General features: G+C 36.5%; 3 pseudogenes across 1 annotated transcript; all 3 read left to right on the top strand.

Annotated features, from left to right (window-relative positions):
* Positions 1–35,365: 35,365 nt before the first annotated feature.
* LOC149190220 (tetraspanin-20-like) lies at positions 35,366–39,941 on the top strand (annotated as a pseudogene). Its single transcript, XR_016256464.1, has 3 exons — positions 35,366–36,000; positions 39,223–39,322; positions 39,578–39,941. The product of XR_016256464.1 is annotated as a tetraspanin-20-like (transcript).
* Positions 39,942–54,133: 14,192 nt separating this feature from the next.
* Positions 54,134–66,879, top strand: LOC149190219 (chalcone synthase pseudogene; annotated as a pseudogene).
* Positions 66,880–164,687: 97,808 nt separating this feature from the next.
* On the top strand, positions 164,688–283,708 carry LOC149190218 (chalcone synthase 7-like; annotated as a pseudogene).
* Positions 283,709–288,358: the final 4,650 nt, after the last annotated feature.

The raw sequence follows: 288,358 nt of genomic DNA, 5'->3' as shown, positions 1-288,358 counted from the left end.
GCCCTATATTCCATCGAGTCCGCCTTTAAATCGCTATTGCATGTCACAAATGCCCATTCCGTGGTTTCCCTTTGTATTTGAAAAATACATTAAAACGCTGAAAATATCACAAAATGGCTTTATGGCGGACTTGAAATGCTATATATTTTCATCTATAAGTTCCATCGAGTCCACTTCATCGCATCGGGTGCATTTCCTTTGCATTTAGTTTATTTAACAAAAATGCGAAATACAAAGGAAAATGCCATTTTCCGAATCTCAAAATATATAAAATATCATCTATAACTCCAACGGGTTCGGCTATCACAAGTCATATGTCTATCGGCCCCGCTCCATTGTACTGCTTCGACGCGATTAATCTAAATCGCATATCACATAGACCCCAGGCTGTTTGGTAAGCACTCCTTGTATTTTCCGATTGCGATATTGCGAGTTAACCTGGGTCGTCGATCTGTGTGCTTGATCGATGGTCCTCATTGACCCGCACTGATCTTGATTGCAACTGTCATATGGTCACCTTTGATAGCCTCCACCTGTCACCACCGATTACGATATGCTGATTAGATCTGGACCGTTAATCGGCCAGATCCGACGGCTCCTATGAGTCGTTGTTCCAGTCCTCGATGACTCTGTTTTTTCACTGTTTCTTCATGTTTTTCACTCCCGATAGTGTTTTCCGCCATTATTAAAGGTTCATCCTTATGCGATAGTTTTTTATTTTGAAGACTTAGAGGGTGTTTTGGATCCATTTTGGATCACCCAGGATCCGGGACTAATGTCCTCCAGTTCTCTATCTCCTCCTCCGTCTCACCGTTTTGTTTAATTTCTTCCCCCCATTCTTCCAATAGATTACAGATTCCTACATCTGTTCCCTCTCGGTATGTCGCAACGACTTCACTAATGAGGTGTTAGACATATTTCCTTCCTCTTCGCGGTTCCACTGAGCTCAGATATTTTGCCTTTGCAAGCTCTCTCCCATGTCTGCTGCAACCCCTTCCTCTCATTAGACGAGCCATCTCCACTCTATTTGAAACTCGTTCTCGCTCCTCGGATGTTGTCGATGGTGTTGACACCTTCCTTCTCTGATGCTCCAGCTCCAAAATACACAAACCAAAATACAATTGCCCCTCACCTGTCTTATCTTAACTATTGCACCTCCCTCCTTGTCCCTGCCATGCTTGCTACCTTTCCCACCACCATTGCATGTACTCATGCGAAGGGCCACCAAACCCATCGTCTTGAGTGTGTGGGGTGGTGGGTGATACCTTTCCTTTACTCTTCATAACTATCGTCATCCCTACCAACCTTTGGAATACACCTCAATCGGGGTATATCTTTTAATAATTGAACAATATACTAATTAGTTTGCATTTCTTCCAGAAACGACTGAAAAATAAAAGCAGTATGGTTTGAAATAGAAACAGCACAGAAATTATTTCCGGCACGTCTTTTCTACCAAAGGAGAACTTGAGGAAAAATTAAAACTATGTGTGTTTTATGTGTGAATTCATGTGTGAGTTAGCCCATTGGTTCCTCCTTTGTGCACTTCAAAGTCCTCCGATATCAGGCCATCAATATTACATCATGCTTTTTTCATTAGTGCCATGTGGCACTCTATGAGTGGTCCATATGTCACCCAAGAATGGCCCACTTGGTTACCTAACACATTGAAATCTGCATGCCACATGTCCAGTGTACATGACGTCATGTTCATGTCATATGTCATGTTAGAGGAGAGATAAAGGGTCCCAGAGCCTTATGTTTTGCGACCATTTCCTTTTTAAATTTTTCTATGGGTCCCGACCATTTTCTGCACTATGGTGTTACCACATTTCCTGTCTATGCTCCATCCTGGGCCTAATCTTCTAGAGATTATCCATCACCTAGTCTATGGTCACACAATGCGGTCACGGTCATGGTCTATGTTGAGGTTGCTGAAAATTGTTAGTGGTTTGCATGCCTCCCTTAGGTTGTTTGTGGTTTTGAGGACCGGGGTGGGGGGGTTAGTGCAATCAACCTCCATCATCGATATAAACATCAATAGTTTGGGAAAAAATGCTCATTGTGCGACTCCCCTACCTGTTAACTCTCAAAAGTGCTTGGCCTCGCACACTTCTGCCAATGTGTCAGTGGGGACTTGTGGCCTTCGATCCAGCAAGTGACATGTCACCTTTTAATCAAACAACTATGCTAACTGTTCTTTTGGTTGCTCCACTAGGTTTGGTCAAAAACTAAACTTAACCCGCTCTGACACACTTTTCACCAATTTAACTCTGCATTTTGACTTTTTGGGTCCCTAGCTTTGACTAGCCTTATCCTTAGATTCAAGAGGCCATTTTCAGTCTTCCACATACCAATGGAAATCTCTTTTGAATCTCTCTCTATGTGTGCAGTTTCCATCTTCTCTTGAGGTGATCTTATGCATCAGAAATGCCTTCAAAGTCTCTGCACCATTTCACTATGCTTTGCTCATCTTTGTAGTCACCTTATGTCATCCTTTCTCCATCCTTTGCCATCTTTTTCCATTAATAAAAACACATTCCAATAGATGTTACTATCGAGGTTCGGATGTTACCAAGTACCTAGGTTTATCTAACCCTAACCACTTATTCTTTGCATATTTACCTTGATTTTACAAAAAAACTAAACACTTCTCGGTTTGTTTATGTATTATTTTAACCTAGTTATATTTTGGATAAAACATTTACTTCTAGAATACCCTATTCGAATTATGCTACCTTAATGGATAATAATCGTTATAATTTGTGATGATTTGTCAACTAAATGTTTGTCCATTTGTGTAAAAAATAATGAATTCCTTGTGTTATGTTATTTAGATTGCACATGATAAATTGCATTTTGTAGCAAGATATTTGTACAAGACCTGCATTAGATTGTACATGATTAATTGCATTATGTAGCAAGATATTTGTACAAGATCAACATACTTATTTAGAAGATAATTTCGACCTATTTATGTATTTACAATGTTAATAACTTCCATCTTATGAATGGAAATCATGAATTTTATGTATGGATAATATATTCCAAATTTATCATTTTCTTGAAATGTGAATGGAGCTTCTATGCTTGTTTGTAGCTTATATTTTTAATATTCATCTTTCTATTTTATTAATTGTCAAATATAAGGATCAGTAGTCCTGCGATACTGAATATTATTATTTATTATTTGAATGTTCCCATATAAATATATATTTATAGAATAGATAACCTAGGGAACTCTTGCTTAAGAGGTTTTAAGTACAAGACATGCTTCTAGGTTCTTAACAATTCTAAGGGTTTTTCATATTACAATAGGTATCGTACGTTGTCGAGAAATGACCTAAGGCCCTTTTCTCAATGTCAACCCACAACCATGCTAACGTTGTCTTTCATAATTATATTTTATGATAACTTTAGATGACATTTATCTATAGCAATCTCCTATTTGGACTTATTTAAATAAGATTTTTCATTTAGCATAGATAGGTAACCTGCATTATAGAACTATTTATAACAAAATAGTTTAATCTCTCACTTAACACGAGATCATATCACTGTTGCATATTCCCCTTTTATATATAGAGAGACATAAGAATATTTTAGGATTCAAACTCTCAAATCAAATCATTACCATAAAACCTAATTATTTATATGTGTTTCTTTTTGAAAATATGAAAGTGGGTACCATGTTTCTCCTAATCGTTGAAATACTATATCAACAGTTCCCCCTAAGCTATGAGCTCCTTTTCTATCAGTAAATTAACCAGTTTTCTTTCAGAGATCCTCCTCCTCAAGCCCTAACAACGTCCTACTAGATTTGGAGCTGTAATTATATTTGTGTAGTTTCACTCTATCTCTCCCACTGAAACCTTGATTTTCAGATTGTCTTTTTCTCTTGCAATCTTGTTTTTCTGGATCATCTTCCTTCACCCATGGCATTTTCCTCTTGCCATGCTCAATCTGGTGATATGGTCCCTCCCTTTGAAGATTGAGGATGTTATTTCAACTTTCATTTCTGGACTACAACTGATTTTAACCTGTTTCCTCACAGTTCAAGTCTAGCTACTCATGTGGTAATGCCTCTTATATTTTGGAAATAAGAAATAAGTGAAATAATATTTTATTCAATATTAATATTTCTATTTGCTAGTCAACTTTGTCCTAGCCCCACACAATATTTATGAATAGGGTATATATATATATATATATATATATAAACACTCAATTTTGCATTATTATCTTTTTAAAATTAAAATACCTTACATTGAACATTGTTATGCTTGTAATTTTTATTCATCTTGTTTTAAAATATATATGATTTATGTATATAATTTTAAAATGAAATATAAAGATTAAGAGCATGAGTGCGTCTAATGGTTAAGAGCATGTGTTTCCTCCTAAGAGGTGACAAGTTCAAAACAAGAGGGGTAGAGTATGTATGCTTTCCTAAACTTAGCCGTTAGAGTATTTTAACTATTGATTCTCTTTTACAATATTCTTAAAAAGTAAAAAAAAAAATTAAAGTAATATTCATATCTTTTAGTAATTTTTTTTTTGTTAAGCTTGGCAGGACCCTTCATTTTCTATTTATAAATGGAAAATTTACACCACATATATATGTTAGGTGGCCTCAACTTGCCCGATGGGAAACGAAGTCTGTTGGCCACCTATCCTCATTATAAGCCATCCAAAAATAGTAAAGTTTCAGTTTTTTTAACCAAGCTAAGCATGTCTTAGTTTCATGACAAGAAGTTATATGTCTATCTATCATAAGCATGCATAATGTAAAGTAAATGCTATCCGCCCAAAGACAAAAATAAACACGATTAACTAACTATTCTTGTTGCTCTTTTGATGTCGATTTCGCTGGTGTCGTATCCTTGATAGTTTCCTAGGCATCTTGGTCAATTCAATGATGCATGAAATGTGCCTTTGAATTCTATCCAGTTGGATGTCCTGCTTGTGGAGCTGGAATTGGATTCACTACAAATCCTGTTTGTAGTTGGGCATGCCTTGGAGGGTCAGAGCCATCCCTACCGATATTTGCTCCATGGCTTTCCCCAACATGTTTTTCATAATCCAATAGAGATATAATGTCTGTTTGAATTGGGTTATCCTCCCTCTGGTATTCCTAGTATCCAGGATTAATGTCCTCCAGTTCTTTATCTCCTCCTCTGTCTCACTGTTTTTCTTAATTTCTTCCCCCCATTCTTCCAACAGATTATGGATTCATACATCTGTTCCCTCCCCGCATGCCGTAGCAGCTTCACTAATGAGGTGTTAGACATACTTCCTTCCTCTTCACGGTTCTAATGTGCTCACATCTTTGGCTTTTGCAGGCTCCCTCCCTCGTCTTCCGCAGCCCCTTCCTCTCATTAACAAGCCATCTCCACCCTATTCGAAACTTGTTCTTGCTCCTCAGATGTTGTCGATGGTGTCGACGCCTTCCTTCTCTGATGCTCTGGCTCCAAAATCCACCAACCAAAATACAGTTGCCCCTCACCTGTCTTATCTTAACCACTGTGCCTCCCTCCTCGTCCCTGCCATCCCTGCCAGCTTTCCCACCACCATTGCATGTACTCATGTGAAAGGCCACCGCACCCATCCTCTTGAGCATGTGGGGTGGTGGGTGGTATCTTGTCTTTATTGTTCATAACTATCTGCCATCCCTACCAACCTCCGGAACACACCTTGATCAGGTATATCTTTTAATAATTAAATAATATACTAAATTTATGATAAAGCGTCACGATGCAAATATTTATCTTTTATATTGAATAATCTTTTTTAATAATACCTAAAATAAATTATATATAAATTTTTTTTATTATCTCTAAGTTATCAAATGATAATTTCTTTTTAGTATACGAAATAAATTTTACATTAAAATATTTATTCAATTTTAATTTTTACAAATGAAAACCATTATTGCTTTAACTTTTTACCAAAATCAATATTTTAGTTTGCATTTCTTCCAGAAACGACCGAAAAATAAAAGCAGTATGGTTTGAAATAGAAACGGCACAGAAATTATTTCGGGCACGTCTTTTCTACCAAAGGAGAACTTGAGGAAAAATTAAAACTATATATTTTATTAAAATGATACAAAATAATTTAATTAATATCTAAATATTATAATTTTGAACGTAATGATATATATATATATATATATATTAATTAGTTAATTTACAAAAAATTATATATGTGCAATTTTTTTGAATTATTAAGTGAATATAGATTTACTAAACCAAATTACATTTATTTTAATATGGTTTAGTGAATCTATAGGTTGCAAATTGATGTTTTAGAACATAAAATTTGGTTTAGTGAATTTATAGGAATTTATTATTATTATTATTATGTTTTCTAAAAAATTGAAGTTTTAAAACATTTATGGGACTAAAGGAAGATGACGAATACTCGTGTTGAAGTTTATGGTTTAGTCCAAGGCGTTTTTTTAGCCAAATAAATTATAGGTCTTTTTTCTCATTGTATTGGGTGATTCTTTTTTTACTAATTTAGTATTTGGTCAAAGGATCTTCCCGTAGAGACAGAGTTATAGATAATATCCTAAATCAGATTAATAAGGTATCAAAGGATATCTCAAAGATGAGTTTCAAGCACATTCTAATGGATAATAACCAAGAAGGAGATAAATGTTCCAACCAAGTTTTCAATTTGAAGTTTGGAAAGTGAAATGCACATTCTAATGGATAATAGCCAAGAAGGAGATAAATGTTCCAACCAAGTTTGCAATTTGAAGTTTGGAAAGTTGACAGTTCATGGTCAATTAAGATGATCCTCCACCCCTTTGTGGATTATGCATGAATCCTATATTCAAATATAAAAAAATTTGGGGGCCCCTATGTTATAATCAAGGATTATATTTTGAAGTAAGTTATAAGTATTGCAAGTTTTGTTTAATTTTGGGGCTATATTGGATGGTCTTCACATCCAAAGCCCTGTTTATGCTTAATAACAGTTGTATTCCTCTTACGAAAATAATTTTGATGCAATATGGAAAAAAATCATAATATAACTTCCAATATATTACTAAACACAAAATTTACCATTAATAATATATTTTCATATATATATATAGTTTTTATCATAAAACTTTCATGCAGTTATATCTCTTCCTATTATCAATTTCAATTTCTCATAATACATTTATAAAATCCATATCTAATTAGTGAGAGTATGCATACATACAATACAACCCTGATAATAGAAATGCTCATAGTGGGACCACATATCATGGATCATTAAGTATCAATGAATACTCTATAACAACACATAAAATTAGGAAATATTAAACTCATATACTTTTTATCATTTTGGTGAAGTTTTCATATGAACCCCACGTCTATCAACATGGTAACTTGGGAGTTGTGCAGTAGTTAAAAGTTTGTGATCATTACAGTCTATTCATTTATAATTTCACTAATAATCATCGTCATGATTCAGGGCATTCTCCAGCATTACGTATGAATTGAAACTAAGAAATATATTTACCTATATGCCTATGTTAAATAGGTGTAAACCGTTTCAATTTGAAAACATTTCCATCAACAAACAAATTAATATAAAAGTAAAGAACAAAGCCCTCTCAATAGTACAAAAGCACCCAAAAAAAAAAAAAAATCATATAAAACAAGTGTGAATTGTGTGTTAATCCTTGTAAACTACTCATGCAATTAAAAATCCACAAAACAGTATGCAAATAAAGTAACGATAACGATACCAACCCCAGCAGCAGAATACTATCTAAATTGAATATTGACTATACAATGTTATATCCCAACACTGACAGGCGTAATAGGTATCGCATGCAGAGCCCAAATCATTTTCGCTTCCCAGGAGACAGCAGAATTAAGTTGTCCTTCGATGGCGCATCAAAGGGCAATCCTGGGCAAGCAGGATGGGGAGGTATTTTCCGTGATTGTAGAGGGATTTCAAGGTGGGCATATGCAGAATGGGGAGGAGAAATGTCCAATAATGAAGCAGAGTTATGGGGGGTCTATCATGGATTGCGAATTGCAGCAAGAAATGGATATCGAAACCTTGATATTGAAGGTGATTCCCAACTTGTGATTGAAATGTTAAAGAAATTGAGGGGTGGCAAAAGCTGGGACCATGTGGCGAAAAGCTGGAGGACAGCAGCGATCATACAGGACATAGAAGGGCTGATGCGGACGGTTGACTATATTACATTCACTCATGTTTTGAGGCGAGGTAATAGGGCTGCTGATTTCTTAGCCAATTGGGCATGTGGAGAGCCGAATAGGGCGATGGACGGTAGTTGGTTAGTATTCCAGGAGGATCCACGGTGGACTGAGTTATCATCCATCTTAAGACAAGATAATGATGAGGCGATCACGCTTGACAGGACTGATTAGCTGCCTCCTCATAATGAATTGGAGGGGAAAGGACAGGTTCATTAATGATAGCACCGGGGGTATGAAGAACAATGTCGTCCGAATTAAATTCAGGTGGAGTAAATATACTAAGGCTTTGAGCGAGATGATCATTTCAAGAAGGAAAACGGGTCAGGTATCGAGGTGGTGGAGCGGTGGCGTCAGACGGACAGGGATCGTATCACATCACGATCCAAGACCTGAGACGTGTAATAATGAGCAGGTTTGGAAGAACCCAAGCAGTAAGGAGGAAAGGTGGCCGAGCGGGGTTATAATGTTGCATGCCTGTAGATGGAGCAGTGCTCTAATCTTGCATGCCTGTAGAGGGAGAAAGGTTTTATTGCTGCATGCCTGTAGACAAAGGCTCAATTTGCGAGTGTATAACAGTCAAGCGAGGGGGGGAGGCTTAGCTCATCTGTCTGAGTACAGTATTGCGAAAGTGGGAGAGTTTATTAGAAGGTTCACCAAATTACTGCTAAAAATTATGGCAGTAAACCCAGAACGCGGTGAGGGAAGGCGCACGCGCAGCCAGAGTGTGAGTAAGGAGGCGAAAGGGAAGAATGTGGATGAGGAACCGTCGTATCGCATTTACCTGAACATACCGGAAGACTCGGATGACTTTGATATCCGGGATTATCTTGCAGAGGAGGAACAGCGACCGACCTCGGGCGGAAAGGTTGGGATATGTAAGCGGAGTCATGCTCCATTGGGTGCCAGGGGAGATACAGAGGAGGATTCGGAAGAATCAGAAGAGGATGAGGGCAACCGGCGTGGAAGGAGTCGCGGTCGTCGGGGTCGAGGGAGCGTCAGGAGCAGAGGGAGGCCTGCAGGTAGTGGAGGGAGCCGAACAAATAGAGCAGCGCATGAGGAAGGTTCAGCCAGTGGGGTCCGAGGTAGGAAGAGAGGAAAAAAGGATATGAGGAGGAAGTTGCAGGAGGCAGAGGAGGCCTATATTAATGAGACCAATCCTAACATTCGGAGAATTATAGATCACCTAGAAGAAGAGGCAATGCAGGAACAATCTGAACCTGAAATGGAAGATTGGGAGAGTCTTCTCCCTGATCCGGGACACACTAGAGGGAGAATGTCCCTTTATAAGCAATCCTTACATGTCTACTGGGGTATGAAGAGATTACTCGCCAAGGCTATGGAACAAGTGGCAGTTGAAATGGTGGAGCTGGCTCAAGGAATGCCCACCCTTAAAAGAGAACTGAAGAATATACAAATGACTCTTCTCATGCAGGATAGGAAGATGGACAAGCTGGTCCAGATGTTTAAAGCAAGTGGAATAGAGGTTAAAGCAGAAACTGAGGGCAAGCCTGATGCCATGAAGCAGTAGAATATGCAGATGTCGACAGGAGGTTTTTCTTTGAATCTTTTTGTATTTTTGATATAGTAAATGGTCTGGTTTCAAGTTATGAACAGTATGTTTTTAGGACGAATAGAAGGGTTGTTAGCATGGTTAGATAGACTGAACATCTACTTTTTTTGGATGGCTGTTATATACTATCGAAGGCCACCCGGTTTCCCTTCTGGGCGGGTGGCGTCCTGTTTATGAATGTACATTCTCTTTTAGTAATAGAATCTTACCTTAGTTTACAAAAAAAAAAACGATACCAACCCCGAACCTTTCATTATCAAGGAATCAGTTCTCCCATTAACAACATAAACGGGAGAATTTAAAAAAACCAGCATGTTGTGACTTTTAAGGGAGAATCCCAACAACCTCTTCGCCTGTTATCGTGAGGCCACGTTCAGCGTCGTGTTTCAAATGGTGCATCTCCATTTTGGATCCAGAGAGCAATAAAGAATTTCTTTCATAAAAATCACACCCTGGGATACAAATTAGATAAATTTAACAGATCCTACTCAAGTCTCTACTTTGTATATAACATTTTAAGGTTTCAGTTATTTTGCAAAGGGGAGGAGTCTTAAAATCATACAGCATTCAGGGGCAACCCGCTAACAAATAATGGCATCGAGATGTGTGCACTATCACAAGAACTGATCCACAAAAGATATGGATGGGAAATTACCTGGGGATGTCCCACCATTGCAAAGATAAATCATAAAAATACAATTAAATGCATGACATTGAGTGGTCACACAAAATCTAAGATACGAATATACCATATTATCTCAAATCAATGAGAATGCTTAGGTTTAGTAAAAGGTCAGCATTATTCTATCGGCTATAAGTTTAGGTGTTTTTTTTGGTATATTTTGTGTAAGAATTTGTTGAAATTATAAGTTTGAATTGTGAACTTTTTATAATTTGAGTGTCTCAAAAACATTTCAGTGCTAAATCTATATATGTAGTTGAAAATCCATTTTAAACAACAAAAATCAAGATTTGACTAGAAATTTTGAGCTAGATTCCAACCAAAAACTCCAAAAATGATAATAGCTAGACAATGCCCACAAATTAACCTAGCTAACTATCCTAACTCAGCTAACCATTTATCAGTGCTACAATTTATAAAGAAAAACAAGATTGGGGAGCCTTATTACACTATATTTAATATATTGAATGTGATGGGTTAGTATACAGTTAGTCAAATTTGAATTGAACAATCTACATATCACATGTAGGAATATTAAATGCTACATGGTAGGGTGGATATTAGATTCCTAGAATGGTAGTGGAGAAAACCAAGGTAGATAATAGTAGCGGGAAAACTAATGACAACTAGATCAATAAGTTATTCAATCAGCCTAGACCTAGGGTGGTTTTAGTCATGCACGGTCACACAAAATTTGACGAACATATAATCATTTTGGTCATTTTAAATTTAATTTGTTGAAATGATAGATAATGTTAAACTTGAATGATGAATTTTTTTAATGCAAAGTGACAATCTGACAATGTTGAATGATAGAATATGTGAATAATAAGTGTAACATTCTTCAGTATACCTCGTACAAAATACAAAGGATTAGAGATTTCTACCAGATTTACTAGCATGTAATATTCCCAATGACTTATCCCCATATTCCTTAATTGATTATCAAATGATATAATCATAACCATCAAGCATAGTGACCTTAGAAAACAAATATCGAATCTCATGAAGTAATAACCATGAATGCAACTTATTAACATAATTCCTTTTTTGTGGCTTGCATCATTAACATTGTTTATTTAATTTAGCTACTTAATAACACATTTGATGATGTAAGTTTCAACATCATGCAAGGTAGGAATATCATCAAGATAACAAAAGAGTAAAACACATAAATGGACACCGATGTACCCTGGAAACATCGAAGGGAAAAACCAACAAACGTTTATTTTACTAAATGTTTTGTGAGGGAGTTCACTCCTCACTCAATGGAAACAAGCGAGTCCATTTCTTATCCATTGTTAAAATTTTACAAAAGAACATAGTTAAAACATAATTAACTAGAGGTCAATTCGTTCAACATTATGTCATGTTTTCTTAAACAATTTACCCCACATTTCTCGAGCATCGTATCTTTCTGTCATGGTTGTTTCTTGCAGTAAGTTATCCCTTGAACTTGTGCTGAAGATCCTTCACTCTTCATGAATCAATAGTCGAACATAATGACCTCATTGCCTTCCATAGTGTTAGTTACCATCCGTCTTTCGACTTTTGCAAAAGGGATAGATTGGAAACTATCAATCCATTCTTTACATAAATCATGATTCTTTTCTGCAATTGTTATCATCATCAACTCTAACATCATGATTAGGTAAAATATGCATTTATAAAAATGCAAATAAGCAATCTCTATGGATTATCACTAATAAGCTTCTATGTGTTATACATCTTTTCCTGTTTCACTTTCTTGCATATGCATAATAACATTAAAATCATTCTTAATATTTTACCTTTACTTGCATCTCCAAGTGCAACACCACTATATGCATAAGTAACATAAAAAATTATATTTAATATTTTACTTTTATATGCATCATCAAGTACAAACACATGCAACACCTTAATTACTAACTGGAAAATCATACATTTAATGCTTTTAATCAAAATGACTCTTTTAATCAAAAAGTAAAGCTACGGGAACAAAATTGCTCGACCATTGTATTGTTTCCTTCTAGTTATTATTCTTGTTTCCATACCATGTAATACAATATCATTCTTGTTTGTACAAAATATAAATTTATTTTTATCTTATGTGCATTATACAAATGCACATACTTACAAATGCACGTCTATTTTTTCACATTTGGAATACATTAATAAATGCATAAAAAACAACATCTACTTATCTTGCATTAAATAAATGCACAACTTTATAAAATACAAATTCTTATTCATATTTCACATATTTTAAATACATGTATATAAATATAAGTTTTTTTCAAGTTTTTACTATCCACATTATGCATGTAGTAAATAAAATGCATAATGAATATCAAGCATGCATAAAATCTCCCATTTTTATCCTTATTTCAACTACAACACGACTTATAACTATATAATAATAACTTGCAATTTGCATGTGAATGAAGAGCATGCATACAATTTATCTGTATCTCAAATGCAACCATGTTTATATTAGCTTGCATGTGAATAATAGAAACGTGCATGCAATTATAAAGCCTCATCTATTCAAGAAATCACCACAATGAACCTATCTTTTTGCACACAAGGCATATGTAATCATTTCACAAAAATCAACAATGTTAGCTTATATTTATGTGCACAAGAAACATGGTATATTCCCAACAAAGTTAATTTATGTATTATTTTCAAATAAATCAATGAAGTTAACTTATATTTTTATGCACAAAAATCCATGCAATCTCTTTCAAGAGACTAACGCACAAGAACCATGCAAATTAACACAATTATTCTATCTTTCCATACACATAGTCATGAAATGTTTTTCAAGAAAATGAAATAAATTCTTATCTTTTTATGCACAAGATTGATATGCAATCTTTTTCTCAAGAAAAAAACTCTTTCAAGAGACTAACGCACAAGAACCATGCAAATTAACACAATTATTCTATCTTTCCATACACATAGTCATGAAATGTTTTTCAAGAAAATAAAATAAATTCTTATTCAAGATTGATATGCAATCTTTTTCTCAAGGAAAAAATAGATTTTTATCTTTTTATGCACCATTTTCATATGCAATCCTTTTCTAGAAAAATAACATAGATTTTTATCTTTTTATGCAAAAGATTCATGTGCAATATTTTTCAAGAAAGACGTCATGGATTTTTATATTTTTTTGCAAAAGATTCATACGTAATCTTTTTCAATAAAAATCACGGTTACTTATTTTTTTAATACTTGGAATACAACAAGACTCATGATGTGATGTAGTATATGTCGAAACCATGCCTATTAATGTATTGGAATGTTGCCTCACAAACGTTGTCGCAAGTACTACACCATTTCCAATCATCTCCTTTGATAGTGATATCAACTCCTTAAACTTAAAACACGGATTTCTGCCAAGGATAATAGACAAATTGTTGCCTTAATGCATAACAGAAACTGGAATCCTTCTCATGGCGTGTAAACACTAGAATCTTGCATGTGTTTGGACATAATGATAGCGGCGATTTCAGAATTGGAAAGAGATAAAATGTGAACAGAATTGAAAAGAAAGAGATGTAGCTCACAGGTGTGGCCTGCACCTGAGGTCTACACTCACAAAACTTGAGAGATCACTCTCGTCCACTCTATTTCCACAATCAATCAAAGATTACATCATTAAATACAATACTAGGAAATAGGTAGTTGCACCCAAATCCCATAACTATAGGAACTAATCCTAAACTAGGGAGAAAGTTACAACAACGTAACTATTTTCTCCATTAATATCAAAAGAATATTAATTATTCTCAACTCCCCCCCTTAATAGAGAAAGGGTTCTCCTAGACTCCTAGAATTTTTCTAAACAATTCAAATTTCACTCGTGCAAGAGGCTTTGTAAAAATATCAGCCACATTGTCACAAGTTTTACAATATTCAACAGTAATTTCTTTTGACTGTATTTTCTCTCTAACAAAATGGAACTGAGTGTCTATATGTTTGGTGTTTTTGTGAAACACTGGATTGTATGCTAATTTGATGGTACTCTGGTTGTCGCTTTTGATAGAAGTGGGTTGCTTCTGTTCTTTTCCTGCATCTTTGAGAAGTCTCCTCAACCAGATCGCTTCACATGTTGCTGCACACAATGCTTGATACTCAGCTTCACATGACGACAAAGCTACAGTACTTTGTTTCTTGCTGCTCCATGCTATGACCCCGGAACCTATGTTGAATGCATAACCTGTGATGGACCTCCAATCATCCAGGTTACCTGCCCAGTCTGAGTCTGAAAATCCTGCTAGAGTAACATCAGATACATCAGTGTATAAAATACCAAAATGAACAGTACCACAAAGATACCTCAACACGCTTTTTGCTGCTGTCCAGTGACTTTCACGCGGTTTCGTCATGAATTGGCTCAACACACTAACTGAGTATGCCAAGTCAAGTCTGGTTGTTGTACGATATATCAGGCTGCCAACCAGCTGTCTGTACATTGTGGCATCTACCTCCTTAGTGCCATCGTCACTGCTCAATTTCAGATTTTGCTGCAAAGGTGTCACTGTTGATCTACACCGATCCATTCCAAACTTTTCCAACAGATTTCTAGCATACTTCCCTTGGGTAAGAAAAGTTTGCCCAGTATCTCTAAATACTTCTAATCCCAGACAATAGTTAAGGCTTCCGAGATTTTTCATCTCAAAGACTTGTGCCATGAGCCTTTTGATTCCTCTGATTAAGTCATCTGCATTTCCTGTTAGAATCATATCATCCACATATAGAGAAATCAAAATAATCTGCCCCTGATCATTGTACTTGGTATACAAATTTGGGTCATTTAAGCTTCTATGGAAACCATGCTCTATAAAGAAAGAATCAACCTTTTCATACCAAGACCTAGGAGCTTGCTTTAAACCATATAAAGCCTTTTTCAACCTACAAACAAGTTGTTCCTACCCCTGTTTTACAAATCCTTCTGGCTGTACTAAGTAAATTTATTCTTTTAAATCACCATTTAAAAATGCAGATTTAACATCTAGTTGGTGTAATTCCCAATTACATTTAGTAGCTAAAGCAATAAGTAATCTGATTGTATTTAGCTTTGCTACAGGTGCAAAAGTATCATCAAAATCAATACCTTCCTGCTGTGAGTATCCTTTTGCAACCAACCTAGCTTTTAACTTATCTATACTTCCATCTGCATTAATTTTGGGTTTAAACAGCCATTTACTTCCTATAGGTGTTTTGTTTTTAGTCAGCTCTACTAATTCCCAAGTATTATTTCTAAGAATTGATTCCATCTCCTCATTCATTGCAGCTCTCCATTCCTCAAATTGAGTAGCTTCTTTATAATTAGAGGGCTCTATAATGTTCAAAAACTTTGACATCAATGCATAGTTTCTCAACTTCAATGGTAATTGAGTCTTCCTACCTGACCTCCTTGGTAGGGGACTTACCTCAAATTTGTTTTCCTCTGCAATAATTGGGCCTGCTTTTTCACCTTCTTGCTGTTCTTCTTCATTCTCTTCTTTCTGCTCCTGTTCCTACTCCCTTTCATCCTCACTGCTTTCCTCCAACAGCAATGGAATGTGCCAATCATCTCCAACATCAGCTTTCCTTTCTTGTACCTGTTCATGAAAGACTACATCTCTACTTGCAAATGTCTTACGAGACTCAGGATTGAATAGTTTGTATGCTTTAAACTATGTACCATAACCAACAAAGATGCATTTCACTACCTTAGGGTCTAGTTTCTTTCTATCAGCTTTGGGTACATGTGCAAATGCCTTTGACCCAAAGAATCTTAAATGGTTTACTGCTGGTTTAAATCCATATAAGGCTTCAAAAGGGGTTTTGAAGCCAAGAATCCTAGTAGGACTTCTATTTTTCAAATATACAGCAGTATTTATCGCTTCTGCCCAAAAAATATTAGATAGACCTTTACCTTGCAGCATGCTCCTTGCGCACTCGACCAAGGTTCTGTTTTTACGCTCTGCAACTCCATTTTGCTGTGGTGTGTGCAGTACTGTATACTGCTGAACAATCCCGTGAGATTTGCAGTATTTCATGAATTCTTTTAATTTGTATTCTCCTCCTTGATCAGATCGGAGAATTTTAATACTTTTTCCAAACTGTTTTTCCACCAGGGTTTTGAAATCTATAAAACATTGGAAAGTCTGACTTTTCTTGTTTAAAAAATAAACCCATGAATACCTAGTGCAGTCATCAGTAAACAACAAAAAATAGTATGCTCCCCCTAGCGACCTTGTCTGCATGGGACCACATACATCAGTGTGCGCTAGCTCTAAGATTCCTGTTTGCCTCCTCCTATCATGCACATGGAACTGTTCTCTGTGCATCTTTCCTAAGGCACAACCATCACAGTTTAACTGAATGTTACGAAAGATGGGGAGACCTTCGACCATACCTTTCTTTTGTAACAACATGAGATCCTGCAGATTCAGATGACCAAACCTCTGATGCCAGAGTTGTTCAGCTGTTGACTCTCCTACAACCATGGCTTGCTTTGATATACTTTTTGCATCCAGTCTGTATAGGCTTCCAACTCGCATGCCTGTTGCAACAATTTCATTCCTGCAATCCTTTATCACACAGTGAGTCTTGAAGAATTCGACATGCATATCTTGATCAGCCATCATGGATACAGATATCAGGTTTTTCTTTATTCCAGGTACATATAAAACATTTGAAAGGTGACTAATCTTTCCATTTGGTAACTTAACTGAAATCACCCCATGACCTTTAATCTGATATCCATTATCATCCCCTAGATATATTTTTGATCCATTTATAATTTCTTCAAGACTATCAAAAAATTCCTTATTACCTGTCATGTGAGAGGATGCTCCAGAATCGACATACCAGATTTCATCTTCATTCGATGCTGAAAGGGCACAGTTGACTGTGAACAGTCGAAATTCATGACTGAAGTTTTCTTCTTCAACAAAATATCCTCTGTGTTTTGGATTTACCTGTCTCCTCCTTGCCTCATCAGCCTGTTTCTTATAATAACAATCTCTCTGTATATGACCCTTCTTTCCACAATAAAAGCATTTCTTTTCAGAATGATTTGCAAGCATACCTTTATGACAGTGACTTTTATGTGTTGTTCCTCCTTTCTGGACTGATTGCTGCTGTGACTGCTTCCCTTTAGATAGTCGTCGTTTTGCCACCAGTGCGAGATCGTCACTTTGGGGGTTCATATTCAGGTTCTGCCGTCGCTCTTCCTCTTGCTACAAGATCGCAGTGAGATCATCAAACGTGGGTGTTTTCTCCCTTGCCGAGATTCCAGTGATGAAGGTTTGGAAATCATCACGCATCCCATTCATTGTAATTGCAACAAGATCTTTATCAGCCACCGCCACTCCAATGGCCCCCAATCCGTCTTTAACATACTTAATTCATGCGACAAATGCAGTAGCAGACTCCCTTTCGTCCATCCTCATTGAAAATAGCTTGCTTTTCAGAGCCAAAACTCTGTTTGCATTCTGGGTCTCATACAGACTTTTGATTTTTGTCCAAATCTCTGCGGACGTTTTACAGTCTCTGATGTGTGCAATGACATTGTCTTTCACAGACATCTTCAACAAGACTTTGGCTTTGTTTTCTCGTTTTTCCCAGTCTTCCTTCTGTGTGGTTGCAGTCGGCTTCTGCTCATCGCCTATCACTATAGTCCAAGCGTTCGCACCTTCGAGCAGGGTCTGGATCTTAAACTTCCAATTCGTGAAGTTAGACCCGTTGAGTTTACCAAATTCGTTAAGGTAAGATTCCATCGTATTACTCATTGTGAATCTACTTAACAATAACAAAAAACAATACCTGTCAGACGAATCTGTCACCTCTGCCACCGATCTACAGTGTCTGGCACTCCCGCTCCAATGAGCAAATTCGGCGTTTTCAACACAGCCGAAACAATGATCTGATCACAATTGATCCGATCCACCTCTCTCGGATTGATCTGCCACTTCGTCGATCCTGCTCTCCCTGCAGATCGCCAAACGAAGTCGAGGTTTCCCGCAGATCTCCTCTGGCGCTTTCCCGATCTGTCTCTCCCGGACGGATCTGCAACTCCACTGATCTGCACCGTTTGCAAACCGCCAAACGAAGTTCACACTATTCACAGATCCCCTTGGCGCTACCCCGAGCGAAAAATCCGCGCTAATTAAAAATCGGTGTAAGTATCTTAATTGGCGCGACTTTCCCGGTAAAATCCCGCGCTAATCGGGCTTTCTGGCGCTTTGGCGCGATTTATCCCTTAAAATCCGCGCTAATCAGGCTTCTGGCGCGACTGTCAGCGCAAAATCCGCGCTAATCGGCCTTTCCACTCAGAAAAAAAAAAAATTTCCGAGTCCGAGCCAGGTGTTCTGCAGTCCACCTGCTCAATTGAGCACACAGCTCTCGTGTACACACAGCCACAAAGGCACTTCAAGCCACACAGGCTATTCCAGCCACACAGGCTATTCCAGCCACACAGGCAATTCCACCACACAGGTGACAAAAGATCAGGCTCACTCAAGCTGAGCTCTGATACCAAGATAAAATGTGAACAAAATTGAAAAGAAAGAGATGTAGCTCACAGGTGTGGCCTGCACCTGAGGTCTACACTCACAAAACTTGAGAGATCACTCTCGTCCACTCTATTTCCACAATCAATCAAAGATTACATCATTAAATACAATACTAGGAAATAGGTAGTTGCACCCAAATCCCATAACTATAGGAACTAATCCTAAACTAGGGAGAAAGTTACAACAACGTAACTATTTTCTCCATTAATATCAAAAGAATATTAATTATTCTCAACTGAAAGAACATGAAGATCGTATATATTTTTAAGCAATTTGTTCTTGCATTTCAAGAAAGTAGTATGGTGGCTTCTAGGGTGTTGAATGTGTGCCATTTCCACCACCTTCTCTCCCATTTCTAGTTCTTTTAACGCCGAATATGGTATGTCTACTCTACGACTATGTTTCTACTCTAATTTTTAAGGTAACAATCATCGTTGAAAATGACCTTTCCTGGAAAAGCATACTTGTATGAGAAATATCAAATATTTTATGTAGGGAGAATTTGAAGACCACCAAATATTTAAGTATGTTCACTTCTCTATGTGAAATAGTGGATTTGAGCAATCTGGGTATGGATACATTTAATAGTAATCTTAATGAGTTGAAATTGAAAAACCTGAAACCTTTCTCACTTTTAGTTTTATGGTGACTTCTCTTCTTTTCAAAAATTTTGTTTAGAAAGATGGAGAGAGCTACCATCTATGGTGGAGTTCAACATGATTGCTTGCATGTGAATGAGAGTTAGAAAATATTAATGGAGTTATTTTTATGGCAAAGATTTTCTTACCATTCCTTGAACCCATGCATTCTTGATGAGCGATCTAGTTACAAAAAAATCTGCAATTGTTTCTTGATGTAACCTAATTGTTTACACAACCAGTTCTTCATGCCACATGTCAAACATATTAATAACCATAATATTTTCATATTATTAAAATCATGAATGCCAAATTTAGGTTCTAGGTATATTACATCCCCTCGCTGAAGATAACAATGTTCATCATTAAATTATTTCCCAGTCTTTATCTCCTACTGGAACTTTTTCTTTCCATTTGGATTACTTTTATCTTTCGAAATCTACTTTTTAGATCATATATTAATCATTATATCTATCTCTAGTCATGATAGTTTTGAAAGCAGAACACGCAAAAGGGATCCTTTCCCTTTAAAATTAAGGAATTCATTTTCATCAAATACCAATAAGTAAAACAATAATGTTTTATTAATAATCATAAATATTTATGGCTATGAAAATATTCAATTTTTACTTTCAACCTTTTAGCCATTGTTAAATCTTTGTAAAAAAAAAAATATTCATAAAAATTAATTATTACTTGTTAATACTCTTAAAAACCATGGCCACTCCAAAAAATATTTTACTTACAGGTGGCTTATCATTTGTGTAAATCACTCTAAAAGTGGTTTTTCATCTCAACAACAAGCTCCTTAGATGGTTTATCAACCTCCTTGGCAAGCACCCCATGACATATGGAATTCAGTGAGTATTTCTCAATCATAATCATATTATTTTCATTTATCAATCATTTACCACAATACTTAGAGAGCACATAACTCTCAAATCACAAAAATAGTCCAATTAGCCATAACCATCGAAAGTGCATACTATCTTAGTCGGTTATAAAGACATCCACAAGTCTAGTATCACGAATTCCCGAAAATACAATAAATGTTTCCCTTGATCTAGAATTCCAGTAGTTCCTCCCCAAGTGCTAGGATGCTTTCCTTCCAAAAAACTAATCAGATTAATTTCACATATTTACACCTCCTCAACCCAAGCAACATTATGCTAGATCGGGTACATGTATAGTGTTTATCTCCCACTAAAACCTTTAAGTTTATATTTCCTTTATTTCCTGCAGTCATTTCATACATCTTCCACACATAACATTTATGTCTAGTCATGTTAGCTCTTTCGCGGTAAGATTAGCCAATTAGATTTATCCCTTTGGAAAAAATGGAGGATTTTTCCCGTTCCTTCATGAACTACAACTAATTTTCATTATTTCCTTATAGTTATGGGTCTAAGTTCTCATGTTGTGGCTCCTTTAACATTCCTAAAAATAATAGTAAATAAAAAACTTTCATTTTATAAACAAATAAATTTTTACTTTCTCATAAAGATTATTCACTTTTAACGTTTTTAAGCCACATGCCATCTTAGAAAATCTAAAAGTCATTTAAAAATAGACTTACCATTGTCATTGAATGTTTCTCACTTATGATCCCTACTAACTCATGACTCCTTGAAATTTTCCAAGTGCTACTACGCGATCGTCTTCGCGGTTTTGGCGTTCAATCAGGGCACCTCGCAAAATCCAAAAATTCCTAAGAATCATGATTGGAATTTCATGTGACATGGGTGGTGTTCATTTCAAATTCTCCACATAATAATTAACATGAAATTTAGAAAAACATTACTATATCTTCTATGCATAAATTTTGTATGCCATAATGGTAAACATTATACCTTCACATTTGCGATGGAAAATCACATTGCAACGTTTTATGTTTCACTGGTTCTTATATTTCATGTTGTCGGAATATTAGTGATTTCACTATGATACCATTAGGTTATCCCTGCTTAACGATACTAGTAACATTAGTCACAAGTGTACTTCATTAAATCATGTTATTTACAAAACATCTTGTTAAATATACTCAAGATGCATTTCAATTTTCACATGCATAAATGTTTAGTATTGGTCCTATAAATATTTCACTTAGATTTCCATGCATTTAAGAGTAAGCATAAAAAATAAGGATACATCTTCTGGACACCACATCCAAGAAAATTTAAAACAAAGTTTTCCACGAATATATTTTTCCAAAACAACAATTAAAATAATAGGACCTTATAAAAGATATAGCCATTCTAGTTTAATTATTGATGTCCACCACAACTCTAATTCGTGCAAATTGACATTTCATTTTATGCATATGTGTCTACTCATCAACCATTATGCAACATTAATAAATTTAATTCAATTAAACAAACTTTTCTTAGTTAAATAAATCAATAATGCCAATAGATTCAAAATTCCATCTAGATTTATGTTTGGCGTTGACAATAAAGATACCATACTTCTGCAACATAATGGACTTAACTGATTAGATTTAATATGTAGCGTCAGCCACAATATTCACACATATTGGATAATTGTCTAAAGGATGAAGATACCATATTTACTAGATACATAACGCATGTCAACTAACTCTGATATTGAATCATCAACTTGTAGAACTACATTGTTATGCATGAAGTTTGACAAAAAAAATGTAATTAACAACATTTGGCTGCTACTAGTTTTATCATTAAGTTTGTAGAACATGCATTAAACTATCAGATAATATTTTGTTGTCCTTATCACATTAGTTAGCATTTATACATGTTTATATGGAAGGGCACACCATTTTCCTTTTGATTCTTATTATTTACATAACAATTTATTTCTATTAAATCAACCACTTTTATAGACACCATCTTTATCGTGATCCAAGTTCTTTACAACATTCAAGAACTTATGATCATGGTTATTTACTTCCATAGTCATCATAGTTCTTGCATATTATCTTAATATGCATAAAGGCCTATACAGAGTTTTACTAATACAGGAAAACTAATTTTCGATTAGTACTCGAGTGTAAATATGGTAGCAATTTAGAGTCCAATTAGACCCAAATTTAACAACGTATTGTCACCATTAGACCAATAAAATGAAAATAAACTAACACTATTACATTGTTTATAACTTTAACAATAATATTCAATCGAAAACCAAATGATGCATGTTACAATATACCTTCAAACACAAGTTTATTAGTTTGATGACAAATGACATACAATGTATTAGTATTGCAATTACCAACAATGATATCATGCAATGCTAATTTGTAAGAGGTAGTGCAATATACTAAGTAGTCAATGCTACCAAACTATCATAAACTTAATCAAAATCCATGACAATACATAATCGAATGTTATCCATTATGGTCAAGACCTACCACTTAAATCATTTTTTATTCTCAACATTCAAGGAGGTTATTTTAATATATTTTTAAACATATTGTTATCCATTTTGAGGATAACCCCTCCATTTATACATTCTTTTATTATCACATTGTTTTCAATATTGACAAAACAATGTACAAATTCATCATTTTCTTATAAGCCACACATTGCAAACTCTAAGCATTTTCCTTTTAATGTACCATTAAACATTATCATAAAAGTATGCATGGAAATGTTGGTAGTTAAACCACACTATAACTATTTAGATTGTGAGTATTTAAAATTGTCCATGATTTAGCTATAATCAATGCAACAAAATTTCTATTTTTCTTTTATCCACATAAGGAATCAAATTTCATTAATTAAATTATTCTTCAAAGTAGTGATTAACACTATCATTCTTCAATGTATTCATTAACATCATCATGCATCTCATATTAAATGTATTCTAATTTATACACTGCCATATAATTTTGTTAGTGTCATACCTAAGCTTACATTTGTTAACATCATACCTCTACTCATTCTTGTTCTTACAGAACCCAAGAGGCGTCAGTGCTACAACTTCTCTCAGATACCACTTGTAACATCGCTTAATATGCCTTGTACAAAACACACAGGATTAGAGAATTTTACCAAATTTACTGGCATGTAGTATTCCCAATGAATTATCCCATATTCCTTAATTGATTATCAAATGATATAATCATGACAGTTAAGTGTAATGACCTTAGGAAATGAATATGAAATATCATGAATTAATTACCATGAATGCAATTTATTAACATGATTTTTTCTAGTGCTATGACTTGCATCATTAATTTTATTGATTCACATTAGGCTAGTTGCTAACACATTTGATGATGTAAGTTTCAACTTCATACAAGGTAGCAATATCATCAAGATAAATAAAAAAGGCAAACACATAAATGGACACCTATATACCTTGGAAATACTGAAGGGAAAAACCAAAAAATGTTTATTTTATTAACTGTTTCATGAGGGAGTTCACCCCTCACTCAATGAAAACAAGGGAGCTCATCTGTTTTCCATTATTACAAAATAAAATAGTTTAAACATAATTAACTGGAGGTCAATACATTCAACATGATGTCATGTTCTCTCAAACACTTCACCCGACATTTGTTGAGCATCGCATCTTCATGGAATGGGTGTTTACTACTGTAAGTTATCCCTTGTAACCTACATTGATGATCATTCACTCTGCATAAATCAATACTCAAGCATAATGACCTCGTTTCCTTCCATAGTGTTATTTACTATCCATCTTTCTATTGTTAAAAAAGATATAGATTGTAAAGTATCAACCCATTCTTCTCCTAAGTCATGATTCTTTTCTGTAATTGCTATCATCAAAAACTCTAACATCGTGATTAGGTAAAATATGCATTTATCAAAACCTAAAAAAACAATCTCTACTGATTACCACTAATAATATTCTATGTTTCATACATTTTTTCATGCTTCACTTTCTTTCATATGCATAATAACATTAAAAATTATCATTAATTTTTTATTTTTACATGCATCTCCAAGTGCAAGACCACTTCCTTGCACATGCATAAATAAGATAAAAAGTTATCTTTAATCTTTTACTTTTATACACATCAACAAGTAAAAACACATGCAACAACTCAATTACTAACTGATGAACCATACCTTTAATGTTTTTAATCAAATTGATGCTTTTAATCAAAACATAAAACTATGGGAACAAATTTACTTAACTATAGTATTATTTTTTCTAGTTATTATTTATGTTTCCACACCATGTAATACAAAACCATTCTTGTTTGTACCAATGTAATAACATTTCTTAATAATAGAAACACAAATAAAAACCTATGGTTTTTATTCTACTGCATTATAAAAATGCACATACTTATAAATGCAAGTCTAATTTTTCATATTTGTAATACATTAAATAATGCATAAAAAAACAATGTCTGCTTATCTTACATTAAATACATGCACAAATTTACAAAACATGCATTCTTATTCATATTTCACCTACTTTAAATACATGCATATAAATATAAAAGCATTTTTTTCTTATCTACATCACACATGCAGGAAACAAAATGCATGAAAAAATATCAAGCATGTCTATTCATATGCATTAATTGAATGCATAAAAGCTCCCCTTTTTATCCTTATTCCAATTACAACACCACTTATAGCTATATAATAATAACTTGCAATTTGCATGTGAATGAAGAGAATGCATGCAATTTATCCATATCTCAAATGCAACCATGTTTATATTAGCTTGCATGTGAATAAAAAACTGTGCACACAATTACAAAACCTTGTCTATTCAAGAAATCACCATATTGAACTTATCTTTCTGCACACAAGACCCATGTAATATTTTCGCAAATATCAAAAATGTTAATTTTATATTTTTGTACACAAGAAACATGCTATATTTTCAACAAACTTAACTTATGCAATCTTTTCAAAGAAATCAATGAAGTTAACTTATATTTCTACGCACAAGAATACATGCAATCTTTTTGAAGAGATTAATGCATAGGTACCATGCAAATTAAAATAATTATTCTATCTTTCCACACATATAATCATACAATCCTTTTCAAGAAAATGGCATGGATTCATATCTTTTTATGCACGAGATTCATATGCAATCCCTTTTTCAAGAAAATAACATATATTTTTATATTTTTACGCATAAGATTCATATGCAATATTTCTCAAGAAAAATAACTGGATTTCTATCCTTTTATCGACAAGATTCATATGCAATCTTTTTAAAGAAAAATATCATGGTTACTTATATTTTTAATACTTAGAATCCCTCAGCTGAAGATACTACAATGAGACTCCTGATGCGATGATGTATGTTGAAACCATACCCGTCAACATATTGGAATGATGCCTCACGAAAGTTTAAGTGAGTACTAATGAGCACTTCATTATTTCCAATCATCTTCTCTGACATCGGTATCAACTCCTCAAACTTAAAACAATGATTTTTTCCATGGCCAATAAAAACATTGTCACCTTAACGCATCACAAAAAAATGGAATTTTCCTTGTGGCTTGTAAACTCTTGAATCTCGCTTGTCTTCGAAGAAAATGATAGCGGTGAATTCAGCATTGGAAAGAACTAATATGTTTTTAATCAATTTGTTCTTGAATTTCGAGAAAGTAGTATGGTGACTTCTATGGTTTTGAATGTGTCCCATTTCCACCTTCTTCTCTCCATTTTCCAGTTCTGTTACCACCTCTATATCTACTCGACGACCATGTTTATACTCTAACTTTTAAGGTATCAATCGTTTTGCTAATTGCGAGTAAGTGGCTATGGACGTCTATTTACAAAATATATATCCTTATTAACCATCAAAATCTAGTCGATGTCCTTCATTGCCAAAAGTGAGCTTCCCTGGAGAATCCTACTTCTCCAAGAAATATCAAATATTCTCCGTTAGTGAGAATCTGAAAATCACCAACTATTTAAGTATGCTCTCTTCTCTATGTGCAACAGTAGTTTTGAGTGATTTGGGTATGGAGACGTTTAATAACAATGTTAACTAGTCGAAATTGAACGACCTCAAATAATGCTCACTTTTAGTTTTACGAGGACTTATCCTTTTCAAAAATTTCATTTAGAAATATTGACGAAGCTACCATCTATGGTGGAGTTCGACATGATCCCTTGCACGGGAATGAAAGTTAGGAACTATTGGTGGAGTTATTTTTATGCTAGAGTTTTTTTTAACCATTCCTCGAATCCATGCATTTTTGATGATTGACCTGGTTACAAACAGTTTTGCAACTATTTCTTGATGTAACCGATTTGTTTCCACAACGATTTCTTGATTTCGCACATCAAACATATTATTAACCATAATATTTTCATATTATTAAAACCTTGAATGGAAAATTTAGGTTCTAGGGACATTGCAATAAAAAAGTAGTTAGTTACAGATAGCCTTCATTGCGATTAATATCAAACTATTTTCTTCTATTGTTCTTATTGTCACACTTGTTAGTTTTCCATCTTTTCATATCGATTGTATTAAAAGGGTGGTTGAAATCATAGAACAATCAAATCTTTAGTTCAAGCTATTTTAGTAAACATCATACTTTGTCTCTCTTGCTCTCCAATATTAAGAGTAGGTTTCTCCAAAGTCAACCATTATGATTTGTGGAGTGATAGACCCCAAGTAAGTTTCAGTGGTAGTTATTTTCTATTACATCATTTGAATGCAAAGTGACTAATAATGTTGAATGATGGAAAATGGTAATAATAAGAATGTAATCAATTAGAAATAGTTTATTGTTTTAAGAAGCAAACATTCTAGGTAAGTGACAATTTTATTTAAAATGAAATTCAAGTATTTTATTTATAGTTGAATTATTGTAACACAAAAATTAATGCACGGTGTCAATAAATTTATTGTTCTCACACTGAAATCAATGCATCTAGTGCAAGAAATCAAATAGCATTAGAAATCAACAACTACATTGAAATCAATGCATCCAGTGCAATAAATCAAATAGGATTGGGAATCAACATCTACATTGAAAATCAATGCATCTATTTAGTGAAAAAAATGAAATATTCATGGCTTTCTAAATCCAACATATTTTTCACTTTGTAAAAGCCTTACTTCCTCTTCCTCTATGGTTAATAATGTTCAATATTATATAATATAATATTATCTATATTTGTCTCTCTATCTCTTTCTCTTATTCCCTCTTTCTTCCCCTCCATATTTGTGTATATATCCCTCCCTCTCTCCTTATCTCTCTCCCCCACCACCATTTATCCCTCATTTCTCTCTCTCCCACTCTCTCTCTCCTATATCTCTCTCTCTTTCTCCCCCCCACATTCTATATCTATATATCCCTCTATCTCTCCTTCTGTGTCTCTCTATCTCCACCCCACAAACACACATTTTCTCTCTCTCCATATATATCTATATCTCCCTTGGTACCTCCCTATCTTCCTCTATTTCTCTCTTCTTCCCTCTCCCCCCCACATCCATATCTTTATATTTTTCCATCTCTCCTTCGTTGTATCTCTATCTCCCTCCTCAAACATACACACACTCTCTCCCTCCCTCTTCTTACACCACCCCTCTCTCTCTTCCCCTTTTCTCTATGTCTCTCTCTTCACCATCTCTCCATCTCCTCCTCTCTCTCTTCCCTCATGCTCTCCTATTTCCCTCACTCTTTCTCCATCTCTCCCTTGCAACTCTCTTTATCTCTCTCAACCTTTCTCTCTCTATGTTTTTGTTCTCCGCTCCCTCCCACCCCCCCTCCAACTCCATCTCTCCCTCCCTCCCTCTCTCCTTCTATCTCTCAATTCCTCTTTCTCTTCCTTACTCTCTCTCCCTTTCTCTTCCACTTCCCTTTGTCCCCTCACCATCTCTCTCTCTCTCTCTCTCTCTAACTTTGTCACTCTCTCACTACCTCTCTCTTTCAATCTCTCCCCCTCTCTCTCTTCTCCTTCTCTCTCTCTTCCCTCATTTTATCCTCTCTCCCTCACTCTCTCTCATATATCCCTTGTTACTCCCTTTCTCTCTCCACCTCTAAAATCTCTATGTATATATTCTTCCCTCCCTCTCTCCCCCCCTCCAACACCATCTCTCTCTCCCATCCTCCTTCTCTACCTTCCTCTCTCTCCTTATCTCTCTCACCTCCCTCTCGCTCTCCACCCCCCCCATCACTCTCTCTCCCTCTCTTCCCTCAAACTCTATCACCCCCCCCTCTCTCTCTATTTGCCTCGTCCACTCTCTCTGTTTGTCTTTTCTTCCCTCTCTCTCCCCCTCCATCCATATTATTGAGAATCATCACTTTGTGTAACCAATAATATATGTAAGGTATAATGTAATAATACTTATAATGGAGGTGATTATTATTATAATATATTGGAATAATAATAATAATTATATAACAATAATAATATATAAATTAATATCATATTAAATAAACAATAGTAGGTTAACTTTACATTATAAACAAACCAAATTATTTTGATTAAATTGCTAGCTCTATACCTTACATTTTACATTTCGAAATTTACACTTTACATTTTACATTTCCCTTGTCCACTATAATTGCCCATTCTTATTGTTACTAGATCTGTATAATTGGAGTAATGGGTGTTCAATGAATTTTAATTGAGATTCATCAACTCGAAATGCTTGGTTGGTTACATCGTTTTTGGTATAATGACAAAATTTATGGTTTAGTATCAATATCGATTCCAAAAATAATCAAATTTAGTAGAGGTTATATATAATTCAGATATATAATCATATGCATGCCAAAAGGACGATATCGACTCACTTATTCAATCTTTTCTATTTCTAAACTTGTGAATAATAGAAAAATATATAAAGTATGCACATAAATGACAAACATTTGAAAACCAAACATAAAAAGGTCATGAAAAGACAATGCTTAACGAATTCAAATGCATTGCATTCCATTTATTGAGTATGTACTTTAACAATAGTAAAAGATATGGAACATGGTAGGACAAATTTTTTTATGGAATGGCACTCAATGTAAATTCCCACTTCATAATTCTTGAATATTTTTCATTTACTCATTGATTCATTGTCACTTTTCTTACCAAGTGAATCATCATCTTCTTTGTAGATGTCACTATTGTGCTACATGTATGAGAACCATTCTTTTGGCATTTGTAAAATGTCAGTCCAGTGCTTCCGTACGCTTGATTCACTTTCAAAATAAGCCCCCTTCCTCTTGAGAATGTTGGTCAAAGTTGTGGGCATGGATTTCATTCACTTGAACAATATAAAAATTATCTTATAGTGATCCATGGTTCTTGGAGGCAAATAGGTATTTAACCCCCTTACATTCTTCTTACTACATTATCCTCTCATATTCCCACTCTCCTCGTTTTTGCATTTGATGTGGAAAAAAGAAGTAGTTAGGGTCAGTCCAAGCACATTTACCTCAGGGACTCTAAATGACATCTACAACGTTGCAACTAAATCTCTTATTAAACTGAATTGGTATCAATTGTTATATTATTAATATATACCATGTGATGTTAGGAGGTTATATAATATTCATGCAAATACTCATCACTAGGCGACACTGCTGGCTCACGTGAAGATCTCATTGTTGGTGAAGCCACCTGATGGTGTACGGTTGTGGATGTGCTTTGGTCGGTAAGCCCAGCCACTTCACGACCTTTACCGAAATGAGGTTCTTTTTGCTCCCACTGTCGACAATGAACTGTAGCAGGGAGTCCTTTACCCACATCTTGTAGTGGAAGAGATGTTCATCCTCCTTTAGATCTTTGGGTTCCTCCTTCTGGATCTTCGTGGTGGCAACAGTGGCGTTGGGCTCCATATCGATAATATGCTTCCCTTTGTCATTCCCCTTGTCGGGTTTTGACTCAGAGTCAGAACATGCATCTGATTCTGAAACCTTTAGCTTGGCCACCAGTGACTGCCTGGCCCGACACTCACTTGTGTTGTGAGTGGAGCTCTTATGGAACTCACATCACTTTCCCGTGTCCTTTTTCGGCTTCGTGGCACTGTTCTTTGCTTGTAGCTTTGGGAGGTTGTCTTGGGCCGCCTCGCCTTGGATTTGTCCCTTGTTTTACGGTTTGGGGGCACCTTTCCCTTGCTTTGGATTCACAGATCCCAAGTCTTGCTTCTTCTGTTTAAACTTTTGCCCAACCTTGATGGCATATCGGTATGCCGTGCCGAGCGATGAGATGTTCAGGAATTCTATTTCTTCCTGGGTGTACTTTTGTAGGCATCTGCGGTATTTGAGTACCAAATGCTGCTCCAAATCCTTGATACCAAACTTTGTGCGAAGGGTATGGAAAATATTGGTAAACTTTGACACGTCTTGGTCCCTTCCCTACCGCAGCATGGTCCACTTTATGTATTGATCATCATAGCTTCCGACAAGGTACTATTGCTCCTTGATGGCATCCCGGAATGACTTCCAAGTGGGTGCGGCTGAAAATAGCGAGCCTGTACTTTCATCCTTCTGCTCGTAGTAGGTTTCCCACCATTCGTTGACGTGGGGGGCTTCTTTAAGAAGAGAGAAAATAATCTTTTTCTAACTGGAAAAATCATGAACAAAAAATTAACCCTCTAGCAGATTTAACCATTTATCGACAACATCTGCATCTATCTAACCTTCGAATATGGGGATTTCGAAATTAACGTGTACCTTAAACGACATGGCATTTCTAGAGTAGTTGTTGGAAGCTGATGCGTCGCCCCTGGGTAGTCGTTGAAGGATCTAGGACAATCTATCCATCATCGCGCTCCTTTGTCGCTCGAGGGCTTCTTCAAGCAAGATTTTGATAGGATCTCCTACCCCCTCGTCTTTCTTTTCATCTACCATGGGAGGCTGTCGAGATTTGTGAGGCTAGTCTTGCAAAGGTTCGACCGATTCAAGCCCTAACTCCTTATATCCCGACCTTGTTGGGGACATGCAAAGAAAAATAGAGAAAAAGCAGACCGCTCTATTACCACTGATCCGGATTTAAAAAAGAATGCAACAAATTACAAATATAACCATAAAAACAGAGATGCAATAGAAATAATACTTCATTTCATTAATGTAAAATACTGAAATATGCTTACAAACAGAAATGGAAATAAACCTGCTAGGGCGATGGTAGCTTATCTTTGAGAAGAGAGGTGGTGGCTACATGCCTCTGAACTGTGTTACAATGAGGCTCGAAGGCCTATTTATTGTTCAAAAATAATGGAAAACCCTAAACATCCAAAAACCTAACCCTAGAAGATGAAACACCAAATTGTGGACCTCGTTTGGGTAAATTGGTACATCAACTACCTGGGCTCGTAACTTTGGCATACGATCTCGGTTTGATGCACACAATATCATGTTAGAAATATCTATCCGAGAACTACAACTTTGGGAAGAGAAAGATCGGTCCATGGACCCATGTTGCTCCCAGTTTTCCCAACAAATGTCTTTTAGGGCCTCAAAATGGCTCTGGAAGTTTAGGACCCGAAAAATGGCTAAATAGTAAACTATGCTACAATTAAGGAAACTAAAAAGTTGAAAGAAACAATGGTGGGGGTCCAAGTGGACTTGGTGGGTGGCCACCAATATCCACCTAGATCAATATATATATATATATATACTTACTTTCTGTTTTGGAATACTATAATTTTGGTCTACCTAATTTTTTGGTTCTCCAACAATAATGTTAATATATACAACCTCAAGGATAACAAGGTAACTTATAAAAACTTTATAAATCTAATAAAAAATTCACAATCAAGAATATCACTTCAAAATAATGTGTATTTTCTTTGAAGCATTATTTCTTATGACACATCTTTTAATTTGCACAATCATATATATTATATTATAAATGTATATATACTCATTATCCTTTAATAGAAATGTAGATATACTCATTATGCTTTAATATTTCTATGTTTTTACATAGAATTTGGAGAAGTATAATGTCAAATTCAAATTAATCAACAAATACATTATGAATAACCTAAGTAAAATATACCATAAATGTGATGCAAAAATTAGTCATTCAACTAGCTTAAGCAAATGATATTATTTTGAGGGATGAATTATAAGCTTTAAAAATATATGTTACAAGTTGTATATTTTGTTAAAGTGATTGTATTCGAAAACAAAACATTTTTTCAATGTGGATATATTGTTACACTTGCATGATGGTATATTACTAATAATTTATACATTATGAATAACCTAAGTAAAATATCGCATAAATGTGATGCAAAAATGAGTCATTTGAGGGATGAATTATAAGCATAAAAAATATATGTTACAAGTTGTATATTTTGTTAAAGTGATTGTATTTGTAAACAAAACATTTTTTCAATGTGGATATATTGTTACAATTGCATGGTGGTATATTTTTAATAATTCTTATAATTATTTATTGGCATTTCTAATGTTGTGGATCATTATATTCTCCCATTTTGTATAATAAAGAGTCTATTATTTGTATATAATAAAATGAATTATTTATGCTGCTGCTTTTCATAGTGTTAGGATTATAGATTAAATATTGGATGATTTAAGTATTTACAAACAACAAAAATGTAATCAATTAGTATATTTATTTAAATGATGTACTACATTAAATACAGAATAGAGAAAATATAAAAAATTAATATATTTTTAAATAGTCGGGTTTCTAATGATTAATTGGAAAAAAACATTTTATTATAAAACTAGTTGAATTTTACATGATTAATTAAAATTCTAGTAGAAACAAGTAAAAATGAAAAAAACATCATTTGTGTACTTGTAATGTAGATAAAAAATGAACATTGAAACATATCATTACATTGTATTCATTTGAAGTCAACTATGTTAGTTATATCACGTAAGACATCAATGCATTTAAATGTGTATTAGGCATCAATAGAAATAAACATAATAAAAGCATCGGTACTCCTAATGAAAACAAAAACACTATGTCCCTCATTGATACCATTACTATTGTCATTATTGTTATCCTTATCATTATAAGAATATATAATGTGAAAGATGCTATACGCACTTATGGTTATACATATGTAGTGACACATTGACTTTCTCCCTTATATAACCTAAGCACTAAAGTTTCATAATATATATCATACACAGCAATATGTGTTATATATTTTAAATCATTTATATATATTAGCATGTTGTCAATGGTACATATTATTGATAGAAGTGATGTAGTGTTTTCTGTAACACCCTCTTCCCATATTTACCCAAGATAATCGATCCACTAGGGGAAACATGGGACAAGAGGCTACTATGATGTGATTAAACATCCCAATTATAGTTAAGGAAGTGGAACCAATAAACACAACCAAATTGACCATTCCCAAGAGCTACAGTCCCTTCGGGACGTAACCAACCCTTCTAGGTGCTTAACCGTTGAGACAACTTAGATTTTCACTGTCCTAGAGCCTCAGTAGCTCCCATGACAAGGCCTGCATGTGGCCAAATCCTTCCATACACTCCCTCAACAAGGTCTTTCCATAGACTATGGGATTTTCTAGACAGTTTTGAGCGTGTGACCCCGAATTATGTACCACATTTTCAGGGCCAGGACTCAGGCCACTGCCTCGAAATTCACGAAACCTTCAAAAATTATAAATGACATTGAAGCAAAGGTACTAATGCAAACACTTGACCAATGACTTGAATGGACCCCCACTAGCCATAATAGGCATTTCGTCAAACATGTCATAAATATGCAATCTACAGGTGATAACAACATATCACAATAGTTGCTTTATCATCTATTATGTTTTATATTTGTGGTACTTCCAATTACTAATCAAAACATGATGACATCCATACATCAAGTCTATTAAAAACATACTCATAACCAACATATAACCAACAAAAATAAAAAAGGATATAATACACATATAATCCATTACATTTACACATGAAATACCAAGGACAAAGATCTCTTATTAATGGATGCAAAAGCAAACCTTGTTTTGGACTTCCATGAAGCACCCGGCCATAGATTGGCTAAACAAAATTTTTGTTTCAGCCAATCACCACTGTGCCCTATTCCAAGCATGAATGTGGGACTAAAAACCAAACCAAACCAAGCTTCCTAAGGCTTTATCGCAATCCCCATTAGATCAATAGACCCTAAACAAGCATGGATTCCCACTCGATTTCTCCACCTACATCGTGAGGAATTTGACTATCTCCTAGTCTCTAGGATTTACCATATATCTTGCCATCCATCGGTTGATGATCAGTAGGCCTAATCAAGACCCCACCCTCTAGGATTTATAGTATATTCTACCATTGACTAGTCAAGGATTCCTAGGTCTGATTGAGGAAACACACTTGTAGGCTTTAACATATATCCTTCCATTCACTGATCGAGGATTACTAGGCCCACTACGGCTGTAATAAACCCAATTTGCACTATATATATATATTATACTAATGCCTCTTTAATACATGTACAAGTATACGATATTATGATAGTTATAGCAATAACGTATATTCATAATACCTTGAGTAATTCTCAGGGGGAATTCATATTCTTATGTTAATCTATCCTAGGTTAAGAAGGAGGTATACAAGTCATATAGATATACCTTGTTATGCCGTAAGGCGTTTCCCTCTGAGATCCATCCCCTTTTTGCCTACGTGTCCTCCTCTGACGCCGTACGATGAGATGTTAGACGATTGCAAACACCAGAACCGTCGATCAAAAATGTCACTCAGGCGGTCCGGGTAATGAAGAGCGCGGAGTGCCAATCGCCATTCCAGAGGTAGGGTTTCTCCAATGGTGTGGGATGGCCATGGACTCTTCGAGTTCTCCAGGCGGGATAAAGAATGGGACGGGCATAACTCCAAGGAAATCCCCGCTTGGGCTGTGAATTCTGGTTCGATTTCTGCCCAGTTAGGTCCTCTCTGAATTGGGTCTGCGATTTACCAATCCTGCATTCGTGTTGCGAACTCCGATCCTGTTTCTGCGAAATTGAGTTTGTTTTCTGAAGTGGGTTTGTAGGAGAAAGGATTCTTGAAAATGGGGTGCCTGGGATGCCGAGTATTCGTGGCATTTCTGCTGAAGTTTTTGAATTTCATTCAAGCTTTCATTGGAGCGTCGATGATTCTGTATGCAGTATGGATGCTCAACCACTGGAATTCTCATGTTCGCCCTCCTCCGATTGCACCTGCACCCAACAATGTTGATGGGTATAATTTACCAGCATAATTAATGTCCCTTCATTCCTCAGTGGGGCAACAACTGGATGTTCCGTTTTCAAATCCTCAAACGATCTCGAGGGCAGATCAAACTCAGTTTCGGAAACTTGGACAACACTCTTTTGGTATAGTGGCTGGAGCGGATCTTGATGCTGTGAGCCTTCCTGCTCCCTGGTAAGTCGTTTGTTTGTTTTTTTGTTGTTTCATTTAAAATTTCTGTTTTAAAAATAATAAAACGGGATAGGTGTCCATGTTTGTGAAAAATTACTTAGTAAAGGTTTCAAATTAGAGGTGTTGTGGTGTGTGCACACCTGCATGCTGCATTCTCCCTTACCTTGAAGGCGAGCCATTAAGAGCGGTACTCATTAGGTATTGTCACAGTTTTCTTGTGTCTAAGGTGTCATATATTTTCTTTTTTGGCTTTTCCCTGACAAAGCTCAGGGCTCAAGCGTAACTCCATAATTATTTTAGGCACCCATCTCGCCATTGTGGCCTAGAAGGCCCTCGCTAGCACTTTACACATTTAGAATCATCACATTTTATCTTTGTATGATGTCGTTGATAGCAGTCTGGTGAACTGGGGTTAGAAGGATCCAACTGTGCTGCTTGAAAGAGGGGGAGTGAGATAGTTTGAACCGTAGAAAGCGATGTCAGTCCTGGGAAACTCTCACCCTCCAAATCACTTTTCTTAGAAGGATCCAAAAGTGCTGCTTGAAAGAGGGGGGAGGGGGATGATTTAGGCATAAAAAGAGATAACAGTGCCGGTGAACTGGTGCAGCCTCCAAATCACTTTTCTTGAAAGGATCCAGCTATATGCTGCTTGAAAGAGTGGGCTAGGGGGAATGGTTTGAAGCATAAAAAGCCTATTTGTCTTCCTGTACGTGCTTTGAAACAGAGGACATTCTCTAGCCTGTGCAAGTTTATTTAGTAAGTAATTACTTGTTCTTTTTTCTCCTTGGAAATTGCCTTAAGGTTAAAATGATTTTGATAGGGACTTCTCATCCTTTTTTTTTACAAAATCATTGCCTTATTTTAAAACGTTTACTGCAAGTTGTAGGAATCATGCATGTGACATGTTTTTATTCTTGGCTGCCCCATTTTGTTGTGGTTATATTCAAACCTGGGTTGAGTGTCACATGATCCAATGCCTTGGATGTACCTGTCCTGACTCCTACCTGAATTGAATTTTATTGTTTAACCTGTAAAAGCCTGTAAGCGCACCTTGTTGCATCTTGAAAAGACGGCATGTCCTAGACCTGGGCCTTGGCTCATTGCATAAATGATGGTTTCAGTGCTTTCTTCTCTTCTGGATCATTGCCTTCAGTCTAATTGATTTTGAATGTGACATATAATTTTGATTTGGTTAAACTAGAAGTTGGTAGGATTCATGGTATACATGTTCCATCCTGTTTGCTCCAAGTTTGTCATGGTTGTATGGGAAACGTGGTTGACTGCCTTGGGATCTTTTGACTTGGGTGTACTTGTCTACAGCTCTGTTGAAATTGCACGAAAGGGTGTGGAGTAACAAATAGATCGGACCTACAACTATAACTGAGGAAACCAAAAGAAATGGTTGAGCCTAAGGGCAAGGGAAGAAGGCTTTTGTATTCATTTGCAAAGTTTAATCTACATTGAAAATTGTCAATATAGGATTGTGGGCCACTTTTAGGCTATTAGTGGAGAAATGTCTACTGCCTAATTCCTGCTGAGCTATATGGTGTATTTATATAGGATCAAACCAAACTAATTTCTGTGAATATAGTGAAATTGAATGTCTTTTGCCAAATAATTTAAAAATTAGTCAATAACGGTTAACCCTTAACCTGTATCCTTATCAGATTTTCAGCCATCTCCAATGTGTTTTGCTGACCATGATTAGACTGCATTACTTTGTTGTTCTGCATACTTCCACTGTTCAGTACAATTTGTTTTTCATTTCATAAGCTGCAAAGGAGAGAATTTATTTGATGGAATATACTTGGGTGACGTCCCAAGATTTTTTCTATATTTGAATCAAGAATATTTGCTTGTTATTCTACAGGTGTGCTCACAAGGATCTTAACATGTTAGTGAATTAGGTCAAATAATAGCTACGGTTTTTATCTCCACTGGTTGGATCCAACTATTTTTGAAGAAAAAATGTCAAATGCAATGTATTGTTGCATGTGAAGTTTGTTCCACATGTCCAACATTCTTTCAAAAAGAAAAGCAACCTAGTGTTATGCAGGAGCAAAAATGTGAATTTGTCAGAGTGCATGAAATGGTGTTTAGGTTTATTTTTGTCGGACTTTTAAGTTTTCAACAAACCTAAAAGTTTACTTATGACACGAGTGAATTTCGGAATCCACGAGTAAATAAAATTTAAAATTTAAGAAAGATTCACTCTCCAACACTTATTTTTTGTGAATGATATGCTAGATGATTTTTGTGAATCTAGATTCTAAAACATGAATGGCAATACGAAATTGTTATATATATATATATATATATGCGTTGTTTCCTTGCCGTATCGTATCTGGATTTTTTGAAAATTTGCCATATCCGTTTCAAACCCTGTATCCATATCCGTTTCAGTGCAACTTAGCTTACAACTGCCTTTTGACTGAGCGGCTATGCATTGGGGGTGTTTCTAGGCTGTCAAATTACACAGGACTTGCATCTGGCCATGTCTGCAACACACTTTGGTGGTTTTGAACATGGTTCTTTTCATTAATATGAGCTTGAACACCTTGTTGCTTGTGGGTAGACCTCACATTGGTGGGATGAAATGCTTTAAAATTGACTTCTGAAAATGAAAATGAAGTTCTACTTCTATATTTTTGATAAAAATTAATGAATTTGTAGGATGCTAATCTTCCTTTAGAGATCGTAAGTATGCAGACTTGTAGCATGGTGGGATAGCATGAGTGGTTTAGTGCTTTGAGCTTCAATGTAGGAGGTCTTGTGGTTGATTGAGATTCCCCAGGCTGGCTGCCTGTATTGCATGTCTCAATTGATGTCCCTACTGTGTAAGGGGCTGTAATCAGTGCCAATGTGTTTACAGTCAGTGCCATCTGTGTAATGTCGGGAATTTCCCTGGATTTTCCTGCAAGGTTTTCCTTGGAATTTATTTTTATTCTAAGCTCACATAAGGACTCTGCATGACTAGGTTTTGTTGTGAATTTTCTACTATTTGTTTGTTATCTCGCATATGAAAAGTTTATCATGAGCCTTTCTCTGTATTATCATTTTAATTTACCATTTGTTTAAAAACTATCCCTGCTGTACAATATACTAATTTTATTTTGTTATCCATGTTGAAACATGGCAGAGAAAAGTTGTTTGTCAGTATGCTGATAATAAGATATCAAATTGCTACCCAGGTTAAAACTGATGTACTCCACTGTTTTGTGGCAGGTTTATCTACACATTTCTTGGAATCGGCATTATTGTGTGTGTGATTACTTGTATTGGTCATGTTGCTGCGGAGATTACCAATGGCTTCTGTCTTTGCTGTGTATCCTGTGTTTTCAATCTGTGTGGAATATTTTCATCTTGGTGCATACTGAAAAAATTGGTTTCAGCCCCAAAAATTAGAAAACATTTACTTCTAAACAAATCCTTTATATTTTATCGCTTAAGCCTCAAGATATTTCTATTCATACTGTTGTAACAGAAAACTAAGTCTAAGAGGTCAGGATGGCTGATGCTGAATACTTCATTTTGATTTTGGTCTAAATTGTAATGTTTGTTGTCCTTCACTTGAACATAGTATTCCACCTTCATAGTCCTCCTCATTTTAGTGGAAGCGGCTTTGGTAGGAGATATATTCTTTAACCATAACTGGGAAAAGGTGAGTTTTTGTCAAACCGTTGTTCTTTTTTCATGTTGGCAATTCCTCCACAAAAGATAGATGTGCCAAGCACAAAAAGTAAGTTGGAAAGCATAGAGCCTAGTAGAGAATACTTGACCACATTGGTCTTGCCATGGTAAAGTGCGAACACTGCAATGAGCATCTCTGTTGCATTTCCACATGTGGCGTTGAGCAGCCCGCTAACTATAGGAGAATTAATTAACAATATATTTGCATCAGTTACTTTGAAATGTCAAACACTTTCTCATATATATCAATTAGCTCATATTTTGTATCCACAAATATGAGTACATAGTCCATTGCCATATAATAATCTCACTTGTTGGTCCAGTGTAGAATGCAATTTGTCTGCAACAATTTACTAGAATCATCACATTTTATCTTTGTATGATGTCGTTGATAGCAGTCTGGTGAACTGGGGTTAGAAGGATCCAACTGTGCTGCTTGAAAGAGGGGGAGTGAGATAGTTTGAACCGTAGAAAGCGATGTCAGTCCTGGGAAACTCTCACCCTCCAAATCACTTTTCTTAGAAGGATCCAAAAGTGCTGCTTGAAAGAGGGGGGAGGGGGATGATTTAGGCATAAAAAGAGATAACAGTGCCGGTGAACTGGTGCAGCCTCCAAATCACTTTTCTTGAAAGGATCCAGCTATATGCTGCTTGAAAGAGTGGGCTAGGGGGAATGGTTTGAAGCATAAAAAGCCTATTTGTCTTCCTGTACGTGCTTTGAAACAGAGGACATTCTCTAGCCTGTGCAAGTTTATTTAGTAAGTAATTACTTGTTCTTTTTTCTCCTTGGAATAATTGCCTTAAGGTTAAAATGATTTTGATAGGGACTTCTCATCCTTTTTTTTTACAAAATCATTGCCTTATTTTAAAACGTTTACTGCAAGTTGTAGGAATCATGCATGTGACATGTTTTTATTCTTGGCTGCCCCATTTTGTTGTGGTTATATTCAAACCTGGGTTGAGTGTCACATGATCCAATGCCTTGGATGTACCTGTCCTGACTCCTACCTGAATTGAATTTTATTGTTTAACCTGTAAAAGCCTGTAAGCGCACCTTGTTGCATCTTGAAAAGACGGCATGTCCTAGACCTGGGCCTTGGCTCATTGCATAAATGATGGTTTCAGTGCTTTCTTCTCTTCTGGATCATTGCCTTCAGTCTAATTGATTTTGAATGTGACATATAATTTTGATTTGGTTAAACTAGAAGTTGGTAGGATTCATGGTATACATGTTCCATCCTGTTTGCTCCAAGTTTGTCATGGTTGTATGGGAAACGTGGTTGACTGCCTTGGGATCTTTTGACTTGGGTGTACTTGTCTACAGCTCTGTTGAAATTGCACGAAAGGGTGTGGAGTAACAAATAGATCGGACCTACAACTATAACTGAGGAAACCAAAAAAAATGGTTGAGCCTAAGGGCAAGGGAAGAAGGCTTTTGTATTCATTTGCAAAGTTTAATCTACATTGAAAATTGTCAGTATAGGATTGTGGGCCACTTTTAGGCTATTAGTGGAGAAATGTCTACTGCCTAATTCCTGCTGAGCTATATGGTGTATTTATATAGGATCAAACCAAACTAATTTCTGTGAATATAGTGAAATTGAATGTCTTTTGCCAAATAATTTAAAAATTAGTCAATAACGGTTAACCCTTAACCTGTATCCTTATCAGATTTTCAGCCATCTCCAATGTGTTTTGCCGACCATGATTAGACTGCATTACTTTGTTGTTCTGCATACTTCCACTGTTCAGTACAATTTGTTTTTCATTTCATAAGCTGCAAAGGAGAGAATTTATTTGATGGAATATACTTGGGTGACGTCCCAAGATTTTTTCTATATTTGAATCAAGAATATTTGCTTGTTATTCTACAGGTGTGCTCACAAGGATCTTAACATGTTAGTGAATTAGGTCAAATAATAGCTACGGTTTTTATCTCCACTGGTTGGATCCAACTATTTTTGAAGAAAAAATGTCAAATGCAATGTATTGTTGCATGTGAAGTTTGTTCCACATGTCCAACATTCTTTCAAAAAGAAAAGCAACCTAGTGTTATGCAGGAGCAAAAATGTGAATTTGTCAGAGTGCATGAAATGGTGTTTAGGTTTATTTTTGTCGGACTTTTAAGTTTTCAACAAACCTAAAAGTTTACTTATGACACGAGTGAATTTCGGAATCCACGAGTAAATAAAATTTAAAATTTAAGAAAGACTCACTCTCCAACACTTATTTTTTGTGAATGATATGCTAGATGATTTTTGTGAATCTAGATTCTAAAACATGAATGGCAATACGAAATTGTTATATATATCTATATATATATATATATATATATATATATATATATATATATATATATATATATATATATATATATATATATATATATATATATATATGTGCGTTGTTTCCTTGCCGTATCGTATCTGGATTTGTTGAAAATTTGCCATATTCGTTTCAAACCCTGTATCCATATCTGTTTCAGTGCAACTTAGCTTACAACTGCCTTTTGACTGAGCGGCTATGCATTGGGGGTGTTTCTAGGCTGTCAAATTACACAGGACTTGCATCTGGCCATGTCTGCAACACACTTTGGTGGTTTTGAACATGGTTCTTTTCATTAATATGAGCTTGAACACCTTGTTGCTTGTGGGTAGACCTCACATTGGTGGGATGAAATGCTTTAAAATTGACTTCTGAAAATGAAAATGAAGTTCTACTTCTATATTTTTGATAAAAATTAATGAATTTGTAGGATGCTAATCTTCCTTTAGAGATCGTAAGTATGCAGACTTGTAGCATGGTGGGATAGCATGAGTGGTTTAGTGCTTTGAGCTTCAATGTAGGAGGTCTTGTGGTTGATTGAGATTCCCCAGGCTGGCTGCCTGTATTGCATGTCTCAATTGATGTCCCTACTGTGTAAGGGGCTGTAATCAGTGCCAATGTGTTTACAGTCAGTGCCATCTGTGTAATGTCGGGAATTTCCCTGGATTTTCCTGCAAGGTTTTCCTTGGAATTTATTTTTATTCTAAGCTCACATAAGGACTCTGCATGACTAGGTTTTGTTGTGAATTTTCTACTATTTGTTTGCCATCTCGCATATGAAAAGTTTATCATGAGCCTTTCTCTGTATTATCATTTTAATTTACCATTTGTTTAAAAACTATCCCTGCTGTACAATATACTAATTTTATTTTGTTATCCATGTTGAAACATAGAGAAAAGTTGTTTGTCAGTATGCTGATAATAAGATATCAAATTGCTACCCAGGTTAAAACTGATGTACTCCACTGTTTTGTGGCAGGTTTATCTACACATTTCTTGGAATCGGCATTATTGTGTGTGTGATTACTTGTATTGGTCATGTTGCTGCGGAGATTACCAATGGCTTCTGTCTTTGTTGTGTATGCTGTGTTTTCAATCTGTGTGGAATATTTTCATCTTGGTGCATACTGAAAAAATTGGTTTCAGCCCCAAAAATTAGAAAACATTTACTTCTAAACAAATCCTTTATATTTTATTGCTTAAGCCTCAAGATATTTCTATTCATACTGTTGTAACAGAAAACTAAGTCTAAGGGGTCAGGATGGCTGATGCTGAATACTTCATTTTGATTTTGGTCTAAATTGTAATGTTTGTTGTCCTTCACTTGAACATAGTATTCCACCTTCATAGTCCTCCTCATTTTAGTGGAAGCGGCTTTGGTAGGAGATATATTCTTTAACCATAACTGGGAAAAGGTGAGTTTTTGTCAAACCGTTGTTCTTTTTTCATGTTGGCAATTCCTCCACAAAAGATAGATGTGCCAAGCACAAAAAGTAAGTTGGAAAGCATAGAGCCTAGTAGAGAATACTTGACCACATTGGTCTTGCCATGGTAAAGTGCGAACACTGCAATGAGCATCTCTGTTGCATTTCCACATGTGGCGTTGAGCAGCCCGCTAACTATAGGAGAATTAATTAACAATATATTTGCATCAGTTACTTTGAAATGTCAAACACTTTCTCATATATATCAATTAGCTCATATTTTGTATCCACAAATATGAGTACATAGTCCATTGCCATATAAGAATCTCACTTGTTGGTCCAGTGTAGAATGCAATTTGTCTGCAACAATTTACAACAAAACATCAGATTGTAAAACCAACAAACATAATATTTTATGAAGTCACTGCACTGCAGTGACCATTCCAAGTGTATAAACAATTGCAGTACAAGGTATAGATTACACATAACCTATGTACATATACCATGCAATTTTTCACTTACTCGGTGACAAAGTCTATACGTTCAGCAAGAGGTGCAAGGCCAAGCAAACTTATGATGAACACCCAAACCTGCAAACAAAAGAATGTGGAAAATGATGCCAGAAAAACTTACAGAAAATGTCAGAAATGATAAACTTTCAAGTAGCATGAACCCTCCGTCCTTTCTATTGATAAACTTACAGAAATGATGCTAATTTCAATAAAGAGCTTGAAAGACAACTTGTTATTGTTAGATTGCTTACAATAGATTGGGCTGGAGCTTCATTTCTAGTTGCTCTGTTTCTTCCACTCAAAGAGGATGAGTTGATTTCCATCACGTATTCCTCCAACATGGCTATCTGCAGCTTTCGCATCCATATTCAAATTAATGTTGTTCATAGGCCTCAGACATTGATACCTATTTCCAACATCTGCACTTAAGGTCCACAGAACAGACTGCTCTGCCTTGTCATGACTATAATCTGCCAAGTATATTTGTTCAACAACATTCAACAAAAACTATGGATTAGGGGACCACCGTTGTAAACAACTCTGTTGCAGCCCATAATGCCCAAGACCCTGGCATTCCGAAACCCTGAGTTAAGGTGGTTTATAGCATTGCAGTGAATAAGACTTCTCTACATATCCAGAGGAGAGGCTATATTAAACAATGAAACTAAAAGGAAAAGGGAAATAGAAAGTTTTACCTGGTCCCATTCTTTATCCCCGTGTTTCAGAGCATGTCTGGCATTCCGAAACCCTGAGTTAAGGTGGTTTATAGCATTTCAGTGAATAAGACTTCTCTACATATCCAGAGGAGAGGCTATATTAAACAATGAAACTAAAAGGAAAAGGGAAATAGAAAGTTTTACCTGGTCCCATTCTTTATCCCCGTGTTTCAAAGCATGTCTGGTGGCCTTGTATATCGATATGGATACCTAGTTGTTGTTCACGTGAATTCATTTGTTTAACTTCACCTTCAACTAGGCAATCTTTAAGGTATCTAAACAAGTTCAATGGATATTTATGACTACTTTTATTCTATTTCATAGCCACTTTAACCCCCGAATAGGGTTTTCGGCATGGCTTCCTCAATTCAAACTCATTATCATCGACCCTTGCTTTCAAAAAAGCCCATTCACATTTCAATATTCTTCCACACACTATGCCTTACGGTGTTTCCTTTGCAACATTAGGTGCAAATGCTAGTAATAGAACTATTCCAATTTCTAATCCTATGTCTCCGCTCTCGAGGTTACCTATTTAATTTAATGAGGCGTACTCCCTTACGATATGATTTTTGAACACATTAATGTTTCCAATTTGATAATGAGTGTTCAAATCTTTACTTAATGGCTACTACCTTACGCTACTAGCTTGCATTAATTTCCGTGTTGTAACTGTAGGGACACTTGACATTTGTCCTTAGTGTACAGTAGTCTAGTGGATCTATCCCATATCTACAGATCCCGCTATATCCATTCGGTCACCATGCCACACGTTACTTTCCCTTGTTGTAGCAGGAGGTTATGATATACATCCGTCCCATGGCACGCATTTCAACCTTTGCGTATATCGATGAGGGATCTAACGCTCCAGATTTGTTATGGAAATATACAGCTCATGATTGTCTCGCCAAAGCTACCCTGTTGGATTTATGTTTCAATGGGGTTGATTTTGGCATTTTAGCAACAAAGCAACTGCTATATCCCTTGCATGTCAGGCTGCATTTATGTTTCAATGGGGTTGGAAATAGGAATTGCCTGCACGCAACAGCTTGGTGGACGGATACCCATGCGAAGCAGGTAATACATCAAATCTCACTACTTCTATCATCTCTACTTTTTTTTTTTCTTTTTTTTACTTGTATAAGTTTCCTCTGTTTTTGGCTAAGATCTTTTCGTTTTCTATGGTTTGACAGAGGAATACCCTGAATTCCTCGACATTCAGCCTCCTTCTAAAATGGGCGCTTCTCCAACTTCGGTGAGTCCTGGCCCGGGAAGTGAAAATCTATTTTTCTGTTCTTTTATTCATTCTCTTTTATATAAACGCCCTTAATCTTCCATAATTATCTTAACAGTTTCCTTCCACGCAGGATTGCGGAGTGGATCTTAGTTTGCATGATTTCACAGGTAACCTTTATTCTGGTGGTTTCGTTTCCTTTGTAGTGTTGATATGTTTTAATCGTTAACTAGTTTATTTTCAGTAAATTACTGATACAAGTATTTGTTCCTATCACAAGTACGCCCAACCCACAAATCTAAAGCATGGTTTCACACTTTTTCAACATCTAACTCATTAGGGTTGTTCACTGAACAGGTTCGTGACTTCCGTCGAATTGGGTTCTGTTGCTTGTGATTTTAAATTCTATCACTTCTGTTCTATGATCTGCAGAGATTGAAGTGGCTACGACTTAAAGAAGCCGATTAGGCTCCCAGGCTTCCAGATTTTTCTGAGTGCGGCTCTTACTATGGTATTTTGTTGTTTCTGATGTTCTAGATGAATGATTCTACGACTAGGCCATATGTATAGAACTTCTAAAGGGTGCCAAGATTGTTTTCGGTCCATCCCTGACATATATATATATATATATATATATATATATATTAATTTAAGTTTACAATTCTCTCAGAATGATCAAATGTTGTACGAATTCTTACTAGTCATAAAAAGGGGTTTTTCTCCCTTAGTTTGTGATAATTTAATGTGTTCATTTGTAGCTTTCCAAATTTCCAATTTAAATAGAGGGATTGAAAGACTTGCATGTACACCATTTCATTTGATTGTAAATGTAGCCATTATATGAATCAAGAAATATCTCATCCTATCGTTGTTTTGGTTTCTGGTCTAATTTGTTTTCGAGATACTTTAATAGTTATAGAAATTACATACCTCTGTGGTTATTATAATTGCAATATATTGATTATTTAGGTTGTCTAATTTTACCATAACCTTCATCTTCTGAGTTTCTCCATAGGTCTCTAAACTCTTTTGTGATACAGTTGTAGTTGTTGTAATCTTTCTGTAGGAGTAACTTACTTGTTTCTTCATAATATTCCATTCTCCTGATTTCTATTATCAATTGGCTACTTTATTTAACTATTGGAGACCGGAACGGATGAGCCGTTATGTTTTACCCCCCTTGCTTAGATATAAATCCCCATCTAAGGGACATGTCACATGGTCTCCTCCAGGAGCACCTATAGGCTCAAAATTGAACATATATACTATTAAATTTTACCTCTCTTACCTATACCCGACCTCTATGTATGACCAAATCAGTTAATATACTCCTATGCCAGGGTGCATGGAACCCTTTAATATACGGACTCTTACCTCATCAATATGAAAAGCATACGCTCACCATTCAATATTCCTCCCATAGCTTAAATAACTCTACAATGAAACTATTTAACATCGTCCACAAAGAATTAATCACATCTTTAACGTACTTCTACTATAACATAACATGCAACCCTATAACTGATAAGAAATATCATTCATATATAAGTAACCAACATCATGCATAAGTTATAAAATAATATACATTTTTGCAACTAATAAACTTAATCATCCATGAAGGTTTGGAAGCCATCAATTTGCATCCCATTATAATTAACATGAAATTCTACAATTAATAAAGAATATTCATCTACAGAAGATAATCGACTGCTAGCTCACAACTAATGAAATTAACATGAAACTCTGTACAGATTAGGAACAATGCCTTCAAAGTTGAACTAACCTTTAACCTTCATTCTATAAAATGTAGAATGCAACTAATATAACATCATTCAAACAAAATTAGGAATTTTCTGACCAATTTTCTTAAACTCAGATATCAATGGCTAACTACACCAGACCTCCATTCCGCCCGAGCTATGACAATTTGATAGGCATGAGTAACCTCTACTCTACCTTGATAATTCTTATTTATCATTATCAGGTTCACAGATTTTTCTTGGTAGCATCCTGCCTTCAAGGGTTCTGCTTCCCCTCAACCTAGGCTTTTTCCTTTTTCCATGTTTTTCCTTGATGCTAAAAGCCTGATTTTCCACTTGTAGCACTTTTATTCATGGTCTTTATCTCCCACCAGTTAACACACATATATATTTCTATATATATTTCACTTTAGGAAAAATCAAGTTAACACACATATATATTTCTATATATATTTCACTTTAGGAAAAATCATAATGAATCTGATCCCTCTCAGATTCTAGAAAGTTTCATCCTCTTTTCTGGGGTCAGTCCATGAATTTTCCGAATTCAATATCACAACATTAATAACTTTATCAATAAAATATAACAATTCACATAATCATTTTTATCACCTACTAGCATATGTATTTGCATCTATTACATAATAATCGAAGTTCTTGAAAATGGGAGGTGTTACAGAGGCACACAAAATTTGTCTTTACCACAATCTTAGTTTGGTTCTTTACCACAATCTTAGTTTGGTTCGGGATTTCTAGGCCTTTTTCTCTTTCTTTGAGAGACCACCTCACTCAGTTTCAAAACCATCCAATAATCTAGCTTAACCAAATAACAGAGAACTGATCACACCATGGCTATTTGGAAATGTAAAGGCAAGGCTGAAAAACATTGTCACACCTTGCAAAACCGAGAATCGATCACACCATGGCTATTCGGAAATGTAAAGGCAAGGCTGAAAAACATTGTCACACCTTGCAAAACCGAGAATCGATCACACCATGGCTATTCGGAAATGTAAAGGCAAGTCTGAAAAACATTGTCACACCTTGCAAAACCATCCAGGATGTCAAAATTGATCATAAGTGAATGCATCTACACAATCCATCATATAATCAACTTATCAGATCCTGTGGTGTGTGATCTGTCACTGAGTCACCGGGCTTAGATATTATTTGTAGATATTAGTTTGTATACCAAGGGGTGACAATTCAAACTATGTTGATTTATATCAACATTCACAAAATCAAGACATGTGTAGTATATGATTTACCTTTTATTTTCAATTACAACCATGATATGACAACTTAACATCCACCATCAAAATCGAAAGCAATATACTTTGTCAAAGTTTATGAGATTTAAGGCAATATCCTTTGTCAAAATTTTTCATTTTCGAAATCATCTACAAAATCCATCATGTAGATTAGAATGGATGGCACAACTCTAAAAATAGTGTTTTCCCTAACTTAAAGCATGACACAATTGTTAAACATAACTTACTTAAGCAATGGTACAAAAACATAGCAATAGCACTAGCCAAAATCATTCAATTGTTTTCACAGGTTCCTACTCCTCAAATCCCAAGAAGAACTATTAAAGTTACCCCCACACTTCCACCGCTCAAACCTTGGCCATAAATGTTTGAGTTACCTTTTCCAAAAACCTTAATGTCATAATGTTCTCTACTAAACTAGCGAATGCCAAAAACCTAAATATGTTGGGATGAAGAATTGAACTTGTTAAGATACCTTGAAATGGTAAAACATAGAGATAATAAATTGTTTAAAATAATTCCAATTACACAATCATTGAGAGATACCTTGAAATAGTGAAACATAGAGTTCGTTGGAAAACACTATAATTAAAAATGTTTAAAGAAGTCAATCCACACATTAATGTAGTGGAGCGTTTATTATATGGAAAATGGAATTAAATAAAACATGATTTCAAAAAGAGATTTATTTGTATAAGAAGTTGCTTATTTATAACATCCTTATTTATAAAATATAATGATTTGCATAAGGCATTGCTTACTATTAAGATGTTTTGGAGAGACATGTCCTTGGATTTGAACCTTAAATTACCAACAGCACAATGTTGGTGGTATGCATTGTTTTATATGGTTGGCATGTTTTCAATGATGTTAATATATGACTTCTAACTATGGGAAATTAATTAAATTAATTATATATATATAGTAGTGTAAGTTTTTATATATATATATATACTAGCACAAACACATTTACCAATGTGGTTAATATACGCTCATAGACATAGATCAACCACATTAATAATTATTATGTGTATTTTTTTTAAAGATCAACTATTTATGATTATTAATAACTATATAAATAATAACAACTATATTATAATATATTTATATATTTATTATTATTATATTATATGTTAAAATAGTATTAAATTATTCTATAATATTTTATTTATTATAATTTAAATATTTAATAATAATATTAACGGATAATAATAGTAGTAATATTAGTTAACAATAATAATCTTAATAACAATAATTATTTAATAATAACAATAATTTTTTTAGTAAATGTGGTTGATATACACATAAGGCTTCATTCTATCTATGGCACAAACGATTGGTAAATATATAATAAAAATAACAATAATAATTTTTTATTCATTTTTTTGTAAAATGTAAATAAATATTTTTTTTTTTTTTTTAAATTAATATTGGTTTTATAAAAAATATGAATATTTTTATTTTATAATAATAATAATAATTAATAATTAATATTTAAATAGTTAATTATTGTTAAACAATAATAATATTTTTTTAATTAAATATTATTAAATAATAATAATGTGAATATTAATTAATTAAATAAAAATAAAAATAAAATATTTATTTTTACATAATAATAACTAATAATTATAATAATTCATAATAATAATTAATTTTTTGTCACAATGTGACATTGGACCATGGTTGATTGTGGTTGGCCATGGTTCATTTTCATATTGAAACAATCTTTGTCACAAGGCGACATTTGTGCATGGTTGACCATGGTTGACTATGATTCATCATGTTTAACCCAAAGGAATAACAAACCATTGGGGTTAATAATAAAAATCTAAGATTGACCATGGTTGACCATGATTGTCCATGATTTTTATATGGAGACAATTTTTGTCACAGTGCGACATCCCACCATGGTTGCCCATGGTTGACCATAATTGATATTATAAACCTGTGTTAATAATAAACCCAATGGACTAATATTATGAACCCAATGGATTAATACTAAAACCCCATGATTGACCATGGTTTACAATAGTTGACCATGATTGATATTATAAACCTAAGGGAATAATAAACCCAAAGTATTGATATTATAAACCCAAAGGAATAATAAACCCAAGGGATTAGTACTAAACCCCAATGGATTATGAACCAGAGGGAATAATATTAAACCCAAGGGACTAGTACTAAAAACCCAAGGTATAAAACCCTAAGATAAATATTAAAAATACTAAAATAAACATGATTGAGCAAAGTTGATTTTCATATGGAGGCAATCCTTGTCACAATGTGACATTGGACCATGGTTGAACATGGTTGATTACGGTTAACCATTGTTGAATAATATTAAACACTAGGATTATGAACCCTTAGATGAATAAACCCAAGGTATAATAAACCTAAGGGATAACAATTATAAACCCTAACAGCAATATTAAAAACCCTAAAATAAACATGGTTGACCATGGTTTACCATGGTTGATTTCCATATAGAAAAAATCCTTGTCACAAAGCAACTTTGGACCATGGTTAACCATGGTTGACCATGATTTATTTTCATATCGAAACAATATTTGTGAGAACACAACGTTAGACCATGGTTGACCATGGTTGATTTCCACATCCAACCTTGTTTGACCATGGTTGAACATGGTTGGTTATGATTGACCATGGTTGAAAATGATTAATATTATAAACCCAATAGATTGATATTATAAACACAAGGGATTAATACAAAAACCCCAAGGGATTATGAACCTAAGGGAATAATATTAAACCCAAGGGACTAATATTATAAACCCAAGGTATAAATCTAACAACAAAATTCAGAATCAAGAATATGGTTTCAAAAAAATGTGTATTTTCTTTGAAGCACTAGCTCGTATGACACATCTTTTAATTTGCACAATCATGTATATTATGTTATAAATGTAGATATACTCATTATGCTTTAATATTTTTATGTTTGTACATAGAATATGAAAAATTATAATGTCAAATTCAAATCAATCAACAAATACATTATGACTAACCTAAGTAAAATATCCTTAGTCATTCAACTAGCTTAAGCAATGGTAGTATTTTGAGTGATGAATGATAAGCATTTAAAATATATATTACAAGTTTTTTATTTTGTTCAAGTGATTGTATTTGAAACAAAACAATTTTTACAATGTGGATATTTTGTTACAAATGCATGATGGTATTTTATTAATAATTTTTACAATTATTTATTGGCATTTCTAATGTTGTGGACCTTTATGTCCTCTCATTTTGTATAATAAAGAGTCTCTGGTTTGTATATAATAAAATTAATTACTTATTCTATTTCATTTCATAATGTCATAAATGTCTTATTATTCATTAAATATTGGATGACTTACCTAGTTACAAACAACAAAAATGTAATCAATTATTATATTTATTTAAATCATAGAGTGCATTAATGCAGTGATTACATTTAAGTAGAATACTAAAAAAACCAATATTTTTTTTTAAATAGTTGAGTTTCTAATGATTAATGATTAATTGGAAAAATAATATTATTATAAAAAATAGTTGAATTTTTAATGATTAATTAAAATTCTATTAGAAAAAAAAATCATTTGTGTACTTGCAGTGAAGATAAAAAAAATGAACATTGAAAAATATCATTTCATTGTATTCATTTGAAGTCAACTATGTTAGTCGTATCACCTAATGTGTCAATGCATTTAAATGTGTATTATGCAAGTGTAAAAATAAACATAATAAAAGCATTGGTACTCCTAATGACAACAAAAACAATGTCCCTCAATGATACCATTCCTATAATTTGTCATTATTGTTATCCTTATCTTTTTAATGAAAATAAATATTACATTAAAACATACCAAAAAATTAATATAATTCTTATTTAATTTCTTAAAAATATAAACACATAATAATGTAAATGAATTTAAAATCTTCAAAAAATAATATAATGCTTATTTAAGTTATTAAAAATATAAACATATAATAATGTAAATGAATTGAAAATCTTCACAAAACTTCTTCATTGCATGAACTTAACCCATTCAAAATATTAAATGTGGAAAATAGGTATTTTCCATAACGGATCACAAAGAGAAAAATAAAATGAAAAATATAATAAATGTCGGGGTTAGTAAACCATCACAAGGAAAATGAAAAAGGGGCTACAAGATTGTAAATTCACTTCAAGATCTCATCACGCCATTAAAAGATGTGCCATTTAAAGGAATACAAATCTGATGATAGAGTACCCCTTTGACTGGTGACACCCTTAAAAAAGACACGATACTCACAGGGATATAAACATAATGATGGAGTCTCCACTTGAACTTCATGGGAAACAAAGAGAAGATAATTTTGAATAACACAAACCTTCACAACTGATAAATATAGAAGTATTATAATGAAGTAATAGAGTTAGAATATGACATTGGATTGCGAGAATTTAAATTTTATAAAATATAAAACTTCAATTTAAATTTTAAAATTTTTTATATTAAATTTAGAAAACAATAAATATCATTATTTCTACATTGATATTTTATATATATATAGAGTAGTGTAAGTTTATATATATATATATATATATATATATATATAATTATTTATTTACACTGGGATCGCTTTAATTCACTAAAATTTAATATTTACGAAATGATTGCATTGTTTATTCGTCTTTGCATCGATCTACAGGAAGGCTTCATGCATAAACCGAAGAAAATACAGGTCAGAGCCTAAAAAGTTTACTAAGAGAAACGCACTTCCTGGACTGGACGACTCTTTCCACAGAAATGGAATTGAAAACGTGGTACATCAATGTCTCTATCACAACAACAAGAAGAGACCATTGAAGGAGAATGCACATCAACTTTCTTGCCTTATTTAAACAATTCTGACCCGTAGTGACGCGTGCATCTTTCTCCATGCAACTCTCCTCCCCTCTCCTCTCCTCTCATGTGAATTACATTCGTACATGAATTCTCTCCATATTCCTTTCTTTGCTCCCAATCTTGGACCATGATCCCTTATTTGGCAAGGGAGTTGGGGACCATGTGCTTGCTGGACCTCGCACTATATAATAACTTCTTCATACTCACTCCAAAACCCATTCAAGGAAGCAAGCGTCTGTTGCATCTGAGATAAAGATCGCTTCTTTGTTGCTTAATTATTACACATAAAGCACAACGAGCAAGCATGCCAGGGACTGGGAGTTTGGGTTTGGATTTAGAGGCATTCAGGAAGGCTCAAAGGGCAGATGGCCCCGCCACCATCCTCGCTATCGGCACTACCAATCCTCCCAATGCCATCGCCCAGAGAAGCTAACCTGATTACTACTTCCGCATCACTAACAACAAGCATATGACAGAGCTCAAGCACAAATTCTAGCGGATGTGTAAGAACTAAATCCCATCTAACCGCAATCTCAATTTCATTTTTGTAAATTGTATTCGATAACATTGATCACAAACAAATATGTTTATAATTTCGCGATAACATTGATCACAAATCTCCCGCGTGCGTGCTTGTGTGTGTTTTGCAGGCGACAAATTGGGAATAAAGAAGAGATATATGTACTTGTTGGAGGAGATTCTAAAGGCGAATCCCAATTTGTGTGACTACATGGCACTGATGTTGGACGCATGGCAAGACATGGTTGTGGTGGAGGTGGTTGTTGAAAAGTTTACGTGGAGAGGCAGAGGGGAGAGTTTCCCAAAGCTGATTTCACGCTGTTATCTTTCGTGCAGTTATACAGAGGCTTAAAAACACAGTATTCATTCACGACAACAATAAAAAAAAAAACTCTGAGTAAAACAAAGTAAGCTTGGAGCGACAATAAAAACTTAGGATTAATTTCTAATTCATGAAAATACATTCATATGAAACTGTGGCTCATTCACTGAGTAAAACAAGGTTTACAATGATTTACACTTCACAGAAAATAAGTTGTTTTCATGCGCCTACCAAAATTTTCTCCATGATTTTCTCCTCAGAGACTCTCGCTCTATTTCTCTCTCTCACAAAATGACTTTTTCATTCATATTTATCTCAACATATAATTTTTGCATTAATACATGACAGAGCAGATAATTAATACGTTGGTGTTGTTGAGTGTGGACACTAATCACACAGATGTTTATGGAGTGTGGGAAAAATTCATACAGTAAATGCTTGCCCATATTTATCAAACTAAATTGAAAGCCTTAACTTTGATCATGTGTTACGGAATGGTTGGCATTATGCTTATGTTCTGGCTTCAGTCCTTCCATCTTCAAACAGAGACGCAACCTGCAAAAATACTTCTGACAAGTATGGCTGATGTCAGGATGTTTAATAAAGTGGTTGGCATTAATATTTCCAATGCTCCCCCTTAATCACAATTGCCGCCATTAACAATTCCCAAACAGTTTCTGAGATAAAAAAAAAAACTTTCTTGTGCCAATGGCTTTGTGAAGATATCAGCAAATTGTTCCTGTGACCTGCAGTGCTGCAACACAATTTCATCATTGTTAATCAACTCTCTAATAAAATCATATTTAGCATCAATATGTTTGGTCCTCCTATGAAAGATAAAATTCTTTGACAATGCAATTGTTGAGGTGTTGTTGCAGAAGATAGTTGTCGTTCCTTCTTGGTCATGATGAAGATCCCTCAACATCCTTCTCATCCAAACTACCTGACACGCTGCTACTATCGCTGCAACATATTCAGCTTTTGTTGTTGACAGTGACACTATTGTCTTCTTCTTGGAGGCCTATGAAATGGCTCCGGAACCCAAATGGAAAACATATTGTGATGTGCTCTTTCTGTCATCGACACTTCCTACCCAATCACTGTCAGTGCAATCAACCAGCTTGAAATCACTTGTTGTTGTGTACAAAATGGTATACTATTTTGTCCCATTGACATACCTTAGAATCCTTTTCGATGCTTGCCAATCGGTCTCCTTGGGTGTCTCCATGAACCTCGACACCAAACTTACTGCATACATTATATCTGGCCTAGTGGTAGTCAAATACATCAAGTTTTCTATCGTTCTTTTGTATAATGTCGAATTGACATTGCTGCTGCAATCTTCTTTGCTCAACTTCAACCCCATTATAGTTGGAGTTGGTGCGGACTCCCTATTCTGCATTTTAAACCTCTCCAAAATGTTTTCCACATACTTTGCTTGAGAGATAAAATGCCATTTTCTATTTTCTTCACTTCTATGCCCAAAAAATATCTTAACATTCCCAAGTTAGTCATTTCAAATTCACTCTTCATGACTTGTTTGAAATCGGTGATGAGGAAATCATCACTGTTTGTAAAAATCAAATCATCTACATATAATACAACAATAATAATCTTACTATCACTCTCTTTGATGTAGAGAGTAGGTTCACCGTTGCATTTATCGAAACCATTGTCTAAGTAGGCATCTATCCTGCTATACCATGTGCGCGGTGCTTGCTTCAACCCATAAAGAGCTTTCCTCAACTGATACACTTTGTCTTCTTGGCCTTCTACCTCATAACCAGGCGATTGCACAACATACACTTGCTCTTTCAACACCCCATTCAAGAATGCTAATTTTACATCCATTTGATACACTCTCCATTTATGCTGCATAAGAATTGCCACAACTGCATGCACTATCTCCATCCTCGCGACTGACATGAACGTCTCTGCATAATCTCTTCCATGCTGTTGCTTGTATCCTTTGACAACTAGCCTTGCTTTGTGCATTTCAATCATTCCCTCAATGTTTCTTTTGGTCTTATAGACCCACTTCACTCCAATGACATGTTTTCCTTTCGGAAGGTTGACTAACTCCCATGTGTCATTACTTTCTATTTCTTCTATTTCTTCCTCCATTGTCGCAACCCATTTTTCTTCTTTGATTGCATCCTAAAAATGGATTGGGTCATATACATGACAAAACAAGGTAAATAAGGAATTCAGACCAACGTTACTGTCAACTTCATATTGCTCATAAATTTCATTTAAATTTATGAATTTTGGTCTTCTTGTGCTTGCTGAAAATGGGCTTGACATGTCACTTGGTGTTGTGCTTTGTGGTGTGCTTGGAGAAGCACTTGCTTGGCTGTGTAGAACTATCCTATTATTTGTTGATGGTGTTGCTTGTTGCCTGCTTTGTTTCTCTTGAATAGGAGTAGAGGGAGTCATTGTTGAGGAATTACTTGCTGTTGTTAATTCCTCTTTGTCCTCATGTGGTATACATGCTTTGACATTGACTTTCTTTTCTAAACTTCCATCCCATGCTTCCTCTTCTATAAACTGCACATCTCTGCTGATTATGACCTTCTTGTTTAATGGATTGTAGAGTTTGTATGCCTTGGATTCATCATTGTATCCAACAAATATACATTTCTCCCCCTTGTTGTCCAACTTCTTCCTCAACTCATCTGGGACATGTTCATACGCCACACATCCAAAAACTCTCATGTGAGTGACACTATGCTTTCTTCCACTCCATGCCTCTTCAAGAACTATGTTCTGGACGCTTTTGGTTGGACATCTATTCAAGATATATGTTGCACAAGTGATAGATTCAACCCAATAATCATTTGGAAAATGTTTTTCCTTCATCATACTCCTTGCCATTTCCATAATGGTCCTATTCTTCCTTTCTGCCACACCATTTTACAGAGGTGTAGACCTTCTTGTAAATTGCTTGTGAATTCCATCCTCCCTGCAAAATCGAAGGAAGTAATTTGAGATGTATTCTCCACCTCTGTCAGTCTTGAGGACTTTGATGTAGTGTCCACTTTTCTTCTCAACAAGAGCTTTGTATTGGTGAAAGCGCTCAAACACTTCACTTTTCTATTTTAAGAAATAGACCCATGTCTTCCTTGTGTAGTAATCTATGAAGGTCAATAAATAGTGGCTGCCACCAACTGATGGTGTCTACATTGGTCCTCATAAATCTGAGTGGACAATCTCCAAAGGTGACTTTGCCCTTACTAACTTTCTTGCTGGAAATGTCTCTCTATGTTGCTTGCCCAAGATACATCCTTCACATAGGGTGTCCGGTTTTTCTATGAGTGGTAGTCCCTTCACCATACCTTTCTTATGCAGCAAATTCAAACCTCCAAAGTTGCAATGACCAAATCTCAAAAGTTGCAATGACCAAATCTCAAAAGCCATAACCAATTTTCATCTTTAACCTCTTCTTGAAATTTTACTTGTATTACAACTGCATCTTTTCTTCCATTCTCTTGTGAGTTCATTGAGAGTTGTGCTTGTGAACCTTCTTTCTGCAAATCTGATCTTATTTTTAGGGGAAACATTCTATTGTTTGTCATCTGAACCTTTGCAATCAACTGTCTGTTTGGAGGTCTATCCAAAATTGTGCACACATCATTTTTGAAAAAGACATTGTAGCCCTTTTGTATGAGTTGTCCAATGCTCATGAGGTTATGCTTCAGACCGAGGACAAAATAAAAATCCGAGATTCACTTCTTCTCCACCTTCTTTGTTAGGATATTAACTCTTCCTTTTCCCATGAAAAAGACTTTGCTATCAGTCCCTAATGTCACTTTTGATTTCACGCTTTCATCTAAACTGGAAAACATTTCTATGTTTCCTAACATGTGGTTGCTACACCCTGAATCTGGATACCATATATCACTTTGTTTTTCTTGTGCCACATTACAAGATAAAAACATGTTATCATGGTTCTGACTTTCTTTTGTGAAATTTACGCTTGGTTTGTTACTAATGTCATATTTCTTCTTTCTACATTCATTTGCATAATGACCATATGTTGGGTCCCTATAATACTAGTGATTACCATATTACTATTGTAGTTACACCCCTTATTTATATTGTTGTGCCCATATTACCCCCATTTTGTTATTTCTGTGCCCCATAGAATCCCTCTATTGTTATTTTTGTGGCTTTATATTATTATTGTTAGGTCGGCTGGATTATATTGTGACTCCTTAGACTCCTATATATAGAAAGGAGGTTTTTTCATTTGTATCATCCAAGAATTGTTCATTTATGTAATGTAAAGGAGGTTTCCCCCTCGAAGAGGCTGAATTCTAAGGCGTTGATCTATATTTTCTATCTTTTCTTGAGTTGGTTTCATAACATTTGGTATCAGAGCTTTGGATTCTAGGGTTTCGCTGCTCCAAACAGGTCATTGTGGCATTTTCGCTATAACTTTTTTTCTGTAACGTTTCAGAAGTCGCAAAAAAAACCAATTTGAGAAGAAATCGCGTTGAACCTTGGGTCCAAATTTCAGAGCTTTTCGCGCAATATTTGCGGAGATATGATCTGAGGAAGTTGGTCTTTTTGCAGACTCCTGAATTACATTCAAAACGGGTGACCTGGGGAAAATCGTCATAACGTTCTCTCTGGGGATCGGATTGAAATTTTGTAAGAAGTTACAGAAAGAGGACGGATTGTAGTTTCTTGTATGCGAGTTTCAGATCCAAAGGTTGAAACAGTGACTCGTGGCACGTCGTACAAGTTCGCTCTAATGAACTAGTATAAAAGCAAGTCACTGTGGGAGATTTCACATAACTTTTCCTTGGAGAATCCAATTTGGGTCAGACTTGTGGCATTGGAAAGAGGACGCAGAAGGCTACTACATGTTGCAACTTCAGAATTGGATGATCTGAAATTACAGAGATACATCAGATTCAATATCAGGCTTCTATAAAGTGAAAAAAGGTGTGTAGTTTTTTTTTTTAATTTTTGTGTAAGCTTGGTTTAACGGAATTCAAAGGGCATAGTAAAGCATTATTATCGGTAACTGATGCCCCGAGGAAAGAAAATGAAAACACCTAGTAAGGAACCTGAAAGCTCTAGCATGACTCATGAAGAAGAGGAAGAAATGCTACATGATATATCAAAATTACAAGAACAAGTGCAACAAATGTCACGCTCACAAAAGCTAACAGAAGCTAAGATAAATGGCGTGGAATCTAAGATAAATGGCGTGGAATCTAAGATAAAGGGCATGGAAGCTAAGATGGATGATTTGAAGATGGATTTGAAGACAAACATGGTGGATTTGAAGACAGATTTAAAGACAGACATGGCAGATTTGAAGACAGATTTGACAAATTTTCTACAAGAAATACTTACTAATGGTGAAAAGGGTGTAAAGGAAACTCATGATGTGAACAAAAGTAATGTTAATCATGATTCCATAGACTCTAATGTTGGATCGAAGACCCACCATATTCCAAAAATCGATATGAGGAAGTTTGATGGCAAGGATCCCGCCACATGGATATTACAGATGGAGCAATTCTTCGATCTCAATAATGTGCAAAACACACAAAAGGTACGTATGGCAACTGTATATTTGGAACCAAATCAATTTGTATGGTATCAATGGCTTTGCTCTCGTAAAAAATTTATCACTTGGGCAATTTTTACGGAAGAATTGATAGCACATTATGAGGATACAAAAAGCAACACTTTTTTTAGCCAATTGATAAGTCTCAAACAAAAGGGTTCAATAATGGAGCACATTGAGGAGTTCCAAAAATTGAACATAAGGGTAAAAGATATTCCAGAGGAGCATAGGATTGATGTGTTCATAGGGTCTTTAAAGGATAATATCCAACATGATGTTCGCCTTTGGGAACCTGATTCATTAGAGAAGGCATTCAGGTTAGCAAGAAAAATGGAAAGCAAAATTATGGCAACTAGGAAGCATACCACTCACAACTATAAAGACGGAAGTGTTGTTGCCCTAGTCTTCCACAACCTATAAGGTTGACACCACAACAATTGGAAGAAAAAAGAGCAAAAGGGCTTTGTTACAGTTGTGATAGCAAATACACTAAAGGTCATAAGTGTGCTGAGAAGAAATTATTCTACATAGATTGTGAAGAGGAAGAAGAAAAGGAGCAAGAAAGGTCAAAAGAAGAGGATATACTCCAGGAACAAAGCCTAGATGAAGAACAAATAAATCCGACCATATCTTGTAATGCATTGGCGGGAATTACCACTCCTCAAACCATCAAGATAGAAGGACAAATCAAGAAGAAAAAGGTAATAGTGTTGATTGATTCAGGAAGCACCCACAATTTTATTCATTGTAGGGTAGCAAAAGAATTGAATTGCTTCCTATATCCAGCACCAGAGTGTCAAGTGATGATTGCAAATGGAGGAACAATAAATTGCTCTGGAAAGTGCCATAATATCAAGCTATCCATGGGAGAATATGTATTGACTAGCCCAATGCTTTCCATTCCAATGGGAGGTGCTGATGTTGTACTAGGAGTCCAATGGCTACAATCCTTGGGTACAATAGCTTTTAATTTTCAAGAACTTTTCATCAAATTTTCTACGGAAGGAAAGGAAGTTGAATTAAGGGGTATTGCAGGGAAACCAGGAAAGATAATCAGCTCTAATGGTATGACAAAGCTTCTAAAAAAGGAGCAAAGAGGTGTAATTGCACAATTATGTTCGCTAGATGTTTCCACATTGGAATCATCTATTTCTCCAGATCTCCAAAAAGTCCTGGACAATCATTCCAAGGTATTTGAGACTCCCAAAGGTCTCCCACCTATGCGTGATCATGATCATGCTATTCATCTGATTCCAGGAAGTGTTCCTCCAAACATCAGGCCGTACAGATATCCCTATGTCCAAAAAAGTGAAATTGAACGTATGGTTGCAGAAATGCTAGAGGCTGGTATAATTCAACCGAGTCAAAGTTCTTTCTCTGCTCCAGTAGTATTGGTGCACAAGAAGGATGGATCATGGCGCATGTGTCCGGATTATAGGGAGCTCAACAAGCTCACTATTAAAGATAAGTTCCCCATTCCTGTCATTGATGAATTACTGGATGAATTGCATGGATCAATTTACTTCACCAAGTTGGATCTTCGTTCGGGATATCATCAAATCAGAATGAAGATTGAAGACATTCCAAAAACGGCATTTAGAACTCATGAGGGTCATTATGAATTTTTGGTCATGCCTTTTGGCCTTACCAATGCACCTTCAACATTTCAAGGTTTGATGAATTCAATTTTCAAACCATTCCTTAGAAAATTTGTGTTAGTATTTTTTGATGATATACTAATCTACAGCAAGTCTTGGAAGGATCATGTTGAACATGTTGACAGGGTGCTACAACTATTGGAGGAGAAACAATTATATGCAAAAAGATCCAAATGTTTCTTTGGAGTCCAGGAGGTGGAATATTTGGGTCATATTGTATCTCATGAAGGAGTTAAGGTAGACCCTAGCAAAATTAAAGCCATTAAGGAATGGAAAATCCCCACATCCATAAAGCATCTGCGAGGATTTCTTGGGTTGACAGGGTATTATCGCAAGTTTGTTAAGAATTATGGGAGAATAGCAGCACCTCTAACAACATTATTGAAGAAAGATGCATTTTCATGGACTCCGGAAGCAACAAAGGCCTTTGAACATCTTAAAGAGGCAATGTGCCAAGCACCGGTCTTAGCTACACCGGACTTCACAAAAACCTTTATTGTGGAATGTGATGCTTCAGGAAATGGAATTGGTGCTGTTCTAATGCAAGATGAAAGACCCATTGCTTTTGAAAGTCGTCCAATCAAGGGAAAGTTTTTAAGCAAAGCTATTTATGAGAAGGAAATGTTGGCAATACTCCATGCACTTAAGAAATGGCGACCCTACCTAATGGGAAGACACTTCAAGGTAAAAACGGATCATGATAGCCTTAAATACTTTTTAGAACAAAGATTATCCTCTGAAGAGCAACAAAAGTGGGTCACAAAGATGTTGGGTTATGACTTTGAAATCATCTACAAAAAAGGGAAGCAAAATGTGGTGGCAGATGCACTCTCAAGAAAGGATGAGGATGTGGAAGCATTGTTGTGTGCCATTTCTATTATCCAACCAGATTGGATAAACGAAGCAAGGGAGGAATGGAAGAATGACGAAGAAGTGTGGGCACTTATTCGAAAGCTACAACAAGATTCCAGTACATCTGATACATTTAGCTGGCAAAATGATTCGTTATGGTACAAAGATCGCTTATACCTCTGTAAGAATTCCCAGCTAAAACAAAAGATTCTTATGGAATTGCACACTTCTCCCTTAGGAGGGCACTCAGGATTTTTAAAAACTTACCACAGGGTTAAGAAGGAATTTTTTTGGGATGGCCTTAAATCAGATATTCAAAAGTTTGTGGCGGAATGTTTGGTTTGCCAACAAAATAAAGTTGAAACAATTAAGACACCGGGTCTATTACAACCTTTATCCATTCCAAGCCAACGTTGGGAGGAGGTTTCAATGGATTTTATCACAGGTTTACCCAAGTCTGAGGGAAAGAGTGTCATCATGGTGGTAGTTGACAGACTTACCAAGTATGCACACTTTTGTGCATTATCACATCCATTTAAAGCCAGTACAGTTTCTACTGCATTTATGGAAACAATTCAAAAGCTACATGGAAACCCAAAGATTATTGTAAGTGACAGAGATCCCATTTTCACTGGAAATTTTTGGACAGAATTATTTTCTTGTCTTGGTACTCAGTTAGCTCATAGCTCATCTTATCATCCTCAATCTGATGGGCAAACTGAGATAGTAAACAAATGTTTGGAAGGATATCTTCGTTGCTTTGTATCTGATAAACAGACACAATGGGTCAAATGGTTGCCTCTGGCTGAATGGTGGTATAACACTTCCTTCCATACAGCAACAAAAATGACCCCATTTATGGCACTTTATGGGTATCAACCACCATCCATCACATCATATTTAAGAGAAAATTCTAAGGTTCAGGCAGTGGAACATCACATCGAACATCAACAACAAGTCCTCCAACTCTTAAAGGATAACCTCGTGTTGGCACAAAATAGAATGAAACAACAGGCAGATCAACATCGCAGTGAAAGAAGTTTTGATGTAGGTGATTGGGTATTCCTACGGCTACAACCATATAAGCAAATGTCCCTAAAGCAAGCTAAGAAGGATAATAAATTATCACCAAAGTATTATGGTCCGTACAAGGTGTTGCAAAAGATTGGTACTATGGCATACAAATTGGAGCTTCCTGCAGCTTCTCGATTGCACCCAGTTTTCCATGTTTCATGTTTAAAGAAGGTTATAGGTGACAAGCTCCCAGTTCAAACAATATTGCCAGAACTTGACGAGGAAGGAAAAATTATATTGGAACCGGAAGCAGTCACAGAAACAAGAACTCGACAGCTACGAAATCGATCAATTTCAGAGTATCTTATCAAGTGGAAGAACTTATCCGCTGAAGATTCCACATGGGAGGATGAGAATTTTATGCAGAAGTATCCAGAACTACTCAAGCGTTGAGGACAACACTTTTTTGAAGGAGAGGGGCATGTTGGGTCCCTATAATACTAGTGATTACCCCATTACTATTGTAGTTACACCCCTTATTTATATTGTTGTGCCCATATTACCCCCATATTGTTATTTCTGTGCCCCATAGAATCCCTCTATTGTTATTTTTGTGGCTTTATATTATTATTGTTAGGTCGGCTGGATTATATTGTGACTCCTTAGACTCCTATATATAGAAAGGAGGTTTTGTCATTTGTATCATCCAAGAATTGTTCATTTATGTAATGTAAAGGAGGTTGCCCCCTCGAAGAGGCTGAATTCTAAGGCGTTGATCTATCTTTTCTATCTTTTCTTGAGCTGGTTTCATAACACCATACTTCTTATAGTAATGACATTGAATTGGATATTTATCATACCTCTGACCTCGTGCTTGATTTTGGCTTGGCCTTTGACTTGGATTTTGATTGTTGCCTCTTCCATTTGAGCTTGAAGGGCTACTTCTTCCACCGCTGTGTGGGCTTATTCCTCTTTGTCTAGCATATGATATTCCTCTGCCTTGACCTTGACCAAATGATTCTTGTGTCTTGAAGGCATGCTCCAGTGAGGAGCTTGTTTCTCTATTTAGTCTATGTTCATGAGAAATCAGTGATGCTTTAAGCTCATCCACTGAGAACTATGAGAGATCCTTTGTCTCTTCTATGGCCACAACAATGGCATCAAACCTTGCTGGTAAACTTCTCAAAACTTTCTCAACTATTCTTATGTCCTCAAGTGTCTCACCATCCTGATTTGAGTAACCAGCCCACTTACATGTGTAAAAAATGAGTCTACATTCTCAGACTCTTTCATACAAAGTGTTTCAAAGTCTCTTCTCAACATTTGTAGCTTTGATGTCTTGAAATTTTCCAGGCCTTGGTAGGTTGCTTGGAGGGTGTCCCATGCTTGCTTGGACTTCGTTGTTGCTACAACCTTTGGGAAAATACTTTCATGAACTGTGTGGAAAATATAGAACAGGGCTTTTGAGTCCTTCTTCCTATTGTCCCTTAACGAATCTCTTTCTGCTGGAGACAAGGCATTGTATGTTGTTGCATCTGTTGGTTCTTGAAAACCATTCTCCATCAAATCCCAAATGTCTTGAGAAGAAAACATGGCCTTCACTATAATAGCCTAATAATCATAATTTTCGCAATTAAACTAAGGTATTTGAGGATTATTCAAGCTTATTTTTGATGTTGCCATTTCTGAGTGTAAGAAAAAAAACTTTCTACCAGCTGGTAAATATGCTAAAAACAATCTGCCCTCAAAACAATTTTAACTGCTAGTAAAAACACTTGTTTTTACACTAACAGAGTTTAACCCGCTCTGATACCATGTTGAAAAATTTACGCGGAGAGGCAGAGGGGAGAGTTTCGCTAAGCTGATTTCGTGCAGCTCAATTTTGCACAGCTAGCTTTTGCGTAGCTAGATTTTGCATAGCTAGATTTCTCGCAGCGATACAGAGGCTTAAAAAACATAGTATTCACTCACGACCAAAAAAAAATAAAATTAGAGTAAAACAAAGTAAGCTTGGAGCAACAATAAAAACTTAGGATTAATTTCTAATTCATGAAAATACATTCATATGAGACTGCGGCTCATTCACCAAGTAAAACAAGGTTTACAGTGATTTACACTTCATGCAGAATAACACACAATAAAACATAGTAACTGTTGTTTTCACGTGCCCACCAAAATTTTCTCCATGATTTTCTCCTCATAGACTCTCGCTCTCTTTCTCTCTCTCACAAAATGACTTTTTCATTCATATTTATTTCAACATACAATTTTTTCATTAATACATGATAGAGTAGATAATTAATACACTATTGTTGTTGAGTGTGGACAGTAATCGCGCAGGTGTTTATGGAGTGTGGGAAAAATTAATGCATTAAATGCTTGCCCGTATTTACCAAACTACATTGAAAACCCTAACTTTGATGATGTGCTGCAAAATGGTTCAGGCGATACTTTCGTTCTGCGTTCAGTCCTTCGATCTTCAAATAGAGATGCAACCTACAAAAATACTTCTGACAAGTATGGATACTGTCAGGGTGTTTAAAGCGGTGGGATTAATATTTCCAATAGTGCTGAAGCTTGGAAAAGAAGCAGATGCCAAGGCCATCAATAAATGGGGTCAGCCCAAATCCAAGATCACTCATGTCATTTTCTGCACTACCAGTGGAGTCGATATACCCGGAGCTGACTATCAGCTAACAAAGATTCTGGGTCTCCGCTCCAGTGTTAAGAGAGTCATGATGTACCAACAAGGCTACTTCACTGGAGGCACAGTTCTCAGCGTCACTAAATATCTAGCAGAGAACAACTAGGGAGCTCGAGTTCTGGTCTTTTGTAGCGAAATCATGGTCGTTACCTTCCGTGGCCCCTTTGACACTCACCGCGACAACATGATCAGCCAAGCTCTCTTTGGCGATGGTGCATCTACACTCATTGTGGGAGCTGATCCCATCCTGGAACTATAGAAGCCCTGTTTTGAGCGGTTGTGGACTACACAGACCATTCTTCCTGACAGCGGTGAAGCCATCGATGATCACCTGAGAGAGGCGGGCCTTACCTTCCACCTTCTCAAAGACATTCAGAGGCTCATCTCCAACAAATAAAATGTGCTTTCTCATTGATTTAACTTAAGCATTTGCTCCAAATATTTTCCCTTCCCATTATGTACTGAAATGCAATGCTTCGCTTTGCTTTGCTTCAAATTAAACAAATTGATTTTAATTTTATTATATTTATTAAAATTTAATTAATTTGGTATAAAATAGTAATATTTTGAAATAATAATATTAAGAAAAACAATTTTATACCTATTAACCATTTACATATCCATTCATAATAAATTAATTTACCGTAATTAATACCGCAAGAGAATTATAAAAGATGAAACCAATAAACCTTGTAGAGTTTTCAAATATAAAATGTCATGGGTTGATAATTAATTATAGATTCCCATCATTGGAATAAAACTTAGAAAATAAAAAATTAATGACATAAAGTGTTGAACGTCTAATAAAGTGAAACGATGTTGTTAATGCTTTACAATGTTAATAATCAAAATGTGTGTCTAGATTTATGTGGTGAGAATTGCTTTGAACATAATTTTTTTCTAGATCCAAAGTATCTATATTGTTATTCTAAATATGCACCTGGATGTGAAAAATAATTATTATCTAAAATCAAGAATAAAAACCCAAAAATAGAAGGAACACGAAATGATAATGGGTTATCTCTATTATCACTCAGTAATTTCTCAAGGTTAAAGAAAGAAATCACCAAGTAACCACAAACCACTTTTGGAGCATAGGCTCTAGCCAACCTATACTCAAAGAGGCCTCTCTCTCTATGATTTAGCTTTGTTCATTTGAATTTTAGGCTAGTTATGATTGTTCTTGAGGTTTTTTATTTGTGTTCAAGATTGGATGGTGGGATCCTTAAATAGATGGATAGAATGATGTCTTCAAACCATTGGGTTATGGAGTCAATGGAAGGGCAACAAATCTGGATCAACTCACTAAAGAGAATGTTCAAAGGGAAAGCTAGCAGAGTAAAGTGCAGGTCTTTGGGATATGGGGGTGAAATGGTTTAAATCATGGTAAGAGAGCAATTAAGAATTCTCAGACCAAGATATAAATGAGGAATACAGGGTAATCGAAAACAAAGGGCAATTAAGAATCCTTTGATCTAGATTAGCAAGAAACAACCTAAACTAAGGAGCAATTAAGAATTCCTTAACTTAGTTATCAGTTGAAAAAATTTATAAGCATAACTGTTAAAACAAAGTGTAATTAATTTTTTTTTGAGATATTGTTCCAGTTATAGCATTCAGATTCAGAAATACATTAAAGATTGTGGAAAAACTTTAAGAAAGATAACAACAACATGAGAAAATACATGTCTACACTTCACTTAACACATGAATCCTACGAAATATCTTGTCTTTATTCATCAATCCAGCTTGCTGGCTCAGTCAATGATACGATAGCTTTACAGTCTCTTGATCAAAATTCTATAGAAATTTCTAAGAATCCAAACTACATACTTTGAATTGTGAAGTATTTATACAAAAGTTTTATTACAAAATATCTCAAACTAACTTGAGATTTAATCTAGGAAATAAAAATATCTTCTTGCAAGAAGATAGAGACAACTATTGAATTGTTTGATGTTGTCCCTTGTATTTTGGAACTTTTGGCCTTTATGGTTTGGCTTTAGCCCTTTATGCTCTTCGTTGTTTGAACTTTCACGCTAGAGGCTTTAGTCACTTTAGGCTTTCATCTGATACTCTTTGATTTTGATGCCCTGTCAATATCCTTTACTGTGTTTTTACTTTTACTATACATTTTAACTTTTTACTGTGTATTTCAACAATAAATTATTTAGTTTTTATATATATCAACATATGGTAATGGATATTGATCAACTTTCTATATGTTTGAACTGTTTGTCTTTTGACTATATGCTCTGTCTGGTTCCTTTGTTCTAACAATCAACATCTCTGTGTGAATGATTTCTTTCTCTGTTTTGTGTATAACTGTTTTTTCTTCTAAATGAAGGTTTTTCAATAGATTTCCTTATGAGTCTTGGAGTAAACAAGTTTTGTGACTAGTATCAAAACTGTTTATCTATGGTTTGGTCTTCTACTAATTACCTGCAAAATACAACAATTTGTTAATAAAACAGAGGTCTACGAGGAGGTGACTGGGGGGCCATAGTGAAACTGGGAAGAACTATGGACAAAGTCCGGAAGGTGTTCGGGAAGGAATTCATGGTGAAATCATGTCTTAGAGGGTCAAGGTGGCCCCGGAAGGGTTTGATAGGTTTCATTGTGTAATTGAGTAAAAAGCATGAAAATGAGGGTTTTCGGGGTTTTAACGGGGAATGGGTAAATTAGCACGGAAATTTTATATTATGAATAGTGAGTGGTTTCGGGTTTAGCAGGGAGGCAGTATCCTATGCCATCGCACCACTTTTTTAGCGAAGGCGGTATTGAGGAGGGGTCACCCGATCTACCTCCATGCCTGACACATAGCATTTGGGGTTCGAGGGAAAATTGCTTTATCGGGTGGGTAACGATCGACCATTAGGTGCGGCTGATATGGTTGTGGACTGTCAGATGAGGGGGATGGTGATCTGACGGTAGTCGGGCAAGGGAGGTGCACGGGTGATAAAATTATGGGTTTCGGGGGGGGCTAGTGCTTTAAACATCAGCGGTATGGGATTATTTATAGGTTAATGATGGGTTAAAACGATCAGGTGGGGCTTAATGACGGGGTTTAACTTCAGGTAAAGGTCGGGTGTCAGGTGAGCTCGATATGGTTGTGCGCCATTTGATTTGGGCACAGATGATCGGATGGTAGTCGAGTGGCAGACTAGCGTGGAGGAAATGGACGGAGGTTTGGGGGGGCCCAAGGGCTTTAATTACGACGGATTGTGATTATTGCAGGGTTAATCATGGGGTTAGGGGATCAGATGGGTTTTAATGAAGGTTTAACTTAACTTCGCGAAGAATTGATGGGTTAAGTGGGTTTCATCGAGGGGAATAGAATAAAACTATAGTTTATAGTTAAACTATGGGTGGGGATAATACATAGGGATTTATTTATATAGGAGAAACAGGGGATTATGGGAGCTATATAATTAAATTAGAAATTAATATGACATGAAATGAGCAGAGATGAAAATAATATTAAGTGTAATGTAATATTTGTACATTTCCTTTACATACACTTAACTTAGGATAAAATCTTTTGTAGTTTTTTGAATGAAATGGGATTTAACATGGTATTTCTCACTTTTCATAGGCTAATGGAGTTTAACCTTAGGAAAAATAGTTTTATTAGGGAAATGAAGGGAGATGAATTTTATGAAGGGGATTCTAACACTTGATGTCCATAAGTGATTAAGTCGAAGGTCCGGTCCCACCGAAAGTCAGAGAAATTCTTTGAGCCTCTTTGACTTGAAGGATTAAAAGTACTAGAACATGCTTGTGGATAGGAAATTAGTAAGTATAAGGGAAAATATGACTGAGGGGGAGTTAATTAAATTAACTTGTAAACCTTTTCTTTTGCCTTCATAATTGATCATATATATTAGGACATATGTCTAAGCATGATGAATGTGTTTTGATCCAATCAACTTTATACTTCAGTAACCTTTCTTCTACTTACCCATTACCTACCCTAGCATTTTCTTCTTCTTTATACTTATTTGGGTGCATTTAGGCTAGCATACCCTTTTCTTTCCTTTTTTTCTATAAAACAAATTATCTACTTCTAACCTTATATATTCCAAGGGATCAGATTAAACTGACAAGTTCCTTTTATTTCTCTACCTATCTACTGATCTGCCAAGATTAAGCTGTTTGGTCATATTTTATTCTCTAACTATAAACATAAAATTCAAAGCATGAAATAGTCAAGATTAAGCAGTTTGACTACCATGGGTTGTGGCATGTGTGATAAGTTGCACACAACCATTATTTGCAGAATAAGTAAAATAGTAGTGGCATTTAGACTTGCACACTTTCATGGTCTATTTTTGTTTTTGGGGTTCATATATTTTCATTTTTTGGTCTTTTCTTATTCTTTTTGTCCTTTTGTTTCTTTTTTCTGTCCTTTGATTATTATTTTAGGACATACCCTCTTTACATTTTTTAATTCTAATATAGAAAACATTTGTAGAAAGCAAAGGTATGTACAATATTACAAGGGTTAACCTTAGTCATTCAAAATTATGAATCCTATTGGTATAGGAACCCTAACATTGGCTTCAGACGGGGATGGCATCTCCTTGTGAGATGTCAAGAACACTGTTGACTAGTAGCTTTATCCATTAGGCCAATCCTAAGCATGTATATGCTTTGTTGTATAATCTCTGTGACTGAAACTCTTGAACTAAAAATACACCCTTTTCTGCAAACTGAAATTTGACACATGTTGTACTGAAATCTGATATGAAATAAACTTGCTGCTGAAAAACTATATTTAATCAAACTGAAATCCTACCTACTTACTCTAATCAGCTGTCCAACTGTTGGTTAGGTAAAATGAAAAAACCAGTGCAACCATTCAAGCATCATATACATTGGTGGATTTTGTTGCTTGTGCTTGTTTGTGATTAAAACTGAAGTTCTACAGCCCAATATAACCTTGTCAACCAATGTGAAGATAAGGAAATACTTGATTTCCTTTGTGGACTCTAAAAACTGTACAAAAGGATCTTCCAAAATATATACACTATTGTTAAACTGATTTGATAAACTATACAATTGTTCTGGATGGCCTGCATGCCATGAAATTGAAATGTCATTTTCATCTTTAACACCCTACAGATTTTCAGATAAGCTTTGCGATGATATTTATACTGATTGAAATGTTCGTCTGGTGAAACATTTATCATCTTGATTTTGACTCTCATAGTTGGTTAATGGAGACAAATCTGATTGCATTCATTATACAACTGCTATTGGATGATAAAAAACTTGGAAGGATTGCTGCAATTTATTGCATATAGGTTTGAATGGAACTTCACAGATTTCTACAAGATGCTCATCTTTTTCTTTAGATAACTGCATTTGAGAAACTGAATAATCCCGATTAAGACTTTCATTATCTTCTTTGTTGTCAATATTAATACTTAAATACTGTTGATTTTTGATTGCTTTAAAATTTTCTCTTATGAACTAAAATTAAGAAAATCAAAGAGGCAAAGAAGCTTCACTTATTTCCAATTTTTTTGCACTTTCTTCCACACTTTAATAGCTATAATATGAATTAGATGATCACTATTTTCAAGCTGTTGAAACTGAATTCCTTTATTTCCCAAACTAGTTTCTGATTTCTCTGTAAAGTTAGTTTGGATTTGAAGAACATAATTATCATCATACTGATCATATTTAAGAAAATCATCAAAAGAAGTAATGTCATCAAACATACACATTAGATCAGCAGATTGCTTCTCCACATATTGCTCTATAAATTTGTCTTCTGATCTATGGTAGTTGGAATTAGCAAGAATTTGTCCATGGCTATCAGCCTCTTCTTTTTGTGAAATAAATGTGTCATGGTGATTTTGAGCAAAAAAATTATCTTTCATGGTGATCTTCTGTATCCTTTCCTCTATTTTTCTTACCAAAATGTCGAGTTTTACCTCTGCAATGTTGTTCTTCTCCGCTCTTGCTTTCAACTTTTCTCTTCTAATTTGCAGATTAACTTCTACATCTACTGCAATGTTCTGCATATGTTCCAGTGTTGAGGGGTTTCTTCATGCAAACTCCCACCACCATCCTAAGCAAAAAATGGGTGTCATCAAAACCCTAACCACGAGAGCCTCCAGAATCTCCGACCCAGAACATCTAGAGGAAGAACTTATCCATCTCCACGAAGTTTTTGTAAACAATGGCTATCAACATCACACCATCAGCAAAATTATTAAAAATTCCTTAACCAATAAACAAAACAAAAAGAAATCATTTGATAACCCTAGAATATCCCTTCCATATATCAAAGGAATCACTGATAAAATTGCCAAAGTTCTCGCTAAGCATAACATTATGGTGGCTTTCACCCCCCCTAACACCATAAAAAACATGCTTGAATCTGCAAAAGATGCAATTGACCCAAAATGTCACAAAGGCGTTTATTCGATTCCCTGTTCTTGTGGTAAAGTTTACATAGGGGAAACAGGAAGATCCTTTGGAGTAAGATTAAAAGAGCACATTAGTGATATTACTAGAAATAGGTCTGATAAATCAGGTCTTGCAGAGCATGCTTGTTCCTCCTCACACTATATATGCATGGAACAAGCTAAATTAATCCACAAGGAAGACCACTATTTAAAAAGAAGAATTAAAGAGACAATAGAAATTGAAAAATCCTCTAATAATATGAATAGGGATGATGGTCTTAAACTAAGTAATACATGGAAACCCTTGTTAAACAAAATAAAGTAACTTTTAGTTATACAAATTCTCCCTTAATACAGCATTTACAGCTCAAATAAATAAATAAATTACAACTAACATATATATATATATATAATTTTAATTATAATTGCATACATTAATAACCAAATTCTATTAATTAATTAATTAAAAAAATAAAAATAAAAAAAAAATAAATAAAAAAATTAACTAAATTTAAAATTAATTTAATTAATTAATTAATTAATTTAAATTGATTTTATTTTAAATTTAGTTCAATCTAAGTTTATTTTAATTTAGGCCAAATTAATTTAAGTGAATTAATTTTATTCAAAAAAAAAAATCATTATTAATTAATTTAAAATTTAAAATTAATTAATTAATGAATTAATCAACATAGTTTTAAATTGATTAATTAAACCAAATTTAAAATTAATTTAATTAATTAATTAATTAATTAATTAAATTAATCTTTCGTTAAATTTAGTTTATATTAATTTATTTTTATTTAGGTCAAAAATTACTTTTAAATTTATTAATTAGATTAAAATTTATAACAAAATTAAAATTTATTTAATCCATTGAGTTTATATTAATTTTATTTTTAAATTAGGCCAAATTAATTTAAGTGAATTTATTTTATTAAAAAAATTAAAAAAATTAAATTTATTAATTAAACTAAATTTAAAAATTAATTAATATACTTTTAAATGTAAAACCAATTTATTTAATTAATTTATTAAATTGATTTTATTTAGTTTATATTAATCTTATTTTTAATATTAGATCAAATCAATCTACTATTAAAAAAATTACTTTTAATATAGGTTAAAATTATTAATTAAATTAAAACTTAAAAATCAAAATTAAAAATTTATTTATCCATTTATTAATAAAGTGTTGAAATCTAGCCGACCTCTCCAAACCTAGGTTATCTATCCATCCTTCTATTAATAGGTTCTCATTTTCTTGACTCTCTCTTTCTCAAAATGCAGATCTCATTACCCTGATGATGGACTCACCTAGCTAGTCCGAAACGTTGGTTTCAAAATTGCTCACAGGTTTTTCCATTAATTAAATATTCTTTCTCTTAGCTGAAATTCTATCTCTAGATAGATTCTTTTGGATAATGCAAGAGAGCTGAATCAGGAGGAGGTCTTATATTTGATGGCATTGAATAATAGACTTGATTAAATTTGTCAGAAGATTGTTGAATTGTTTCATTTGAATTTCTTTTCAACTAATTATATTCTTCTATGATCACAAATAGATTGACTTTGATTGTCCATCTATCAAGGAAAAATTTGACAAACTGTTGGAAATTTGAGATGCTTGCAATAAGTAAATTCTTGAACCAACTCTTTACTCTACTTTGCAAAGAGAGAGAAAAAATTCTGATTCTAACATCATCTTCATCATTCTCAAATAAGTCCAGATAATTCTCAAAACCTTGAGTATGTTTTTGGGCAGTGATTTTACCATCTTCTCCATCAAACCTAGGGAGATACTTGTAATAATTGTTAGGGAAAGCATGGAGTGTAGGAGGTAAGATGAGTGGCTTATGCCTATCAGGAAATTTACAAGGCACATGAATATGTACAAGGATTGTATGATTAGTCTTGACTATTTGAGATTTCTTGATTGGAAAATGATCATCATAAGATTTAGAAGGATGCTGCTCAAATGTGTAAGGAGATTTTATATTTACAATTTTCGAAGGAAAATAATTAAAACCTAATCTAAGATCTTATCTAAAATACAATATACATTGAAAAACCTTCTTGATGAGAAAAAACATGATGTCTTGGATAACAATCCACGTGAAAACCCTGATTTTTTCATACTGTTCTTTTAGGTTCATTCCTCCAGTGGAGTCTTGGTTGTGAAATTGATTTGGAGTCGCCAGGTGGATGATTTTAACCTTTGTGTGTCTAATCACTGTCCACCATCATAGATAAGATCTGAACCTGTAAAATATTTCTGAAGAAAATGTTAGTCTTCCCCAGTATGGTCTCCACTATGTTATCACTAAGTAATTTTTCAATGTTAAAGAAAGAAATCACCGAGGTAACCACAAACCACTTTTGGAGCATAGGCTCTAGCCAACCTATACTCAGAGAGGGCTCTCTCTGAATTATTTAGCTTTGTTTGTTTGAATTTTAGGCTAGTTATGATTGTTCTTGAGGTTTTTGATTTGTGTTCAAGATTGGATGGTGGGATCCTTAAATAGATGGATAGAATGATGTCTTCAAACCATTAGGCTATGGAGTCAACATAAGGGCAGCAAAACTGGATCAACTCACTAAAGAAAATGTTCAAAGGGCAAGCTAGCAGAGTAAAGTGTAGGTATTTGGGATAGGGGGGTGAAATGGTTTTAATCAGGGTGAGAGAGAAATTAAGAATTCTCAGACCAAGATATAAATGAAGAATAAAGGGTAATTGAAAACGAAAGGCAATTAAGAATCCTTTGATCTGGATTAACAAAAAACCAACCTAAACTAAGGAGAAATTAAGAATTCCTTAACTTAGATATCAGTTGAAAACATTTATAAACATAACTTTTAAAACAGAGTGTAATTAAACAAATTCTGAGATATTGTTCTAGTTATAGCATTCAGATTCAGAAATACATTAAAGATTGCGGAAAAACTTTAAGAAAGATAACAACAACATGAGAAAATACATGTCTGCACTTCGCTTAACACATGAATCCTATCAAATATCTTGTCTTTATTCATCAATCCAGCTTTCTAGCTCAGTCAATGATACAATAGTTTTACAGTCTCTTGATCAAAATTCTATAGAAATGTCTAAGAATCCACACTACATACTTCGAATTGTGAAGTATTTATACAAAATTTTTATTACAAAATATCTCAAACTAACTTGAGATTTAATCTAGGAAATAAAAATATCTTCTTGCAAGAAGATAGAGACAACTATTTAATTGTTCGCTGCTTTCTCTTGTATTTTGGTACTGTTGGCCTTTATGGTTTGTTTTTAGCCCTTTATGCTCTTTGTTGTTTGAACTTTCACGCTAGAGGCTTTAGTCACTTTAGGCTTTCATCTGATACTCTTTGATTTTGATAACTTGCCAATATCCTTTACTATGTTTTTACTTTTATTGTACATTTTAACTTTTTACTTTGTATTTCAACAGTAAATTATTTAGGTTTTTATATATATCAACATATGGTAATGGATATTGATCAAATTTCTGTATGTTTGACCTATTTGTCTTTTGACTGTATGCTATGTCTAGTTCCTTTGTTTTAACAGTCAATGTCTCTGTGTGAATTATTTCTTTCTATGTTCTATGTATAACTGTTTTCTTCTTCTAAGCGAAGGTTTTTTAATAGATTTCCTTCCGAGTCTTAGAGTAAACAAGTTTTCTGACTAGTATCAAAACTATTTATCCAAGGTCTGGTTTTCTGTTAATTACCTGCAAAATACAACAATTTGTTAATAAAACACATGTTTGCGAGGAGGTGACTGGAGGCCGTACTGAAACTGGGAAGAACTCTGGATAGAGTCTGGAAGGTGTTATGCTCTTAACCTGCAAAGCAATACCCAAGCGAAGAAAAGATACCGAGAACACAAAATATGCGAAGAAAATATACCCAGAACACAGAATAGCAATGATTTTATTATTCAGAGAGAAATGTTCACAGGCCTCTTCGAGGGGGCAACCTCCAATACGGCAGAGCTCGATTACAAAACAAGACACAATGCTCCTCGCAGGGAGTCTCTATCCTTTATATATGACTCATACATGCAATACCACGAGCCAATATCGTGGGTTTTATTAATACCATCTTTCTAATACTACCGCCTATTTACCATCTATCTAATACTTCCGCCCATTTGCAACTAACTGTGGTCCCGTCATTAATTGCGGGTTAACCACTTACAAATATTAATATGGGCTTTATTGACTCTTGACTATGACGTGATCCCAAGACATAAATAAGGGGGTTAGGGTGGGACCCTAACATGCCCTCCCCCTTAAGACTAGCCTTGTCCTCAAGGCTGAAGCTGCGGAAACTGCTGAAGAATAGTGGCTGGTTCCCAAGTTGCATCTTCCGGAGAGGTGTCTTTCCATTTGACGAGGACCTCCTTAATCATGCGGCCGCGCAGGTGCTTGTCTCGTGTGTCTAGAACCTGTTCAGGTTGAAGCCAAATTGACCCTTCTTCGTCCAATTCAGGTAGACTGGTTTGAACTCGGCAATTGTTCCCAATCACTTTCTTGAGGCACGATACATGGAAAACTGGGTGGATTTTTGCTGTAGGTGGCAAAGCCAACTTGTAAGCCACTTCTCCAATGCGCTGAAGTACTTGGTATGGTCCATAGAATTTTGGGGAGAGCTTTTGACAACCCTTGTCTTTGAGTGATGTTTGCTTATATGGTTGCAACCTCAAAAAGACCTGATCCCCTTCTTGAAATTGGCGCTCTGAGCGATGTTGGTCAGCTTGTTGCTTCATACGGTTCTGAGCTTGATGAAGATTCTCGCGCAGATGGGCAAGCATGGTTGCGCGGTGTTGTAGGAGTTGATCCACGGCTTGTACTTTGGAGCACCCCGTGAGATAAGAAGTAGGGGAAGGCGGAAGTTGTCCATAGACTGCTTCATAGGGAGTCATTTTGGTGGTGGCATGATAGTTGGTGTTATACCACCACTCCGCCAGAGGTAACCACTGTGCCCAAAGGTGTTGCTTTTCTGAAGTGAAACACCTAAGGTAGGTTTCTAGACATTTGTTCACAGCTTCGGTTTGACCATCTGTTTGCGGATGATATGAAGTACTGAGTTTGAGTTGAGTGCCTTGTATTCTGTAGAGCTCCTGCCAAAAATTACTGGTGAAGATTCGGTCACGGTCGGATACAATAGAAGTGGGCATGCCATGCAATTTGAAGATCTGATCCATGAAAGTTTGAGCAACCAAGGTTGGTGTAAATGGGTGGGGTAGGGCACAGAAATGAACATACTTCGATAGTCGGTCCACAACCACCATGATGACTGACTTGTTCCCAGACTTTGGAAGACCTGTAATGAAATCCATGGAAACCTCTGTCCAAATTGACGCCGGAATGGGCAATGGTTGTAATGTGCCTGGTGTGTTGACGGTTTCCCCTTTGTGGTGTTGACAGATGTCACATTCTGCTACGAAAGTAAGGATGTCCTGTTTCATGCCTGTCCAAAAAAATGATCTTCTGGTGCGAGCATACGTCTTCTGAAAGCCCGAATGTCCTGCAATGGGAGATGAGTGCAATTCTGCCAAAATGCGACTTTTGAGGGTGGATGTTGGCGATATTACGACTCTGTCCTTGTAGCGAAGAATATCATTCTGCCACGAGTAGCCCTTGCTGGAATAAGGATCTACCTGCAATTGAGAAATGAGTTGGGAGAGCCCTGGATGTGAAAACCATTCCCTGCGAGCCTCTTCAATCCAGTCTGGAATGGGGAGGGAAATTGCGAGCAGAGTACTTTCCTCCTCAAATTGGCACGACAATGCATCTGCTATCCTGTTGTCTTTCCCTTTCTTGTAAATGATCTCATAATCATATCCCAACATTTTGGCTAACCATTTATTTTGTTGAGGGGAAGATAGGCGTTGCTCCAAAAAATATTTAAGACTGTGATGATCTGTGCGGATTTGGAAATGTCGCCCCAACAAGTAAGGTCTCCAGGTCTCGACTGCATGTAAGATGGCCATCATTTCCTTCTCGTAGGTAGATTGGCCCAGATTCTTCCCACTTAGTTGTTGGCTGGTGAAGGCCAATGGTCACCCTTCCTGCATTAAGACCGCTCCAATACCTGTTCCCGAAGCATCACATTCAATGACAAATGATTTAGTGAAGTCCGGTAGTGCTAAGACAGGAGTGGAACACATGGCGGTTTTTAGAGCGGTAAATGCCTGTTGTGCTTCCTCATTCCAGAAGAAGGAATTTTTCTTTAGGAGTTGCGTTAGGGGCTTCACTATGCGGCCATAGTTGCGGACAAATTTACGATAATAGCCTGTGAGACCCAAAAATCCTCTCAAGCTTTTCAAGGTCTTAGGTTGAGGCCATTCTTGCATTGCCTGGATCTTTTTGGGGTCCACCTTGACACCTTCGCGCCCCACAATGTGGCCCAAATACTCAACTTCTTCCATGCCAAACGAACACTTAGACATCTTGACAAATAATTTATGTGTTCGGAGCAGTTGCAAGAGTAGATCTACATGCTGAAGATGTGCCGCCCAAGTGCCACTATAGATGAGGATGTCATCGAAGAAGACAAGGACAAATTTTCTGAGATATGGTTTGAGGAGGTGATTCATAAGGCTCTGAAAAGTAGAGGGGGCATTACAGAGACCAAATGGCATGACGAGGAACTCATAATGGCCTTCATGAGTTCTGAAAGCTGTCTTGGGAATGTCGACTTCCTTCATGCGAATTTGGTGATAGCCTGAGCGAAGATCCAACTTAGTGAAGAATTGAGCCCCATTGAGTTCGTCCAGCAAATCGTCAACCACTGGGATGGGAAATTTATCTTTGACTGTTAACTTATTGAGGGCCCTGAAGTCGGGACACATCTGCCACTCCCCATCTTTCTTGAGGACCATGACCACTGGGGATGAATAAGGACTAATGCTTGGACGAATGACACCTGCTTCCAACAATTCCTTGATGATTTTTTCTATCTCATTCTTTTGGGTGAACGGATATCTGTATGGCGGCACATTTGGGGGTTGGGCCCCTGGAACCAATGTGATGCTATGATCATGTTCCCCTCGCAAGGGTGGAAGCTCATGAGGCTTGTCAAAGACCATCCGATGTTTATTTAAAATCTGTTGCATCTCAGGATGAACTGGCGGAGACATGGTGTCTACTACCTGGATGGCATTAAATTGAGCTACCACTCCATGATGGCCCTTTTTTAACAATTTTTCCATCCTATGCGAGCTGATGATAGAGGGGGCTCCTGCCTGAAGTCCACGGAGGGTATGTGTGGAGTTGTTCTGCTTAAAACTCATATATAACTCCTGGAAATCCATTGTGATTGGCCTAAGGGTGTGGAGCCATTCAGCACCTAGGACAATGTCGCATCCCCCCATGTGTATGGCAAACATGTGGGTTTTCAACTGATAATCCCCCATTTGAAGTTTGACATTTTCACAGCGGCCTTCACATTTCATTGTGCCCCCATCTGCAATTTGGACCTGGAAGTTAGAGACTGCCCGTACATAACAATGCGCTGCTTCGGCGATTTTTTTATGGATGAAATTATGGGTACTTCCACTATCAATCAAGACTATTACTGGGCGATGTTTAAGAAAACCCCTGATTTTGAGAGTTTGAGGGGAAGAGATTCCTGCCAACGCATTGAGCGAAATAATTGGGTCATCAGATACAATCTCCTTTTGGTTGTCTTCTTCGATCGCCTCCGGTTCCTCAAGAGGTGGATCTTCCTCGGTGGAGCTGTAGTCAGTGGCATCTATTTGAAAAAACTTGGGCTCCTTGCATTTATGCCCAGGGGAATATTTTTCATCACAGTAGTAACATAGTCCTTGCTTCCTTCTCTCGGCCATTTCCTGAGGTGACACCTTTTGGACCTTAAGTGTCTGAGTCGTGGTATGAGCTTGTGGGGGACGACCTTTAGTGGGGAAATTGGGGCGGCTGTATTGGGCTGTTATGGCATGCTCCACCTTACGGGCTACCTGGCAAGCCTCCGTCCATGTGGGAGGGTGGTGGAGTAGAACTTGAGCTTTGATGGCTTCTTTAAGACCACTGATAAAACATTCCGTGTAGAACTCATCTGAGAGATGGTCAGTGCGGAAGGCCAAGGCTTCAAAAGCGGTGATATATTCATCCACTGTACCCGTCTGTCGAAGCTTAGTGAGACGGCCCAAAAAGGAGTCTCCCTGTTCAAAGCGATCTCGAAGAGCTTTGGCAAATTGGGCCCAACTCGAAAAAGGTGCATTGCGACGTTGATGCCATTCTGCCCATTGCCATCGTTCATTGTCCAAGTACATGGTCCCCACTCCAATCTTTGTCCAGTCATCTTGGAGATGATTCAATTTGAAATACTGTTCCATTTGTGCTAGCCATGCGGACGGGTTAGAACCATCAAATTTCTGTATATCCAACTTGGGAGGTCGCTGACTATCCAACTTAGGAGGTGGTGGATGGGTGTGCCAGACGTGAGGAGAGTGGCTAGACTCACCCTCATGGTGTATATGGTCATTATAGGGTACCTCCAGAGCTGGCTCCTTGCCCTTAGCGAGTGCTTGCCGTACCATGCTCGATAGGTCATCAAGCGAATTTTTGAGCTCGTTCATATCTGTTTCAAGTTTGTCTAGTCTTTCATTGGCCATTGCTTGAGCTCTAGTTTCTACCATACACCAACTTGATGAAAAATTGGGACCGCCCAATTTTTTTTTTCTAAGAAATTGAATGGTACCACCGTGCTCAGCTCGTTGTCCTGATGCTGATGGGCTAGGTCACAAATAAGCACTTCGGAAGATCTCAGATTTTTTTTTTTTTTTCTTTTGGAAAACTCCTAACGGAGTTTTACTCCTTCCTGATCAATACTGCAGTGGCCAAATCCTCAAACTGTCAATGCCGCCAAAAGTCCTGCGAAAATCATATCCAGGTACAGGAACCCTTCACAACTACTCCGATTTGGTGGATCTGAGAGATCTGAATGGTGGAACAACTGCTGCTGCTGATCTGGAATAGATGATGTGTGATCCCACGATAGAAAGGGAACTATGGTCTTGGGGAGTGTCAGGTGCTACAGATCGCAATATACATAAGGGTCTGACAGTAGTACTCGGCCCAATGTTTCAGGGCTCTAACTAAGGAGGATCGACCGTACCCTTAGCCGTACAACCCGACTACCCTATCGTACGGGCGAGTAATCTCTCCTAGTGCTGTTCTCGGTGTACTGTAGCAACAAGACGGCCGAAGGTTTATCTATGGCGAGGTTTCAAGGGAGCTAGGGGGCTTCCTATATACCCAGAGGGTACGTGGAAGACAGTCTGTGCGCGGTTCTGTCTAATGCGCTACTACTCGAAGGGGTACCCACAGGGGTTACAAGGGAGTCCAACAGACGTGACCACCTCTTGTATTTCCTGCGTGCATGCCTCCCCAAATCCGCAGGTTTATGCGCTTAACGACAGATCCCGTGGTTTAAAGACGCCGGAACACGTCTCTAGCCTAAATTTTTTTTGCTAAAACTTGGAGATCCCACCGAGCCCTGGAAAGTGCTCTGATACCACTTGTTATGCTCTTAACCTGCAAAGCAATACCCAAGCGAAGAAAAGATACCGAGAACACAAAATATGCGAATAAAATATACCCAGAACATAGAATAGCAATGATTTTATTATTCAGAGAGAAATGTTCACAGGCCTCTTCGAGGGGGCAACCTCCAATAGAGCAGAGCTCGATTACAAAACAAGACACAATGCTCCTCGCAGGGAGTCTCTATCCTTCATATATGACTCATACATGCAATACCACGAGCCAATATCGTGGGTTTTATTAATACCATCTTTCTAATACTACCGCCTATTTACCATCTATCTAATACTTCCGCCCATTTGCAACTAACTGTGGTCCCGTCATTAATTGCGGGTTAACCACTTACAAATATTAATATGGGCTTTATTGACTCTTGACTATGACGTGATCCCAAGACATAAATAAGGGGGTTAGGGTGGGACCCTAACAGAAGGTGTTTGGGAGGGAATTCATGGTGAAATCATGTCTCAGAGGGTTAGGGTGGCATTGGAAGGCTTTGATAGGTTTCATTGTGTAACTGAGTAAAAGGCATGAAAATGAGGGTTTTCAGGGTTTTAACGGGTAATGGGTAAATTGGCACGAAAATATTATATTATGAATAGTGAGTGGTTTTGGGTTTAGCAGCGAGGTAGTATCCTAGGCCATTGCACCGCTTTTGTGACGAATGCGGTATTGAGGAGGGGTCACCCGATCTACCTCCATGCCTGACACGTAGCATTTGGGGTTCGATGGAAAGCCACTTTATCGGATGGGTAATGATCATGAGATGTGGGATGTGTGATAAGTTGCACACAACCATTTCAGAAGAAGTAAAATAGTAGTGGCATTTAGACTTGCACACTTTCATGGTCCATTTTTGTTTTTAGGGTTCATATATTTTCATTTTTTGATCTTTTCCTATTCTTTTTGTCATTTTGTTTCTTTTTTCTATCCTTTGATTATTCTTTTAGGACATACCCTTTTTACATTTTTTTTTATTATAATATAGAAAACATTTGCAGAAAGCAAAGGTATGTACAATATTACAAGTTTTAACCCTAGTCATTCAATATTACGAATCCTATTGGTATAGGAAGCCTAATAATCTCCATCTTTTTCCTAATCATTTTTTATGCAAATACTCGCTTAAATTATTTTTATGCAAATACTTTCTTAAATTATGCTAGGAAATAATCGATGTTAAACATGTTAATTATGATTTATTTTCAAGAATTTTAATTTTAGGTGGCTTTCCTATGAATCTTAACAATATTCCAATATTTTTGGGATAGAAATGTTTGCACAAATCCTTCGTTAATATTGGAGCATACATTGAATTACAATGATGCAAGAGTGTGGGATAGGGGTCACTTTGGTTGCCAAACCTCCCATGCCATAATTTTCTATGTCCCATGTTTTCATCCAAAACCACCATATTCCCATCCATGAAACCCCCATTTCCATTCTTCCCAATAAGTGGATACCACGCTCCCTTTGACCAATGTGCACATTCAAGGAGTTATCAACTCTTCATCAAAATCTTGTTATTAAGGTTTTCCCTCTCATTAGCATGCCTTATAAAATTTGGTTCACTACAATTCAAAATCAAATAATTTTTTTTGAATTTTAAATGTAAAATTGTACATTTTTTAAAATGTGATAATACATATTATTTCTTGATAAAAATATACCTAAGATGATAACATTTATACATATAGGTGAAAGGTTTCTCTCAAATATACTTAACCAAAAACACAAGGTAATATATCAAATTGCACCGTTAATCCTCATTATGTTAATTGCATTATTTATAATACAATAATGTAAAATTCTCTAATATCTAAAAACTAATTCGTTAATCCTAATTAAATTTATTATCCAAAATTGCATTATAATGAAACAGACACTAAAAATAAAAAAAACTCCACTAAATCTCAACCCAACATACAACACCTAATGTGGTAAAGAATATAACACATACGCAAAGTAAATAAAATAAATCTAATATAATTAAAACCACAAGAAAATTCCAAGCTTTAACTATAAAAAAGGATTTGAGATAACCCATCTAACTATCTGTCCCTAACCTAGATAACCATTTGCAATCTCTACAAATCAGGAATAGAAACAACAAGATTTGGGCCGCTTTTATTCACTTTTGTTATGAACTTCAGATAGAAAAGTAGATATGGATCGCGTAAAGGATTTATGGGAAAAAAAAAATGTAAGTGGATGTTATGTTTTTAGAAAAATTGCAAATTCATATGTGAAGTGGAAAATTTAATTGCCTAAGGATAAGGAGTTACATACTTTTTTGGTGGGTATTAACAACTACTAAGTTTGCACATTTACACTTTTACTCCTACATGTTAAAGTGTTCAAGTAAACATAAATAATATTAGGAAGTAACTACTCAGTGTGCACAGTTACACTTTTACTCTCACATTTTAAAGTATTGAGGTAAACATAAATCGGTATATTTATCTCCATCTTATTCCTATTCATTTTTTATGCCAATACTTGCTTAAATTATGGTGGGATGTAAGCAATGTTAAGCAGGTTATTTACTTGATTATGATCTATTTTGAAGAATTTTAATTTTAGGAAGCTTTCCTATGAAATATAACAATGAAAATTCATCAATTCAATCAATTGTGTTCCCAATCAACAAGATGATGATGATGATTTCAATGCATATATTTTGAGCTAGCCTAGGTGATTAACTGTGTTCCCAATATAGATTTAATATAAAAATTATGATTTTGGTTAATGATGATGATGATTACCATAAATAAAATAATTCAATGTCCACTTTAAATAAACTAATTTTATGTCAACTAGATATAAGTAATTAAAATGTTAAAATTTTCAATCATTTCCGAATAAAAAAATATGTATAACTCATTCAATTGTTAATATGAAGTTGATATGTAGTACTTAAGAAATATTAACCAATATAAGTCTATTTTAACCATGAATCTATCAATTACAGAGAGAAAACAAATTTATTGAGGTGCAAATCTCTTTCACAACATAAATATTTTTACGTTGAAACATTTTTCGATGGTTAATATGAAGTTGATATGTAGTATTTAAAAAATATTAACCAATATAAATCTATTTTAACCATGAATCTATCAATTACAGAGAGAAAACAAATTTATTGAGGTGAAAATTTCTTTCACAACATAAATATTTTTACATTGAAACATTTTTCAATGGTTAATATGAAGTTGATATGTAGTATTTAAAAAATGTTAACCAATATAAATCGATTTTAACCATGAATCTATCAATTACAGAGAGAATTTTTTTTATTGAGGTGCAAATCTCTTTCACAACATAAATATTTTTACATTGAAACATTTCCCTCTTGACATTTGATAGATTCGATATATATATATATATATATATATATATATATATATATATATATATATATTTTCATTATTTAAATTGCATTTCTTACATTTCTTAACAAATAAATGGGTTCCAAACCTTCACAATATTTTTGTGTACACACATATTAAACTTGTAGTTCCACTTGGATTGTGTAAACACATATTAAACTTGTAGTTCTAACAAATTCTTGTTAGATTATATATAAAATTGACCTTAAAATATAACTTGAGAATCGACCAAAATAGTAAAGAGTAAAACAAATTGAAATATTTTAACCATATCTTCTCCATACACTAGTGGCATTGAAGTATTTTATATAACTAATTATGCACTACAACGTCGCATTAATTTTTTTTTTGTTATTAGCCTTGCATATTAAAATACTTTATCTATAAAACATGTTGAATTTATTATTATTATTATTATATTGCGTATTAATTCTATTTAAAAATTGAATGGATTACACATTTTTTTATACTATTCTTATTAAGTAATTGATTTTTTTCTTCAATTACTTCTTCATTTTAGATATTGAAATATTCTATCATAGTTTTAGAACACACACATACTAAGTTGACTGTAACATCCATCACTAGCATATCAAAAAATATAGTTTTTACTTTACACAGTCTTGAACACCTTCGTCACAAATTCTCCAAATTACATTATTATTGATTAAAGGGACTTTGCAGTGCAATATTAAATAAGTTATCATCGTATAATTTCTTAATCATGGGTCATGAGCCATGTACTACACTGAGGAAATACACCCTTACACTATGTTTCTTTTATTTATTTATATACTGAATAGATATAGCATTATATCTATGCCCAAACAAAGGCTCCTTTGTCATTTTCTACATTGGGGAAATGACTTGATGGTCATTAACTTATTTTAATGATTTCGTCATGTCAAGATTTATGTCATTGTGACGATCGCTAGATTTGGGGTTTGTTCAACTGATCGAACTCTCTCGAACACTAAAGATCTTCCACCCGGAGAAGATCCGACCATTGATCAATTAGATTTTCAATCCTACGACTCTATAACTTTTAGGACGGTTAAATATGTTTGTCTCCTAACCGGTCTTCCCGATTGCTCTTCGAGAGTGCAATTTTCTAGCTTAGCATCAAGGAACCATCAGCTAAGAACTAAAGGGTATCCATTTCCATGCACCTATTTATCTTGTTATAGGTTCATCATTAGTGTGGGTATGATGTCTTTTTGTCTAGATGTAGGTTTATATGCATGTAGGATCTATAACTCACACCTTGATGATTTGACGACTCTTCTAATTTCATGGAAAATTTGGTCATCTCCGAATATTGGTCTTACACGCAGTTTTTCTTTCTCAAGTGCACATTTATCCTTTATCCTCATCCCAAGCTTGCTTCTAACTTATAATGGCTATGGAACTAGCTCCCTTCTAGAGTTTTTACGTTTAGTAGTTTTTGTTACCTTTATCTGAGAGGTATTATAGGGTTTCTTTTTAGGGCATAGCCCTAATATTCTCAAGCTAGTTTATGTTGTTAATTTTTTTGCAAATAATATTACTATTTTGGGTTCCCTTCTCTGGGTTCAACAATTGCTGAATTGTTGTATTATCTATATGTATTTAAATGGTAATGGCTGCTTCGGCCCGACACATGAAATGTCCTTTCTGTGTATTTATTATATGTTCATTAAGTTTTTGGGATTTTACTTGTAGTGATATATCTCTGAGGTGGAAGTTCCCCTTCTATTTTTACTGGGACATGTTAGTTGTGCATGTGTAAGGGTGATGTTTGTTTTTTGTTACATTGCTTGCAAGGGTTTAAAAATATAGTTTCCCACAATTATTTTGTATTTATGATTATGAATGTTTACAAGGGTTTCAAGAAATACTTTTTAGAATTAAACTATATTTATGATTTTAAATGTTTATAAGGGTTTCAAGTTATAATTTCCACCATAACATTTAGAACCATGTTCGGTCAGGATTGTGCCCAGGTGGTTAGGTATATCTAGGCTAGCTAGGGTGCTAACCTGCCTATGACCAAAATCATGCCAGTAACCCCTATCTGATAATGAAAGGGCACAACTACCCTGTTATACGGAATTTATACCTACGGATAAGTATATCTTCCCTAAGTGGGTAGTTACACTTAGAACAACTGAAGTAAAGATGTTTAACCTTTTCCTACAATAAACAGACAAGATAAAAGAACCTACTTTCAATCCATCGCTCATGATCCAAGGCTATCCTAAGTTGAGCTCATCTTGATAGGATAGGAGTTGGCTTCCTTCTAGAAGGCTCTAGAAAGGATGAATATACACAGGATCTAATGAATATTTCGAGGATTCTTTCCTAGCGCAGGCTTGAGTGGGCTTAGGTGCTCTGCAGAGGACCTACCCCTAACTAGGGGTTCACTGGTGACCGAAGGAAGCAATTCAGCATGGTTTGAAGTCAAGAAACTCTCATGGATGAAAGCACTCAATGAGGTGGCATGTAGCAACTGAATTAGTGTTTGACAGACCTTGTTCACACTGATTTTATCGTTGGGAGTGATGTGCCCAAATAGACCTGTAACAGATACCCCCTAAAGCATGAAGTCAAAAATGATAATGTTGAGTGATATGGTTTATGATGTGATGAGGAGGATCTGAAGCAGATCAATTACAATACATAATATCATGATATCTTTGAATTTTTCATGAATTTCTTAGGGAAGGCATACCCATGCTCAGCATACAAACTTTTCATTACATGTACATAAATCATATAGTTTTCTATATATATAGATCCATGATAAGATGACTATCTGTGTAAAGTCATCATACAAATGATTTAGTACTCTCCTGAAATCACAGCCTGGATGGATGAAACTATATCTAGGTTCCTCTATCTCGTCCAATCGATTGCTCAAGTACGAGTCTAACCATGTGAAAATGTGATCCGATGTCGAACATGGGAAGACACCATCTTATTACCATCCAATGATGTAATCTGTTAACAAACGCGAGAGAAATCACCAATAATGATAATGATTCTCAAGGTACTACAGTACATTCTGTATGGGGTGAATAGATGTTTTGATATCGAACAACATACAAAGTCTTTCAGTCGAAGGCCTGTGATGTCAACCTGTCACTGGAAGTGAGAAATTTTCCATTGATGTATGCACGCCTCAGGGTACTGGAAGGGTGTTTCTAAGTCAACTTCCTGGATAATGTGCTGATGTCGACAAGAAGCGACTCATTGTAGGAGGGCCTTGATGTATTCCCCATCAACATCATGAAACGAGTGTAATGATTTTGAAGACAAAATGTGACTGATGACACAATGCTTAGGAATGGTGGTCATGAAAATGAAGATTTATGAGTATTGCAAAGGATGAATTTTACTGAGTGACTTCTCTTGAACATGTCAGTGACACTGAATGAATTGGAAACATTGACCCAAAACCAAAGTGATGGATGGTGTGATAGACCATAGGTATGATAACCATCAAGCATATAACCCAACCCAAATAGTCATGGAGATGGAGTGAAAGTGTCATGTTCAAAAGTGACTTCGTACCATAAAGTGATTTATCCCTTTTTCCATTTTCCCCAGCCATTGCTGACAAGTACCTCTTTATTTTTTAACAATCTTGAGGAGGATAACATATGCTTGATGTATAATTCTACCCTTCGGGTGAATCCATCGCTATGTGATGTTTTAACGAGTCTAGCGAAGGTGAAACTCGATCTTGTCATATGGACAAGTTTTTCGCTATTTGATGCTTTAACAAATTTAACGACAATGAGAACTTGGTACTTTTCATATTTAGAGAGTTTCAAAAGGGACAAAAAGAAAACTCCACAAGTTTTTTTTTTTTTAATTTGTCTCTCAAGTCTGAAAAAGCGTAAAATAATACAAGAGAGAACCTATTGACCATGTTCGATTAACGTATTCCTTTTTCGTAAGTAATCTACCTCAGTCTGAAAAAGGGTTAAACTTATACTGAGTAGATGTCCTTTCCAATTTCTTTATGAGCTGAAAAAGATAAGCGCTCGACAATATTTTGATATTTTGAGAGTCTAAAAAGACTTGAAAGAGGACTCTAGGGGGGTTCCTTTTTCGATGTTTAACAGAGCTCTAAAAAGAGATAAAATTAAGCTCTGTTGTCAAAAGTACATTTTATGATCATGCACGTCAAATCCACTATGTCAGTTGTAAACCTACTCAAAGAACCACCAAATGGTAAACATACCTATTTCATTAGTAAAAATAGGTAAAAACTATAGTTTATTCACTTAATGAACATGAAATAACCATAAAACAATAATTTACCAAGTCATTTTACCATTTGACATTTACCATTCAGTTTTGTGCTCTGAACCAGTTTTTTACCTCAAACTTCAACAACTGATTGTGGGAGATTCTATGGATCATTCTTTGTGCTGTCAGGACTAGGTAGGAGATCTACCTCTTATCTTTCATTTAAGGTCATTCTTTTTCAATTTCAGGCAAAAGTTTTATGGTTTTGGGGTCCCTAGTGTAAATATATCATGCCCTAGGATCAACGCACCCTTATGCATCAAAAACTATGTTGCAGAGCAGTCAAATAGAAGGAAAATTACTCTGCATCTAACTATATAAAGATCATGGGTGCATTGGGTGCAATTTAAAAATTTGATTCATCATTTATACCCAAAATCTCTTCGATTTTTGCATGAAATGGATCCTAACTAAGCCTATGGTGTGATTTCAGACTTTGATCGGATCAAAATGGCTATCACATGGTGTGAAAGAGAACATGAAGAATAGGATATGGTTTCCCTAAATGATCCTGGTACTGTTGAGGCCCTCAGAGATTGTGGGTTACTCAAATATTTCAGGTTATCCGAGATGAGGCAACAGTTAGAACTATTGCAGTTCTTGGTTCATTCATGGGATCTAACGGAACATGTTTTTCACATAGGGGACAAAGTGCTCCCTATATTGATCGATGATATTTACTTTCTCACAGGATTGTCGAGACGTGGTGCCCCCATTTCTCTTTCAGGTTCTACCCGTGGGGGTGAATCAGTGAGGGACTACATTCAACAATTCTGTCGGCCAGGTACACAACCTAGCAAAGATGGAAAGATAAACATGAGGGATGTTCATGATATGCCCTTGAGAACAATTCTCTTTACTATAGAAAAGTTGGCGGGTAGCATGACACTTATGTCGTGAATATATCATACTTGTAGTATGCTCTTGAGTGTCTTGAGCCAACTATGTTCAACTGGTGTGAGGCAGTACTCTCTTTAATGAAAGAGAAGTTGACTAAAGTAAAAAACTGTAAGACGAAAAATTTCAATTATGGATTGATCTTGATTGTTTTTACTTTGGAGAGAATTCCATTGATGCAACCTCAGCATGTGACACTGAGTTTAGCTGGTTCTAAAGATCCATAGATGCAGAGATGGGTAGAGTTGATGGCTAGACATGTTGGTCAGTATCAATCTCATTTTGTACTACATTCTTCAGTTGGCTCCGTCAACAACATATTGTCATAAAGGAGCATCCATATGCAGGGATGGATTTCCGTGGAGATCTAGATTTGAGATTACCAGTGGGTGCTCAATGGGGTGTTATAGGTAAATTGTTTTGACCATGTATTTTTTATTTTTTGAGTTTTTACATGTTTTTGTGTTTTTTGACTTTTCCAAGACTAAACCAAAAATGTTCTCATGTATACAGATGTTAGCACTATTCGACCAATGGGTCATCAACAGGAGGTGGGTAAATCAGTGGGGAGAAATGTCAGAAGAGAATTTCTCCAGGATTTAGATCGGATCAAAACACTGGCGGAGTTGCAGCATCATATAGAGGGGTTAACCCTCGGTATACCGGATGTTCAGATCGAGGAGTTATTGATGAGACTATAGTGTCATACTATTGGTGTACCTAGCCTTTGGATGAGGGTATTGCACATGATAGCTCAGGCAGTGACCTGTTATCATGAGCATCATTAGATCTACTTAGAATGATTTACTGCATGCATTTGAGGTTTTGAGGTCAGATGACCAACATGTCTTGGACACAAATTTTTGTAAAAACTTTGAACATCTATCTATTTTACTTTCAGTGTTTTTGTATGGTTATATGTAATCCTATTCAATTGTTTATGTTAATTGAACATTTACTCTTTACATATGTCGTAAATGTCTGTTTAACACGTAATTCGCTAAAGAATTAGTCAATGTGTTAAAGAGTCTAGAAATGTGTTGATATTGAGTGTAATCAAAATGTCTTTCCAAGAGACAAACTCTAAGGAATATACGATGAATATTTGGATTTCAGATGGTATAAACATTCGTAAGTAGTACAACAAGTTGTGAGTCTAGCCTAATGATGATTCGGCTAATGCCAAGTGAAATGGCAGCAACGAGGAGTCTGATCAATGCACTATACTCAGGGATATTGTTCGTAGAATGACCAATACAAATCCCTTGAAAACTCACTAACTCACCACTTGGAGTGAATATGGCCCATGCTGCAGAGGATAGATTCTGCGTACTATGAATTGCACCATCGGCATAGCCAACAAATGGTTCCAAAGATTCTGACATCTGTAACAAATTCAAAGCAAATTACTAACCACATAAAAAATCTAAAAGTCACATTATGATAGACACACACAATCAAAGAGAATATATAGTGTTTTTACTACACACAATCAAGCATAGTAACGTTTAAGATACAACCTATTTCAAGGTTGCAACAATGGAATTCCATCATAATCAACCGACTCGTAAGCGCCTTTTTCCAAAACATGCTTGACAATGTAGGGGGCCATCCATAGTGGTTCAAAGTTTCCTGTTCCTAATTTATCGACTTCCTAATCATAAAGCAAGACCAGGTCTCCTACTGAGAATATGCGAGGCTTGACGTTGCACTCATTATGTGCCTTAATTCATTTCTTATGTGCTTCCTTGGCCAATGCAACTTCACGACTCGTTTCATCTATATGAATGAGTTCTAAGAAACATTCTCCCTCATCATAAGTGTCAGGTAACAAGTCAATTGCGAATCCAATTGCAAAGGTGTGAATCCAGTTGCATTTCTTACCGAGGTTCGGTAAGCCCACAAAGCTGAGTACAAGATCAAACGCCAGTTTCGTTTGTGAACTCCTATCATTCATTGAGTCACTCGCTTAAGGACTTTGTTGATGGCTTCAACTTTTTCATTCGCCTGTGGATAAGGAGTAGCACTATCATGTGAGAGTCCTAACTTGGCAGTCAATTCAGTCATCATGTGATTGCGAAAATGTGAACCATGATATGTAACTATAGCTTGTGGTACACCAAACCATGCAACCACATGGTTGAAGAAAAGAAGTGCAGCTATCTCACCATTGTTGTTTAGTGTAGGCATCGCCTTGGCCCATTTCGTAAAACAGTCAAAGACGACAATAATATACCCATGCCCCGGGCTGAGTGTGGCTTACATGTCATGAAATCAATGCCCCATTTTTCAAATGGTCCAACAACAATGACAATATGTAGTGGTGTAGGTGGTAATCAAGTTTTACGGTAAAAAATATGGCATGCATGACAACTTTTGACAGCAGTAATGCAATCGTTAAATATGGTAGGCCAGAAGTAACCATCATGGAGAATTTTCTGTGTGGTAGCATAACCAGATAAATTTCCACCACAAGCATCAAAATGGCGATCATTTAGAACTTTCTCAGATTCCTCATGTCTGCGGTACCTACGAAAAATCGTATCGATACCGTGATGGTAAAGGGTGTCGCCAATGATCAAATAATCTTTTGGCTTGATATCGAATACGTGGTTGTTTCAAGTGAGAGGTATTGGATCAGAAATTTTGGGTTTGGAGATAGATCAGTATATCTCGATACCAAGGGTCAGATGATGAGATAAGAAACAAAGACTCATCTGGAATTTATGGTTCCATTCTTGAGTTGATGGTGGTAGAGGGAAGGTCGCAAAGAAGCTCGACAAAGACTACAGATTTCTTTGACTTGGATTTAATGAATTCCAAATCAAATTCCTACAAAATGACAATCCATTTTGAATATTTCCCCCCCAACAATTGATGTGAAAAGATGTATGTCATAGGGTTGCAATCCGAAATCACAGTGGTCTTTTGGAGCAAGATATGATGGCGAAAACTCTGTACAGCTTGAATGGAAGCCAAAGCTAGCTTCTCCACGTAAGAATACTTTACTTTCGTATCATTTAGATTACGACTCAAATAATAGATCAGATGTTCAATCCCATATTTTCTTGGACTAAAACCATAGCAATGGTTGTATCTGTAGCGGCGAGATACAAAAAATAGTCGTTCTAATAATTAGGGGAATACATCAATGATGCTCGGATCAGGGTATCTTTGCAAGCTTCAAAGGAAGCTTGCGCAACTTGGTCCCAATGGAAGGGAGTTGCCTTTTTCAAAAGATGATTAAATCCCTTAGCCATTTCGGCATAGTTGGGAATGAATCTCCTTAGAAAGTTAGCCTTCCCTTGGAGTCTCTGTAACTGAAGTAAATTGGAAGGTGGAGGCAGATTAAGAATTGCCTTAACCTTCAAAGGGTCGAGTTGAATTCCTTCTTTGGACACTACAAAACCAAGGAAATGACCAGAACCAATACAAAACACACATTTATGTGGATTGAGTCGAATTTTGTCGTGTCGGCACCGTAAAAAGATGGCCCTCAAATGTTACAGGTGATCAACCCATTTCCATGAATGAGTAGGTAAGTAATCTAGATAGGGTTGAACGATGTGTTTGATGTCTTAGAAGGCATAATTCATTGCCCTCTGAAAAGTTTCCCAAGCATTCTTAAAACCAAAAGGGAGTGTCCTATATGCGAATGTGCCTTAGGGAAAAATAAAGGCAGTTTTAGATTGGTCTTCTAGGCGGATATTGATTTGATTATAGCCAGAAAAGCCATCCATATATGAAAATATTTCACATCTGGCACATTCATCAATTATCTGGTCGATAAAGGCAGTGGGATAGTTGTCTTTTGGACAAGAATGATTAACATCCCTATAATCAGCACACACTCGTATTTTTCTTTGTTTCTTCATGATAGGAACAATACTGGAAACCCAATCGGTAAGAGGAACGGGGTATATGAAACTAGCATGCAAAAGTTTTTCAACTTCGACTTTTACGGCAGCAACCTTCTTCAGATGAACACAACGGAGGCGATGTCATACCAGCTTGACATCAGGATACATTTTAATATTGTGTTCAACTATACTAGAATCAATACCTGGCATTTCCTCATATGACCAAGCAAATATATTGCAGAATTCATGAAAAAGAGAATGTTAAGTTTCAAGTTCCAGTGGAGAACAATATTTGCCAACATGGATGTTTTCTACAATTCCAGGTTTGGTTGAAATATCGATAGAAATGGTTTCTTCAATATTCGATAAGTTTCGTTCAGAATCGACTGTGTCTATAAATACAGAATTTGAAAGGAAATCAAAGATTGAAGGGTGATTTAGTTCATTTGGAATATCTTCTATGTGATTTGGGAGATGGGATTGATGATGATAATCTACCCATGGTTCTTTTTCTGTCATCTTTGATTGGATGATTCCTTCATCAATAGAAAATGTACGTGAAAAAGGATCAGAGGAAGTACCATATTCTAACAAATGATCAACGCATACAATCGGTGATTATGGATTTGGATTTGTTGCGCAAGCTAAAAAGATTGATTGTTATGTGAGCTCAATCGAGCTTAGCTACATGGTTTCATTATGCATATCAACTTCAAAATTATTGGAAATCTTCCATGAGTCAGATGAAGTGGAAGATATCATATTACAGGTCTCAACTTTTGCAACTTCCGTTGTTTGTGATGGTGAAGGTAGTGAAAAGGTGCCTATTAGGGAAGAATCTTTGAAGAGAACTATTTCAATGTTCTAAAGAGATAACGGAGGTCCGTGAAATAACAGAATGCTTCTAGTTGCCTGTGAACTAGAGGCAAAGAATGCAAGTTGATCAATTACTTTGATTCCGCCTTTATGAGGGAAAGTGATCATACGAAAGTATGTCAAAACCACAATAGCCATAGCGTAAACCCACGATCTTCCTAGTAAAATATTGTAGTCAAGGGGTCCATCAACGACCTTAACTTCAACAGTTACAGTCTCCCCCCTAGTTCTATCTGCAGGTTACTTAAAAGTCCACAAGGTGTATAAGTGCGACCGTTAAAGGGTTTTAACATCATAGTTGATCATGACAAAGGTAGTGAGCCAAGTGTTTTCCATAAATTCATTGACATGATACAAGTAGATGCACCTTTGTCAACAATGGTTTGGTGAATGAGGTGATTCAAAGCATTTACTTGGATCAAGAATGCTAACTCTGCTGGTAATTGTGGCATATAATCTACAAGGTTAAAAACTACAAGATTGGAATCCGTTGGATTAATTCGACCAATTTCTGGCAATAAGGAATGCTTTTGGGAGGGACAATTTTGAAGCAACTAAAGCGTCGACATAGCAGAAGGTGACTGAGCCAAATCTTCTACTATGTTATAATTTTGCACTACTCGAGATCGAGGGTTGAATGTAGATTTATGAACAACTCCCTTAGGTGGTTTTATTGTTAACTCTGGTGCAATGGGTGGTGGAATGGAGTTAGATGAAGTCGAAGTCGAATTATTGGGTTGATCTATCGCCTAGTTATTCGATGTCGACGGTAGACTACCGTAATCTTTACTTTGTGTAGTCACCAAAACATCAGTATTAGGCTTAGTGGCGGATAGCATAAGCACTTGTGAAGTGGAAGCATGATCTGTAGCAACCAAATGAGTCTCTGGGTTTGGAAAAGGGTCTGTCAACACAACGGATGTACTAGAAGTCTTAAGAAGTTTTGAGACTTCAGAGTGGTGAGGACAGTCTCGCGTAAAGTGCTCCTCATTACAAATTAAACATGGGTAACGAGGTTTCCTAGCCGAAGAAGAGGAATCAGATGATTTCTCTTGAGGGGGAGAATTTTGTTTCTTTTTGGTTTTCCCCTTTTTCTTGCTTTCAGGTTGCTTTTCATTTTTACCTTTGTTAGATGACACGACATTTATTTCAGAAGCAAGTGTATTATTAGGTGTATTAGAGGTTTTATTTGAAATAGCAAGTGTTTGACTAAACGATCTACTTGTTGTTTGAGTGCTTGAAGAACCTATCACACGTCATCGACATGAGAGTCCTTACTGGATGGAGGTGGTGGAACAGTAAAAGCTGGTCTAGGTGCATTTGGAATCTTATCATAGAGCATGCTAGACTAGGTGTAAATCAAGTCTAAGTATTGGGCACGAGCAATTACTTGCTCTTTAGTAACAACTCCTCCTTTAGCCACATCCTCAGTGATAGATGGCAACAAGGATTTAATAAACCACTCAGCTAAAAGTTGATCAGGAACAAAAGTTTTGACCATTCGACAACGACGACGCCACTCATGAATATGATCAGAAATGTGAGTAGCAATGGTCTGTTTAAAGTTGGTCAACAGTTCCATTCCAGTTTCATATCTGATGGGTAACTGGAAATGGGTTAAAAATGTAGTGGCTAAGGCTATGAAGTTGTCAAATGAAGCTCGTGGTAATTCAATATACCACTTTGCAGCCGGACCAGTGAGCGTTCATTGGAAAAGACGTAGTCTTACTTAATCATCATTTAGGGAGCTAGAGGAACACCATAAATGAAAGGTCATAACATGATTGGATGAATATTCTCCAGGATTTCCATTGAACTTAGGAATATTAGAAGGAAATTTGTGTGGAATCACTAGCCACTAAGCTAAATAATGAATGGGATCATTGGTAAGCTTATTTAAATCTGGTAATTCAAGTGTTGCGACAAAAGGCAACTGTCGGTTTAGGTCAGATTCATCGTAACCAAGGCAAGATGGAATTTCCTGGGAAATAGGCCTTTGCATACCATCATAAGGAATCTGTTGTTGGTAACCTTGATAGGGGTAGGTTTGTTGAGCATATCCAGTATAAGGTTGTTGTTAGGAACCAAGATAAATTTGTTGTTGACCAAAACCAGCATAGGCTTGTTGACTAGAACCTGGGTAAGCTTGTTGTTGACCAAACCCAGCATAGGCTTGTTGACCAAGTCTAGGATAAGTTTGGTATTGTTGGAATTGTTTTTGTTGGTATTGTGGATGCCACGACTGTTGATACAACAGTTGTTGCCCACCAGTATAAGTTTGACCAGGTTGTGGATAAATTGGATGAGTAAAAGTCTGAGTCATCCCAGTTGATGGTAAACTTCCTTGAGGTTGTTGGATTTCAGAAAAAAATGGTTGTTGTAAAATGGTCTGAGAAGACTGAGTCTGTAAACTTGAAACTTGAGGGTAAGAGGTTGAAGGATCAACTTGCAAAGGTTGAGATACAATCAACTAAGGTTGCGACTGTGGTAAAGTCGTAACAACAAGCGTAGTAGGTATGAATGAAATATATCGTATTGGTTGTGATGAATACACAAGCCTTGGTTGAACAAGCATTGTAGGCTACCATTGACAAACAATCATTCCCGAATAAGTTGGACCTAAAGATAACGATATACTGCGATATGGTCACCCTCTAGAGTATGGAGAATAAGAAGATTGGGCGTATTGTTCTCCATATGGAGGTAATATAGTGTTAAGTGGATACATTGGATGGTAAGTAGATGGATAACTTAATATTGACTTGATGGATCAAACTGTTCAGTATCCGTAAGTGAAGAACCAAGTAAAATTCCTATGGACGACATGGGTGAAGACCATGGACTAGAAGAAACACTGGAGTGAGTTCTAGATAATGATTGGTAACCTAGTGGGATGGATGACCACCATACAAATGTGACTCAGGTGTTGTGGTAAACATCGAAGAAGTAACAACAGTAAATGTTGTCGCATATGTAACAGATGATACAGTCTCGGATGTTGTTTCAGCCATAGTCAAATGACCCAATAAATATCCCAATGAATCTATGAGAGTTTGAAAGTAGGCAGGATCAAGAGGAGCAATATAAGTTAATTGAGGAAAAGAGGGATAAAGATAAAGCCCTAGTCCAAAACGAGTTGGAGTTCTAGGTGAAGTTTCTTCTTCAAATTCCTCTTCAATAACAATCAAACTGGGTGGAAGGATTTCACCATCAGGTCCATAATAAATTTTTGGTTTTTGACTCTGCAGTAAAGGAGATGTCTCAACAGTTACAGATGTCTAAGGATAAATTGGTCGATCATATTGCGGTACGGGAATAAATTCTAGTTGTTCAACTTCTGGATCCAAGTGTTCTGATAAAAGAACAACGAGTTCAAGATGAATTTCTTGAACAACTTCTAGTTGAGGATCAACTTCTTGTTGGACAACTTCAGTTACCGTTTCACTAAGTTCATGTTCAGTGTCCTCAAGTAATTGTAAAGGTTCCACTTTAGTAGCAGATAAACCAATAATAGTAGGAGTAACTAGAATCACAGTACATACCGTATAGGTGACTCTGGTAAATTAGATGAAGAACCAGAAGTTTGGGATGTACTAGACTCAATTAAAGGAGACCACTTTTGCCGACTTGGTGTAGCTTTAGATGGTAAAGGTGGTTTATTCACTATCCTACGCGAATGATGAGGTGAAAATTGATTTTCTTCCATGATTTCTGATTGATTTTATTATAAGAAGAAATAAACAAAAAGAGGGTAATCTAGGGAAAAGAATTACCAAGTGACTATGAACTTCAATATACCGCCTTGAAGGAGCCAAGGACTTAACATACGTGCAGGTAATCTCCTTGAATGTTGTTTTTGTGTATCAAAGTATACAAGGTGGCTGACTCGATTACCTATGGATGGATAGAAACCCAATGTATTCCTCCCAAATATACCCAAAATTACATGGAGGCCTAATCCGTGTTAGTGCTGTCTAATGCAAAACCGCACAGTGAGGTCATTCCCTTATACTTTTCGTACTATAACACCGCCCTCTATACCCAAAAGTACATGGATGAGCTATGATATACTTACGTATATGGAATTAGGTATCACACTCGGAATGTATCACAGACTGTTAGAGACAACTGATATGTTTAACGACACCAGAACACGTCTCTAGCCTAGACCTCTAAATGTTATGCGTTAAGTGACAATGCTCCATTAGTTTAATTGAGATAACTTTTAGTTGATCTTGTTTAAAGTTTTCCTTTCAGGTTCACCACATGATGTTTTTGAAACTCATAGAATGCAACTAAGATGGGAAAAATTATTTTCATTTTATTTAAATAATGAAAACCGTAACTAAAACGGATAGAGAAATCAGAATCTCTAAACAAAGAGCATAGAGCACATCTAATGAAACTTTCCATATACCATTGCTACAAGCACACACAAACTTCTCAATGCATTATGCATGTTTTTATTTTCATTCCTTTAATGTTTAGATGAACATAAATAAACTAAATTCACAAATGATCAATCAATGCTTTTCACAAGAAACGAAGATTTTATGACAGTTTCTTTTTCAAATAAATGAAGACTTTACGACAATTATTTTTTTAGAAAAGTAAATACTAATCAATGTAATCTAACTTTTGGATTGATTCAACAATGATAAAGAAAGCATAAAGAAAGATTGAAAAAACAAAGCTAAAGTGGGCATGGAAAATAAATGCTAATTTGGACTTCAGGGACAAAGAAACATTGACCATTTAGCAAACAAGATGTGAAATAGTTTGGAAAAAATCAAGCAAAAAATGGGTTTTTGGCTTGACAGGGACCAGCATAGCCTTGAGTGGGAGACAACGCATTGTAGAGCACTGTCTCTAGGGTAAGGCTGCTTTGCAGAGCACTGTGTCAAGCACAACAGTGTGTTGATGCCAGAGAGCACTATCAACACACAAATAAGTGTTGGCATTATGATGCATGTATTGTACTTGATGGCAACCCTCTCATAGAATATCATCTCACTTATATACATTCAGATGAATCTACAAAAGAGGTATCAGATGTGACATAATACATAGATGCAGGACAGCTCAAAGGAATCAAATGGCAAGTTCTTAGTAAGCTTTGCCATCAAGTCCAAAGGGGGAGATTGTTGGCATTATGGCTAAAAGTGTTGTCCTTGATGGCAACCCATTCAGGTGATAGATCACAGTACTTCAAGTCAGCAGCAGAGATTGATGAACAGCTATCAAATATTGAAGAAAATAAGGGGTACACAGGTACACCTTGCATAAGGTGCGTACACGCAGGTCAGTGTTACATAAAGTGCATACATACCCGCAGTTATCCCGTTCAGGAGGTGCGTACCCCCAGTGCACACATTTCAAGGCAAAGAAATTCACATGTGGGGTTTTCTTATGTTCTACTCTTGGTATTTAGCCGACGGTATTGTGTTATTATGGTGCCGGCTCGTGGTATTGATCCATGATTTAAGGAAGAGCTTTCCTATATAAAGCAAAGGAGATCATTTGGCTTGAGCATGTCTTGGTTGAATATCTTATGAGGGCTAGATCTGGTCTAGATCTAAATAAGGCGAATCTACTGATGGACCGAGATCTCTTCGGCGCATGTTCAGATCTGTAGATCTGACTGTCTGGGTTATTCTAGAAGTCTTGAAATCATCTATGCCCGAAGGTACGTAGGTACAGTGAAAGAAAAGTGCGCCGGTACGCAGGCGCAGAAGCGCTGCAGTTGCGGAGGTGCGCAGGAAGTTCAGTGGACACAGAGCGCAGGTACGCAGGAAGTCTATTTGGCACAGTGCGTGGGTACGCAGGTGCACAGTTCAGAACAGTGCGTACTGTACGCAGGCATTACATGGGTGAAGCTGCGTACTTCTCTTGAAATCAATTTAGCTGTTCATGTTTATCATTGCTGTGTTCTGGGTTTTGAAGTGATGTCTGGTTTCTGGTATTATGTTCTGATAACAGCAGTGATTGAGTGAATGATTATGATTAGCTTCAGAATTGATGAATGAATGGATCAGGTTCTTAATGATCTGATGGACTAGATCTGATTGATGACTCTCATTGTATATGTATTGATCTAGTGATTGGGTGATTCAGAAGGTTGTTTGATTATGAGCTTCAATGTTGTTGTTGGGTCCAGTATGAAAATTGGATGAAATGTGGCCTTTCAGATTATGTGTTGTGCTTCAGTGTATCCAGTATGAAAATTGATGAAACGTGGTACTTGGAGGAGAGAAGATTGTAGGCCGGCGCCTACATACTAGTATCTAAGCTAGTACAAGAGCTAAGGGAAATCTTTGGAGCATTGTAGCAGGTAGCAGCCTGCGTACTAGTAAATGGATCGGCTAGTACAAGAGCAAAGGGGGTTGTAGCTCCCGTACTAGTATAAGACTGCACCAGTACAAATATTGTAAAAGGATTTTCTTATTAAGAAGAAGATTGAGATGACTTGCAGCAGGTGGTTTTTCTCCCGCATTGGGTTTCCACCTTATATCATGGTGTTCATGTGTGTGCCTTATGTGTGATGATCTATTCTCTATTACTGCATCTGTTATCTGATAATATGGTTGATAATGTTCTAATGCACTCATTGAAGATCAATTAACTTAATCATAAGAAGTTGTGGAAGTAGCATATATGAATCTGATTATGGAAATGAAAAAGTTTTATTAATATGATAATACTGATTCACCCCCCCCTCTCAGTATTATTTCCAACAATTGGTATCAGAGCAAGTCCTTTTGATAGAAGCTTGATCGCTTGAAGGAGATCCGTGGAACAATGGGAAAGAGGCTTAAGAAGAAAGCTCATAAGAAGAAGAAGACATCTCAGAAGAACTATGACAATGGGAGAATCGATTGGGGATTAGGTATAAGAAGCTCTTCAGATTCAGAATCAGATTCAGAATCATTATCAGATATGAATGTGTTATCCTCTGATGTTCCAGCTATATTTCCCTGTGAAAGAGATGAAAGTGATAGTGAGACTACTGAACTTGCTATTATGGGTGAGCAAGAAAGATGTCAAATAGAGGCAGAATTTAACAGGCTGACAAACAAAATTATTGAACAAGAAAAACGTTTTGACGTAAAGAGTGGTGCCCTCAAGTTATGCAAGGAAAGGTATCAAAAGTTGCAGGATGAAGCGACATCTCTAAGAAATGAAGTCATTGAAAAGAACACAACAATCAAGGAGCTCAGAGATCGATCCAGTTATTATGAAAGTCTTGAAGCCACAATCCTCTCACTAAAAGGAGATCTTGAAGAATCAAAGAAGCAGAATACAGATCTACTCCAAACTATTGCAAAACAAGAAAACGAAGTCACCAGCTTGAAATCTCAACTAGAATGTGCCTTCCGAGTTCGTCAAATGCAGCAGGATCTGAATGAAGAACAAGAAAAGGAGATTCTCAAACTAAGGGAACAAATGGAAGAAGGAAGGAAAGCTGAAGAAGATTTGAAAAAGCAATCTCTTGAAAAGGAAGAACAGCTTCAGGTTGAGGTAAATATCTTGAAAGGTAAACTAGAAGAAAAGGATAAGCTTTTACGATTTCAAGATAGTTCTAAAGTCTTGGATGATATTCTTAATAGTCAAAGGTATCCTGCTATAAAGACTGGTCTTGGTTTCCATGAATCTGTTGAAGGTGAATCTAGTTCACAAGGTAAGGCAAGGAATTCTAAAGAGAAATCAAAAGTGATCAATGAAGAAATGAAAGATCAATCTCATCATCAACCAAGGAAAGAGATTCCTCAAAGAAAATCCTTTACTCCTCCTATGAATAATGTTGAATGTTATGTATGTCATAATCTTGGACATGTTGCAGCTAGATGTAGAAGAAGAAGGGTTCAAGATCATCATGCAGAAAGGTCATCTCAATCAAGGTACTTTTATGGATATTGCTTTGCTTGCAATATGTATGGTCACAAAGCTGCTGAATGTTACAGGAGGAATATGAAACATGTAAGATGTTATGCATGTAACAAGCTTGGGCATATAGCAAAGGAATGCAGGAACAAAGCACGGACACCACATCAAAAGGAGAAATCATCATCACGCCTGAAGATATGGAGGAAAAAGGAAGTACAGTCAGAAAAAGGCGGCACAGCACAACGTACAGACAGACCTGAATCAGAGGGAGCTGAAGGTACAAAACTTCAGTGTCCTGAATCTCATATGCAAACTCCATGAAGGAAAGTCGCGTATATACGCGAGTTGGATACTGCTCAATCGCGTATATGACTGTTTGAAGGAAGGCAGTTAGAGGTGAATCTATGATCAGGAAATCTGAATTGGGTACGCAGATCATTCACTATAAAAGTGCGGGCGTACGCAGCAGAACATAAGACCGAATGCGGATGTACGCAAGTAAATGCACAGTTCCTTGCGGAGGTACGCGTCTCATCAGAAGAAAACATGCGGACGTACGCGGTCAGCCAGAAGAAGAGGGGCGTACTTACAGAGGAGTACGCGGCGCGATAGAAGCAAAGAGTGCGTGCGGTACGCGGCGCGATAGAAGGATATCCTGCGGACTTACAGAAAAGTACGCGGCGCGATAGAAGAAAAGGTGCGTGCAGTACGCGGCGCGTCTGATGGAACATGTGCGTGGGTACGCTCTGTAATAGAAGACTGTCTGCGTATATACGCAGTGAAGCAGAAGGACGTCTGCGGGTGTACGCAGGGGAGCAGAAGATGAAGTGCGTACCTATCTTAAGGCATTTATTGGCTGACTCTTCTTATTGATATGCATGATCAGATCTGACAGATGGCACAGGTTCAGGGGGAGCATATGTTCTGAATGCATTATTGGCATTATGGTCCTTGGTGACGATGCTTATGATTCATCTTGCTATGGTTATAAGTTGTTCACATGATCAGATTTGTGGTTGATTCTCTAATGATGCTTGCATGGAGTCTTTATTGTTCTTGGCACATATATGGATGAGGATTGTTGGCTGAATTCATGGATGATTATTCAAAGTTGCATTGTTGGAGACATGATGATGATGAGTCACTCATATGCTGCTGTTGAGATGTGCATGATGCATGATTCCTTTCTTGGCACAAATGGATGAGGATTGTTGGCTGGATACAGGGATGATTATTCATACATATGATGATTAATGCAGATTGTTGATACTTCGTCATGATGGCTATGGCATGAAACTGTGTTGATGTGGGCATACCTTGATGATTCATGATTCATGCAAGTTGCCGGTCTAGTTGCTGATGATAGATGCTATGGAACAGATCATACAATGTTGTTGCTGATGTTTATCATGATCTTATTTAAGTGTTTGGTCTAAAAAGTCATGTATATCATTCGATGCCTTGCTTATTGTCAGGGGGAGCTTGAGCAGCACTATATAGCAGAGCAGACATCTCAGCTTGTTCTCAGAAAGAGCATTATCAGATTGGAGCACCATGGCATATACAAAGGGGGAGTTCATTCAGAGACTTCAGCAGATCTGGTTTATAGTCAAGGGGAGCATGTTCTTAGGGGGAGCATAACCCTTTGCCCTTGATGTCAAAGGGGGAGAGTGATTTGGTGTTGTTGCCATCAAGTCCAAAGGGGGAGATTGTTGGCATTATGATGCATGTATTGTACTTGATGGCAACCCTCTCATAGAATATCATCTCACTTATATACATTCAGATGAATCTACAGAAGAGATATCAGATGTGACATAATACATAGATGCAGGACAACTCAAAGGAATCAAATGGCAAGTTCTTAGTAAGCTTTGCCATCAAGTCCAAAGGGGGAGATTGTTGGCATTATGGCTAAAAGTGTTGTCCTTGATGGCAACCCATTCAGGTGATAGATCACAGTACTTCAAGTCAGCAGCAGAGATTGATGAACAGCTATCAAATATTGAAGAAAATAAGGGGTACGCAGGTACACCTTGCATAAGGTGCGTACACGCAGGTCAGTGTTACATAAAGTGCGTACATACCCGCAGTTATCCCATTCAAGAGGTGCGTACCCCCAGTGCACACATTTCAAGGCAAAGAAATTCACATGTGGGGTTTTCTTATGTTCTACTCTTGGTATTTAGCCGACGATATTGTGTTATTATGGTGTCGGCTCGTGGTATTGATCCATGATTTAAGGAAGAGCTTTCCTATATAAAGCAAAGGAGATCATTTGGCTTGAGCATGTCTTGGTTGAATATCTTATGAGGGCTAGATCTGGTCTAGATCTAAATAAGGCAAATCTACTGATGGAATGAGATCTCTTCGGCGCATGTTCAGATCTGTAGATCTGACTGTCTGGGTTATTCTAGAAGTCTTGAAATCATCTATGCCCGAAGGTACGTAGGTACAGTGAAAGAAAAGTGCGCCGGTACGCAGGCGCAGAAGCGCTGCAGTTGCGGAGGTGCGCAGGAAGTTCAGTGGACACAGAGCGCAGGTACGCAGGAAGTCTATTTGGCACAGTGCATGGGTACGCAGGTGCACAGTTCAGAACAGTGCGTACTGTACGCAGGCATTACATGGGTGAAGCTGCGTACTTCTCTTGAAATCTATTTAGCTGTTCATGTTTATCATTGCTGTGTTCTGGGTTTTGAAGTGATGTCTGGTTTCTGGTATTATGTTCTGATAACATCAGTGATTGAGTGAATGATTATGATTAGCTTCAGAATTGATGAATGAATGGATTAGGTTCTTAATGATCTGATGGACTAGATCTGATTGATGACTCTCATTGTATATGTATTGATCTAGTGATTGGGTGATTCAGAAGGTTGTTTGATTATGAGCTTCAATGTTGTTGTTGGGTCCAGTATGAAAATTGGATGAAATGTGGCCTTTCAGATTATGTGTTGTGCTTCAGTGTATCCAGTATGAAAATTGATGAAACGTGGTACTTGGAGGAGAGAAGATTGTAGGCCGGCGCCTACGTACTAGTATCTAAGCTAGTACAAGAGCTAAGGGAAATCTTTGGAGCATTGTAGCAGGTAGCAGCCTGCGTACTAGTAAATGGATCGGCTAGTACAAGAGCAAAGGGGGTTGTAGCTCCCGTACTGGTATAAGACTGCACCAGTACAAATATTGTAAAAGGATTTTCTTATTAAGAAGAAGATTGAGATGACTTGCAGCAGGTGGTTTTTCTCCCGCATTGGGTTTCCACCTTATATCATGGTGTTCATGTGTGTGCCTTATGTGTGATGATCTATTCTCTAGTACTGCATCTGTTATCTGATAATATGGTTGATAATGTTCTAATGAACTCATTGAAGATCAATTAACTTAATCATAAGAAGTTGTGGAAGTAGCATATATGAATCTAATTATGGAAATGAAAAAGTTTTATTAATATGATAATACTGATTCACCCCCCCCTCTCAGTATTATTTCCAACAATAAGCACACATTTTGACCAAACAAGCTTCAAAATTATTGAATATAGGTAAATGAACTCAAGAAAAGTCTACTGGTGCTACTAAGACAAGGGATGACTACCAAGAATGATGGTCATTCCCCAGTGGAGTCGCCAATTTGTTATACAAAATTTATACCTACGGATAAGTATATCTTCCCTAAGTGGGTAGTTACACTTAGAAGAACTAAAGTAAAGATGTTTAACCTTTTCCTACAATAAACAAATAAGATAAAAGAACCTACTTGTGATCCTTCGCTTCCTTTGATCTTCTTTGAGTTGCTCTCGTCGCTCCCGCTCAAACTAAATTAACTCAATTGGTACTTGACAACATAAATAGAAGATGACAACAATCAAAGCATATGATATATTTATTGTAAACAAATGGAATCGAAAACATTTGAACATACATTCATCATAGATATAGACAAAAGTATTGGAAAAGGAATAAACAACTTTATTGATTGATAGAAGGAGAAGTTACACCCAATGTGGTTCGATCTCATGTCACTCATCCAGCTTAGTCCAAGTCCTCATCACACCAATAACAACATCAATCCAGCAACATAACATTACTTTAACAATGATTCCAAGTCTCTAAACCAACAATATTTCTCTATAATATCCAAGCTCCTTGGCTCTATGATGGGAGGCCACTTTATAGATGAATGGAAGTGGTTTTGTCATTAATATGGCATTGAATGGTTTTCAATAATTGGATGATTAGTTTCCATGTTCAAAGGGATGTGAGAATAGAGGATTAGATGATCCAAGGCTATCCTAAGTTGAGCTCATCTTGATAGGATAGGAGCTGGGTTCCTTCTGGAAGGCTCTAGAAAGGAGGAATATTCTCAGGATCCAATGAATATTTCAAGGATTCTTGCCCAGCGCAGGCTTGCGTGGGCTTAGGTGCTCTGCAACACAACCTTGAATGGGGTTAGCTGCTCTGCAGAGCACTTACCCCTGACTAAGGGTGCGCTGGTGACCCAAGGAAGCACCTCAACAGGGTTTGAAGTTAGGAAACTCTCATGGATGAAAGCACTAAATAAGGTGACATGTCTAGGGAATGTAGCAACTAAATTAGAGTTTGATAGATCTTCTTTACACTGATTTTATCGTTGGGAGTGATGTGTCTGTTAGCACTCCAGGAAACTCTCCTAGGTTGTAGCTCGGAGATGCCTGGAAGCATAAAAATCTTCAATATCGTTCTCTGAACTATTGGAATGGATTGGGGTTTGGATCAAGTCAGATGATTGTTTCAACTCTGTTTTCACTCAAGACATGCATGAACACCCTCAGCTTGACAAGGCTTTTGACCACTAATGCTCAATAGTTTATAGATTCAATGAATAGATGGAGAATCCTGACTGTACTAGTAGATACATACATAAACACATATGAATGGCTAGTTATAGAAACTAAATGAAGCTTACAAATCTAATTTATCAACACAAAGATAAGATGACAGTTATCTGGCATTCGACATAGAAGAAAACATGAATAACCCATTCAAGTGCAAGCTTAGAATAGAGGAGAAGATGGTGATTGAACATGTAACAGGAAAAGAAGCTTGTATTACTGGAATGAAGATGAGACGCGGGGAGGAATAGAGTATCCACAGTCTTCAAAATTTGAACCTCTCTTCCTTCAAACTTTCAACCATTTATAGGATTTTTACAATACTCTCGAACTCTTTGAGGCTTGAGATGTCTTAATCTATCCCCTCTGTATTCTAACTACTTGATGTCGTAACTAGACAACATGAGCTCAGAGAGCTCTATTTCTAACAAACCCGGTAATCAAACGTTGGTAATTTCATCGTGCTGTCAGGAGGTTCACTCGTGCCACCACATTCCATCATCATTTCTGTTGGTTTGGCTGCATCATGCTATTGTTTTTTCCCGTTTTGGCCATGCCTTCCGTTATTTCAGTTTAACTATTCGACTGTCAAAAACACTAACAAAGCCAAGAAATTTCCTCCCCGGGTGACTGGTGGGAAGAGGGGTATGGGGCCACTGGATGGTGTGGATCGATAGTCGGGTTGTTGGTCAGGTGGCGGAGATCGAGCCAAGGAAGAATAGATAAGAGAGTGAACAGGAGCCGTCAGATCGATATGATCAATGGATAGGATCATATCACTAACCGCAGAGGTGAAGGGTTGGCAGATGGTGCGATGAAATTGTGATACGCCGATGGATGATTAAGCGATCCACAATATTCGTTGGATCAACAAATGAAATGGATGGCGGAGATCGATCTGATTAGAGATTGGAGAAATGAGAGTGCAGCAGAAAGGAGAGGAACTAAGAGTGGACCGGCCGATTTTTTGAGCGTGGGTGTATAATTTTTAAGTCTGGCTTATGGCCAATGTAGAGCAAGAGGAGACGTGGACTGTCAGAGCTAAAATAGGGTACATTTCCATTAAAATAGCAGCACTGCACCTCAGGGCTCACACTGGCTCCTTCTGGAGATGAAAGCCTCCCTGTTAGGTTTCAAGAACTGCAGACTACTTCCTTTCCCGTAACAACCAAAACAAACTTATTTCCTAGTGTTCCATTGGGAATGGAGTTTATTTGCATAGAAAACAAAAACTGAAAAAACCTATTACAATATTAAGGCCTTAAAGCCTCATATGAAGTAAAGTTTCAAAAACCGCCCATTGACTCGGCCATCAAAAACACCTTCCCCTTCCAAACTGTGCAGAATGAAAGTATTGTTCATCTATACTTAAGCAATGACAAACAGTCCCATCCATAAGACATCAAATTTACCATGGTTGCCCTTGTTTTCCTTCAATGCATCCCATTTGAGAACCTAGTCACCAACCTGAAAACTGTCCATTTTTTCCTTTTTGTCAAAGGTTTCTTTGATCTTCTTCTGATGAATTCTTGACATCTCAACCAGTTGTTCTATGATCTTCTGTAATTCAACTAAGTTACTCATTCTCCTTGCCATGTCATTCTCTTCATCCCATTCTTCTTGAAAGAATTTGGCCACAGGGAGAATCAACTGGATTGGAAAAACAACATCAACGCCATAAACCAGCTTAAATGGAGAATTTCCTATGGACTTCCTGTTGGTAACTCCGTCAGCCCACAGTGCAAACTTCAACTTGGAATCCCAGTTCTTTTTGTTGTCCTCCAACAGTTTTTTTATTATCCTTACAAGACTCTTGTTAGATGATTCTGCCAAGCCATTGCCTTGAGGATAATATGAGGTAGAATGCACCAATTGAATGCCCATGGATTCACACACGTCCACTAATTCTTCTGCCTTGAAAGCTGCTGCATTATCAATGACTAGTTTGGTTGCGCAGCTAAATCTAGTGAAAATATTCTCATTCAAGAACTTTATGATAACCCGATGATTAGCATTTTTAGTGGGTATAGCCTCAATCCATTTGGTGAAATAATCAGTGGCTACCAAGATCCATTTGTGATGTCCACTAGAATGTGGATTGATCTCAGCTATGAAGTCCAAGCCCCACTGCTGGAAGGGACCATTGGCGCGTACTGGCTTCAAGGGCAGAGATTTTCGCTGTTGTCTTCTTGCAAACCTCTGACATTTGTCACAAGACTTCACAAAAGAAAACACGTCAGAGAACATAGTAGGCCAATAATACCCAGCTCTCAGGATCTTGTGGGCTATGGTTTTCCAATAATGATGCCCTCCACAGATGCTAGAATGGAATTGGTGCATGACTTCCACAGATTGTCCTTTGTCTAGACATCTCAATAGGATCCCTAGTGGGTCTTTCTAATAAGGTAGGCTTTCATTAATGCAGAATTTGGCTGATCTGAGCTTAATGGCCCAGGCTTGACTTGAGCTACGCCCTGGAGGGACTTCTAGCTTCTGCAAAAAATGAACTACACTAGAATACCATTCATAGGTGGCTAGATTTTCAGCCAAATACTGATTTTGCTCTTACTCTTCTACTACTTCCTACGTCCACTCACCACCTGAATTTGAACCTATGTAATTGATGTTTAACAAACTGTAATTTTCCTCAGCCATAAGCTTAGCCAAACACTGGTCTTTAACAAGCTTGGTGGGCTTCACCTCTATGTTGAACTCTATGAATTTCGCAATCCATTTAGCTCTCTTTCCATCAATGTCTCGCTGAGTTAGGACATCTTTTACTGAGGTTGAAGGTACATACACAACCACTTTGGAATGCAGAATATAAATTATGAATGCCTTTAAAGATTTTATGAGAGCATAAGCTTGTTTTTCAAGAAGGTCATACCTTAGTTCAGCCTCCCTCAATGTTTTTCTGAAGAAGGCCACAGGGTGCTCTACACCTTCATCATTTTTCTACAACAGAACTACTGCAAGTGTATCATAAGAGGCAAAAGAGAAGATATAAACTCGCTGGTATAATATGGACTGATCAGAGTGGGAGCTTCCATGATAGCTTGTTTGATGGCTTCAAAAGAGCTTCTTGCACCATCTTACCATTTTATTTCTGATCCTTTCTTCAGCATGAAAGTGATGTGCTTCACTAGCCTCGCAAAGTTTGGAATAAACCTCCTGACAAAGTTAATCTTACCCAAGAAATATTGAATGTCCCTTTTTGACCTTGGGATGGACAATGTTTGAATTGCTTGAACTCTTGCTGGATCAATCTTCACACCTTCGGAAAAAACAATATGTCCTAGAAGTTTACCTTCTTCTAGAGAAAACTGTGACTTCTTTGGGTTCACATAAATTTCAAACCATCTGCACTTTAGAAACACCTTCTCCAAATGTTGCAAATGGTCCTTGTGACTGCCAGAAAAGGCTGTTATGTCATCAAGGTAAATAAGGAAAAACTTGTCCTTCTCTCCCACAAAGGCCATGTCCATGGCCCTCTGAAAAGTAGCCCCAACATTCATTAGTCCAAAAGGCATCTTGGAGTACATGAAAGTTCCCCAAGGAGTAGTGAAGGCAGTGTTTTCCTGATCTTTTGGATGCACAAAAATCTGATTGTAACCTGAAAATCCGTCTAAGAAAGACATGACTTTAGCCCCTGAAAATCCATCTTAGGCAGGGGGTAGTTGTCTTTTTTAGAGCATTTTTTCAGATTCCTAAAGTCGACACAAAGCCTAATTTCTCCATTCTTCTTTCTTACTACCACAAGGTTAGATATCCACTTTGAATACCTTAGGGCAACTATGATCTTGGCATCCAACAGCTTCTTGATTTCCTTTTCAATCAAAGGCAATAAGAGAGGGCTGATAGGTCTTAATTTCTGCTTGAAAGGGATGGTGTTCTTCTCTAGTGGAATCTTATGCTGAATGATGTTAGTGTCATAGGTTTTAAGATCATTGTACTCCCGAGAAAAAATATCAACAAATTGTTTCATCAGGGTGGAATATTCAGAACTTTGGGTAGAAGACAAGTGAGTAGACAAATTTATGTACTTTGGATGGGCTGGACTCCCTACATTATGTCTATGAACTGCAGACTCATTTTCATTTTTGGCAGGCTTATAAGGTACATCATTATGATCAAACAGCTTCTCTAGGGGCACCAATCCTCTTGGTATATGGTTACTAGGCAACTGAACAATGCTATCCTGACCAATCTCATCCTTTAGCTTGGACTGGTTGCATTCTTCAATGGTTTCGTTTTCTTGGTCAATGTGCATTTCAGAAATTCATCAATGACTTGCAAAAACCTATTAATTTCATCATCATCATCAAAACTTTCCAGTATTTGACAATGTTAGGTAGAGATGGTCTATATTTCACCTGAACTTCATAAGTCAATTTAGGAGGCAAAGGAGGAATAAACATGCTAGTAGACACAACAAGGGAATCAACAAGATGGTTCTTCATTCTAGGGATGTAAGAAATGTTGAAACTATTAAAAGAACCCTTGAGCTGCCATACCTCATATCTGTATGCTTTCAGCATTGGATGCTTTGCTTGGAAATTTTTGTTGACCTGCTAAATGATAAGGTCTGCATCTCCAAACACCTTCAGACCTTTGATGCCCATTTCTTTAGCAGTGTTTAAGCCCAATATCAAGACTTCGTACTCTGCTATGTTATTTGTGACTTGAAAAGTTAACTTGAAAGATAAATGAATGCATTCTAGTGTGGGGGACATAAGGACACACCTACCCCTATAGCTTCCTTAGAGCAAGCTCCATCAAAGAACATGTCCCAAATTTGTGGGCCTTCTTCCTCTATGATCTGGAAAACCCGTTTCCTAAGCTGCAGGGAGGCCAACTGGGATTCTTCAATTTTAAGAATACAGGCTCCAAAATCAGTGTTGACAGCATAGATGGGATGATTAGTGGGATTCCTTCATCACTGATGATATAACCCAACTGAGCTTCTCTGTATAATCTCCTACCCTCACCTCCAAAAACTGGGACAGTAGCATAGGATAGATCATTTTGCAATGTTCCACCTAATCTCTTGATCCAACCTCTGGAAAGTAACATGCCAAACTTGGGGGGTACATATGCTACCACAATATCCATCATCATGCTTTTCATGGGCAACTAAGACAAGGTGATGGTTAGGTCTTTGATTAACCCCAAACATTTCACTTTTCTAGAGTCAAAAGAAAACAGGTCATGATAAGACTTGGTAATGTCAGGACCCAACTCATCCATGACAGCGTTGGGCATTAGATTATGGCTGGCTCCTGTGTCCAGAAGGTAGTTTTGAAGGATTTTGTCATGAATAGTGAAAGAGACATAGAATGATGGGGAGCTGTCATCCCAATTTTCAATCATTGGGCTGAGAACAATAGCTGGTTTGTCATCTTATAGATTTACATAGTCAGTGGAGGCTTGGATGGCTTTAGGCTCAAGAGCCTCGAGGATAGATCTCTTGAAGGACTCATTCTTCACTAGTTCAATCAGAGGTATAGGTATGCTTAGCTTCTGAATTTCTGATTCAAAACTGAAAGGAGAAGGAGACTTGTCAAGGCCTCTTACCTCATGAGCTGGAGCTTTGAGGATGATGGGATCAACTACCGGTCGTTCCTACTTTTTAGCTTGTTGTATTGTAGGGACAGTGGCTCTCTGAACAGGAGTTTCCTTGGTATTATTCATCTTTGACCTCAGATCATATTTGTGTTGATCATTAGTTTGCATAATAGCTCCATCATCCCACTCTTGGCTGATCTTGTCATTGAATAATGACTTTTCATAGGCAGCTGAGGTAAAAAATGAGGCACTGCCTTTGTCTTCCAGACAATTGATCTGATAATGAGATCTAAGACAACAATAAGGTATTATAGACTTATGTGCATGGCTTTGTCTATGTCATTTTAAGCAATGGATCGATAAGATTGTGAAATGCATAGACAATGATGCAGTAAATGAAACATAATAGACAACACATGACACAACAGATTTAATGAGGAGTTCACCCAATACTCCTGGGCTACATCTCCTAGTCTAGCCTTCAGTGGTGGCCTCTCTATTATGTCTTCAATCATAGTTCTTTTCACAATAGTGACCTCAATTTGAGCCTCACACACAACAGAATACAATAATAAGAGCTTTACTTGAACCTCTCAATTTTTATATGAGTACATAGACTCCCTTAGTGCTCTCTGTCTCTGTTCTAACTCTATCTTGGCATTTTCTTGCACTACTGCTTCCTTCGCTGCGCTCTCTGTCTGTGGCATTAAAGCCAATGCTGACTGTTCGCTTCAAGTTCCCATCTCTCTGTCTCCCTGGCCTCTGCATGCTTTGAATCCCTCTGCCAGCGTTATACAATCATTTCTTAAAGCATGGAGAGGAGGTGGCCACCCATTCTGTAACGCCAGAGTGCCCCGGGCCTCTAAAACTCCTGAAACAGCTCCGCTCTGCTTTCATAGTGAAAATGTGTTTTCATAGAGAAAATCGGCCAAAACTCAATATCTCAGACTTGAAAAGTCCTTAAATCCTCCCTATCCTCCCATCGGGTCCGCCTATTGGTCACTGTCGCAAATCGCAATGGCTACGTTCCTTGTGTTTCACAAATGTATTAAGAACTGCGATAATGCATTAGGGATAGCTTTCCCTGGACTTGAAATTATATGTAATGGCCTTAAGGTACCCTTTCGGGTCTGGCACATCGCATCGGTGCTTTCCTCTTCGCTTTTCGTTTAATAAGCGAAACTGTGAAACATACAAAAAAAACTATAAAATCCTGCATACCAGACTTCAAAAGATATACGCTATCACCTAATTGTCGATCGGGTCTAGCTATCGCAAGCTATGCTGGTATCGACCCCGCTCCATTAGGCCGCTCCAATTGTGATATCGCAATTGCTCATCGCAATGACCCCTGGGCCATTGTAAGCGCTTATGTAATCCCTGATAGCAATCCGACAATTTATTATGGGTTGTTGATCTGCACGCTTGATCGACGGTCCATATTAACTCCGCCAATCACCATCGCCATATATATGTGTTAAGCGCCCATATTGCTGTTTGCCATCACAATTCTTAAGTAGATCCTGACGATCTCTACCAAAGGTTACTGCTGATTGCGATTGCCGATCCAATATGGACTGTTGATCAGCTAGATTGGACGACTACTGTGCATTACTTGCTCCGCCTCCAATACTCAGTTTTTTCATTGATTTCATGGGTTTTTGCCTCCCGATAGTGTTTTAAAAGGCTTCCTTATGCGATTTTCTTTGGTCTTTGGCATGATTTTTGAGTTTTTGAAGACATAGAGAGTGTTTCTTGGATCCATTTGGATCACGCCTTCCCACTGAAAAGGCTTTTGGACCACCAAAAGTTGGTTTTCAAGCATTGTTTAAGTGAGGATACAATTGCCTCACTTGCCCAATCTCTATCCATTTTTCACTATTGGGTTTTGAACCTTTGAGTCCAATTCTAAGGTACTCCACATCCCCTCTGCGTGTTGTCCTCACCTTCTTGTCTAGAACTATATCTTCCTGTAGCTCATTGAGGTATGCATGCAACAGATCATCAATGGAAGGTAATTGACTTTGCTCTTCAGGATCTTCAATTAATGAAGGTTCAAATAGTCTTAAATTTTCTGCATTTACTATTGAATAGATGTGCATGTATGCTGACAAATCAAGGCGGAAAGCATTCTCACCAATTTTCTCAAGTACCTTAAAAGGCCCATACCTTATTGGCTTCAGCTTCTTTACTTCACCTTGCATTCTGTCCTTGCTGATATATAGCCAAACTTGATCGTGAACTTGGAAGTTGTGCTCCACCCAGTGTTTATCATGCCTTGCCTTGTATTTGGCTTGGCTCTTTTCCAGCTGTTCCTGCACTGCTTGGTGAATTTCTTGGATCTGTTCAATGAATCTGGTTGCTTTGTCCACAACACTGTGTTTAGAAACTACTATGACTTTTCCAAAGACAAAATCCAAGGGAGACCTTGGTATGAAACCAAAATAGGTCTCAAAAGGAGATCTCTGTGTAGAAGAATGTTTAGCATGGTTGTAAGCATGTTGCACATAACATAAGTGCTAATCCCAAAGCTTGGGATGCTTGTTGCAATAACCCCTGAGTAACTAGATCACTATCCTGTTGACTACCTCGGTTTGGCCATTTGTCTGTGGATGAAAGGCTATGCTTTTCTTCAGTCTGGTGTCCATTAATTCCCACAGACTTGACGAAAACTTCCCAACAAATCGGGAGTCTCGATCAGATACTATGGAAGTGGGTAACCCAAAATGCACCTAGACATGCTAAAAGAATAATTTAGTTGTTTTTTCAGTTGTAATCTGCTTATTACAATGTATTAAAATACACAATTTGCTGAACCTGTCCACAATAACATATAAATAGTCATGTCCCTTTCCAGATTTTGGCAATCCCCCAACAAAGTCCATGGAAACACTTTCCCAAGGACGGGAAGGAACTGGCAGTGGAATGTACAAGCCTAGTTTTCTATTGTTGGGCTTGCTTTTAGCACACATGGTACAACCTCTTACATATCTAGAAACTGTTTCATGCATTTTTGGCCAATAGCAATATCTTTGCAGCCGTGCAACTGTTTTACTTACACCAAAATGACCTGATATCAGGGAAGTACGTGCCTCCCTAATTATGTTAATTCTCTCTATTTGTGGAATGCATAACTTTCCCAAATGATACAAGAGTTGGTCCTTAACATAGTAATCTAATTCTTCTACCTTTTTGCCATTACTTAAAGCTGCATATACATATTTAAAGTCTATATCTTGGGCATATTGTTCAATTTATCTTTCATGCATTACTGAGTTATGCTTAAGTATAGTAGATGCATTTATGATTGGTTTGGACAACATATCTGCAAATTTATTGTGTATGCCCTTTTTATATTTGATGACTAAATGAAACTGTTGTAGGAAACCCATCCACCTATAATGTCTTGATTGTTGCAATTTAGTTTGTGAGTGCAAGTATTGAAGTGGCTAATGATCAGTATGTATTATTGCTTCTTTGCCCATTAAGTAATGTTTCCACTTCTTCACACTCTGAACTAATGCACAAAATTCTTTATCATATGTAGGATAATTAACTACTGCAGAATTAAAAGTCTCATAATGGTAGCATATGGGTTTACCATGTTGAATCAACACTGCTCCCATGGCATAATCACTGGCATCTGTTTCGATCTCAAATGGTTGTTGAAGATTTGGCAATGCTAGTACCGGTGTTGTACTAATTTTTTCTTTCAAGGTGTCGAAGGCTTTCTGTTATTTACCTCCCCACTAAAACACCTTGTTCAATCTTGTCAAAGCACGTAAGGGAGTTGCAATTAAGGAAAAGTTAGCAATAAACTTTCTCCAATATTGTGCTGCCCCTAGGAAGCTTCTAACTTCTACAGCAGACTTGGGTTTAGGCCAATTTACAATGACTGCAATCTTAGAGGGATCTATCTTTAGTTCACCATCCCCTACAATATGACCCAAATAATTCAAATATGTTTTACCAAATTCACACTTTGATAATTTAACATAGAGATTTTTTTTTTCAAAACATCTAGAGTCTGCTTTACATGCTTCAAATGTTCTTCCCATGTTTTACTGAATACAAGAATGTCATCTAGACATACAATTACAAAATCATCAATAAAAGGCCTGAGTACATCATTCATTACTCTCATGAAAGTGGCAAGAGTATTAGTTAAGCCAAAAGGCATAACTAGCCATTCATATAGCCCTTGCTTTGTTTTGAAAGCAGTCTTCCATGCATCTTGCTCGACTACTCTGACCTGATGGTAACCACTACATAGGTCCAACTTGGAAAATTAAAAAGCCTCTTTCAATTGATCCAATAGATCATAAATGCGAGGAAGGGGATAACGATTCTTGATCGTTATTTTATTCAGTGCTCGGTAATCAATGCACATCCTCCATAAACCATCCTTCTTTATCACCAACACTATTGGGGATCTGCATGGCGATGTGCTTGGTCTTATGAACCCTTTCTTGAGTAGCTCCTGTACCTGCTTCTTGATTTATGCATTCTCTAAAGCGAATAACCTGTACATTTCGATGTTAGGCAATGGATCATCTTTCTGCAAATTAATATCATGTACAATTTCCCTTTTGGGTGGCAGCCCTTTTGGTTCTTGAAATAAGATATCATATTATGAAACAACTTTTTCTAGATCAACTCACTGTTTAGCATCACAACCTTCAAATACATTGGTTTTATCAGGCTTCTTTTCCTTTACAACCATCAATAAAAATTGCTTGCATGAATTTACAGTTCTTTTCATCTGCCCTGAGTTTATGAGATCTTACAATATATTCGATTCCATATTTAGTGAGTTGATACTTATTTTCAGCTCTATAGAATATGGCTTTTCTATAATACAAGTAAGGACTTCCTAAAACAATTCCACATATATCCAAGGGAATAATATCTAACTCAACCTCATCCACAAATGCTGATCCAAAAGAAAACCTAAGTTTACATTGTCTAGTCACTTGTAGTTTTGCTTTATCACATACCCAACCTAATGGATATGGCTTCTTGTGAGGTGTGGTTAGCAGTCCCAATTTCTTTACAGTTGCTTCAAAAATTAAGTTTACTTGTGAGCCACTATCAAATAAAGTATCAATCTTTTGATGCTTGGAAATAACTCTAATATGAAAAATCTCATGTCTTCTTCTCTCATTTTCTTCACTATCAATAGTTTGTGCAAAATTACTAGTAGATGCTTCAGAATTTTTACCTTTTATACTTGTGGCTGTGATTGTTGTTTCATCACCTGAGTCTGACCCCAAATATTTTTGTATGGCAGCAGCAGTCTTCTTCTTCTTTCCATCGAACTTCTTGGGTTTCAACTTTGGATGCAAAGACCAACAATGTTCATCATCATGTCAATCTTTCTTGTAGTGATTGCATGAAGGTTTGGCCTTTTGTATAGTATTTTCCTTCCTCTCTTTCCATTTCTTCTTCCTTTTTTCCTTGTTTTTGCTTGCAATGGGTTTTGATAATCCTCCAATCTGTGGGTTCACATTCTTGCCTCTAGCCTCTAGATGGGTAACCTAAATAGATACCTCATCTATGCTAGTATGGTTAAACATGAGAATGGTGTGCCTCAAATAACTATGTAGACCACCTATATACTTCAGCAAAGTTTCAGGTGAGTCTAAAGAAATGCCTAGAATCAAAGCTCTTTTTCTAAATTCTTGGGTGTAGCTTTGTACACTTTTCCCTTTTAATTGGCGAAGAGTTTGCCAACTCATCATAGCTTTCTGCATATAAGCTAGTGGATAGAATTGTTTTTTAATTGTAGAAACAAATTCACTCTAGACAGAAAGAGTTTTACCATGCTTCTTCAAGTCAGCTTGTGTCCTATCTTCCCACCATACCAAGGCAGTTCCTCCAAGGCGTAGGCTGGCCATCTGAATTTTACTCATGTCTGAATCAATGCTATGAACCCTACAATACACATCAATTTGTCTAATCCAGTTATCTAGCTTCTCCACATTTAACTCTCCATCATATATTGGCAAATTAAATTTAACATCTAATTTAATGAAAGATGCTTTCTTGTTTGTATTTTCAGGTCTATCAGGAGGTGTGGATAGAGGAGCCTCTTTTCCTTTCCTTTTGCCTTCAGAATGGTCATCTCGAAGAGATTCTTTTGTTCCTTTGTCTTGTTTGGAAGTTGAAGAATCTTCACTTTGACCTTTCTTAAATTCTCTACACATTTCTTCTACCATGGCTCTCATGGTCATGAAACTGTCCATGAACTGAGAGTGTGATTCCAAGGGATTTTCTTTTGCCATTTTCCTCCTAGGATAGACTCTACCAATTTCTGGATTAGTTTCAACTAGTTCTCCTTCTCCTAATTTAAGCTTTGACCTAGTTATCATTCACAAACAGTCCAACACAAGTTTGTCTAACCTTCGCAACCTAAAGCTCTTATACCACTTGATTTGATAATGAGATCTAAGACAAAAATAAGGTATTACAGACTTATGTGCATGGATTTGTCTATGTCATTTTAAGCAAATGATCGATAAGATTGCAAAATGCACAAAAAATGAAGCAATAAACAAAACAAAATAGACAACACATAACACAATAGATTTTATGAGGAGTTCACCCAATACTCATGGGCTACATCTCCTGGTCCAACCTTTAGTGGTGGCCTCTCTATTATGTCTTCAAGCAGAGTTCTTTCTACAACAGTGACCTCAATTTGAGCCTCACACACAACAGAATACAATAATAAGAGCTTTACTTGAACCTCTCAAGTTTTCTATGAGTACACAGACTCCCTCAGTGCTCTTTGTCTCTGTTCTAACTCTATCTTGGCATTTACCTGCACTACTGCTTCCTTTTCTACGCTCTTTGTCTGTGGCTTTAAAGCCAACGCTTCCTGTTCGCTGCAAGTTCCCGTCACTTAACGCATGGAGAGGAGGTGGCCACCCATTCTGTAACGCCAGAGTGCCCTAGGCCTCTAAAACTCCTGAAACAACCACACTCTGCTTTCATAGTGAAAATGTGTTTTCATAGAGAAAATCCGCCAAAACTCAATTTCTCGGACTTCAAAAGTCCTTAAATCCTCCCTATCCTCCCATCGGGTCCGCCTATTGGTCACTGTCACAAATCGCAATGGCTCTGTTCCTTGTGTTTCACAAATGTATTAAGAACTGCAATAATGCATTAGGGATGGCTTTCCCCGAACTTGAAATTATATGTAGTGGCCTTAAGGTACCCTTTTGGGTCTGGCACATCACATCGGCGCTTTCCTCTTCACTTTTTGTTTAACAAATGAAACTGTGAAACATACAAAAAACACTGTAAAATCCCACATACTGGACTTCAAAAGATATACGCTATCACCTAATTGTCCATTGGGTCCGGCTATGGCAAGCTATGCTAGTATCAGCCCTGCTCCATTAGGCTGCTCCAATTGCGATATCGCAATCACTCATCGCAATGACCCGTGGGCCGTTGTAAGCGCTTCTGCAATCCCCAATAGTGATTCGGCGATGTAATATCGGCCGTCAATCTGCGCGCTTGATCGACGGACCATATTAACTCCGCCAATCGCCATTGCCATATATATGTGTTAAGCACCAATATCATTGTTCGCCATCTCAATTATTAAGTAGATCCCACCAATCTCTGCCGAAGGTTACCACCGATTGTGATTTCCAATCCGATCTGGACCATGGAACAGCCAGATCGGACGGCTACTGTGCATTACTTGTTTCACCTCCAATACTCTATTTTTTTCATTGATTTCACAGGTTTTTGCCTCCCGATAGTGTTTTAAAAGGCTTCCTTATGAAATTTTCTTTGGACTTTGGCATGATTTTTGAATTTTTGAAGACATAGAGAGTGTTTCTTGGATCCATTTGGATCAACAATGGATCTCATCATCTTCTTCAAACTGCTCTTCTTCCATGACTACATTCTGGAAAGGGGTCTTCACCCTTTGGTCTTCATTGGCATCTTTGCTTCTTTGCAGAATATGCAATTGCTCATTAGTTCTTCTATATGGATTTGGATTTCTAGGAACAAAGGTATTAGGAACTCTTCCTTTTCGAGGGTGCTGCTCGACCTTTAATTTGGTGATTTCAGTGGCTAATGACTTTATCATCTTGGTCATTTTATCTATCTTAGGATCTGAAGATGATGAAGATTCACCCCTCTGTCTCCTTCTATCAACATTCCCCTTGAGCTTCTCTGCAGCCATGATGTTTGATTCTACTTCCAAGGCTGCATCCTGCATATCAGCCAAAGTAGCACGTCGTCTCTCCCTCAACAGTAGACAGAAGTCTGAATCAAAGGCACTGGAATAGGTGAGTTTAGCAGAGGTGGTGGTGGGTTTTACTTCAGCTGGTATCTTGTTGTACATGCGGTTAAACCTCTTATTAAAATCATACAACAACTCAACATTTTCCCTCTTTATGTTCCCAAACTCGGTGTGGTAGTAGAGTATATCCTTCTTATCCCCCCAATGCTTTAGGAATGTATCATCTAAAGCCTTAATATCTGCTATAGACCTTGGGGTCAGTTCTCTAAACCATTTTCTAGCCTCTCCATCTAGACTTTGGACAAAGACTCTCATCGATACATCATCTTCACTAATGTCCAGGTTATCAACATAGCTATAGAATGATTCAAGATGTTCCTTAGCTATAACACCTTCAGTCCCATTGAACTTAGGCATATACTTCTAATATTCTCCAGAATGCATGGCATTCAAAGGAGTGGGTAGTACTAGAGGTCCATACCTAGCAGCTATGATTCTTTCCATTTTAGTAGGTGCTGCCATAGCTGTGGTGGTTATAAGGGTACTAGAAGTCTGAATGAAAAGGGTCGAGGACTGACTTAAAGGAGTATGATGGATAGGAGAAGAGGCTTCCTTTGGGATTACAACGAAAGAATAACCTAAGGAATAAGGAGCTTTATGAATCTTTGAAATTTTTTCTTCACTGCTAGTATTAGATGCTATACTCTCAATATGTATTTGTTCTATTATAGGATTTTCTTGAAGAGATATAGAATATTATTGAGAGCTACCTAAACCTGACGCTCCTTTCTACAACACATTTCTTTCTTTGATGATTTTTTCGGGGTCAGGTACTAGGTTAGCTTGTGGCTTCTGAGGATTTTTCCGAGTATGCCTCACAAACTGAGCCAGAATTATGGAGTGGAGTTGCCAAGAGGTTCGTCGTCCAGTAGAGTCGCCTAGTAGATGACTACAACCCAAATAGTGTCCAGAATTTGTCTATCATCAAAGTTGGATTTGTGTCATCCCCCAAGGATTGTGAGCTTCAGTCTCCTCTCCCCAGCAACAATGCCAATTATGTTAGCACTCCAAGAAACTCTCCTAGGTTGTAGCTTGAAGATGTCTGGAAACATATAAATCTTCAATATCTTTCTCTCAACTATTGGAATGGATTGGGGTTTGGATCAAGTTAGATGAATGTTTCAACTCTACTTTCACTCAAGACATGCATGAAGACCCTCAGCTTGACAAGGCTTTCGACCACTAATGCTCAATAGTTTATAGATTCAATGAGTAGATGGAGAATCCTGACTGTACCAGAAGATACATACATAAACACATATGAATGGCTAGTTATAGAAACTAAATGAAGGTTACAAATCTAATTTATCAATGTAGAGATAAGATGACAATTATCTGCCATTTGACACAGAAGAAAACTTGAATAACCCATTCAAGTGCAAGCTTGTAACAGAGGAGAAGATGGCGATTGAACATGTAACAACAAAAGAAGCTTGTATTACTAGAATGAAGATGAGACGCTGGGAGGAATAGAGTATCCACGGTCTTCGAAATTTGAACCTCTCTTCCTTCAAACTTTCAACCATTTATAGGATTTTTACAATACTCTCAAACTCTTTGAGGCTTGATACGTCTTAATCTATCCCCTCTATCTTCTAACTACTTGATGTCGTAACTAGACAACATGAGATCAGAGAGCTTTGTTTCTAACAAACCCGATAATAAAACGCTGGTAATTTCACCATGTTGTCAAGAGGTTAGCTCTTGCCAACGCATTCCATGATCATTTCTGTTGGTTTGGCTGCATTGTGTTGTTGTTTTTCCCCTTTCGGCCATGCCTTATGTTATTTCAGTTTAACTGTCTGACTGTCAAAAACAATGAAAAAGCCAACAAATTTCCTCCTCAGGTGACTGGTGGGAAGTGGGGTACAGGGCCGTTGGATGGTGTGGATCGACGGTCAGGCTGTTGGTGAGGCAGCAGAGATCGAGACAAGGAAGAATAGATGATAGAGTGCACAGGAGCCGTCAAATCGATATGATCAATGGACAGGATCATATCGCTAATCATAGAGGTGAAGGGTTGGCAGACGGTGTGATGAAATTGCGATATGCCGATGGGAGATTAAGTGATGCACGATAGCTGTTGGATTGACAAATGAAATGGACGGTGCAGATCGATCTGATTGGAGATCAGGTAAATTAGAGCGCAACGGAAAGGAGAGGAACTAAGAGCGGACCCACTGATTTTATGAGCATTGGTGTATAATTTTTTAAGTCCAGCTTATGACCAAAGCGGAGCAAGAGGAGACGTGGACTGTCGGAGCTAAAATAGGGGACATTTCCATTAAAATAGTAGCATTGCACATAAGGGCTAACAGTGCCCAAATAGACCTGTAACATACCCCTTTGGAATTTAAGTTGGTTTCCTCCTATTTCTTCTACTACTAGTACCTGACAATAGTTAATTCCTTTATACTTACTTGATTCTCTTAAACTATAGCATTTTCTTTAAAGGGTTTTCAAGTAGACATTCTAGGAAACTCTTTTCTAAGAAATTTTTAGTTCCAAAGAACATTGTCCATTGAAATGTGTTCTCTCATTTTCATCATGTGCACTTATTTTACCATCCCTCATGGAACTCATTTTGAGTTAGCTAATATTAACCCATTCATTTTCTTCTCAACATTGGTATTAACACATCATAATAATTTAAGTTACAGTAATGTTTGGTGTTCTCAAGGTCATTCTTTATAGTTATAAGATTTACTCCTTATAAAATATTATACGTTACAAAGACCAATCCTTCCTATAATCCGATAGTATAATCATGAGGCTACCTAATGAGGCACAATAATGAGTCACATTAACAATCCATTTTTTGGTCCATTTATATGATATTTAAGGGTCCCAACAACCAACCTTTTAAATTTATGTTGTGTGTACTTATTCATCCATTTGGGATATATGAATATAGTGGTTATTGTTTAGTCCCACACAATACACTTGGAATTATTTTTAATGGCCCCTCGATCATGTCCCATGTGAATTCACATGGCTCCTTTGGCTGATGCAATATTGGAGATCTAGATTTCATTGTTTCGATCCAACGGTGATAAATAATTTCAGGTTTCAAATGAAATGTAAAGCCCTTTTATCCTCCTTATTTTGTCATTTGGTCCTTTGGTTGTAGCAACTAGAGTGTCGTTCCACACCGTGGCACTTTAAGACTGTTTTCTAGATTATGAGATTAATTTCATAGGTGCTCCTTCTAATTTTGTTCCTACCATTGGGTACCTTTACTTTACAGATTTTTTTATCCCCCTTTCTCAATGAACACAGTTAATCTCATAGTATATAAACTTGGTTTATCATTGATATTTTTCTAAACTCTTATATGCTTGTAAGGTATGTTCTTAGTCCTACTGTCATGTAATGTCATCAATTGCAAGACCCATACTTTCATATCTTTCTCTTATCTTTTTGAGGTATTTATTTGTGTCAGTGATAGTTAGGCAGTAGGGGTTGTATTTTCTATCACTATATAAGTATCTAAATGCAACTTTTCTGTAATGTATTAGGGTTTTTGTTTTTTCTTAAATAGGGAAATTTTGTGTCATTTTTGTTATGGAAACTCCTGGTCAAGGCTTCAGGGTTGTGTGTCTCTAGTTCTTTGATTATTATACTTCTCTATTTAATATTATTGTTTTCATTGTATGCTTCTAACATATCCTCCTAAAATCTCTATGTTGGTGAGGAATAACAATTGTGCACTATTAATTAGGTATAAAATTCTAGTGAAATTGTTTATTTTGGTTTTGGTTTTCATAAGTATTCTCATAATTATTCCATATACTAATTCTCTATGGATTTTTGTCACTACTAGTATTTTCCTTGCGATGAGAAAAAGAGCATGTTTTTGTTGAGATGTTTGTGTGATTGTTTCCACAGTTCTCTCATTAGCTCGACCCTTGTTATAGGTCAGAATTCTTTGCAATATTCACAATATGTATGAGGTTATTGTGGCATGCAGTCTATAGTTTGAATGTGAAATTCATAAACCATGTCAGGGTTCTTATTTCTTTTGTTACCTTATTAAAAAAATAGATGGTTTTTATATGTTTATATATGTTACAACCTTGGCCTTAACAACTGTAAACATTTGTCTTTATCCAAGCTAATTTGCCACTCTTGAATATTTGCATATAGTTTTATTAATTTATGTTATCTGAGTATAGAATCTATCCCTTGGTGATAGATATCTGTCTCCCAATATTTATTTGTATATTAATTAATGGTTTCAATCAATGGTGATACCATTTTAATATAGGATTCATATATTGCATGGTTTATTGTAAATACTCTTCGATATTTCATTACACTTTTATGTTTGCATATGATTTATTATTCAGTGGTTTTAGACAAAGTTAAATTATTAATTCATGTATAATATAATATAAAGTACTTGGTCCTAAGTTATTCTATCATTCGTTGATTGTTGTATTTGAAATACTTAATGAAATTTACTAGGTAATGCTAATACTCCTAAGAACTTCATTTGGATATTATAACCATTAAACCCAATTGTTGTTCTCATATAATATCAAAGGCATTATTCAACATCATAAAAGTCTTGTAAAAGAACTAAGGAAGTTACCATCATTAAAATGCTAAGTATAAGTGTATAGATCCTTTGCTAACCAGTCCTTCCATTCTGCCAGACTCAAAAACAAAAATAATCATTTATTAGTTCAAAGGAATACATTAGATATTCCATGTTTCCTTTCGTGATCTCATTCCTTGAACAACAAAAAATATTCTTTGATATCTATATATATATATATATATATATATATATATATATATATATATATATATATATATATATATATATATAGTCTATGTCATTGCATATCATTTAACTATTGTACAACATGTATATGAACTTCAAATATTTGAAATGATTTTGGTAATAAATATAGTCTCCCTCCTCTTTTTACATTACCACTTGGTTGTCAAATGTCTAATTTAATCTACACTTAGAATGGAACTAAGTTGCACGAACTATATTGTAAGAGGTTAGGGTACAATTATCCATCTTATGTGTGGTTCGTTATTGTATGTCACTATAACACATGGTTTCGTTCTTGGAAATTAATATAACCCTATTCTACCTTTAATCCTTATATGTAGAAATAGTTAAAGTTTTGTTATGCAGAACATCCTTCCATAGTATTTTCAATGGAATTATGTAAGATATGGAACAATATAGAACATGTTTTCATGAACTAGTTGAATCTTTTGTTTTATCTACAATATACTTCCATTTATAGGTAATCCTTTAAGAGTACAAGAATATATAGCTAGAGTGTTATAACTAATTAATTGAGTTCTATTTCCTTAGACATAAATCCCAATGATAAATTATAGAAGAAAAACTATATGATACATATGCATATAATGTTTTGGTCTTGATTCCACAAATTTTATAGTATAACTACCAATATGATCTATCATAAACTTCTATTCTTGCATTTTTATTGAGTGATATTTCTAACAGAATTCAGTTAATTAGTATACCCATGCACATTTCAAAGCTTATACCCACTAGCTCGATATAATCTTATAGAAATATATTTTGACTATGAAAGTACAATTTATCTCATTCTCGAATCGAATCTTACTTTACAATATACTATTGTAGGTCTAACCATAATCATTTTCTTTGATAATTACCCTATCTATGCATGTATACCTTATTGCATAAATAGATAGCTCTTTATGTGTACTTTCATCTATTGATTTCCATAAGACAAGAATTATTATGAGATTCAGAATATAATAATCACTACAATCACATATATATTTGAATTTGTCACTTAGAATTTAATCAACCTATGCATGAAATCATAGTAACATATACAATTTATTCTCAAAATTCAACATTCAATCTTCATTCTCACTAAAATAACCTTAAGCTATTCCAACATCATCATATAAAATACAAACAAAAATATGTCTAACCATGATTAGATGATTGGGGAATATTTAGGAACAAAGGACATTCCACCCAACCATGAATTGTCTCTAACAGTTCCCCCCAAGCTCAGACCTTCTTGCCTTTTAGGAATCAACAACCTTCTTGGGTTCGTGAGTGGATTTTATTATAGATTCTTCCTAGCATACTTCTCCCTAGCATTGTCCTACTTTAAGGGTCTGCGTCCCTTAGTTGTCTGGACCTTTTGTTTTAATTTAAGAAAAATATCTTTTCTTTTTCTATTAAACACATCTTTCTCTCTCATTGCGCTTTGTTTTGATTTTCACCCAAACTTAGCATTTCTCTCTAGCTATGTGATTAACATAGTATTTATCTCCCATTATGCTAATATTATTTTTAACAACTTTCTCTTAGGTATTTTTAGGAGACTTTTTGGGAAGGTCCACCATGTCAACTTTAACCTCTAACAATTTTTTATAAGTTCATAAGAAGTCTCTAATATTATAGTCCTCTTTCCTAAATATTTTCAAACAACTCATTTATTAATTCAATAAAATAAAACATAATTAGATCATCACATAGTTTCAATTCTAGCTTCCATAGCCATTAATGTCAACAATAATTTAAAAGTACAAAAATAGTCATGTCTGAGAAAGAAAAATATAGGGGTGTCAAAGTTTGCTCATTAAGCATATAAATTATCATGTAGATCGAAGAAGTATTATCCAAAGGTAATGATGAAAAGCTAGAATTTGTAATTTTCTCTTTCATATTGATCTTTTCTACTTAAGCTATATACTTCACCCATTCTCAAACAAGTTTTTTGTTTTTTTTTTGTAAGTTTGGAATTAGTGAGCTTGCATCATGGTCATGTCCAAGAATACCATTGATCCAGATTTAAATAGGAACGCAACAAAATATAGAGATAACCATATACACAAAGATGCAGCAGAAATAATACTTCATTTCATTAATGTAAAATACTGAAATATGCTTACAAACAAAAATTGAAATAAACCAGCTAGGGCGATGGTAGCTTATCTCCGAGAAGAGATGTGGCGGCTACATGCCTCTGAACTATGTTACAATGAGGATCGAAGGCCTATTTATTGTTTAGAAACAATGGAAAACCCTTCACATCCCAAAACCTAACCCTAGAAGATGAAACGCCAAATTGTGGGCCCTGTTTTGGGTAAGTTGGTACATCAACTTCCCGGGGTCGTAACTTTGGCACCCGATCTTCGTTTGACGCGTACAATAGCTCGTTAGAAAGATCTATCCGAGCACTACAACTTTGGGAAGAGAAACATCAGTCCATGGACCCATGTTGCTCCCATATTTCCCAAAAAACGTTGTTTAGGGCCTCAAAACAGCTCCGGAAGTTCAGGACCCGAAAAACTGCTAAAAATAGTAAATTGTGCTACAATTATGGAAACTGAAAAACTGAAAGAGACAGTTGTGGGGGTCCAAGTGGGATAGGTGGGTGGCCACCAACATCCACCTGGATCATTCCTCCCCCCTTAGGAAGCAATGGTCCCCATTGCATTGAGTTCCTCCATCTGCTGAACTTGGTCCCTGGTGAGCTGTTCTGCAATCTTGGATGTGTCTAGTAATGGTGGGAAGCATGGTTGATGGTGGTACACATTGAAAACTCGGTGAAATCGAAGGAATGGGGGAATGTTATGCTTCAAAGTATTGTTTCCCGTAGCCTTGGTACTGGTGTAAGGACCATGTCGGAGTGGTCTGAGTTTCTAATGGGCTCTTGTAAGACGTTCTTTCTACAGATGCAACCAGACTTTGTTGCCCACCTGAAGCTTGTGTGATACCCTTGTGGGTAAGGAGAAGTTGTTCCTATGTTCTGTCATGACCGTATCCCTTTTCTGCTACTGCTACATGTTGGAACCCTTCACGAGGGTCATGGATGTGGTGATGATCTTCCCCTTACTTTGGGAGCGAACCAGACATAAAATAAATTTCCTAGTATGTGAGATGAGCTTGCTGCCTTTCTTAGTAGTGATCAAGGAGGTGGCGGTAGGTCGGGCTACCTTTGGTATTCTGTATAATGAATTACCCAAATAAATAATGACAGCACGAGGCCTTGACTCATACATAGCATGTCGCCTCCACAAGTATGAATGGACTAATAGTACATCACAAACATCTAGAGGTGTAACAACACACAATACCTCGTCTGTGAAGGGCTTGATGCTGTAGGGAAGGCGACACTGCTGGCGAACTCAGAGATCTCATCCTTGGTGAAGCCACCCGATATTGTATGGTTGCGGGTGTGGTGTAGTCGGTAGGCCCAACCGCTTCACTACCTCTGCTAAAATGAGGTTCTTCTGGCTCCCACTATCAACAATGAATTGTAGCGGTGAACCCTTCACCCACATTTTTGAGTGGAAAAGATGCTCCCCCTCCTCTGGATCCTCGGGCTCATTCTTCTGGATCTTGGCGGTAGCAACAGTGACGCTGGGCTCGACATCAATGATCTGCTTCCCTTTGCCATTCCCCTTGTCAGGTTCTGACTCAGGATTGGAACATGCATATGATTCTGAAGCCTTCAACTCGGCCACCAGCGACTGCTTTGTCCGACACTCACTTGTGTGTAAGTGGGGCTCTTGTGGAACTCACACCACTTTTCTATGTCCTTCTTCGACTTTGTGGTGTTTTTCTTTTCTTGTGGCTTCGACGGGTTGTCTTGGGTCACCCTGTCTTGGCTTTGTCCTTTGGTCTTCGGATTCGCAGATCCAAAGTCTCACTTCTTCTATTTGAACTTTTGCTTAATTTTGACAATGTATCGGTACGCTATGCCGAGCGAGGAGATGTTCAAGAACTCCATCTCTTCCTGGATGTATCTATGTAGGCAGCTGCGGTATTTGAGTACCAAATGTAGCTCAGATTCCTTGATACCCAACTGTGTGTGAAGGGTATGAAAAATGTTTGTGAACTCCAACACATCTTGGTTATGTCTCTATCGCAGCATGGTCCATTTGATGTATTTGTCCTCATAGCTTTAGATAGGGTAGCACTGCTCCTTGATGGCATCCTAGAATGAATCCCAAGTAGGTGCGGCTAAAAATAGTGAGCCCGTACTTTCATTCTTCTGCTGGCAGTAGGTTTCCTACTAGTCCTTGACGTGGGGGGCTGCTTGGAGAAGAGTGAAAACAATCTTTTCCTGACTTGAAAATTCATGAACAAAAAAATACCCATCTAGCGGATTTAACCATTTATCTACGGTATTTGCGTCTATTTGACCCTCGAAGATGGGGATTTCAAAATTAACTTGTACCTTAAATGGTGTGGCGTTTCTAGAGTAGCTGTTGGAAGCCGATGTGTCACCTCTGGGTAGTCGTTGAAGGATATGCGCAAAGCTATCCATCATCGCGTTCCTTTGCTGCTCGAGGGCTTCTTCGAGCAAGATTTTGATAGGATCTCCTGCTCCCTCGTCTTTCTTTTCATTTGCCATGGGAGGTCGTAGGGGTTTGATGGGCTGGTCTTGCAATGGCTCGACCAGTTCAAGCCCTAACTCCTTATATCCCGACCTCGTTGGGGACATGCAAAGAAAAACAGAGAGAAAGCATATCACTCTGATACCATTGATCTGGATTTAAATAGGAATGCAAAAAAATAAAGAGATAACCATATACACAAAGATGCAATAGAAATAATACTTCATTTCATTAATGTAAAATACTGAAATATGCTTGCAAACAGAAATGGAAATAAACCAGCTAGGGCGATGGTAGCTTATCTCTGTGAAGAGATGTGGTGGCTACATGCCTCTGAACTGTGTTACAATGAGGCTCGAAGGCCTATTTATTGTTGAGAAACAATGGAAAACCCTTCACATCCCAAAACCTAACCCTAGAAGATGAAACATCAAATTGTGGGCCCCGTTTTGGGTAAGTTGGTACATCAACTTCCTGGTGTCGTAACTTTGGCACCCGATCTTCGTTTGACGTGTACAATAGCTCGTTAGAAAGATCTATTCGAGTACTACAACTTTAGGAAGAGCAACATTAGTCCATGGACCGATGTCCCAAAAAACATCGTTTAGGGCCTCAAAATGGCTCCGGAAGTTTAGGACCCGAAAAAATGCTAAAAATAGTAAATTTTGCTACAATTACGGAAACTGAAAAACTAAAAGAGACAGTTGTGGGGGTCCAAATGGGATAGGTGGGTGGCCACCAACATCCACCTAGATCAACCACCCAAATAGGGAAGTGAATTGAACAGGTAACTTAACATTTAGGAGTGCCTTAACAGTGCACCCAATCACCTTGTATCCAAGACATGATGGACTAATAAATAATTGTTAAGTAACGGGACATATATATATATATATATATATATATATATATATATATATATATATATATATATATATATATATATATAAGTACAATATTGTATATTCCATATGAGGAATATATGTTTATTGTCAATATACATCATGTCACTTGTGAGAATTGAACCTAGGTGGGCAGGATTTCATTTCTTCATCCCAACCACCGGGGATAATGGAAATTCCCATTCCCAAACATGTTACAGACAAAAAAAAGATGGTAAATTCAACAATGAAAGAAAGATATATATATTTCATATAACATGGATAATTTGTTACATGACAACCTCTAAATAATATGTAATATAATGTGTAATTACATATCTTTGATAAAAAAATTCTTTACATCATATTTTGAAGTAGAGATGCGATGGTTCCTCCATTTCCTCAAGTGTTCCCTTACTTATTACAGAGTTCTTATATTCATTTTCATTTTTCACAGTTGATATTCCTCAAAATATTTCCATCTCATAATATATTTATCCTTGTCATTTAAAATTTTCTTGTCATACACACTTCCTGCATGCTTCTCTATTATGTCTAAATATATCTCAATTTCATTGGATTGACAAGTTTCCAACTACATGTAACGAATCTAACTTCTCTTCAAGTGTCTTTTAATTTATTGGAGGTATTGGTTCAATGAGTGGAAATTTTGAAACCCATTTTGGTTAGAATTGTCTCTTTATGTACTACTGGCATTTCTTCCTTTCCTAGAAAAATATTGTGTCCCATTACAAGAAAAAACCTTCAACAATTTTATTGTCAATTTCTAGTAGAATTGCATTTATCTACTTCAATCATTAGAGGAACCTATTATGTCATCAGTTAAATGGATATCAGATGCATTCTCATAAGAGTTGGAATCTCTCTCACTAATAAGTCAGCCAAAAGAGCTTGGCGCATCAATGGAATGTGGATTCTCATATTGAGACTTTTAAAAATATGATAGTTTATCCACTTCTTTTTTTTCTTTGAACATTCATCATTTGACATTTCACTAAATACTCTACAATAAAATTTCAACTAAATTTTAAAGTAGAAATGAATCCTATATAGCATAAATAATATAAAATTAGTACAATTTTTATCAACTATAAAATCTTGATGTCTATTTTTATTGTCATTATCTTTTTAATGAAAATAAATATTCAATTAAAACATACCCAAAAAAAACTAACACTTTTTTTCTAAGATTGGTAGGACTCTCTAATTTTCGAATTTACATATCCATTATTCACCCCACTATGGGGGGTAGCACAAGATTCGAACCCAAGATATCCTGTTCGAAAAGACTTCATTCCATAGCCATTTTCACTTGAGTTATCCCAGACGGAAAAAAAAAAGGAAAAAAAAAAAAAAAACTAATACTTATTTAAATTCTAATAAATATATAAACTATAATAAATATATAAAAAAAAAACAACTAATACTTATTTAAATTCTAATAAATATATACACAGAATAATAAAATGTAATATAAATGCATTGAAAATCTTCACAAAAATTCTTTATTACATGAACTTAACCCATTCAAAATGTTAAATGTGGAAACTAGGTATTAACCATAATGAAGCAGAAAGAGAAAAATATAATAAATTTGAGGATCAATAAACCATCACAAAAAAGAAAAAAGAAAAATGAGCACCAAGATTGTAAATTCACTTAAAGATCTTGTCACATCATTAAAGAGATTTGGCATTTAAAGGAGACACCCTTAAAACAGACACGATATTCACAGGGATAGAAACATAATTATGGAGTCTCCACTTGACCTTCATGGGAAACAGAGAGAACACAATTTCGAATAACTGAAACCTTCGCAACTTATAAATGTAGAAGTATTATAATGAAATAATAGAGTTAGAATATGATAGTGGATTGGGAGAATTTCGAATTTATAAAATATAAAACTTTAATCTAAAATTTAAAACATAACAGTAAATTTTGAACTTTTATGTTAAATTTAGAAAATAATAAATCTCATTATTTCTATATTGATATTATATATGTTTTAAATTTGTTTCTTAAACTATTGGGAAGGAGAAAAATTATCGGCATTTCTAATATTGTGGACCTTTATATTCTCCCATTTTGTATAATAAAGAGTCTATTGTTTGTATATAATAAAATGAATTACTTATTCTATTTCATTTCGTAATGTTATAAATGTAGGATTATTGATTAAATATTGGATGATTTACATAATTACAAACAAACAAAATGTAATTAATTAGTATATTTATTTAAATGGTGCAATACATAAATGGAATGAATACATTTAAGTAGAATAACAAAAATATAAAAATAATAATATATATTTTTTAAATAATCGAGTTTCTAATGTTTAATTGGAAAAAAAACATTTTATTATAAAAAATAGTTGAGTTTTTAATGATTCATTAAAATTCTATTAGAAACAAATAAAAATGAAAAAGAACATCATTTGTGTACTTGTAATGTAATGAAACATATCATTACATTGTATTCATTTGAAGTTAACTATGTTAGTTATATCACCTAACACATCAACGCATTTAAATGTGTATTAGGCATCAGTATAAATAAACATAATAAAATAATCGATACTCCTAATGGCAACAAAAACACTATGTCCCTCATTGATACCATTCCTATTGTCATTATGGTTATCCTTATCATTATAAGAATATATGGTGTGCAAGATGATATACACACGTATGGTTATACATATGTAGTGACACATTAACTTTCTCCATTATATAAACTAAGCACTAAAGTTTCATAATATATATCATACACACCAATATGTGTTATATATTTTAAATCATTTATACATATTAGCATGTTGTCAATGGTATAGATTATTGATAGAAGTGATCTAGTGTTTTCTGTAACACCCTCCTCCCACATTTACCCAAACTAACTGGTCCACTAGGGGAAACATGCGACAATAGGCTACTATGATGCGCATCAACTACCCAAGTACAGTTAAGGAAGTGGAACCAGTAAACACAACCTAACTAACCATTTCGAGGAGCTATAGTCCCTTCAAGACGTAACTAACCCTTCCAGGTGCTTAACGCCTCAGAAAACTTAGTTTTTCACTGTCCTAGAGCCTCAGTAGCTCCCATGACAAGGCCTGTATGCAGCCAAAGCCTTCCAGACACTCCTTCAACAAGGTATTTTCAGATACTATGGACTTTTCTAGACAGTTTTGATCCATTGACCCCAAATTATGTGCCACTTTTTTAGGGCCAGGACTCAGGCCACTGCCTAGAAATTCATGAAACCTTGAGGAATTATAAATGAAACTGAAACAAAGGTACTAATGCAAACAGTTTACCAATGACTTGATTGGACCCCCACTAGCCATAATAGTCATTTCATCAAACATGTCACAAATATGCAATCTACAGGTGATAACAACATATCTCAACATAGGGGTCTCGTACTTATCTGAGATTCATAAAGAAGCATTATTGCCTTATCACAATAGTTGCATTATCATCTATTATGTTATATATTTATGGTACTTTCAATTACTAATCAAAACATGATGAGAGCCCTACATCAAGTATATTATAAACATACTCATAACAAACATATAACCAACAAAAAAAACAAGGATATAATCCACATATAATCCATTATATTTACACATGAAATACCAAGGACAAAGAGCTCTTATTAATGAATGTAAAAGAAAACCTTATGTTGGACTTCCATGAACCACCCGACCATAGATTGGCTAAACCAAATATTTTTTCCAGTCAATCACCCCTGTGCCATATTCCAAGCATGAATGTTGGACTCAAAACCAAACCAAACGAAACCAAGTTTCCTCAGGCTTTACCGCAATCCCCATTGGATTAGTAGACCCTAAACAAGCATGTATGCCTATCCGATTTATCCACCTTCATCGTGAGGAATTTGACTATTTCCCAGTCTCTAGGCTTTAACGTATATCTTGCAAAACATTGGTTGAGGATCTATAGGCCTAATCAAGACTCCACCCTCTAGGATTTATAGTATATTTTGCCTTTCATTTGTCAAGGATTGGTAGGCATGATCGAGGGAACACACCTGTAGGCTTTACCATATATCCTTCCATTCACCCATCGAGGATTCCTAGGCCCACTAAGGAACACAAAATTTTTCTTTATCACAATCCCAGTCCAGTTCGAGGATTTCTAGGCCTTTTGTTATTTCTTTGAGAGACCACCCCACTTAGTTTCAAAACCATCCAATAATCCAGCTTAACCAAATGATAGAGAACCCATCACACCATGGCTATTCAAAAATGGCAACGCAAGGCTAAAGAACACTATCACACATTGCAAAACCATCCAGGATGTCAAAATTTATCATAAGTGAATGCATCTACACAATCCATCATACAATAAACTTATCAAATCATGTGGTGTGTGATCGATCACTAAGTCATTGGGCTTAGCTATTATTTGCAGATATTAGTTTGTATACCAAGGGGTGACAATTCAAACTATGTTGATTTCTATCAACATTCACAACATCAAGACGTGTGTAGTATAGGGTTTACCATTTATTTTCAATCACAACCATGATATGACAACTTAACATCCACCCTCAAAATCGAAGGTAGTATAATTTGTCAAAGTTTATGAGAATTAAGGCAGTATCTTTTGTCAAAATTTATCATTTTTGAAGGCATCTACATATATGAAATATATGATCTATCATAAACTTCTATTCTTTCATTTTTATTGAGTGAGATTTCTAACAGAATTCAGTTAATTAGTATACCCATGCACAATTCAGAGCTTACAGCCACTAGCTCAAGATAATCTTATAGAAATATATTTTGACTATGCAAGTACAATTTATCTCATTCTCGAATCTAACCTTACTTTACAATATAATATCGCAGGTCTAACCATAGTCATTTGCTTTGATAATTACTCTATCCATGCATGTATACCTTATTGCATAAATAGATAGTTCTTTATGTGTACTTTCATCTATTCATTTCCATAAGACAAGAATTATTATGAGATTCAGAATATAAGAATAACTACAATCACATATATAATTGAATTTGTCACTTAGTATTTCATCAACCTATGCATGCAATCTTAGTAAGATATACAATTGATTCTCAAAATTCAACATTCAATATGCATTCTCACTATAATAACCTTAAACTATTCCAACATAATCATATAAAATACAAACAAAAATATATCTAACCATGATTAGATGATTGGGGAATATTTAGGAATAGAGCACATTCCACCCAACCATGAGTTGTGTCTAACAATTCCCCCCAACCTCAGTGCTTCTTTCCTTTTATGAATCCACAACCTTCTTGGGTTCCTGAGTGGTTTTTCTTATACATTCTTCATAGCATACTTCTCCCTAACATTGTCCTACTTTAAGTGTCTGCATCCCTTAGTTTTTCGGACCTTTTGCTTTAATTTAAGAAAAATATATTTTCTTTTTCTATAAAGCACATCTTTCTCTCTCATTGAACTTTGTTTTGATTTTCACCCAATCTTAGCATTTTTTTCTAGCTAAGTGATTAACATAGTGTTTATGTCCTATTATGCTAATATTATCTTTAACAACTTCCTCTTAGGGATTTTTAGGAGACTTTTTGGGAAGGTCCACCATGTGGACTTTAACCACTAATTTCTTTTTTAAGTTCACAAGGAGTCTCTAATACTCTAGTTCTATTTCCTAAATATATCCTAACAACTCATTAAATATTAATTAAATAAAATAAAACATAATTACATGATAACATAGTTTCAATTCTGGCTTCCATAGCCATTACGTTAACTAATAATTTAAAAGGCTAAAATAGCCATGTTTGAAAAAGGAAAATATAGAGGTGTCACAGTATGCTCATTAAGTATATAAATGATTATGTAGGTCGAAGAATTATTATCCTAAAGCAATGACGAAAACCTAGAATTTGTAATTTTCTCTTTCATATTGATCTTTTCATCTTAAGTTGGATAATTCACCCACTCCCAAACATGTCTTTTTTTTTTGCAGGTTTGGAATTGGTGATGCTACATCATGGTCATGTCCAAGAATAATACCCAAATATGGCAGGGAATTGAACCGGTAACTTAACATCTAGGAGTGCCTTAATAGTGCACCCAATAACTGTCTATCGAAGGCCTCGTGGAATAATAGATAATTATTAGTTACTGGGACATGTACACACACACACACACACACACATATATTCACAAGTACAACATTATATATTCCATATGAGGAATATATGTATAATTTCTATATTGTTAATATCCATCATGTCACTTGCAAGAATTGAACCTGGGTGGGAATGATTTCATTCCTTCCTCCCAACCACTAGGGATAATGAAAATTCCCATTCCCAAACATTATACAAACAAAAAAAAGATGAAAAATTCAACAATTAAAGAAAAATATCGCTATTCCATATAATATGGATAATTTGTTACATCACAGCCTCTAAATAATATGTAATATAGTGTGTAATTACATATATTGGATAACAAATTTCTTTGCATCATATTTTGAAATAGAGATGTGACGGTTCCTCCATTTTCCTCAAGTTTTTCCCTTCCTTATTTGGCATTTCTTGTATTCATCTTCATTTTTGACATGTTGATATTCCTCAAAAGATTTCCATCTAATAATATATTTATCCTTGTCATTTACAATTTTCTTATCGTACACATTTCTTGCAGCTTCTCTACTATGTCTAAATATATCTCAATTTCATTGCATTGACAATTTTCCAACAACCTATAATGCATCGAACTTCTCTTGAAGTATATTTTCATTTGTTATAGGTATTGGTTCAATGAATGGAAAATTTGAAACCCATTTTCATTAGAATTTTCTCTGTATTTAGTATCGGCATTCTTTCTTTCATAGAAAAAAAATTTGTCCCCTTACAAGGAAAAACCTTCAATAATATTATTGTCAGTTTCTAATAGAATTACATTTATCTACTCCATTCACTAGAGGAACCTATTATGTCTTTCATTACATGGATATCAGATGCATTCTCACAAAAGTTGGAATCTCTCTCACTAATAAGTTACTCAAAATAGCTTGAAGCATGAATGGAATGTGGATTCTCATATTAAGACTTTTAAAAATATGATATTTTATCCGTTTTTTTATTTTTTCTTCCAACATTCATCATTTGGTGTTTCACTAAATACTCCACAATAAAATTTCAATTGTATTTTGAAATATAATTGAAACTTATATGGTGTAAATGATATAAAAGTAAGATAATTTTTATCATTTGTAAATTCTTAATGTCTATTTTTAATAACATTATATTTTTAATGAAAATATATATTCAATTAAAACATACCAAAAAAAATATAATGCTTATTTAACTTCTTAAAAATATAAAGATATAATAATGTAAATGAATTGAAAATCTTCACAAAATAATATAATGCTTATTTAAGTTATTAAAAATATAAACATATAATAATGTAAATGAATTGAAAATCTTCACAAAACTTCTTCATTGCATGAAATTAACCCATTCAAAATGTTAAATGTGGAAAATAGGTATTTGCCATAACGGGGCACAAAGAGAAAAATAAAATGAAAAATATAATAAATGTCACGGTCAGTTAACCATCACAAAGAAAATGTCAAAGGAGATACAAGATTGTAATTCACTTGAAGATCTTATCACGCCATTAAAAGATGTGGCATTTAAAGGAATACAAACCTGATGATGTGTCCCCCTTTGACCGGTGACGCCCTTAAAAAAGACACGATACTCACAGGGATATACACAAAGAGAAGACAATTTCGAATAACTCAAACCTTCACAACTCATAATGAAGTAATAGGGTTATAATATAACATTGGATTGCGAGAATTTCAATTTTATAAAATATAAAACTTCAATTTAAATTTTAAACATTTTAGGTAAACTGTAGAAAACAATAAATATCATTATTTCTATATTGATATTATATCTATTTTAAATTGTTTTTTAAAGCCATTGAAAAGAGAAAAAAAATTATGATTGATTATATATATATATATATATATATAAAAGTAGTGTGGGTATATATATACTAAATTATGTATTTACAACGTGATCGCTTTAATTCACTAAAATTCAATATTTACGAAATGATTTCTTTGTTTATCCGTCTTCGCATCCATTTGCAGGAAGGCTTCACGAATAAACAGAAGAAGAAAATATACGTCAAAGCCGAAAAAGTTTACTAAGAGAAGCGTACTCTTTCCATGGAAATGGAATTGAAAACGTGGTACGTCAATGTCTCTATTGCAACAACAGGAACAGACTGTTGGAGAAGAATGCACATCGACTTGATTGCCTTATTTAAATAATTCTGACCCGTAGTGGCACGTGCATCTTTCTCCATGTAACTCTCCTCTCCTACACGTACATTACATTAGCACATGAATTCTTTCCACCTTCCTTTCTTTGCTCCCAATCTTGGACCACGATCCTTTATTTAGCAAGGGAGTTGGACCACGATCCCTTATTTGGCAAGGGAGTTGGGAGCCACGTGCTTCCTGGACCTCGCACTATATAATAACTTCTTCATACTCACTCCAAAATCCATTCAAAGAAGCAAAGCGCCTTGTGCATCTCACATAAAGCTTGCCTCTTTGTTGCTTAATTATTACACATAAAGCACAACGGGCACGCTGGCAGTTTGGGTTTGGATTTAGAGGCATTCAGGAAGGCTTAGAGGGTAGATGGCCTCGTCACCATTCTAGTTATCAGCACTGCCAATCCCCCAATGCCGTTGACCAGAGTAATTACCCCAATTACTACTTCTGCATCACCAATAGCTAGCATATGACACAACTCAAGCACAAATTCTGGTTGCATTCATTATCCAACATATCAACTATTGGATCATAAAAAACTTGGAAGGATTGCCGCAATTTATTGCATATAGGTTTGAATGGAACTTCACACATTTCTACAAGCTGCTCATCTTTTTCTTTAGATAACTACATTTGAGAAATTGACTAATCCTGATTAAGACTTTTATTATCTTCTTTCTTGTCAATATTAATCCTTGAAGACTGTTGATTTTTTATTGTTTTAAAGTTTTTTCTAATGAACTAAAATGAAGCAAATCAAAGAGGCAAAGAAGCTTCACTTACTTCCAAATTTTCTGCACTTTCTTCCACACTTTAATAGCTGATATGAATTAAATGATCACTATTTTCAAGCTGTTGAAACTGAATTTCTTTATTTCCCAAACTAGTTTCTGATTGCTCTGTAAAGTTAGTTTGGAATTGAAGAACATAATTATTATCATACTGATCATATTTAGGAAAATCATCAAAAGAAATAATGTCATCCAACATACACATTAGATCAGCAAATTGCTTCTCCACATATTGCTCTATAAATCTTTCTTCTAATCTATGGTAGTTGGAATTCGCAGGAATTTGTCCATGGCTATCAACCTTTTCTTTTTTTGAAATAAATGTGTCATGGTGATTTTGAGCAAAAAAATTATCATTCATGGTGATCTTCTTTATCTTTTCCTCTATTTTTCTTACCAAAATGTCGAGCTTTACCTCTACAATGTTGTTCTTCTCCACTCTTGCTTTCAACTTTTCTCTTCTAATTTGCAGATTAACTTCTACATCTACTCCAATGTTCTTCATCTATTCCATTGTCGAGGTGTTTCTTTCTCTTAGCTGAAATTCTATCTCTAGATAAATGCTTTTGGATAATGCAAAAGAGTTGAGTGAGGAGGAGGTCTTATATTTGATGGCATTAAATAATAGACTTGATTAAATCTGTCAAAAAAATTGTTGTATTGTTTCATTTGAATGTCCTTTCAAATGATTATATTCTTCTATGATCACAAAAAGGTTGACTTTGATTGTCCATCTATCAAGGAAAATTTGACAAACTGTTGGAAATTTGAGATACTTGCAATAGGTAAATTCTTGAACCAACTCTTTACTCTACTTTGCAAAGAGAGAGCAGAAAGTCTGATTCTAACATCATCTTCATCAATCTCAAATAAGTCCAGATAATTCTCAAAACCTTGAATATGTTTTTTGGCAGTGATTTTACCATCTTCTCCATCAAACCTAGGGAGATACTTGTAATAATTGTTAGGGAAAGCATGGAGTGTAGGAGGTAAGATGAGTGGCTTATACCTATCAGGAACTTTACAAGGTACATGAATATGTGCAGGGATTGTATGATTAGTCTTGACTATTTGAGATTTCTTGATTGGAAAATGATCATCATAAGATTTAGAAGAATGTTGCTCAAATGTGTAAGGAGATTTTATATTTACAATTTTTGAAGGAAAATAATTAAAACCTAATCTAAGATCTTATCTAAAATACAACATACATTGAAAAACCTTCTTGATGAGAAAAACATGATGTCTTGGATAACAATACACGTTAAAACCCTGATTTTTTCGTATTGTTCTTTCAGGTTCATTCCTCCAGTGGAGTCTTGGTTGTGAAATTGATTTGGAATCGCCAGGTGGATTATTTTAACCTTTGTGTGTCTGATCAATGTCCACCATCATAGATCAGATCTGAACCTGTAAACTATTTTTGAAGAAAATGTTAGTCTTCCCCAGTATGGTCTCCACTATGTTATCACTCAGTAATTTCTCAATGTTAAAGAAAGAAATCACTGAGGTAACCACAAACCACTTTTGGAGCATAGGCTCTAGCCAACCTATACTTAGAGAGAGCTCTCTCTGTATGATTTAACTTGTTTGTTTGAATTTTAGGCTAGTTATGATTGTTCTTGAGGTTTTTGATTTGTGTTCAAGATTGGATGGCGAGATCCTTAAATATATGGATAGAATGATGTCTTCAAAAAATTGGGCTATAGAGTCAATAGAAGGGCAGCAGACCTAGATCAACTCACTAAAAGGAATGTTCAAAGGGCAAGCTAGTAGAGTAAAGTGCAGGTCTTTGGGATAGGGGGGTGAAATGGTTTTATTCAGGGTGTGAGAGCAATTAAGAATTCTTAGACCAAGATATAAACGAGGAATAAAGGGTAATCGAAAACGAAGGGCAATTAAGAATCCTTTGATGTGGATTAGCAAGAAACGACCTAAACTAAGGAGAAATTAAGAATTCCTTAACTTAGATATCAGTTGAAAACTTTTATAAGCATAACTTTTAAAACATAGTGTAATTAAACAAATTCTGAGATATTGTTCCAGTTATAGCATTCAAATTCAAAAATAAATTAAAGATTGTGGAAAAACTTTAAGAAAGATAACAACAACATGAGAAAATACTTGTTTGCACTTCACTCAACACATGAATCCTATGAAATATCTTGTCTTTATTCATCAATCCAACTTGCTGGCTCAGTCAATGATAAAATAGCTTTATAGTCTCTTGATCAAACTTCTATAGAAATGTCTATGAATCCACACCACATACTTCGAATTGTGAAGTATTTATACAAAAATTTTATTACAAAATATCTCAAACTAACTTGAGATTTAATCTAGGAAATAAAAATATATTTTTGCAAGAAGATAGAGACAACTATTGAATTGTTTATTGCTTTTCCTTGTATTTTGGTACTGTTGGCCTTTATGGTTTGTTTTTAGCCCTTTATGCTCTTTGTTGTTTGAATTTTCATGCTAGAGGCTTTAGTCACTTTAGGCTTTCATTTGATACTCTTTGATTTTGGTAACCTGTCAATATCCTTTTCTGTGTTTTTACTTTTATCGTACATTTTAACTTTTTACTTTGTATTTCAACAGTAAATTATTTAGGTTTTTATATGTATCAGCATATGGTAATGGATATTGATCAACTTTTTGTATGTTTGACCTGTTTGTTTTTTGACTGCATGCTCTGTCTGGTTCCTTTGTTTTAACAGTCAATGTCTCTATGTGAATTATTTCTTTCTGTGTTCTGTGTATAACTATTTTCTTCTTCTAAATGAAGGTTTTTTAATAGATTTCTTTCCGAGTCTTAGAGTAAACAAGTTTTTTGACTAGTATCAAAACTGTTCATGCAAGGTCTGATCTTCTACTAATTACCTACAAAATACAACAATTTGTTAATCAAACACAGGTCAGTGAGGAGGTGACTGGAGGCCGTACTGAAACTGGGAAGAACTATGGATAGAGTCCGGAAGGTGTTCGGGAGGGAATTCATGGTGAAATAATGTCTCAGAGGGTCAGGGTGGCGTCGGAAGGCTTTGATAGGGTTCGTTGTGTAACTGAGTAAAAGGCATGAAATGAGGGTTTTCAGGGTTTTAACGGGTAATGGGTAAATTAGCGCAGAAATATTATATTATGAACAGTGAATGGTTTCAGGTTTAGCAGGGAGGCAGTATCCCAGGCCATCGCACCGCTTTTATGGCAAAGGCGGTGTTGAGGAGGGGTCACCCGATCTACCTCCATGCACGACACGTAGCATTTGGGGTTCAGGGGAAAATTGCTTTATTGGGCGGGTAACGATCGACCATCAGGCATGGATGATATGGCTGTGGACCATCGGATGAAGGGGATGGTGATTTGACGATAGTCGGGTGAGGGAGGTGCACGAGTGATAAAATCATGGGTTTCAGGGGGGCCCAGTGCTTTAAACTTCGGCAGTATGGGATTATGTATAGGTTAATGACGGGTTAAAACGGTCAGCTAGGAATTAATGATGGGGTTTAACTTCAAGTAAAGGTCGGGCGTCGGGTGAGCCCGATATGGATGTGCACCATTTGATTTGGGCGTAGATGATCAGATGGTAGTCGGGTGGCAGACTAGCATGGAGGAAATGGACGGAGGTTTGGGGTGCGCCAAGGGCTTTAATTATGATGGATTGTGATTATTGCGGGGTTAATCATGGGGTTAGGGGATCGGACGGGTTTTAATGAAGGTTTAACTTAACTTCGCGAATAATTGATGGGTTAAGTGGGTTTCATCAGGGGGAATATAATAAAACTATAGTTTATAGTTAAAATATGGGTGGGGATAATATATAGGGATTTATTTATATAGGAGAAATAGGGGATTATGGGAGCTATATAATCAAATTAGAAATTAATATGACATGAAATGAGCGGAGATGAAAATAGTATTAAGTGTAATATAATATTTGTATATTTCCTTTACATACACTTAACTTGGGATAAAATATTTTGTAGGTTTTTGAATGAAATGGGATTTAACATGGTATTTCTCACTTTTCATAGGCTAATGGAGTTTAAGCTTAGGAAAAATAGTTTTATTAGAGAAATTAAGGGAGATGACTTTTATGAAGGGGATTCTAACACTTGATGTCCATAAGTCATTAAGTCGAGGGTCCGGTCCCACCAAAAGTTAGAGAAATGCTCTGAGCCTCTTTGACTTGAAGGATTAAAAGTACTAAAACATGTTTCTGGATAGGAAATTAGTAAGTATAGGGGAAAAGATGACTAAGGGGGAGTTAATTAAATTAACTTGTAAACCTTTGCTTTTGCCTTCATAATTGATCATACATATTAGCACATATGTCTAAGCATGATGAATGTGTTTTGATCCAATCAACTTTATACTTCAACAACCTTTCTTCTACTTACCTATTACCTACCCTAACATTTTATTCTTCTTTACACTTATTTGGGTGCATTTAGGCTAGCATACCCTTTTCTCTCCTTTTCTTTTATAAAGCAAACTGTCTACTTCTAACCTTATATCTTCTAAGGGCTCAGATTAAAGTGATGAGCTCCTTTTATTTCTCTACCTATCTACTGCTCTGCCAAGATTAAGCTGTTTGGTCAGATTTTATTCTCTAACTATAAACATAAAATTCAAAGCATGACATAGTCAAGATTAAGCATTTTGACTACCATGGGTTGTGGGATGTGTGATAAGCTGCACACAACCATTTGCAGAAGAAGTAAAATAATAGTGACATTTAGACTTGCACACTTTCATGGTCCATTTTTGTTTTGGGGGTTCATATATTTTCATTTTTTGATCTTTTCTTATTCTTTTTGTCATTTTGTTTCTTTTTTCTACCCTTTGATTATTCTTTTAGGACATACCCTCTTTACATTTTTTAATTATAATATAGAAAACATTTGCAGAAAGCAAAGGTATGTACAATATTACAAGTTTTAACCTTAGTCATTCAATATTACGACTCCTATTCATATAGGAAGCCTAATAATCTCCATCTTTTTCTTAATCATTTTTTATGCAAATACTCACTTAAATTATTTTTATGCAAATACTTTCTTAAATTATGCTGGGCAATAATCGATGTTAAACGTGTTAATTATGATCTATTTTCAGGAGTTTTAATTTTAGGTGGCTTTCCTATGAATCTTAACAATATTTCAATATTTTTGGGATAGAAATGTTGGCACAAATCCTTCATTAATATTGGAGCATACATTGAATTAAAATGATGCAAGAGTGTGGGATAGGGGTCACTTTGGTTGCCAAACCTCCCATGCCCTCATTTTCTATGTCCCTGTTGAAGCCCCGAAAATTGGGTCGAAAACAAGGGGGATACCCACCCGGTCCGGACCTTGGTTGGCAGCTCCTTATCCGTTTGGTATAGCGGGTCCGACTGGGGATAATGGGACCAATTTCCCAATCTAAGGGGTGTGTGTGTGTGTAAAGTTGGATGATGCTGATCTAGGAGTACTTAAAGCTAATTTAATTCAAACTTCTAAACTAACTCTATGCTATTGTAATCTAATGAGAAACAACACATCTAATCTACGCTAACCCGGGGTGTATTTCTTCTATTATGCGATCTAAAGAGATTTCGAACAATAACTGGTAATAAAGATCATTCAGCTATCATAAGAATAGAAATCAATTAAGATAAACCACTCTGCATAAGAAGTTAAGAAAAACAGTTGTGAACATCATATCGCATAATAAGTTATTCATATATCAAACACAAATAAATGACTCCACCGTACAGAAGTGCCAAATGGTAACCCACACATTCATGCATTAACATATAAACAACTGAAAAACTGTATATCACTTTAAGAATATAAGCAGAAATGGTCAAGAGATAAAAGTACCATTTATGACTGGTTCCACTCATAAGCTTCAAGCAACAACGATTTATCTCTACTTGTTCTAACATCTACTAAAAGTACAAAAGTGCAACATATGTAGCAGATATCAAATGCAAACATTGATAAATCTCGATCCAACCATTCATCAAAAACCCCCTCCGAGGGTGCAAAAGTGCATGTTCTGAGGACAAGTTTTTTGACAAATTTCTGGACCCTTCTCTAAATGCCTGAGAAGGGTTTAAATATTGCTAACTAATTAATCTTAATTACATAAATTTAGGACACGGTTTTAAATGACCGCCCTTCTACTAAAGCAAAATTATTTCTAAAAATTGAATCTAATTCCTAACCGTTTCTGTATTTGCTCCTTAGTGCTGTAAGCATGCAACATTCGCCTGGGAAGAGTCGGCTGGTCGTCTTCTCCTTTCGTTTGAGCTACGAAAATAGAAATAACAAGCACTGGCACCACTTTCTGGCAAACTAGAAGATATTTTCGAAAATATTCCTTTGGCTTGGTGTATTCACTGTGTGTATACTTGGTAATAACCCAAATTTCTCTCAAACTGATTCTGCTTTTGCTATTTCGGTTTCCGGCCTTGCGAATGACTGAATAAGTTAGGGACTTTGCTCTCTGAACAATTTTCTGTATTGAAAACTGCCTCTGTTCTTTGTTCCGGGCTTTTCTGGTGCGTTTTCCCTCTTTAGCACCTTTTTCTTTTTGCTTTACCGGGCATAAGCTTCAGGATCTTTTGCAAACATGCTGCTTTTGTGCGCCTTTGATTCTGAGTTTTGGATGGCCTATTGACATCAGTATCTGTTGAGTGATACTCTGGAATCTGTGGTCCTGTTGCATGCGGCATCCGTTTGTGAAGGCATCTCTCCTCTGTTCTCCGAGCATTGATGCTTTCCCCTTTTCCTTAGATGTTTCCTGCACATTGCTTTATGTTATTTGCTGTCTTACAGTTTACGCAAAGGAAAAGAGTAATGATGAAAAGATTGACATGAAAGCTTTAAGCTCTAATGAATGCATAATCATGACAGCCATAATGAACTGACTCTTCGAAAAACACAACACAATCCTTCTTGGATACTTTGGCGTACAATCATTAATTTCTTTTAAGGCGCGCACCCAATTTTGGTCTACAGACAGCTTTCCTTAAATACTGTGCCGAGAAAATTTTGCGATGGGTGATTTCTGCGACTCGCATCGCAGTATCAAGGATCGCATCATCAAGATGTGTGATCACAGGAATTGATGATCGCAACATCGCAGATCGCAAATCGCAGATCGCAAATCGCAAATCGCGCTTAGTCATCCAATCATTGTGTGCTGCTTATGCGATGTTGCGATATGCGACGTCGCATATCGATCGTCGGAGATTCCTTAAGTTTTTCATTTAAGAGTGCTTCATAATATATGCGATGCGATGAATTTTGCGTCGCTTCTTCGCAACTTATTATGCGCATAGGAAAACGTTTCACTCTCTTCTCGCGATGCGATACAGCTTTAGGGAGTTAAAATACAAAAAATTTTGATAAAATGTTTTTTGGATTTTTATTAAGGGTCCCCATTTGCTTGGTGTTATCGCTAATACCAAACAAAGAGGGGGGTTGTTGGTGGCCACAACAATGGCGATTCACTGTGAAGAACCAGTTATCTCTGCTTTTCTATTGAATTTTAACTTCCAAAGCAGAAAAATTTTCATACGTCTAAATTTTGTTATGGACAGATAGAGTACATTACGCCTTATCCTATCAATGATATTTTGTCTCAACCTTTTCATATTCCAATTGTTTGTTTCCTCAGGCTTAGTCCTTGTATTCACATCAGACATTACTTGGTCTTTTAAAGAAAAAATAAGGTCTTCTCTACGTGCTGGCTTTTAAAATATGCCCATTTGTCGTAGGTAGAGCCTCTGCTGCCCGCAAGCATCCATAGCCTCGACAGGGTTACCTGTTACCCAGCAATGATCCTTTATCCTGCTTAAGGCTATTTACAACTTTTCAGAGAAAAACCCCTTTTGACACTTTTTCCTTTTTTATTCTCTAAAGAACAATGTCTTGGTTTGGTGGCCAAATTATGACACAGTCATTCACTTGATTTACACTTTTGCTGAACAAGCTGGCTCATGATGAGACCCCTTGTCTTTTGATTGCAACAATCTTAAGTCGTTGCCCTGTTTTGGTGGACAGTATTGGCAAAGTCAGCAAGTTATAATATTTGTGATCATGATAAGCCGGCTCGTGATGAGACCTCTTATTCTTTGAGATACAGTGTTTTCTCGGATTGTTCCTCTGAATGCTGCGATTTCCTTTAGCAGGGAGGAAGTCATTGTTTTTCCTTAAGAAAGCTCTGGACGACAATAATAGAGTTTGAAAACATCAGTTTTACAGAGAATATTTATTTTATTATTGATACCTTTCATTGTGCTGATATAAAACAATTTTTTACCAAAGGTTGCTTTCATCGAATTTTTTGAAGTTGAAACTAGTATCATATCTAGGCTAAAGTTAACTCTACCTGTCAATAATAAAGATTAGATTTTTCGAAAATTTTTGCTACTTATACAAGCGAAAAAGCTCAAAATCTGATAGAGAATTGGTGTCTTTTTCATGAACCCCTTTAGTAACCATCTACAACTGGTTTTATTTATAAGAAAGAGAAAACAAATAAAAACGAAAACTATCCTACAAAATAGAAGAGTGATCTTCTATGGAAAATATATTTTAAGGTTCTGTCCATTAACAGGCAAAGAATCCCTTCAACCTGCTAAATCCTGCAACACAAACGTTGATGGGCCTATGACTTCTACAATCTGAAAAGGACCAAGCCACATCTTCTGAAATTTTGTATGTTTGCCCTTTTCTTCATGAGCTTTATCCCATTTCAAAACTAAATCTCCCATCTGAAAATTCTTTCTGGTCATTATGCTTGAGTCAAAAGAGGATTTTATCAGCGCTTGGTGATGAGTATGGGTTTTCTTAGCTTTTTCTTGTCGTTCTTCTAATTTAATTATTTCCATTTGTTTTAGTTGTATGGAGGAAGTAGATACCTCATCGATGTGTTGTACTAAAGACAAAGAGGGGATGACTAAGTGAGTTGGAAGAACCACTTCTTTCCCATAAACTAAATTAAAGGGAGAAGTGCCGATTGAAGCTTTCTTCGTTATTCTATCTGCCTATAAAGCATTTACCAACGCTTTGTGCCAATTCTTTTGGTTCTGGTCAACTGTTCTTTTAATAATCCTGATTAGGTTTTTATTTGTCGATTCAGCCAATCCATTACCTTGCGGATAGTAGTTGGCCGAATATTTCAGCTTGAACCCTCTTTTAAGTGCAAACTCAGTCATTGTATTTCCAGAAAAGTATGAGGCATTATCAAACATTAAAGCCGTTGGCAATCCAAACCTAGTGATTATAAATTGATCTATGAATTCAATAATGTTCTCAGAATTCGCTGTCTTGAGGGGAACTGCTTCTACCCATTTAGTAAAATAATCTGTTGCTGTGAGGATGTACCTATGCTGCTTAGAAGAGTGAGGAACGATCTCACCTATTATGTCCAAGCCCCACTGACTGAATGGTTGCTCGATGTTTACCGGCTGTAGTGGCATGGACGGTTTCTTTTGTCTCCCTGCAGTAGTCTGGCAGACTTGGCATTTCCTCACGTAACTGTGTGAGTCTTTGAACAACGTGGGCCAATAATATCCTGCACGTAAGATTTTATGTGCAGTAGCATCTCCAGCATAGTGTCCGCCTGCTGGTCCATCGTGGAGTTCCTGCAAAACCTTTTCAGCTTCAGTTTTCTCAAGACACCTAAGAAGCACAGAATCGTAATTCCTTTTAAACAGAACATCATTTATGAGCTGGTATTATTTAGCTTTCAGTCTCAGAGCTCTTTTCTTGGTGTGATCTAGGTGTGATGGAGCATACCTATTCTTAAGATAATAAATGGTGTCAGCATATAATGATTCTGCATCGTTTAGGCTTACCTCATACGTCTGTACCTCTTCAGATGAATTCTCAGGAATTTGCGATGCTCCAGCCAACATTTTGCAGAAGCCTTGACCTCTTACAATGCTTGCTGGTTTGATCTCAAGATCGTATTCTTGTAAAGCGGTGATCCAATTTGCTCTTTTTTCACCCACATCCTTCTATATTAGAAGATTTCTTACCGCTGGAAACGGTATTATGACCTTAGTATGGGCTTTAAGTAAGAAAGTTCTGAAATATTTGTTCGCTTTGAAAACAGCATATGCCTGTTTCTCCACGTCTGAATAGTTGAGTTCAACACCTTGTAAATTCGAGCTAAAAAATGCGATTGGAGCTTCCGCTTTCTCTTGATTTGCTTGAGTTAGAATCGCGGCATATGATTTCTCTGAGGCAAATGTGTATAAGATAAAAGATTCTGAAAAATTCGGGGTTGCTAAGGATGGAGCGTTAATGATAGCTTGTTTGATCAGGTTGAATGCTTCATGTTCATCTTGACCCCATTTAAAATTTGAATTCTTTTTAATCATGTTTTGCAAAGGAGAAACAATTCGTGAAAAATCTGGGACAAATCTCTTCACAAAATTGATTTGACCAAGGAAAGATTGCATGGCTTTTTTGTTATGAGGTATGGATATTTCAGAAATTTCTTTGATTCTGTCAGGCTCAATGTGAATACCAGATTTTGACACTATGAATCCTAGAAGTTTTCCTTCACTTAATGCGAAAAAAAATTTCTTTGGGTTAAGTGAAATCCCATACCTTAAACATTGTTGAAAGATTTGTTTCAAGTCTTTGAGATGGTCGCTTCGCTTCTTGGAGTACACTGTTATATCATCCAGGTAAATCACTACAGATTTATTGACTAAACCCTTAAATGCGATGTCCATGGCTCTCTGAAATGTAGCGCTGACATTGATCAAACCAAATGGCATATTCCGATATGCGTATGTGCCCCATTTAGTTTGGAATGTGGTTTTTAACTGATCATCGGGATGTACCAGCACTTGGTTGTATCCTGAAAATCCATCCAAAAAAGACATTAATTCTGAGCCTGCTACTGCCTGTAATATCTGCTCCATAGGTGGGAGGGGAAAATTGTCCTTTTGACAGGCTTTGTTGAGATTCCAAAAATCGATACAGATTCTAATATCTCCGTTTTTCTTTCTAACGGGTACCATATTGGAGACCCATTTGGAATGTCTGACGGGGAAAATTATTCTGGCTCTTAATAACTTATTTAGCTCAGTTTTGATCTGATTTTCTAAATTGGGGTGGATTTTTCTAAGTTTCTGTTGGACAGGTTTTTCATTGTCAATCATAGGGATAGTATGTTGAATGATAGAAGTGTCGTATGTCTTCAGCTCATCGTAATTCCAGGCAAAAACATTTTTGTATTGTCTCAAAAGACGAATATACACTAATTTTTCTTCAGGGGCTAGACCGTGGCCTAGATTAACGTTTTGTGGTTTATCATCGGTTCCTAGGTTTACTAATTCGTAGTTCAGAGTTGAACTGTAGAGCTTAGAATTGGTAGACCTTTTAAACCGACTTTTCAAATCATATAAGTCTTCTAACTTAACCACCGATTTAGGTATAGCATTATCAGTGCTATTTTGTTGTATTTGTCGATCATGATGGTCTTCGTCAATTATTTGATTGGAGTAGGATCCTTCAGAAGTGAGGAAATTTACAATGTCAGGATCGTCATTGAATACTCTCCAGTTTGTAATGTTGTCAGGGATGGACGGTCTAAAGATTAATTCTATTGAGAATCTATCTGGACTAAAATCTTCGGAGGGAATAAGTCTAGAGGCTATGTTAGCTAACAGGTCTGCGCTCGCATTTTGGAGTCTTGGGATTGACGAAATATTGAATGCTATGAAATGTGCAGTCAGATCTTGTACTAAAGATTGATAGTGTTTCAAATGACCTGATAGGCAATGTATGGTGTTACGTACCTATTTGACGACAATCTCAGAGTCTCCGAAGACTTGAAGGTACTTAACGTTCAACCCGATTGCTTTGTACAGGCCTTGCACCAAGGCCTCGTATTCCGCTGTATTGTTTGTGCAATCGAATTCAAGTCTGCACGTAAGCATGGTTTTATTTCCTTCTAGGCTAACCAGAATGCATCCTTCTCCTGCTCCTTTGTTAGATTTAGAGCCATCAAAATATAATTTCCAAAACAAAGATGTATTTACAGGTTTATCTAAAAAATTAACAGACTTTGAATTATGAGTTTGGGAAAAATTTTCGACTTGGGACAAAACTGAATTTTCTAAGTAAGGTGAGGTATGAGCATTGAAATTGCCGAGGAAAGAATCTACCGAGTAATTGCCTATGATACTGCTGTTGTATGCTATTGCTTCATTTTCTCCCTCCAATTCCGTTACTATGTACTTCTGGTGTAACTCTCGTTCAACCTTTATTTGATTCAGTTTACCATTGTAGGGTAACCACATGTGCGACCAGTCGGTTGAGAAGTATGCATGGAGTTTTTTGGACCAATCTCTGCTAAGAATCAAGCCATAAAATTCTGGGATATCAACTACTAGAATGTCAATAACCTGACATACCTTCGGGTTAGACGACAATCTTATGGTCACTTGATTAAGTTCACCAATCACTTCGACTTGAGATCGATCAAGCTGAACTATGCACACTGCGGATTTTTGTGGTTGAACATTCAACCTGGCACATATTGATTTGGGTAAAATATTCGCTGAAGCACCAGAATCTACCAAACAATTGTGCACATTCTTATTGAAAATTTCATAGGTGAGGAGAAAAGGGGGAGTGTGAGACCTTGATCTTCCTCCAATCAAGGCGATGTCATTTGGATCAACCTTACTGATCGTGTTGGTTGGAGGTCTTCCCATGTTGTGGGAAGCTACAGCTGGAGGCAAAGATGTAGTAGGCACGGCATGTAATTCTTTCATCATTATCTTCTGTTGATGTTTCAATTTGCTCAATTCATAAAGAGTGATATTAGCCCTAGTATTTTTCATGTCATCAATAATATTGTACTCCATTTCATCCGACACAATCAGTGTTCTTGATGGAGGTGTTTGGTCTGATTGGACTGGGCTAGATTGAGTCGCTTTAGCGGTCGTTTTCTTTGTTGCGACTTTATCTTTTGCTGCAGGGCTTGCGCCCTTCTGTTTAGGGGTAGTTTGGGGAAGATCAAGTTGATTTTTGCTTCGTGTGCTAACCGGAAATGCTTCTTGATATTCTTCTTGCGGGAGGATGAAATCCCACATTCCTTGTAGTTCCACAACTTCTTCGTCATCTATCTGCCCTTCAGTGGTATTCTCTTCTTCTTCCTCTTCTTCGGATTTGACGTTTGAGATAGCGTTTGGTGGTTTCACATCCATTGAAGGACTTCTTTTAAAAGCTCTGTAGGGCTTTTTTGAAGAAGTTTCTGCCACTTGTTTTTTTATGTCAATCATCTCATTGGACATGGTTTTTAACACTTTTTGTAATCCTTCCAAATCGAAAGGGTCTTTCGTTTGTTTCTTCTTGGGGTCTTCCTTGAAGGAGACTTTCTTAGATTTGCATTCCTCTATCACAGATCTTTTTTCCAGGGCTACTACGCGTTTCTCTACTGCTATCGCCTCTGTCAAGTTTTCAACTAAGGTTGTCTTATTTTCCCTATCCACGAAGATTGCCAAGTTTGATGGTAAGGCCGTAATATACCATTCACATCTTACTTCTTCGCTAGGTTGGGAAGCAACGAGAATTTTGTTGAGGATTTTATTGAACCGTAAATTGAAATCTTTGATGGGTTCTCTAGCCTCGGCTTTAAGATTGGATAGGTCATTGATTAATGTCGTCGTTGATCTGTCATCACCAAACTTGGTAAGGAATTGACTTTGAAAAATATCCCAACTTGTGATAGACCCGGAAGGTAATGAAAAGTACCATGACCCGGCTGTTCCTTGCATTGTATAGGGAAAAAGCCGGACAACAACATCCTCGTTGGTAACTCCGTTGAGATTGACAGAAAGCATGAAATTATTAATATGCTCTTTAGCTAGCATGCCTGCTTCTGGATTGAATTTGGGTAGCCATTTCTCAGGATGGGCCAGTATTTGGCTCAGGGGTGGAGGCATTAAAACTGCCCCAGGATTGTTCCATGGAGACTGGGCCATCGTGGAGCTGATAGTAAATGAAAGTGCAGAGGATGATCCCTGATGCTGGGAAGATGCAGATATTATGATCTTTGATGATTGAAGAGGAGGGGTTGTGGAAGATGGATGAGTGGTTTGGAATGAAGATGTGGGTGGCTGACTTCGCGGTGAGGGAGTTGAAATGGACGACGTAGTTGAAAGAGTCTCATTGTCAGACTCTGGTGGTGTTTTCCTTGCTCTTTTCCTGGTGGGGAGAGGGAATTCAGTTGGCTGGATGCCAAATTTTTCACTCTTTAATCTGGTCAGGGGATGAGCAGGATTGTACTGCGAAGTCACGCTGCTTTGAGATTTATCAGACCTCTATGTAAAAATAGAAAATCCCTAGAGTTTGCGAATTAGAGTTTGAACTTCAGGGGTTTCAATGGTACATTGGTCTGAAATATTAGGGTATGTAGCAGCGGTTGATACTCGAGCGACTTCTGATTCTAGATTTAAACATACTGGGGAAGTCGGGGGAGTTGATGAGGGCGATTTACTCTCAGAATGGTATTTAGATTTTGATTTAGGTGCCATTCATAGTTCGGGCCCTCCTTCTAGCGCCAAATATGTTGAAGCCCCAAAAATCGGGTCGACAACAAAGGGGATACCCACCCAGTCCGGACTTTGGTTGGCAGCTCCTTATCCGTTTGGTATAGCGGGTCCGACTGGGGATAATGGGACCAGTTTCCCAATCTAAGGGGTGTGTGTGTGTGTAGAGTTGGATGATGCTAATCTAGGAGTACTTAAAGCTAATTTAATTCAAACTTCTAAACTAACTCTATGCTATTGTAATCTAATGAGAAACAACACATCTAATCTACGCTAACCCGGGGTGTATTTCTTCTATTATGCGATCTAAAGAGATTTCGAACAATAACTGGTAATAAAGATCATTCAGCTATCATAAGAATAGAAATCAATTAAGATAAACCACTCTGCATAAGAAGTTAAGCAAAACAGTTGTGAACAACATATCGCATAATAAGTTATTCATATATCAAACACAAATAAATGACTCCACCGTACAGAAGTGCCAAATGGTAACCCACACATTCATGCATTAACATATAAACAACTGAAAACTGTATATCACTTTAAGAATATAAGCAGAAATGGTCAAGAGATAAAAGTACCATTTATGACTGGTTCCACTCATAAGCTTCAAGCAACAACGATTTATCTCTACTTGTTCTAACATCTACTAAGAGTACAAAAGTGCAACATTAGTAGCAGATATCAAATGCAAACATTGATAAATCTCAATCCAACCATTCATCAAAAACCCCCTCCGAGGGTGCAAAAGTGCATGTTCTGAGGACAAGTTTTTTGACAAATTTCTGGACCCTTCTCCAAATGCCTGAGAAGGGTTTAAATATTGCTAACTAATTAATCTTAATTACATAAATTTAGGACACGGTTTTAAATGACCGCCCTTCTACTAAAGCAAAATTATTTCTAAAAATTGAATCTAATTCCTAACTGTTTCTGTATTTGCTCCTTAGTGCTGTAAGCATTTAACATTCGCCTGGGAAGAGTCGGCTGGTCGTCTTCTCCTTTCGTTTGAGCTACGAAAATAGAAATAACAAGCGCTGGCACCACTTTCTGGCAAACTAGAAGATATTTTCGAAAATCTTCCTTTGGCTTGGTGTATTCACTGTGTGTATACTTGGTAATAACTCAAATTTCTCTCAAACTGATTCTGCTTTTGCTATTTCGGTTTCCGACCTTGCGAATGACTGAATAAGTTAGGGACTTTGCTCTCTAAACAATTTTCTGTATTGAAAACTGCCTCCGTTCTTTGTTCCGGGCTTTTCTGGTGCGTTTTCCCTCTTTAGCACCTTTTTCTTTTTGCTTTATCGGGCATAAGCTTCAGGATCTTTTGCAAACATGCTGCTTTTGTGCGCCTTTGATTCTGAGTTTTGGATGGCCTATTGACATCAGTATCTGTTGATTGATACTCTGGAATCTGTGGTCCTGTTGCATGCGGCATCCATTTGTGAAGGCATCTCTCCTCTGTTCTTCGAGCATTGACGCTTTCCCCTTTTCCTTAGATGTTTCCTGCACATTGCTTTATGTTATTTGCTGTTTTACAGTTTACGCAAAGGAAAAGAGTAATGATGAAAAGATTGACATGAAAGCTTTAAGCTCTAATTTATGCATAATCATGACAGCCATAATGAACTGACTCTTCGAAAAACACAACACAATCCTTCTTGGATACTTTGGCTTACAATCATTAATTTATTTTAAGGTGCGCGCCCAATTTTGGTCTACAGACAGCTTTCCTTAAATACTGTGCCGAGGAAATTTTGCGATGGGTGATTTCTGCGACTCACATCGCAGTATCAAGGATCGCATCATCAAGATGTGTGATCGCAGGAATTGATGATCGCATTTATCGCAGATCGCAAATCGCATATCGCAAATTGCAAATCGCGCTTAGTCATCCAATCATTGTGTGCTGCTTATGCGATGTTGCGATATGCGACGTCGCATATCGGTCGTCAGAGATTCCTTAAGTTTTTCATTTAAGAGTGCTTCATAATATATGCGATGCGATGAATTTCGCGTCGCTTCTTCGCAGCTTATTATGCGCATAGGAAAACGTTTCACTCTCTTCTCGCGATGCGATACAGCTTTAGGGAGTTAAAATACAAAAAATTTTGATAAAATGTTTTTTGGATTTTTATTAAGGGTCCCCATTTGCTTGGTGTTATCGCTAATACCAAACAAAGAGGGGGGTTGTTGGTGGCCACAACAGTCCCATGTTTTCATTGAAAACCACCATATTCCCATCCATCAAACCCCCATTTCCATTCTATGCAATAAGTGGATACCATGCTCGCTTTGACCAATGTGCACATTCAATGAGTTATCAACTCTTCATCAATCTCTTGTTATTAAGGTTTTTCCTCTCATTAGCATGCCTCATAAAATTTGGTTCACTGCAATTCAAAATCAAATAATGTTTTTTGAATTTTAAATGTAAAATTATACATTTTTAAAAATGTGATAATACATGTTATTTCTTGATAAAAGTATACCTAAGATGATAACATTTATACATATTGGTGAAAGGTTTCTCTCAAATATACTTAACCAAAAGCACAAGGTAATATATCAAATTGCACCTTTAATCCTCATTATGTTAATTGCATTATTTATAATACAATAATATAAAATTCTCTAATATCTAAAAACCTAACCCATTAATCCCAATTAAATTTATTATCCAAAATTGCATTATAATGAAACAGACTAAAAATAAAAAAACTCCACTAAATCCCAACCCAACATACAACACCTAATGTGGTAAAGAATATAACACATGCATAAAGTAAATAAAATAAACCTAATATAATTAAAACCACAAGAAAATTCCAAGCTTTGACTATAAAAAAGGATTTGAGATAACCCATCTAACTATCTATCCCTAACCTAGATAACCATTTGCAATCCCTACAAATTAGGAATAGAAACAACAAGATTTGGGCCACTTTTATTCACTTTTGTTATGAACTTCAGATAGAAAAGTAGATATGGATCGCGTAAAGGATTTATGGGGAAAAAATGTAAGTGGATGTTATGTTTTTAGAAAAATTTGCAAATTCATATGTGAAGTGGAAAATTTAATTGCCTAAGGATAAGGAGTTACATAATTTTTTGGTGGGTATTAACAACTACAAAGTTTGCACGTTTACACTTTTACTCCTACATGTTAAAGTGTTGAAGTAAACATAAATAATATTAGAAGTAACTACTCAGTGTGCACAGTTACACTTTTACTCTCACATGTTAAAGTATTGCTTAGCATCGAGGAACCACTGGGTAAGAACTAAAGGGTATCCATTTCCATGCACCTGTTTATTTTGTTATAGGTTCATCATTAGTGTGGGTATGATGTCTTTTTGTCTAGATGTAAGTTTATACGCATGTAGGATCTATAACTCATACCTTGATGATTTGACGACTCTTCTCATTTCATGGAAAATTTGGTCATCTATGAATATTGGTCTTACAGGCGGTTTTTCTTTCTCAAGTGCACATTTATCCTTTATCCTCATCCCGAGCTTGCTTCTGACTTATAATTGCTACAGAACTAGCTCCCTTCTGGATTTTTTATGTTTAATAGTTTTCGTTACCTCTATTCGAGAGGTATTATAGGGTTTCTTTTTAGGGCATAGCCCTAAAATTCTCGAGCTAGTTTATGTTGTTAATTTTTTTGCAAATAATATTACTATTTTGGGTTCCCTTCTCAGGGTTTAACAATTCCCGAATTGTTGTATTATCTATATGTATTTAAATGGTAATGGTCGCTTCGGCACACACATGAAGTGTCCTTTCTGTGTATTTATTATATGTCCATTAAATTTTTGGGATTTTACTTGTAGCGATATATCTCTGAGGTGGAAGTTCCCCTTCTATTTCTACTGGGACATGTTAGTTGTGCATGTGTAAGGGTGATGTTTTTTTTTTGTTACATTGCTTGCAAGGGTTTAAAAATATAGTTTCCCACAATTATTTTGTATTTATGATTATGAATGTTTACAAGGGTTTCAAGTTATACTTTTTACAATTAAACTATATTTATGATTTTAAATGTTTATAAGGGTTTCAAGTTATAATTTCCACCATAAAATTTAGAACCATGTTCGGTCAGGACTGTGCCCAGGTGGTTAGGTATATCTAGGCTAGCCAGGGTGCTAACCTGCCTATGACCAACATCATGCCAATAACCCCTATCTGATAATGAAAGGGCATGACTACCTTGTTATACGAAATTTATACCTACGGATAAGTATATCTTCCCTAAGTGGGTAGTTACACTTATAACAACTGAAGTAAAGATGTTTAACCTTTTCCTACAATAAACAGATAAGATAAAAGAACCTACTTGCGATCCTTTACTCCCTTTTATCTCCTTTGAGTTGCTCCCATCGCTGCCACTCAAACCGAATTCACTCAATTGGTACCTTCCAATATAAACAGAAGATGAAAACAATCAAAGCATATGATCTATTTATTTTAAACAAGTGGAATCGACAACATTTGAGCATACATTCATCATAGATATAGACAAAAGTATTGGAAAAGGAGCAAACAACTTTATTGATTAATATAAGGATAAGTTACACCCAATGTGGTTCGATCTCGTGTCACTCATCCATCTTAGTCCAAGCCGTCACTACACCAATACAAACATCAATCCAGCAACATAACATTACTTTGACAATGATTCCAAGCCTCTAAACCAACAATATATCTCTATAATATCCAAACTCCTTGACTCTATGATGGGAGGCCAATTTATAGATGAATGGAAGTGGTTTTGTCATTAATATGGCATTGAATGCTTTTCCATAATTGGATGATTAGTTTCCATGTTCAAAGGGATGAGAGTATAGAGGATTAGATGATCCAAGGCTATCCTAAGTTGAGCTCATCTTGATAGGATAGGAGTTGGTTTCCTTCTAGAAGGCTCTAGAAAGGAGGAATATACTCAGGATCTAATGAATATTTCGAGGATTCTCACCTAGCGCAGGCTTGAGTGCGCTTAGGTGCTCTCCAGAGCACTTACCCATGACTAGGGGTGCATTGGTGACCCAAGGAAGCACTTCAACAGGGTTTGAAGTTAGGAAACTCTTATGGGTGAAGCACTCAATGAGGTGGCATGTCTAAGGCATGTAGCAACTGAATTAGTGTTTGATAGACCCTATTCACACTGATTTTATCGTCGCGAGTGATGTGCCCAAATAGACCTGTAACAAATACCCCCTAAAGCATGAAGTCAAAAATGATAATGTTGAGTGATATGGTTTATGATGTGATGAGCAGGATCTAAAGTAGATCAATTAAAATACATAATATCATGATATCTTTAAATTTTTCATGAATTTTTGAGGGAAGGCATACCCATGCTCAACATACAAACTTTTCATTACATGTACATAAATCAGATAGTTGTCTATAGATATACATCCATGATAAGATGACTATCTGTGTAAAGCCATTGTACAAATGATTTAGTACTCACTTGAAATCACAACCTAGATGGATGAAACTATATCTAGGTTCCTCTATCTCGTCCAATAGTTTGCTCAAGTACGAGTCTAACCATTTGAAAATGTGATCTAATGTCGAACATGGGAAGACACCATCTTATTACCATCCAATGATGTAATCTGTTAACAAACGCGAGAGAAATCACCAATAATGATAATGATTCTCAAGGTGCTACAGTACATTATGTATGGGGTGAATAGATGTTTTGATATTGAACACCATACAAAGTCTTTCAGTTGAAGGCCTGTGATGTCAACCTGTCGTTGGAAGTGAGAAACTTGCCATTGATGTATGCAAGCCTCAAGGTACTAGAAGGGTGTTTCTAAGTCAACTTCCTGGATAATGTGCTGATGTCGACAAGAAGCGACTCATCACAGGAGGGCCTTGATGTATCCCCCATCAACAACATGAAATGAGTGTAATGATTTTGAAGATAGAATGCAACTGATGACACAATGTTTAGGAATGGTAGTCATGAAAATGAATATTTATGAGTATTGCAAAGGATGAAGTTTACTGAGTGACTTCTCTTGAACATGTCGGTGACACTGAATGAATTGGCAACGTTGACCCAAAACCAAAGTGATGGATGGTGTGATAGACCATAGGTATGATAACCATCAAGCATATAACCCAACCCAAATAGTCACAGAGATGGAGTGAAAGAGTCATGTTCAAGAGTGACTTGCTACCATAAAGTGATTTATCCCTTTTTCCATTTTCCCCAGTCATTGCTGACGAGTACCTCTTTATTTTTTAACAATCTTGAGGAGGATAACATGTGCTTGATGTATAGTTCTACCCTTCAGGTGAATCCATTGATATGTGTTGTTTTAACGAGTCTAGAGAAGGTGAAACTTGATCTTGTCATGATGGACAAGTTTGTCGCTATTTGATGCTTTAAAAAATTTAACGACAATGAGAACTCGGTCCTTTTCATATTTAGAGAGTTTCAAAAGGGACAAAAAGAAAACTCCACAAGTTCTTTTTCGTAAATTTGTCTCTTAAGTCTGAAAAAATGTAAAATAATACAAGAGAGAACGTATTGACCATGTTCGATCAACGTATTCCTTTTTCGTAAGTAATCTACCTCATTCTAGAAAAGGGTTAAACTTATACTGAGTAGATGTCCTTTCCAATATATTTATTAGCTGAAAAGGATAAGCGCTTGACAATATTTTCATATTTTGAGAGTTTGAAAAGACTTGAAAGAGGACTCTAGGGCAGTTCCTTTTTTGATGTTTAACAGAGCTCGAAAAAGAGATCAAATTAAGCTCTGTGGTCAAAAGTACATTTTACGGTCATGCACATCAAATTCACTATGTCAGTGGTAAACCTACTCAAAGAACCACCAAATGGTAAACATACTTGTTTCATTAGTAAAAATAGGTAAAAACTATAGTTTATTCATTTAATGAACATGAAATAACCATAAAACAAGAATTTACCAAGTCATTTTACCATTTGACATTTACCATTCAGTTTTGTGCTCTGAAACTAGGTTTTTACCTCAAACTTTAGCAATTGATTATGGGAGATTTTGTGGATCATTCTTTGTGCCGTCAGGACCAGGTAGGAGATCTACCTCTTATCTTTCATTTAAGGTCATTCTTTTTCAATTCCAGGCAAAAGATTTAGGGTTTTGGGGTCCCTAGTGTAAATATATCATGCCCTAGGATCAACGCACCCTTATGCATTGAAAACTATGTTGTAGAGTAGTCAAACAAAAGGAAAATTGCTCTGCATCTCACTATATAAAGATCATGGGTGCATTGGGTGCAATTTAGAAATTTGATTCATCATTTATACCCAAAATCTCTTCGATTTTTTGCATGAAATGGATCCTAACTAAGCCTATGATGTGATTCCAGACTTTGATCGGATCAGGATGCCTATCACATGGTGTGAAAGAGAACACGAAGAACAAGATATGGTTTCCCTAAATGATCCTGGTACAATTGAGGCCCTCAGAAATTATGGGTTACTCAAATATTTCAGGTTATCCGAGATGAGGCAATAGTTAGAACTATTGCAGTTCTTGGTTCATTCATGGGATCTAGCGAAATAGGTTTTTAACATAGGGGACAAAGTGCTCCCTATATTGATCGATGATATTTAGTTTCTCACAAGATTGTCGAGACGTGGTGCCCCCATTTCTCTTTCAGGTTCTGCCCGTGGGGGTGAATCAGTAAGGAACTACATTCGACAATTCTGTTAGCCAGATACACAACCTAGCAAAGATAGAAATATAGACATCAGGGATGTTCATGATATTCCCTTGCAAACAATCCTCTTTACTATAACAAGGTTGGCGGGTAGCGTGACACTTCATGTCACGAATAGATCATACATGTAGTATGCGCTCGAGTGTCTTGAGCCAATTATGTTCAACGGGTGTGAGGCAGTACTCTCTTTAATGAAAGAGAAGCTGACTAAAGTAAAAAATTGTAAGACGGAAAATTTCAGTTATGGATTGATCTTGATCGTTTTAACTTTGGAGAGAATTCCATTGATGCAACCTCAGCATGTGACACTGAGTTTAGTTGGTTCTAGAGATCCACGGATGCATAGATGGGTAGAGTTGATGGATAGACATGCTGGTCAGTATCAATCTCATTTTATACCGCATTTTTCAGTTGGCTCCGTCAATAACATATTGTCATAAGGGAGCATCCATATGTAAGGATGGATTTCCATGGAGATCCAGATTTGTGATTACCAATGGGTACTCAATGGGGTGTTATAGGTAAATTGTTTTGACCATGTATTTTTTTATTTTTTACATGTTTTTGTGTTTTTTGACGTTTCCAAGACTAAATTAAAAATGTTCTCATGTATACAGATGTTAGCACTGTTCGACCAATGGGTCATCAACAGGAGGTGGGTGAACCAGTGGGGAGAAATTTCAGAAGAGCAGTTCTCCAGGATTTAGATCAGATTGAGACACTGGTAGAGTTGCAACATCATATAGAGGGGTTAACCCTCGGTATACTGAATTTTCGAATCAAGGAGTTACTGATAGGACTATAGCATCATACTATTGGTGTACCTAGCCATTGGATGAGGGTATTGTGCATGATAGCTTAGGCAGTGACCTGCTATCATGAGCATCATTAGATCTACTTAGAATGATTTACTATATGTATTTGAGGCTTTGAGGTCAGATGACCAAAATGTCTTGGACACAAATTTTTGTGAAAACTTTGAACATCTATCTATTTTACTTTCAGCATTTTTGTATGGTTATGTGTAATCCTATTCAATTATTTATGTCAATTGAACATTTACTCTTTACATATGTCATAAATGTCTGTTTAATATGTAATTTGCTAAAGAATCAGTCAATGTGTTAAAGTTTCTAGAAATGTGTTGATATTGAATGTAATCAAAATGTCTTTCCAAGAGACAAACTCTAAGGAATATACGATGAATATTTGTATTTTAGACGGTATAAACATTCGTAAGTTGTAGTAAAACAAGTTGTGAGTCTAGCCTAATGATGATTCGGCTAATGCCAAGTGAAATGGCATCAAAGAGGAGTCCAATCAATGCATTGTACTCAGGGATATTGTTCGTAGAATGACTAATACAAATCCCTTGAAAACTAACCAACTTGCCACTTTGAGTGAATATGGCCTATGTTGTAGAGGATAGATTCTGCGTACGACGACTAGCACCATCGGCATAGCCAACAAATTGTTCCAAAGATTTCGACATCTGCAACAAATTCAAAGTAGATTAATAACCACATAAAAACTCTAAAAGTCACACTATGATAGACACATGCAATCAAAGAATATATACAGTGTTTTTACTATGAACAATCAAGCATAGTAATGTTTAAGATACAACCCGTTTCAAGGCTGCAACAATGGAATTCCATCATAACCAACCAACTTGTAAGCGCCTTTTTCCAAAACATGCTTGATAATGTAGGGGGCCATCCATAGTGGTTCAAATTTTCCTGTTCCTAATTTATCAACTTCCTAATCATAAAGCAAGACTAGGTCTCCTTCTGAGAATATGCGAGGCTTGACATTGCACTCATTATGCGCCTTAATTCATTATGCAAGGTCTCCGTCATCTCTCTCCATGACTTGCTTGCCTTATTTAAACAATTCTGACCCGTAGCGGTGCGTGCATCTTTCTCCATGCAACTCAACTCTCCTCTCCTCTCACGTGCATTACGTTCCCACATGAATTCTCTCCATCTTCCCTTCTTTTCTCCCAATCTTGGACCACGATCCCTTATTTGGCAAGGGAGTTGGGAGCCACGTGCTTCCTGGACCTCGTGCTATATAATAACTTCTTCATACTCACTCCAAAATCCATTCAAGGAAGCAAAGCACCTTCTGCATCTCACATAAAGCTCACCTCTTTGTTGCTTAATTATTACACATAAAGCACAGCGAGCACGCTGGCGGTTTGGGTTTGGATTTAGAGGAATTCAGGAAGGCTTAGAGGGCAGATGGCCTCACCACCATTCTCATTATCAACACTGCCAATCCCCCAATGCCATTGACCAGAGTAATTACCCCAATTACTACTTCCGCATCACCAACAGCTAGCATATGACACAACTCAAGCACAAATTCCAGCAAATGTATAAGAACTAAATCCCATCTAATCGCAATCTCAATTTCATTTTTATAGATCATATGCGATAACATTGATCACAAATAAATATGTTTATAATCTTCTGATAACATTGATCATAAATATGTTTATAATCTCGAGCCTACGTGCTTGTTTGTGTTTTCTAATTGACAAATCAGGAATAAAGAAGAGATATGTGTACTTGATGGAGGAGATTCTGAAGGCGAATCCCAATTTATGAGACTACATGGTGCCGACATTGGATGCACAACAACACATGGTTGTGGTGGAGGTGCCCAAGCTTGGAAAAGAAGCAGCTGCCAAGGCCATCAAGGAATGGGGTCAACCCAAATCCAAGATCAATCATGTCATTTTCTACACTACCAGTGGAGTCGATATTCCTGGAGCTGAATATCAGCTAACAAAGCTTCTCGGTCTTCACTCCAGCGTGAAGAGAGTCATGATGTACCAATAGGGCTACTTCGCTGGAGGCACGGTTCTATGTGTCACTAAAGATCTGGCAGAGAACAACTAGGGAGCTCGAGTTCTGGTTGTCTATAGCGAAATCACGGTTGTTACCTTCCATGGCCCCTCTGACACTCACCCGGACATCATGGTTGGGCAAGGTCTCTTTGGAGATTGTGCATCTGCACTCAGTGTGGGAGTCGATCCCATCTCGGAAGTGGAGAAGCCCTATTTCGAGTTGCTATGGACTACATAGACCATTCTTCCCGACAGCAACAAAGCCATCGACGACCACCTGAGAGAGGCGGGCCTTACCTTCCACCTTCTCAAAGACGTTCTGGGGCTCATCTCCAACAACATAGAAAAGATTCTGGTGGATGCCTTCCAGCACCTTAGAATCTCCGACTAGAACCAATTATTCTGGATCGCCCACCCAAGAGGCCCTACCATTCTAGATCAGGTGGAGGAAAAGCCGAATCTCTATCCCAAGAAACTAAGAGCAACGAGGCAACTACTAAGCGAATATGAAAACATGTCAAGCGCGTGCGTGCTCTTCGTCTTGGACGAGTTAAGGAAGTCATCTCTGAAAAATGTGTTCCACAATGGGAGAGGGATTAGATGTGGGAGTTTTGTTTGGATTCGGGCCTCTTGAGGCAAATGAATTACCTATCATTTAATTGTCAATCTAGGGGTCTCGTAAAACTTGCGAAGCATGTGTGCACTATATATGATAGAAATTAAATTTCAATTTAGATCAATCTAACTACAAAACCAAATAATGGGAAACCAAATTCGCCTATTCTAATTCAACACTCAATTCAAAAGAAATTATAGTACAATGCGCGGAATTGAAATCTTAATCTTTCAATCTTGCAGGAACTAAAAAGCACACCACTCTTTCAGAAATCAAAGGAAAAACAATCATTCTTAACCTCTCACATAGGAAAAGATATGAAAGCAAATAAAAACAAATGTTATTAACTTCTAGGTAGAAAGAAAATAAAAACAATCACTCTTAACCTCTCACACTGGAAAAGATATGAAAGCAAATAAAAGCAAATGCTCTCAACTTCTAGGTAGAAAGAAAATAAAGACAATCACTCTTAACCTCTCACATAGGAAAATATGTGAAAGAAATAAATCTTAATCTATGAAAAATAATAAATTTCAAACATTGTAGGTGGTCAATCCAAAAGCATGCAAGATGGCAAGTTGAGAGGCTCCAAATGCAAGCATAACCAAATAAAGGTGAACATCACTCATGAGCATGGTGCCAAATCCAAATTCTATATTCAAAACATGAGCATTTCCCCAACTTTACACATGCCTTTCAAAGGAGAAGGCTCTCCTATTTATACAAAAACATAAAGCTACCTCATTAATCGAGGTCCATTATTCTTTCCTTAGATCCCTAGAAAATATCATAGAGTTACAACTCAAATAGGTAATGATGAGACACATATCTTCTTTGACCTTATCCAAATCTTCTTCCTTATCTTGAAGATAATTCGTGTTTGAGTATTGGAGGCCACATAAGGGTGCCTTGGAAGCTTCCAAATGACCTACACATGTCATGAAACACAAGCCACTTTTAAGTATTAGCAAGTATATGTCATTTTCCTAAATTTTAGCCATTTAATTCACTTATAATTTTAGAAATCATTAAATTTTGGAAAACACAAAGATAACCCATATAATTATGAAAATGGAGGCTAATGAAAGGTTATAGGGTCATTGAGTTGTGACATGTGAGTGAAATGGTGGTGATAAAGGTGAAAGTGGATGATATTTTGAATACGCTTTGGAGACTTTACATTCCCCCCAACTGACGTTATTGCGTGTCCTCATGCAATCTACTACATTGCTTAATCATGATTTGCTTTTGAATGAGCTTGGCTTATATCATATGTCCTTAAACTTTTCATTTGATAGTGTTTGATAATTTTATTTCGTTTTGCAAAGTATTGATTGTCATACATTGGATTGCAACATGTTTGGTTGGTTCTTGTGTGTCAACCAAATCTTAATTAGTATTGGTTCTTGTGTTTCAATACCTTGTTTCTTTTTATTGCAGCAAGATTCATTGAACATGTTTAAGAATTCATAAATCAGCCATATAATATGCTCATCATTTAGGCATTTATTTGCAAATCACATAACTTTTGAACCATGATGCAATCATAATGATTAGGACATGTTAGGATGAAATGAATTGAAATGGAATGAAGTGATATGGATGTGATAATAAATGGATTTCCCTTCCGCCCAACTAAAGGTGTTTACAATTTTTTCAAATGAGAAAGGAAATATGGTGAAGTATTTTCCAAAAATTATAACTTCAATATTCAAGGAATTCTATGATTAAAAACTAGAAAATAGCATACCTTTACTTACCTAGGAAGTGGACAAACTGTGCATATGTAGAGAAGTTGTAGCTGCTGTTGGATCATGGAATAGAATGTAGAATTTCATTTTATTCTTGGTTGGATAAATAGTGGATGAGGTGGTGAAAGTGGATTCCTTATTGATGCTGCTAAATCTGTTGTATCTGCTGCAAAATGCTGAATGATATAGTCTTCACCTACTACAAAATCCGATGGTACAATTCTAGTCGTGCGAATGAATGTGTTGCTGTCAAGCATGAAGAGAAGTCACTGGATTATTGGCCATTGAGTAATGTTGTTAACCAATGTGAGGTAAACTCGTCATTAATGTCAATGAGTGCCAAGGTACCTAAGTACATCTGGAAAAGTGCGAGTAGATGAGATGATATCGATCCACTTGCAAGATCCAACGACCAAGGGACGTTGATGTATTCCCATGGTTGTCAGTGACAGAACTTGTCATTGATGCATACAAGCCTCAAGGTACTAATAAGGACTCTAGCCTTGAACCTAGATAATGTGCTGATGTCGATAGGCCAAGACTTGTTAGAAGGGAGGCCTTAATGAATCCTCCATTATCTAACGCGAGTATGAAATGATGATTTTGGAAGGACTATGAATGAAAAATTTGGTAGTGGATCAAGGTTTATTTAATAGAAAGGAAAATTACAAGAGGGTAAACAAGCGAACGGAAAGAAAAATGAAAAATCAGCATGTAAGCGGGCCGAATGTCTCTATTAATGGGTTAATGAATGGAAATTATGGAAAATGTGAATGGAAAATGTAAATGGAAAATGTGAAGGAAACATGCAACTCTTTGCAAGGAAAATGGTGATGATGATGCTTAGCAAAAATGCTTGGATAGCTTGTGATTTTGGAGAGGAAAAATGATGGCGTTTATGGATGATAGAAATGGATTCAATTGGTTTATGTTTCTTGAAATTGGTTGTAGAAAACCGACCATGCATAAATTGGCTTCCTTCAATTCTATGATTTCCTTGGAATATGAAAACAAACATGGAACTAGCATTGCAACAAATGTGACTGTGTTCAAAGAGAAGTGATCAATTTCTCTAGGTACATAATTTTTTTTTTCATAATTGACAGGTTCATGACGTGTTTTTATTTCAAATAGTTAGTCCATTTTCACAATTGTGATAATAAATCCAATTTCTAAAAGAAAACAATTTCCTCAATTTTTGTTTGAATCATAGCATTTCATAAAGATAAAGAAATATTATCTATGAATGCTTAATGATTCTTGCAAAAGAATCCTTAATAAAAAGATTCATTAATTAATCTTGCAGATAAAGTGCCTTCATAGTTCTTCTTCTTTCCTGCATCATGCTTGAAAACATAACCATTAGACAAAACCAATAAATTTTGATCATGCTTTTTTTACTAGAATGCATTGTTGACAAGTAGATCATTGAGTTAAATACATAGTTGCAAAAATTTTTTCCGCTGTAGAATTGTGGTTCAGTTGTAGAATTGTGCAGTTTTTGTAGCTAAAATCTTGAATAGACAGTTAAGTACACACAGCTACCCATTTTTCTTATGAACAAATAACCAGTCCAATCTTCAAATTGATCAATACTTCTTCCAAAAAAATTAGCAAAAATATTTTTTTTCTTTATTATATATATATATATATATATATATTATTTCTTGCTTCAACAAGTGTGTTTGAGTGGACCATAACAACAATATTTTTCTCTATTTGCTCCATATTTCGCATAAAAAATTTTCGACAATTTTTCTCATGGAATTTTTCTTGAAGAAAAATAAAATATAGAATCTAAAAAAAATTAAAGAAATATTCACAAAATGAAATATATACAAAAAAACATATGTACAATCAATATACAAAAATACTTTTTCATAAAACATAACATATATAAATATATAAAACACATATATAAACATTACAAAAACATTCTTAAAAAAAGCCTTATAATAAAACCTAGCAAAACACTCTAAAAAAAAAAAAAAAAAAAAACCCATAACAAAAAAAAATTGCTATGTAAAAACGTTTTTTATGTACTTGGCACGGTAGGGATTCGATCCTCTTATTTCTACGTAGATTTATTCACCAGGGTTTCTTTATTCCCTGCTATTCCTTCTCCTCCTCCTCCTGGTGATAATGCTAGAGTTGTGAATCTGAAGGAAATAAAACAGAATTGTGTACAGCAATCGCGTTCAGAAAATCAGCCAAAAATGAAATTTGCAGTCCAAGCATACTGATGACCATTGTAGACAAGGTAGACAATGCTACAGCCTGATGTAATATAACTTTGAAGTCCCCAATCAGTTCTCGCAGCCTTGTTGAGAAGGTTAAAATTAGCACACGTTGGGACTCCATTAAGGTTGTTGTAAGAACACATGATACCACTCGCACGCCCTTCCTGCACACAGATCTTGAATGGCGGTTGATATGTATCCAAGAAGTCTTGTTGGCTAATCACAACGTCAAAAAAATATGCGAGTATGGCCCTTCCAGTTATCCATGTCGTAAGTTGTGTAATGCTTGTAGCATGCAAAAGCTCTCAAACGAGTAGAAGAGCTTGCCTCAGAGGAGGAATTGAGGAGATCGCGCTACAACCAATCCATAGATTTAGGTTAAGAAAATCACAAATTTGATTTTTTAAACCACTGTAGCATCCAAAACCAGATCTAATCCTTGCATGGCCGCAACTGTCTCTGTGCATTAATCAAAAACCATTTTTTCTCATGCAATTTGCCAAATAAGGCTCCAGAGAACCCTGATTATCTCCCAATCGGTTATGAATTTGCTAAAATAGTCCCTAGGTTTTATAACTGACCCCATTATTAGAAAAACCCATGTTTTATTTTTTTGAAATTCATTTTCATTTGGCCAGAAATCATGTTTTAAAACTGACATTTTTAAGCTGCTACGCATTTCTGGAAAATGCTCAGGTAACTGTTGGGTCTTGAAATTAAATAATGTCTGTTGCTTCTCCTGCCAATCTCAAGCTGCTCTGAAGCATAAAGCTCAGTTGCCTCTAATGGGAAGTAGTACATTGAGGAGTTGGAATATGTTAGGTTGAAACTGTCCAAAGTTCAAGCTTCAACAGATGTGAGTGATGCATGACTTTCATAGCTTTTGGTAGAGCTAGATGAGCGACAGGTTACAATGTTAGGAAAATAGGTTTCTGAGTTGAATGAAGATCTTAAAACAAGGGAGAATTATTAGTGTAACATGGAGGCTATTATCTTACATGAATGGCCTATTTCGGTGAAGGTACCATTCCTGGCAATGAATTTGATTGTCACGATTGACTCAAGTAATAGCCCGCTCAAGTATTATTGACCACAATATCTTGTAAATGATTTGGCATAGCAGAGTGGTCCTTCAAGAATTCGAGGCCAAAGATTGAAAGAAATTGTATTGGAGATATTAATGAATCTTTAGGAAGTGAATGGCACAGCGGTAGCAACCAGAGAGATGAAAAAGGAGATTTGCTTTGCTTGCCAACACTAAACATGTTGTGAATGGAGCGCGCCTACATTATTTTGATGATTAATTGCATTCAGTTGTGACATGTCCATCAGATCCCTTCATTATTCAAAACTAAGAAGAAACCTTTATTTGATATTTGCATTATTAACTTTCCAATTCTTGATTATGGTATAGTGGATATTCTTTGCAGGCATGTCTCTCATTCATCGCTTCTTTGACAAGATATCTAGTGTTTTTTATTCTAAAGCCATGGGAAAAATAGATTCTTAAAGAGAGGATTTCACTTTGGTAAAGATCTAGGATCGTGATGGATGCGCTAGAATTAAATCAGGTTCGGCTGCAGAAACGAGTCGTTTCTGAAGCTCTTCAAAATGGAATAGATATGCGGCAATTTAAAGTAAGATCTATTTTTTTTTTTTTTAAATGATGACTTTTGGATTTTGAATTTTAAGCTAATGTAATTTTTTTCTCTTTTTTTTACAGGTCACGTGAGAGCCTAAATTGTCAATTCTTTTGGGAATGAAAAACAAAGAAGAGAATTGATTTCAAAATTTTCATTTTCCTTATTCAAAAACATGATTTTTATTTTTTATTTTTTTTAATGAACATCTAACATGATTTTTTTTATTATTATTTTTTAAATTATTTAAAATCAAAACATGAATTTTTTTATTGAAAATATTTGTGATGTTAATGAAAACAAATGCAAGAAAATGAATAAAATTCTAAAAGATTTTAAAGTCTAACAACTTAAAAAAATGCAATCAAGAACTTAAAAACAAAATGCAATCAAACTTGATTTTATTTCCCTATTTTATCCTACTTGAAAGAAATTTTATTTATTCATTTATTTATTTATTTATTTATTTATTTTTTTAAGTATATGAATGTTTCCAATGAAGCCATTTACGTATTAAACTTTCTAAAATGTTCATATCCAAATTTGCAAAATGTACCTGATTGTGTATGAGGACATGAGAAGTCATTTTAACCTTTAGATGTGCCGCAAAGATCTCTTGAAGAACAGATGAATGTCGTGGCACAATCACGTTTCGATACCATTCCTCAATGTAGTCTTTGTGCTCCAAAGAATGTTTGATCTACATTCTAGATCCTTTGTCCATAAATAGTTAATATCGATTTTTTTCATATTTTTATAAAAATGATATGCAGCTAAATGATTTATGAATATACATGCTTTAATCATGCATCTAGGAAAAAATTGAAAAAATATGAACTCTAGACTGAAAGTTAGTTCCTATGCACACTTCCCCAGCAATGGCACCAAAATGTTGAGGCAAATTAATTACCTATCATTTAATTGTCAACCCGGGGATTTTGTAAAACTTGCGAAGCATGTGTGCACTATATATGCTAGAAATTAAATTTCAATTTAGATCAATCTAACTATGAAACCAAATAATGAAAAACCAAATTCGCCTATTCTAATTTAGCACTCAATTGAAAATAAATTATAGTACATTATAGTACAACACACAGAATTGAAATCTCAATCTTTCAATCTTGCAGGAACTGAAAAACACACCGCTCTTTTAGAAATGAAAGCAAAAACAATCATTCTTAACCTCTTAGACAGGAAACAATATGAAAGAAAATAAAAATAAATGCTCTTAACTTCTAGGTAGAAAGCAAATAAAAACAATCACTCTTAACGTCTCACATAGGAAAATATATGAAAGCAAATAAAAACAAATGCTCTTAACTTCTAGGTAGAAAGAAAATAAATACAATCACTCTTAACCTCTCACACAGGAAAATATGTGAAAGAAATAAATCTTAATCTATGAAAGTAATAAATCTTAATCTATGAAAGTAATAAATCTTAATCTATGAAAAACAATAAATCTCACACATTGTAGGTGGCCAATCCAAAAGCATGAGAGATGGCAAGTTGAGAGGCTCCAAATGCAAGCATAATCAAATCAAGGTGAATATCACTCATGAGCATGGTTCCAAATACAACTTCTATATTCAAAACATGAGCATTTCCCCAACTTTACACATGCCTTTCAAAGGAGAAGGCTCTCCTATTTATACAAAAACATAAGAAGCTACCTCATTATTGGAGGTCCATTATTCTCTCCTTAGATCCCTAGAAAATCTCATAGAGTTACAACTCAAATAGGTAATGATGAGACACATATCCTCTTTGACCTTATCCAAATCTTGAAGATAATTCGAATTTTAGTATTGGAGGCCACATAAGGGTGCCTTGGAAGCTTCCAAATGACCTACACATGTAATGAAACTCAAGCCACTTTTAAGTATTAGCAAGTATATGTCATTTTTATAAATTTTAACCAGTTAATTCACTTATAATATTATAAATCATCAACTTTTGGAAAACACAAAGATAACCCATATAATTATGAAAATGGAGGCTGATGAAAGGTTATATGGTCATGGAGTTGTGACATGTGAGCGAAATGGTGGTGATAAACGTGAAAGTGGATGATATTTTGAATACATTTTGGAGACTCTACAGGGTCGGGCCTCACCATCGAAATAGTCGTCCTTAAGAGCATTTCTGTCACGCCCCTACCTTGGCAGTAGTCTTTCAACCGCTCGTAGGAGGTGCGACACCACCATCGATTTCTTTTCACTAATACTTTCAAGTGTGGACTATGCCTAACATTCCATACTTAGTTTATTTTTCACTTTCTAAGTATTAACATTAATAACATAGCAGAAACATTCAATTAATCTTCTTTCATCATCATTATCATTTTACACATGCATAGCAGATACAATTTAATGGGAGGGGAAACTCCTTGAATATGAGTTTTCCCACAATGATAACAATAATCTTTCATAAAATACAATTTCAGTCTTTGAAGAGGAACCCCAACTTCCTTCTCACAATATTTGTCAAAACATGCAACTCGGTCTGCACCATGCAGCCTTGCCCGAACCTCTGTTCAGGAGCGCCCGTTGACCTGGTCATTTAGGAACTTGTTCGGTTCTGGTCACCCAGTCGTTCGGGAACTTGTTCACCCGATCATGCAGAGCTGTCGTTCAGCCTGTTCACCTGGTCATTCAGGAGTTCATTCACCTGGTCGTGCAGAACTGTCGTTAAGCCCATTCACCTAGTTGTTCAAGAATTCATTCAACCAGTCATGTAGAACTGTTTTTCGGCATGTTCACCCGGTCATTCAGGAATTCATTCTCCCAGTCGTTTAGGACTGACTTTTGGCTCGTTCACCCGGTCGTTCAGGAATTTTTTCACCCAGTTCCGCAGAACTTTTGTTCGGCCCATTCACTCAGTTGTTCAGGAATTCGTTCACCCGGTCGTTTAGGACTGTGATTCGACCTATTCACCCAATCGTTCAGGAATTCATTCACCTAGTTGCGTAGAACTGTCGTTCGGCTCGTTCACCTGGTTGTTAACGAATTCATTGACTCAGGCATTTAGGACTGTCGTCCGGCTCGTTCACCTGGTCATTCAGGAATTCGTTCACCTAGTCGTTCAGGACTATTGTTTGGCCTGTTCGCCTATTGTGCAGTGACGCCCTAAGCGGTTCGCCCACCACAGCTCACTGGGAAAGATCGCCTGCTGAACCCAAACTTCTATGTTCTATTTCTTCAGCTTGGTGCTTCAGTCTAGAGCCGCCTACACCTCACCCTAACTCAGTTCACCCACTCCTTGCTTACCCATTAACTTATGAACTCCCCCTTGAATGTTAGAACTTCAAACTTGATTCCTTTCTCCATCCAAATGTTCACCTATATATATGCTTCGTCATGGATAGTTCATGGGTTGGCATGCCCAGGCCGACCTATCAATTCAACCAATTCCCCCATACTTCACATCGACTCACCCATGCCACCGCCCCTCCGAGTCCACATGCCCAACTTCGCATGGTATCAACTTTCCATCCCAAAGTTGCCATAGTTAGCCAAATTTCCAACCTTTTGGTTTTTCGAGACTTCGTTGGCTCATCGCACTCATGCCCCGGGCACGTTTAACTGACTTCCCTATCTCATCGCTCCTCCAACTCATCCCATTGTCGCAACCAACTCGCCCTCTTTTCAACTCGTCGCACCCACCAACTTGTCACATTTAACCAAGAGCGCCCACCCAACTCGTCACACATCGCATCCGCGACTCATTGGCTTGACATACTCCCCCAGGCTTTCGTCCTCGACAACACCCTCATACGACATCGCAAAGTGTCACTAGCTCCAACATCCAAAATGTCCATGTTCCCTGCCTCTGCTCTGCCATTTCACAAACCATAAAGGCTCATTTCTCCATGAATCAGAAAGTATCCTCAATCCATGATGATCAACCACCCCCGTCGCAACTCCACATGCTTCTCCCATCGTGGAAGGTTGGCCCCTCCAACTCAAGCTACATGCTATCACTGCAACATATCATGTCGACCCCATCATGTATCATCATCGTGTGAACTTCTGCCATGATACTCCATCTCAATGCTAACACATCTCAGTACACTGCTCGAGCCCCATGATCTGAACTAGTTGGGTAGCTAATCCAACTGTCATGCTCAAACCATGAGAATGCACATCCTTATGCCATCATCAATCATTTCTCTTAGCATCCTGCCACAACATCAACTCGATCAAGAATCCATCTCCATCTCCATCAAAATGTAAGTAAGCCATGCCCAGGTCCATGAAGTAACCTCCATCTCATCCGCAACATGTTGTCCATGATGTTGGTGTCAATGTGTTGCATGTCAATCAGTCTCATCTATCCTAACATCATCATGCATATATGTGTAAGATCCATCCCCTCAAAGTGAAGATATCCTCTCATCAAACCGACTCTCGATGTGCCACATCCGAGTCCATGAAGCAACCTCCATCATATCTGTAATGTGCCATCCCTCAAGTCTAGTAAAGAAACAAGTATACACCTATCTCAACATCCATTTGCTGCCCATGATCATAGACCAATCAGCTCCCATGTATCCAAAGTGGTCAAGTCTCGGCTCAACCCATACCCAAGTGTTGCTACCAAGGCATCATCATCGCTACAACTCCATCAACTCCAAAGTGTCTCATATCGATCCTCCACATCAAGTCACTCTCCCAAGAACACCCATAAATGTACTCAAAAGTATGCACCCCATACTACATCAAAGTCACTAACCTTAGCTCCTCAATGTATCAGACCCTCCAAGTCCACTATAATATGAAGTCCCTAATGGCTGCAACAATCTCATGTCATCATGAGCTCCATGAATCATCTCCAACCAACATCCTCGCAAGCATACATGTCTCATACCCAAAGGTCTCTGCAAGATGCCTCAGCTCTCCATGTAGTAGAAATGTTCCATAGTTTTCTCACAAATCCAACCAAGTCCATGGCCTTGTTGTACAAAAGTGCACAACCTCTCCATCAGCTCATAAGTAAAAGTCTCCATGTCACACCAGCAAATCCATCTGCACAACATCATTGCCTTGGCACTCCTCATTGGATGCCCATAAGTGACATCTCTACAACTGCTCCTGCATAATGTCCCTGCATAAGACTGCCATGCTCCATCTACCCAACTCGATGTCCATGACTCAAGTTGCCCATGTAGCCCAACTAGGTAGACCCATCACAACATTGGTCATCTTCATCCAAGTCTCAATCAGGTCTAGTGCCCATAGTCACCCAAACCATATATATCATCAAGTCATATGAGTCCCTTCCACCATAGCTCCCCCACTAAAGGGTCCACCAAGACTACCTCTTGGTCTCGGCCATGAGAAGTCCACCCAAGTATCATCAAACCCATGTGTGTGCCCTTCTCCAATCTGTCCATGAGTCATGCCAGGAACTTCACCAATTTCTCCATATGGCTAAAGCATGACCCATCGTCTGCAATGATCATCACGTTCCTCCCTTGTCACGGGCATTTGTACCTTCTTCCATAAGGTCACAAACAACCCCAACAAGCACTCCAACAGTCAATGGTCCTTGCTTCTCCATACAAGGACTCATTGTAGACATCCATGGTAAGATCTTCTACCACATCAGCAAATTGACTTTTCCCTTCCCTGCATATGGCCCATCCTCCAAAATCTCCAATGAAACACAAGTACTAATAGGAATACTTACTTCATCATGAGGCTCCTCCATGTGAGTGTCCTCATCCATCAATGTCTATAAAATGCATGATCTTGGTCCAACTTGATCAATTTCAAGTTCCTCCTCCATCATTGTCATATCTGCAACATCCTCATACATCACGACTTCCTCTTCATCATCGTCGCAATCTGCAGCTACCTCCTGCTCCATTTCCCAACCAAGTTGAAGAATTTCATTTTCAACATTCCTTTCCAAGACTTCAAGTTTATCTCGAATCTATGGGTTCTCTTCTTTCATCCACTTCAACTTGTATAAGGTCAGCAAGAGCCTCCCTTGGAATTCTTCTAAACTTTCCATGTCTTGTCGTTTAGCTTGGCCCAAGCACAAAGCTTCACCCCTACCAAACTTGTTACGAAGTGTAGCACTTCAATCTGCAAATTTGAATCACCAAAGCCCACGGAATACGGGGCCTTGATACCAACTATCACGAAGTGCAATTGTATCACTTCTCGTCAAGTATTCAGTAGCTATGATACCAACTGTCACGTCCCTACCTTGGCGGTAGTCTTTCAAATGCTTGTGGGAGGTTCAACACCACCACCTGATTTCTTTTCACCAATACTATCAAGTGTGGACTACACCTAACATTCCATACTTAGTTTATTTTTCACTTTCTAAGTATTAACATTCATAACACAATGGAAACATTCAATTAATTTTCTTTCATCATCATTATCATTTTACACATATGCACAACGGATACAATTTAACGGGAGGGGAAACTCCCTGAATATGAGTCTACCCACAATGATAACAATAATATTTCATAAAATACAATTACAGTCTTTGAAGAGGAACCCCAACTTCCTTCTCACAATATTTGTCAAAACATGCAACTTAGTTTGCACCATGCAGCCTTTCCTGAACATCCGTTCAGGAGCGCTTGTTCACCCAGTTGTTCAGGAACTCGTTCGACTCCATTCATGCAGTTGTCCAGGAACTCGTTCACCCAATTGTGCAGAACTGTCATTCGTCCCATTCACCTAGTCGTTTAGGAATCTATTCACTCAGTCATGCTGAACTGTCATTCGACCCGTTCACCTAGTCGTTCAAGAATTCGTTCACCCGGTCGTGCAAAACTGTCATCTAGCCTATTCACTCGATCATTCAGGAATTCATTCACCTAGTCATTCAGGACTGTCCTTCAGCCCGTTCACCCGGTCGTTCAGGAATTCATTCACCTGGTTCTGCAAAACTGTCGTTCAGCCCATTCACCCGGTCATTTAGGAATTCATTAACCTGGTCGTTTAGGACTCTTGTTCGGCCCATTCACCTGGTTGTTCAGGAATTTGTTCACATGGTTCTACAGAAATTTCGTTCAGCCCATTCACTTGGTCGTTCAGGACTGTCGTTCAGCCTGTTCACCCGATATTTAAGGAATTCGTTCACCTGATCCTTTAGGACTGTCATTTGGCCCATTTGCCTATTGTGCAGTGATTCCCTAGGCGATTCGCCCACCGCAACTCGCCTAGGTAGGTTTGCCCACCAAACCCGAACTTCTGTGTTCTATTTCTTTAGCTTGGTGCTTCGGTCTAGAGTTGCCTGCACCTTGCCCTAACTCAGTTTTCCCACTCCTTGCTCACCCATTATCTTATGAACTCCCCCTTGAATGTTAGAACTTCAAACTCGATGCTTTTCTCCATCAAAATGTCCACCTATATATATACATATATATATATATACATATATATATATATACATATATATATACATATATATACATACATATACATACATACATATATATACATACATACAAATATATATATATATATATATATACATATATACATATATATATATACATACATACATACATACATATATATATATATATATATATATATATATAGATATATATATATATATATATATATATATATATATATATATTATTCGTCATGGATAGTTCATGGGTCGGCCTGCCCAAGCCGACCTACCAATTTAGCCAGTTCGCCCATAATTCACGTCAGCTCGCCCATGTTGCCACCTTGCCAGGTCCACATGCCCAAATTTTTACGGTATAAGCTTTCCATCCCAAAGTTGCCATACTTAGCCAAATTTCCAACCTTTCAGTTTTTCAACTCTTCATTGGCTCATCGCATTCATGCCCCGGGCGCGTTTAACCGACTGCCCCGGCTCGTCGCTCTTCCAGCTTGTCCCATTGTCACAACCTTTTGTCGTTGTTAGGTTCCTATACCAATAGGAGTCATAATTTTGAATGATTGAGATTAAACCTTGTAATATTGTACATACCTTTGCTTTTGCAAATGTTTTCCATATTAAAAAAAAAAAATAAAAAATATGAAGAGGGAATGTCCTAAAATAATAATCAAAGGAAAAAAAGAACAAAAAGGTAAAAAAGGATGAAAAATATGAAACGTAAGAAAAGGCAAAAGACCATGAAAGTGAGCAAGCCAAAATGCCACTCCTATTTACTTTTATGCATAATAAAAGATTGTGTGCAACTTGTCATCCTTGCCACAATCCATGATAGCCAAAATGTTTAAACTTCGCAATTTCATGTCCATAGATAGAGAATAAAAATCTAGCCAAACAGTGTAACTTTGGCAGATAATTAGATAGGTAGAGTAAATAAGAGGAGCTCAACTGTTTAATTTGAGCCCTTGGATGTAATAAGGTTAGATTTAGTTGGTTTACTATTGTAAAGAAAAATAAAAAATGACAAGGTTTTGCTAGCTCAAATTCACCCTAATAAAGTGAAGTAAAAATGGTAGGAAAAGTAGATGGGTAAGTAGGAGAAATATTGCAAAAGTATGATGATTGGTTAGACAAAAAGCATATTTATCATTCTCATCATAAAAGTTCTAGATATGAATGGAAAATCAAGAATGCAACTCGATTTCAAAGTCAATTAATTAACTTCCCCCATTCATTTCACCTTTTACTTAACTAATTTCCCATAAATAAAGTTCAAAGTACTTAAATCCTTTAAGTCAAAGAGGCTCAGAGCATTTCTTTGACTTTTGGAGGGACCAAACCCTCATCTCAATGATTTATGGATATAAAGTACTAAATTCCCCTAATAAAAATTCATCCACCCCTTCAGTTCATTCATTTTCCTAAATAATGTTCCTTTCCTAATGATAAAACACTTTAGCATAGGAAAAAAAATTTCCACCCCACATAAAGCATTTTCATATTAAAAACCCACCAAAACACTTTACCTGAAGTATTAATGTTAATATGTGAAAAACATCAAATTCACAAAAAGAGCATTTACTTAGTGATTTTTCCCTTTTCCGCTCATCTTTTCATATTAATTACTAATTTTATTATATTAAATCCCGATGAAAAACCCATTTCCCCGTATATGTATATCTCCTATGTGTTAATTAACCCTACACCCTAGTTTAACTATAAACTATTATTCTCACCTAAAACCCCGACCAAAATCTCTAATTGGTCGATCTGCGATCAAAATTAATAAAGCACAATTTAAATCCTCCATTAATCACCCCAATGGCCTAATCACTCTTTAAGCCATCATTAATCCCCGAAACCGTTGTAATTAAGTGCCCATCGGGCCCCCCACTAGCCTCTGTGTAGTTTCCCTGCTCGATCACCATGCGATCGTCTCCCTCCTCATCCGACGGCCCTCATCCATATCGGGCCAACCCAACATCCATCCCTTACTCGCCCAAAATTGTGGTTTTTCCACTAACCCCCAATGCTACGTGTCAGCCAATGAATGGAATCAGGTGGCCCCTCCCAAATACCACAAAGTTCCCAAAAGCAGTGCGAAATAAACCGTTTACCACCCTCCCGCTACACGACAAAGTGACCACTGTTCACCCTGTACCCACCAAAACTAATACTTCGTGCATAAAAGCCAAAAAGCCCCAAATCATTTGTTTTCGCTGAAATTTCAACTGTAAACATCTGCACGCATGCATGTCATCTGCGAACGTCGAAGTCGTCAACCCACATCCAATTGCACTCCAAAGACGCTGCAGAGCACTCAATTAGCTTTCCAACCTACACATAGCCGTTTCAACCATTTGCAGTCGCCATCCACCCTATTTAGAGCCATTTTACCTCAGTTCTAGGTATTTAAACCAGTATTCACTAAAAAACCCTGTCAATTTCAAAACCAGTTACTGAGTATTCTTAGTTAAGATAAAAAATAATTGAAGAAACTCAAGAACTCAATCCTACTCTGTGTTGAACCATCGTTTCCCTAAAATACTGTAAATCACCTCCCCCATACTCAAATCCACAAGAACTGAGAATGGCTGCCTCAATTTCCATGGATGTGAGACCCATCTCTACACCCCACTTAGACCTAGACCACCTCCCCCTGGCTGATAAAGATTTCTAGATAAAGGAAACCTCTACCCAAGAATCCCCACTCAAAGTATACTGCCAAAGTAGGGATAAATACCTGAACCATGTTGTTGAAATTGGTCTTTGGTAGTCCAATTTGCCCAAATACCAGTTCCCCCAGGTCCACATTTTCCCAAAAATTGTCCACTACTGTCATGCCAATTATATTCCTAGTCAAAGAGAAGTGATGTCCCCAAGCCAAACCATACTTTCCACCATGACTACTAAGTCTATAAATGAAATGCTACAACTCCAGCCTGGCCAAAACTTGACTCCTCTTTTAATTGGAGCCTTGTTAGATCAGTTCGCCAAGCTTACCACCGTAAAATTGGTTGAGATGTTCCAAACCTTCATGAGAGAAGAAAAACATATCCCAAGGGATCCTCCTCCATATGTAGCTACTATTTTTTATCCATTGGGTTATAACATTATAACCATGATATCCACTTCCCTAGGTTACACCGCTAGTGAATATATTGATGAAATTATCCTAGCTTTCATGTCCATCTACACTCCAGGGCAGCCTCCTGCTGTCATCTATGACTATGCCAAATTTATAGTTGATAGGATGCATGACTAGTTTCTTAGAATGAGAAATGAGAGTCTTCAAAGAATCCTCTGTTTTGTAACATCATTTCCTATATTATCAGTCAGACAAATTCCCATTCACCCTTTAGAAGCTTGACACAAAAGGTCACCCCAGATCAGTCATTTTTTGGACTCCATTAATCCATAAATATCGGTCCCCATATTCATATGTTGACTTCATTGACCTATTTGTGCATCCAATTGTGACAATGCTGATAGGAATCCCTCCTCCAAGAATCAGTTCAGACATAAAAAGGGTCCTGCAATTGTCAAAACAGACCAAGGTAGGTGATTGGTACTTGTACCAAAACCATACCGAAATCAGAATCTATGGTTGCATGTTGGCTCCATACAAGCTCCCAAAATACCTCCCAATGAGGTTATTTTCTTTAGAGTACTACAAGAATATTATCAGTGCAGTGCTGGTCACTATACTTGTTTATTTAATTAAACAATCAAGTGCTACATAAATTGTCAACCCATGGAAGTCTGTTTATTTCAAAGGAAATCACACACTGTATATGCTCAATCTCAAAAGCAATCCAGAGTTGTAGTAAAAGTTACACTAATCACACCTTGCTTTGAATCATAATGAAGCTCTACTTTGAATTACAATAAAAGCAATCTTTTTATTGCAAAATTCAAGATTCAAAGGAAAACAATTATCGGAAGAATCCTAGATTATATTAAGAAACAACAACCTAGAAAAAAGGAACCTTTTAGCAATCTACAAAAGAAAATACTAACTATGTTGTAACAGAGAACATGACCCTACTCCCCAAAGTAGGAATCTTCAGTACCTGTCTCTAACCATCACACTTTCATCAACTCATTCGGCAAACAGAATCACCAATCGAACTGAACAACAATTACCTAGGAGTGAATTGTATGAAAACAATGCAGCATTTAGTTGAAACAGAGTTTTAGCAACAGATAGCAAAGTTCTAACAAGGCATGAATAAAAACAATAATTAACACACTACAACACTAATGGGTGAATCTTGTGAGGAAGGTGGGCCTTCTCCTTCTCACAAGATTCCCCAGAAATGAACGGGAACTAAGAAGAAGTGCTCAAAGTGATTTTTTATTCATCTGTCAAATGTAACATGTTACAATAAGAATAAACACACCCTTCTCTGTAATTCCTTTCTAGATAATCCTTCTGTATTCTATCGTCCACCTCTAATGATGATTTCTCCTCTATTTAAAGAGGAGAAATCCTCTTAATACAATGATTACATGTGTACATACAAATCCTATTCTTAGTCTGATCTAATCTTCTATGCTGGAATATCATATTCCGATCTTTCATAGCAAAATGTTGTTACAGTAGTTGTAATGGTGCTGCCTTGAGGTACAACTATTGCGGCTTGTGTAACAGCTCCTTTAATTATCCTTTCTTGTTACTGATGTATATGAAGTACTGTTTTAGCATCGTAAATCACGGACTGTTTCAGCATCACAGATCAGAGACTGTTTTAGCATTGGGATTTGCGTACTATTTACTATTTTAGCAACGTGGTCTTTAGGCAGCAACACTATATTACCTGCAGTCTTCAAACTATTTTAACAACTATATATTTCCAATTAGTGGCTAAGTATGAAAGTAATGTAAATTTACTTGCAAAACAAGTTAAACATATAGCAAATAGAAGAAATGTTTTATACCTTTGGAAAAATAGATTAATGTGATAATGTAGGCTTAAATGTGAGTAGGAAAAGGATGTAATGATAGAAAAAAGTATGAGAAAAAAGGTACATTACAGGTCCTAACATCCCCCCCAACTGAAAAGGTTGCATGTCCTCAGGCAACTTCACTCTGAATCAGAACCTGAATACTGGGTCTTGGTGTGCAAATTACTTAGGCAGTAGCTGTAGAAGGCATTGTCTGTTGGAGGTCTGAATCCTTGAACATGTTGTAGTCTTTGCTAGGTTACTGCTTCAACTTTCTTGGGCAATCTATGGTGAGCCTGATAGTTCTCTACTGGCATCCACAGAATGGGAAAATGGAACTGATAACCTATCCAATTTTCAGTGCATTGTTGGACACATTTGATGTAACTGGGTACCCGGAAGATTTCTGTCTCAAGATTGGTAGGACTAAAGGGATTGTGCTCCTGCCTTTCCTCAGAAGATTGTTGCCAAAACATGTTATTTGCTTTTAGGGCAGCAGTCTCTTTGGATTTAATAAACTGTTGACAATCCTGAAGTATTGTTGCCTGTAGTTGCTGCATATGTTGAATCATTCCTGGTTTCTTCAAAAATTGATAATATTCTGCAACAAAGGTGGCAGCGTTCTGTGGTTCTGGCTATATCCAGAGGAGACGATTATCTTCATTATGCCTGGCAGCTAGAAAAGCATTCTGCCACGTAATTTGGTTGGCAAGAAAGGAGGCGAGTGCCCGAATCTGGATATCACCAACAAGAGGATTAAGATTAAGCTGTCTGTCCTCAGGAATGGCTTCATTATGAAGATATAACTCACATAGTAGATGCTGATCACTAGTAGAGGCTTCTGCAAAAGTTTGAACAAAATCTGCTGGTTTGAACACTGCATAGGGTCTTTCATCTGAAAGAATGCAAGTCGTTCTGTAAGGAAAAGAGAGTAATTTAGGGATGGTTTCCTAGCAGCCAACAATTTTTGTACCAAATTGAACATCAGGAGAAATTTTCTTTTTAACTCCTTATTCTGCTTCTTATGGGCACGAGATTCTTGGAGTGTTTTCTCCAAAGCTTCCCAATTTGAATATATGTGGTTCAACCAAAGTAATTTGTGCTCCTACAAGATTTTGTGTTGTGTAATAGCAGACTCCTTCTTCCATTTGTTCATTATTACCTACTCATTCCATGGTTGAGTTTGTGTTCCAACATTGTGAGTGGTAAGCTGAGGTAGAGTCTGAGTAGAAGTACTAATAAAAATAGGAGCTTCAGATTGGACAATTGTATCAAGAGGTAGAGTTTGAACATCTTTACTAATAAGAACAGGAGCTTTAGATTTAACAGTTGTTGTAGGCCAGGGTTCTTGTAGATTAGCTTTGCTTTTTGAAGGTCCTACTGGTTCTTGTGTAATAGTAGGGCATTCCTTTTCTTTAACTGCAAAAGACGTAGGTGCAGGGGAAGCTCCAGGCATTGGGATTTGAACCACTTTATAGCCTACTTGATCATAAATATCCCCACATTGGCTACACATATACTCTCTATACTGATCATCTTTTGTGTTTTTCTTTGCCATGGCTGCTGTGCGAGCTAAGGTATACAAATTAAGTTCCTTGTCGTAGGCTTCCTTTGCCATTACCAGCTCTTGCTTGTAAGGTTCTAGTTCTGATCTTAGAAACTCATTCTCTTTGTAAGAGAGAAGCCATTGTTGGTTCTAGTTGTTGATCTGTCATAGGTGTCTCAATAGGCATGACTGGTTTTTGTGTAACAGTCACAAATTCAATAACTGGTTCTTGTAGAGCAGCTACAAAATTAGCATCTGATTCTACTTAATGTAAAGAAAATAACATTTGTATTTCCACCTTGGGCATCTAATTCTTGTATTTCCAGAACAAAATCAGCAGCTGGTTCTTGTGTTTCAGCTGTAGCTGGTTCTTGTGTAACAACTATAGCTGGTTCTTGTGTAACAACTACTGAATGAGTAGCTGGTTCTTGTGTTTCAGCTACTGAATGTAAGGAAAATGATGTCGCAACACCCTGGGCACCTGGTTCTTGTGTTTCCAGAAAAAAATCAGTAGCTGGTTCTTGTGTTTCAGCTGTAGCTGGTTTTTGTGTAATAGCTATAGCCAGTTCTTGTGTAATAGCTACTGAATGAGTAGCTGGTTCTTGTGTTTTAGCTACTGAATGTAAGGAAAATGATGTTGCAGTACCCTGGGCATCTGGTTCTTGTGTTTCAGTGCCCGTGGGTGGAACAGGTAAAAATTCGGGGATTTGGGAGGGTGGAGGTGTACGAGATTTTAGCAGGATGGTTTGGGGATTTAGGGTAGTGGCAGTAGTTGCTGCTATGGTTGAAGTCCTCATTCTTCTTCTAGGTAAAAAGGAAGAAAAATTATCAATTTTCTCCTTTCTTTTTTGAGTAGATTTTTCCTTAATAATGGAATGGGGAGGGCTATCAGAAGTGGTTGTTGCTTTGATTGAACCCCTCGTTCACTTTCTAGATAAAAAACAGTAGTAGTTTGCTTCCTTCTTTTGCGAGTGGGTGTTTCCTCAGTGATGGAGTAGGGAGGGTTATCTTGAGAATCATCACTAAGGATATCAACAGTAGGAATAGATGATTCTGGTAAATTGTGAGGTGGACTTGGTATGGTAGGAGGGTCAATTGGATCAATTGGGTCTGTAGGCGGGTTAATAGGTATTTCCAGAGGGTCAGGAAGGTTTTGTGGTTGCTCTTCATGAGGGTTTTCAGGGTGTTCAATAGCTTCCTGAGGGTTTATGGGTGGATTGTTTAGGGGAGGGTTTTGTTGGGCAAAACCCTTTTGAATGAGTAATTGAACAAGACAGTGATGGGTGAGGGAAAGGAGGGGGTTTTTTACCCGTCTACAATAATGCGACATATTTTTAAGACATCTGAGCAGAAAGTAATGAATATTCACCAGTCTAGCATGTCGTAAATGAGATAACAAGACAAAGTCGTACTGGTAAACTACCTGGTATCAGCCTTCACAGGTAAGGTAGTGCTTGACAAACTCTGCAACTTTCGGCCAAGGAGGTGGCAACAAGCTAAGTCGAACACCCCGGGCTTTAGGCTCAACTTGTTCTCTTGGCAAGAGAAAATCTATCTGGGCATTAAGAATAATGTGTTTGCGGCTGAACCAGCAAATACCTGTGATGGGAAGACCTGAAACCTGTGCTATATCATCCTCTGTGACTGAAATCCAAACCCCTTGAAGAATAGAATGATCTTCTTGAAGATTTCGAGCAAATTGAAGAACCTGTTGTTGATCAAATCCCTAGAGCCTTTGAAAATAACCCAGCTAGCCCACCTACTGAAAGATTTGGTAGACTTCTAGATACAATTCTAGCAGGGTTGTCGTGGTGGGTTCATATCGTATAGCAGGACCTCCCATAGCTATTCAGCTCAGTAAAATGCACAGTCACAAAGCCGAGTAACCGCACCCGAATAGAGTAAATTTTGCGGATGAGGACATGTAAATGATGGTGAAAAGGCGAAATAATGGGTAAAAAAGGAGTGATGGTAGTCAATTCGTGTGAAATGATGGCATAAAGTTTTGATACTCCCCCCAACTACGGCTGAAATAATGACTTTAAGTGTATGGGGATCATGGTAATAATGAATCAACATCTTCTCATTAACTACAATTTAATTTTGTTTACATATAAAGTTGCATACCTCACCTTTACCTTTAATTCGTACTTCGAAAAAAATATAGTGCTTGTTCATAATAGATTTGCAGTAATCATGGAAGAACTTCAGAATTATGAGAGAAGTTGTACCAAGGATTTGTTTAATCATGGGAGAAGGTAGTGAAAGGACAGAATGTAGCATTAAAAATAGGAGAAGTAAGAGCAAAAGAACTGAAGAAGATGTTTGTATGACGGGAAATATTGAATAGTCGTGTCTTAGCAAAAAAAATGGGCAATGCAGAAAAAGTGGTGTTTCAGCAATAGGAAAGGAATTGAAAAAAAATGTTGCTGGAGAGTGATGTTTCAGCAATGGAAAATATGGCTGAAGAAATGGTGTTTCAGTAATGGAAAAGATGGGGAAAATACTGCTGCAACGTGGTGTTTCAGCAATGGGAAAATGGAGAGAAATGTTGCTGCAAAGTGGTGTTTCAGCAATGGGAAAATGGGGAGAAATGTTGTTGCAAAGTGGTGTTTCAGCAATGGGAAAATGGGGATAAATGTTGCTACAAAGTGGTGTTTCAGCAATGGGAGAATGGGGACAGGGAAAGAAATGAGAGGAAATGAATGATGGGGATGTTGAAGATGAATGGATTGAAGAGAACAGGAGCAATGCTTCACAAGATGAAGCTTGGATCTGCTTGTAGTAAGATTGTCCTTTCTTGGTAGGGCTTTTCTGGATTGAGAATCTGCAAAAGAATCAATTGTAACATGCCATCCCTTGGCAGGGATTATTAGTAAAAGAAATTTTAATGTAATACTAAAAATAAAATTCAGAAAAATTAAATGCAATGAGGGGCAAGAAGCTCCTCTAAAAAGAGATAATGTGAATCTGCCACGTATGTGGCCTTAAAAACTTCTTTGGAAATGGGGCACTGGTACAGTCGAAGCTGATAACCATTTACTAATAACAGTGTTTTAGAGTCATCAATTGTTAGGAGCCTTACTGTTCCATTGGGGAAAACAGTATCCACTTCGTAAGATCCTAGCCATCTTGTACGTAGTTTCCCTTGAAATTCTTTAAACCGAGAATCATATAATAAATCCCAATTACCTTTTTGGAATTGCTTGTGCTTGATGATTTTATCATGTCATTTTGTTCTTTGTTGTTGAATCATAGTTGTCTAATGAATGGCATCTAATCTTTTTTCATCCAATCCATTAAGCTGCTGCAACTTGGCTGTCTGTGCCTCAGTCAAATCAAGGTTAATAGCTAAAGCAGTCCTTAAGGTTTTGATTTCAAATTCCATAGGAAAAACAACACTTTTACTGGAGAAAATCCTGTAGTGTTTCTCCAGGTAGTTCTGTAAGCCCATAATGCTTCAAGGAGCCTTTGAGACCAATCCTTCTGGTTTTCCTTCACTGTTTTTGTTAGAATGGCTTCTATTACTTTGTTTGTGCTTTCCACCTATCCATTGGCTTGGCGTTGGTATGGTGTAGTCATTCTATGATGAATATTATATTTTTGAAGGGTGACTTTAAAACCATGAGAGGTGAAAGGAGGTCTTCCATCTATGACTAATTCTCTAGGCACTCCAAATCTGACAAAGATATCTTCAAATAAGAAAGCTAGAACAACTTCTTCAGTAGCTCTAAGAAGTGCTTTAGCCTCCACCCATTTGGTCATATAATCTATGCAGACTAATATATAAAATCTTTGATTGGATGGAGGGTTAATGGGTCCTACAAAATCTAAGGCCCATCTCTCAAATGTTTCAAGTACTACTTGGGGGTTTAATGGCATTTCATCTCTATGATTAGGCTGACCCATTCTTTGATAGCTGTCACAAGTCCAGACATATTTCTTTGCATCCTTAAAAAGTGAGGGCCAATAATACCCAATCCTGAGAATTTTATGTGTCATTCTTTTGTCAGCAAAATGCCATCCACAAGGGCCATCATGACAAGCTTTTAGTATATCATAAACTTCATCTTCTCTAATGCATCTTCAGATTTCTTGATCAAGTCCTCTGTAGAAAAGACACCCACTTATCCAGCTATACCTAGCACTTTGTTGAATGATTTTTCTTTTCTCTTGGTGGGATAGGTGTGGTGGTAACTTCCTTGCAACCAAATAATTGGCAATGTCTGCATACCATGGTGAGTGAGTAGATACTGCAAATAAATATTCATCAGGAAAGGAATCATCTACTGGAGTATTATCATCAAGTGTTAACCGAGAAAGAAAATCAGCAACTACATTTTCTTTTCCTGGTTGATCTACAATTGTAATATCAAATTCTTGTAATAATAATAACCATCTGGTGACTCGACCATTTGTGGCAGATTTGTTCATTAAATATTTAATATTTGAGTGATCTGTATGGACAAAAGTAGAATAACCAGTGATGTAATGTCGAAATTTATTAATACTATAGATAACTGTTAAAAATTCCTTTTTGGTAACTGTGTAGTTAAGTTCAGCAAGAGTCATATTCTTACTAGTGAAATAGAGAGCATAGGGGAGATGATTTTCCTCTTGTCCCAAGACAACTCCAATTGTAGTATCCAAAGAATCAGTTGATATATGAAAGGGAATTGCCCAATCAGGTCCCCTTAGAATAGGAGCTATAGATAACTGATGTTTAAGTGCATCAAATGCTTCCTGGCAAAGATTAGTCCACTTGAATTCAACATTTTTCATAAGTAACACAAACAAAGGAGAAGCTATTTTGGAAAAAAATTTGATAAATCTTTTGTAGTATCCAGCATGTCCTAAGAAGCTTCTCACTTCTGTTTGGGTTTTGGGAATAGGAAGGTTCTCAATGACTTGTATCTTGGATGGATCTACCTGAATTCCTTGAGATGAAATAAAATGTCCAAGTACCACTCCTTCAGTCATCATCATATGACATTTTTCGGTGCTTAAGGAGAGGTGGGCTTGTATACATCGGTTAAGTACTTTCTCAAGATTTTGTAGTGCCTCCTCAAAAGAGACACCATAAGGGGTAAAATCATCCATAAAAATTTCCATAGAGTCATTAATCATATCAGAAAAGATTCCTATAACTGCTCTTTGAAAGGTTGCTGGTGCATTACATAGCCCAAATGGGAGGACTCTATAAGCAAAGGTTCCCCAGGGGCTAGTAAAAGTGGTCTTATCTTGGTCTTGGGGTGCAATTCTGATCTGGTTATACCCACTGAAACCATCTAAGAAAGAGAAGAATTTCTTCCCTGACAAACTATCTAACACCTGATCAATGAATGGTAACGGAAAGTGATCTTTTTGAGTGGCTTTATTTAAGGCTCTATAATCTATGCACACTCTCCATTTCCCGTTTTTCTTAGGAACTATTACCAATGGGGAAACCCATTCACTGTCAGATATAGGATATATAAACCCTGCATTAAGCAATTTTTGAAGTTCCTCTTTAACAATTTCCCTTAAATTAGGGTTCATTCATCATTGAGGTTGACAGATCGGTCGACAATCTTCCTTGATATAGATACGGTGAGTACATAATTCAGGAGAGATTCCCTTCATATCTGTATAGTCCCATGCAAATGCTTCCTTATTTTCAAGAAGTAACTTCATTAATTGTTGTGTTTCAGCAACTATCAAGTTGGGGTTTATATTTAGTTTTTTTTGCAGGTTCAATTTCTATAGGTATACTTTTAGAGGAGATGGTAGCTGATGTTTGAGGTAGGTCTTCAGAATTAAGCTTTTCCTGGGTATCTGACTCAAAAAGTGCAGCTAGTTGATTATGTGTTCCTGGAGTCACAGAGGAGGGTTCGCAAATAAAATTATTAATTACTTCATCCTCAGTGGCATCTTTAAGGCTTAAAGCTTGTCCGATAGTCAAGATAGGTTGAGTAGTTTGATCATCATAGTCCACCCATAAGGAATTATCATTATTAATCAAGGGTGTAGCGTGAGGGTAGAGAGTAAGTTGTTTGGTCTCATATCCATTGGAAATTGTCATTGAACCAGATCTGCAGCTGATAAAGGCATCTGTTGTGGCTAGCCAAGGCCTACCCAAAATTAGAGGATGACCCCCCAACTTTGTTTTAGGTTGTAATACCACAAAATTAGCTAGATAATTCTAGGACTCAACTGAGATGATTAGGTCTTCAATAACTCCTTCCGGTTTGATTGTAGAACGGTCAGCTAATTCTAGAATGGTTGGGGTATCTCTGATTCCATTCTTCATTTGTAACAGTTGTGAAGTTTCAAGAGTCATAATATTGATAGTAGCACCTAAGTCTACCAAAACTAGAGGAATTAGTGTTTTTCCAATTTGCACTATGACAGGAGGATGGTTGGGATCACCATATTTAACTAGAGGGGATTTACCCGACATTAGTGCAGACAGATCACCCATGACATGAACTGTGAGGGGATCTTTAGTTTTTCTACCGGGTTTCTTAACACAAATGTCTCGCATAGTTATCGCATAAATTGGTACATCTCTTAGTGCTTGCAATAGTGGAATTTTGACGTAGAGATTTTGTAATTCCCCTAGAAGATTGAAAGCAGGTGGCTCAGTGGTTTTATTCAAAGCTAAACACTCAGGGAATGGTGGTTCTACTATTTTAGCAATAGTATTAGAGGGTGGTTGTACCTCTTCAGGTGAATCGTGCTTTTTTATTTCTTCTTTATCAGAATCAGAAGAGGTAACATCATCAATGATAGGTTCTACTATTTTCCCAGATCGTAAATGAATATCATTGCATTGTGCAGGGAAAACAAAAAGTATAGGCTAGTTTTGAATATCAATAAACTGCATAGCCTTATTATTGGGGTTGGGGTTAGGTTGTACAGGTAGTTGGGGCCACATCATTTGATTATTCAGTGGAGCACCTGATGGTAAAGGGAGTGGTTGCTGAAATTGTGATTGAAATTGAGGAAATTGATTTGGAAATGGGGGTTGTTGACCTCTACAATTTGGATTCCACTGGTTAAAAAGAGGTTCTTGTTGTGGAGGCCAAGGAGTCCACATTGTTGGGTCTACAAAGGGAGGGCTTTTTGTTGTTTGGGTGGGTAATTCATTTGATTGAAGGGTGGGTATTGCATTTGGTTAAAGGGAGGGTAATTTGCTTGACTAAAAGAAGGATAATTGTTCCAATGATTAGAAGATGTAAATGGCATTAAGGATTCATACCTTGTCCTTGTGGTTGCCATTTCCTTCTCTGTGTCAACAGATAGATAGCTTAAACTTCTTCCTCGGTTGGTTGTAATGCTGCTTTGATTCCTGGTAAAGAAGGGCATTGTTGCGTTTCATGATCCTTATCACAAAGCGTAAATATTTGCATTTTTTCCAACGGGCATTCCCTTAACGGGTGCTTTTCTCTGCATTTGGGACAAAATATGGATAGAGCCACTTTTTCTTCGACTTGTTTCTTTTTAATCTACAAGGTGTCAATTTGTGAAGCAAAAGAACTTAACATTTTAGTTTTAAAATCCTCAAGTAAATTACCTATTTCGGCTCTTGTTGCTCCTCCACTAGCTGATTTTTGAACTCTTGAAAATGTGATATCCCTATTGTTTGATCTATTCCTTGCAGCTCCTCTTGAACATATTTTTTATAGAGGCTAATAATTTCATCATATGATTCTTTAGATATGTCCCCTCTACCAAGCATATTTAGCATATCTAGACAGTCATCCCTTACTCCTTTTAATAATATTGTTTTAAGAATATCTTTACTTACATCGGGGTGACTGGATCTTTGTAGATTATACTGTAGCCTTTCCACAAAGTCCTCCAGATTTTCATCCTCTTTTTGTATCATCTTGAATAGTTCCTCTCTTTTTTCTCTCGTTCGGCAATAGTCTTGATATTTGTTCAGAAATTTCTGTTTCATCTGATCCCATGTTGTGATTACATGACCTCCAAGACTCATGAACCATCTTAATGCATTTCCCTTTAATGTTGCTGGAAATAGCTTTAATTTTTGAGCATTGGTAATGTAATCATAACTTCTGCATAATATATCAAACTTGAAAAGGAATTCATCAGGATCTTCAGAAGATAAACCATGAAAGTTAGGTAAAGCTGAAAGTGGAATATTCTTCATAGGAGCTACTCCTCTAGGAAGATCACCAATGGGAAATCCTAAGGTAGGAAAAGGGTTTTCATCATTTACCTCTCCTTCTACCTGTTCTTCATGGAGCAGTTCTTCATTATACCCCTCCATGGTTTCTTCTGTTTGTTCCCCTACTGCACTTGCTCGATCCTCAATGTTTCTTGCTGGTTTCTCAACTGTTTTAGGGCTCCAAATCTCTTCCTCCATTTCAAAGTTCGCTTTAAAGGAAGGTTGAGGCTTTCGTTTTCGGGAGCTTGGACGCCGAGGAACAGAAAATTAAGATTTTGATATAATCTCGTCAATAAAAGTCTTTCTTCCTCCTCCCCTTCCTCTGCCCCTACCACCTATAGGGTTAGTTTTTTTGGGGGCTTCACGTCCTCTCATGCAATCTATACATCTGAAAGAAAAACATAAATTCTTTTGAAATCTATAATTGCCTTCCCCGACAACGGCGCCAAAATGTTGGTCACTATAATTGCTTATTTAATTAAACAATCAAGTGCTACATAAATTGTCAACCCAGGGAAGTCTATTTATTTCAAAGGCAATCACACACTGTATATGCTCAATCTCAAAAGCAATCCAAAGTTGTAGTAAAAGTTACACTAATCACACCTTGCTTTGAATCAGACTGAAGCTCTACTTTGAATTACAGTAAAAGCAATCTTTCTATTGCAGAATTCAAGATTCAAAGGAAAACAATTATCAGAAGAATCCTGGATTATATTAAGAAACAACAACCTAGGAAAAATGAACCTTTCAGCAATATGAAAAAGAAAAGACTAACTATGCTGTAACAAAGAACAAGATGATATTCCCCAAAGTAGGAATCTTCAACACTTGTCTCCAACCATCACACTTTCATAAACTTATTTGGCAAACAGAATCACCAATCGAACTGAACAACAATTACCTAGGAATGAATTGTATGAAAACGATTCAACATTCAGTTGAAACAGAGTTTCAGCAATAGATAGCAGAGTTCTAATAAGGCATGAATAAAAACAATAATTAGCACACTACAGAACTAATGGGTGAATCTTGTGAGGAAGGTGGGTCCTCTCCTTCTCACAAGATTCCCCAAAAATGAATGGGAACTAAGAAGAAGTACTCAAAGTGATCTTTTATTCATATGTCAAATGTAACATGTTACAATAAGAATAAACACGCCCTTCTCTATAATTCCTTTCTAGCTAAGCCTTTTGTATTCTGTCATCCACCTCTAGTGTTGATTTCTCCTCTATTTAAAGAGGAGAAATCCTCTTAATACAATGATTACATGTGTACATACAAATCCTATTCTTAGTCTAATCTAATCTTCTATGTTGGAATAGGATATTCTGATCTTCCATAGCAAAACGCTGCTACAGTAGTTGTAATGGTGCTGGCTTTGAGGTACAACTATTGCGGCTAATGTAACAACTCCTTTAATTATCCTTTTTTGTTATTGCTGTATATGAAGTACTGTTTCAGCATCGTAAATCATGGACTGTTTCAGCATTGCAGATCACAGGCTGTTTCAACATCACAGATCACAGATTGTTTCAACATCGGGATTTGCGTACTGTTTACTGTTTCAGCAACGTGGTCTTCAAGCAGCAACAATATATTAACTGCAGTCTTCAAACTATTTTAGCAACTATATATTTCTGATTAGTGGCTAAGTATGAAAGTAATGTAAATTTACATGTAAAACAAGTTAAACATATAGCAAAGAGAAGAAACATTTTATACCTTTGGAAAAATAGATTAATGTGATAATGTAGGCTTAAATGTGAGTAGGAAAAGGATGTAATGATAGCAAAAAGTATGAGCAAAAAGGTACATTATAGGGTCCTAATATGCAGATGAAACAAACTTTGTCAATGCTAAAAAGAAGGCCAACTTCAAAATAAAAGACCAACTAGGCCCCTTCATATGTAACTCTAGGGAAGCAGGTCAGGAAGCAGATGCCATTTTACAAAGCATGAAATTTCAAAGGATTTTTGCTTGGAGATATGACCCTTTGGAATTCATATCCAAGAAGAGGAAAAAGCTCAAGGTAACACCTTTCATCCACCATCCCATACCTGAAATTGAAGCCTATGCCAACCAGTCATAATGGGTGGAAGGAACTTTAATTGATCAGGACAACACCAAGATAGACATAGAAAATGCTCTGATCGACCTAGAAAAACAACTTGATGAGGGTTCTTTCCTGCGGGTGCTAGAATAGTCAGATAGGCCAAAAAAGTCAACCAAGACAGAACCATCAGAAGAACCATCAACTACTTCAAGTTCCCATCCAGTCATGCAATCTCCTTAGAATGAGGAGAAGGTCCCAAAAGGGAACAAAGAAGGGGCTTCCACTTTAGGTATGCCTACTTCTGATGTACAACAAGAATCAAACAAAAGGCAAAAGCCCAATCTAGACTCTGAGCAAGAATTTACTGACGACTTAGCTGAGGTCACCAACACATAGGTTGAAAGAAGCAGGTCCACCACTCCATCTTGGAGTGTGCAGGAGCCTTCCACATCACAGACTTAGATGTTGATGAGGTAGCAAAGTGTTGAGGTATCTTCCTTCAGAATACCTGTAGATAGTGACCAAGATATTACGGAAAGATACAAAGAGATCAAAGCCAGAAATGAGAGGCTTAAGGCCCAAACATATGCCCAATATCTAAAGATGCCCCCAACTAATCAAATAATGCTAATGTCAGCCTTTGATATCAAAGAGGGGAAAATGCAGATGAATTTCATCAGGCCAACCACTCAATAGCCAAGAGCAGCATCAGATTTCAAAAAGGTGGATTTTGAAGCATTAGAAAGGGATATTCATCCCATCGACCAGATTGAACTATGCAAGTAAATAGGGGAGATGATATACTCCACATTAACAGGGAAGGCCATTGCTTCCCACCAATTACAGAACTCCCTAAACAATATATCAGCACAATTTCAGTTGGAGAAGGCCTCCTCACAAGCCAAGGATACTAGAATCAAGTCCTTAGAGGACTTAGTGATTGAATTGGGACACGATCCCAAGGATGTAAAAGCTATAGAATAGCTGATTAAAAATAAAAATGAAGATATTGCTGCACTTAAGAAGTAGCTTAAGATACCTCATCTACATCACCCATAAACAAGGGAAGTCCTAGAAGCACAACAAGGACATGAAGAGCTCATGCACTTGGTCTTGAAGCTGAATGATCAACTCAAGGAGACAGAGAAGGAGTTGGACACTTTAATTCAGTCAAAGCAAAGTGACTTGGCCACAACTTCTAGAACTGTCATCCCCACAGTATCTACAGCAGTTCCTTCCACACTGGCAGCATCATTGGCACCCACAGCTCCACCTGCCACAACATTTCCAGTAACAACTGAGCCTACTACAACAACAGGTACACCAGCAGATAAAGCAGCAGAACTTGTGAAAGCCATGGAAGATATGTCTATCCAGGCTACAGAGCTGAAAAAATTAAAGGAGAAGGTGGCAAGTTTGGAAACTGACTGCAAACTTGCCCAGCTCAAGAAAAAAGAAGAAACAAAGAAGGCTCAGAGAATGGGTGAGAAAATCAAGGTCCTGGAAAAAGATTTGACACTACAGAAACCACTTGGACAAACCAAAGAGATGATGTGGGCCAATATCATTGACTCTGTCAATGATATTTTGCCATAGATCCAGGCAATCTTTGAGAAGACAAAATTAGTAAAGATAGCTACTAAAGCTATCCAAAAGGTAAAGGAGGAACTGGGGGATAAACCGGAGGATGCCAATCGACTCATCCACTTCCTAAACAGCAAGAACATATATGATCTCCATGAGATTAACATAGAAGATAGGACTAAGGCCATTCTGGATATTAGTAGGTTCTTTCCAAAAGAAACCTTATGCTTAACTTAGAAGAGAAGTGCCATAACATGCTAAGTTCCAGATTTTAAGGGAGAAGGGTCTTCCTAGGCCTATGGTCATCAATGACAAACTCATACCCAGCTGTACTATGGAGATAGACTAAGAAAATTGGCTAAGGAACAAGAAAGTTCTTCAGCCATTAAAGCCCTGCCAACAGGCAAAGTGTTATATGACACATTGGAGAACTTGTTTTTCCTAGAGCATGAGGTGAAACATTTTTTCCTCACCAAGCCAATTTTTGCAAAATACAAAGAGGAAGATGAAATCTACAGAAGGATGGTGAATATAAAATTACCTGATGCAGAATGGTGGGAAAAAATTACAGATTTACTGTAATAAATTTACATCAGAAAGTTACTACACAGTAAACTAAGGCAACCAGTTAAAACAGGTAAAAGCAGAGCAACAAGGTCAAAGAGTAGGAGGGTCAAAGCGTATCAGTTGAAAGATGAAAGTAAGAAGATTCTAGCGTAGAAATGCTACAAATATCAACCATCTTAAAAGGGCTCCAACTCAGCTGAAACAACCAACAACACCACAATAAAAGGGACGGAATGAAGCAGTTCAACATCTGTCTCTATCTTCATGCAAGAAGATATTTATTTTTCTTAAATTAAATCTCAAGTTGTTTTGAGATATTTTGTAAACAATTTTGTATATATACTTCATATTTCGAAGTATGTGGGGTGTATTCCAAGACATTTCTATAGACTTTTCCTCTCAAATCAAAATTCTATTGTATTAATGACTAGATTAGCTTACTGGATCAAGGAATAAAGATCACATATTTTATAGGATTCTTGTGTAAAGTGAATTACAAATAACTATTCTCCCATGTTCAATGTTGTTTTTCCTTATGTTTTTTCAATAATCTTTTGCGTAAATTTCTAAAATTTAAATGTATAGCCAGGAATGATATTTCAAAAATTGCTTAAATGCACTCTGTCTTGACTGTTATGCATTATTGTATGTTTTGTTCACAAATATAAGTTAAGTAATTCTTGAATGCTCCTTAGTTTAGATAATCCCTAGCCATCTATAACAAAGGATTCTTAATTTCCCTTTGTTCATGATCATCTTTTGTTCTTCATTTCGATCTTGGTCCAAGGATTCTTAAGTGCCCTTTCACCCTGGTTAGAATTACTTCACCCATTAGGCCTAAAGATTTGCATTTTGCTTTGCTAGCCTGCCTTGTGAACATTCCCTTTAATGATCTGGTCCAGTTATGCTATCCATTTGTTGACTCCATATCCCAATGGCTTGAAGACCTAACTCTATCCATCTGCTCCAAGAATTCCACCACCCAACCTTCAATTCAAAACCAAAACCCCAATGAACATTAAGAACTAGCCTAAAATCCCATAAAAACAAAGCTAAATTATATAGAGAGAGCCCTCTCTGAGTCATAGGTTGGCTAGAGCCTATACCTAAAAGATTGGTTTGTGGTTACCTCATTTTATTCCTCCTTCTGATAACTTCTAATGAAAATTCTGAGTGATAACATAGTGGCAACCATACTGGGGACTCAAATCCTCAGTCTTAATAAACCTTTGAGAAAATTTCAAATTTTTATTTCAAGCCTCTTGAAGGCTTCATTAGAAGTTATTTGCAAAATTTGACAAAAAATAAAGTAATTAGAAACTCTTGAAATTTTGGCTTCAAGGAGAACTCACTATACTAGGGCTAATCCAGATCCAAATCCTGCCCCAATAGTGGATAATCCCAACTTAATTTCGAGAAGACCCAAAAGGCAAGAAAGTTCAGTCAGTTCAACACCTTCAATCAAAGCAGATTCATGCCCTGATGAGTGGTTGCTTTTAGAAGACCTTCCCTTTGATGTCATTTGACCTTTCCCTATTTAGAACTATGTCTAAAAGTTCACTTGATGACATAGTTCTAGATCCAGAGTTTATTGCAGACCTCAAAGTCCTAAAGGAAAACCAGTCAATTGATGAATATATTCTGAATTCCCCACAATCATCCCTTACTACTGCTAAGATCCTCGAGCTTTCTGAACCAGTTTCTACTACTCTTAGTTCACCATTATTCCCTTCAATCTCTAAAGTTCATTCCCCACCTCCATTTATACCTTCACTTCCCTACCAACCTACCATTACCCATCAATCACCTATTACTCCTAGTTATCCATCGACTACTGTATCATCTCCAAGTACCTCAACCCGACGTCTTAGCCCTGCCCAACTTAGAGCCATGGAAAATAGATATGCTCCTCTTGTATTACCTGCCCCACTCGGAGCCATGCCACAAGACTACCAAAACAAAATCGTCCAATTTGATGGCATATGAACTTATACAACACAACATCATGTAAACAAAATGACTGACTACTTTGAATTGCATGAAATTGATATTGGAGATGTTCAAATGAGACTTTTTGCTCAGACTCTAGCCGATGATGTTAGGAAATGGTTCAGAGCATTACCTGCTAATAGCATAGATAGTCTAGATATATTTTATCAGCAATTTTTAAATAGATGGGAAAAGAAAAAGAACCCTTTGCAGATCCTTTCAGAGTACGAAAATATTAAAAGAGGACCTAATGAAACAGTCTAGGATTATTGCACCAGATTTAACAATATATACAATGCAATACCAGTTAATCTTAGACCCCCACCTGACTTAGCATTAATAAAATTTCCTGATGGGTTTGATACTGATATGGCATTCCAACTCAGAGAGAGAAATCCCCCAACTTTAGAAGACATGTAGAGTGTAGCAGTTAGTGTAGAAGCCAATTTGCTAGCAAAAAGAGCTAGAGTTAGGAATGAAAGGAGAGGATCTGCGAAAGATGAAGCCTCACCCTCTGACCTTAAAATAGATGTTCTGGCCAAGAGTATGGAAAAGCTTATGGATAGGATAGATAATATGGAGAGGAATCCTCAATGGGATAATCAACAAGCACCTCTAGTTAGAAACCCAAACTTTAGAAAGAATTAGAATCAAAATACTGGAAAGAATGGACTTGATCAGAATATTAGGCCTCCCTTTCAAGAAAACTATGCTGAAACATCTCATTCAGATGACCCTGAACAAGACACACAGATTAACTTGATGGGATTGGATGATGAGGATACTGTCTTCTTGACCCAAGATGAGCAGGAACTACATATGCTGCAGCAATTGCAGACCCATTTCTGGAGAATCATTTGATTATAAACAAGGATATGATTCTACCATCTTTGAAGTACACAAACAATATAACTTAAGGAGTAAGAATAATACTGATAGTCCTGATGAAACCAAGAAAAGAATGCCAAATCAACCAAAGAAAATCAACGCATCTCTAGTTACTAAAACTCTCCAAATCCTCCCTAGACCAAACCAGAACCCTCATGGTCCCACCATTGTAGATATAACCCCTAATCAATCCCCTAATGATCAACCATCCACTTCAATCCCCCCAGGAAACAGTGGAAAAATCTCCAAACACCATATTAGAAAATCCACATAAAAAGACCCCAAATACAGAAAAGGAAGAGAAACCTAGTCCAATTCTTGCTATGAAAATTCCAAGCCCTCAAGTAGAAAAAACCTCTTTTCCTTTCAATTTGGGAGCAGAGGTAGCGAAACTAAAAATTTCAGTTCCCTTAACAGAACTGATTAAAAGTGAAACCTATAAGTCTCAAATAAACCAAACCTTAAACGTTGTTGAGAATGAAGATTTTTTCAACTTATTTAAAGATCAGCCAGAACTTATATTTGGTCCTAATGTTAATGGAAAACCACTAGAAGGAGGGGTACCGCCCTTTTATATTAGCCTTAGCATTCACAATAAAATCTTACGCAACACAATGTTAGATTCTAGGGCCTCACACAATTTAATGCCAAAATCAGTTATGGAAAAATTGAACTTAGACATTACAAGACCTTACAAGGACTTATTTTCATTTGACTCAAGTCAAGTAAAGTGGCTAGCATTAATCAAAGACTTGTGTGTTACCTTAGTACAATATCCTGCTAAAAGCATTCTCATGGATATAGTAGTCACTGACATCCCACCCAAATATGGCATGCTATTGTCTAGATCATGGGGAGCTAAACTCCAAGGATCTTTACAACTTGACATGTCATATGCCACAATCTCTGTTTTTGGACAACCTAAAAAGTTGTACAGAGAGACCCTAATGAAATATGTGGTGAGTAGCCAGGATAGGCCTCAAAACTTTCCTATCTACTCCATGCATTCAGACATTGATTCTTTTATTTTGTATAATGCTGAACAAACACAACAAACTACTTCAAACAGTATTGTTTTAGAACCAAAAGAAATTGCAGTTACAGCTAAAAATGAAACTGTCCAAACTCAAGAGCTTTCCAATAAACAAGATAATCAAAATACAATAGACAATGAAAATTTTGTTCCACCAGATAGTGAAAATTATGAACATGAGATATTATGGCATCTTGAATTTGATGGATCAGTAAATAAGTTAGGAGCAGGAGCAGGAGTATGGATATACAATCTGGAGAATGATCACTCAGAGGGCCATGCTTACAGACTGAATTTTAAATGCACTAACAACATGGCTGAGTATGAAGCCCTAATTTTAGGTCTCAAACTAGTTAGGAATTTAGGAGCCAAAAGAGTTTCTGTCATGGGAGACTCTGAGTTAGTTATAAAACAAATTAATGCTGTATATATGACCAAAGACCCTAGATTAAGTTTTTATAGAGGGACAATTGTAGAAATAATGAATACTTTCCTAGAAACTGAGCTTGCAGTCATCCCAAGGAAACATAATATGCAGACTCATAGTTTAGCAATGTTTGCCAGCACTTGTAAGTTACCATTTCAACCTAACCATCAGTATACTGCTGAGGTCAGGCACAGACCTATTGTCCCAAATAACTTGAAAAACTGGCAAGTATTTGCTAATGACAAACAGATAAACAATTTTTTAACCTTAGAAGAAGAATTTGTAAATAGTAATATAGATACTGACATAACATCAGATCCTGAGTTTAAAGATGAAATAGAAATTAATGAAATAGAAGATGAAAAGATAGATAGATTTCATCCCACTAAATTTACAAGATCAGATGTAGAAAACCTAAAGGAAATTGAGATTGATGAGATAATTAACGAAGACTCTGAAGTCATTAATCTCAAAGACAACTTTTTGCCAAAAGGATTAACCCCTTTGGAAGACTTGTTTGACTCAAATGATGTCCCTAGAAAACCAAAGATGGAACCCTTAAAATTTGATATAGAGGAGTGTAATATAGGCACTAAGGAAAATCCAAAATTAATCAAACTTTCGAAGTCATTACCTCCTACCAAAAAATTGAAATACCTTGAATTATTAAAATAATTCCAAGATGTCTTTGCTTGGAGTTATGAGGACCTCAAGTCCTATGACACCAGCATCATACAACACACCATCCCCATAAAAGAAAACCAGAAACCTTTCAGACAAAAGCTTAGGAGGATTAATCCCATCCTATTACCTTCTATTGAAAAGGAAATCTGAAGGATGTATGAGGCCAAGATAATAGCACCAATCAAATTCTTTTATTGGGTTTCAAATTTGGTGCCAAGAAGGAAGAAAATTGGTGAGATTAGACTTTGTGTTGATATTAGAAATCTTAATAATTTTTCACTCAAAGACAATTACCCTCTCCCTAAAATGGATCATATCTTACAAAGGGTAGTTGGGTCAACCAAAATCTCATTATTGGATGGGTTTTCTAGTTACAATCAGATTTTAGTTCACCCAGATGACCAAGCCAAAACTGCATTTACTACTCCTTGGGGCACATTCATGTAAGTGAAGATGCCTTTTGGATTAATGAATGTAGGGGACACTTTCCAAAGAGCCATGGACATAAATTTTTCCAAGGAAATTCATGACTTCCTAGTAATATATTTAGATGACATCACTGTATTCTCAAAATCTGATAATCAACACTTAGATCATCTAAGGTAGGTTTTCATCAAATGTAGCAAGTCTGGAATTTCTTTAAATCCAAATAAATCTTTATTTGGGTTAGAAGAGGGAAATTTATTAGGGCATATAATCTCAAAAGATGGTATCTGAATAGATCCTGCAAGAATAGAAGCCATCTTACAGATACAACATCCTAGGAACATTAGGGAATTACAAGACTTTTTAGGGAAAATTAATTTTCTTAGGAGATTTATTTCTAACCTAGTAGAAATAATTAGATCATTGAACAATATGTTGAAAAAATATTCAACCATAAAATGGACCGCCGAGGCTAAGAAATCCTTTGAATACATTAAGCTAGCCTTAACTAAAACACCAGTTTTTATCAGTCCAAAATTTGATAGAGATTTCATTTTATTTTCCTTTGCTTCAGAACATACAATTGTTGCAGTTCTACTGCAGAAAAATGATCAGGGTTATGAACAACCTATTGCCTTTTTTAGCAAAGCCCTGAGGGATGCCCCCTTAAAATACAACATAATGGAAAAACAAGCCTTTGCTTTAGTCAAAGCTATCAAAGATTTCAGAGTTTACATTTTATATTCTCATATAGTAGCCTATGTCCCTAATTCAGTAGTCAAGGACATCCTAACTCAGGAAGGTCCAGATGGAAAGAGAGGGAAATGGATCGCTACTATATTGGAATATGACCTAGAAATCAAACCAACAAAGTTAATCAAAGGCCAAGGTTTAGCCAAGCTCATAGCTAATTCAAACTTTTAGGCCTTAGATATAAATTTTATTGCAGAAATGGATAATGAAGAGGAGATGGTGACTCCACCAATCAGCTAGGCCTTTATTGAATCACCATGGTATGTTGATATCATATATGTTTTACTAAATCTACAAGCTCCTCCTGAATTATCCAGGACCAAAAGCAGGTTTTTAAAAATGAAATCCTTAAAATTTTGCATAGTAGATAATGCTTTGTTTTGGAGGAATCATGAAGGTATTCTTCTCAACTGTTTATTGAAAGAAGAATCTGACAAAGTGTTACAAGAGTTTCATGTAGGTGACTGTGGAGGACATCTTTACTGGAAAACCACTGTTGACAAAATTCTTAGAGCCGGTTTCTATTGGCCTACTTTGTTTGCTGATGTAAAGAAATATGTAACCTCCTGTCATAAGTGTCAAACTTTTGAAGGAAAGAAAAAGCTTCTACCCCTGCCCCTAAAACCAATCTCTGTTGAAGCACCTTTTCAACAATGGGGTCTAGACTTCATTGGTGAAATCCACCCACCTTCCTCTGCCCAACACAAATGGATCCTTACTACCACAGATTATTTTACGAAATGGATAAAGGCCATACCTTCAAGGAAAGCTACTGACACTATTATAATAACCTTCCTTGAGGCCAACATCTTATCAAGATTGGGATGCCCAACCAAGATCATCACTGATAATGCAACAGCTTTCAAATCTAGAAAAATGATAGATTTTTGTAGTAAGTATCATATAACCCTGGGCCATTCCACGGGTTATTACCCTAAAGGAAATGGACTAGTAGAATCCTCAAATAAAAATCTAGTAAACATCATCAAAAAAATGTTAGAGGATAGCAAGAAAACATGGAACAAAAAGCTAGTAAATACCTTATGGGAAGATAGGCTAACCACAAGGAAATCAATTGGTACTTCTCCCTATCAATTCGTTTATGGAATGGAAGTTGTTTTCCCTTCTTCCATGGGAACACTAGTGATGAAGCTACTCCAAGAATTGCATGTTGAACCAAATGACATCCAAAGAAGAATTAACTAAACAATTCATTTGTAGCAAAGCAGGGAAGAAGTGTACATCCATTCTCAGGTTGTGTAGCAAAGGGTCAAGAATTTTTTTGATAAAAGGACTAATGCTGAAGATTTCTACCTAGGGGACAAAGTTCTAAAATGGGATTCAAGGAGAGAAGATAAAAGTAAACATGGGAAATTTGATTTCCTGTGGAAAGGCCCATATGTCATTTATGCTTACAGAGGTAGCAATGCTTTTTTCCTAAGAGAAATGGATGGAACAGAAGCAGAAGGAGGACCAATGAATGGTCGAATGCTCAAACACTATATTGAACCTAGTTACTAATTTCACTTATCATTTGTACATACTTTACTTTCAAAAGTCTAGAGTTGATTGGATGGTGATTTTTGAAGTTGAAGCCCGGAGAGAAGGCCCTAAGCTTTAAAAGTTTTACTGTCATAAATAGTAATAATGCAGAAGCATAAAAGGGAAATGTTGCAGGGTAATATCACAGCAATTCAGAAGGCCATTGATCTACAAAGTTCTTGACATTTCACCAGGAAATTCCATCCCCAAGTGGAGCCACTGTTAGGTTCCTATACCAATAGGAGTCATAATTTTGAATGACCGAGATTAAACCTTGTAATATTGTACATACCTTTTCTTTTGCAAATGTTTTCCATATTAAAAAAAAATTAAAAAATATGAAGAGGGTATGTCCCAAAAGAATAATCAAAGGACAAAAAGAACAGAAAGGTCAAAAAGGATGAAAAATATGAACCCCAAGAAAGGGAAAAAGACCATGAAAGTGAGCAAGCCAAAATGCCAATCCTATTTACTTTTACGCATAGTAAAAGATTGTGTGTAGCTTGTGATCCTTGCCACAATCCATGATAGTCAAAATGTTTAAACTTGGCTATTTCATGTTTTCAATTTCATGTCTATAGATAGAGAATAAAAATCTGGCCAAATAGTGTAACCTTGGCAGATAATTAGATAGGTAGAGTAAAAGGAGCTCAATTGTTTAATCTAATCCCTTGGATGTAATAAGGTTATATTTAGTTAGTTTACTATTGTAAAGAAAAAGAAAAATATTTGATAAGGGTTTGCTAGCTCAAATGCACCCTAATAAAGTGAAGTAAAAATGGTAGGAAAAGTAGATGGGTAAGTAGGAGAAAGATTGCAGAAGTATGATGATTGGTTAGACAAAAAGCATATTTATCATTCTCATCATAAAAGTTCCAGATATGAATGGAAAATCAAGCATGCAACTAGATTTCAAAGTCAATTAATTAACTTCCCTCATTCATTTCACCTTTTACTTAACTAATTTCCCATAAATAAATTTTAAAGTACTTAAAACCTTTAAGTCAAAGAGGCTCAGATCATTTCTCTGACTTTTGGAGAGAATGGACCGTCAGCTCAATGATTTATGGATATCAAGTACTAAATTCCCCTCATAAAAATTCATCCCCCCCTTCAGTTCATTCATTTTCCTAAATAATGTTGCTTTCCTAAGGATAAAACACTTTTTCCTAGGAAAAACATTTCCCCCCCACATAAAGCATTTCCATATTAAAAACCCACCAAAACACTTTACCCGAAGTATTATTGTTAATATGTGAAAAACATCAAATTCAAAAAACAACATTTACTTAGTGACTTTTCCCTTTTCCACTCATCTTTTCATATTAATTACTTATTTTATTATATTGAATCTCGATGAAAAACCAATTTCCTCGTATATTATAGCTTCTATGTGTTAATTAACCCTATAACCTAGTTTAACTATAAAATATTATTCTCACCTAAAACCCTGAGCAAAATCTCTAATTGGTTGATCTGCGATCAAAATTAATAATGCGCAATTTACATCCTCCGTTAATCACCCTGATGGCCTAATCAATCTTTAAGCCATCATTAATGCTTGAAACTGTTGTAATTAAGTGCCCGTTGGGCCCCCCACTAGCCTCCGTGCAGTTTCCCCGCCCGATCACCGTGCGATCGTCTCCCTCCTCATCCGATGACCCTCATCCATATCGGGCCAACCCGACGTCTAACACTTACTCGCCTGAAAGAGTGGTTTTTCCACCAGCCCTAGATGCTACGTGTCAGCTGATGAATGGAATCGGGTGGCTCCTCCCAAATACCACCAAGTGCCCAAAAGTAGTGCGAAATAAACCGTTTACCGCCCTCCTGCTACACGACAAAGTGACCACTGTTCACCCTGTACTTTCCAAAACTAACTCTTCGCACATAAAAGCCAAAAAGCCACAAATCATTTGATTTCACTTAAATTTCAACTATAAACCTTTACATGCATGCACATCATCTGCGAGCATCGAAGCCGTCAACCCACGTCCAATTGCACTTGAAAGATGCTACACAACACCCAGTTAGCTTTCCAACCTACATAGAGCCCTTGTGACCATTTACAGTCGCTAGCTGCCCTTTTCAAAGCCATTTTACCTCAGTTCTAGGTCTTTAAACAAATATTCACTAGAAAACCCTGTCAATTTCAAAATCAGTTACTAAGTATTCTTAGTTAAGATAAAAATTAATTGAAGAAACTCAAGAACTCAAGCCTACTCTGTGTTGAACCACCATTGCCCTAAAACACTGTAAATCACCTCCCCCATACTCAAATCCACAAGAACTGAGAATGGTTGCCCCAATTGCCATGGATGTGAGACCCATCTCTACACCCCACTTAGACCTGGACCACCTCCCCCTGGCTGATAAAGATTTCCAGATAAAGGACACCTCTGTCCAAGAATCCCCGCTCAAAGTATACTGCCAAAGTAGGGATAAATACCTGAACCATGCTGATGAAATTGGTCTTTGGGAGTCCAATTTTCCCAAATACCAGTTCCCCCAAGTCCACATTTTCCCAGAAATTGTCCACTACTGTCATGCCAATTATATTCCTAGTCAAAGAGCAGTCATGTCCCCAAGCCAAACCATACTTTTCACCATCACTGATGAGTCTATAAATGAAATGCTACAACTCCAGCCTGGCCAAAACTTGACTCCTCTTTCAATTGGAGCCTTGTTAGATCAGTTCCCCAAGCTTACCACTGCAAAATTGGTTGAGATGTTCCAAACCTTCATGAGAGAAGAAAAACATATCCTAAGGGATCCTCCTCCATATGTAGCTACTATTTTTTCCCCATTGGGTCAAAACATTGTAGCCATGATATTTAGTGCCTTGGGTTACACCACTAGTGAATATATTGATGAAATTATCCTAGCTTTCATGTCTATCTACACTCTAGGGTAGCCTCCTGTTGCCATCTATGACTATGCCAAATTTATAGCTGATAGGATGCATGACTAGTTTCTTAGAATGAGAAATGAGAGAGTCTTCAAATACTCCTTTGTTTTGTACCATCTTTTCCTATATTACCAGTCAGACAAATTCCCATTCACCCTTCAGAAGCTTGACACAAAAGGTCACCTCAGATTAGTCATTTTCTGGACTCCATTAATCCATAAATATCAGTCCCCATATTCATATGATCACTTAATTAACATATTGGTGCATCCAATTGTGACAATGCTGACAGGAAGCCCTCCTCCAAGAATTAGTTCAGACATAAAAAGGATCCTGCAATTGTCAAAATAGACCAAGGTAGGTGATTGGTACTTGTACCAAAACCATACCGAAATTAGAATCTATGGTTGCATGATGGCTCCATACAAGCTCCCAAAATACCTCCCAATGAGGTTATTTGCTTTAGAGTAGTATAGGCAGATTATCAATGCAGATGAAAGAAACTTTGTCAATGACAAAAAGAAGGCCAACTTCAAAATGAAAGACCAAGTAAGCCCCTTCATATGTAACTCTAGGGAAGCAGGTCAAGAAGTAGATGCCATTTTACAAAGCATGAAATTCCAAAGGAGCTTTGTTTGGAGATATGACCCTTTGGAATTCATATCCAAGAAGAGGCAAAAGGTCAAGTTAGCACCTTTCATCCACCATCCCATACCTGAAATTGAAGCCTATGCCAACCAGTCAGAATGGGTGGAAGGAACCTTAATTGATCAGGACATCACCAATATAGACATAGAAAATGCTCTGATCGACCTAGATAAACAACTTGATGAGGATTATTTCTTGCAGGTGCTATAACAGTGAGATAGGCCAGAAAAGTCAACCAGGATAGAACCATCAGAAGCACGAGCAACTACTTCAAGTGCCAATCCAGTCATGAAAACTCCTTAGAATGAGGAGAAAGTCCCAAAAAGGAATAGAGAAGGGGCTTCCACTTCAAGAATGCCTACTTCTGATGTACAACAAGAATCAAACAAAAGACAAAAGCCCAATCCAGCCTCTAAGCAAGAATTTAGTGACGAATTAGCTGAGGGCACCAACACAGATGTTGAAAGAAGCAGGCCCACCACTCCATCCGGGAGTGTGTTAGAGCCTTCCAGATGACATACTCAGATGTCGATGAGGTAGCAAAGTGTTGAGGCATCTTCCTCCAGAATACCTGTAGATAAGGACCAAGATATTAAGGAAAGATACATAGAGATCAAAGCCAGAAATGAGAGGCTTAAGGCCCAAAAATATGCCCAATATCTGAAGATGATCCCCACCAAACAAACAAGGCTAATGACAGCCTTTGATATAAAATGTAGATGACTTTCATCAATCCAACCACTTAGCAGCCAAGAGCAGCATCAGAGTTGAAAATGGTGAATTTTGAAGTACTAGCAAGGGATATTCATCCCATTGACCAGATTGAACTACACAAGCAAACAGGGGAGATGATATACTCCACATTAATAGGGAAGGCCATTGCTGCTCACCAATTACAGAACTCCCTAAACAATATATCAGCACAATTTCAGTTCAAGAAGGCCTCCTCACAGAACAAGGATACTAGAATCAAGTCCTTAGAGGACTTAGTGATTGAATTGGGACACGATCCCAAGGATATAAAAGCTATAGAACATCTGATTAAAAAGAAAAATGAAGATATTATTGCACTTAAGAAGTAGCTTAAGATACCTCAGCTACATCACCCACAGATAAGGGAAGTCCTAGAAGCACAACAAGGACATGAAGAGCTCATGGACTTGGTCCTGAAGCTGAATGATCAACTCAAGGAGGCAGAGAAGGAGTTCGACACTTTAATTCAGTCGAAGCAAAGTGACTTGGCCACAAATTCTAGAACTGTGATCCCCACAATATCTACATTAGTTCCTTCCACACTGGTAGCATTGTTGGCATCCACAGCTCCACCTGCCACAACATTGCTAGTAACAGCTGAGCCTACTACAGCAACAGGTACACCAGCAGATAAAGTAGCAGAACTTGTCAAAGCCATGGAAGATATGTCTATCCAGGCTACAGAGCTGAAAAGATTAAAGGAGAAGGTGGCAAGTTTGGAAACTGACTACAAACTTGCCCAACTCAAGCAAAAAGAAGAAACACAGAAGGCTCAAAGAATGGGTGAGAAAATCAAGGCCTTGGAAAAATATTTGACACTATAGAAACCACTTGGACAAACAAAAGACCTGATGTGGTCCAATATCATTGACTCTGTTAATGATATTTGGCCATCAATCCAAGTAATCTTTGAGCAGACAAAATTAGTAAAGATAGCTACTGAAGCTATCCAAAAGGTAAAGGAAGAACTGGGGGATAAACTAGAGGATGCCAATAGAATCATCCACTTCCTAAATAGCAAGAACAGATATGAGCTACATGAGCTTAACATTGAAGATAGGAGTGAGGCCATGTTGGAAATAATACTGAGAGGGGGGGTGAATCAGTATTATCAAGCAATTTACCAAATCTTCCTTATTTGATCTTTTGAATTATTCTTGCATATCAGTACCATAAATAATGAGCATGAATAAAGAAAATAGACAGTCACACCAAAGAACACAAGATGTAAGGTGGAAACCCAATGCGGGAGAAAACCACCTGCTGCAATAGGTCTCTATCTTCTTTCAAGAAATTCTTTTTACAATGATTTTGTACTGGTGCAGTCCTTTACCAGCACGCAGGCTGCAACCTGCAGAGAGCTACAACTCTCTCTCGTTTTCCAGTCTCTCCTGGAAGGGAGCTACAACCCCCTACTTCTTTTCATGAAGAATCAAAAGATCAACAAGTATACAACAGATACAGTCCACTACAGATATCAGATCAGTAATTACAGAAATAACCCAGAACACCTTATGAACAGAAATATACAGTCAACAGATCATCTTAAGACAGGGACGCATATTTTCTTTCTGTGACCTGCGACTGGACGCAGTCAACCTTCCACTGTTCTGCGTGCCGACGCACTGTTCCTCTATGCTTTGCTGCGACCGGCGCACCCAAAAACACTATCGCGCCGCGTCTTTTTCTTCAGAGACGCACCCAATAACATAGTCGCGCCGCGTCCTTTGCCTCAGAGACGCACCTGAGCCTTTACTGTACTGCGTCCCGGCGCACTTTCCCTTCACTGAACCTGCGTCCCTTCAGATATAAAAGATATGAGGACTTCAGAACCAACCCAAACACTCAGATCCACAGATCTGATCATGCGCCATAGAGATCACAGTCCATTAGAAGATTCGCCCTCATAGATCTGGACTAGATCTCACCAAAAGATATTCAACCAAGATGGTGCCTAATCCAAATGAACTCCTTTGCTTTATATAGGCAAGCTTCTCCCCAAAACATGGAACAATACCACGAGCCGACACCATAGAAACACAAAACCGTCGGCTAGATACCACACAAGAAACCCCCACGTGCTTTTCTCTGCCTTGAAATGTGTGCACTGGGCGGACGCACCTCCTGAACGGCTGGACTGCGTCCCTGGACGCGGGTTCTGTATGGTATACCTGCGGGGACGCACTTGCTGAACATATTTCCTGCGTCCTTCTTGATTTATCACCTGAATGGGTTTCCCATCAAGGACAACACCTGAATCATAATGCCAACAATCTCCCCCTTTGGACTTGATGGCAACCACATAATCTTCAGCTTCATTCTCCCCCTTTGACATCAAGGGCAAAGGGTATGCTCCCCCTATGCTCATGCATCTCCAGATTTGTAACCAGAAATCCATCATGAAGGAGATAGAGACATATTGCAGCTATTTCCAAGATCTCCTTCTCCATAATGCCAACAATGCATTATGTGCTCCCCCTGAGCCTATACCACCAATAGGAAGATGATCAACAGTAAGATGATGCATCAACAACCCCCAGCTTTTGCCTGAGGTATTCAAAAGTGTCCCTGGGCAATGGTTTGGTGAAAATATCAGCAACTTGTTCCTTAGAAGGAACATACTCCAACTTGACCTTCTGTTCAAGTACTTGTTCCCGGAGAAAATGGTACTTGATTGGTATGTGCTTGGTTTTTGAATGCATAACGGGATTCTTTGAGATGCTGATTGCACTTGTGTTGTCACATAAGATAGGAATAGGAGGTGTACAAGTGATGTGATAATCCTGCAAAGTCTGCATCATCCAAAGAAGTTGGGTGCAACAAGATGCAGCAGCAACATATTCCGCTTCAGCTGTAGACAAGGCAATTGAACTCTGTTTCTTGCTGAACCAAGATACCAGTCTGGAGCCCATAAAGAATGCACCGCCACTTGTGCTTTTCCTGTCATCCACGCTTCCGGCCCAATCTGCATCTGTGTAAGCATGAAGAGTGAGATCTGTATCTCTAGGATACCATAAGCCATAATTTTGAGTCCCTTGAAGATATTTGAAAATTCTCTTCACTGCTTGAAGATGAGTCTCCTTTGGATTTGCCTGAAATCTTCCAACTATTCCAACTGCATGCATGATGTCTGGTCGGGTACCTGTCAAATATAGTAAACTTCCAATCATAGATCTGTAGGTTGGTTGATGTACTGCTGCAGATTCATCATTTGCACTGAGACTACATCCTGTGACCATGGGTGTACATACTGGTTTTGCATCTTCCATGCCATATTTCTTCAAAATCTGCTTGAGATACTTGGTTTGAGATAAAAAGATTCCTCCTTCCTTCTGTTGGATTTGCAAACCAAGGAAATATGTCAGTTCTCCTAGCAAGGACATTTCAAATTCTTTCTGCATGACTGAGGCAAAGCTTTGACTCATAGCTTCTTCATTGCTGCCAAAAATAATGTCATCTACATACACAACAAGTATTAGCAATTTGTCATTTTCAACTTTTATATACAGATTGCTATCTGCTGAACCTTTTAAGAAACCTTGTTGATGAAGATATTTGTCCAACCGGTAGTACCAAGCCCTTGGAGCTTGTTTGAGACCATAGAGAGCCTTTTTCAATCGGCATACAAGATTTGGATCATTTCCAAGAATGAACCCATCTGGCTGTTCAATGTACACTTCTTCTTCCAAGTCTCCATTCAAAAAGGCTGATTTCACATCCATTTGAAATACTTTGAAGTTCTGAAAACTTGAGAGAGCAAGGAACATTCGGATGGCCTCAAGTCTTGCAACAGGAGCAAAAGTTTCTTCAAAGTCTATTCCTTCTTGCTGCGCATACCCTTTACAAACGAGTCTGGCTTTGTTTCTAATTACTTCTCCATTTTCATTCAATTTATTTTTGAAGACCCATTTTGTTCCAATAACATTCTTATCTTTTGGTCTAGGAACCAGCTCCCAAGTGTTGTTCTTTTCGATTTGCTCAAGTTCTTCATCCATTGCTTTCACCCAACATTCATCTTTGCATGCCTCTTTCACATTTTGTGGTTCGGTGGAGGAAAGTAATGCCAAATAGCTTGAAGCTTCTGCAACTGTTCTTCTAGTTTGTATACCTGCTTCTTTTTGTCCCATGATCTGAGATTCTGGATGGTTCTTCTGAACATATCTGGATGGAGTCTTTTCTTCTATTCTTGTCCGTTCTTCTGCTTCTTTGTGAGGTTCTTCTTGAGATTCTTCTTGTTCATCATTCTGTCTTTGAGGGTAGCTCTCATCTTCTTCGATGTCTTCACGATGTATTTGCCTAGGAATATATCCCTTTTCATCAACCACTACATCAATGCTGTCAACAATTCTGCCAAGTCTTTTATTGTAGCATTTGTATGCTTTGCTATGTGGAGAATAGCCAAGAAGAATGCCTTCATCTGCTCTAGGATCAAGTTTGCCAAGCTGCTCCTCAGTATTCTTGATATAGCATTTGCTCCCAAATATTTTGAAGTGCTTTACCGAAGGAGTTTTACCACTCCAGAGCTCATGAGGGGTTTGAGTGCTGTTCACCCGGACATTTGTCTTGTTGAGAATAATAACCGCAGTATGTGCAGCCTCACCCCAGAAGGTTGCAGGAGTTCCTGATTCATCAAGCATAGCACGAGCCATTTGCTGGATTGTTCTGTTCATTCTTTCAACTACTCCATTTTGCTGAGGAGTTCTAGCTGTAGAAAATTCTCTCCTTATCCCATGTTCATCACAGAAATCGAAAAATTCATTTGAAGTAAATTCCCCACCTCTGTCAGATCTGAGGCACTTAATTTTGTGACCTGATTCATTTTCAGCCAAGGCTTTGAAGGTTTTGAATTTTTCGAATGCTTCATCTTTGTGCTTCATAAGTCCTAACCAAACAAACCTGGAGAAATCGTCAATAAATAATATCAAGTATTCCTCTCCTCTAGGTGTTCTTTTTCTGAATGGTCCACATACATCTGTATGTACTAGCTCAAGAGGCATGCTGGCTGATCCTTCTTTCTCTGGAAAGTTAGTTCTGGTTTGTTTTCCAAACTGACATGATCTGCATATGGTGTTGTCAGGAATTTTGATATCTGGAAGATCGCGAACTGCCTGATATTTGCAAGCTTTCCTTAATTGTGAGAAGCTTAGATGTCCCAACCTTCGATGCCATAACCAGTGCTCTTCATTCTTGCTTAGATAGCATTGTTGTTGTCCTTCATCAAATATGTATAGATTATTTGGAGTTCTCTTTCCTTTGAGAACTGTTTTACCTGTATCAAGATCACGAACAAGGCATCCATTTGATCTGAATATAACCTCGGTTCTTTGATCACACATCTGGCTGACGCTTAGTAGATTATGCTTCAATCCATCAACAAACAAAACATTTCCAGCCTTAACATCTTCTTTTAAAGGAGCAATACCTTTTCCTTTTATAGTTGCAGGAGTATCATTTCCAAAAGAGACTTTCTTTCCCTTTTCTAAATTAGAATAAGACTCAAGTTTTTCTTTATCACCTGTCATATGCTTCGAACATCCACTGTCAATGTACCATAGATTTTCTTGTCCTTCTGCATAAAATGCTATCCCACATCTTTCTGTTTGAGGTTCCTTTATTCTCCATGTTTTGGCGTCTGAGGCTTGTTCCTTTTTCTGCTCTTGTACCTTTCTTTCCGGAAACCTGCTTCTGCATTCAAAGTCTTTATGTCCAAAATTATTGCAAATAGAACATTCAACTTCATTTTCAAGGGCTGAAAAGTTGTTATAGGTCCTTTTTGTAATCCCTGTCATACTTCTTTGTTTTTGAGCTTCTCTAGTCATGATTGTTTTATACGCAACACATTGAGCTGCTTTGTGACCAAAGTTATGGCAAGAAAAGCATTGTCCATTGAAGAAGCTTCTGCGATTATTGGATCTACCAGCCAACTGATTGTAATTTCTATTTTCATCTATTCTTGAACCAAATTGAGAAGATTTTACCTGTGGCTGGTTGTGGCTTTTGTTCACCCTTAAGCTGGATTGCCCCTGATAGTTTCTGCTTGACATTTGTCCCTGCTTTACCTGATGATCTTCCTTGTGCTCTTGCTCATTTCTTCTTGCTGCATCAAGATAACTTTTTGAAGTGGATGCTTGAGAAGTTTCTCCATTATAGCCCAAACCTGTCTTATTTAGTGGAGAACGCTGCACACTGATAATCTCATCCAAAGTTTCAGATCCTTTGACAAACTTGAGATTAATAGTTTTTGTTTTCTCAATTTCTTTTCTAAGACCAACAATTTCACCTTCTAATTTTTCAAGATGTTTTTCCTTTTCATCAATTTGGAATTGTAGAGTATCAATAATCATGTTCTTTTCTTCTATGCATCTCTTGAGTCTAGTAATTTCATCATAAAGGTTATCCACATCTACAGCATCCTCATAATCATCATCTTCAAATGCCATTAACAACCTATATTTATTACCTTGTTCATCTTCATCACTGTTTGATAAGCCATCACTATCTTCATGGGTGTAGTAGCTTTTCTTATTTGCGCTTTGTTTCTTGTTCCATCTAACTGGTTCCTTTCCTTTATCCTTATAAGAGCATTTTGCAGCATAATGACCTACTCTTCCACAAGCAAAGCATTTGAAAGGTAGCTTACCTCTGAACCTTCCAGAACCTCTTTGAAGATTTCTGACAAAATTTGATTCTTCTTCCTCTTCTTCTGGATCATGGCTTGCTTCATAGTAATCTTCTTTGCCTGATGCTTTAAAAGCAGCCTCCCTTCTGTCTGATGGTCCTCCCTTTCTCATTTCATAAGCAGTTAGAATTCCATGTAGCTGAGACATAGTAAGAACACGGAGATTTTCTTTTTCTTCTATTGCAGATACTTTGGATTCAAACTTGGGGGATAAAGATCTTAGAATCTTTTGAACTACTAGAGACTCCTTTACTTCTTCACCCAAATTTTTCATACAATTTACAATCTCATCTACCCGAAGAAAATAATTAGCCACACTTTCATCATTATACATCTTGAGAGTCTCATATTGAATTCTGAGAGTTTGAAGTTTGGCTTGTTTTACCTGTTCATCTCCTTCATAGCTTGTGATCATTTTGTCCCATATTTCTTTTGCTGATTTGAAATGCATTACCTTCATGAATTCTGTTTGGGATATACTTCCTAATAGAGTACTGACTGCTTTTGCATTTGTTTCATACTTCTTTTTCTCAGCTGGATCTGTAGGAGTAGCTGAAGGAAAAGCATAGCCTGTTTCTACAATGTCCCAAACTTCAGTACCAAGAGATTGAAGATATGCAGTAACTCTTACCTTCCAATAATTGAAGTTTGTCCCATCAAAAACTGGTGGCCTGATTGATGCTTCTCTCTCGTAGTTGCTCATGATGAACGATCTACCTTCAAGCGATCAAGATTTTCTGAAGGACCTGCTCTGCTACCAATTGTTGGAAATAATACTGAGAGGGGGGGTGAATCAGTATTATCAAGCAATTTACCAAATCTTCCTTATTTGATCTTTTGAATTATTCTTGCATATCAGTACCATAAATAATGAGCATGAATAAAGAAAATAGACAGTCACACCAAAGAACACAAGATGTAAGGTGGAAACCCAATGCGGGAGAAAACCACCTGCTGCAATATGTCTCTATCTTCTTTCAAGAAATTCTTTTTACAATGATTTTGTACTGGTGCAGTCCTTTACCAGCACGCAGGCTGCAACCTGCAGAGAGCTACAACTCTCTCTCGTTTTCCAGTCTCTCCTGGAAGGGAGCTACAACCCCCTACTTCTTTTCATGAAGAATCAAAAGATCAACAAGTATACAACAGATACAGTCCACTACAGATATCAGATCAGTAATTACAGAAATAACCCAGAACACCTTATGAACAGAAATATACAGTCAACAGATCATCTTAAGACAGGGACGCATATTTTCTTTCTGTGACCTGCGACTGGACGCAGTCAACCTTCCACTGTTCTGCGTGCCGACGCACTGTTCCTCTATGCTTTGCTGCGACCGGCGCACCCAAAAACACTATCGCGCCGCGTCTTTTTCTTCAGAGACGCACCCAATAACATAGTCGCGCCGCGTCCTTTGCCTCAGAGACGCACCTGAGCCTTTACTGTACTGCATCCCGGCGCACTTTCCCTTCACTGAACCTGCGTCCCTTCAGATATAAAAGATATGAGGACTTCAGAACCAACCCAAACACTCAGATCCACAGATCTGATCATGCGCCATAGAGATCACAGTCCATTAGAAGATTCGCCCTCATAGATCTGGACTAGATCTCACCAAAAGATATTCAACCAAGATGGTGCCTAATCCAAATGAACTCCTTTGCTTTATATAGGCAAGCTTCTCCCCAAAACATGGAACAATACCATGAGCCGACACCATAGAAACACAAAACCGTCGGCTAGATACCACACAAGAAACCCCCACGTGCTTTTCTCTGCCTTGAAATGTGTGCACTGGGCGGACGCACCTCCTGAACGGCTGGACTGCGTCCCTGGACGCGGGTTCTGTATGGTATACCTGCGGGGACGCACTTGCTGAACATATTTCCTGCGTCCTTCTTGATTTATCACCTGAATGGGTTTGCCATCAAGGACAACACCTGAATCATAATGCCAACAGGCCATTCTAGAGATTAGGAAGGTCCTTTCCAAAAGAAACCTTATGCTTAACCTAGAAGAGAAGTTCCATAACATGCAAGTAGCCATTGATAGGTTCATGGCTAAGTTCCAGATTTTGAGGGAGAAGGGTCTTCCCGGTCCTATGGTCATCAATGACAAACACATGACCCAGCTAGATTATGGAGATAGACTAAGAAAATTGGCTAAGGAACAAGCAATTTCTTCAGCCATTAAAGCCCTGCCAACAGGCAAAGTGTTATATGACACATTGGAGAACTTGTTTTTCCTAGAGCATGAGGTGAAACATTTGTTCCTCACCAAGACAAATTTTGCAAAATACACAAAGGCAGATGAAATCTACAAAATGATGGTGAATGTAAAATTACCTGATGTGGAATGGTGGGAAAAAATGACAGATTTATTGTAATAAATTTACATCAAAAAGTTACTGCACAGTAAATGAAGGCAACCAGTTAAAACAGGTAAAAGTAGAGCAACAGGGTCAAAGAGTATCAGTTGAAAGATGAAAGTAAAGAATATTCCAGCATAGAAATGCTACAAATATCAGCCAGCTTAAAAGGGCTCCAACTCAACTGAAACAGCCAGCAACACCACAATAAAAGGGACAGCATGAAGCAGTTCAACATCTGTCTCTATCTTCATGCAAGAAGATATTTATTTTTCCTAAATTAAATCTCAAGTTGTTTTGAGATATTTTGTAAACAATTTTGTATATATACTTCATATTTCGAAGTATGTGGGGTGGATTCCAAGACATTTCTATAGACTTTTTCTCTCAAATCAAAATTCTATTGTATCAATGATTGGATTGGCTTGCTGGATCAAGGAATAAAGATAAGATATTTTACAGGATTCTTGTGTAAATCGAAATACAAATAAGTATTCTCCCTTGTTCAATGTTGTTTTTCCTTATGTTTTTTCCATAATAATTTTTGTAAATTTCTAAAATCTAAATGTATAGCCAGGAATGATATTTCAGAAATTGCTTAAATGCACTTTGTCTTGACTGATATGCATTATTGTATGTTTTCTTCACAAATCTAAGTTAAGGAATTCTTGACTGCTCCTTAGTTTAGATAATCCCTAGCCATCTATAGCAAAGGATTCTTAATTTCCCTTTGTTCATGATCATCCTCTGTTCTTCATTTTGATCCCGGTCCAAGGATTCTTAAGTGCCCTTTCACCTTGGTTAGAATTACTTCACCCATTAGGCCTAAAGATTTTCATTTTTCTTTGCTAGCCTGCACTGTGAACATTCCCTTTAATGATATGGTCCAGTTATGTTATCCATTTGTTGACTTCATAGCCCAATGGCTTGAAGACCTAACTCTATCCATTTGATCCAAGAATTGCATCACCCAACCTTCAATTCTAAAACAAAACCCCAATGAGCATTAAGAACTAGCCTAAAATCCCATAAAAACAAAGCTAAATTATATAGAAAGAGCCCTCTCTAAGTCATAGCTTGGCTAGAGCATATACTTAAAAGTTTGGTTTGTGGTTACCTCGATTTATTCCTCCTTCTAATAAATTCTAAGGAAAATTCTGAGTGATAACAGTCGCAACCAACTAGCCCTCTCGCCGACACATCACACCCACCGGCTCATCGTGTTTAACTGGGAGCACCCACCCAACTCGTCACACACCACATCCGCGACTTGTGGGCTTGACAGTTTCCCTGCCACTGCTGCAGTGATTGAAGGAAGCCTAACTCCCTCAAAAGTAAATCAAATGTGCTTTCTTATTGATTGAACTTAACAATTTTCCCAGAGTATTTGCCCTTCCCATTATGTATTGAAATGCAATGCAATGCTTCGCTTTGCTTTGCTTCCAATTAAACAAATTAATTTTAATTTTATTATATTTAGAGTTATTTTTATTTTTAGATATATTAAATTCAATTAAACATGTCAACTTTAATTTTATTATATTTAGATTTATTTTTAAATACATTAAATTTAATTAGTTTAGTATATTTTGAAATAATAATATTATGAAAAACAATTTTATACCTATTAAACATTTACATATCCATTCATAATAGATTATTTTACCGTAATTAATACTGCAAGAGAATTATAAAAGTTGAAACCAATAAAACTTGTAAAGTTTTCAAATATAAAATGTGATGAGTAGATAATTAATTATAGATTCCCATCATTGGAATAAAACTTAAAAAATAAAAAATAATGACATAAAGTGTGGAACCTCTCATAAAGTGAAACAATGTTATTAATGATTTACAATGTTAATAATCAAAAGATGTGTCTACATTTATGTCGTGAGAATTGCTTTGAACATAAATATTTTCCAGATCCACAACATCTATATTTTTATCCTAAATATGCATCTCGAAGTGAAAAACAATTATTATCTAAAATTAAGAATAAAAACCAAAAAGATAGAAGGAACACGAAATGGTAATGGTTTATCTCCATCTTATTCCTACTCATTTTTAATGCAAATACTTGCCTAAATTATGTTGGGCAATAACTGATGTTAAACATGTTAATTATGATCTATTTTGAAGAATTTTAATTTTAGGTGGCTTTCCTATTAATCTTAACAATATTCCAATATTTTTGGAATAGAAATGTGTACACAAATCCTTCGTTAATATTGGAACATACATTGAACTACATTGATGCAAGGGTGTGGGATGCGAGTCACTTTCATTGTCAAACCTCCCATGCCCTGATTTTCTATGTCCCATGTTTTCATCCAAAAAAACCATATTTCCATCCATCAAACCCCCATTTATATTCATCACAATAAGTGGATACCACGCTCCCTTTGACCAATGTGCACATTCAAGGAGTTATCAACACTTCATCAAACTCTCGTTATTAAGGTTTTTCCTCTCATTAGCATGCCTTAAAAAATTTGGTTCACTGCAATTCAAAATCACATAATGTTTCTTGAATTATAAATGTAAAATTTGTTCATTTTTTAAAATATGATAATACATATTATTTCTTGATAAAAATATACCTAAGATAATAACATTTATACATATTGGTCAAAGGTTTCTCTCAAATATCCTTAATAAAGAACACAAGGTAATATATCAAATTGTACCTTTAATCCCCATTGTGTTAATTGCATTATTTAATCCATTAATCCTAATTAAATTTATTATCCAAAATTGCATTATAATGAAACACACACTTAAAAGTAAAAAAGTTCCACTAAATCCCAACCCAACATACAACACCTAATGTGGTAAACAATATAACACATACACAAAGTAAATAAAATAAATATAACATAATTAAAACCACAAGAAAATTCCAAGCTTTTACTATAAAAAAGGATTTGAGATAACCCATCTAACCATCTGTCCCTAACCCAGATAACCATTTGCAATCCCTACAAATTAGGAATAGAATCAACAAGATTTGGGCCGCTTTTATTCACTTTTGATATCCCTGGATTAATATATTTAATGTTGTGGGGGTATTATTTGAATTTTTCTATATATTATTTTTAGAAACATCAAATTTCCCATAGCAAAGTAGATATGGTTCGCGTAAAGGATTTATGGGGAAAAGACAATGTAATTGGATGTTATGTTTTTAGAAAATTTGAAAATTCATATGTGAAGTGGAAAAGTTAATTACCTAAGGATAAGGAGTTACATAAATCTTTGGTGGGTGGTACCAACTACTAAGTTTGCACATTTACACTTTTACTCCTACATGTTAAAGTGTTCAAGTAAACATAAATAATATTAGGAGGTAACTACTAAGTGTGCACGGTTACTCTTTTACTCTCACATGTTAAAGTGTTGAGGTAAACATAAATAGGTATATTTATCTCCCTCTTATTCCTATTCATTTTTTATGCCAATACTTGCTTAAATTATGGTGGGAAGTAACCAATGTTAAATGGGTTATTTACTTGATTATGATCTATTTTGAAGAATTTTAATTTTAGGTGGCTTTCCTATGAAATTTAACAATGAAAGTGTGATCAATTGTGTTCCCAATGCAGATATATATCAACAAGATGATGATGATGATGATGATGATTTCAATGCATATTTTTTAAGCTAGCCTCGGTGATCCACTGTGTTCCCAATGTAGATTTAATATAAAAATTAACATTTTGGTTAATGCTGATGATCATTACCATAAATAACCAATATAAATCTATTTTGACCATGAATCTATCAATTACAAAGAGAAAACAAATTTATTGAGGTGCAAATCTCTTTCACAACATAAATATTTTTACATTAAAACATTTCTCTCTTGACATTTGATAGATTCGATATATATATTTTCATTATTTAAATTGCATTTCTTAACGATTGGTTTGAAACCTTCACAACATTTTTGTCTACTTTCATTGTGTACACACATATTAAACACAAATTGAAATATTTTAACCATATCTTCTCCATACGTCACTCACATTGAAGTATATTATTTAACTAATTATGCACTACAACATCACATTAAAATGTTTTTTTGTTATTAGTCTTGTGTATTAAAATAATTTATTCATAAAACATATTGAATTTATTATTATTATTATTATATTGCGTATTAATTCTATTTAAAAATTGAATGGATTACATATTTTTTTTATACAATTCCTATTAAGTAATTGTTTTTTTTGTTCAATTAATTATTCTTTTCAGATATTGAAATAATGTATCATAGTTTTATATTGTTTTTTTTGTTCAATTAATTATTCTTTTCAGATATTGAAATAATGTATCATAGTTTTAGAACACATATAGTAAGTTCACTGTAACATCCATCACTAGGATAACAAAAAAATATAGTTTTTACTTTACACGATACTGAACACATTCGTGGAAAATTCTCCAAATTACGTTATCATTGATTAAAGGGACTTTGCAATGCAATATTAAATAAGTTATCATCATATAATTTCTTAATCATGGGTCATGACCCGTGTACTACGCTGAGGAAATACACCCTTACACTATGTTTCTTTAATTTATTTATATATTGAATAGATATGACATTATATCTATGCCCAAACAAAGGTTCCTTTGTCATTTTCTACGTTGGGGAAATGACTTGATAGTCATTAACTTATTTTAATGATTTTGTCATGTGAAGAGTTATGTCAATGGGGCGAGCTCTAGCTTTGGGGTTTGTTCAACTGATCGAACTCTCTCAAACACTAAATATCTTCACCCGGAGAAGATCTGACCATTGATCAAGTAGATTTTCAATCTTACGACTCTATTACTTTTAGGACAGTTAGGTTGGAACCACCTAGTTTTGTCCCTTGCCCTTTGGGTCATTTGCATGTTGCATGTCATAGAGAGGCTTTTGAAACCAACCTTCTCTACATCAAAATTTCTCCATGCTCCGTCCTTAGGTGAGTCCCAATACATCTTCTAGTTATACCTCTTTTTTTTTTCTTTAGGTTTTTATAGTGAGAATGAGTTTGTCCCTTGTTGTTTCAAGTTTAGCAGTTCGACAATGGTCCTGCTAATTGAGGTATCCTTGGTCATGAGGTTATTGGCTCCCACTTTGGCTCATAGGTAAAACTCTCGCAACTCAGATTTTCACTATAATTTCATGGCTTTCTAGGGTTAAACAAGTTTGTCTCCTAACCGGTCTTCCTAATTTCCCTTTCAGAGTGCAGTTTTCTAGGTTAGTGTCGAGGAACCAATGAGTAAGAACTAAAGGGCATCTATTTCCATGCACCTGTTTCTTTTGTTATAGGTTCATCATTAGCGTGGGTATGACGTCTTTTTGTCTGGTTGTAGGTTTATGTGCATGTAGAATCTATAACTCACACCTTGATGAGTTAACGACTCTTCTCATTTCATGGAAAATTTAGTCATTTCTGAATATTGGGCTTACATGCATTTTTTCTTTCTCAGGTTCAAACTTATCATTTATCCTCATCTTGAGCTTGCTTCTAACTTATAATGGCTACGACACTAGCTCCCTTCTGGAGTTTTTAAGTTTAATAGTTTTCATTATCTCTGTCTAGGAGGTCTTATAGGGTTTCTTTTTAGGGCATAGCCCTAATATTCTTGAGCTAGTTTACGCTGTTAATGTTTTTGCAAATAATATTACTATTTTGGGTGCCCTTCTTAGGGTTTAACAATTCCTGAATTCTTGTATTATGTATATGTATTTAAATGGTAATGGTCTCTTCGGCCTAAAACATGAAGTGTCCTTTCTTTGTATTTATTATATGTCCATTAAGATTTTTGGGTTTTACTTACAATCATATATCTCTGATATGGAAATTCCCCTTCTATTTTTAATGGGACATGTTAGTTGTGCATGTGTAAGGGTGATGTTTGTTTTTTGTTACATTGCTTGCAAGGGTTTACAAATATAGTTTCCCACAATTATTTTGTGTTTATGATTGTTAATGTTTACAAGGGTTTCAAGTTATACTTCTTGCAATTAAACTGTATTTATGATTATAAATTTTTACAAGCGTTTCAAGTTATAATTTCCACCATAAGATTTAGAACCTTGTTCGATTAGGACTGTGCCCAGGTGGTTAGGTATATCTAGGCTAGCCAGGGTACTAACCTTCCCGTGAGCAACATCATGCCAATAAATCCTATATGATAATGAAAGGGCATGACTACCCCTTTGTAATTTAAGTTAGTTTCCTCCTATTTGTTCTACTACTAGTACCCGACAATAGTTAATTCCTTTCTCTTTTAATTTACTATAATAGATACTTACTTCATTCTCTTAATGTATAGCATTTTCTTTAAATAGTTTTGAAGTAGACTTTCTAGGAAACCCTTTTCACGGAAATTTTTAGTTCCAAAGAACATTGTCCATTGAAATGTGTTCTCTCATTTTCATCATGTACACTTATTTTACCACCCCTCATGGTACTCATTTTGAGTTAGCTAATGTTCATTATTAACCCATTCATTTTATTCTCAACATTGGTATTAACATATCATAATAATTTAAGTCACACTCATGTTTGGTGTGCTCAAGATCATTCTTTATAGTTATAATATTTACTCATAAAATATTATACGTTTCAAAGACCAAGCCTTCCTATAATTCGATAGTATAATCATGAGGCTACGTAATGATGCACAATAATTAGTCACATTATCAATCCATGTTTTGGTCCATTTATATGATATTTAAGGGTCCCAGCTACCAACCTTTTAAATTTATGTTTCGTGTACTTATTCATCCATTTGGGATATATGAATATAGTGGTTATTATTTCATCCCACACAATACACTTGGAATTATTTTTAATGGCCCCTCGATCATGTCCCATGTGAATTCACATGGCTCCTTTCGCTGATGCAATATTGGCGATCTAGATTTCATTGTTTAGATCCAATGGTGATAAATCATTTTGGGTTTCGAATGAAATGTAAAACCCTTTTATCCTCCTTATTTTTTCATTTGTTCCTTTGGTTGTAGAAGCTAGAGTACCATTCCACACCGTGGCACTTTGATACTGTTTACTAGATTATGAGCTTAATTTCATAGGTGCTCCTTCTAATTTTTTTCTTGGCATTGGGTACCTTTACTCCCTAGAGTTTTTTATCCCCCTTTCTCAATGAACACAAGTAATCTCATAGTATATAAACTTGGTTTATTATTGATATTTTTCTAAACTCTTTTATGCTTGTAAGGTATGTTCTTAGTCTCACTATCATGTAATGTCATCAATTGCAATATCCAAACTTTCATATCTTTCTCTTATATTTTTGAGGTATTTATTTGTGTCAGAGATAGTTAGGTGGTAGGGGTTGTATTTTCTCTCACTATATTGGTATATAAACATAAATTTCCTATAATGTATTGGGTTTCTTGTTTTAGTTAAATAGGGAAATTTTGTGTCATTTTTGTTATGGAAACTCATGGTCAAGGATTCAAGGTTGTGCGTCTCTAGTTCTTTCATAATCATAATTCTCTATTCAATATTACTATTTTCATTTTATGCGTCTAACATATCCTCCTAAAATCTCTATGTCAGCGAGAAAGAGCCTTTGTGCACTATTACTCAGGTATAAACGTATAGTGAAATTGTTTATTTTGGTTTTGGTTTTCATAAGTATTCTCATCATTCTTCCATATACTAATTCTCTATGGATTTTTGTCACTACTAGTATTTATATTGCGATGAGAAAAAGAACATGTTTTTGTTGAGATGTTTGTGTGATTGTTTCCAAGGATCTATCTTTAGCTCGACCCTTGACGACAAATTCATTTGTTTATAGGTCAGCATTATTTTGCAATATTCACACTATGTATGAGGCTACTGTGGCATGCAGTCTATAGTTTGAATGTGAAATTCGTAAACCAAGTCATGGTTCTTATTTATTCTATTACCTTATTCAAAACACACATGGTTTTTACATGTTTATATATGTTACAACATTGGCCTTAACAATTCTAAACATTTATCTTTATCCAAGCTAATTTCTTGTTCTTGAATATTTCCATATAGTTTTATTTATTTATGTTATTTAAGTATAGAATCTATCCCTAGGTGATAGATATGGAATGTAAAATTACTATAGAGAGTCCCAATTACCCATATATTCATTTAAATATTTTACATATTTATATTTGTCGCCCAATATTTATTTGTATATTAATTAATGGTTTTAATCAATGGTGATACCATTTTAGTATAGGATTCGTATATTGCATGTTTTATTGTAAATACTCTTCGATATTTCATTACACTTTTATATTTGTATATGATTTATTATTCAGTGATTTTAGACAAAGTTAAATTATTAATTCATGTATAATATAATATAAAGTACTTGGTCCTAAGTTATTCCATGATTCGTTCATTGTTATATTTGAAATACTTAATGAAATTTACTAGGTAATGCTAATAGTCCTAAGAACTTCATTAGGATATTATAACCATTAAACCCAATTGTTGGTCTCATATAATATCAAAAGCATTATTCAACATCATAAAAGCCTTGTAAAAGAATCGAGGAAGTTACTATCATTAAAATGCTAAGTATAAGTATATAGCTCCTCCCATAACGAGTCCTTCCATTCTGCCAGCCTTTATTACTTCAAAGGAATATATTAGATATTCCATATTTCCTTTCGTTATCTCATTCCTTGAAAAACAAAAAAATATTCTTTTCATATCATTTAACTATTGTACCACATGTATATGAACCTCAAATATTTGAAATGATTTTGGTAATATATATTGTCTCCCTCTTCTTTTTACATTACCACTTGGTTGTCAAATGTCTAGTTTAATCTACATTTAGAATGGAACTAAGTTGCACAAACTATATTGTAAGAGGTTAGGGTACAATTATCCCTCTTTCCTGTGGTTTGTTATTGTATGTCACTAAAACACAAGGTTTTGTTCTTGGAAATTACTATAACCCTATTCTACCTTCAATCCTTATATGTAGAAATAGTTGAAGTTTCGTTATGCAAAACATCCTTCCATAACATTTTCAATGGAATTATGTAAGATATGGAACAATATAGAACATGTTTACATGAACAAGTTGAATATTTTGTTTTATCTACAATATACTTCCATTTATAGGTAATCTTGTAAGAATACAAGAATATATAGCTAGAGCTTTATAACTAATTAATCGATTTTTATTTCCTTAAACATAAATCCCAATGATAAATTATAAAAGAAAAATTATCTAATACATATGCATATAACGTTTTGGTCTTGATTCCACAAATTATATAATATAACTACCAATATGATATATCATAAACTTCTATTCTTGCATTTTTATTGAGTGATATTTCTAACATAATTCATTTAATTAGTATACCCATGCACAGTTTAGAGCTTATACCCACTAGCTCGAGATAATATTATAGAAAGATATTTCGACTATGCAAGTACAATTTATCTCATTCTCGAATCTAACATTACTTTACAATATAATATCGCAGGTCTAACCATAATCATTTGCTTTCATAACTACTCTATCTATGCATGTATACCTTATTGCATAAATAGATGGCTCTTTATGTGTACTTTCAACTACTCCTTTCCATAAGACAAGAATTATTATGAGATTCATAATATAAGAATCACTATAATCACATATATAATTGACTTTGTCAGTTAGAATTTAATCAACCTATGCATGCAATCTTAGTAACATATACAATTGATTCTCAAAGTTCAACATTCAATCTGCATTCTCACTATAATAACCTTAAACTATTCCAACATCATCATATAAAATACAAACAAAAATATAGCTAACTGTTAGGCCCCAGAATTGTTGTATCTAATGCATCTTTTTTCCCATTTGATGCCTCACTTATTCCCTTGTTTTACTAGTTTATGAACCTTTATGTTGCACTTATATATTCTTTTGATGCAATAGTGAAGATTTACATTTGGTTATTTGATGTTCATTAATGTTGTTAATGCTGGTCCTGCAGTCCATATAGATCCTGCACCAATTCTGTTTTTACAACACTCCTACACTACACTCCTACACCAACATTCCTGCACCAGTTGTGCCTGCACCAACATGCCTGCACCAATTTGGGGCTTTCATACATTGATACATTTCTAGGCAAATATGAAAGAGGTTTTTGTTCAAAATGGTGTTTGAACACTTCCACATAAGCTAAGATACACCCAAGTCATATGGATTTATATTTAGGGAATCATTAACGCTTCAACCCCGAATTCGCAGCAGTTTCCATCCTACCAACTTCCGACTCATTTTCCGTGCAGATGAAGGCGAATGGAGAAGTTTTGGCACATGGGTTTTGGTCCCAGTATAGAAAATTGAATAAGCCTCAAACAAACTTCTAAAATTCGTAATGGTTGAAAAATTACATAAGGGTCTTTGAGGAAATTTTATAAAATTAGATTGTTTTTCCAGAATTTTAGGATTTCATATTTCAAGCAGTCAGTTTCAAGGATGATTTCCAAGGCAATGGAGATGAACCAGAAAATTCTGAGAAGGTTTATTGTTTTTAACATAACAAAATAGATTTCCTCTAAACAACTTTCCCATATTTGTAATGGTTAAGAAGATACGAGGTGTTCTTCAGAGGGATTTTGTTAAAAATACCATTTTTTCTAGAATTCTAGAAAATGCCCAGATTTGTAAAATTCATGGTAAAACTCCATTATTTCAATAGGGAAACATTTGTACTAATATTATATTGATGATAATTACTTGGGATTCAATCCCCATATTGTTGCAAAGGATTGGCTTGTTTAATGCATAACTAGTAATGTAAAAGGTTATGAAAGAAGAGCTATGGCTTCAAGCCTAGATGGGTAGTAGTGGAGGAGAACATCAGTCATTGTCCATCTATGTTGTTGGATCAAGATTAGGGGACTCTTTCCCCTTCCCTATGATCAGTTGGAGGCTAGATTCAAAGCTTCGATGTATACTTGCAACATATATTTGAGTTAATCTAAGGAGCTATGCTAATCATGCATTTTCTTGTCTCAAAATCTTTGTGATGTATTATTTGAGCTACTAAAGTTCCAAATCTTGTAGTAGGGAAAGAGGGTGGTTGGCTAGGGCCCAGCCAACCCAGTTCATTCTCCCTTTATCACGAGGTGTGTTTAACTTATAATTTTTATGCAAGTTTTTGAAGCAAGTTATGTTTGGTTTATTTTCATAAGTTTCCAAGTTCTTCTTTGCTAATTGTGTGATTTGGATCCGAAGCATTCAAGTTCAGTTGTGTTTATTATTTAATGTTCATGCTTTCCCGTGATGCATATTTTATTTCCTTTCTGCAAGAAGAGTGTAATTAGTTGCTTGCATCGGTGTGTTTCCATTTCTGCAAGTTAAAGTTCCTTATTTTATTTCTACAACTCTTTTTCATGCAAGTTCATTTATTTCCTTCTGCAAATGGTGTTTTGTTTATGAGTGAGGTTTTAAGAATTCTTAATATTAAGGTTCAATTTAGAGTTAATATTATCTCTAAGATCTTTTAACGAAACACTGTTACATTATACAGATCTGTTCTTGCACTATTGCCTTGTGGAATAACCTCGATTTAACATTGAAATTATTAAAGGGACTTTTGAGCTAAAACATTATTCGTAATAAAGTGCAGATCTAATTCACATTTTAAATAATCATCTAAGGAAGAAGCCTATTTGTATTTGGATCAAATAGTTATTTGTCACATGCAAGAAGTTTTCCTATTTTAGCAAAGATTTTCTTTGACTTTCAAAGTGCCTTTCATTTTCAAATGCATGATTAGTTCAAGAGCCTTTTACTTAAGAGTGTTTGTTTTCTCATCTCTATTTCACCTTGAAATTTATCCTTATTTAACACCCTTTTCATTTTATACAAGTGGTTTGGAAACCCAGTACAGGAACGTTGATTTCTCGGTACAGGAACCTCTGTTTCGATACAGGAACTAATATCATGGTACAGGAACAGAGTGCTCTGGTACAAGAATCTAGAGCTCTTGTATAAGGATCAAAATATTTAGTGCAGGAACATTACATACTTCCAGTGTAGGAACATTGCTTCATTATGGTAACATTGTTCCAGTGCAGGATCGTTGTTGCGGTGCAGGAACGATGGTTCAATGCAGGAAGGAAAATCTTTAACAAGGACAAATGTTCTTAACAATTTAATTATTTCTTTGTCCTACGACTACATTGAATTCAGTCTCAGATATTTATCTTTTATTGATCAGTAATTGTTTGAAGTTCCTTTCCTCAAGTTTGTGACAAGTATTTTTCTTGAGTGAATCCAATTTCCAAAACAGTGTGATGTCATTTTATTAACTAGTGCAGGTTGCTAAAGTCTTTCTCTGGTTGTTCCAGTGCCACGCCTCTAAGTTTATGAACTCCCAGATTGACAATTAAATGTTAGGTTGTTTATTATGCCCAACATTTTGGCGTTGTTGCTGGGGAGGCGCTTAGGGGATTGACCTTGGTAACTTGCTCTAGTTTGGTTTTCTCTTTACCTAGTTTTTTTGCAAATTTTATTTACTTAGAATTTATTCTTTGAATTTGTTTCTTTCCTGCATTCTTTTTAAGTTTTTTTAATTTCTTGGGTGTTGTAAGAATCCCCACCCCCCCTTTATCTATTCAACCACGTGCTAACAATATATACCAACTAGCTTGTAAAGATAGAGAAATGGTATTTCGAGGCATTTTTAAATGAAGAGTTTTGAGGCTAATATCAATCATTCAATGCACCTATTTCACTAGTTAGTTGCCAGGAACATTCAAAGAAGGAGTCTCGAAGTAGTACATGGAGAAACTCTTTTAGTTTGGTAAGAGATGGAAAACATTGTTACTTTTGAATTTCCTATCAAAGATCTAGGAGTGGCTCAAATGCATAATATCCCTCCATCTGCATTAGCAAAATTTCATGGTTTGGAAAATGAAGACCCAGATACATTCTTATTTGAGTTTGAAGTACTTTGTAGAGGATATGGTTATTGTACTAATTCTCAAAGGTTGCAAGTGTTTCCTCTTACTCTTAAAGGAGAAGCTCTCCGATGGTTCATGAGCCTTGGTGGGAACTGCATTAAAAAATGGGAAGACATGAAGAATGTATTCATGGAGAAATATCGAGACTATTGCCAAGCAGGTGAAGATATTTTTGGAATAAAACAAGGGGAAAATGAAATCTTGGAGGATTATGTGGAGCGATTTAGATACAACCTCCAAAAATCAAAACATAAGAATTTGGTAAAAGAGACCTTGAAAACATTCCTACTCAAAGGAATCAAAGATGAACTTTTAAAACCTTTAAATTTGATAGAAGTAGGTGATGTCTCTCACTTACCATATGATGATGTTTGTAAATTGTGTATTAGTTATTCAAGATGAATCTCCAAGATCGGTAAGAATTCTAGAGAACTTTCTTCTCAATTCTTGGAACCTACTAGAAAAATAGGAGCTACAAAATATTTTATAAATTTACATTTGGATGATTTGCAGGTAGAATGGAAGTAGTGAAAGGAGGATCATTCAACAAATTATTTCCCATCATTGTCGGGGTTCCAACAGGTATTTAAGGAATCAAGCAAGGAAGTAAATCGACCGCCAGGTATAACTCAAAACTCATCATCATTTAATACTTGGAGTAATATTTATTGTCCCCAATAGGTTCCTCAACACATTTGCAACCCCACGGTTCCATGACAGACTTATAATCCTCCTTTGATTCAATACCCCACCATATTCCCACAATGGCCCTCTCCCTCGAGTCAGATATTCCTGCAACCTCAAGGATGGTTTGGAGCCTCCTATCTAGAGAAATTACCCATGAAAATTCCATTACCTGAGCCACAACAATTGCAATTCCCATCCAATGTACCACCATGTTACCCCTCTCTATGTTCCTAACCATTTGTGCAACCAAACCCTAATTTTAACAATCAAGTTGCACATCAATTTAAAACATCTATTTTTTCTACTCGATCCCCTATCAAATGTAATGGCATATCTTTTAGAGAGGCGAGAGGAGTGACTCCAGAAACTTCCCCTATTACCACACAACATTTACCTCAGGAAGAAACTTTAATCCATAAACCATTAGAGAAGTAATCCACGGTTGAAACTTGTTTGAAAACTGTTGTTGAAGCTCATAAAGAAGAAAACCCTAGAGTTTCCCTTAACCATCCTTGTCAATCTAAACAGAGAAATCTTCACGCTGTGGAAGACCTATACAAGGTGGAGAAGCATGAATATGTGTGTCCTATTGAATCATGGTTCCAAACAATTGTTAGTACACCCCATTTCCTCATCATTCAAAACTCTTGGTACCATATCAAGTAATTAAGTTGGTTTCTCATACTCTGATATGCATTAAAGTTTGCATTTTAAACCTAAGTGTGAGTATATTTAGTATTTTGTTATGCACATGGCTACATTGGAAGTATTCCTACACTTGAAGGAAATCTTCCTATCTTTAAATTAGGGTAAGGTAATATAGAAACAATAAATAAAAATTCCATTTGGAATAAAATTGTTATAGCATCACTCTTGAAATTGAAATTCCTAAGGCACAACTATTGAAATTTCTGTCATAATGCACTCTTGTGGTAAGACTTGTTAGAAGAAATTCACTCTTAATGCCTCGTATTTTATAAAGTGACTTTGATTATTGGCTGATATTATTCATTGGGTCAGTTAGGGGAATTCTTATTGTTATACTTTCCATTCATAAGATTGACATACTTCCATCCAATAAATCTTTTCAAGTTTCTCTTCAAAGGTATTGATGAAAATCCTCTTATGGTGGACCACTCCTACAAAACCATAACAAACACTCATAAGAACCCTAGCATGATCAACTTGAGGAATCTTTCAATCATTATCTGAGATGTCTTCTATAAAATTAGTCTTTAGGGTAGAAGGACCAACTAGTAAAAATTAGTAATTAAAAACTTTTCATGCCATCCTGTGCTCTTAAGGAGATGATTTTCCTCCCCACCTATTAAGTAACCTATTTAAGGTTGATCATAATTAGAGTTTTTTTAACATAAACAGATTAATTGAGGGATAGGAGGTCTCATTACGAGCCGACCTACTATGATCACGGGCCTTAACGAGAATGACATTACCGCTACTGGTCACCAAGCTAGGGTAATGGATTTTAGTTGAAAAGATGGAAGACAAGAGATCTCATCATGAGCCTGCTTGTTCATTCTTGTTATCTCTTGTGAATGGCACTGTCATTCCCTGGTTACCAGTCTAAGACAGTGGCCTTCAGTTAATTCCAAAATCAAAGTAAATGAATTTAAATGAATCTGAATCTATATCTAATAGGTGGGATACATGTATTTCATTGGGTTAAAAGGCACCCCTGTATTAAAGTTAATTTTACACTATGATTTACCTGGTTGTTTTCATCTTTCCCTAAACTCATTATCATATCTCTCTGGTAATGGCTTTAATATCCTTTCAGTAATGTGATTTTGAGTTCTATATTTCATAAATATGAAGGTTTCCAAGGATGTGGGACACTTAGTGAAGGTGGTTCACTTTTCTTGAGCAAGGGAAGCTTCAACTATAGACTTGGGTAATGGTAAGATGGTCATGCTGGGAAGGTATCATTTTCTCATATTTATTTTCCCCCTTTCCATCCATTTTAATGCTTTGGGTTCCAAATAATGTCACTTTTATTATTAATAATGAGGTTATTGAAAGTGAAGACCTATTGACTAAGGCTGCTCTTCAGATGCTTTGAGGAAGTTTTGATAATTGACTATTTCATGAGAACACTATTCTTGTAGTAATGACATTGTTAACATTTCTATGGTATAACTAGCATTTTATTTTATTTTGATAAGTATTAATTAATAAAGATGGACCAGCAAGCATTTTTCTGTCAGAACAATCAAATCTAGCAAGGAACAATATTATGAGTGCAGGAACATTTATGCTTCAATTCTAGTTTTTTGCAAGGGAACATCAGTATAGCAGTTGATTTGCTTGCATGAGGACATGCAAGATGATTGGGATGGGGTGATGTTAGGCCCCAGAATTTTTGTATCTAATGCATCTTTTCCCCATTTGATGCCTCACTTATTCCCTTGTTTTACTAGTTTATAAACCTTTATGTTTCACTTACATATTGTTTTGATGCAATAGCGAAGATTTACATTTGGTTTGCATTTTACAACTTCTCTACATGCATTTCTTAGGTTTGATGTTCGTTAATGTTGTTAATGCAAGTCCTACACTCCATAGAGATCCTGCACCAATTCAGTTTTTACAGCACTCCTACACCAACACTCCCACACCAACATTCCTGCACCAATTGTGCCTGCACCAACATGCCTGCACCAATTTGGGGCTTTCATACATTGATACATTTCTAGGAAAATATGAAAGAGTTTTTTGTTCAAAAATGGTGTTTGAACACTTCCACATAAGCTAATATACACCTAGGTCATACGAATTTATATTTAGGGAATCATTAATGCTTCAACCCCGAATTCGCAGCAGTTTCTAGACTGCCAACTTCCGCTTTGTTTTCCATGCAGATGAAGGCGAATGGAGAAATTTTGGCACATGGGCTTTGGTCCCAGTATAGAAAAATTGAATAAGCCTCAAACAGATTTCTAAAATTCGTAATGGTAGAAAAGTTACATAACGGTCTTTGAGGCAATTTTATAAAATTAGACTATTTTTCCAGAATTTTAGGATTTCAGATTTCAAGCAATCAGTTTTGGGCACGATTTCCAAGGAAATGGAGCTAAACCAGACAATTATGAGAAATGTTATTGTTTTAAACATAACAAACTAGATTTCCTCCAAACTAATTTCCTAGATTCGTAATCCTTAAGAAGATATGAAGTATTCTTCCAAGGCAGTTTGTTAAAAATGACATTTTTTCGAGAATTCTAAAAAATGCCCATATTTGTAAAATTCGTGGTATAATTACATTGTTTCAATAGGGAAACAATTGTACTTATATTATATTAATGATAATTAATTGGGATTCAATCCCTCTGTTGTTGCATAGGATTGGCTTGTGTAATGCCAAACTAGTAATGTAAAAGGTTATGAAAGAAGAGCTATGGCTTATGGCCTAGCTGGGTAGTAGTGGACGAGAAAATTAGTCATTGTCCATCTATGTTGTTGGATCAAGCTTAAGGGGCTCTTCCCCCTTCCCTATGATCAGTTGGAGACTGGATTCAAAGCTTCGATGTATACTTGTAACATATATTTGAGTTAATTTAAGGAGCTACGCTAATCATGCATTTTCTTGTCTCAAAATCTTTGTGATGTATTGTTTGAGCTATTGAAGTTCCAGATCTTGTTGCAGGGAAATGAGCTGGTTGGCTAGGGCCCAACCAACCCATATCATTCTCCCTTTATTGTGAGGTGTGTTTAACTTATATTTTTTATGCAAGGTTTTGAAGCAAGTTACGTTTGGTTTATTTTCATAAGTTTACAGGTTCTTCTTTTCTAATCGTGTGATTCAGATCCAAAGCATTCAGGTTCAGTTGTGTTTATTATTTACCGTTCATGCTTTCCCGTGATGCATATTTTATTTCCTTTCTGCAAGAAGAGTGTAATTAGTTGCTTGCACCAGTGTGTTTCCATTTCTGCAAGTTAAAGTTCCTTATTTTATTTCTGCAAGTCTTTTTCGTGCAAGTTCATTTATTTCCTTCTGCAAATGGTGTTTTGTTTATGAGTGAGGCTTTAAGCATTCTTAATATGAAGGTTCAATTTAGAGTTAATATTATCTCCAAGAGCTTTTAACGAAACACTGTTACATTATACAGATATGTGCTTGCTAAAACATTGAAATTGTTAAAGGGACTTTTGAGGTAAAGCATTATTCGCAATAAAGTGCAGACCTAATTCACATTTTAAACAGTGATATAAGGAATAAGCCTATTTGTATTTGGATCAAATAGTTATTTGTCACATGCAAGAAGTTTTCCTATTTTAGCAAGGATTTTCTTTGACTTTCAAAATGCCTTTCATTTTCAAATGCATGATTAGTTCAAGAGCCTTTTGCTTATGAGTGTTTATTTTCTCATCTTTGTTTCACCTTGCAATTTATTCTTAGTTAACATCCTTTTCATTTTCTACAAGTGGTTTGGAAACCCAGTACAGGAACGCTGATTTCTAGGTACCGGAACCTCTGTTTCGGTACACAGCAACAAAGTGCTCTGGTACAGCAATGCAGAGCTCTTCTATAAGGATCAGAATCTTTAGTGCAGGAACATTACATAATTCCAGTGCAGGGACATCGCTTCAATATGGTAACATCGTTCCAGTGCAGGATCATTGTTGCGGTGCAGGAATGATGGTTCAGTGTAGGAAGGGAAATCTTTAACAAGGACAAATGTTCTTAACAATTTAATTATTTCTTTGTCCTACGACTACACTGAATTCAGTCTCAGATATTTATCTTTTATTGATCAAGAATTATTTGAAGTTCCTTTCCTCAAGTTTGTGATAAGTATTTTTCTTGAGTGAATCCAATTTCCAAAACAGTGTGATGTTATTTTATTAACTAGTGCAAGTTGCTAAAGTCTTTCTCTGGCATTTCCAGTGTTGCGCCTCTAAGTTTACGAATTCTTGGATTTACAATTAAATTTTAGGTTGTTTATTATGCTGAACATTTTGGCATTGTTTCTAGGGAGGTGCTTAGGGGATTGACCTTGGTAACCTGTTGTAGTTTGGTTTTCTCTTTACCTAGTTTTTTTGCAAATTTTATTTACTTAGAATTTATTCTTTGAATTTTTTTCTTTCCTGCATTCTTTTTAAGTTTTTTTAATTTCTTGGGTGTTGTAAGAGCAACCCCCCCCTCCCCCCCCCCCCCCCGCCCCCCCGCCTATTTATTCAACCACGTGCTAACAATATATACCAACTAGCTTGTAAAGATAGAGAAATGGTATTTTGAGGCATTTTTCAATGAAGAGTTTTGAGGCTAATATCAATCATTCAATGCACCTATTTCATTAGTTAGTTGCCAGGAACATTCAAAGGAGTCTCGAAGTAGTACATGGAGAACCTCTTTTAGTTTGGTAAGAAATGGAAAACATTGTTACTTTTGAATTTCCTATCAAAGATCTAGGAGTGGCTCAAATGCATAATATTCCCCCATCTGCACTACCAAAATTTCATGGTTTGGAAAATGAAGACCTAGATACATTCTTATTTGAGTTTGAAGTACTTTGTAGAGGATATGGTTATTGTAATAATTCTCAAAGGTTGCAAGTGTTTCCTCTTACTCTTAAAGGAGTAGCTCTCTGAAGGTTCATGAGCCTTGGTGGGAACTGCATTCAAACATGGGAAGACATGAAGAATGTATTCTAGGAGAAATATCAAGACTATTGCCAGGAAGGTGAAGATATTTTTGGAATAAAACAAGGGGAAAATGAAAGCTTGGACGATTATGTGGAGCGATTTAGATACAACCTCCAAAAATCAAAGCATAAGAATTTGGTAAAAGAGACCTTGAAAACATTCCTACTCAAAGGAATCAAAGATGAATTTTTAAAACCTTTAAATTTGATAGAAGAAGGTGATGTCTCTCACTTACCATATGAGGATGTTTGTAAAATGTGCATTAGTTATTCAAGAGGAATCTCCATGATCTGTAAGAATTCTAGAGAAGTTAATCTAAATTTTTGGAACCTACTACAAAAATAGGAGTTACAAAATATTTTCTAAATTTACAATTGGATAATTTGCAAGAGGAATAGAAGCAGTGTAAGGAGGATCATTCAACAAATTATTTCCCATCACTGTCGGGGTTTCAACAGGTATTTAAGGAATCAAGTAAGGAAGTAAATCGACTGCTAGGTATAACTCAAAACTCATCATCATTTAATACTTGGAGTAATATTTATTGTCCCCAACAGGTTCCTCAACACATCTGCAACCCCACAGTTCCATGGCAGACTTATAATCCTCCTTTGATTCAATACCCCACCATATTCCTGCAATGGCCCTCTCCCTTGAGTCAGATATTCCTATAGCCTCAAGGATCGTTTGGAGCCTCCTATCTAGGGAAATTACCCATCCAAATTCCATTACGTGAGCCACAACAATTGCAATTCCTGTCCAATGTATGACCATGTTATCCCTCTCTATGTTCCCAGCCATTTGTGCAACCAAACCATAATTTCAACAATCAAGTTGCACATCCATTTAAAACACCTATTTTTTCTACTCGCTCCCTTATCAAATGTAATGTCATATCTTTTAGAAAGGCAAGAGGAGTGAATCCAGAAACTTCCCTTATTACCACACAACATTTACCTCGGGAAGAAAATTTAATCCATAAACCATTAGAGAAGTGATCCATGATTGGAACTTGTTCGAAAACTGTTGTTGAAGCTCACAAAGAAGAAAACCCTAGAGTTTCCCTTAACCATCCTTGTCAATCTAAACAGAGAAATCTTCAAGCGGTGGAAGACCTATACAAGTTGGAGAACCATGAATATGTGTGTCCTATTAAATCTTGGTTCCAAAAAATTGTTAGTACACCCCATTCCCTCATCATTCAAAAACTCTTGGTACCATATCAAGTAAGTAAGTTGGTTTCTCATACTCCAATATGCGTTAAAGTTTGCATTTTAAACCTGAGTGTGACTATATTTAGTATTTTGTTATGCACATGGCTACATTGGAGGTATTGCTACACTTGAAGGAGATCTTCCTCTCTTTAAATTAGGGTAGGGTAATATAGAAACAAAAATAAAATTTCCATTTGGAATAAAATTGCTATAGCGGCACTCTTGAAATTGAAATTCCTAAGGCACAACTATTGAAATTTCTATCATAATGCAATCTTGTGGTAAGACTTGTCAGAAGCAATTCACTCTTAATGCCTCATATTTTATAAAGTGACTTTGATTATTGGTTGATATTATTCATTGGGTCAGTTAGGGGTATTCTTATTGTTATACTTTCCATTCATAATATTAACATACTTCCATCCAAGAAATATTTTCAAGTTTCTCTTCGAAGGTATTGATGAAAATCCTCCTATGGTGTACCACTCCTATAAAACCATAACAAACACTAATAAGAACCCTATCATGATGAACTTGAGGAATCTTTTAGTCATTATCCAAGATGTCTTCTTTAAAATTAGTCTTTAGGGTAGAAGGACCAACTAGTAAAGATTAGTAATTAAAAACTTTTCACGCCATCTTGTGCTCTTAAGGAGCTGATTTTCCTCCTCACCTATTAAGTAACCTATTTAAGGTTGATCATAATTAGAGTTTTTTTAACACAAATAGATTAATTGAGGGATAGGAGGTCTCATTACGAGTCGACCTACTATGATCATGGCTCTTGATGAGAATGACATTACCACTATTGGTCACCAAGTCAAGGTAATGGCTTTCAGTTGAAAATATGGAATACAAGAGGTCTCATCACGAGCCTGCTTGTTCATTCTTGTTATCTCTTGTGAATGGAACTATCGTTCGCTTGTTACCAATCGAGGACAGTGGCCTTCAGTTAATTCCAAAATCAAAGTAAATTATTTTAAATGAATCTGAATCTATATCTAATAGGTGGGATACAGGCATTTCATTGGGTTAAAAGGCACCCATGTCAAGGCTTTAGATGCCTACTGGCAACAGGGTCATTCCTATGGTATTAAAGTTAATTTTACACTATGATTTACCTACTTGTTTTCATCTTTCCCTAAACTCATTATCATATCTCTCTGAGAATGGCCTTAATATCCTTTCAGTAATGTGCTTTGGAGTTCTATATTTCATAAATATGAAGGTTTTCAAGGATGTGGGACCCTTAGTGAAGGTGATTCACTTTGCTTGAGCAAGGGAAGCTTCAACTATACACTTGGGTAATGGTAAGATGGTCATCCTGGGAAGGTATCATTTTTTCATATTTATTTTCCCTCTTTCCATCCATTTTAATGCTTTGGCTTCCAAATAATGTCACTTTTATTTATAATCATGAGGCTATTGAAAGTGAAAACCTATTGATTAAGGCTGCTCTTGAGATGCTTTGAGGAAGTTTTGATAGTCGACTATTTAATGAGAACATTATTCTTGCACTTATGACATTGTTAGAATTTCTATGGTATCCTTAGAATTTTATTTTATTTTGATAAGTATTAATTAATAAAGATGGACCAACAAGCATTTTTCTATCAGAACAATCAAATCTAGCAAGGAACAATATTATGAGTGCAGGAACATTTATGTTTCAATTCTGGTTTTTTGCAAGGGAACATCAGTATAACAGTTGATTCGCTTGCATGAGGACATGCAAGATGATCGGCATGGGGGGATGTTAGGCCCCGGAATTGTTGTATCTAATGCATCTTTTTCCCCATTTGATGCCTCACTTATTCCCTTGTTTTACTAGTTTATGAACCTTTATGTTTCACTTATATATTCTTTTGATGCAATAGCGAAGATTTACATTTGGTTTGCATTTTACACCTTCTCTATATGCATTTATTAGGTTTGATGTTCGTTAATGTTGTTAACCCAAGTCTTGCACTCCATAGAGATCCCGCACCAATTTAGTTTTTACAGCACTCCTACACCAACATTCTTGCACCAGTTGTGCCTGCACCAATTTGGGGCTTTCATACATTGATACATTTCTAGGAAAATATGAAAGAGTTTTTTGTTCAAAATGGTGTTTGAACACTTCCACATAAGCTAAGATACACCCAGGTCGTACAGATTTATATTTAGGGAATCATTAATGCTTCAGCCCCGAATTCGCAGCAGTTTCCAGACTGCCAACTTCTGCCTCGTTTTCTGTGCAAATGAAGGCGAATGGAGAAATTATAGCACATGGGTTTTGGTCCCAGTATAGAAAATTGAATAAGCCTCAAACAGATTTCTAAAATTCGTAATGGTAGAAAATTTACATAATGGTCTTTGAGGCAATTTTATAAAATTAGACTGTTTTTCCAGAATTTTAGGATTTCAGATTTCAAGCAGTCAGTTTCGGGCATGATTTCCGAGGAAATGGAGCTGAACCAGACAATTCTAAGAAATGTTATTGTTTTAAACATAACAAACTAGATTTCCTCCAAACTACTTTCCTAGATTCATAATGCTTAAGAAGATACAAAGTATTCTTCCAAGGCAGTTTTTTAAAAATACCATTTTTTCGAGAATTCTAGAAAATGCCCAGATTTGTAAAATTCGTGGTATATCTACATTGTTTCAATAGGGAAATGGTTGTACTGATATTCTATTGATGATAATTAGTTGGGATTCAATCCCCATGTTGTTGCAAAGGATTGGCTTGTTTAATGGCAAACTAGTAATGTAAAAGGTTATGAAATAAGAGTTATGGCTTACAGCCTAGCTGGGTAGTAGTGGACGAGAAAATCAGTCATTGTCCATCTATGCTGTTGGATCAAGCTTAGGGGGCTCTTCCCCCTTCCCTATGATCAGTTGGAGGCTGGATTCAAAGCTTCGATGTATACTTGCAACATATATTTGAGTTAATCTAAGGAGCTACGCTAATCATGCATTTTCTTGTCTCAAAATCTTTGTGATGTATTGTTTGAGCTACTGAAGTTCCAGATCTTGTAGCAGGGAAACGAGCTGGTTGGCTAGGGCCCAGCCAACCCATCTCATTCTCCCTTTATCGCGAGGTGTGTTTAACTTATATTTTTTATGCAAGGTTTTGAAGCAAGTTACGTTTGGTTTATTTTCATAAGTTTACAAGTTCTTCTTTGCTAATTGTGTGATTCGGATCCGAAGCATTCAGGTTCAGTTGTGTTTATTATTTACCATTCATTCTTTCCTGTGATGCATATTTTATTTCCTTTCTACAAGAAGAGTGTAATTAGTTGCTTGCACCGGTGTGTTTCCATTTATGCAAGTCCTTTTCGTGCAAGTTCATTTATTCCCTTCTGCAAATGGTGTTTTGTTTATGAGTGAGGTTTTAAGCATTCTTAATATGAAGGTTCAATTTAGAGTTAATATTATCTCTAAGAGATTTTAACGAAACACTGCTACATTATACAGATTTGTGCTTGCACTATTGCCTTGTGGAATAAACTTGATTTAACATTGAAATTATTAAAGGGACTTTTGAGCTAAAACATTATTCGTAATAAAGTGTATATCTAATTCACATTTTAAATAGACATCTAAGGAAGGAGCCTGTTTGTATTTGAATCAAATAGTTATTTGTCACATACAAGAAGTTTTCCTATTTTAGGAAGGATTTTCTTTGACTTTCAAAGCGCCTTTCATTTTCAAATGCATGATTAGTTCAAGAGCCTTTTGCTTATGAGTGTTTATTTTCTCATCTTTGTTTCACCTTGCAATTTATTCTTAGTTAACACCCTTTTAATTTTCTACAAGTGGTTTGGAAACTAAGTACAGGAACATTGATTTCTCGATATAGGAAGCTCTGTTTCAGTACAGGAACCGATATCCTGGTACAGGAACCGATATGCTGGTACAGGAATAGAGTGCTCTGGTACAAGAATCCAGAGCTCTTGTATAAGGATCAGAATCTTTAGTGCAGGAACATTACATACTTCCATTGCAGGAACATCGCTTTAGTATGGTAACATTGTTCCAGTGCAGGATCATTGTTGTAGTGCAGAAATGATGGTTCAGTGCAAGAAGGAAAATCTTTAACAAGGAAAAATGTTCTTAATAGTTTAATTATTTATTTGTCCTACGACTACATTGAATTCAGTCTCAGAAATTTATCTTTTATTGATCAGGAATTATTTGAAGTTCCTTTCCTCAAGTTTGTGACTGTTGGGTTGTGTTATATTCTTTCCATGACTAGCCCACATAGTTAACGGGGGGGTTAGAGGGGGGGTGGAGCACCCCCTTCGTTGCGTAGATTGTGTAGCGGGGGAGTCACAGGGGGTTTGAGGGGTGCAGGTAACCCCACTCTATGGGAAACCTATGTTAGGTTGGGCAGACCCACCTATGGTTTTGTGCATGATTTTCGCACATGTATTTGGACGCAATGGTTTTCGGTCCATGGTTTTGGACGCGATGGTTTTCGGTCCATGGTATTGGATGCTTCGACATGTATAAATATGTATTATAACATTGAAAGGAACATAATGAAAAATCAAGCTGGTAGTCCTGGTTTTGGGATCCAAGGAAAAATCTTTGTGTATATGTATCTTATGTGTTATGCTCTCGCATTGTTTATTTTACGTGTTTTAGAATTCATGTGTAGGTAATTTCTGTACGGGATTAAAACCTACATTTGGTATCAGAGTTGTTTTGGCTTCAAGGAGATGCCTTTGTTGCTGAAGGGTTTCGCTCAGGCCTGTGGTAGACCCTATTCAGTGAGAGATCTTCGAGATCGATTCTGGTGGTGAAAGAAGATGGCAAGCAGTGGAAAGATAGAGATCGAGAAATTTAATGGTCAGAGTTTTGAGTTGTGGAAACTCAAGATGGAGGATTTGTTGGTGAATAAAGATCAGTGGATCGCGGTAGATCCAGGTACTAAACAAACAGGAGTGTCTGATGAAGAATGGAAAAAGTTGGATTGGAAGGCAAAGAGCACAATACGATTGTGTGTCTCAGATTCAGTATTGCTAAATGTATCAGGGGAAGCTACGACAAAGGCTTTGTGGGACAAGTTAGGGACTTTGTACCAATCTAAGTCTCTGGTGAATAAACTGTTCCTGCGGAAAAAGTTGTATAACCTGAGTATGAAATATGGAGACTCGGTGACAGAGCATCTGAACGTATTTAATACTGTGGTAAGTCAGTTAGCGTCTGTTGATATTAAAATTTTAGATGAAGATAAGTGCATCAATTTGTTGTGTTCTATACCAGATTCGTGGGACAGTCTGGTTATTGCAATAGGTAGCAATGCAACTGCCTTGTAGTTTGATGAAATAGTCTCATCCTTGCTGACAGAGGAGATGAGACAGAAAAATATGGAGAGCGATAACGGTGATGCCTTGTCTGTACGAGGACGGTCCTAGAACAGAAACAAAAATAAGTCTTTGAGTGGGAGATCTAAATCTAGAGGGAGATCTAAATCTCCAGGAAAACCTGTAAAGGTGGTGTGCTGGAAATGCGGAAAGGAAGGGCACTACAAAAGGGACTGTAAATCTAAAGCTCCTGATAAAGGAAAGGGATCTGATGATGCTCCTTCTGCAGAGGCGAAAACCACCTCAGATGAAGGTGGGGATGTGTACTTGGCTTCTTCAAGTACACATGTAATCACGAGGCATGGTTAATTGACTCAGGTGCATCCATTCACTTCACTCCCCATAGAGAGTGGTTCTGTGAGTATGAGAAATACGATGGTGGTGATGTCTTCTTAGGGTATGATAGGAAGGCTAGAATCGTTGGTCACGGAAAAGTAAAGTTGAAGTTGCAAGGTGGAAGGGTTAGAACACTTCCGAGTGTTCTGCATATTCCTCCATTGGCCAGAAATCTGATTTTTGTAAGTGAGTTGGATGATGCAGGTGTAAAAACAGTGTTTGAGAAGGATACCTGCAAGATGGTTCAGGGAGCAATGGTATTAATGCGGGGATTTTGGATTGGAACTCTGTACAAGTTGCAAGGTACCACAGTTGTTGATGGGTGCAACAGTTCTGTGGTTCTTGAAATTGGAGTAGAAAATCTAGTGGTCTTTGGAGAGAAGACCATGTTGTGGCATCAAAGGCTTGGACATATCGGAGAGGAGGGCCTTCAAATACTTCATGGTAAGGGTATGGTAGAAGGTATGAGTAATAGCTCTCTGGATTTTGATTTCTGTGAAAATTGTGTATATGGGAATCAGAATCGAGTGAGTTTCCCCTCTGGTGGTAAGAGGCCGAATCATATATTAGAGCTTGTGCATAGTGATGTGTTTGGACCTGTCAAGGTTCCATCACTTGGTAAATTTGTGTACTATGTATCATTTATAGATGACTTCTCAAGGAATACATGGATATATTTCCTTAAGAACAAATCTAAAGTCTTTTACAGGTTTAAAGAATTCAAGGCTCTGGTGGAAAACCAGACAAAGAAGAAGATAAAGGTGCTGAGGACAAATAACGGTGGAGAGTTTTGCAGTAAGGAATTTGAAGAATTCTGTAAGAAGTGTGGTATAGCACGGCAGAAGACTATTCCATATACACCTCAGCAAAATGGAGTTGCAGCAAGAATGAACAAGACGTTGATGGAAAGGGCAAGGAGCATGCTCAGTGTTATCAGGTTAGGACAAGAATTCTAGGTAGAGGTGGTGGAGGCAGCACATTACCTGGTCAACATATCACCGTCATCAGTGTTGGAGGATAAAACTCAACAAGAGGTATTGACTAGTAATAAAACCTGTCTTTCACATCTTAGGGTATTTGGATGTGATGCATATGTACATGTTCCAAAGGAGAAACGAACCAAGTTGGATAGTAAATTTGAAAAGTGCATATTTATTGGGTATAAGGATGGTTTAAAGGGTTATAAGCTTTGGAACCCAGTAACAAGGAAGGTTGTGTACAACCGAGATGTGGTGTTCAGAGAGGTGAAATATGTTATTAAACGTGAAGTCCAACCAAAGGAACCCGAGAAGATAGAGTTTGAGCTAAAGGAGGAAGAATCAGACTCTACAATAGAGAAGGAATCAGAAGATGAAGAACCAGAAACTCCAGGTGTGAGAAGATCAGTTCGAGAAAGAAGGCAGCCAGAAAGGTATAGTCCATCTGCTTTCTGTTCAAATTTTTCTTTATTTATTACTGATGATGATCCTAGAACTGTGAAGGAAGCAGTAGATTCAGAGGATGGAAAACTCTGGAAAGAGGCCATGGTTGATGAAATGGCATCTTTGCACAAAAATGAGGCTTGGGATCTGGTGGAGTTGTCGGCTGTAAGGAAACCCATTGGCAACAAATGGGTGTTCAAGAAGAAGACAAATGCAGAAGGAAAGGTGGAGAAATACAAAGCTCGGTTGGTAGCAAAAGGTTATTCCCAGGTGCTAGGAATTGATTTTGGTGATATTTTTTCTCCTATTTCCAAGGTAACTTCTATTATATTACTTTTATCTGTTGTTGCTGATTTTGATTTTGAGGTAGAACAGATGGATGTGAAGACAACATTTCTTCACGGGGATATGGAAGAGGAAATCTACATGAAGCAACCTAAAGGCTTTGTGGTGAAGGGTAAGAAAGAACTAGTATGCAAGTTAAAGAAGTCTTTATATGGGTTAAAACAGTCACCAAGGATGTGGTATCAAAAATTTGATGCATTTATATGGGGACTTGGCTTCACCAGAAGCAAAGCAGATCACTATGTGTATTTTAAATTAATTGGTCATCGTGTTATTTATCTGGTCTTGTATGTGGATGATATCTTGTTGGTTGGAAATGACAAAGAAATTATCCAGGATTTGAAGACCCAATTTTCCTCCAAATTCGACATGAAAGATCTTGGTGCTACAAACTATATTTTCGGCATGGAAATTAAAAGAGATCGAGCAAAGAGGAAGCTCTGGTTAAACCAGAGGAATTATGTCGAGACAATATTGCAGAGATTTAATATGCAGGATAGTGAACCAGTGAAGGTTCCTATTCCTGTAGGTGTAACGTTATCTACTGAATAGTGTCCCAAGACATAAGACGAGGAAGAGGAACATGTCTCATGTTCCATATGAAAGTGAAATCAGTAGCCTGATATATGCAATGGTCTTTACTAGACCAGACATTGCACATGCAGTGGGAGTATTGAGCAGGTTTATGTCAAAACCAGGAAAGGAGCATTGGACAACAGTTAAGTGGGTTTTCAGGGATTTGCGTGGCACTAGTGATTATGGTTTGTGCTACCAAGGAAGACTAGGATTGGATAGAGTGTTGGATATTCATGGCTTTGTTGATGCAAATTGGGCTGGAGATCTGGATCAGAGAAGATGTACAAGTGGGTATGTTTTTAACCTATTTGGAGGTGCAGTCAGTTGGATGAGTAAGAAACAATCTGTAGTGGCACTATCAACTACAGAGGCAGAATACATGGAAGCCACTCATGCAAGCAAGGAAGAAGTTTGGTTATAGATATTGTGTTCAAGTATGGGGTTAGTACAGGGAGCTATAAGGATAGATTGTGACAATCGAAGTGCAATTTTCTTGGCAAAGAACCCTGCATATCATTCAAAGACAAAGCACATTGATGTTTAGTATCACTTTGTAAGGGATATGATAGAAGACAAAAAGGTGTTGTTGGTAAAGGTGAACACTTTGAAGAATACTGCAGATGCATTGACAAAATCTGTAATCTTTGAGAAGTTCTCTTGGTGTAGAGAAACAATGGGTCTTGTAGGGCTGGATAAGTGACTAAGCTCTCTTGTGGTCCCCTATGGAATGAAAACAACAAGTGGGAGAATGTTAGGTTATGTTATATTCTTTCCATGACTAGCCCACGTAATTAACCGGGGGGTTAGAGGGGGGCGGAGCCCCCCTTCATTGCGCAGATTGTGTAGCGGGGGGGTCACAAGGGGTTTGAAAGGTGAAAGTAACCCCACTCTATGGGGTCCGGGGTAGCGGCCCGGAAAAATTTGGTTTTGGAATCTATGTTAGGTTGGGTAGACCCACCTATGGTTTTATGCATGATTTTTGCACATGTATTTAGACGCAATGGTTTACGGTCCATGGTTTTGGACGCAATGGTTTTCAGTCCATGGTATTGGATGCTTCGGCATGTATAAATATGTATTATAACATTGAAAGGAACATAATGAAAAATCAAGCTAGTAGTCCTAGTTTTGGGATCGAGGGGAAAATCTTTGTGTATATGTGTTTTATGTGTTATGCTCTTGCATTGTTTATTTTACTTGTTTTAGAATTCGTATGCAGGTAATTTCTGTATGGAGTTAAAACCTATAGTGACAAGTATTTTTCTTGAGTGAATCCAATTTACATAACAGTGTGATGTCATTTTATTAACTAGTGAAGGTTGCTAAAGTCTTTCTCTGGCATTTCTAGTGTTGCGCCTCTATGTTTAGGAACTCTCAGATTGAAAAGTAAATGTTAGGTTGTTTATTATGCCCAACACTAGCCATGATTAGATGATTGGTGAATATTTAGGAACAGAGCACATTCCACCCAACCATGAATTGCCTCTAACAATTCCCCCCAAGCTCAGACCTTCTTTCCTTTTAGGAATCAACAACCTACTTGGGTTCCTGAGTGGTTTTTCTTATAGATTCTTCCTAACAAACTTCTCCCTACCACTATCCTACTTTAAGGGTCTGTATCCCTCCGTTGTCCCAACCCTTTTTTTTTAATTTAAGAAAAATATCTTTTCTTTTTCTATAAATCACATCTTTCTCTCTCATTGTGCTTTGTTTTGATTTTCACCCAATCTTAGCATTTGTTTCTAGCTAATTGACTAACATAGTGTTTATGTCCTATTATTCTAATATTAATTTTAACAACTTTCTCTTAGGTATTTTTAGGAGAAGTTTTTAGAAGGTCCACCATGTTGACCTTAACCACTAATTTTTTTTTATAAGTTCACAAGGAGTCTCTAATACTCTAGTTCTCTTTCCTAAATATTTCCTAACAACTCATTAAATATTAATTCAATAAAATAAAACATAATTACATCATAACATAGTTTCGATTTTGTATTCCATAGCCATTAAGTTGACCAATAATTTAAAAGTCTAAAAATAGCAATGTCTAAAAAAGGAAAATATAGGGGTGTCACAATATGCTCATTAAGCATATAAATGATCATGTAGCTCCAATAATTATTATCCTAAAGCAATGATGAAAACCTATAATTTGTAATTTTCTCTTTCATATTGATCTTTTCAACTTAAGTTAGATAATTTACCCATTCCAAACATGTTTTTTTTTGTAGGTTTGGAATTGGTGAGGCTACATCATGGTCATGTCCAAGAATAATACCCAAATATTGCAGGGAATTGATCCAGTAACTTAACATCTAGGAGTGCCTCAATAGTGCACCCAATCACTGTTTATCGAAGACCTCCTGGACTAATAAATAATTATTAAGTACTGGGACACACACACGCACACATATATATTCAGAAGTACAACATTGTATATTCCATATGAGGAATATATGTATACTTTCTATATTGTCAATATCCATCATGTCACTTGCAGGAATTGAACCTGGGTGGGAAGGATTTCATTCCTTCCTCCCAACCACCATGGATAATGAAAATTCCCATTCACAAACATTATACATACAAAATGAAGATGAACAATTCAACAATTAAAGAAAAATTACGTCACGGCCTCTAAATAATATGTAATATAATGTGTAATTACATATCTTGGATAACAAATTTCTTTGCATCATATTTTAAAATAGAGATGTGATGGTTCCTCCATTTTCCTCAAGTTGTTCCCTTCCTTATTTGGCATTTATAATATTCATCTTCATTTTTGACATGTTGATATTTCTCAAAAGATTTCCATCTAATAATATATTTATCCTTGTGATTTACAATTTTCTTATCATAAACATTTCTTGCATGCTTCTCTACTATGTCTAAATATATCTCAATTTCATTGCATTGACAATTTTCCAATGACATGTAATGCATCGAACTTCTCTTGAAGTATATTTTCATTTGTTATAGGTATTGGTTCAATGAATGGAAAATTTCAAACCCAATTTCTTTAGAATTGTCTCTATATGTAGTATCAACATTCTTCTTTTCCTAGAAAAAAATTGTGTCCCCTTACAAGTAAAATCCTTCAGTACTTTTATTGTCAATTTCTAATAGAATTACATCTATCTACTTCATTCACTAGAGGAACCTATTATGTCATTTGTTACATGGATATCAGATGCATTCTTGCAAGCGTTGGAATCTCTCTCACTAATAAGTTACTCAAAAGAGCTTGAAGCATGAATGGAATGTGGATTCTCATATTGACACTTTTAAAAATATGATAGTTTATCCTTTTTTAAATTCCTTCCTCCAAAATTCATCATTTGGTGTTTCACTAAATACTCCACAATAAAATTTGAACTATATTTTGAAGTAGAATTGAAACCTATATGGTATAACTAATATAAAAATAAGATAATTTTTATCAGTTATAAAATATTAATATCTATTTTTATCGACATTATCTTTTTAATGAAAATAAATATTCAATTAAAATATACCCAAAAAAGAAAAATATAATGCTTATTTAAGTTCTTAAAAATATAAAGACATAATAATGTAAATGAATTGAAAATCTTCACAAAATAATATAATGCTTATTTAAGCTATTAAAAATATAAACCTATAATAATGTAAATGAATTGAAAATATTCACAAAACTTCTTCATTGCATGAACTTAACCCATTGAAAATGTTAAATGTGGAAAATAGGTATTTTCCATAATGTTAAATTTAGAAAACAATAGATATCATTATTTATTTATTGATATTATATCTATTTTAATTTTTTTTTTAAACTATTGAAAAGATAAAACATCCCAATCTTGGACCACGATCCCTTATTTGGCAAGGGATTTCTGAAGATGTCATTCTAGTTTCTAAACCCTCATTCTAGTTTCTTTTAGGTGCACCAATGAAGTTAGAATGGAATTCCTCTCATATGCTTCAACTCTAATGGCTGCTTGGTATGCCATTACTCCTTTATTTTGTGCTATATAGATTATTAACTTTTTAAAGTAGTGGAATCTAAACCCAACTTTTCTGTAATGTATTGGTGTTTTTCGTTTTACTATTTAAATAGGGAAAATTCGGGTCATTTTTGTTAGGGAAACTCATGGTCAAGGCTTCAAGGTTGTGTGTCCCCAGTGCTTTCATTATCATACTTCTCTATTCAATATTACTTTTTTCATTTTACGCGTTAACATATCGTCCTAAACTCTCTAGCTCAACGAGGAAGAACCTTTATGAAATATTACTCACGTATAAACTTCTAGTGAAATTGTTTATTTTGGTTTTGGTTTTCATAAGTATTCTCCTTGTTCTTCCATATACTAATTCTTAGCTCAACCATTGACCTCAGATTCGATAGTTTATAGGTCAGTCGTTCTTGTAATATTCACACTTTGTGTGAGGTTACTGTGGTGCACAAGCTATAGTTTGAATATGAAATTAATAACTCAAGTCAAGGTTCTCATTTATTTCATTACCTTATTCAAACAATACATGGATTTTACATGTTTATATGCATTACATCCTTGGCCTTAACAATTGTAAACATTTGTCTTTATCCAAGTTATTTTCCTGTTCTCGAATATTTGCATATATTTTTATTTATTTATATTATCTGACTATAGAATCTATCCCTAGGTGATAGATAAGGAATGTAAAATTACTATAGCGAATGCCAATTACTCATATATTCATACACATATTTTACATATTTATATTTTTCACCCAGTATTTATTTATATATTAATTAATGGTTTTAATTAATGATGATACCATTTTAGTATAGGATTCATATATTGCAGGGTTTATTGTAGCTATTCTTTGCTATTGCATTACGCTTTTATATTTGTATCTCGTTTATTATTCAATAGTTTTTGACAAAGTTGAATTATGAATTCATGTATAATATAATATAAAGGACTTGGTACTAAGTTATCATTAGGGGATTTTGAGGTCTAAAATGGGCCTCCTAAGAAAAACGTACAACCAAAATAAACTTTATAAGAACCAATAGGATTCAAGAGGATAATATCAACCATGGGGGATGATTCACCATTTTTGGAGTAAAAAGGTAAAAATATGAAAAAATAATAAAATAATAAAACTACTTTTTCAACTCGTATTTTTAACTTATCTCTGTAAGGTTTACTCAAATTTCGAGTGATAGTACTTTTTGGATGAAAATTTTAATTCCTCATACAAGGAGTACCCATGTTGCATACTTTCAATGGACCCTACTACATGAAAAATTAGAAATACATGAAAAAATGTGATTGCAATCACGTTTTTCATGTATTTCTCAGTTTTCGTGTAGTAAGGTCCATCGAAAGTATGTGACATGGGTACCTGTTGGATGAGGAATAAAATTTTGCATCCAACAAATGTTTGCGCTCGAAATCTGAGTAAACCCATAGGACAAGAAGTTGAAAATATGAGTTAAAAGATAGTTTTTTTATTTTTCCCATCTAAAATTTGATGATGTAACGTTATCTTATTTTATCATTTCAACTACTATTTTGTAATTTCATTAGGAGGCCCATTTTAGAACTCAACATTCCCGTAATGTCTATGATTTTCTTGTTGTTGTATTTGAAATACTTAATGAAAATTACTACGTAATTCTAATAGTCCTAAGCACTTCATTAGGATATCATAACCATTAAACCCAGTTGTTGGTCTCATATAATATCAAAGGTATTGTTCATCATTATACAAGTCTTGTAAAAGAACTCACGAATTTACCATCATTAAAATGCTAAGTATAAGTATATGTTTCCTCTTCTAACTAGTCCTTCCATTATGTGAGACTCACAAACAGAAAGAGTCCTTTATTAGTTCGAAGGAATATATTAGATATTCCATGTTTCCTTATCTAAAGAAATAGTTAAAGTTCCTTTATGTGTGACAACCTTCCATAGTATTTTCAATGGAATTATGTAAGATATAGAACAATATAGAACATATTTACATGAATTAGTTGACTCTTTTTTTTATCTACAATAAAATTCCCTTGTGCGGGTACTCCTGTAAGAGTACAGGAATATATATATATATATATATATATATATATATATATATATATATATAGAGAGAGAGAGAGAGAGAGAGAGAGAGATAGAGAGAGAGAGAGAATTTTAACTAAATAATCAATTTTTATTTCCTTAGACATAAATCCCAATGATAAATTAGAGAAGACAAATTCTTGAATACATATGCATATAACATTTTCGTCTAGATTCCACAAATTATATAGTATAACTAACTATATGATCTATCATAAATGTCTATTCTTTCATTTTTATTGAGTGATATTTCTAACGGAATTGATTTAATTAGTATACCCATGCACAGTTCAGAGCTTGTATCCACTAGTTCGAGATAATATTATAGAAAGATATTTTGACTATGCATGTACAATTTATCTCATTCTCAAATCTAACCTTACTTTACAATATACTATCGCAAGTCTAACGATAATCATTTGCGTTGATAATTACTCTATCTATGCATGTATACCTATTGCATAAACATATAGCTCTTTATGTGTAATTTCATCTATTCATTTCCATAAGACAGGAATTATTATGAGATTCAAAATATAAGAATCACTACAATCACATATATAATTTAATTTGTTACTTAGAATTTAATCAACCTATGCATGCAATCTTAGTAACATATACAATGATTCTGAAAATTTAACATTCAATCTGCATTCTCACTATAATAACCTTAAACTATTCCAACATCATCATATAAAATACAAACAAAAATATGGCTAGCCATGATAAGATTATTGGGGAATATTTAGGAATAGATCACATTCCACCCAACCATGAATTGTCTCTAAAAGTTCTCTCGAAGCTCAGACCTTCTTGCCTCTTAGGAATCAACAACCTTCTTGGGTTCCTGAGTGGTTTTTCTTATAGATTCTTCCTAGCATACTTCTCCCTAGCACTGTCCTACTTTAAGGGTCTGCATCCCTTAGTTGTTCGGACCTTTTGTTTTAATTTAAGAAAAATATCTTTTCTTTTTTTATAAAGCACATTTTTGTCTCTCATTGTGCTTTGTTTTGATTTTCACCCAATATTAGCATTTTTTCGTAGCTAATTGATTAACATAGTGTTTATCTCCTATTATGCTAATATTATTTTTAACAACTTTCTCTTAGGGATTTTTAGGAGACTTTTTGGGAAGGTCCACCATGTGGACTTTAACCACTATTTTTTTTCTCATAAGTTCACAAGGAATCTCTAATAATCTAGTTCTCTTTCCTAAATATTTCCTAACAACTTATTAAATATTAATTCAATAAAATAAAACATAATTACATCATAACATAGTTTCAATTCTAGCATCCATAGCCATTAATTTAACCAATAATTTAAAAGTCTAAAAATAGTCATGTCTGAAAAAAAGAACATATAGGGGTGTCACAGTATGCTCATTAAGCATATAAATGCTCATATAGCTTTAAGAAGTATTACCCAAAAGCAATCATGAACACCAAGAATTTGTAATTTTCTCTTTCATATTGATTTTTTCAACTTAAGTTGGATAATTTATCCATTCCCAAACATTCTTTTTTTTGTAGGTTCGGAATTGGTGAGGCTACATCATTGTCATGTCTAAGAGTAATACACAAATAGGGTAGGGAATTGAACCGGTAACTTAACATCTAGGAGTGCCTTAATAGTGCACCCAATCACTATCTATCCAAGACATCGTGCACTAATAAATCATTATTAAGTACTGGGACACACACACACACATACATTTATATATTCACAAGTACAACATTGTATATTCCATATGAGGAATATATGTATACTTTCAATATTGTCAATATCCATCATATCACTTGTACGAATTGAACCTAGGTGGGAAGGATTTCATTCCTTCATCCTGTTATAGACATTTTTGTGCCCTACAACTCCATGCATGAAATGTCCATAAACCAAGGGCTCCTAAGTCCCTAAAAGTGTTGTTCTAACCCCTAAAGGAACAAGGTCAACAGATTACAGCTTCTCCCAGAAGTTCTCCACCAGAAACTGCTCAGAATTGGTCAAAACAGGATCATTGTAGCTGCTCCAATGGCTAGGTGTGTTGCATCTCACCCAAATGCACTGTGAGGGTGCGTTGCATTTCAAAACTTCCTTCTGTGGGGTGCGATGGGCGAGAAATGACAAATGGCAGTGTCATTTCGCGAGGTGGAGAGGCAATGGAAGCTTCCAAAATCTTCTCCTGTGACACTTGCCTCACTGAATTCGACCAAGGATGAGTAAGAGGCCCTCAGTCTCCAAGTGGAAGCAAGAACTGACAGAGAGAAGACACTAATCAAATCACAAGCTGGCTCATCCCCCTTATAGATATCTATATATGGATCCCTCATCCCAAAGATCCAGAGGTTGGAATTTTGCATATTGTAAGGAATTGTTGTTGGTTTCTAGAGACAAACATCAGATTGTTGGGTGATCTATGCTTTGTTTGAGGTGAAGAGGGGCTTCTTTGCTGGGAGGTTGATGCTGGGTCAGAACCACTGGTTGTAACTCCTCCTGGATCTTTTCTTGTTTATCAATAAAAGCTATTTGAGTTTTCCTCCATGCTTTTGTATCATTGATGCTTGTTACATTTGTATGGTCAATTTAAATCTGATCCTAAGTTGTTTATGAATATAGATCCATGTCTTTGTATAGTGCTATGCTTCTGTGATCTTGCAGGTACTTTGTAAAGCTGGGCGTGCTAGGGAGCAGGTAGCGGGAGACTATCAAAGAAGAGAGGGATCAGATCAAAGGATTAGCGCAAGACAGAGGTTGGTTCTTTCTATTCCTCTCTATCTATAATTCATAAAGGAAATACAAAAGTAGCTTTTCTCTGTTTGTTTGTAAGGCAGCTGTTACACCTCAGTTGACCCCTAAAGTATGAGGCCGTTAACCTTTTGGTGTCGGGTGAAATGCTTTATAATGAGGATCCGAAGTTCTTTCCATGCTGGGAGGAGACCTGTAATAAGATACAATACAATACATTATCTTCATAATATTTTCATGATCTAGCTGAGGCGGGAATTCCCATGCTCAGCATTATAAATTCATTTTCATGTACATAGGACAGACAACCATCTGAGTGTAGACTGATGATTCTAATAGAGCCATCATCCTTTTGGTAGGATGACTATCTGTGCTGCAATGTTGTACATTTAATGTCTTTATTTTCCTGAATATATATCGTAGCCTGGATGGATGAAACTAGATCCGGGGTCTTCAATCTCGTCTGATCTTCACTCGAAGTACAAGTCGATCCATGTGAGAAATGTTCTGAAGTCGAACATGGAAATACATCGCTTGATTACCAGTCAATGATGTAAATTGTTAACAAGCACGAGAGGAATCACCGATAATGATAATGACCCTCAAGGTACTGTAGTACAATTCACGTGGTGTGAATAAAGGACTTGGCATCGAACACCACACAAAATCTTTCGGTCGAAGGCCATTGATGTAAACCTGTCGCCGGAAGTGAGAAACTTGCCATTGAGGCATGCAAGCTTCAAAGTACTGAATGGGGTGTTCCTAGATCAACTTCTTGGATAATGAGCTGATGTCGACAAGAAGTGATCCGTCACAGGAGGGCCTTAATGAATCCCACATCAATGACACGGAACAGAGCAAATGAATTTGATGGAGGTGAAAAGGATCTGGTGATATAAGGTTCAGGGTGGCGGTCATGAAAGAATGGAGTATAATGTATGGTAGTGGGTGAGACACAGGTGACTTCTCTGGATGACTTCTCTTGAACATATCGGCGACACTGATGTGATGGATTGGTAGCATTAACCCCAAATGTGGATGGTATGGTGTATGTTAGCCTCCTGCTGCAGCATGTATTCATTTTTCATGATTGACATTTTCACATGCCAAATATGTCATACTTTGCAGGTTGCAGTGTTCCATATTCCCAGAACAGGCCAATGAAGATGCCATGATAGTATCCTGGTCCAAATGCCACTGCTGTATTCCATTTTTGATCACAGTTATCAGGCAGTTTTGCATTCAAAAGCGGTACTCAAGCTGGAATTCACTAACCTCCCCTTCTTCTCATTTCCCCCAAGTCACTTACTAACATCCCCCAAGAGGTCAAGATCTGTTTGAGCCTCTCAGGTTCATCATCTCCATGACATTCGCCTTGGTAAGGATCTGCTTTACTCAAGGACTGCTCACTCATCATCTGTGAGCCTTCTTTTCCCCAACAAAGCCTAAGGTCTCATACCTTAGCACCCTCTTTGCATCTCCATATTAACTATTAACTTTATTATGTAACTCCCCTATCAGTTTTTCCCTTTCCCTATTAAAATCAGGTATATAAAACTCCCCTATGTAAATACCCCTCCCTGGCAATATAGCCATATTTCCTATAAGTCCGGGGAATCACAGTCCATTTGGGGCTGTCTTTAATCCATCCGAGTCATAACAGGGATTAATCTGACACCTGGCCAGATTAATAACCCCCCCCTAGCCCTAAAACCTTCAGAAACCCATTTTTGCACCTTTTTCCTACGTTCTGTGCATAAAATATTAACCCATGCCGTTTTTTCACATAAAAACCCCATTCCCTATGTTTTAACCCACCGCCGCGATATATTAAAAAGGGAATATTCCCGCGAATATCCCCACCCACTAACCCGCCATCGCTACCCATCTACCGCTAGCCATTAGATCTGGCCCGACACAGATCTACGGTGGGCGGGCTTTCCTATAAGCAACACGCTCGGGTTTTAAGGTCCGGGAGTCCGGGGGTTTTACCGTCGTACTCCCGCCACGCGTCAAGCTCTGGGGTGTGGCGGAGCCCCCTCCCCTAAGACCGCCTTTGCCCATAAGCGGTGCGCCACAAAACTGCTTACTGCCCGTGACGTCACATCCCACGTCACCCTCTGCCCAGTCACCGCTTGCGTCACCCCCTTTGCCCAGTCACCACGTCGAGTCACCTGCCTGCGTGGCCTCCTGCCACATCACTGCCACGTGTCCCTGCTACGTCAGCGTCATGTCATGCTGACATCATGCTGACGTCATCATCAACTTTTTGTGCGCAGAGGTGAAAATCGCACTTCGGAGCCCCGGAATCCGATTCTGAGGCAGTTTTTGATGAGCGATTTGCGCATTTTTTGGGCCTAAATGGGGAATCTTCAGGGAATCTTTTTATTCTGCGGCCCCCAGCAAGCCCGAAAGGCGCCGAATGACCCATTTTTCTTCACGAAGCTTGTCGGAAGGACCAGAAAACGGTTTTGAAAGAAATAGAGGCCGAGCAGCGGCCATTAAATTGTGAATAAGACTCACAGCACAGCAGAACAGCATCAATTTATTGCCAAAGAGTATCAGAGGAGGAAGGAGAGCCAAAGAGTATCCGTCGAAGATTTTTTAGGGGCTCAAGGCACTTGAACATTGATGAGCCCCCCAGAAAGTCAAATCAAGAGGAGTAAGCTCATCCTAGCTCTCAAATCACAGTCAAAAGCATTCAATACCGCCGAACAGCAATGGTGCGAAGGCCAATGCACAGTTATGACAAATGAAAAGCACAGGGCCACCTGGACAGATATTAACTCATTTTGATATAGCTGCCCCCAGCACAACTCAAAGATATTTTCTGGCATTTATTTCTGGATAAGATTAGGTTAAAGTAATCAATTTTTCTGTCGGACCTGTTAGGTCGGCTGTAATAGATAATTTCAGATATATCTTCCCTATATATACCACCCTCTGTATTGTTTTAAGTGTTGGTTGGTTGATAGTTTTTCAGTAGAGACTCTCACTGCATACCTGACATGTTTTCTGTAATCAAATACTGCTGAAAAGCTTGGAGGAAAGACTGTCTGCACTGTGTCTAATGGTTTCAAGAAGTGGATCTGGAATTCTTGTGCTGCAACATGACTCAATAAGTTTTCCTATCTCTATTTTTTTTTTCATTGATATATCGTCTAAATAGCAGAAAGAAAGAATAGTCTAGAATTGGTTAACTGCCCTCTATGCTCATTTTCTGTTGTTTCTTTATGTTTTCCTTTGGATCAGTCATGAATATGAATTCCCTTCGGCTCATATTTCCCCTAATCCATTCATCTTTGACAGTTGTCTAGGAATTCTTAATTGCTCCTAGATAGAGTTCATTCACTTTCCCCCTTTTAAGCTTAATGAGAGATTCTTTGTTGCCTCTCATTCCTTATCCCTCATCCATTCCTTTAAGCTTTTCAGTGTTGTTTCATGAGCAGCTACCTTGCTCCTTATTTCTCATGTGACCAAGAAACGCACCAGCAGTCCCACTCCTCGACTCCACGCCCAATGGTTTGAAAACTTACCAGACTATGTCTTGCCTCTCTACTTGAAATGTCTTCCTTCCCACCAAAAACAATACAAAACCCTTGTGCATCATACCTAGCCTAAAATCATCCATTAAACAAAGCTAAATCTAAAAGAGAGAGCCCTCTCTGACTGCAGGCAGGCTAGAACCTGCAGTCCAAAGTTGGTCTATGGTTACCTCGGCCGTATCCTTTTCTGGAGCTTTAAGGACAACCTGAGTGATAACATAATGGTGACTCCACTGGGGACCTTCCTCAGATAATTTCACAAAGTTTCACGAAGAAAGTTGGAAAGCTCCGCTATGAGGAACCAAACCTTCACAGCCATTCTTCAAATCTAGTTCTGATCGTTGATGGTGGACAGAGATCAGGCACTCAAAGTTGATATATCCACCTGGCGACTCCACATCATCCTCATAATAAAGGCTCCACTGGAGGAAGGAACCCAAAAGAAATGTATGGGCAGATCAGGCTTTTGACCTGGATTTTGATCCAAGAGGTCATGTTCTTTCTCTTCCATAAAATTTTGCTGTACATATTGTTTAAATTTAACTTTTATGCTTTCCCTTTAGAAAATGTTGAAGAAAGCCCTCCTTGCACATTAGAACAACAACCTCTCAATGCTGCTGATGCTCACCTCATGGTCAAGGGGGACTCTTCCATCAAATCCAATCATCCTATCCCTGTTCATACCGAACCCAATCATTTAGCCCCTGTACACAATCCCGTGCCTCGTAAGGTTCCTGATAGATATAAGCCACTCATTTTGCCTCCCGTGCTTAATCCTTTGCCCAAAAATCACCCCATGAAACTCCCAAAATTTGATGGAGAGAATGGAGTTACTGCCCAAAAGCATATCCAGGCTTTTGAAGATTATTTAAACATTTTCGAGGTAGAAGATGAGGATGTTAGTGTTAGGCTATTTGCCCTTTCTTTGCAAAGTGAAGTTAGGACTTGGTTTAAATCATTGCCTGAGGCAAGCATCTCAAATCTCCAGCAGCTATTCAAACTCTTCCTTGATAGATGGATGACCAAAGTCAATTTTCTCATGCTCATAGAAGAATATCAACAGTTAAAAAGGATCCCATCTAAATCTGTTCAGCAATTTTCTGACCGATTCAATCAAGTTTACCATTCTATACCATTGAATATAAGACCTCCCCCTAATTTGGCCTTATTACATTACCCAGCAGCATTTGATCCAGAAATAGAATTCCATCTGAGAGAAAGGGGCCCCTCTACTATGCAACAGATGCAGAACATGGCGGTAGATGTAGAGGTTAATCTGAAAGTTAGGGAGGAGAAGTTGAAAGCAGAAAAAGAGGGTAAACTGGATACCTTGCTAAAGAAAGCAGAGGAACTAAAGCAGACATTCACAATAGAAGTTGAAGGTTTAGAGCACCACAAAAGATCTGTTTTGCAAAGAGAAAGTAATGGTGTTCCTGAACAAACCTTCTACAAAACAGATGACTTATTCATGCATCCATACATGATGGAGCAATCGCCTGATATAACACATGAATATAATAGCTTCCCTTCCTTCAACTGTCTGCCCAAATATGATCAGTATGATGATGATTATGAACCTAATGACCAAATCATCTTCGCAGAGGAATCAGAGCCTATTTTGGCATAAAGCATAGTTCAGGCTCATTTGCTTGAACCCAATGATTAGCAGGCCCAGTTTAGCTGTGAAGAAAAGGAGGAAAACGCAGAAGGCATTGAGTTCAGCGAAGGAACTTTACCATTTTGTTTCCAGTCTTTTCAGTTTATTAGGGGAAATCATCATGCCATTTATAATCGAGTATCACCATATTTTGATGTTGACCGGCTAGAGGAGAGTCCAGGCCCCGCTCTTAATGCATTAACACTAGATTTGCAGCCCCAAAGTGCAAGTGAGTGTCAAATTGTAGAAGACTCAGAAGCGGCAACATGTGACCAAAAAATCCAACTGGATTCCCTGCCTATTGATTTTCAGCCATCTCGGATATTTGAAGAAGAAAAAGAACAGTCAGCACAAATCTGTCAGGTGCCATCTGAGCATGCTTTCAGAGAATTACAGGTTCCATTCCATGTGTTGCACAACCCATCTGAGGGAAAGTTGTGTGATGAGGTAAATCACTGCTCTTCTGTGCTAGCAGGCTGCAAAGCTCAAAATCGAGTTGTGGATGACTCACCAATTTCAAAGCATGATAGCTATCCCAAACTTTTGTACAGTTCTTCAAGTCAGTCTAGCAATAATGTATATATGCTACAGGACCCTTTTGTACAGTTTCTTGTTTCAACAAGGAAGGTCAGCAGCTTCCTGATCTTCTCGAAGATTAAAGCCATATCAGATTGCAAGATCTCCATTTCAGGTAACAGCAAGCATAAGCAGCAGGGGCCATTCATGTTTATAATGCTTAAGTGGATGCATTGGCTGTTTCATTACACCTAATAGCAGAGAAAGTATTGGTTAGGGTAGGTAGGTAGGATTAATAAGGCAACCGGCCAAGAAAATTTTGCAGAATATAGCAGCGATTGAATACAAGGCAATCTAACCTGCTGTTCTTGACTTTTCACAAGGAAAAGCCATCCCCAAGTGGAGCCATTGTTAGCCTCCTGCTGCAGCAGGTATTCATTTTTCATGATTGAAATTTTCACATGCCAACTATGTCATACTTTGCAGGCTGCAGTGTTCCATATTTCCAGAACAGGCCAATGAAGATGCCACGATAGTATCCTGGTCCAAATGCCACTGCTGTATTCCATTTTTTATCACAGTTATCAGGCAGTTTTGCATTCAAAGGAGGTACTCAAGCTGGAATTCACTAACCTCCCCTTCTTCTCATTTCCCCCAAGTCACTTACTAACATCCCCCAAGAGGTCAAGATCTGCTTGAGCCTCTCAGGTTCATCATCTCCATGACATTCGCCTTGGTAAGGATCTGCTTTACTCAAGGACTACTCACTCATCATCTGTGAGCCTTCTTTTCCCCAACAAAGCCTAAGGTCTCATACCTTAGTGCCCTCTTTGCATCTCCATATTAACTATTAACTTTATTATGTAACTCCCCTATCAGTTTTTCCCTTTCCCTATTAAAATCAGGTATATAAAACTCCCCTATGTAAATACCCCTCCCTGGCAATATAGCCATATTTCCTATAAGTCCGGGGAATCACAGTCCATCTGGGGCTGTCTTTAACCCATCCGAGTCATAACAGGGATTAATCTAACACCTGGCCAGATTAATAACCCCCCCCCAGCCCTAAAACCTTCAGAAACCCAATTTTGCACCTTTTTCCTACGTTCTGCGCATAAAATATTAACCCGCGCCGTTTTTTTCACATAAAAACCCCATTCCCTCTGTTTTAACCCATCGCCGCGATATATTAAAAAGGGAATATTCCCGCGAATATCCCCACCCACTAACCCGCCGTCGCTACCCATCTACCGCCAGCCGTTAGATCCGGCCCGACACAGATCTACGGTGGGCGGGCTTTCCTATAAGCAACACGCCCGGGTTTTAGCGTCCGAGAGTCTGGTGGTTTTGCCATCGTACTCCCGCCACGCATCAAGCTTTGGGGTGTGGCGGAGCCCCCTCCCCCGAGACCGCCTTTGCCCATAAGCGGTGCGCCACAAAACTGCTTACCGCCCGTGACGTCACATCCCACGTCACCCTCTGCCCAGTCACCGCTTGCATCACCCCCTTTTCCCAGTCACCACATCGAGTCACCTGCCTGCGTGGCCTCCTGCCACATCACTGCCACGTGTCCCTGCCACATCAGCGTCACGTCATGCTGACATCATGCTGATGTCATCATCAACTTTTTGTGCGCAGAGGCGAAAATCGCACTTCGGAGCCCTGGAATCCGATTCTGAGGCAGTTTTTGATGAGCTTTAGATTTTTTGGGCTTGAATGGGGAATCTTCAGGGAATCTTTTTATTCTGCGGCCCCCAGCAAGCCCGAAAGGCGCCGAATGACCCATTTTTCTTCACAAAGCTTGCCGGAAGGACCAGAAAATGGTTTTGAAAGAAACAGAGGCCGAGCAGCGGCCATTAAATTGTGAATAAGACTCACAGCACGGCAGAACAGCATCAATTTATTGCCAAAGAGTATCAGAGGAGGAAGGAGAGCCAAAGAGTATCCGTCGAAGATTTTTTAGGGGCTCGAGGCACTTGAACATTGATGAGCCCCCCAGAAAGTCAAATCAAGAGGAGTAAGCCCATCCTAGCTCTCAAATCACAGTCAAAAGCATTCAATACTGCCGAACAGCAATGGTGCGAAGGCCAATGCACAGTTATGACAGATGAAAAGCACAGGGCCACTTGGACAGATATTAATTCATTTTGATACAGCTGCCCCCAGCACAGCTCAAAGATATTTTATGGCATTTATTTCTAGATAAGATTAGGTTAAAGTAATCAATTTTTCTGTCGGACCTGTTAGGTCGGCTGTAATAGATAATTTCAGATATATCTTCCCTATATATACCACCCTCTGTATTGTTTTAAGGGTTGGTTGGTTGATAGTTTTTCAGTAGAGACTCGCACTGCATACCTGACATGTTTTCTGTAATCAAAGACTGCTGAAAAGCTTGGAGGAAAGACTGTCTGCACTGTGTCTAATGGTTTCAAGAAGTGAATATGGAATTCTTGTGCTGCAACATGACTCAATAAGTTTTCCTATCTCTGTTTTTTTTTCATTGATATACCGTCTAAATAGCAGAAAGAAAGAATAGTCTAGAATTGGTTAACTGCCCTCTATGCTCATTTTCTGCTGCTTCTTTATGTTTTCCTCTGGACCAGTCATGAATATGAATTCCCTTCGGCTCATATTTCCCCTAATCCATTCATCTTTGACAGTTGTCTAGGAATTCTTAATTGCTCCTAGATAAAGTTCATTCACTTTCCCCCTTTTAAGCTTAATGAGAGATTCTTTGTTGCCTCTCATTCCTTATCCCTCATCCCATCCTTTAAGCTTTTCAGTGTTGTTTCATGAGCAGCTACCTTGCTCCTTATTTCTCATGTGACCAAGAAACGCACCAGCAGTCCCACTCCTCGACTCCACGCCCAATGGTTTGAAAACTTACCAGACTATGTCTTGCCTCTCTACTTGAAATGTCTTCCTTCCCACCAAAAACAATACAAAACCCTTGTGCATCATACCTAGCCTAAAATCATCCATTAAACAAAGCTAAATCTAAAAGAGAGAGCCCTCTCTGACTGCAGGCAGGCTAGAACCTGCAGTCCAAAGTTGGTCTGTGGTTACCTTAGCCGTATCCTTTTCTGGAGCTTTAAGGACAACCTGAATGATAACATAATGGCGACTCCACTGGGGACCTTCCTCAGATAATTTCACAAAGTTTCACGAAGAAAGTTAAAAAGCTCCGCTATGAGGAACCAAACCTTCACAGCCATTCTTCAAATCTAGTTCTGATCGTTGATGGTGGACAGAGATAAGGCACTCAAAGTTGATATATCCACCTGGCGACTCCACATCATCCTCATAATAAAGGCTCCACTGGAGGAAGGAACCCAAAAGAAATGTATGGGCAGATCAGGCTTTTGACCTGGATTTTGATCCAAGGGGTCATGTTCTTTCTCTTCCATAAAATTTTGCTGTACATATTGTTTAAATTTAACTTTTATGCTTTCCCTTTAGAAAATGTTGAAGAAAGCCCTCCTTGCACATTAGAACAACAACCTCTCAATGCTGTTGATGCTCACCTCATGGTCAAGGGGGAATCTTCTGTCAAATCCAATCATCCTATCCCTGTTCATATCGAACCCAATCATTTAGCCCCTGTACACAATCTCGTGCCTCGTAAGGTTCCTGATAGATATAAGCCACTCATTTTGCCTCCCGTGCTTAATCCTTTGCCCAAAAATCACCCCATGAAACTCCCAAAATTTGATGGAGAGAATGGAGTTACTGCCCAAAAGCATATCCAGGCTTTTGAAGATTATTTAAACATTTTCGAGGTAGAAGATGAGGATGTTAGTGTTAGGCTGTTTGCCCTTTCTTTGCAAAGTGAAGTTAGGACTTGGTTTAAAGCATTGCCTGAGGCAAGCATCTCAAATCTCCAGCAGCTATTCAAACTCTTCCTTGATAGATGGATGACCAAAGTCAATTTTCTCATGCTCATAGAATAATATCAACAGTTAAAAAGGATCCCATCTAAATCTGTTCAACAATTTTCTGACCGATTCAATCAAGTTTACCATTCTATACCATTGAATATAAGACCTCCCCCTGATTTGGCCCTATTACATTATCCAGCAACATTTGATCCAGAAATAGAATTCCATCTGAGAGAAAGGGGCCCCTCTACTATGCAACAGATGCAGAACATGGCGGTAGATGTAGAGGTTAATCTGAAAGTTAGGGAGGAGAAGTTGAAAGTAGAAAAAGAGGGTAAACTAGATACCTTGCTAAAGAAAGCAGAGGAACTAAAGCAGACATTCACAATAGAAGTTGAAGGTTTAGAGCACCACAAAAGATCTATTTTGCAAAGAGAAAGTAATGGTGTTCCTGAACAAACCTTCTACAAAACAGATGACTTATTCATGCATCCATACATGATGGAGCAATCGCCTGATATAACACATGAATATAATAGCTTCCCTTCCTTCAACTGTCTACCCAAATATGATCAGTATGACGATGATCATGAACCTAACGACCAAATCAGCTTCGCAGAGGAATTAGAGCCTACTTTGGCAGAAAGCACAGTTCAGGCTCATTTGCTTGAACCCAATGATTAGTAGGCCCAGTTTAGCTGTGAAGAAAAGGAGGAAAACGCAGAGGGCGTTGAGTTCAGCGAAGGAACTTTACCATTTTGTTTCAAGTCTTTTCAGTTTATTAGGGGAAATCATCATGCCATTTATAATCGAGTATCACCATATTTTGATGTTGACCGGCTAGAGGAGAGTCCAGGCCCCGCTCTTAATGCATTAACACTAGATTTGCAGCCCCAAAGTGCCAGTGAGTGTCAGATTGCAGAAGACTCAGAAGCGGCAACATGTGACCAAAAAATCCAACTGGATTCCCTGCCTGTTGATTTTCAGCCATCTCGGATATTTGAAGAAGAAAAAGAACAGTCAGCACAAATCTGTCAGGTGCCATCTGAGCAGGCTTTCAGAGAATTACAGGTTCCATTCCATGTGTTGCACAACCCATCTGAGGGCAAGTTGTGTGATGAGGTAAATCACTGCTCTTCTCCGCTAGCAGGCTGCAAAGCTCAAAATCGAGTTGTGGATGATTCACCAATTTCAAAGCATGATAGCTATCCCAAACTTTTGTACAGTTCTTCAAGTCAGTCTAGCAATAATGTATATATGCTACAAGACCCTTTTGTACAGTTTCTTGTTTCAACAAGGAAGGTCAGCAGCTTCCTGACCTTCTCGAAGATTAATAATGCCATATCAGATTGCAAGATCTCCATTTCAGGTAACAGCAAGCATAAGCAGCAGGGGCCTTTCATGTTTATAATGCTTAAGTGGATGCATTGGCTGTTTCATTACACCTAATAGCAGAGAAAGTATTGGTTAGGGTAGGTAGGTAGGATTAATAAGGCAACCGGCCAAGCAAATTTTGCAGAATACAACAGCAATTGAATACAAGGCAGTCTGACCTGCTGTTCTTGACTTTTCACAAGGAAAAGCCATCCCCAAGTGGAGCCACTGTTACCCTCCTGCTGTAGCAGGTATTCATTTTTTATGATTGACATTTTCACATGCCAAATATGTCATACTTTGCAGGCTGCAGTGTTCCATATTTCCAGAACAGGCCAATGAAGATGCCATGATAGTATCCTGGTCCAAATGCCACTGCTGTATTCCATTTTTGATCACAGTTATCAGGCAGTTTTTCATTCAAAGGAGGTACTCAAGCTAGAATTCACTAACCTCCCCTTCTTCTCATTTCCCCCAAGTCACTTACTAACATCCCCCAAGAGGTCAAGATCTGCTTGAGCCTCTCAGGTTCATCATCTCCATGACATTCGCCTTGGTAAGGATCTGCTTTACTCAAGGACTGCTCACTCATCATCTGTGAGCCTTCTTTTCCCCAACAAAGCCTAAGGTCTCATACCTTAGCGCCCTCTTTGCATCTCCATATTAACTATTAACTCTATTATGTAACTCCCCTATCAGTTTTTCCCTTTCCCTATTAAAATCAGGTATATAAAACTCCCCTATGTAAATACCCCTCCCTGGCAATATAGCCATATTTCCTATAAGTCCGGGGAATCACAGTCCATCTGGGGCTGTCTTTAACCCATCCGAGTCATAACAGGGATTAATCTGACACCTGGCCAGATTAATAACCCCCCCCCCTAGCCCTAAAACCTTCAAAAACCCATTTTTGCACCTTTTTCCTACGTTCTGTGCATAAAATATTAACCCGCGCCGTTTTTTCACATAAAAACCCCATTCCCTATGTTTTAACCCACCGCCGCGATATATTAAAAAGGGAATATTCCCGCGAATATCCCCACCCACTAACTCGCCGTCGCTACCCATCTACCGCCAGCCGTTAGATCTGGCCCGACACAGATCTACGGTGGGCGGGCTTTCCTATAAGCAACATGCCCGAGTTTTAGCATCCGAGAGTCCGGCGGTTTTGCCGTTGTACTCCCGCCACGTGTCAAGCTCTGGGGTGTGGCGGAGCCCCCTCCCCCGAGACCGCCTTTGCCCATAAGCGGTGCGCCACAAAACTGCTTACCGCCCGTGACGTCACATACCACGTCACCCTCTGCCCAGTCACCGCTTGCGTCACCCCCTTTGCCCAGTCACCACGTCGAGTCACCTGCCTGTGTGGCCTCCTGCCACGTCACTGCCACGTGTCCCTGCCACGTCAGCGTCACGTCATGCTGACGTCATCATCAACTTTTTGTGCGCAGAGGCGAAAATCGCACTTCGGAGCCCTGGAATCTGATTCTGAGGCAGTTTTTGATGAGCACTAGATTTTTTGGGCCTGAATGGGGAATCTTCAGGGAATCTTTTTATTCTGCGGCCCCCAACAAGCCCAAAAGGCGCTGAATGACCCATTTTTCTTCACGAAGCTTGCCGGAAGGACCAGAAAATGGTTTTGAAAGAAACAGAGGCCGAACAACGGCCATTAAATTGTGAATAAGACTCACAGCACGACAAAACAGCATCAATTTATTTCCAAAGAGTATCAGAGGAGGAAGGAGAGCCAAAGAGTATCCGCCGAAGATTTTTTAGGGGCTCGAGGCACTTGAACATTGATGAGCCCCCCAGAAAGTCAAATCAAGAGGAGTAATCCCATCCTAGCTCTCAAATCACAGTTAAAAGCATTCAATACCGTCGAACAGCAATGGTGCAAAGGCCAATGCACAGTTATGACAGATGAAAAACAGAGGGCCACCTGGACAGATATTAACTCATTTTGATACAGCTGCCCCCAGCACAGCTCAAAGATATTTTCTGGCATTTATTTCTAGATAAGATTAGGTTAAAGTAATCAATTTTTCTGTCGGACCTGTTAGGTCGGATGTAATAGATAATTTCGGATATATCTTCCCTATATATACCACCCTCTGTATTGTTTTAAGGGTTGGTTAGTTGATAGTTTTTCAGTAGAGACTCGCACTGCATACCTGACATGTTTTCTGTAATCAAAGACTGCTGAAAAGCTTGGAGGAATGATTGTCTGCACTGTGTCTAATGGTTTCAAGAAGTGAATCTGGAATTCTTGTGCTGCAACATGACTCAATAAGTTTTCCTATCTCTGTTTTTTTTTTCATTGATATACCGTCTAAATAGCAGAAAGAAAGAATAGTCTAGAATTGGTTAACTGCCCTCTATGCTCATTTTCTGCTGTTTCTTTATGTTTTCCTCTGGATTAGTCATGAATATGAATTCCCTTCGGCTCATATTTCCCCTAATCCATTCATCTTTGACAGTTGTCTAGGAATTCTTAATTGCTCCTAGATAGAGTTCATTCACTTTCCCCCTTTTAAGCTTAATGAGAGATTCTTTGTTGCCTCTCATTCCTTATCCCTCATCCCATCCTTTAAGCTTTTCAGTGTTGTTTCGTGAGTAGCTACCTTGCTCCTTATTTCTCATGTGACCAAGAAACGCACCAGCAGTCCCACTCCTCGACTCCACGCCCAATGGTTTGAAAACTTACCAGACTATGTCTTGCCTCTCTACTTGAAATGTCTTCCTTCCCACCAAAAACAACACAAAACCCTTGTGCATCATACCTAGCCTAAAATCATCCATTAAACAAAGCTAAATCTAAAAGAGAGAGCCCTCTCTGACTGCAGGCAGGCTAGAACCTGCAGTCCAATGTTGGGTTGTGGTTACCTCAGCCGTATCCTTTTCTGAAGCTTTAAGGACAACCTGAGTGATAACAGTGTGACCATGGCGATGTGACCGGCGAATGAAACAACCCAACCCGTCTCGGACACGGAGCGGAAGTGTCATGTTCAAGAGCGACTTGCTACCAACAAAGTTTCTTTGAGTTTTCTTCCCAATTTTTCCCCAGTCATTGCTGACCAGTACCTCTTTATTTTTGTCAAGCTTGAGGAGGATAACATATGCTTGTTCTATAATTTTCCCTTCGGGCAAACCCATCACTATGTTTTAACGAGCCTAGCGATAGTGAAACTCGTTCTCGTTTAAAGATGAGTTTGTCACTATTAATCTTTTTAACGAGTTTAACAACAAAGATAACTCGATCCTTTTCAATTTTAGAGAGTCTGAAAAGGAATGTAAAGATAACTCCAAAATTCCTTTTTCGTCATCTAATCCCTTAAGTCCGAAAAAGTATAAAACAATACAGAAGGGATGAATTTTCGATAGTTTTAACGAGCCGAACAAAACACTCGCTCGATCTTTTTGTGTAATAATCCCTTAGGTCCAAAAAGATTAAAATCTAGAGGAGGGATAGCACTTCCTGTCCCTTTAAGCTAGAGAGGCCAATGGCTCGGCAATCTTTTCATATTTTACGAGTCAGTTGAAAAGAGCTTAAAGGAGACTCGTCTTTTGAGGAACGAGTGACAAAACGGGTAGCAGCTGATTCCAGGTAAGGTTTGGAATTCTCCAATCACGGCAGTGTCACAAGGATGGCTAGTGAAATCACTCTTCGCAGCTGTTCCTCAAAATGGGTAAACAATCAAATGGAGGTGAATGATCGGCCAATGAAAAAGTGGAGGTGACGGTGCAAACACGACCAAGGCTTTAATGGCTGAAGTACTACATTCACGATGGTTATTTACCAGGGAATAGTTCATTTTTTAACGAGCTTAAACGCGGGTGGAAACATTTTCTCATGTCTTATGTTTATTTTTTAACGAGCTTGAACTATGTGCTAAAACTGCTCGATTAATCCAGTCGTGTGATAAGAATGTCTCATATAAAAATGGCAAATTTTAGAGATTTGCCCCACATCCTTTCTTTATGCAAGTTAGGAAACGACCAATCCTACGAGTTTAAAGGGTTAGAGGTCCTATAAATTTAAAAAATAAATAGTCGCTCTTCGCTTGCACTCCAAAAGGTTTGCATGCCCCCAGGTATAAAACAGAGTTTCAAGGTTACCCCTACTTCTTTCCGATAAAACATTTGTTTTAGCGAGAGAGGCCTACCTCTTACAGGTTACCAAAGATAGTTCTATTTACGGCGTAAACAAAACATTTCTCTGGCGATGTCTACCGAAATAAACAAAGGTGAGCGGCGATGCCCGCCGACTCACATAACTTTGACAAGAGAATCTTGTTCTAGAATAACCCCCTCTTCCAATCACGGACGGGGGTACAGACTAGTCATATTCTCCTGCGGAAACCTACCCTATACCCGAAGTTTTTCTGCCGAAGCAGACCAGGGTGCATGCCCCCTGGGTTTCAGTCATGTCCCCCCGAATCACTCGCGCTCATCGGGTGGACGGACTGGAGATTGAGACATTTCTTGCGTGAAAAGACCATTTAGGGATGGTATATGACTATTTGCTATGCATGATCCGGGAAATGAAAGCTGGTCCACGAGCTTGACCACTCTTCCTTCGTGCGGAAAACACATCACTCTAAAGAGTGATGAGACAATGGCTCTCATGCAATAAATATAGTCTCGTCCAAGGAGTAGATTGTAATCTAGGGGCCCTTGAACTACCATCACATTCATGTGAACGATTTTCCCTCTCAATGTTATGGGCACATTGGGAAGGATCCGTAACGGTCGACTGGTTCCTTTATCAAAGCCTGTCAGATTTCTCATTTTAGGCAAAAGCGATGGCGAACCAAGCACTTTCCAAGTAGTCGAGGAAAGGATACTCACAGAAGCCCCCTCATCTATGATGGTACTAGCCATAACCATTCTATATATTTGAACAATAATTCGGAATGGTACACTAGCTGGTAAACGGGGTCTGCCTAGTTGATTCTAGTCGAAGGAAACAACTAGGTTTCTTGGAGGTGGGACTGATTAGAAGGCTGGGTATGACTCTGACGAACTTCCTTCCTGCGGTAAAGGAACGGGTAAATTGCCCCCATGTTCGTTGGAGTCTGTGCTTATGAAAAGAATTTGGACGGTGTCATCCTTATTCTCTTCAGTGATTGTATCATTCAAAGATGGAACCTCTGAAGGCAAAACTGGGTCAACTGCCGTCTCGACCTTTTGACTTTCGTCTGGTATGGATTTAGATGGTTCATATTCAATGACAGATGCTTCGGCCGACCACCTAAGCGGGCCAGCCGGATTTTCAACTGGTGACGGACTCGGCAACAGTTTTTTATATCCAGGAGGAAGTCGTAATGGTGAAACCGGACGATCATCCAAAACTCTTTTAGCTTCGTCTAAGAAGGGATAATGGTGGATGGCATGATCACCTTCGCACAGTTTACAAGGAAATCTATATTTTCCTTTTTGTCATGGGGCTTCACTTTCACTAGTTGACGGTGTGTTTTCAACATGATCATCAGAGGTTGACGACACCGGGTTGTGCAAACGAGGAGACCAGTCCCTTAAGATCCGAGGGATGCAAGGACAATCTCTGTGAAAGTGGTCTCCTTTGCAAATGACACATGGCGATTTAGGCCTGGTCGGTGCAGTGTGTGGATTTTCGTTAGACGACACTCGTTTTCCCCCATTCGCTTTTGGCTCCTTCTTCTTCTTCTCTTTCTTCTTCTTTTCATTCTTCTCCTTAGGAACTTGACTTTTGGCTTTACCAGCCCCATCAAGCGAAGAGGAAGGAGGAGAGGAAGAATTAGAGGAAGTAGAAGGTTGGTGGGTAACTCTGGACTCGTCTAATTGTTGATTCGATTGTTCAGGAATAGTGGTGTTCTGAACGACAGAGGTTGAGAAGAGCCATACAGGCAAACCAATTGTCAGTCCTGGAAGCGACAATGTGGCCATATGGGGTGCACCAACATCTCCCCAAGAGGAGAAGGGACTAGGATTTCCTCCAAGGGGAATTCCTTGGTTGGTGGATTCCATTTTCTCAACCCAAGATCAACATAGGAAAGGGGTAATGAATATTCCGTTTAAAATAAATTTTAGACGCTTTGACACAACTTGTTTTTTCAGTTTTTAAGAGTCGAGAAAAAACAAAAGATGACTCTAGTCTCCTTCGATTTTTAAAGAGCCTAAAGTGACAAGTGCTCAGATGGACCTTTTCCGTTAAGGAGTCTGAAAAGGAACGAAAGGGACTGCTCTGGAAGTCTAGGTAGAGGGAGTACCAAACCAATCGCAAAACTGTAGAATACTTTTTACGGTACGACAGTCAATCTTCCCGAATGTTGTGTTCAGTGCATTGCGATCGATAGGGCGGCAGACATGGCTTCCTATGGATAAAGGATTTAAGCCTATAGGGGTCTCCCAAAATATACTCGACGGTACGTGGGAGCACAAGTCCATACTGGCACTTATCGTCTCAAAGTGGAGGAATCACCCAACCATCAGTGAGAACAACAGTTACCAGGCTTTACGATGCCGGAATATGTCTCTAGCCTAGACCTCTAAATGTTGTGCATTAAGTTCCAAAGCGTTGTTAGATTCATTGAATTTATTTTAAGTTGATCTTGTTTATGAAGTTTGCCTTTCAGGTTCACCACGAGATGTAGATGTAATTCCTAAAATGCAATCTAAAGATGATAAACAAACTTTTTATCTCTTTTGTGCAATGAAAATCCTAGCTACTAGGGAAAAGAAAGACAGAATCTTTTCACAAAGAGCAAAGAGCACACTCTAAATGCACTTTCCTAAATCAAGCCAAACAGACTGTCTATATGCAAATGCACATGCATGTATTTGTTTTTCGACTTTCTTAATATATAGATGCTAAAAAGAAAGTTGATGTACAAATCTGAATTTCTTTTCAAGCGACAAACATAAACAAGCTTCTTTTCGAAATCAAAAATAGAGATGATTACGACACCTTACGATTTTGAAATGAATACTTGTTTTAGACACTAGAAAATTACAAATTCAGACCAAAAGCAATAGTAAAAAGATAATCGACCATCAGCAGCAATCAAACTTTCTCCTATGATCGAAACGACACTTACGACAGATTCAAATCAAAGGGCGACAGCACGACTACGCTACTTTTGCAAAGGAAAACTGTAAACTACTCAACAAACAAACAAAAACATCTACAGTTCTTTTGTACAAAGGAGGCGGAATAACAGCAAGGAAAAAGAATTTCAAGCAGACATATACTGATCACAGGCAACAAAATTCAGGAATAAAACTGGAAAGGATGATGCACAGAAGCCACAGCTGCACAGAGCTAGTCTGATCAGCGCACCTGTAACACAGAGAATATGAAATGCAGCGTAGGTTGTCCCTTCGGGAAGTGCACTGAAATTTAGAATCTCTGAACAGTACCTGCGCTGGGCCAGAAACGAGACTCTGCTCAGGTTCCGGTTCACAGCTTGCAGTTCAGTTCTTGGTTTTTGGCTGAGTAAAAAGCAATCAGTAATGCAACAATCAGGGGTAGATCTAAGGAGGATCTAAGAGCTATCACAAGGGCAATCAGATAGTTTGTGAATCAGTTGTTTAAATCATAAACAGATCTAGTGAATGGATTGAAGCAGCAGTTATCTACTTTGCATTTGTTATGGCAAATGCAGTTCGAATGCTACTTATAAGTTTATGAAACAAACAACAAAGAATGATAAACAAACAAACTAATTATCTCCCCAGTGGAGTCGCCATTTTGTTACAGGGAAAGTGTCTATATAGAACTGCTCTATCCCACTAAGGTGTGACAGCTGCCTTAGAAACAAACAGAGAAAAGCTACTTTTGTATTTCCTTTATGAATTATAGATAGAGAGGAATAGAAAGAACCAACCTCTATCTTGCGCTAATCCTTTGATCCGCTCTCTCTCTTCTTTGATAGTTTCCAGCTACCTGCTCCCTAGCACGCCCAGCTTCACAAAGTACCTGCAAGATCACAGAAGCATAGCACTATACAAAGACATGGATCTATATTCATAAACAACTTAGGATCAGATTTAAATTGACCATACAAATGTAACAAGCATCAATGATACAAAAGCATGGAGGAAAACTCAAATAGCTTTTATTGATAAACAAGAAAAGATTTGGGAGAAGTTACAACCAGTGGTTCCGACCCAGCATCAACCTCCCAGCAAAGAAGCCCCTCTTCACCTCAAACAAAGCATAGATCACCCAACAATCTGATGTTTGTCTCTAGAAACCAACAACAATTCCTTACAATATGCAAAATTCCAGCCTCTGGATCTCTGGGATGAGGGATCCATATATAGATATCTGTAAGGGGGATGAGTCAGCTTGTGATTTGATTAGTGTCTTCTCTCTGTCAGTTCTTGCTTCCACTTGGAGACTGAGGGCCTCTTACTCATCCTTGGTCGAATTCAGTGAGGCAAGTGTCACAGGAGAAGATTCTGGAAGCTTCCATTGCCTCTCCACCTCGCGGAATGACACTGCCATTTGTCATTTCTCGTCCATCGCACCCCACAGAAGGGAGTTTTGAAATGCAACGCACCCTCACAGTGCATTTGGGTGAGATGCAACGCACCTAGCCAGTGGAGCAACTGCAATGATCCTGTTTTGACCAATTCTAAGCAGTTTCTGGTAGAGAACTTCTGGGAGAAGCTGTGATCTGTTGACCTTGTTCCTTTAGGGGTTAGAACAACACTTTTAGGGACTTAGGATCCCTTGGTTTATGGACATTTCATGCTTGGAGTTGTAGGGCACAAAAATGTCTATAACACATTCAAACCACTAGGGATAATGAAAATTCCCATTCCCAAACATGTTACAGACAAAAATAAGATGGAAAATTCAACAATTAATGAAAAATATAGATATTTCATATAATATGCATAATTTGTTACATCATGGGCTCTAAATAATATGTAATATAATGTGTAACTACATATCTTGGATAACATCTTTGCATCATATTTTGATTTGAGATGAGATGGTTCCTCCATTTTCCTCAAGTTTTTCCCTTCCTTATTTTGCATTTCTTATATTCATCTTCATTTTTGACATGTTGATATTCCTCAAAAGATTTCCATCTAATAATATATTTATCCTTGTCATTTACAATTTTCTTATCATACACATTTCATGCATGCTTCTCTACTATGTCTAAATATATCTCAATTTGATTGCATTGACAATTTTTCAATGACATGTAATGCATTGAACTTCTCTTGAATTATATTTTCATTTGTTATAGGTATTGGTTCAATGAATGGAAAATTTGAAACTAATTTTCGTTAGAATTATCTCTGTATGTAGTATTGACATTCTTCCTTTCCTAGAAAAAAATTGTCCCCTTACAAGGAAAAACCTTCAATACTTTTATTGTCAATTTCTAATAGAATTACATTTATCTACTTCACTCACTAGAGGAACCTATTATGTCATTCGTTACATGGATATCAGATGCATTCTCACAAGAATTGGAATCTCCCTCACTAATAAGTTACTCAAAAGAGCTTGAAGCATGAATGGAATGTGGATTCTCATATTGAGACTTTTAAAAATATGATAGTTTATCTTTTTTTCTTTTCTTTTCTTTCAACATTCATCATTTGGTGTTTCACTAAATACTCCACAATAAAATTTCAACTGGATTTTGAAATAGAATTGAAATCTATATAGTATAACTAATATAAAAACAAGACGATTTTCATTAGTTATAAAATCTTAATATCTATTTTTATTGACATTATATTTTTAATAAAAATAAATATTCAATTAAAACATACCAAAAAAATAATATAATGCTTATTTAAGCTCTTAAAAATATAAACATATAAAAAAGTAAATGAATTGAAAATCTTCACAAAACTTCTTCATCGCATGAAGTTAACCCATTCAAAATGTTAAATGTGGAAAATAGGTATTTGCCATAATGGAGCTCAAAGAGAAAAATAAAATGAAAAATATAATAAATATGAGGGTCAATAAACCATCACAAGGAAAATGAAAACGGAGCTACAAGATTGTAAATTCACTTAAAGATCTTGTCACGCCATTAAAAGTTGTGGCATTCAAAGTAATACAAACCTGATGATAGAGTCCCCCTTTGACTTATAACACTCTTAAAAAAGACACTATACTCACATGGATATAAACATAATGATGGAGCCTCCACTTGAACTTCATTGGAAACAAAGAGAAGATAATTTCAAGTAACTCAAACCTTCACAACTCATAAATATAGAAGTATTATAATGAAGTAATAGAGTTAGAATATGACATCGGACTACGAGAATTTCAGTGTTATAAAATATAAAATTTTAATTTTAATTTAAAACATTTTTTTTTGGTTAAATTTAGAAAACAATAAATCTCATTATTTCTAAATTGATATTATATCTATTTTAAATTGTTTTTTAAAACTATTGAAAAGAGAAAACAATTATGATTGATTTTATATATATATATATATATATATATATATATATATATATATATATATATATATAGTCTAGTTTATATAGTTGAAACATCCATAGACATTCATACCAATGATTATTTGGGGGTCCCATGCCACAGGGACGCCTACCCCTCAAACCTCGTTACAATGAACAAATATTAATCAACCATAATCTACAATACTACCCCTCTCTAGTTTAGAACCTGTGACTTCCAAGGATAAAACACATGTTCTTAATCAATAGGTCCACTCAAGTTTGCATAATAATAATAATAGTTTAATTTTAAGGTCAAATTCAAGCCATATACCAAATTGGTGTACGAGATCCTTCGTTTATGAGACAAGAGACCCCCTACAGGTAGCAATTTTCCTATTAAATTTTTTGGAAATTCCTCTGTAAATTTGAATCTATTACCCTTTATAAATAAACACATATTTATGATCTATAGAAAAATAAATATGAAAATGAAAGAAAATTTTCTTGATTAATGTACCCAAGTTAAATGTAAATGCATAATTCAATGCCCAAGTCCAAAGCCATACCTCAATGAAACCCATCCACATTATCCTAAGGCAATATCCCTCAACTTCTATTTAAACATTAGCTACTAGTTGTATATAACTGGTATAGAGACATGGCCATAAAAAATTGTCATATCTTAAAACCATTCACATAAACATTGGCCTTTGTGGAGGACTCAGTCATGGCTTTCAAATTGTTTTTTGCGCTCTACAATCCAAAAGTTTTCCTCACTATGTTTTTTCAAATTATAGACTCATTCCATTTTTAAATGGCTACTACTTTATACTACACAATTATTTTATAGTCAATCAATTTTGTATATGGATATGTGGACGATGGTGAGCTAGTGATTTCCATTCATATTCAACGTTGTTATAGGGATTATTATGGAAATACTAATGGTTATGAACATATATTTTCCCATAAGAGTTATTAGGTTCAAATCCAAAAAGTGGTAGAGTATGTACGCTTCTGTAAACTTTAGTGGCAAGGTCTCTACATGGAGAAGGGTCCATTTTCCTGAAAACAAGAGGATTTCATACACGTATTTAACATATGGCCTTCAAATGAGATTAAAATATTATTATCATGGAATGAAAATTTAGTTGAATACTTGCATTCTTGTGTAGATTTAATTGAGTCATACAAACAAGAATATTGTACAATCAAATACTATCAAGCGAATGGAACTATTTTTAAACTTTTTTGGGAGCACTTATCCTTTGATGTTGAGAATTGGAGAAAAACATCAAATTTTCTTGTATTCTACTGTCACAATAAGCGGGCATATAAGATATTTTTAGATATTAGAGCTAAGGCCAAGTATTCTACCAGAATGAAGAATAGATGTCAAATTCCACCTCATACACATGGTAGTATAATCACCATGAAACTACACGTATATTATCTACAAAGGATAATCACCTAGAATTCCCCAACGAATTTTTGATTTTAGGAGCTTATTTGGAAAGAGTGATAGTGTATGGGACAAATGTAGTTAACGTAACAAATGTAAATGGTTGTGTTTCTTTTATTAGTCAAATTATTCCATATGAAATGAAATATATAGAATTATGCTAATTGTGTAACTGATTTTTTGAAGTATTGTTAAAATTAAAACTAGATTTGTTCTCTTATTTTGGACATGTCAAAGAATTATTAATAGATGCTTTGATTGGGCCTGAAGAGATGTCAATCATTGTCTTTGCCTCCAATTCAATTTTTAGAAGAGAATTCCAATGAACTGCTAGGTTCATTGTACCAAAAAAATTGATAATTGAGGGTTTGATGAACAATGTAATAAATGGTCACATTGTTGAGTCAATTCAAGTCAAATAAAGATTGGGTCATCTTGTCAATCTATATTTTCATGTTGACGACTAATTTCACTAAGAAATTTTATCACTTAGTGATGGTATTGTTGGTGTCATGAGTCATAAATGAAAAAATATTCAAAATCTAAGGCTTGATGGCTATGTAAAGAATTCAAAAGAGTATCTCTATAGATTCATGTATTTGAAAATGATCATTAAACTCTTTGATATATAGTGATGCCATAGGCTCACATGAACTTGGAAGCATCTTATGTTTCCTAAACAAATTCAACTCTTATTTATTAAGTCATCAAAGTTTAATGAAACTCTTGATTCTAGCAATAATGAATATGATATATCAAATAGAAGGAGGATGAGATTAGAGGCATCTAACAAATATAGAGTATGCATTAGATCCTTCATGTTTAGAATCATATGGTGCTTTGGTTCCTTATTCTTTAGCATCTTCACATCCCTCCAATTCTCTACATCAATGAGTTATTTTTAGCACAACTCCACCTTCTACATTGTTAAAGGATAATATCCATGAACTACATCGTTTAAATGTTCAAAATCTATTCCACGGAAGTTGGCATACTATTTCAGTTTGGTGTGTTGATCTAAAAACATTATCTTTGTCACATGAAAGGAACAATAAACTTATATTCCATGATATTGAAGAAGTTATACTTTATGGTCATACATACTTGTTGAAATATTGAAAAGGATAGCTCTTCCTATTTTGTTTGATAATAATTTTGGTTGATCTCATTTTTCTTCATCCTAAAATAAAGAAGATAATAGTCAAGGGACCAACTACAGTTGTGCAACTTTTGGAAGTGCCACTTGTGAATTTAAGCACATGTGTCATAGGCACATTGTTGGGACTTCTAAGCTTTCACCTGAATTTGGACTTTGCTAACATCAAGTACTTAATTTAATAACCAATGCATCAAGAGATTGGTACCTAGATGTATTTGATGCATCTAAAAAAAGCAATATTTGGAAGTGATGTTGAATACCATTCGAAGGGATACACTTGCATGCCTATGTTAGGTCATTCATGGCGCCTAATGAGATTACAAATAGGGATATTCCTTAATCTGATGGTACATGTTCTTGTGAATATTTTGTGAGTTTAGCATAACATTATCTCAACAAATTATGCTATATATTCTTTTGTAAGAGCAATCTATAAGACCAGTCATAGTGAGATGGTAGTTTTTATGTCATGGTCTAGATTTTCTAACAAAATTTTAGTCATTTATGGATATTTAGAATGTTATGAGAAGTATGCTTCCCAATTTGTGTGCAATTTCTTTCGCACTTGTTTTGTCAGGTTATAAACCTTGTGGCATCACGTTTGATTCATGTGGTATATGTATTTATATATTGAAAATATTTGCGCATGGAAAAAATAAGGGAATAAGGTGGATGCATTTGGGATATATCTACCCATGTTATTACATTCTTTTCTCAATATATGCTTAGTTTTGTCTTAAACTGGAGAGATAAATGTTCAGCCTCACATGTTATGAAGATGTGACAAGGATGTCAATTCCTTATTGGTGTTTATATTATGCCTGTGGTTGTATCTTTAGCATAGGCCTTATTTTCACACTAACGATGCAAATCACCCTCTAGTGGCACTGTAGTATGCATCCAGGGTAACACTTTCTTGTTGGATAAAACTATAAGGGAACACCTAGAAAACTAAGAAGAGTTTGATTTAAATTTGGGGCGGAGGAGTTTTAAGTATTTGATGGGAAGAAGAATAAGGATACTTATTATTTTCTTAGTTTGGTTAGTATTTATTGTCATTACCATATTACTTTCCACCTTCTCAAAGACGTTCCGGGGCTCATCTCCAACAACATAGAAAAGAGTCTGGTGGACGCCTTCCAGCACTTCGGAATCTCCGACTGGAACCAATTATTCTGGATCGCCCACCCAGGAGGCCCTGCCATTCTGGATCAGGTGGAGGCAAAGTTGAATCTGGATCCCAAGAAACTGAGAGCAACGAGGCAAGTACTGAGCGAATACGGAAACATGTCGAGCGCGTGCGTGCTCTTCATCTTGGACGAGTTAAGGAAGTCGTCTCTGCAGAATGGGTGTTCCACAACGGGAGAGGGATTGGATGTGGGAGTTCTGTTTGGATTCGGGCCGGGCCTCACCGTCGAAACAGTCGTCCTCAAGAGCGTTTCCCTGCCGCTGCTGCAGTGATGGAAGGAAGACAGGCTCCCTCCCAAGTAAATAAAACGTGTGCTTTCTCATTGATCGAACTTGAGCATTTGCTCCGAAGATTTGCCCTTCCCATGATGTACTGAAATGCAATGCTTCGCTTTGCTTTGTTTCCAATTAATCAAATTGATTTTAATTTTAATATATTTCGATTTATTTTTAAATATATTAAATTTAATTAATTTGGTATAAAACAGTAATATTTTGAAATAATAATATTAAGAAAATATTTACGTATTCATTCATAATAAATTACTTTACCGTAATTAATATCGCAAGTTGAAACCAAATATTTGCGTAAATTATGTTGGGCAATAACCGATGTTAAAAATGTTAATTATGATCTATTTTCAAGAATTTTAATTTTAGGTGGCTTTCCTACGAATCTTAACAATATTCCAATTTTTTTGGGATAGAAATGTATGCACAAATCCTTCGTTAATCTTGGAGAATACATTGAATTACATTGATGCAAGGGTGTGGGATACGGGTCACTTCAGTTGCCAAACCTCCCATACCCTCATTTTCTTTGTCCCATGTCTTCATCCAAAACCACCATATTCCCATCCATCAAACCCCCATTTCCATTCGCAATAAGTGGATACCACTCCCTTTGACCAATGTCCACATTCAAGGAGTTATCAACTCTTCATCAAACTCTCATTATTAAGGTTTTCCCTCTCTCATTAGCATGCCTTAAAATATTTGGTTCACTGCAATTCAAAATGAAATAATGTTTTTTGAATTATAAATGTAAAATTGTACATTTTTTAAAATATGATAATACATATTATTTTTTGATAAAAATATACCTAACATAATAACATTTATACATATTGGTGAAAGGTTTCTCTCAAATATCCTTAACCAAAAACACAAGGTAATATATCAAATTGTACCTTTAATCCTCACTGTGTTAATTGCATTATTTATAATACAATAATATAAAATTCTCTAATATCTAAAAACCTAATCCATTAATCCTAATTAAATTTATTATCCAAAATTGCATTATAATGAGACACACACTAAAAATAAAAATAAAAACTCCACTAAATCCCAACCCAACATACAACACCTAATGTCGTAAATAATATAACACATACACAAAGTAAATAAAATAAATCTAACATAATTAAAACCACAAGAAAATTCCAAGTTTTGACTATAAAAAGGATTTGAGATAATCCATCTAACCATATGTCCCTAACCCAGATAACCATTTGCAATCCCTTTTGTTATGCATTGATTAATATATTTAATGTTGTGGGGTACTATATGAATTTGTCTATATATTATTTTTAGAAACATCAAATTTCTCATAGCAAAGTAGAGTAGATATTGATCGGGTAAAGGATTTATGGGAAAAAAACAATGTAAGTGGATGTTATGTTTTTAGAAAATTTGAAAATTCATATATGAAGTGGAAAAGTTAATTCCCTAAGGGATAAGGAGTTACATAAATTTTTGGTGGGTAGTAACAACTACTAAGTGTGCACAGTTACACTTTTACTCTCACATGTTAAAGTATTGAGGTAAACATAAATAGGTATATTTATCTCCCTCGTATTCCTATTCATTTTTTATGCCAATACTTGCTTAAATTATGGTGGGAAGTAACCAATGTTAAATGGGTTATTTACTTGATTATGATCTATTTTGAAGAATTTTAATTTTAAGTGGCTTTCCTATGAAATTTAACAATGAAAGTGTGATCCATTGTGTTCCCAATGCAAATATATATCAACAAGATGATGATGATGATTTCAATGCATATTTTTTAAGCTAGCCTCAGTGATCAACTCTGTTCCCAATGTAGATTTAATATAAAAATTATCATTTTGGTTAATGTTGATGATCATTACCATAAATAAAATAATTCAATGTCCACTTTAAATAAACTAATTTTATGTCAACTAGATATAGGTATTTAAAAAGTTAAAATTTTCAATCATTTCCTAACAAAAAGATATGTATAACTCATTCAATTGTTAATTTGAAGTTGATATGTAGTATTTAAAAAATATTAACCAATATAAGTCTATTTTAACCATGAATCTATCAATTACAGAGAGAAAACAAATTTATTGAGGTGCAAATCTCTTTCACAACATAAATATTTTTACATTGAAACATTTTTCAATGGTTAATATGAAGTTGATATGTAGTATTTAAAAACTATTAACCAATATAAATCTATTATAACCATGAATCTATCAATTACAGAGAGAAAACAAAATTATTGAGGTGCAAATATCTTTCACAACATAAATATTTTTCCATTGAAACATTTCCCTCTTGACATTTGATAGATTCGAATATTTTCATTATTTAAATTGCATTTCTTAACAAATAAATGGGTTCGAAACCTTCACAATATTTTTGTGTACTTTGATTGTGTACACACATATTAAACTTGTAGTTCCACTTGGATTGTGTACACACATATTAAACTTATACTTCCAACAAATTCTTGTTAGATTATATATAAAATTGACCTAAAAATATAACTTGAAAATTTACCAAAATATAAAATAGTAAAACAAATTGAAATATTTTAACCATATCTTCTCCATACATCACTCACATTGAAGTATTTTATTTAACTAATTATGCACTACAACGTCGCATTAAAATGCTTTTTTTCTTATTAGTATATTTTTAAAATAAACATTTAGTCTTGCATATTAAAATACTTTATTTATAAAACATATTGGATTTACTATTATTATTATATTGCGTATTAATTCTATTTAAAAATTGAATGGATTACACATTTTTTATACTATTCTTGTTAAATAATTGTTTTTTTTCTTCAATTATTTATTCCTTTTAGATATTGAAATAATGTATCATAGTTTTAGAACACACACATAGTAAGTTGATTGTAACATCCATCACTAGCATAACAAAAAAAATATAGTTTTTACTTTACATAGCACTAAATAGCTTCGTGGCAAATTCTCCAAATTACATTATCATTGATTAAAGGGACTTTGCGATGCAATATTAAATAAGTTATCATCATATAATTTCTTAATCATGGGTCATGACCCATGTACTACGTTGAGGAAATGCACCCTTACGCTATGTTTCTTTGATGTATTTATAGAGTGAATAGATATGACATTATCTATGCCCAAACAATGGTTCCTTTGTCATTTGCTACGTTGGGGAAATGACTTAATAGTCATTAACTTATTTTAATGATTTCATCATGTCAAGAGTTTTGTCATTGGGGCGAGCGCTAGATTTGGGGTTTGTTCAACTGATCGAACTCTCTCGAACACTAAATATCTTCCACCCGGAGAAGATCCAACCATTGATCAAGTAGATTTTCAATCCAACGACTCTATTACTTTTAGGATGGTTAAGTTGGAACCACCTAGTTTTGTTCCTCGCTCTTTGGGTCATTTGCATGTCGCATGTCATAGAGAGGCTTCTGAAACCAACCCTCTCTGCATCACAATTTCTCCATGCTCCATCCTCAGGTGAGTCCAAATAGATCTTCCAGTTATACTTCTTTTGTTTTTCCTTACGTTTTTATAGTGAGAATGAGTTTGTCCCCTATTGTTTCAAGTTCAGCAGTTTGACAATGGTCCCGCTAACTGAGGTATCCTAGGTCATGAGGTTATTGGTTCCCACTTCAACTCAGAGGTAAAACTCTCACAGCTCATAGTTTCACTATAATTTTCATGGCTTGCTAGGGTTAAACAGGTTTGTCTCCTAACCGGTCTTCCCGATTGCCCTTCCAGAGTGCAGTTTTCTAGCTTAGCATCGAGGAACCACCAGGTAAGAACTAAAGGGTATCTATTTCCATGCACCTATTTCTTTTGTTATAGGTTCATCATTAATGTGGGTATGATGTCTTGTTGTCTAGATGTAGGTTTATATGCATGTAGGATCTATAACTCACACCTTGATGAGTTGATGACTCTTCTCATTTGATGGAAAATTTGGTCATTTTTTAATATTGGGCTTATATGCGTTTTTCTTTCTTAGGTGCACAATTATCCTTTATCCTCGTCCCGAGCTTGCTTCTGACGTATAATGGCTATGACACTAGATCCCTTATGGAGTTTTTACTTTTAATAGCTTTCGTTACCTCTGTCCCGGAGGTCTTATAGAGTTTCTTTTTAGGGCATAGCCCTAATATTCTCGAGCTACTTTATGTTGTTAATGTTATTGCAAATAATATTACTATTCTGGGTGCCCTTCTTAGGGTTTAACAATTCTTGAATTGTTGAATTATGTATATGTATTTAAATGGTAATGGTTTCTTCGGCCTAACACATGAAGTGTCCTTTTTATGTATTTATTAGATGTCCATTAAGTTTTTGGGGTTTTACTTGTAGTGATATATCTCTGAGATGGAAGTTCCCATTCTATTTTTACTGGGAAATGTTAGTTGTGCATGTGTAAGGGTGATGTTTGTTTTTTATTACATTGCTTGCAAGGGTTTACAAATATAGTTTCTGATGAAAAGAGACATACGTGTATACCCATTCCCCCTTTTCTTTACAATATTCAATCCTGGAACCTATGGGTTATTGGCTCACTTCATTATCGTGAGCATTCCATAAGGATTTAACCCTTTAAAACCTTTAAAACTTAGACCACACATTTTATCTGGATTTTCCTTTGAAAACCGGAACTACACTTTATTGCAATACACGGGAAACATGGTAAGTACACACGGAAACCCGACCACAACACTTTATCAGAACCACAGGAATAAGGGAAATACAAAGGAAAACCGCAAC

This window comes from Pinus tabuliformis, chromosome 3_1, assembly GCF_031772625.1.
Source record: "Pinus tabuliformis cultivar Carrire ecotype Pingquan chromosome 3_1, CPIR1, whole genome shotgun sequence".
NCBI classification, from domain to species: Eukaryota; Viridiplantae; Streptophyta; class Pinopsida; order Pinales; family Pinaceae; genus Pinus; species Pinus tabuliformis.
This window is presented reverse-complemented; position numbering and strand designations above follow the sequence as displayed.